The 288,358-nt window shown below is 40.0% G+C and overlaps 7 protein-coding genes across 15 annotated transcripts; 4 read left to right on the top strand and 3 right to left on the bottom strand.

The window, feature by feature from the left end:
• Positions 1–55,285: 55,285 nt before the first annotated feature.
• Positions 55,286–90,899, top strand: C1QTNF7 (C1q and TNF related 7). Of its 2 annotated transcripts, none has more exons than XM_053976141.1 (4): positions 55,286–55,523; positions 87,898–88,024; positions 88,956–89,201; positions 89,942–90,899. In XM_053976141.1, the coding sequence occupies exons 3-4, from the start codon at positions 88,964–88,966 to the stop codon at positions 90,571–90,573; spliced, it is 870 nt and encodes a 289-aa protein (XP_053832116.1). In that variant the 5' UTR covers positions 55,286–55,523; positions 87,898–88,024; positions 88,956–88,963; the 3' UTR covers positions 90,574–90,899. The 2 variants fall into 2 exon arrangements, with proteins under 2 accessions (XP_053832116.1, XP_053832115.1); XM_053976140.1 differs by having other exon boundaries at positions 87,898–88,097.
• A 10,421-nt stretch (positions 90,900–101,320) lies between these two features.
• On the top strand, positions 101,321–156,885 carry CC2D2A (coiled-coil and C2 domain containing 2A). Of its 3 annotated transcripts, XM_053976134.1 has the most exons (36): positions 101,321–101,429; positions 106,878–106,966; positions 107,472–107,573; positions 109,403–109,504; positions 110,309–110,485; positions 110,655–110,805; positions 112,009–112,145; positions 113,448–113,579; positions 115,314–115,523; positions 117,604–117,704; positions 120,469–120,609; positions 121,025–121,181; positions 123,274–123,503; positions 124,415–124,592; positions 125,789–125,945; positions 127,054–127,201; positions 129,198–129,336; positions 130,172–130,375; positions 133,728–133,820; positions 135,632–135,723; positions 137,475–137,642; positions 139,077–139,182; positions 140,550–140,659; positions 140,779–140,875; positions 142,136–142,234; positions 144,774–144,950; positions 145,730–145,750; positions 146,827–147,030; positions 147,491–147,580; positions 148,339–148,452; positions 150,607–150,741; positions 152,513–152,635; positions 153,229–153,287; positions 153,747–153,924; positions 154,902–155,086; positions 156,245–156,885. In XM_053976134.1, the coding sequence occupies exons 1-36, from the start codon at positions 101,387–101,389 to the stop codon at positions 156,246–156,248; spliced, it is 4,653 nt and encodes a 1,550-aa protein (XP_053832109.1). In that variant the 5' UTR covers positions 101,321–101,386; the 3' UTR covers positions 156,249–156,885. The 3 variants fall into 3 exon arrangements, with proteins under 3 accessions (XP_053832109.1, XP_053832108.1, XP_053832110.1); XM_053976133.1 differs by lacking the exon at positions 156,245–156,885 and having other exon boundaries at positions 154,902–155,661; XM_053976135.1 differs by lacking the exons at positions 145,730–145,750; positions 156,245–156,885 and having other exon boundaries at positions 154,902–155,661.
• A 571-nt stretch (positions 156,886–157,456) lies between these two features.
• On the bottom strand, positions 157,457–190,118 carry FBXL5 (F-box and leucine rich repeat protein 5). 4 transcript variants are annotated; one of them, XM_053976136.1, is made up of 12 exons: positions 189,980–190,118; positions 179,045–179,260; positions 177,227–177,322; positions 176,270–176,453; positions 173,849–174,031; positions 171,379–171,504; positions 170,750–170,898; positions 170,483–170,565; positions 167,964–168,686; positions 165,694–165,842; positions 160,056–160,237; positions 158,078–158,099 (listed from the first exon to the last, which is right to left on the bottom strand). In XM_053976136.1, the coding sequence occupies exons 1-11, from the start codon at positions 190,112–190,114 to the stop codon at positions 160,101–160,103; spliced, it is 2,181 nt and encodes a 726-aa protein (XP_053832111.1). In that variant the 5' UTR covers positions 190,115–190,118; the 3' UTR covers positions 158,078–158,099; positions 160,056–160,100. The 4 variants fall into 4 exon arrangements, with proteins under 4 accessions (XP_053832112.1, XP_053832111.1, XP_053832113.1 ...); XM_053976138.1 differs by lacking the exon at positions 189,980–190,118 and adding an exon at positions 180,085–180,103; XM_053976139.1 differs by lacking the exon at positions 189,980–190,118 and adding an exon at positions 179,638–180,007.
• A 4,096-nt stretch (positions 190,119–194,214) lies between these two features.
• Positions 194,215–211,997, top strand: LOC128806222 (ADP-ribosyl cyclase/cyclic ADP-ribose hydrolase 2-like). 3 transcript variants are annotated; one of them, XM_053975633.1, is made up of 9 exons: positions 194,215–194,526; positions 198,307–198,436; positions 199,481–199,616; positions 200,096–200,178; positions 200,773–200,849; positions 203,422–203,514; positions 205,007–205,093; positions 205,568–205,627; positions 208,695–211,997. In XM_053975633.1, the coding sequence occupies exons 1-9, from the start codon at positions 194,357–194,359 to the stop codon at positions 208,807–208,809; spliced, it is 951 nt and encodes a 316-aa protein (XP_053831608.1). In that variant the 5' UTR covers positions 194,215–194,356; the 3' UTR covers positions 208,810–211,997. The 3 variants fall into 3 exon arrangements, with proteins under 3 accessions (XP_053831608.1, XP_053831609.1, XP_053831610.1); XM_053975634.1 differs by having other exon boundaries at positions 194,216–194,526; positions 208,778–211,997; XM_053975635.1 differs by having other exon boundaries at positions 194,216–194,526; positions 207,123–208,783.
• Positions 211,998–225,128: 13,131 nt separating this feature from the next.
• On the top strand, positions 225,129–249,096 carry LOC128806784 (ADP-ribosyl cyclase/cyclic ADP-ribose hydrolase 1-like). The gene is made up of 8 exons (XM_053976610.1): positions 225,129–225,829; positions 239,512–239,641; positions 240,252–240,387; positions 241,095–241,177; positions 242,526–242,602; positions 243,231–243,323; positions 245,524–245,610; positions 247,444–249,096. Exons 1-8 carry the CDS (start codon positions 225,591–225,593, stop codon positions 247,523–247,525), a joined length of 927 nt encoding a protein of 308 aa, XP_053832585.1. The 5' UTR covers positions 225,129–225,590; the 3' UTR covers positions 247,526–249,096.
• A 16,420-nt stretch (positions 249,097–265,516) lies between these two features.
• FGFBP1 (fibroblast growth factor binding protein 1) lies at positions 265,517–268,019 on the bottom strand. Its single transcript, XM_053975880.1, has 2 exons — positions 267,941–268,019; positions 265,517–266,660 (listed from the first exon to the last, which is right to left on the bottom strand). The coding sequence occupies exon 2, from the start codon at positions 266,612–266,614 to the stop codon at positions 265,898–265,900; it is 717 nt and encodes a 238-aa protein (XP_053831855.1). The 5' UTR covers positions 266,615–266,660; positions 267,941–268,019; the 3' UTR covers positions 265,517–265,897.
• Positions 268,020–285,873: 17,854 nt separating this feature from the next.
• FGFBP2 (fibroblast growth factor binding protein 2) lies at positions 285,874–287,509 on the bottom strand. The gene is made up of 2 exons (XM_053976119.1): positions 286,909–287,509; positions 285,874–286,091 (listed from the first exon to the last, which is right to left on the bottom strand). The coding sequence occupies exon 1, from the start codon at positions 287,507–287,509 to the stop codon at positions 286,922–286,924; it is 588 nt and encodes a 195-aa protein (XP_053832094.1). The 3' UTR covers positions 285,874–286,091; positions 286,909–286,921.
• Positions 287,510–288,358: the final 849 nt, after the last annotated feature.

Genomic DNA, 288,358 nt, shown 5'->3' with positions numbered 1-288,358 from the left:
ACTTATTTCTAACTACAACCCTCAGCATAAATGAAAACTTCCCTGTTGTGTTTAAAAAACAAATCTTATCTATGTCCCTGGAAGGCAAAGCCCAGTGCTGGCACAGTTATACCCAAGACAGGTTGAACCAGTTTGGTGCAGCTGAACTTGTGAACTGGAGTTGGATTTCGTCCCACCACTTTGGTGCATAGAAGGAGGGAGCCATGTGACTTTCTTCTCTAGGCCACATAAAAACACCCTCAAAGGCAGTGTCTGGAGCCTGCTTAGACCAGGGGGCTGAATATGACACAGGAGCTGTTTCCAGAAGTGATAGTCAAGTGAGAGCGAGGCAGAGAGGGTACCCTACAGTGGGAATGACTGGAAGTCCTCCAAAAAGCCTTCAATGCCTGTATCTGAATGGCAAAAATGACTATGGCTCTGATGCATGGTGTTGATCTCTCCTGATAAATCTCAGTAAAGCAAACAAGACTGCTTTTTTCTGTACTTGCCTGAAATGAAGTTTTCTAAATATCTGAAGAGTGTAAGTGGTGGAGAAGAAGCTGGCTCCAGGAACTGGTACCTGGCGATGCCTCTGTCAGGTCCTTCCTCATCATGGACCAGCCCAGTTTCACCTGCACATAGTTTCTATTGGCCATAGCTGAGAAGAATCTTTGAATCTGCTGTCACTAAGGCTTGACCCAGTGGCCAGGGCATGGATGTAGACGAGGCAGTTTTACCTCATGCTCCCTCTTTGAAAGGGACAGAAATGGCTCTGACTGGAGTGACACTCAGAGGTCTGGCTTTGAGCCCTCTCTAAGGGCCTATGCTGCAGCAGGCTATTTAATGTCTGCTTGCTCAAATAGAAAGCTGAAGACTCTAAAGGCCTCTCCAGCTTCCCATAGTGAAGCTGTAATTTAGGCTGTTTAGCACCAAAGATTAGATTTGCACTGTTTTCCAATAACCTACTGCATCATCATTTACTCACTCTACAGATACTCCAGCAGATTTCAATGACCTTCTCAAAAATAAAATCAGACTAGATTGACGTATTTGCTTTAGAAGATGCTAATCAATATCTATTTTGTAAGCCAATATGGTTATGTCTCCTGTTATTGTGATTTATTTCATTTTTGTTGACCAAAGGTGGTGATAACAGTACTGAAAGTGGCAAGGGTTAATAAATTCAGATGAGGTTGTCATCTTATTACCAGAGTGCAGGAAGTGAAGCACAGCCATTTAATTAACCTAGTCGCAATGAATTTTATGCAACATGCAGTTAACACTTCATCTATTAAAACCATGAAGCAGATGGTAGTGAGCAGTTTTGTCTGCCATAAATAGGGTACCAATTTAAATTACTTGCTGCACAGGATTTTATTGGATGAAATTATCTAGATATTAAATGGTGAGATATTTAATAATCTCTTTCTTTAAAGTCATGCATATATAAGACTCTTGGTCCAATAGTAGAAAACTCAATTATTTCCATGAAATCTCCAAAATGGAGAGCTTGAAAAAAAAAAAAAAACCAAAAAAAAAGACAAAACCTTGATGAATTGACATTTCTTCAAACTCCAAGGCCTTCAGTCATTATCTGTACTAGAGAATACATACCCCATTATAAAGTTTTACCCTACTTTCTCTATCTGCGTAAGAGATTTTTATTATTCACATAAATGGGTAATCCTAGATGACTATTAAAAGGCCACATTTCTCAATAGACCGGTAGTCTCACTCTTGCTCTTGAAAAATGATTGTGATAAATATTACCAAATTTAACATTTTCCTTTTCATTTCCCACAGTTAGGAAGAGTTATGTGAGCACATGATTGTACATATGGGCGAGGGGGCTGTATATCAAAGGCACTGTGGGCAACTTGGTGCCTGAAGCTGAGCAGCCACTTTGCTTCCCTGTCTTTTATCCTAGGGAGGTGAACATAAACTTTAAAAACCCAAACAAACAAACAAGCAAAGCAAAACACAGTTGTGCGATATGGCTTCATATGAACATAACAATTTAGACATTTCTGGAACTTGCCAGCTCTTGAAATTATTTCATGCACAAAATTTCTGCCCTCATATAAAATACAAGGCAGAGGAAGAAGCAAATAGGCTTTCCTAAAATTGTGATTGCCTCAGGACTCTGTGAAACCCATTTCTTAGCAGAGAAGCAAAGGTTTGTTTGAAATCAGAGCAAAATCCCACGAAGAAAAGCAAAGCCTGAGCCAGCAGAGCAAGTAGGTCGCTGCATGCCCAGGATTGTGCAGCTCCCACAGTCCTAGGCAAGGGCAGAAAATTGTCTTCCCACTCCTTCAGAGAAAACAAATCTGACTGACTTTCCTTGGCATTCTCCTTCTGCCTCCAAAGACAGAGGCTTGTCAATAAGGTTGTGCTTCTGGTGAATAGGGTTCATTAAGCCCACAGAAAGCCAGAGGGTGTGCACTCATTTGTTTGAATGACTCTCGGAGACTCCTTTATTTGAATGACTTTTTCCTTAGAGAGGCAGAAGGTAACTGTGTCCTTTGTCACCTCCTCTGATTGCTCTGTCCACTGAACCGCTAGCAATAGCTATCAGAAAGCCTCCAGAGATTCAAGGCATCACAATCCATGACAAAGGACATAAATTGCTCTTTTCACAGATGACATCCCGCTTTATCTCAGTAAAACACAAATCTACGTTCAATGCCTGAAGAAGTCCTGGAGCATTACTCCACTGGAGCAAGGCTTCATGGAAATATGACTAAATCAGAGGTGATCCTTACACAATCATCCAGAGAGATTTTTTTTCATTTTCTATGCTATTGACCTCCAGGGGAATTCAACTGTTTATTGGTACCAGCCCCACCCTACTTAAGCAAACTGCTACAGTCCTTTTTCTGCCCATCCTATCAGGAAGGAGGACTCCATTTGCTATTGAACGTACTGGCACAGGTTTGGCTCGGCTGTAACAAAAATGGTCCCAAATGTAAGTAACGCACAAAAGAGACAAAAAGTAAACTTTTGAGGCACAGTAAAACCATAAGAAAAGTGAAGGCTTTCCCTGGTGGGCACATGTGATTATCGGGCAATGTTACCTGCACTCTTGGGAAGGGCATGCAGCGCTCCCAGCACCAGCTCCTCTGCACGAGAAGCTGTGGGGCTCTTGACAACTCTTTATTCTTTCACATGTGGTTCGTGACCAAGGCTTATGGACTTCTTGAGGAGACAGGCAGATCAGGAGACCATGCCATCACTTCTGGGAGAAGGAAAATCACATTATCTTTGGGCATCCACACTCACCTCCAAGCTGCCACAGATTGCCACAGCAATGAGAAACAATGCTTAAAAGGTGGGAAGGAGAGGATTGAGGAGCATAACTTGGTCTTTGTTCAAGACCACAATGAAATCAACTCTGGACAGTTCAAAACTAAATTTCATTTGGTTTTCATTCAAACATACTATGAGTTAATTTCTTTCTAGCAATTGCTGCTGAAGAGAAATGGACAGATATCCAGGTGGAACAGGCAGTGCCCTAAGTCACAGGAGCTGCCACTGCTGCAAGGGGAATCTCTGCCCTTATTCACTCCGGGGAAAAAAAAAAATCACTCCATGAATACCACAGCACAACAAAATCCATAGCCTAACAGTTTCTCCCTTTTCATTAAGCATCATTAACAGGGTTTATTATGACAATAAATAATGAAACACCGTATAGCAGTTTAAAATATTGATTGGACATTGATGGATATTGATTGGATATTGGCATTGTTTGGATAGTGATGCTTTTGTTCAGATAGGTCAATATTACAGGTCAGTCTGAGATGCTGAAGCATTTCAAGGCTAAATGACCAGCCTCGGCCAACTCAAGAGGTCAAAGCCAGGCCCAGAAACAAACCCTGTCTCCTGACCGCCAAGTCAGTGCTTTATCAACAAAGTGCATTGCTCTTTAGTATATTCATTTATAATGCAGATTAGGTGGATGAGAGGAAAATTTAATCATTTAGAATGCCTAATAACTATGCTAATGTGTTCAGATAAAATAAGCATTCACATATGCTGAAAGACTTTATAGTGTAATAAACTTCTGTTATCTTTTGAGGCATGCAGTACTTTGATTTTCATATACCAACTCCTTTTTATTTCAAGTGCAATAAAAAAATGTTTTTTTGAAAAAATTGCAAAGCTCAAGACTCCTAAACCTCATTTCAGTAGTGCTTGTGTGAAGTGCTGACAAACTACTCCAAACAGTGGGCACAGGTGGTTGGGGTTTCTTTGGCTGACTGTGCTTTTTGCTCTCTGACAAACTGTGTCAAACTAATTTGAAGACTTGCACTTCAGAGATGGCAAAAGGCTTAGAGGATATTGATTTCAATGAGTCTGAAACTTTGTGTGTACAGAAACACCGATCCCCTTGGAAGTTACTTTATTTTTCTGCATATGACCAAAGACATGCTTTGATCCCCTATCTAAGTTTCTTTTGTTCTTCCTCATAACACAGGCACATTTATACAACATTTTAACAGGTTTTAAATCAGAGCTGCTTGCTAATCACATGCCAGTCTCTGGAACCATGTGTGACACTCACAGCCTTTCCTCTGGCTGCAATTTCTTGGCTACATCCTTCCCACTGCAGCCACAGATCCCAAAGCTGTGGCTGCCAAGGTGCAGTTCAGGCTGGGTGCTTTAGGAAACAGATCACTTTTGCCTGAAAACATCTCCAAGTGATGCTGCAGCCAGTACAGGAGGTCAGCCCTGGAACCCAGATGGCTGATCCACCATGGCATGGCCTTGCCAGCCTTGGGGAAAAACCTGATGCTGTTCTTCGCTTCTGCACTGCACCGTGTTATGATTCTCCTATACGGAGCACTTCAAAAACAGAAAAGTAAGGAATTGAGAAGTCATGGGAGAAAATAATCTCAGAGTGATAAAAAAAAAAAAAAAAGAAGTGAGCATTCACCATTAATTTTAACCTATGCTGAAAATAATTCAAGTCAGTTTGGAGAAAATCAACTGTCTTTTATAGCAAACATAGTAACATTTGTTTAGTCTTCTTCCCTTGAGAAGATTGAAATATCAAAATACCTTGTCTATAAAAGGAAATAATTACCTGGCAGAAGGCAATAAATGACCACATATTAGAAACATCATCAAGAACAACAGAAAGTCTTGGGGCCTGGTTTTCCCTTACAATAGGACAATAAAGAATAGCTAAAATAAAAAAAAAAAGCATAAAGCAATAGTGTCTCATTCTGGATAAAAGCACAAGCCTCACCAAAAGCATTAAAACAAGGAATGTGCCCTAAAATAGGAAATGGGGCCTCTCTACGCAGTTAACTTTTGTGAATGAGTGCAGGGAGCTCTATAAGGGGATGGCTGCCAGCATGAGGAAGGCAAACGATGTGGAGGGCATCATCAGGGAAAAATTAGCAGATGAGTCTACTGAAGCTGAGGTAGAAAATAGAAGGGAGGCTGACTAGGAAGTGCAGATCTTAGACAGTTTGTCAGGCAAAATTGCCTACCTGTTCCCATCTCCGTGGAGATGCATGGGTTATATTTGGTACTTGAGATTTTGTCATTCGCACTCCAATGAGTATTTGCCTGCAAGAACCTGTATTTATATCACAAGGTTAATTAGTTATGCTGGAAAGCAGTGCTGCAGAATGGACAGAAAGGGACAGATATGCCCAAGTCTTTCTTTAAATATTGAACTGCTCCTATTTTCTAAGCTAAATCTAAAATTTGGCTCCCATTGGCTGTATTCTTTATGAAGAAGAGCTATGGAAAACAAAGGGTGATGGGAGAATTTGCAGTATTTAGCATTTCCCTGCAATCATGAAAATAGCCAGGAGGACAAACAGCACTGGCAGGCAGAGGCAAAGCTGCTGCAGGAGCTGGGTGTGCAGGAGCAGTCCTGGCATGTCACGCTGGGTGCCTCGGGTGGTGAGGAGCTTTACACAGACAACTGGGTTATGTTCCTCATCCTGGCACAGGCTGAACCACTGTAGATAACAGTCCTCATCTCCTTTTTTCAGCTCCTTAGCAGAAATGTCACAGATAAGTGCAAGGTGTGAGTATTTAGGAGGAATATTTCCTTATCTTTTAATTAAGAATGTTACAGAGGTGGGTTGTTTTTTTTTTTTCCTTTTGCAAGATAGGTATAGTAGTAGATTTTTCCAGTCTAACCTTTTATAGGCCAGGCATGTGATATGTGGTAAGAGCCATGAGAGGCATTTAAATTCTCTCTTTGAGACCTTTTCGTGCTTATTTTAGTTCCAATAGAATTGAGTCTGTTCCATATGTCCTGATTCACTACAGGATGCTTTTCTTGTCGGAGGAGTGGCTCTGTTCAAGATGGTACTGACCTCATTTGTGAAATGAAGTATCAGCTCAGTGTATGGGGAAGTGTCTTCCTAGTGCAGCTTCTAACAATTTTTTTTTTTTAAAGAGTGGCTTAATACAAGTTCTATTAAGAGTAAGCCAAAGGGGGAAAAAGAACAGACCTTATGGACTGTCATATCACACAGACATTTAATTTTCCATTCACCTGATAAAAATTTTAATCAGAAAAAGCCCTTATCTGAAATAAGAGCAGTATGGTATTTTTAACAGTCTTAGGCTTCTGTTGATGTGAAATCAACAGAAATTGCTGATGCTGAAATCATAATAGTAAGATTGGATAGCTCTTGTTTTTATCTCTGTGAGTGAGAAAAATTGTCTGTTATTATCATCTGCATGTTATTATGCCCTATTCACAGACTGGGGAGCTGAGGCAGAAGTTTTGCTTCATTACAACTGACCAGACATTATCAAGGTGTATACACTATGTGAACAACTCAGCCCCCCTTTATTTTAAAAGCTGGAATATTCACAAAGCTATTACCTGAAATGACACAAATAAAAACAAAAGCGAAATATATATATCTAAGGTGTCTTTAATAAAGAGCTGTAAAAATATTGGCTGACTACAGCCTATGACTATATTTAGATATATGTTTCCCTGAAGAATTCAGTCACCAGGGTAAAATACTGACAGTTGGTTTATGGTGTTGATATTTCCCATTTATCTCCTCATTCATGTCCATGTGGAATAGGACAAACAAGCAGCTGGGAGAAGAGAGTTGGGGATAGGCTGAGGAGGGGAATTTATGTCAGCAGAGGGTATGAGATACACTCCCCACCCAGGGAAATCTTGTGAGAAGTGAGTTACCCCATGGCCCAAGGTTGTCCTGCTCGGGCAGTACAGACACACAGAGATTAAACTGCATCTTTACCCTGGCCTTTTTCACCGGGAGGAATTCCAGCAGCAGCAGCCATCCGGCACTTGCCTGAGAGAGCGCTTCTGAGGCCGTGCAGGTCTGTGCCCCCCATGCCCAGGCCTGTTGTCAGGGGACAGCACATGCACATCCAGTGCCTGAAAGGCAATCAGCCCCTGGAATAAAACACAGCACAACTTCAGCCAGCGCGCAGCCATCGGCAGAACGTGCCAGGGAGGACGCATTTGAGCAGCACAGCAGTGCTGGCAGCCATGGGCTGGGGGCTCCTGCTGCCCTGCCAGCGCCGGGCCCTGACACGGCCCAGCACACACGGCCCGAGTGGCACAGCCCTGCAGCAGCTGCCATCCAGAAAAAAGTCCCAGGGAACGGCTTTCTGGCATGGGAAGACTCTGCCTAGCCCTCAGCAATGAACATGGATGGGAGTTAGCTGGTAGGAAAAAGTGAGCAGCAGCATTTCTTGGATCAGCAGCTGGAAACAGGCCACGTGGGCTGTTTCTCAGCTTAAGCATCCTATCTGAACTCTGCTCTAAAACAGGAAAGTACAAAACATGCCTAAAATCTGACAAATGGTGCAGAAGGCTTCTCAGAAAAAATACCTGGAGGAGATCTTTGGAGAGTCATCCACTCTTACACTTTGGGAGGCTGTGTACTCAGTGAGTGGGGCTAGGGTGGATTTCACATGGTGCAGCCCTGGAAAGACAGTAAAGATCAAGGGCATTTACATTCTTGTGCAAAGCATCCAGGTTTGACCATTGTTAGAGACAATATCATATTCCCTATTCCAGATGGATCCATGACAAACTCTACTACGGCAACTTCTGTTGCAGTGAATTTCCCGAAATACAGGAGTTGCATTAATACTGGAGCTGTGGCAGCAATAGCCACAGCAATAGCTCCTCAGAGTTGCTTGTCCCAGCTGTTAAAAAGAGGAATTCTTTCTGCTTTGTTTTTCTGCTGCTGTGTGTAAATGTAGGAGATGCACACGATTAAAGTGTCTAGATCTGGAAATCATATTTTAATCTCAGTGTGTGTGTCAGAGAGGCAGAATAGATTAGTTTCTGAATTAATACTTGTAACAGTTCTATAAACACTTAGACAAATTCATAGTCAAAAGGATAGTATCAACATTTAATTTAAAAGGCTCTTTAAGGAGTTTCATTGCCATATGTTGAAAATCTAATCTTTAAAAGAGAAAATATCTAAAAATTTGGCTTACTTCTCAAATGTGTCAATTGATATTTTCCTTAATTTGACCTATTTATCTTAAAACATTTATAATCTGTTAGGGGGATGTTCGTAGCTAAATGTCCAATTTGGTTTGTTTGTTTTTTAAATCTGCCATTCAGTTGCCAAGAAATTAAACAAACAGATGCCACTCTTTTTTTGAGGGGCTCCATTAAATACAACGTCTTACCCACCATCTGCTGGATCTGCAGCAGCAATTAACAGCTACACTCTATTCCCAGAGCAGAGCTGACAACAATTGATGGGGCTGGGATCTTGGCATTTTCTCCTTCCCGCTCCTCACCCACTCTCTTCCAAATACCTATAATACAATATTTCTGCATAGAGGACTGTGTCTGCTCAGAAGAGAAAGGAATGAGCTATTCCTTGTTCTTCAAACTGTTGTGGATGAAAGTCCTCCCCAGACATTACACTTTTTAAACAAAGAGCATATTCAACAATAACAACTGAGCCCATAGATGTCTGCAAAGGCTGCATGAGCAAAGTTTGTCCGACATCTTTTGGAACAGATCTCCTCTGCAACAGTGTGCAGCTGCTCTGAGGAGCCAGGGGCCAGGGCTGCACACAGGCTCTTTTCTTCTGCACCACTGGTTCAATCCCACCTGAGTGGGAAGCCGTTGAAAATTCCTGCCTCTGTTTGATATGGAAATACCTGAGGAGGTTCAGCCTAGTGAGCAGCCATGAATCATGAGCACTGGGTGTGATTCATGCCCATTGTCTGACAGCCAGGTAACTGGCTTTGTACCAGTAAACCCTCTTGGAGATGGAGTCTTCTATTGGCAAGTGGCACTCTTAGTCACAGGATAACTTGGAGTGTTTAGATTCCCTTTACTGACTGGGGTGTCAGCCTTCAGCCTACAATCCAGTCCTTTCTTTTAGCTGAGCAGATTGATTAGTAGCTAAGTCCAGTTGTGTCAGGGAGAGTTTAAATGGGGGGTCATTAAGAAGATTTTTTACACCAGAATGGTTGTCAAACTCTGGAATAGCCTGCCCAGGGAAATTATAGTCACCATCGCTGGAAGTATTTAAAAGACCTGTAAATGTGGCACATAGGGGCATGGTTTAGTGGTGGACTTGTCTGTACTGGGATAAGGGTTGGACTTGATGTTAAAGGTCTTTTCCAACCTAAACAATTCTATGATTTTATGATCAGTTACCTTGGAACAGAAGAGCTTCCCTGGCCTTTTTTTCAGTGTTTGTGGTAATGGCACTGGGGTTTTTCTTGGACTACTGGGCCTGGACATTAGTTATGCTCTCCCTGGCTTCAGGGAGATTCTCAGGGCACCAGCGAATGCATTAGAATGCATTTTAAAACATCTGTGTATTCGAGGCTCCAGGTTTTTAATTGATGCAGAAAGTCCATATACAAATATACTAGCCTGCCAACTCCCTTAGCTTCTGGCACACATTCTCATAACTCTCCAGTGTCAAGGTCTTCCTTAAAAGACAATGAGCTTCCTCCAAAAGGTGTATTTTTACAGAATTATCTGAGAGAAACTCTTGATGCTGCAACAGTGTATAGCTTTATTTTCAACAAGTTATTTGCATTGCTGTAATGGCAGAAGGATTTCTGTTTCTCTGTCTGTCAGGCTCATAGCCTGTCCTCAGCACAACTGGTTTCTTCAATGAGCCGTGAAGAAAATAAAGGGACATCAGGGTTTAACATTTCAGATGCTCAGCTTTGCCACAGTGTCAGGATAGACAGGTGTACATTATTTTGGAAATTAGAATTTCCATCCTGATAATGAATCTGTATAGCAATTATCCTTATTGCCCTGTATGGTGACCGTCTGTAAAGGCAATCTGAACTTAAAAAAGGCATCTCATAAATCAAGTGAGATTTAAAATCTTCCAAGAGTTTATAAATCTGCCCAGGATTTAGGGATTAATTGAAGAGCAGACAGCTTAATACATTAACCTTTCACCTCTGCAGTCCTGGGCTCAAAAGATGACTTAGGTCAAGAAGTAAAAGAATAGATTGGTGATTTTGTCCCAGTCCTTATGAGTGCTGGGGTTCAGGATAGCCTGGTTAGCACTGCCTGCAGTGCCCCGTTCTGTCAGCAAGGGTTTGCTTTGGGCGTTGCATGTGTCTTGTCTGCTGCTGGCACCCCATTATGAGGTTATTAACCTAAGTGTAAAGTCAGGTGCCCGAGGAGAACAGTTATGGTGGTTGTAAAAAAGGTCAGGAAGCATCAAGGACAACCTTAAGTAGTTTGTTTCCTAAAACTGAGCCAGGTCATTGAAGGGATTGCAGGGATGCTGCAACAGGCGAGGACAGGAGGGAACATCCCCATCAGCCCTTCTGCAGCCCTGTCGCAGCAGGTGAATATTCACACTCATTGTCACTCGCCACACTCCCACCCCAGTGCTGCCTGTGCCCTTCTGACAGGGCTTGCCAAGAAAGCAACTTTACAGGGAGTCAGTAAGAGAAGCTGGGGTCAGCAGGCCTTCCTTAATTTCTTTGTCTCTCTCTGAATACAAGAAAATTCAGCAGCATGCAGCAACATGGACCATCCTTCTCCCAGTTTCCTTTGTCTTGTGAAAGATGGGGACACTGCAGAGGTCCTGGTTGTACCCTCAGCTATGTGACAACATTGTGTTCTGTCACTTGGCAGTGACCCTCAGCAGCCCGTCCTTGCTGACTGGGAGCCAAAGTCTGCTTTACAAGGATGGTCCAATGATGAAGGTGAAAGTGTAGCCAGCGTCCATAAAGATGGTGGAATAACCCATTCATGAGTGGCCACTGGTGGTTGACCCTTGCCCATGGCCCTGGCTTGCCAGCAGTTCATTCCCTGTGGCTTAGCAGTGACCACTGGTGGCAGAACACAGTGTGATCTGTACCTGTGTCAAGTCTGGGGAGAGGGATTGAGCAATGCCAGTGTCAGCAGCAGACATCTCTCTGGGGAGGTAACACTCTGAGTCCCTACTAACTAGCACCGGATTGGGAAGTCACTTGGTGTGACCATCCCTCTCTGTCAGTGTACAAGTATAGCCACAGATTTATGTTCTTCACAACCCTCAGACCACCCTTGAGAAATATCCATGCAAAAATAAAAATTGCCCATGACCCCTCTCTTTGACTTTTTGACCTCTCCCTTTCTCCACAAATACCCTGTCTGCTTGGGATTTGCCAGCTGACTGATGAGATCGGGTCTGATCTCTGCTTTGAGAGGACATTTGAAAATAATGTGATTTTCTGGAACTCAGAAATACAGACACATAATCTACATTTCCAGTGTGGAGTTGCATTTTTTGGTCTGCTTGGAACAAATGTCATCCTGGGGGTTTTTAACCTTACAAAAATGCATTCGTTACTAATGCAGGACAGAGGTGAGATAAAAAGCACACTGTGAAATCCAGTGATAGAAATTTTAATTTTCTTTTTTTTTTTTTTTTTTTTTTTTTTTTTTTTTTTTTTTTTGCCTGGGATCTTTTCACTTGTTCCAGCTGGTTCAAAAACACTTGGAACATATCTACAAGGCTTACACGACTGAAAACAAACCTTTGCCAGCAGCAGAACCAGACTGACAGAAACAGGACAAGAGTTTTTTCATGCCACAAAAATGTTACTAAGCAGCATATAGTTTCATGTGTGTTTGCACTTTGCCCCTGCTGACTGAATTATGAAATATTGTTTACTAAAAAACATTATAGTTCACTTTTTAAGAGAATTAATATGATTAAAGGGTTGGTTGAGAACTGATGATTGAAATTCCAACTATTAAAATGCACTCAGTGTGCAGGGAAAATAAAAAGGCACTGAAATTCTTTTCAAACCCAAGCACCAGGTGCATTAATTACATTTCATTGCATGTTGGTTTATTACTGCGGTCACTTGTGCCTTATGATCTGCGTTAACACCTGCGTTCTATGGATATCTCGGTATTTCACTAAACAAGATGAATATTGGCCAGATGGTGACTCCAGTAGGAAGCATTTCACATAGATTTTCCTGCTCTGCACAGTTGCCTGCAAAGGAATCCTGAATGTCATGCTACACCAAAGCAGACCCAAACAATACAGAGATCATTTTGAAATCAACTGCCTTGACAACATATTCAAAAAGGATCAGATGATAGACAAATCAAGGCCTTTTAACATGGATCTTGCTAATAAATCTCTTGTGTGTAGCACAACAGCATTCTTTGTACCAGCATTTCACCACATAGGGTGACCCTGCCCTGTGTAGAAACATAATTCCACAGAAAACTGGGTCAGCTCAGGCCTGACACATTAGCACAGTGGATTTTTTTTTTTTTTTTTTTGGTGTTCTGTTTTTTCTCCAGGTTGCACACATGACCTTTCTTCCATAGTACAGGTTAGTTAATGTACAACAGGCATCCAGCCCCCGGCAGGTGCCATGTAGAGGAGTCAGGACAAGAGCCCCACCACGCCTAGCACCTTGGCTTTTGACCAAGGTGGGGAGCAATTCAGGAGAGGTGGGAGGGACACAGACCTCACGGTGCCTCTTACTGGCACTGTCTGGCTCTTACCCAACACATCAGAAGTTATTTGCTGACCTACACCAGAAATAAACAACAGATTTTCATGCTGGCATGGTATTACACTTTTGAAAATTTGGACAAACTTTCTAAACTTGCAATTAGCACCTACCTCAAACCCACCTCACCTAGAACACACAGCATCATTCCAGGGCACTATCCAGTGCTGTCTGTGAGCTTTGCTGCTGCCGGAGGATGTGTAGAAGGTTTTGTCTGTGTGAGCAAGACTTTTTATTGCGGACATCCATGTTTAGGCTTCTTTTTGTTGTCCTTCATTTGCAGATGTCAGTCGAGGACTATGTGACCGTAGCACCTGAAGTGTCAATACAAGTTGTCACACAATCAGAAGCATTGAATTTTCATGGTCTCCATGGTCTTGTAGTACAATATTCTCCCCCCCGGGTATGCTAGGAGGGTGCATGGGTGCAGGGGGTGCAGCCAGTTCTTGCCAGCTCCCTCCTCTGCCCACTCTGCCAGGATCAAGCTGTCCTGCCAGCCAGTGCCAGAAGCCTTTCTTCTTCTGGGGGCTGACAGACACCTTTTCCCACCATGTTGCATCCCAGGTTGCATTCAGATTAGGGGTTTTATAATGTTAGTTAGCCGGTTCTGTCTACCCCCGTTTCCCCCCGCGATGGTTCGCTCCGGGTCACTCATCATTGGAGCTTCCCCATGTCAGTCTTGTAACCACCCCCTGTTCATTCCTGAAACTTCCGTGTCAGTTACCCCGTACCCTCATCCCTATTTGTCCTGGAACCCTGTATCCACCCCTGTCGCATTCCCGTTGGTTGCCGTGGTCCACGTCACTGCCACATTTCCTGTCCCCATTGGGCGGGAGGGCTTCTTCCCTTGTCTGCCTGCCCCCTATAAAACTCCATGCACCCCTTTGTTCCTTTGCCATCACTGTCCACGCGGGCGCCGGGAACAGATGCTGCTCTCCACTGCAGCCACCACGTGGCAATAAAAGTTCTCCAGCCAACTGCAAGGACAGGGTGTGCCTCCTTCACCTCTTTACCTCATCCCAGCGTTGGTTACAGAGCGTGGCCAGCCCACACTGGTGTGCTAAGCCAGAGCGCCCGGACCACGCGGCAACCCCAGTCCGGCCGAGAAGCAGCGCCCCGAGCTCCCCCGAGCTGCCGAGCTGCCCCGGACTGGGGAGAAGAACGCAACGCCGCGCCACCTCACAGCAGGTAAAGGTGGGATGCTCTGAGTGTTCTCCTTGCAGAATGTGGTCCCTAGGCTGTTTCTGCTGTACCTCTGGGAGAGGCTAGGCAGAGATGAAGGAACTAAGGGGAGAAAATGCAGCAGCATAGCTGGCAGACTGGGGCACAGAGAGGGCACATAGTGTTGGGAATGGGGACTTGCCCTGAGAGCAAAACATAGCAATACCCAAAGCTGTCTGTCTGAGCACTGTCCTTAATGAAGTGGATAGAGGCACAGAAAAGCCCCCCAGCATGAAGACAGTCACCAGATCAACACTCTGACATGTACAAAGGAAGGCAGAAAGTGAAGCACAGGGCTGGCCAGCCACTGAGCTCTGCACCGTGCTCAGCACAGGTGCAGAGCACTCATCCACCCAGACGGGAGCTGAGCCCAACCAGCCCCACACCAGCTGCAGGTGGCCAGCTCCTCACCCTGCTGGTGTGCAGGGATGACCCTAGAGCTGGAGGATGCTGTCACCTCTGACAGGTGTGCTCTTTGAGCTGATGACCCTGTTGTTCCTCACAGCGGCACACAGCACCAGCTCCAACCTACAAAAACAAGAAGCCAAAAAAGCAATTAACACCCCCACCTTTCCCCCAGGCATGTGTCCCCCAAGATGCTGTTTAAAGAAGACCAATATCTCACTCCCAAGAAGTGTAGGCAAATCCTATTACAATTTGAGATTAACCATCAGTCAGATAACTCACCAGTGCAGATATCAAATATAAAAGATGTATGTTCTGTGTCATCTGTTTAGCAACCTTAAATTAGCTCACACGGGCGGATGGTGCTGGCCAAATGGCAGAACATGTGCTGCAAATGGAAATCAGAGTCAAAGCAGAATCCTGTGGGATACCCCCAGCAATTCTAAAGCAGCTATCTTATTACCTAAGCAATTTTCAGGGACAAGCAGAATTCAGACGCAGCCGACAACGCTCTCTCGTCCAACCTTGGTGAAACTACTTCATTATTATTTCAGTAGTGCCTGGAGAGCTCTATCTGCTGCTGCAGTTTCTCTGCAAAACCCCTTCCAACAACCCACAATAAAAGACTTCCCTGGGAGGACAAACTTAGAGTTAAATTTAAGACAATAAACAGCAAGTGAAAGTAACAAATAACCAGAGACTAGAAGGGAGAGAGTTGATGGAAATGGTGGAAAGCACTTGTCCCTGGAGTCCCTGTATGTGTACACACACATACTAGGTACAGGTAATGTGTGCACAGATATTTCAGAAGCCACTTAACCTGAATATAAGGCATCCAGAAATAATTTATAAAAGAAATCCACACATAGGGTGGAGTGCTAGAGGATGGGAGAGACCTGCCTTGCTCTTTGCTGAGGATGCAATGTACGCAGGTGGGTTTGACTTGGCTTTTTTCATACCATGAACAACTTTGGAGTCCATAGGCAGCAGTCACATACCTGACTGGACTCAATGATCTTAAAGGTCTTGTCCAGCCTAGACAATTCTATGATTGTAAGATTGAAATATCTTTTGTTTCTCAGTGTACATAGTACACACATTTGACCTCACAGCCTTGGCCTGGGAAGCAGGAGAAATAAAGTGCAAAGTGGCCTTGATGTAAAGTCTGGAGGGTTGTCTTGCAGCCATATGCTCTTTGTTGCCTGGGATATGACTGCAATCGAGCTGGGAAGCAAATAAATTCAGCAAAATTCCCATCAAAGGGATTTGTTTGTTTGTGTATTGCTTAAATATTTCATGTTTCTTTTAAGTCTTGCTGAACAACTACTGCATGACCTTACTTCTTGTAGAGCCCCCAACCACTTTCCGACTCCAGCAAGCCCTTATCGTATGTGTGGGTGAGGAAGTTCAACCTGGCAAACCCACAGGGAAATCAGCATGTCTTGAACTTCTCCTGAGGCTGTGGGCTTAGTCCAGTTTTTCCTTTTTCCTAGGGGAAACTAGGTGTGCTTAGTCCATCTTTCATCTTCCTACCACCTGGCATCACATTACACTAGGAAATAGATTGTTCAGGCACACAAAATGCAAAAAGGATTCTCTAAAAGTGAAAAACAATTTGCAGAGATACTGATGACAGCAGGATGCTTTGAACATTTCCAGGTTTGTGTTTGCTCAGGGCTCAGGAATTATCAAAGGAGGCACAATAATGCCTCCTTGAACTGCAAACAGTTGTGAACATGACTGTTGTAATCAAAACCCAGTACTTGTTTGGAAGTGGCATCTTAAGAAGCAAATAAATATTTTTGAAGAGATCACTTCCAGAAAGATTAATAGAAATTCCTTTGTGTCAACAGCAGCATGGGCACTGCTCTGGGATGAAGAGATTCCTCCTTTTCCCCCAGCCCCTAGGAGCACAATGTGCAGGAGTGTCTCCTGAAACCCTGACAATGTGCAATAAAAATTCACTTTGAAAAAAGCATCTCTGATGATGTCTACAGGCTTTTGACTTTGCTCTTTCCTTCAAACACCACTTGTGATGCTGAGCGCACATTCTCTTGGCCTATTTGTTCCTGGCAAACAAAGAGCAAATTCCCCTGGGTACAGCAATCCATTTTTAACACTCTGTAATTATTTAGAAAAATGTTTTGATAGGATAAGTGAAAAACTGGGGCAAAACAGGAGAAAGTTCTTGGAGCATTATGTGAAACAGGCACTTGGAGTCTCTTTATTTATAGCACTACCTCCAAAAAAAAAAAAAAAAATCAACCTTTTCAGCTGCGGTATTTGAATCTATTTGCAATTCATTGAACGGTCTCTCATCACTAAGTGCAGAAGGCACAAAACTCCTGAGAGTCTGCTCCAAAATGGTGAGGGAAGGGAGAACACAAGAACTTTGCTCCATGAGCATTGCTGGCAGGGCACGTGAAGAAAACTGTCCCTTTCTGAGCTATTGTCTCATTCTGTCGTCCCAAAATCTATGGGACTTCATATGTTAATGTACCCTTTTTGGAAGCCCTCTGATGGAAGACATTGCAGCAGAAAATGTCAGAGTCCTTAGCAGGAGACTTGAGTGCTGTGAGTTATATGGCCCAAAGGCACACAGGCTTGACACAGGCAAGGAGCTGTGTCTCCTGCCATCCTCTGGCCAGCTGAGAATATCAAGAATGAAGTCTAGAAGCTAAATGTCAATTCAATTTTCCTACAAGGGCATATTTTTCTTTAAGGAAAGCATGGGCAGAAAACCACTGAGATCAAGCCTGTGCATACACTGCTTGCTAACTTCAAAACGGGTCGCCCTCTCCTCCTTTTCTTCCTCCAGTATCACTGTTCAGCGTCTGTGACAATGCTTTGTGCCTGTCTGTAGGGCTGAGCCACTGAGACTTGAAAGGTAACCAGTAGGTGTGGGGGGTGGGGGGCATTGTGCTGCAGAGGGGGAGTGTGGGAAGGATGTAAAAAAAAAAAAAAAAGAAAACCAAATAGAAATTAAAGTGTTATGGGTCTGTTGTCCTCAAAAGACCCATTTTCTTTCAGGGAAACTGTAAAAGAGAAATAAAGGGGAAAAGCCCCAAACTCAGTATATGCACTGCCATCTCCTGGTGGACAGAGAGCCCCGTCCTGCCCTGCCCCTCTGGCTGTCCTTGTGTTACAGCATCTTCTGTCACTGAAGAATAATGGCAGTGTCAGGAAAAGGCCCTAGATGTATTTTGCTAGTGTGCTGCATGCTAAAAGCAGAAGAGAATCTGGCTAGATGGGGTTTGCTGAAACCAAGGACAAAGGAGCTGGGTCCATCCCAATGTTGGCCATCAACATTTATGATACCTCTCTCACAGCTCCTCTGTGGCAGGAATGATGTATCAGTTAGAATTACAGACCTTTCAGTAAGCATTTCAGCCTTTAAATATAGCTTTTTATTTAGAAAAATCCTCAGGTGAAAAGCCACAGAAAAGATTAAAACAGAAAATTAAATGGACCAAGATGGATAAATTGTGGTACCAGCAGATCAACATGCTACCCCTGCCAGCAAAACAGCTAAAATTCTGTAGGTCCATGCTAAACAAAAAGGGGTAATCCTTTTTAACATTACTTTCCATGCAAGATTAAAAAGATTTTATGGATACACAGAAAGCAGGAAATGCATTACAGGACTGCAGGGCATATGACTGGGAGAAAACCCAGATTGCTCCACTGCAGGGACAGCATCTCCCCCCATCTTTGCTTATGTCTCCCAGCCAACACTCCAGAAAATCAGCTGAGATCAAAGTCATGGAGGGAGGATTTGACTTTGCCTCCAAGAAAGAGATTAAAGTATTTGAAAATAAAGTTCAGCTAAGATACCTGTGATTTGACACAGTTTTTTGCAGGAGGAGCTTCAGCCCCTTTCACTGCCCTGCAGATGCAGGTTTCACGCAGCATTCCCTGCCTGGTTCCTAAAAAATCACTCAGCAGTTTTAAGTATGTCACCACCAGGATCAGTCTCTCTTTTTAAAAGTAAACCTTTGAAAGGACACCTGTCCCCAGTGACACAGCATGGTGAAGTGGGCCTGTGGCCTGTGGAGCCATTTTAAAGCTTCCACATTTGCGTGCATCTGGTGGAGCTAGTATTTCATACACCTGTCAGGAGCTGAAACCTAACACACAGTGGCACTTGGAGAGGAAATATTGTGACAAGTTTTATTTCTGAAATACACTGAAGAGAGGCAGTGTCAGGCAACCGGGTGCAGAAGCAAAAGAGCAGGAAAAAAAAAAAAAAAACAAGCTTACACTGAGGAAAAGCTCTTGTAGCACTTTTCCAGAATTGCCTTTTCTCTTTCTTGCTGTTTTCAATGTTTTCATTCTGCCTACTTCAGTCCTTGGATAAAAATATAGAGAACCTTTTAAAAGAGAAGATAAATCCTTTATTTAGTGAGATGTAGGTTACTGATATCTGCCTGGTTATAAAACCAAGCTGAGATCTCTAGCTCAGGAAAATTCCAGTGCATAGAAAAGCAAATTTCTTTTGGCTTGCTGACATAGATGGGGTGCATCTCCATTCCTAGACAGGACAGTAGCATTCCTCAGGACCCTCAATATTTGAGCCTCTCCTTTTTGCATCAGCACTGGCACCGTGTCAGACCAACAGCACCATGACATCATTTGTGTCTCACAGTGAGCTGTGCTAGAGAATGGATGGTGCCCACCTCTAGCTGTGCACACATACATAACCTGACACATGATGCTCATCCTGCAATGACTTTTCCCTCTACACACTCTCTGGAGACAGCTGAACACCGCTCATGCACCAGCCTGGCTTCCCCAGAGAGCTGCTCCAAGAGCCCTGCTAGTGAGCCGGCTTCTTGGGAAATCTTTATTTTTGACCGCACTGGTTTTCCTGGAGAGCAAATGCAATCTTGTGTGTTGTTTTGATTCTATAACTCCTTATTTTCTGTGTCCACCCTGCTGGCTATTACCAGATGATGTCCCCAGCCCAGATAAACATGGTTTTGCTACCCAGCCACATCCAGTCACTTCCCATGCACATGGCTGTGCTCTGCACTCCCAGAGACACAGCTTGGTCCCAGCACCGCTGCTGCTGAGGGACCTGTGCCAGGCCCTGCACCTTGCAGAGCAGCTGGGGTGTGCCTGGGGCTCCCAAAAATGGTGCCCAGGCTGAGCCAAGGCCAGATGCAGGGTGACTCATCATCCTCTGACCTCCCAACAAGAGGATGTGACTGGGTGACTTTTAGCATTAGAATTACAGGCTCACAGAATATGCTGAGTAGGAAGGGACCCATCAGGATTGAGTCCAACTCCTGTCCCTGTGCAGGACACCACAAGAATCACACCAAGAGCTTTCCTAATGCATGTCATTGTGAAAACAAGCTCACACATGCAGTTGTGCTGGCAGGTCTGAGAAGCTGAGGAGTTCTGGAAAGGAGGAAGGAGAAAAAAAAGAAGAACCTTTCAGCTCTTTAAACCAAAATCCGTTGAGAGTCAAGTGATTCCACCATAATTCTGGCCTGAATAGTGTTATCCATTCCTTTTGCTTATTTTGCACAATTACAATTGCTTTTGTAAGCACTGACAGAGATTAAGATACCACATATCTTAGAAGAACAAATGATGTATTGCTAATTTCTGAGCATTAGAGAGAGAGGTCACATCTGAATGATTAGGTTAATTCCTGAGACCCCTGCTCATATCATACAGCTACCTCAATTAATTTAGCTATAATGGAAGTACATATACTACAAACATAATAACTGTCGCAGTTCATCATGTAATTCATCTTACAGTTATTGGATTACTTGCCCTCCCTCAGAGATCTGGTTTATCCCCAGATAAACCTGCATCTCCAGAGTGGCAGAAGGGCCCTGCAGAGCCACTGTATCCCTTGAAGTGCAGACAGTCTCAGTCACTCTCCCTGCAATGACCCCCTTGCAGCACCAAGCCCAGCCCGTGGCCCTCCAGCAATGCTGACCTTCCTTATCACTTGCTTTCCCCTTCTCTCTCTCAAACATGCTCATATTTTCCCTAGGCAGCTTCTCCTGTTAAGGAAGAAAAGGAGGAAGGCCCCCCCCAATCATTGCCACATGGCTGATCCTTTGCCTGCCCCACAAAACCTTGATGCTGCTGCCATGGTCCCTGAGATATGCCAGGTGTCCAAACAGCCAGTTACAAGTCAAAAATCTTGCTTCATATTTAGCAGAGACTTCATTGTAGTGCTATTCTGTGCTGTACATAGATACCCTCTTTTTTACCATAGACTTTTTTATCTGCAGATTATGTATAGCCACTGCAGCATACTGATGATTGTGCTGTTTGTTGCCTGATCCTTTCCTAGCTCGAGCTGCAGATAGACCAGTTTTGTTTTGGTATAACAGAGACTTCAGCCATGCCTGCAGCTCTGCATGGTGCCCGTTGAACCAGGCACATGGCACATGAACTTTCCACTCCAGAGGAGTTTACTCTTTATTTTTATTTCAGGGCAGCTACCTCAAAGATAACTCAATCACTGCTCTGAACTCATAGACATTGCTACAATACTGCTGCTGAACAAAGGCAGGCTTTGATTTATGCAGTGGAAATGTCTCAGGATTCAAGAGCTTGTCAGTTTCAAACCTTATCCTCAGTCCCCATAAATTATGTTTGAATTAAAAGCCAGCTTGGAGCAGCAAAAAAAAAAATGGGGTATTTCATATGTGTGTGTGTCCCTATCCTTGTTCCATACTCCAGCTTTACACGGCACTCACATCTTTCAGAGGGATGCAGCATTTCCAGGCTTTCATGTGAGAACACATTGTACTCCCATTTTGGGTTTCTGAGACAATATTTTTTGTGCTCCCATTTTGGGTTTGTGAGACAGAAACAGAAACCACTGCAGTTCCTGTTTTTGCAGAATGAATTTCCTTCAAGCCAACAGTTTGTTTAATTTACCAAAGCTTTAGCTGCTACACCTGCAAAGCACATCGTCATATGATTTTCCAACAAGCAGAAAAGAATCCAATAGGGAAATTAGTTTCCTTTTTCTCTCTTTTTTTTTTGGTGCTTTTCAGTAATGATGCCAAAATTTTCTCTGCCCAAACAGTGAGTTTAGTGTGTTTGGCTTTGGGATGTGAATATTTTTACACAGCTTCTAATCTGCTGTTATTTAGTAACAGTTTTTATAGTGTTATTTTCCTGCACTACTTGGAGACTGCAGACAGTTCACAAAGATTTTTGGCAACTTTTTGAGTGGCCTATTCTTTACTGTGTGCATTTGTGCTTGAAAAACTGAGAACAAATCGGCCTGGAGGATAGAAAGCCTTTAGCACTCTTGGCTATACAGAAAAGCTTGAAAATACGGGCTGATTTCATCTGAAATATTCAAAAGCTAGAAGGAAATGAAGACTCACATATATTGTATTTCACATTTTATCATTTGGAGTTGGGAATAGCTGAATTCATGAATTTTGCATGTTTGGAAGTGCTGTTGTTATAATCATAGCCTAAATCAAACGTAAGTAGCAATAATCAGATCTAGTTTGGGGAGATCACAGAAAAGAAAAAAAAAAAACTTATACTACTTGTAAATGTGCAAATGAAAGCTTTCCAAATGACCAGATGAGTGAGAGAGACAAAAGAATGACGCAGAACACTTTTAAATTGGATCTGCAAATGGTTTGATCATATATTCCAGGCATGTCCTACCAAAGCAGCTACTATAAACCCTCGACACAAAAATGAAATGTACAGCACAGGTCTGCACATCTACTGCTGAAAATCAGGTATCTCTTTTGATAAATGCCTGCCTTTTTCTGGAGTAACATTCACTTCAAAGGCTAAACAAAAGAATTATTCAAAATAAAAACAGCATCCTTAAATTTTCTGCAGCTCTGAGCTGTGTTTAGCTCTGCAGATGTAGGGTGTCTGCAATCATGCCATACACATCAGGCTGTTGCTCTAAAACCTGAGCTTTCACCTCTGCACAACTCTTCTCTAGCTTCGATTTATCTATTTTGAACATAAAATAGCCTGTCACTTGCAAAAATTAAGGGTATTGGAACACTGCTTTCACAACATTAATAAAAAACTCTTCAAAGATCTATAGAGGATGTGTTTGGGGTGTACTTCTTTATAGGTTTTAACTGAATGGCTTTTATATATGCTAATTAATTCCATCACCATTTTAAGCTAAATGCTAAAAGAGTTGCATGCTCACAAATGCTACATCTTTCATCATTGTCTCAGACAAATATCATACTATTGTGGAGCTTCATAAAACCCCATCAACAGACCAAAACAAAGAAAGAAAGAAACGGGTATAGATCTGAACATAATCACAGTTCTGGCTGAGAGCTGTGAGAATCGTGTGACCCACTTGGTGATCCTACAGATCTCCCAGCAGTGCAGGGTGGCTCAACCCTAAGAATTGTTGTCCTGCTATCCCAAACTGTTTTCTGGCTGCTCCAGGCTGTTAGATGGCTGCTATACCCATCATGTCTTGTGCTCAGTCCCCCTCACTTCCCTGTTCCCTTCCCAGGGGTAGTAGGACATCACATTAACCTTTCCCCAGCAGCCCAGCAGTGAAGTGGCCACGGGGGGAGTGATGTGGAGCAGATTGACCCTTCAGGTGAAACTTCCTCCCTCTGTTGCTCATTTGTAAAATAATGGAGTAAAGAACAGCAGCACTGTGCTCCCACAGGAGATGTCCTGAGGAAAAATAGATTAATGGCCATAAGGTGTTTGGGTACTGTGATGGGCACATCAGCACCCAACTCCCCAGCTTGCCTATGGCTGCTTTAATCCTGCACACCAGTGAAAACAAGTCTCTTCTGCATCTGTTTCCTGTCTCCTTCCTCTGCAGCTCAGTCCCAGCTTCCCTCCCCAAGCCTTTGCATCCCCACTCCTTGTGCCTGCCCATGAGCTAGGTCTATATGGAAATAACCTCAGCAGCACCTAATTCACTCCATTTATAGTGTGAAAAAAGTGCTGCTTTACAACACCAGCAGTTTTTAGTTTAAATACAGCATTTCAGTTATTGCAAATGGGCTTACTGCCCATACTGATAACGGTATTGTTTCTTCCATCTTACTACTTCCATCCAAAAAAGCAGATAACATTCTTGTTCTGCATTTAGAGATTTGATTTTTTAAATTATGTGTCTTGAGGTCAAATTGTTGTGCTTTTTTCAGTAATTAGCTATAATAGCAACCCAAAATTCCACTTCCAAAAATAAGTGAATTATTGAATTTGCTATATTATGTTAATAATTCAATTTTTTTGTAAGAAGAAACTGCAACAGAGTTCTGGGAGCTTGATATTGCTGAAGTAAAATGTGTATTTGATCCCACTCAGATTTTTCAGGTACTGGCAGGTAATTGAACAGGTACTGGATTCCCATAGATGTACATCCAAAAATAAATAGTGAAACATTCAAAAGCTCAAAGTGAAACATTTAAAAATAAATGTGAAACATTAAGACCATTCTTGGAGTGAAATGACAAGCCAAATTTTGTTGTAGCCTTCAGCAGCAGGGCAGAGGTGTGTCATGCAGCTGCTATTGGAAATACCATGGGAGATAAGCATCTCAGATCTCTAAAAAAAGAGAAGATGCTAACAAAATGAGAGAGAACTGTATTCCTTTGAATGCAAGGGCTTTGAAAAACAAAACAAAATAAAATAAAACCAACCAAACAAACAAAACCCCCCAAACCACAAAAATAAACAAACAAACATCAACTAACCAACAACATCAACAACAACAACAACAACAACAACAAAACAAAATAAAAAGCACGCACCAAAGACCCTGCCTTTCTTCTTACCTTGTTTTATAAAAAATGAATCTTCTAGATGATGCTGTATAAAATTTCCCAGTTCCACACTTCAACACTGGCCCTGTGGTTCACCAGATAATACCACAATCAAATCCCCAGGCAGATGCCCAAAAGATAAAGATCTTGTCCTTTTACCCGCATTCAAGGCACCATGATACGGCCAGCATCCAAGGCCAGTGCCTGAGCACCCAAGGGCATGCTTGGAACCATCCTCCACCCATTTCAGCGGTGTTGCTAAGACCAGTTCTTTATCTTTTTTTATTAGTCAAAGCTCATTCTGTTGTCATATCCATTTCCATAATGAGGAATTAATTTACGAGACTAGTTTGCAATGTCAAGGACCATGGATATGTACTTTCCGGTTTCTTACTGCTTCAGAGGATTCAGTGCCTGGTTTAGCTCTGCTGTCTTCCCTACACATTAAATCCTTTTTAAGATGTCTCTTTTCCTTCCTCTGCAACTTTGACTTGCTTCCTTCTCCCAGCCCAGCAGCCTCTTGATCCTTGCAGGCATTTGTGAGCTCTCTGGTCCTTTCTTTCTCCTTTGCACAGCCCCAGGGGCTGCAGGCTTCCCACCAGAAGGGCACATTAATGTACTTTCCTCACCCTGACCTGAGGCACTCCCTAAGGCGTGTAAGCGTAGAAGATATTGCCAACAGCAGGAGGCTGAAATGCCAGTTTGGCTTTGCTTGTCTCACTTCTGTCCCAGCATAAAGCAGGGCTCAGATCTGAGATCTGCATTTCTTTTGGGTTTGTTGGTTTGTTTTTCAGTTTGTTGTTAGGTCTGAATTCTGATTCAGAGGCTGCAACAATTCTTTTTAAACCTCTGTGAAAGAGCTTCTCTGATTTTGGGAACAGCTGGTTCAATGGTTCACAGTGGAAATCCAGATGTAAATCATCCTTTTTATGCTATCTTACCTTGTGTTATTTACAGACCAGGTCTGCTAGTCAGCCATGAAAGTGGAAGATAGTGTTGGTGCATCAAGGTAGTTTGGCTGCCAGCTGCAGAAAAGAAAGGACCCCATGCCAACTGGTTTACTTGGATCACTGCTTTTCATGATCTTTAGCGCAGTCAGCACTGAAGTTTCCTCTGCTGTAGAATCAAAGTCTCACCAAAATCACTTGCCAGGGGCTCTGCATCCTCTCCAGCAGGGGTAAGACATGCACAGAGGCAGTGAAGGCAACACTGCACTCAGAGTTCAGCTGGCCAAGACATGGCCTCAGGGTGAGAGAGAAATATTTGACAGGTGAGAGAAATATTTGACAGCCAAGATACCTTTTGGAACAGGAGACCGAAGAGCTCATACTCCTTTTGCCATGGAGGGGGGCTATGGGACTGGGAGGCTCTGGGTCTCCTCTTTCACAGCCAGCCATTGCTGTCCCACATGGTGGGTCTGCAGCCTCACCCTGACACCCTGCATCCTTCCCTCCTACAGCCAACCCTCATACCACCTGTGTGGACAGTCTGGTTTTGAGAGGGATATTTCCCATATTCAGTCAAGTTTACCAAAAACATGGATGTTTTCCAAAATTCGATTAATTGTAGGGTGAGGAGAGTTCATTCTTTTACTTTATAGGAAAGATCTCTAAGCTTTACGTTATACCCCCCAATAAAAGATGCTTGCCTCTTTTATTGGTGGAGTTGACTCCAAGTCTTGGTCCTTCCAAATGCACAGAAGTTATTCCGAGAAATTGTAATGCTAAGCTTGTTTTAGGGCAGACCAGCTCCATCCATTTTCACTGATGTCCTGGAGAAAACAATTCACTATTGTCCTGGCTTCAGAAAAAAACTCCAAACCTTTCTTAGACAGGCACAAGTAATTTGAATATTGGAGTGAATATTGAAGCCAGCCCACTGGGACATGCTGCTCAAAGAGTGCCCTAAAGGGTGTGTTTAAACCAAGAAGGGCACATTCTGACCTGACACAATTCAATGTCTTTGCAGGAGTGTCACCCTGAGCAGGTCAAGTGGGTGAAACATCAGTACCAAAATCCCTACTGATGAAGGAGAAGCTTTCAGAAGAGCTTGATAACCAAGCAATTATGTTTTAGTATCACCAGTCTGAGGCTGCTCAAGCTGGCAGTGAAACACATTGGAGGCAAACTGTGAAAGAACAGCAAGAACTGAGGCAATGGGGGAACTGAACGGCGGTCCCAGGGACAGACAACCATAGAGGGCAATAAGAGGCAGAAAACGAGAGAACCTTGGGCTCTCTGGGGCTGGGCAACTCTCGCCTCCGGGCACGGAAGGTCCTTTCACTTGTCCTAGAGAAAAAAATATTCCCTGTGACTTGCCTTGCTCACCTTGCATGGGAATGCGGGAGGACTTTTCATTTCAACCTTCGCAAAGATTTCTCTGCGTCCGGGCAGGGAGGAGAGCGCGCAGGTGCCGCAGAGCCCCTCGGCCCCGCGCCGACCCCGCCGCTCGCTCGGGAGACTCAGCGTCCTCAAGGACGGAGCACGTCTGGGGCAACACACGGGCTGCAACAAGCACAACCAGTTTTCCCCTGGTTCTTTCTTTCTTTCTTTCTTTCTTTCTTTCTTTCTTTCTTTCTTTCTTTCTTTCTTTCTTTCTTTCTTTCTTTCTTTCTTTCTTTCTTTCTTTCTTTCTTTCTTTCTTTCTTTCTTTCTTTCTTTCTTTCTTTCTTTCTTTCTTTCTTTCTTTCTTTCTTTCTTTCTTTCCTTTCTTTCCTTTCTTTCCTTTCTTTCCTTTCTTTCCTTTCTTTCCTTTCTCTCTTTCTCTCTTTCTCTCTTTCTCTCTTTTTCTCTCTTTCTCTCTTTCTCTCTTTCTTTTGTTTTCTAGTGGGGTTTGGTTTAATTCATTCCCAGGAAAAGTTGGTTGGATGGCTGGCTGCTGTGGGGAGTGAGGCTGCAGAGGGAACCCGACTCAACCTCAGGCACACGGGGCAGATGTGTCTGTGGACCTGTGGAGCTGTGAGGATTTTCCACGTCAGGAAGGAGGCTATCACCTCCTTACATCCCTGCATCCCCCACATCTTCACATCTCCACACTCCCCTGCCTGAGATCTTCCCTTCCCTGATGCAACACATCTGCTCCAGAGGGGCTTTCCCCCACTGCTCAGCAGCAGGCACTCCCTGAATGAGTTACTTGGGAGCAGTGATTCGATCATTTCTCACCATGGAATCCAACTGTGACCATAGCAATTATTGCTTTTGCATCACCCTTTTTTTCTCTTTCTCTAAAAGTTTAAAAGTAGTGCATAAACTAAGAGACGGATTTTCTGGAGTACAGCTAAGTGGGCTTTCTATTTCCTATACCTTTTCTATAAGGAGGGAAGAGGGGAACAAATAACTTACTCTTTAAATAAAATAATTTAGAAGCAGCAGATGTGAACTCATATGGAGATTTTCTTTGAATCATGGAAAGACTGGGATCTGGAGCCTCCCCCCTTGCTGGGGAGTGTCCTCACCCTCTCAATGACAAAATAATCTCGTTACCTAGTCTGTAAAGCTGAATTTATGTCAGCAAGACTCAGAGGATCCACCCAAGAATATTATCACAGCTGAACATCAGGATATTTTCCCAGAGGGAGGGACAGATTCAGATATTCTGAAGAAGAGGAACGAGTTATGTCCCACGCTTCATGACAGTCACATTTTTTGTTTAATTGCATTTTAATATCAGTATTCAAAAAATTAATATTTCTCTCCAACTTAAAGCAGCTCTTCCATTCTCCTCCATTTTAAATTTTGCTTTCGCCTTAAAAAAAAAAAAAAAAAAAAAAAAAAAGAAAAAAAAAAGAGAAAAGCAAATGAAGCATTTGGAAGGAACTTAGCCAAATTTTTCTCCCAATTGGCAGCTAAATCAAAACAATCCATGAGCTGTAAAACCATTATCTAGACTTTAACCCCATACTGAAAGGTGTCAAACAAGGATGTTTGAAAATAGGAGATTCCTTGTTTGAGGGTAAAATCCATCCACACACAAATTCTAGAATAGAGATGGAAAGAGTAGTTTAGCTTATGCAGAAAATAGAAGGAAGTAGTCAGAAAGAGAATTACCTCTTTATGTATGTGGTGGTATACAAGTGGAAAAGTCAAGCCATGCCCCCTTTCTATGGAATATGTAGAGTTCCTTGGTGCACTGAGGCCTTGTGCTATGTTGGAGGGGGGGGGGAAATTAATTTTAACCAAGAACTTATGGGGAAAAAATTACCTCTTTCTTTCAAGTGCTGTTCAAACCCATTTGATATCTCAACCCATCCTAAAGTTACTGTTTCTCCTTGCACTGAACTGGCATCAGGAGGGGACCTGGGGATGGAAGTAGCCTGTCCCTCAGTGTGATGGCCTCTGGCTCTGGTGCCACTTGCTGTGGTGCCAGGTCTGGATGGCCAAGCAAGTCCAGGGAAGTTCACGTCTGGGCACAGTGGGATGCCATCCTCCCTCCCTCCCAGCTCACTGGCCCTCATTCCAGTGGGAATGTCCCTGCTGGCTTCACCAGCAGCTTGACTTGGGAGAGTAACATCCTGTCCAGGTGGGGGTTGCTGTTTAAAAGATCTGCATAACAAAAATGCCCTGTAGAAGTCGTTCCAGTTCTCCATTCTCGTTCCAGTGTTCCATTCTCACTTGAAGGACAGGCTTTTAGTGGCAGAGAGGGTATCAAAGAATGATCATTATAGCCATGGTCATTCTCTCGCATTGGGGCCATTTGGGAGCCAAAGTAATTGTGTCTCTCAAAGATGAGCCTGTTATATGTGAGTCCACTCAGGTCCTTGTATGCTAGCAGAGCAACCTTAATGAGCCCTTTTAAATGCCACAAAGAGGCACCAATACACATTAGTGCAAAAAAGAGATCAAGTCCATGATTTCTTAGCAATTCCTAATGATGTAATTCTTTTGCCTTGCAGCACTAATACTCCAGGATTGTTTGGCTGGAGTCACTTAGGAAACTGCAAGAAACTTTGGAAAACAGCACTGTGGAAAGTGGAGGTTTCTCTCATATCTGTGAGGATAATATATTCACAGCAAAATTAATTGCTATGGAGTTAAAATCATGTCCAGAAAATATAAGGGGTGGAGAATAGGGACATTTTGGAACAAGAGAAAAAAGATATTTGGAAACATTTAAAATAGAAACCCTTTAGAAAACAGGTCACCTGGGACAAAGAAAGGATATCCTCATTTTTCATCATTAGAAAGAAACAAGACTGTAATTAAAAACACATTCCAGAATACTGATCTGTTTATTCACTATAGATGTTCTGAATTAGCAATGGGTTAGGAAACAGATGCACAAGTATAAAAAAATAAGAGTACATAAGACTGGGTTTTTCCTTTTAGACTTCCATATCCAAGCATGGACAAGTTTTTAATCTAATGATGCATGTTCTTCTCTTTGCTGGAGTGAGGTAGTTTAACAGCTCCCTGCCTTCGATGGGAACAGGGCATGGCTGTGATGGTCTTTGCAGCTTTCTGGATTTGTTACCACTCCAAGTTCTGCTGTGTCCCATGACTTTCCAAATTCCTTGCTGCTCTTCATATTACATTTGTACCTTCATTTCCAAGTGGTGAAGGCTGAGCTGGGGGGCTGAGGACAGAGGAGGGAGGACCCAGCCTCTGGCAGTGTTCCATCCCTGGGCAGTGAAGCTGCAGAGGCCCTTGTTCCTGGCAGCAGCAAGAAAAGTGTAAGCACTCCTCTGCTCCCCTTCCTGCTCCTTTTTCCACAAATACCATTGACCACACCTATGGACTCTTGTACCCTTGGCTGGCTGAAACCACATCACTCCACCAGCCAGTTTTGGGCTGCCCCCCACTGCTGCTTCAGCACCTTCCCTCCATCTGCACCAAGCTTTGCTTTTTAGAGCAGTGGGGTAGGAAGAAACAGAGTTTCCAAGACCTTTCTCCCAGTTCAGTGCTCCAGCAGCCAGGCTGGGCAGCCTCCATCTCTCCCACAGAGAGGGAGGCTGAGCCACAGAACCATGGGAGGTGGCTGTAAGATTGATGTATCTTCTGCTTGAGGCACTCCAATAAAAACCTAGAATGGAGCCTAGTAGATTCTAGTCTCTGTTTCTTTAATTCAGTGAAATATATCCTTAAAACCTAAATCAAACCCTATTACCCAGGGAAGTTTGTGCACTCCCTGTCTCAGCGAGTGGTTGTAGTATCACTGCCTCCAGCCACATTCCTGAAAACTGGACCTGAACTGGACTTAAACATGAACTGCAGTATCTTCTACAACCCAGCATAGGCCACTATCATTTGGTCTGGGCTAGGCAGCCTGCAGAGAAGAGGGTAGTGATGCCTGGGGGTGGCAACATATTCAGCCACCTAGGTCTAACTTGCTGCCTGACATGGGTGGGCAGCATCCTACTGCAGGGAGTCACTCCATGCCTGCTCTATCACAGCCCTTTTCAACACCTTTGATGCACTCTGAGTCCTCCAGTGACACTTTCAGCTTGTTAATTAGGCAGGTGAAAGATTTAACTTCATGCTGGGAGTGCCAGGTTAATGGACTCCCGCCAGTGAGGTGTCCAGAAAGTGGGAGGACCAGCAGCAGGAGCACACAGCTGAGCAGGACAGGGTGCTGAGGGGCAGACACCCTGTTTTTGGCAGCAGGGAACTGCCAGATAAGGTCAGTCTGTCTTTTGGGTTGTATCCAGTGATAGCTGGTTCCCCAATGCCTGTATATTTGAAAACCATACGTGCATGGCCCATCATGAGCTCATCCTCAGTCTCCTTTTAGTAACAACACTCAGTTGCACAGAGGTAGCAATTAATCTCCATCATGGCAGCACACCCTGAGGATTTAAGATAGGCATTAAAACCTTCAGCTGTGCCTATTGAAGTTGCTAACTTAAATTTCTGGTCTTTCTGGTACATCTCTGAATGCATGATAGACAGATTTTTCTGCTAACCAAAAATAAATGTTCCAGCTTTTTAAGATAAATTGCTCATTCTGGTCACTGCTGCTATGCTACCTCAACAGCTTTAAGTAGTCAAGCTAATTGTCACAGCAGTGATTTGTTTGTTCTGAATCAGAAGTTTCATTACGGAAACTTACTGGCTATATTTTGTTACCATTAGTGTCAGAGAACTTGATAGGTCAGGAAATGAGTAGAGCCAGCAGTCTACTCACTTGGAAAGGTATCTGTAGACAATAAAGTTTTATGAACAGAAGTTTAATGGCATGGATCTTTCCAGACTTTCCAAAGAGGCTAAACAGAAATTATTTTTAATGCTGAATCCTTTTAGTTAAGTATCTGCTGGTAGCACAGGCTGCATCCTTCTCCACTTCTGTACAATGGGGCCATCTGTAATTAATGAACCTTCAACCTTCCTGCATTAGTTTTGTCTAAACTTTGGAGGAAGGTTTCGATTAAAAATTAAAAGAATCCTCTTTCCATTAAATTAAAGAGCATTTAAAAAAAAGAAATGCCACCCTCTGACAGCAGTTTAGCAGCCAGGAGGATCATCTCTCAGCCAGCCAGAGAAGGAACAGCAGAAATTAATATACATGCGTATCCATATGTAGTGCTTGGTTTTCTTGAGCAATTGCCATTTTATCCTGGAGTAACCCTTGAATCATTTGCAGGAGGGTGTCAGATAATGCTTTCTTCAAACCAAAGCCAGCTGTATGTGCAGTCAGGGAGAGACATATGGTGCCTCGTGTGCAAGGCTGATATTTGCTGGGTTCTGAAGATAGTTCTAAAGTCTGTCTCATGGCGTGAGCCCTGAGCTGTACTTGGCAGCTGCCATTTCTGCCTGGGAGACTCATGGATCAAGGGACGCATTGGATGGGTTGGAAGGCAGGACATTTTCTAAATTATGTAGAAAAGCTGTCCCTTTTCAGGTAGGAGTATTTCAGTGTTGCCATTTGTACAAACCACTCACAGCAGATAAAGTAAATATGGATTTTTTTTTTAATGCTTTTGTCTTCCTGGTTACACACTTCACTAATTCAGTACAATTCCCGTCCTTCTTGGAGGTATGTACCCTTTTCTTATCTAATTTTTTTCTGTAGTGACTAAGTTTAATTTAATTTAATAATGAGTTTTGAGACTGGGTAACTGTGCTAGGACTCATCTAAATACTGTATTTCTGTCTGGACAGGTCTGCCAACATTTCAGCATAAATTGTTTTGCATGTACACATAAAAATTCATTTTTTTGTGCTTGAGTTTCTTTTACAGTGAGTTTTCTCACATATACTCAAGGCCAATAGAGTTTGAAACACTTTCATAAACCCCATTTTTGAGAGGTTTGAGAAGTTGGTGTTCTCTGCACTTCCTTTATCTTTGAAAGACTCTCTAGTTGTAAAATATTATTAGAATAGATGCATCCCTTCACATCCATGGACTTGGCTCCTTTTTAAAATAGTATTTGTTCAGGGGAGTTTTATATACAGATGAGCATGAGAGAGTTCAAGTCTACACCTTTTACTGCTCAGGAGGGTGCCTGACCATCAGGCTATGCCCAAAGGACATTCTCTACCCATCTGTGTCACGCTGCAGTGGAGAAGCTGTGGGTCCAAGGGTCACTGAGTGAATGGAAGCTTTATTTTCTCTTTAGCCCTGTGTTCAGTGTCCTTGTTTGGAAAAGGCGTATCTTCATTCCCACATGTGCTTTGGTGCCCATTCCTAGCACTAGCAATGCTAGTGTTAAAATAAACATAGCACTGACCCCTGCATTTGTTTAGGAGTTTGGAGCTGGAAATGTGGGAGATCTGAACAGGTACATGGCACAGGGGAGCGGGCATACTCTGGAGAACCTTGCCTGACAGCTGTGATTAAATTCCTAACTCTACATCAGCTTGTTTATCTCTGTCTTTTTTCCCCTATTCATATTCCTGGGGAAAAAATGATAGGTTAGAGGAGGAAAAATGATAGGTTCGAGACAAGGAAAATATGGAGTTTGGTTTTAGCTGTGTTAAATTAAAGGAACTGGCAAGATAGTTAAAAAGAAAGTGTAGAGAACAACAGTAGAAGTTAGATCACTGAGAAACAGGAATATTAACTGCTTTGCACAGGGGTGATGGGATCACATAAGATTATTATTTTCCCCAAAAATATTTATCCAAATATTGTAATATCATCATAATATATCAGCAACTGTTAAACCTAGGCACCTCAGCCAACTTTTCAAATTTTACATAATCATCAATATCTATGGGAAATACAATGAAATATGCCCTGTTCTTAATTGATTCCTTTTGCACCACATTTTTCACACAGACTTGGCTGTTGGCCTTTCTTTGCTAAGTGAGGGTTTCAACAAGTGAAGAAGATGGATGGCCAAACCAATCAACTCCAGAATATGAAAAGGTCAAAGCACTCAGCAAGCACACTGCAGACTGCTTCCAGATAGCCCAAGCATAATGAGTTAGATAAGTTTCTCTCGGAACAAACAAAATAAGGAAACTAGAAGTAGTTCAATGCAGTAATGTTTTGATGACCACCATGCATAGCACTGCGGAGTACAGAATAGGATAAAATTCCTTTCCTAATCTATCCTATTGAAATAGAAGAGAACAAAAGTAAATAGTTTGCATTTGCAATAATGAATAGATTTGTGTCAACATTTAAAATAAATTAAGACTGATGTGTGCAAGCAGAGAGATGTTGTTAACTTTTGTGTTCGGTTACAAAGTTCCTTCTTTGTAAAGTTTTAAATGAGAGGCTTGTAGAAACATGACCTCTGTGTGTACCCTTAGCTCCTGGGCAATGGACACAGCTAATCAAAAGCAGCACAGGAGGGTTGCCAGGATCTCTCTTGATGGTCTCCAATGCCAACAGCTCTACATTGCAATAACTGAATTGAAGCCTAAGACTTAATGTTTTGGTGGGTAGTGCTGGGGGATTCCTGCCTACAGCATGCCAGTAGCAGCAGGGCTGTGGGAGCTCCACTGGTATCAGCAGAGCATGGATGAGAGCCCCCATAATGGCAGAGGTGCCTGGCTGCTGGCATCCCAGGACCAGCAGAACCTGCCCTCTCAACTGGACAAACTCAGTGCACTTGGGAAGGAAAAACTGTTCAGAATGATCAGAGGAAGTATCTGGTTGCCAAATCCTCCCAAATCAGTATGTGTGCTAATTTTTAATGGGTTTCTCTAACTTTCAGGCTTATCTTTATCTGCTGCTCTACTGCACTTGGCAGGAGAGAAATAAATACAAGCCATTACTTCTGCACTATCTTGAATACCAAGCATGTTTTCATTCCATCTAGCTAAAATGAGTAGAAGATAAACTGGCAGTTTATTCCCTCTTTATGTACCAAAATAAAGGAGGAGTGATAAGTGGAGACCTCATGCAGAGGAAGCTGTGGTGGCTCTGGAGGGTACATCTGTACAACCACATATGAGATAAAGACAATAATACTGTTCTGAAAGGGACATGAGTGACAGATGTACATTTTATTTCTATTTTCATCATGAACAGTTTGTGGCGATTCGGGAGGAATAAAACCCTGGGTATTTAATGAAATATCTCTAATCTTATGAAGGAGCTTCACCTCACCCCCGATGTGAAATCCTAACTCCCACTCAAGTAAGGTAGAGGTAGACCGTGTAACTTTCAGGAAGAACCTGTGCCCAGTGATATTACCCTGGCACTTTCTGAGAAGCACAGATGTCCATCTTTGGGAGAAGAAATGCTTTGATCTGCATTTGATACAAAAGCCATTCTCTCTGCTTTGGGAAAACAGAGTAACAAACAGAAAATTAGCTAGAAGATCTATACAAAGCATTGCTTTTTGCAGATATTGTCAGCTTACAATAGCCCCCACTCATTTCAGGAACCTTTTAAATGTCACTGGCTTTGGATGATGGACTGAGGTGTCAAAACACCTTTGCAAGTCTGGGCTCTGGTATTTAAGACTCTTGCTGGAAAAATGTGGTTGAAGGCAAAAGGAAGGGGAAGCAGGGTGGGAAAACCCTCATCATGCGGAGGTGTAGGCATGTGAAGTGAAACTACAACTACAATTTTAATTGCAAATGTGTAGTGGAGGAAATGGAGCTGGAATGTTCTGCCCCATTAAGGCTCCAGCCCTAACACTGGGGTGATCTAACTCACTGGAGGGTGAGAAATTTAATGTGCTGTACTGCTTGCCACAAACAACATTTGATTTCATAACAGTAAGTATACCAGAGTTGTTCCAAGCTGTTCTAAGCAGATAAGATTTAAAATCAGCATGCTAGCTTTACATTGGTGACTAATGATTGAATGGAGGTGCAGAACAGAGGTATCTTTAGGTAGGTAATCTCACTGGGTAAATGAGATTTGGACTGTGGTTTCTAGCAAATTTAGTCTTAGAATAAATTATACTTTTTTGAAAAATTACAGGCCCTGTTGGAATTGCACTTTGCATGTAACATAGGTAAAAAATGCAGGTGTAGTTAATCCATTAGTACTTAGCTGCTCCCTGAGTTGCACAGCCCCAGCACCCGCAGCCATTTCGACATGAGCCATTCCCATGGATCTGTCCCCATCCTTCAGCCATTCACTGGATAGGCATCTCCAGATGGATGCACCAACTGGAAATCACAGAATCATAGAATGCTCTGGCTTGGGAGGGACTTTAAAGGTCATCTAATTCAAATCTCCTGCCATAGGCAGGGATGCCACCCACTAGATCAAGTTGCTCAGAGCCCCATCCAGCCTGGTTTTGAACACCTCCAGGGATGGGGCATCCACAACTCTGGGCAACCTGTGCCAGTGCCTCAACAGCCTTCCAGTAAAGGATTTCTCCCTAATATCATATCTAAACCTCCTCTATGTCAGTTTAAAGCCATTCTCTTTTGTCTTATCATAATATATCTTGTAGAAAGTCCCTCCCCAGCTCTCTAGTAGGCCTCTTTAGGTACTGGAAGTTGCTATATGGCTTTCCTGGACTCTTCTCGTCTACAGGCTGAACAACCTCAACTTTCTCAGCTTGCCTTCATAGTAGAGACGCTCCATCTTTCTGATCAGCTTTGTAGCCTCCTCTGGACTCACTTCAGCAGGTCCATCTCCTTTGTATGTCGTGGGCCCTGGAGCTGGATGCAGAGTTCCGGGCGGGGTTTCACAAGAGCAGAGCAGAGAGAAGGACAGAATCAGCTCCCTTGACCTGCTGATCATGCTGATTTCTGGGCTGCAAAGGCACATTGCCAGGCCATACTGAGCTTCTCATCAATCCAAAAGCAGCATTCCTTAAAATGGGTCAGAATTCATCATGAAAGGAGTACCCCTTAAAAGCAGCTCTCCCATCCCTTCCCCTTCCATGGAGGCCAGGAGCTAGTGACCCAAAAACTCAAACCAAACCGAAAGAAACAAACAACAATTAAAAATCCCCCAATGCTCACCCATCAAACTAAGCAAAAACTTCCATGTTTTTTGACATCTTATTTCTATGTAATAACCAGTTCTTCTTCTCATTTGGGGCCACTGGACAATGACATATTTTTGTTTACCTGGATGAAGCCAGTCTTCTGTATGAGGGGACAACTAGGCTTCTGGGTTTTAGCAGCTTTGTGACCTCCTAGAATGCACTGTGCCATTTATACCTGCTCATTGTCTCAGCACTGGGGCAAGATGAATCCTGAGCCTTTATACCCCCATCTTGGCAGTCGAGCTGAGCACTAAATGGTTGTGAATGCATTCAGCCATAGCACAGGAAAATCCCAAATCCCAGCATCAAAGAATGCTTTGACTTCTCTTTTTAATTCCACAACACTATAATTCCTTCCTGCCAACAAAACAACTTCTTAGTGGTTCACAGATAAAGGATTTTGTGTGATTGTTTGTTCAGATACTTGTGTTGGAAACATCCTTTATACTTATTAAAGCCTGCTGCATCTTAAAATGTTTTGTTCAGAGAAGGGACTTAAAGATGTAACCAGGAAAAATTATCAGCTGCTTGCCACATGAGAGGATTAAGGACCACAATTTGTCAAGGGTATGATAACTCTATTTCTTAGAGTACATGTAATCTCATGCAACTCTTATAAACATTAATGTGTTTTGTCTTCAATATGCAACAAATGTCCACACACACAGGATCATATGAAGACTTGCACCCACAGGAGAGCCAAGGGGCATTTTCTTCCCCATTGAAATTTCTGATTCCTTTTTTCCTAGCCCCTCTGTTGGCTGTTCCATTGTACCTGTGAGGACATGAATGCCAAGTTACCATTCCTGGTTCAGCTGCTGCAGCAGGAAGCTCGATCCTACCTCAGCTGTGTCTTTAGACAAAGCCAAAAGCCAGAAAATCAGTGTTCTGGTGAAGTGCTAAAATGGGAAATAGTTGCCAAGAATTGTAACTTTAGAGGGATTAAAAATGAGCCTATCACAACCACCAGTGAACAACCCTATAAAATAAAATCTTTCTTCCAAAAAACCTGAACCTGTGTTTTCTGTTGAACATTTAATCCTCCAGGGCTTGCAGAGCACTTTGCAATTTCTCCTTCACTCTCATCTGGAAAGTCAAATGAAAATGGATTCAACTTCTCCCTTTCAAAACTTTTGCTATGTTGGAGCTCACATCCCTGGCAAAGCTTTAACTGCATCTTCCCCCTTAAGCCTCCCTCCCTGTAACCTAAGAGTGGAACGTCCAGCTGGTTCTTTGACTTGTTGTAGACCAAAGAAAACTATTCAGGTGGCCTTGGTGGGCATATAATGTCAACATCTATTAAAAAAGATTTGATTTTTAGTTTTTGCTGCTATAAAATTTGTGTGGTTAATCTTATTTACTACTTCACCAATGGCTATTTAGCCTTAGTTACATTCCTATGAGGCAAGTAAATAAACAGCATTGAGGAAGATTCCCAGCCCAGATCTAGGTATGAATCAGTGGCAAAGCCTAAGTTCATAATTCCCACCAGAATTCTCCACAGACTGTTACAAAACATGGGGTTTCTTTTCCAATGTGATGGGCAACATACCTTGCTTCCCCCAGAAAGACTCATCAGGAAGAGGAAGCACCATCTCATGCTTCCCTAAACAGAATCAGAAAGAGATCAACTGAGGGAATGAGGACAATAATCTTTGGGTAATTTTTTAAAACTTCTGGGTAATCTTTAAAACTCCTGTTTGATTCCCACAAGGATGCAGGGCCAAGTTTCCAGAGATGCCAGTACCTAAAAAGACATACTTAATGCATGATCACTAAGTGAAAATTAAGATACAAAACAGGAAATTGAAGTGACATGATAGGATGTTATTTCTACTTTCACTATTGCTCACCAGTAACAAATTTCACCAGCAAATCCATAGAGCAAAATAAAAATACTCTCATGGAAATATTTTGGGGAAAAATTGAGACTTGTAAAATCATATATTGAAGTTTTCACAGTACCATAAGATTTTATAACAGAGTTTTCTATATCCTGGTTATTAGAATCTAGCACTGGAATGAAAATCCATTAGAAGAAAGGGGAAAAAAAAGGCTTTATCCCAGAAATGGGCTGTATTTTATCTACATTTCTGAATGCACAGGACTCTTTTTTAATTGTCTATTCAAAATATAAAATACTTAATATTTCAGTTCCATGGAAATTAGAGCATTCAAACAAACAAGGTCTTTGTTAGCTATGTCACATGTGGCATTCCAATGTTGACTTGATTTTTCACAGAAGATTCATTTCCTCTTTTAGTGGCATAAAACACCTTTGAAAGTTTCAAAATGATGTTTCCATCTTCATTTTCATTAGTTTCACAAGAAAATATGGCTTACAAAACTAAAGTCACTTACTAACAACCACATAAGCCTCAGGCCACCTTAGCATCAGCAGGTCAGTTGGATGCATTTCCAAAGATGCTGGAAGATTTGGAGCCCAGCCTAAGGTGGGCTTTTCAGGACTCTCATTTCTTAAACAAAAGTTTGTTATAGTACCCATGGAGAAACTCAGAGACTAAAATTTTCCAAATCACAATATTTTATCATGTGTTCATTTATTTGCTTGCTTTTAGCTACTCTGCAGAGAAAACTCACATTTGCAAAAGGGGACCTTTTCATAAATGCACACCATTGTGTGTCAACCATAACTGGCTGAAATAAATTCCTTGCAAAGAGAAGGAATTTGACATGGGCATAGGCAACTCTCCTATATGAACAACACTTCACATGCTTCACTATCTTAATGTGAGCAAAGCAGAACAGAGCCATGCCCAGTAAGTGGATGCCTTTGAAAACCATGCCTCTATTTTTCAAGTCTGTATTACTCAAGTGTCTGCCTCTGTTATTGACAGTGTCTCAGAAGGAAGGATCATTGCCAGGAGTGTATTTTGAAACTACCCAAAGCACCAAGTTTGAAACTCTTCAAACCCAAGACATCTGTGGTTTTGCTAGGCTATGCCCCTCAGCTTGGGTGTCCCAGCCACCCTGTGCTAGGGACAGCCTGCATTACACTGTAGAGGAAGCCCTGGGGGAACCCCCTGGACCTCTGCCCAAAGCCTCAAAACCAAGGACTGATGACTTGTGGCCAATGGGGGCCAGGTTCCTTTGGGAGCTCTGAGTATTTTTATGTATTTGAGGCTGTCACTTCCTGCATTTTGAGGCAGATGCTGCTCCTCCCAAAGCCCACGCTGAGGGGACTATATGCCAAAAGCAGCTTGGTTTTTTCCTCTTCCCTGTGCTTTTACCAAGAAGGAGACAGCTTAGCCTATGATGCTTTCCAAAGATGATATAACATTACCTCAGGGAGGCTATGCCCCCAGTCCTGTTAGGACTCTGTCACACCACATCAGTCTGGAGCACAGGCTTGCTCCTTGCTCCACAGTATAAAACAAGTTCCTTCCAGCAAGAGTTTTACAGCAAGCTCACAGTTGCTTTAAATTAGAAAAGTTGGCAGGTGGCCAAGGAAAGGAGCAGGAGCTTGTTCAGCTGAGACAGTTAGAAAACTCTGTAAGAGCATCAAGCCTCAGATAGGATTTCACAAAGTACCTTTTTTTGTCATCCCAGCATTTAAATTTCTTTTAAAGGATTTTGAATCACCAAAAATTACCTGCTGGCTTGAATCTACAACTCTTACACTGCCCAAAGAGAGCACATTGCTTTCCCTGAAAAATCAGACGTCATCTACTCAACTGTGAAGGTAAGTTGTAATTGATTCTACTTTCCTGAACCGACTTCTCCAAAATGCATTTGGAGAAAGGAATGCAATAGAAAGATCTTTCAGGAAAATGCATATTTTTTCTGAGATACATGTGATTCTGTTAGAAATAGGCTGTTGTGATGTCTCGGTGAAATCTGCTTATGTATCTTCTCTTGTAAGAGATGAGTAATAAACTTGGACATTTATGCACAAAACATCCCCATCAGAAAGTTAGCAGACAGATTGTTTAAAACATCAAGGATGTAATATTCTGGCCAAAAAAAAATTTTTTTAAATGTCTACCTTTCATAGGGTTTAGGGTGATTAAATTACCCAAAACATTTTAAATTTCTCTCTATCTAGCATTATTCTTACATTCCACCAACCCAGACCAGAGATTATTTGGGGTTTTTTGCTCATGAATGATTCCATCATCATTCCAAATCTTCACTGTAACGGCAGTTGCTATGGTTTCATAGAAATTTGTTTTGCAAAAAAAAAAAAAAAAACCAAAAAGAAAAAAACAAAAAAAAAAAAAACAAAAACAAAAAAAAAAACCAAAAAACAAAAAAAACCCACTATAAATACCAAATAAACAAATAAACAGTTTTGCTTCAGACTTGTACTATTGCAAAATTAAGCTCCTGCATTTACCTTATTAAAATCTCAAAAATATATCCATTTGTTATTTTGCTGCTGTGTTTCTTCTGCTTGGTTGGGGTTTTTTTCCAGGTCATTTTACTTTTTGTGTTTCCACTGCTACCAGCAGTGTGCTTTGTGCCTAAGACTAGGCTGGCAAGAGACTGTGTGTGGTTAAACACAAATGAAATGCTGAGTGTAAGTGATTAATCACAGCCTTGGTCTGGGTAGGTGAGAGTATGAGTGGATTAGCAGTTTCAAGCTGCCTTTTTTCTGCTGGGTCTCTGGATATCATTACCCAAGTGAGGCTGAGGCAAGCCCTGCCTGCTGCCCAAAACCTGATAGTCACAGTGGGGGCTAATTCCTCTATCCCACTCATTTTCAAGGAAATGATGAAGCTTTTCAGGCTGAAGTTTTAGGAAAATATGGGTGTGAGCACAGCATTACCCACAGCCCTTGGAGCTGTACAAGCTATGGAAATTTAATAACAGGAAACTGCTTCAGAAATCACACAACTATTGTGTTCTATAGCATGTTGCATTTAAGAAGCAGAAAATCCCTTCCTGTAGTGCCTGTCCCCTGTTTTGCCTGACTTGGAAGAACTTCAGCTGTGCTACTGGAGCTGATTCACCCTGGTGAGAATGGAGAGCTGTCAGTGCCCCTAATGCTGTGTTCCCATGGATCATACTGTAAGAAACGTACTTAAGAGCAGAGAAACACAAAGCAGGGAGGGCAGGGAAAACAGCAGAAAATCAAAACTGGAAGTGGAGGAGTTGATATGCTTGTCCACTGTCATGGAAGAAATGCTAAAATCCTGTTGGCTTTGAAGCCCCTGTGTTAAATTTGTGCCAAAAGGGAAGCCCACCATCACCATCTTTGCTGAACTCTGGAAAGGTGGAGCTAGGAACACCTCCACCAGGTGTCTCCTGGGAGAGAGCTACACAGTGTAGGGATTGGAAAGTGTATTGACTCTCTCAGTGCTTGCCTATTCCTTGTCTTTCCTCCACAATACCCCACCAATCTGATGAGTAGGTGGGAGTAAAGGAGGTAAAAAACTGCTCCATGTTGCTTATTGATACTGGAGACAGGAGGGTTTCTGAAACTGAATATCTCAGCCAAAGGGACAGGGAAGGATGCAAACAAAGACAGCAGTATTTTGTTATTTCATCCCCTTCATCATCTCCACACTTCACTGTTGCATTTATCTGTGGTGCAGTCACAGTGACAAGGTGAGGAGGTAAAAGGAAATCCATATTTCTTAGGGCTGGGTTTGAGTGCCTGCAGGAGAAGTTCTTCTGTCCCTTTCACATAGCTAACTTATATCCTTAATTCTCTGTGATATGCCCATTCACAAGTCTATCCCATGCACTGGTAAGCCTGATTTTCAGAGTCCTTAAACAGATGCTGTACGAACATTACATATACTGTCATTGCACGATCAAATAACATCCCTGTTACCAAAGGATCACCTTGCAAATGATGAAACTAAAATTTAGATTCACCAGAAAAACTTAACTTCACAGGAAAGCAAAAAAAGTGTTTCTAATTCAGAGACCTTGCTTGTCATAGATACTAGACAGGTCAAACTCCATTTTCACTGCTGAAGTGGATTCTCTGTAGTGAAAAGGACAGCAAAGTGATTATGTGATTGCCTTGGCAGAGAAATCTAGAGTATTTTCAGGTTCATCGCCATGGTCCTACCTGGAATACAAAGGCTGCAAATTAAATAACCACTGGGCAGATTTATATTTTAGTTATAGATATTGGGCTGCAACTGTCAGCAAAGGGTATTTATTTCTGCTCCCAGTCTCTCTAAAGTAAAAGGTGCACATCACCTCTCTGCATTTCTCTGTTGGGCTGAAGAAGGCATCTAGATTACTTTGATTTCCCAAAGCTGAAATGAACAGTTTGTCTTCTTCATAAACAAGGATTCAGCTTTCATTTTTTGAAAATCAGTGTGAAACTGTTCTTGGTTGTCTCCCTCAAGACTCACCTGATGTTGGATGCAAATGGGAAAGCCCAAAGAGATGAAAGCAGAACAGCAAAGCACCTGATTCAAGTCTTCAAAGATACTTTACAGTTTCATTAAACCTTAGAGAGGGGATAGGGCCATATGACCAAAGAGTCTACACATTTCTGTCAGGTTTACGTGTTGGGAAGAACAGAACTGTTTAGTACAAAATTAATTCTTATCACAGAAGATAATGAGGACCACTTTTAGAGGGGAAGAATAGGCTATGAATAATGGGAAAACACATCCTGGCAGTGAGAGATATACAGTTACAAAATAATCCAGAGGGAAAGAAGGGAGAAGTCTCACTGGCTGGGATGTTTCACTTACTCTGGGCAAACCTAATAGAAATCTGTGGGGAGCGATCATTCCTAGGCTGAGAGATGTGATAGTCCATATGTTGTGCTGGCTTAAATGTCTTGGCTCATCTTCAGTCTATCTACTGTATTTGTCTTCCTCATCCATGTAAGTATCACGTCTCTCAGACCCAAATGGGACCAAATCTCAAAAATTTAATGGAGACAGTTGATTATGTTTGGACACCATCAGGCCACCCATCCTATTTTCAAATCACATTCTCCCCTTCTCTTTTGGAAAGACCCCAAACCCAAAATCAGACATCCTGCATGAGACAGGAGCATCTCCAAGGTTAAAGTTAAGGGAAGGGATAAGGAAGGTTTAAGGACAGAAACTGTTTGGTTCATGCACTTTGTTTTATTTCTCTCTTTTTTTTTTTTTTTTTTTTTTTTTTTTTGCTACATTCTTCAATAAAAATATTTTTCTTTCAGGAAAAGATGAGAGTGGAGAGAACATTAATAGCTGAGGTGGGACATGAAATGTAGTTTAAAAAATGTGTAATAAAAACAGGGAGTGACTTGCTATAAAACCAAGGAGAGCTGGACGGGCAGAGCTGAAGAGATGAGTGTCCAGCCTGCTCACCCCACCTCTTCCCATTGCTGTGATGGGCCTCGTGACTGGATTCAGTCAAGCGTAGGAGTCCCATCACTGCAGCACAGGGGAAAGTGATTTGTGAGCTGCTGAGAGAGACACCTCCCTTGGGTTTTTTACCCCTTGGAAAAAAACAAAGAAATTTGGTTTTTTTCTGGATTTGTCCAGGAAAACTCTCCCTTTTCTTGGAGGGGGACTCTCTTGGTACTGGAACATACATCTGCTATTCTCACTAGCAGTTACAACTCAAGACCAAAAGTCTTTTTCCTTTTGAGGAGTTTATAAAAACTTGATGTTATGCCAGCCTTGCTAGTCCTGCACTGATGTTCCTGCACAGCGTCAGTCTGCTGCCTTTCAATGCACCTGGGGATTCAACCTACTTCCCCAACACATCCCAGTCTGCTACTTCCAATCTTTTTTCACTATCACTAAACAGTGGAAATGTAGAGAAGCATGTAGATTACTCTTTGCATCCATTCCCTATTCTAGACACCATGCTGGTATTTGTTTTACAGAGCACTTGGCTCCTTTGAGTCTCTGTAAGTTCCAGCTCTGCACTGCTCTGCAAGTTATCTTCCAGAGACTGTCCTGCTTTGGCCCCTAAAGCTGAGATCATAGCCCTGCATTAGCAACCCATGCAGTCCCACACTTCTTTGCTTGTCTCCTCCTGTGAACTACCAACCTGGTAGCCTCCTTCTCACAGACCTTCCATTTTCCTGGTGTGTCTGTGTGTTTACCCAGGGTAAAGCCCTTTACTGCTTCCTCCCAGGAGGCTCCTGGGGGACCAGCCCTTCCTCCCAAAATTACCATGGTTGATGGGCCCTCCTGTAGCCTGCTCAAATGATCTGGGAAGTCACTCTCCAGCTTTAGGACAGCTGATTTCCCAGTGGAAAGACCAAGGCTGCTTTGACCTTTCCTGAGTTATTGTTTGTGCCATTCAGTGCAGATATTCCTGCTAGAAAGTGGTGATACGTATCTGCAGATGACCTCTGAGCCCCAGCTTAGATGTGGGGCAGCAAGAAACTATTCCAGGGAGAGGCAGCAATTTTGAGTGGGAGTGGGAATAGGATGGGAGTGGGAATAGGATGGCCTATGCTCCAGCACAACAGCTTGCATAACACTGTGTGTCCTAGTGTCTGGATCACAGCTCCTGCTCCTCTCCTGGAAGAAGCCAATTTTCATTTCTTTACCTATCTTGGATGAAGGGAAAGGAAAATAAAGAAAAAAATGTTCCCTTTACTGACTCAACTTCATCATCATCATTAATTTCTCCACATGTCTGAAAGTCCCAAATGGAAATGCACAGATGAAGTAACATCAATAGTCAGACAGATGGAAACAGTTTAGGCAGGATGAGCAGGACCAGTAGTCCTGGCTAACTGTGAAACAGGTTATTGCCTCTCCCCTCCTTCCTGCACGCCCAGAGAGAGCGGGTACTCCCCATCCCGGGTGGGCCCCTGGGGTCTCAGAGGGGCTGTGCTGCATAGCCTCCATGGACCTCCAGGGCTGTGCAGTGAATATTATTCGATTCTCTAGAGAAGGGGCTGTATTTCTCTGTATTTTAAGCTTTACAGATGGGTTACACAGCCTCACATTGGACCAGGATTTTGGAAGCTGCATTGGAGACTGCCTTTAGCTTTTTAAGGAGAATTGAGAATTTCTCCTGCAGAACTGCCTAGGATGGCTATCTCTATGCTGACAGGCCACAAACCTCAGTCCTGATTCAAAATTTCTCTTCATGGAATTTCTCAGACAGAAATACATCCCTTTGCACTGTGTCACACGTGAACAGTGCCTCCTGCACTACCAGGAGGTGCCTAGATTGTAGAACCTGTTCTGTACAGCTGGTACAGAAGAGGTCTGCTCTGAACCTGCCTGGAATGCCTGCCTCTGACAGATATACAAAATTTTTATCAAATGCAGATAATCCTTAAACTCACCAGGAGAAAATATCCAGGAAAAAATAAAAGGTCACCTTGGGAACAGGAGCTGTTAGAAACCACCGATTATCTTGCATTCTCCCTTTCTGCAGATGTGCTCTGTCCTTGAGAGTCAGGGTTTCTGTCTGAGACTTTTGATTGCCAAAGGCTGGGAAAAAAACCGTCTGAATGGTGTGTGTAAAACATCTGTTTCTGCAGCCCAACAGGGCATGTATTAAATCCCTGTAGTGAGAGTCAGGTCACAACTGAGGTCAGATCAGTCCTCACAGCTCCTTTCCTGTGTGTTACATAAGGATATGCACAGATTGGGTCTGCTGTAGGTGCAGCTCCAGGGATGCCCCAGGGCATATTTGGATTGCTGTATCTGGCAGGATTTAGCCCTAGATTTCCCCTCCTGCAGATAAGGGCATGCAGCCAGGAGGATTGTTTTCATACCTCCTGAACAAGTTAAACACCCATGTGAAGTACTTTGATGAGGTGTGTCTCTTGGCCATTCCCAGCCTGACTCAGCAATCAGGAAGTTGTATCACCTCTGCAAGGATAGCCCAGGGTTGTAAAACCTCTCTGTTCCCTTAGTTAGGACCATTTTCTTCATCAGAAGGGATAGCTGGGACACTCACTGCCATCAGTGCTTATGCTTAAGCAGCCTCTGCATTGACTCTGGCACGAGTTTTGGATTCCTTGTCATTAAGACTTGATGATCCCATAGCAGAAACAATTTTGTTTGCACAGAAGAACTGCCAAGACACCCTTAAAAGGAAGGCTCTGCCAAGAGCACTCTGCTGGAGATGCTCACCACTGCTCCAGCCTTCCCAGGAACCATCCTGAGCAAGCCCAGGAGCAGGCATGTGCCTCCCCTGCCCCGCTGAGTCCCAGTGCAGAGGGGAGACAGCCTGATCCTTTCAGACCCCATGGCCAGAGGTGGGCAGGACCATGGCCTGGCACAGAATCCCCCCATCAGAGCAGCCCAGCCCAGCCAGCCATGTTCCTGTGCACGCCTCCATTCCAGGCTGTCAGCGGAAGCAGATGTTTCTAATTTATCACTAAAACCAAACAACTTAATCCACCAAATATGCAGCAGTGGGGGGTTAAGGGGGGAGTCTTTCACTTAAAGCTGATTTATAAATTGGATGATTAAGGTTAATTTGTCTATGAATGAGGCAAATCTGTGTCAAATATTGTTACTAATGCTTCCTCCCTCTAATTTTTGCAAGTCCTAAACATCCAAAACCTTTTCAACCTGAGGCAATGGGATGCATTCCTGTTCTGCTGGCCAAAAGTGTCTGGCACTGTTTCCTTTCATCAACAACTCAAATATTTATCTATTTAGCCCTTCAGAACATTATTTGGGTGTAACAGATGCTGCAGCCCTCTGTGGTATGGGTGCCAGAGGCAGGCCTCAGCAGCAACCCTGGCATACACCTTCTTGCTTTTGTGAGTGTTATTTCCCCTTGGCTGCCTGGTAGTGATGGCTGGAGGGCAACCTGGCACCAGAGAAGCCTGTCCCCTCCTGGCAGTGGGGACTGTGCTCAGGGCTTGTACAGAAACTGCATCTTCACTCCACAATGGCTGATGGGAAGGGTCCTGAGTCCAAACCCATTTCAGATTAGACTGAGAAAATTATTGGGTTTCCCTATGTTTATTAACCCTGGAGGTCATGGCCAGCCTCAGATCATCTGTATTTCAGCACAAGCACAGCTATTGATCCATCCAGCTACAAAAAATACACACACCCTGCTCCTACAACCAATACACGTCCTGCTTCTGCTGACACCCACTTCAGACCACCAGCTCCTAGTGCTCATAGCTTGTGTTGCTGTTCATGGAAAAGGGCTCTTCTCCAAGCAGCTGGCACTCAACCACAGCACGTCTGCCATGCACAGCAGCAGTGAAATAATAGCAATACAGTAGCCTTAAAAAGACCTTAACAACATAAGCCTTGAGTGCCTATGAAAGGTGAGGGGGAAAGGCAATCCCAACCAGCAGCAGGATTGTCAAAGCATCCACAAAACAGAAAATACCAGCTGCAGGAATGGGAGGGGGCCCTGTGTGGGGCCTTGGCAGCCCACAGACCCCCACCCTGTGGTGCCAGGCTGGAAACACCAGGAGCACAAATTGGCACACTAAACCTGGTTACATGGCAAAGGAACAGCTATACTGATTTGTTCAGCTACATCTCTAAAAATAAGGATTTCATTAGGTGTCCTTGCCTGGTAGACATTGCAGTGCTCCTTATTCCTCATAAGCCAGTGCCCCTGCTGCAGAGAGAGACCCAATGGCACAGGCTGACCCCTGGATGTCACACACAAGAATAAGTCCCTTCCACCCAGGGGTGTGGGCACCTGTACTGCAGCCATGGCATAGCACACTGCTTTTGGACATTTGGACTTACAGGTTGGATTGCAGGAGCTGAGTGGGTTGTAAGAAAATACAAAATAACCTCATATGTATCTCTCTGTTGGGGTCGTTGCAATGGTGATAAGGCTGTGGGATGCTGTTGCAATGACCAGTGACCTTCTCCTTAGCAGTCTCTTCAGCTGTAAGCAGGATCTTCTGGGGTTGGAGCAGTCAGGAAATCCTTCTCCATTATTTCTATGAAGTGGTAGCATTAGACAATGCACCAGGATGTCACTGAACTTCTCTTCAAGTCCAATTATCAGGTAGGCTAAAGGGAAGAGTGAAAAGGAGACTAGAAGAAAACCAGGAGGAAAGCAGCAGTAGCAGCAGCAGCAGCAGTGGGAGCAGGAGTCAGAGCCCTTGGTGCTCTGTTACAGCTACTGCATTCCCATCCCTCCTATACACAAAATGTATAAAGCAAGCTGGAAAACAATGGGTTTGAGAAGAAAACTGAAGACACCTGGAACAACACTGATCTTGAAAAGAGCTGAAGCAATTCTAGTTTTTGTCTAACAAATCAGTCTCTCTTGTAATTCAATCCAGACAAGCCTGTAGCACTTTAAGAGTTTTAAGCTACATGCAATAGGAGCACCATAAACAATTTATTCTGCAGTGGTGCAGTCTGCTTTTCAGTCATGAAGCCTTTTCCCAAATGAAGAGATGCCATTCAATTCACTTTTACCAGTGATACAGCTCTTTACTTCTTGAGAACGGAGCTATGCTTCAAATGGTGATGTACACTGTAAGTGGCTTCTCCTCTACCTAGTTAAAGAGGTGCCTTCCTTCATTCTGTACCCATAAGGGATGGTCAGAGATACCCTCATGTCTGAAAGCTTTGTGCTTGCAGGAAGGAAATTAATTGCAGCTCATTGCAAGAAAAGAACATTTTACTTTGATGTTTTTGATAGCTTGGTCTGAAATAGCCTCAACCTCACTCCAAACCTGATGAAATTGATGAATTTGAATGAGCAAAGTTGTTTCAAATTTCCAGATATATATTGTACATTATATTCTGGGGCCCTAATTTTTATTTCCGCTTGTTTTTTCCAAGGTTATAGAGAAAAAAGGGATATAGATTTAACTTATGGGAGACTTGATCTGTGCATAAAGGACCATCTTCTTAAACTGTCAGAAGATTAAACATAATGTTTTGCAATCATGTTCAAGGTACGTGAGCAGCAGATTTTTGATGGGAAAGTGACAAAAGCTACTGATAGAAAGCCTGCTCTCTAATTCCTGGGGAGTTTATTTTGTCTTCCTACCTCTGATGAAGTAGCAGTACTTGAAATAGATTTTGCTTTTGGCTGAAGTTACATCCCACAATGGAAGAGAGTGAATGTCCTTGCCTTAAAACATCTCCAGGATTCATCCATGTTGTCTGACCTCTGAGAGGAAAGGCAATTTAATAAAAAAATCCTTTCTGACTCTCAGATGGAAGATCACATGAGTGCAGGCTCAGGACATTTATATCTGAGCATGAGAGTTTCTTTTGATGGCTTTTAATGTTATATGTTGTTGATGTTCCTAAATTATACAGCTCAGTGAAGCATTCAAAAACAAATGTTCAGCCCCCCTGGGGTATGTTCAAGGCCTAAGGATAAGCTTTGATGTGGATATAAAGCCTTGATGGCTGTCAGATCCTCAGTCATTTTCCAGTGGCACCAATGTCACCAGAAAGGGAATATATATGCTTTCACACAGTTTTGAGCCAGAGCTTCAACTTCTGCTGCTGCAAACTGAATATGCTACCTTTGCAATCAGTGCAGCAGTATGGGTGGATATCAGCTCAAGAACTGGCTGTTCAGATTTCAAGACAGAAGTTATATAGGCAAGGTATTACACATTACAGGTTTAAAAAGGAGATTTGCCTTTTACATTTTAATGACATATTAAAATAAATTACAAACTAAAAAGTCAGAAATCTTCCTTTTTTTAATGGGCAGATTGAAGCATCAACAGGAAATTGCAAATCCTGAGTCCTTGCCCATTTTTCCTTAGTCCCCACACTAGCTGAGACCACATGAGTTAGTGTTATTAGAATCTTGCCTCAAGTGAGAAATTGCTGCAATCCTAATTTGGCTGGCTTGGCAGGCCGGAGCAGGAATGCAGCAGAGTGTCTAGAATTGGGGATGGCAATGTGGGACATCCACATAAGGGTTGCAAAGGAGCTTAACTGGATCCCTCCAGGAAGCAGAACTAGTTTAGCATACATCTGTGTCTCATAGTATATTTTTTTGTTTTTTCGCAGAAGTGATACATCATTTCCCAGCTACATGCCATTTATTTATTTATTTAGTTATTTATTTAACCATGGTGGGACCATGTATAAAATAGCATTACTCACCAAAATCTAGATGTGAGATCAAAATATGAGTGCCATGCTTATGAGCCACTCATTTAAATATAAGCATTCTTGTCTTTCAAGAAAATATTATCTTGCCTTTCAATTCTTCCCAAGCCCTCCTTATGTTTGAACTGAATTTCAAAATTAAAATTGATTGCAGGTGTCTTAAGTATATTTTTCTAGGCCTTCAATTTAAACAAGTTACAGCAATACTCATCTTCATACAGTTTTTGATCATTATGATATGAATTCTCACTGACAGCAATAAAGACCACGGGGATCTTTCCTCATTTCCAGAACCAGATTTTTTTAATTTGGATCCCATTTTAGACTGTCAGAAGGGCTGTTTTCTAAGGAGAATCATTCATTTTATGATCCCTAGTACAGCTGCCTACCACATGTACAGCAGCAGTGTTGGCATTTTTCATTTTCCCCCACTTTCAGCCTCAGCACTGGAACCCATTACATAGCTGGCATCTCATAAGTGCTGTCTTACTTTGCCCCTTGCTTCAAAAAATTATCTGTAATAGCAAGGTGACTATTAACAACTAATAGCAGGAATGCACAGAGAGCTGACAGCATGCAGAATGGCAGCCCTGAGAAATGACCACTCAGTTTCTTACTCTGAGATTACACAGATTGTAATCTCTGGCAATTGTCATCCTTGTGCCCTAGGTCCACATCTGTAAAATGAGGTACAATGTTTTGGCTTCCATGCCAAATTAGTATAATCAAATAACTGGGTGATCAGCTTTGGCAACAACCACAAGTTTGTAATTATCTAGGATAAAAGATTCAAAATCCCTCTGGATCATAATCACTGTGTCATCTTGCTCTTGGAAGTAATGGGGGTCAGGTGTGCTGTATGGAATGAAAACCTCTGAATAATAGTGATCACTGAAGACATAGCTGCCAGCTGATTAGACCTGCTTTAAGCAGATGTTGGATGAGATGAATACAAAATGTCCCTTCCACCCCAAATTACCCCTGTGACTCTGTTCTAATGCTGCTCCTCTGCAAATACATCCCCGTGGACCACTGGGACCAGAGTGCACACGGACATAGTAGTGCTGCAGGACACAGCCCGCCTCCATCAGGGACTGATCAAGCCATGGACTGAACCCATTCAGGGCAGCTTGATGCCTCCACCAAAAGCACTTTGGTACTTGTGGCCCCAGGCTCATCCTAGAAAGAGTGTAGGTGTCCTTAGGTAGAACTGGACCTCCATGGAGCCAAGCAATGGCAGATTCATCTCCAGATTAGCTACCTAAAGATAATGAAAGTTCACCACTGTCACCAGATGATGCAAGGAAAAACGATGCACCACAGCTATGGTCATGATGAAGAGACTATTTCCTCTGACTCCAATCATTTATAGTACTCAAAAGGTGCCAGTGGATTGGAGGGTGAACGTGCCACCTCTCCAACAACACTGGACAAACTACCAGTACATCAAATTTCTCTGCCTCTATGAAGGAATGCAAAACAATATGTTGTTTACAGTGTAAGAAAGTTCTCTACAAGAATGTAAACTCAGAAGGCTTTAGAAAAATCTTAAAAATCAGGGCGACACACCACATTGGGGAATATGCTCTCTAGTTCACATTTATCTGCCATTTCGTCTTACATCACCACTGCATCAGTGTTTCAGTCCTTATTGCTCAGCCTTTACATGAGATAGCAAAATTAAGCCTTGTGGTTCCTATGGACTCTCTATGTGGCATCTCTCATGAAGTAATAAAGTGTGGGCTTTGTAAAACCCCTGTACACTGACATTGGAAATAATAGCTACTGGGATATATATATATATATATATAAACATATATATAAACATATATATAAAAAGAGAGAGTTGGTTTGTTTTTTTTTTTTTTTAAGCAGTGAGTAAAATTAGACAATTTCCAAGGTCTGATCAAAGCAGTTTAATAGATTGTGTTACATCACAGCTGGGGACCTCCTTTCTCAGGGTCTCAGAGATAACCACAGTGTCATGCCAGCAGAGCAGCGCTCCCAGCCTGCAGGCAGCACAGCTCAACCCATCTCTTGGGTGGAAAGATAAATGAGAAACATAGGACACTAATTTATATGTAAGGATCTACACTTCCCTGGGAAAAAAAAAAAAAAGAAAAAATATTCTTATGTTTTTGATGTGGTTGATCATGACACAGACTTCACCCTACGAGTCTTGTACTTTTCTATCTGTGTTACAGCTCATGGGGTCCTGGGAAGGCTTCCGTGTTCACATTCACAATTGCAGTTGTAACTGCGACCCTTATGTTGGGAACTGTTTTCTTAACTCTGCATGAACATCTGTGAATGCATGTACAATAATATCCAGTACGGCAAATGACATTTGCAATGACCAGCTGCCTCCGGTTGTGAGGCAACATTGCACAGGGCTGCAGTAGAATGAAGCACCCAGAGGCTTGCAGTGCTTACACAGTTGTGGTGTGCCTGAACTGGGCTGGGAATAAATGACATCATCCATTCCTGGGGGCTGCAAGTGCACTGCCCAATGGCTTGTTGCTTCCTTAGTCAAAAGCCAAATCCCTGGGGCAGAAACCAAGTCATGCCTGGGAGTAATTATTAAATGGTGCTCAAATTAGTACTGTGGTTTAGATGTCCCTACTGAACTGAACTCAGTTCAGCCCTCAGAAGTTAGGTATATATTCTGCTTGTCTCAAAACACTTCACAGAGCAGCAGGTCATAGGTCCCAGGCAGTTTTTGAAGTTAAGCCCCTTGTAGTTATGGACGGAAAGCTGGACAGGATCCCGATACGCCCCACTCGCGGGACTGCTGCCTGCAACCTGGGCGTGTGCGAGCAGTCTCTGTGCCAAGCCTTGCTCCTACACACCAGGTCACAGGGTCTCCAACATCATAAAAAAAGACTGAAAGTTAAAAATGCCAGCTATTTTCTAAAAATAGAAAAGATGAGCTGGGGCAGAGGGAGAAGACACGTCCTCGCCGATGGTTTAGCAGTGGAGGAAGAGGTCCTGCATGGCAGCTGACAACAGGCTCACCCCAGCATGGCTGAGCAATAAAGCAATAGATTTCAAACATGTATTTAAATTAAAAAAAAAACAGCAAATATTTTGAAATTCAAGATACATGGTTTGATAGTGCCTCATATTTTGAAACTGTTAGTGGAGAAAGGAAAAGTGAAAACAACAAGAAGAGCTGAAAGGAGCCAAAATTAATTTACTGTGAACTTATTGTTTCAGTTTTCAACAAAGGAAATGGTTATAAATGGAAACTAAATTGAAACCGAGGTGTCTCTCATTCAACAAAATATATCACTGCTACTAGTCAGCTACAATGCAGAAAGGCAATTTAATTACTAATAAACAACTTCAAAGTTATACTTGTGTTTAAGCGTCATAATAAAGCTACAAAAAAGAAAAAGCAACAATAAAAGCTGAACCCAAGTCTTCAGGTTCAAGAAAAACATTGATAAAACACATATAAAATGTGTAGGGAATTTTTTCAAGTCCATTGTTCACACAAGAGAATAAAAAAAGAGATCATTTGTTCATTTTTCATTAAAAACTATTATTTCCTTAAGCTCAAAATGCTTCTTAGAAGTTTTGAGGGCTTTTTTGTTTGTTTCTTTTATCTTTACTTTTCATAAAGCCATGAAAATTGAATTTACAATATTTTAAAGTTTGATTCTGGACTTTAAGCTTATTTCTCTTTTTTCCTCTTTTGCAAATGAATACAGTGGAACGAATGAGGACTTTGATTTCCTTTCTTATCTTTGCTGCTCCTTTAATATTGCTTTTTTTCATCTTCTCCATAAAACCTCTGTCCTTAGCGCCTGAGAATTATATGACTATGTTTAAACTATTGTCTTTAGTCTTGAAGATGTAATTTTAAGGTGGAGCAGGGATTTTTTTTCCTGAAACCTTACATTTACCTTTCTTCAGCTACAATATCTTTGTACCTTTCTTCTTTGTCTCACTAGTTGTTCTACCAAGGACTTGTTGCAAAAGCTATGTTTGTTTTTATGAAATTTAGTAAGTTTAAGTAGAGAAAAGGGAAGAAAGAGAGGGAAAAAAAGTAGTAAACAGATCTTTCTTTTGAAGGAGAAAAAAAAAAAATCTGAAAACCACTCATTTTGCTTTCAGGTAATTCATTGCATTTATGATATCCAAAATGCTAAACTTCAGTATGGGTTGCATTTCCTGGCTGGGATACAGAGAGATTCTCAGAAAATTGAGGTTTGAAATAGAAAGCCAGCAGCGACTTCATCTGGAACACAAGGAACCTCAGCAGAGGGGACAGAGCTTGAGAGTGCTGCCACTTGGGACCCACGAACTGAAATAGAGAAGCCTGTCATCTTTGTTTTATTTTTAAAATATGTGAACAAGTTAAAAGCCAGAAGCAAGCACTGTGTTTGGGTTTTGCTGTGTCTGTGCTAGCAGCACTGCTCTCGTGCCCTCCCGGCGCAGCGCAGACATGCCACAGCTCCTGCGCTCCCGCCGCTCGCTCTTATGTTACTGCTCAAGTATGCATTCAGGAAAGAGCCAGCAGATACAGGAGATTTATTCTAGTTGTTGAGGTCAAGGACTCCTTTTCTTTGGATTCAGCAGAGAGGGAACTCTTTCCTCGTAGCACCAGACAGGCTTTCTGCTTTGCAGTCTACTGTCAGTGTGCACCACAGATAAAGAAACATCTGAGAGCATTTTTAAAGGATTTATCAATCCAAAGCACTCGTGAGCTATGTGCTGTCTCCAGTGTCAGAGTTAGGAGGCTTTCAACAAGGGACAATATTTGCACAAAGTGCAAGCCAGAGGCTCCAGCTGCTGCAAACTTTTGCAAGCCATGTAAGTAAAGGGCTTTATTTTGTTTAAACAAATTTTGTATATTCTCCTGCCTCATAAAAACGCTGAGATAATATAAATTTTAGATGAATTTCCTAATACTAGTAATGTTGCTATCCTGCTGTCTCTTTGAATAATGTATGTATGTCAGCACAATAATTAAATATCTTACCTTGTTTTGCTTGTGAGTCTTGTAAAGAGCAGAATGTAGTGCCTCAGGCGGGTTCTGTTTGCTTTTCTGATCACTTTTCCATTCTGTTTCTGAATCATTTCTGTTCTCTGTTTGTGATCAGCACAGAAACCTTTCTGATTTCTCTGATTTATTTCAAGGACAATAAGAAGCTGGCAGGGAAACGAAAAGGCTGTGAAAACAAAGAGCATAAAAGTAGTTTATAAAGTGTTGTCAGTGAACCCAAAAGTGGTATGTAACCCTCATGTTGAACTTGTGGTCTTGTGAAATTTTTTGTGCTTTACAGTGAGGTTCAAGGAGGCACAGATTATGTGACTAAGAGGAATATTAAATAACAGACAAAATATTTTGATTGCTCTATAAAATGTAACATTATGTTAATGCTCGTATTTAAATTTCTCACTTTCTCTGTGGTTATCTGGAGCTTACGGCAGGGGATGGATCACCTTTCTCTCAGCTTCACAATGTAACTTAAAGTCATAAAATATTTCCTTGTTTTCTATGTAGTTCATGTACTTTTGGCATCAATAGGCCTAGCAGAGAGCTGTTGAAATGCCAAATTTCTCTTCTTGTCTGTGAAGTCCTCCCTGCCATTTTGATTGCTGCCAAAATGTAGACATGGGGATAAATAAATGGAAGCTATATGAGATTCACTGACTAGGTACAGGTGGTAGTACCCTGAGACAGAAATTTTATGCACTCAGAATTCTCAGTGTCTTCCTGTTCAGAGAATCTCTAGCTCCTTGCATTCCTTATCCAAAAAGCATCTGATCCCCATGACTTTGCATGTTCTATTTGGCTCACGCTTTTCCCCAGTTCCCAATAACTTTGAACAGGCCCTTTCCTCCAGGCACACATGTCTGAAAGGAGCAAACCCTTCCCTCCAACCCTTTAACCCTGTCACATACTCACACGTACCCAACCCAACTTTATTTATTGCAGATATGCCACTGCAATCACCTCTTCCATCAGGTGCTCAGAGGAACATGGATGCTGCCCTGAATAAATATCTCTACCACATCTCCCAGCCTCTCCCCTCTCCCATCCTCTTGCCCTTCATTTCCGTGGCAGTACAGGATCTGCATGGGGAGAGGGGTGATGTCCATTAAGGGAAATGCCCACAATTCTTTGAAGGACATGAGAAGGCCCTCCTTGCTGTCAGCCAGGCAGTCAGACCTGGGTGCCAAAACAGCAACAAAATTAATAGACCTGCTGGGCTGGGAGATGCAGTTTGCTGCTTCCAGGAAACCTGGGGAGTCACCTCCTTCAGCAAAGACAGGGAAAGTCTCTGCAGAAAGAACTTTTCAGGGTAATTAGGATCACACCTTGAAGGTGCACTGGCAGGAGCAAGTCAGAGGTGAATGGGGCTGGCATGAAAGTCAAACCTCCGATGATGGAAGAAGATGACATTGCTTTTCAAGAGTGTTTGGAGAATGAGAAAAAGTTTAATTTTCAGCACAGAGATGGGTAGAAGCTGTTTGTTTTGCAATACAAAACTCTCTTATACCTAGCTGGTGCAACCACACTCCAGGGAGAAAACAGCAGTTTATATTATAGTTTTTGAATTTATGTACATTCATGTGTTCTCTTAGCAAATGCATCTTTTGAGTTCTAAAGCTTTCTGAATCTTTCATATAGCCCTTTGCTTTGAAGCAACAGATGTCAGTGATAAGCAGATGGTTCTGGCTTTGAATCTGAACATCTTTAAATACTCTGTGTATATTTTATCATGAGGAATGCACTCTGTCTTACTATGCAGAACTGATGCACTAAATGAAAAGTATCCATGTCTGGATGCTTGATGTTGCTTCCTAGCTCACAAACCAATAAACGACATATTTTTCAGGATTATTTGTTATGAGATATTTTCATCTAATTATTCAGCTTGTGTTTTCAAGCTTGAAACAAACTGTGAAATGCTCTGCTGATGTGAGCTCAAAGAGAACAAGTAACAAAAACAGCCAAAGGAGCTGCCCTGGTTGTGAATTGCATTTTCACTCTGCTGTATTCAGTGAGCAGGCTGAAAGCTTCCTCTTGCACAGCTTCCCAGAGGAAATAATGCAGTGTCTATGGAAACAACTGAACAAAATCTTTTGACCTTTCTTACTCTAAACTTTCATTTTCAGGAGAGTGGTGAGTGGCGAATCTAAGAAAATAAGATCTTAAATCAGGAATAAATTTGGAAACGCAAATAGAAAGAAGAGATCTGAAATAAGAAAATAACTCTTTTTCTTTCAAAGAAAAGAAATCATACAGATTTCATCCAAATGGTTTGCTATTAGATATTAATTTACTGCTCTAAAATGTTCTTTTCTGTCTCTGCCTGATTTTCAGTCCTGAAGTTTGTTTTTTAAAGAAATCACCTAAGACAACGTGTGACATGCAAACTGTTTAAACTTTACTTAGCTGATCTTAAGAATGGATTATTGCACATATTGTCAAAGGCTTTATTAATTATAATGACATAAGAGATGTTATCAGTGCTTATAACTACTGCACCAGCCTGACTTGGAAAAAGAGGAATGCCTCATTTCAACCACACTTTGGAGCTTTTGCCTCCCTCTTTGAGAAGGAATGTGACTGTTGAGGGCTCCTGGTGCTGAGGGGGTGCTGAAAGATCTCAGTGGTGATGCAGGACATGCTCTTTCCCTCTCTTTTTTCCACCTTTCTCCAATTCTTCTTGAAACCTTTTCCTTTCTCCCTTCTTCAGGATACAGAATGTCCTAATGCCAGGCTCTTCCAGAATCCAGGTTTTCCTCCAATCAGCCTCTCCAGAGCTCCATGGCTGCTGTTCAGCCTTTGTGGTAGAGAAGGCTTGGGATGGAGAAGGGGCCTGATGGGGACAGAATGCCCCAGCACAGCTGGTGAACCCAACTGTCCACATGTTTGGATTTCAGTGGCTAATCCCCATCTCTGCAGGTACAAGTGAAGTCACCCACATGTAAGCAAAGCATGAAGGCTTTTGACCTTTGAAATCTGGTGCCCAGGGCTAATGGATGCTTTAATTACTGCCTTGTACTTAATTACCACCTAATGCTATGCATTTCCTGATGGTTTCCACACCCAGACATCTTCTGGGACAGGTCATTACTCAAAAAACAGTAGACTGACAAATCCAGTAGCTTGACAAAAGAGAACATTTCCTCCAGTTCTCCTTTGAAAGTTTTAAAATCTCTTTTCTATCCAATACTGTAGAGTTAAAAAAAAAAAAAAAGAAAAAAAAAAAGAAAGAAAAATAAAAAGAAAAAGGAAAATTATTGAGGTGTTCTATTTTAGTATATTATTTGACAATATCAGGTTTTCAGGTTTAGGAATCTACACACAAATGAGAAGGAGTTGTGAAAGTTTCTGATTGATGGACTGTCTTTCTGACAATTCTAATTATTTTAGGATTGGAAATGTTCAAATACTTCAAAAACCAGAGGCAGTATTTTGCTACTTGACAGCAGCCTAACTCAGAGTGGCTCTCCCGAATAAATCCTTGCAATATGAAGAGGTTGCAATCTGATGTGTGATAGACTTAGACCTCTCTGGTGTCTATCTCAATCCCTTTTTCTCTCTGTGAAGCCCTACTATCCCTTACTGCTCTGGTACAACACTTCAGCACACATATATTTATTTTGCCAACCACGTCTCAGGCTTACAGACCTGAGGACTGAGGCATGACTCAATGCCTGTAGAACTGAGATCCTACTAAAAGTCTGTGAAAATGCAGTAAACTGAAGGTAGTTTTCCTGAATTCTGGAAATATGTGTCCATCCATGGCCACCCATAGATACGCAGTTTTTTTGTAAAGAAGGAAAGAAAACAGCTTTTAATCCTCTCCGTAGTGTTGTGTGCCTGCAGCTTTCCTATAGGTTCAGAGGTAAAAAAACCCAAACCTCCAAACCTGCTAGAAAGCTCTCAGTCTAGGTGCCGTAGCAGATAATCAGCAAAACTGACCATGAAGGACCATAAGTAGCAAAATTTCCCCAGATGCCCAGTGTGGAGAGCTCAGAGCAGTTACCAGAACTGTGCTGCCTGTAGTGGAAAAGCTCTTGGAAGGGAAGGAAGCAGTGCAGTGACATTCCAGTCTGCAGATGGAAAGCTGGAACCTGCTTCCAAGTCTGGAAGCTGCTCTAAGCAAGCTGCTGCAATGGAGGGTTGCAATGGGAACATGGACTTTTTGCTGTGAATCTGCAGGAACAAATACCATCAACCTTTGTTGTCAACTGATGTTTGTTTGTGCAACTTTGTTTTGAGTGGCTGCCCATTTCTGAACTTCAGTGAAGTAACTTATAAACTTGATGTCTTAAATGTAGCTGGGGAAAAAAAGTGAAGGAGAAAGGGGGAAGGGGAGGGAAATCTGCCAGCATTCATATTCCAGAGAGAATTAATACAGTTGTATTTGTAAGGTTTCCTCTGTGGCTTTCAAGTTATGTCCTGAAATCTGCAATTACATTCATGCAAGATCTGCATCCAGCTTTTTCGAAAACAATGTTGAAGCAGAACAAGTGATAAGTAAACCAATTTTTTTCTTTGAATGTCATCTCTGTTTTTGTTTATCAGCTAAGGCTCTAGCAAGTAGTTTCTGCCTTGAGGGGCTGTTGATAGATAGTTCATTGAGATAGCTCAGTTATCTTGGCTACCTTGTCCCTGTGAAGTCCTTTTAAAACACTGAGAAAAATGTTAATGTTCACCACAAATTGATTTTGGAACTTATTAGTAGTTTAGATCCTTGACAACAATGAAAGTATGTGATGGAGCATGTGGGCAAAGGTGACAGTGCAGGGAGTCAAAAGAAAGCATTGGGACTGTTTGGGGTTTTTTTGGTGACAATCAGGAACCAGATTCAGTTTCACGTGGTTGCAACAACAAGGGCACTGCCAGCATGCCCAGATCACTGCCTCAGTGCATGATGGAGTACACGGTCATCAGCGTGTCCCCTGAATCGCCTCCCTCAGAGGAAAAAAAGAATCCTGGAGGATTACAAAAATTCTTCAGGGCTCAAGAGAGCAACAAAATGAATGTCTGAGCATCCCAGGTGGGCAGAATAATCCTCGAATTTTTAAATCTACATATGTGGAGTCATTCTTCTTTTATTTATACCCACTTTTGAACATTAGCTAATTCCTGTAACTTAACTGGAAATGAGAGAAAAACAACTACAACTTTTGGGGATTTCTGCTTAAATGGTAGTAGTTAGAAGATGAGAGACATAAATGAAGTCCACACCTGTGGGGTTTGACAGGTGACTCAAATACAATATTTTTTAAGAATAGACATGAACTCAGCACATGAGGAGAAAAGTCATCCTCACAATTATCCTCCTAGTTGAAAAAAATTACAGTTTCAGGTCAACAGCATGCAGAGATGCCTGGAAGGTGTTGCCAAAGACCTTCCCAAAAGTGCATTTATGCTGTAAATAGAATATTTGAAATTAGTCAGCAATAGCTATGTCATCTTGATTTGCATGCTAATAAGATGATGAAAGGATGCTCTGGAGAGATGGATGTACAGCTAGCTGGCAATAAATTTTTTTACTTTTCTGAAGTACTGAAATTTTAGAATTCTCAGGGGTGTATTCCTCTGACTTTGCACTTAAATAAACACCCCGCTGTGGACATATCTAAGATACCACCTCTTCAAATGTCAACATTTCTTTCTGAAAACAGCACATGCAGAAACTAAGATATGGATAATTTTTTATAGACATGAGCTATGGCAAAAGTTTGCACATTATCAGCCTTCTTATTCAGAATATGGCTACCTAATGGTTGAGAACAAGCTATGTTTCAGGGCCTACTGGACCCTGAAACAGAGCACTAGACCCTGTTCCAGAAAAATATCAGTTCAGAGAGAAATATGAAATGCCTTCTCATTGATAAATGCTGTTTCCAAGACAATCTCTCTTTGAGCTACAGGGCCATTTCCAAAATGTGGAAGGATCCTGGCTCCTTGCAGACAAGGGAAGGATGTGAAAGTCCAGAGAGGCACCTCTGCACATGGGATGGTGATGACTGTGGTCTTCCTCCTTGTGGCAGATAAAGCAGCATATGGGCCTTTTGATATCTTTTCTCCTCGGTGAAGCCCTTGCTCACTCTCTTTTTTTTCTCACAAAAAGACTGAAATTAAACTTCTTCAGCATCTCATCAATGAGAGAATTGATCCAAGCAGGATTTTATAAATCATATCTTGCTACATTTATGGAAGTTATGACCCACACTTCTGCAGTCAAGGCTGTGGGCATATTTACTCATACTGATTTCACTGTAATGCTAGATGGTTGCCCCTTGCTGTAATGAAGTCTTAAATGTTTTCCTTGTTGCTCTCAGCTGGTATTTTGCAGGCCATGGGAGTACTTTCCCTAAACTAACAGTGTGTTACATATTATAGCAGCGTTATGTCTTTGAGGGCTCAGTTTTCATGCAGGTACCTAATGTCGTTCTTGAAGATGATGCTCCAGTGCAGACAGGATGTTTGGCTGATTTCTGTTTCAGAGGGCTTTTACCATCTTTTCTTTATTGCTGCCAGGGTTTTCTCTTGCTTCCCAGGGGATGCCAGATGCATCCAATGAGTCAGTTCCAGCTTCGAAGCTGAAACAGATCATAGCCAGCAGCCATGTGCTGTTCAGATTCTTGCATGGAAGGGAATTTCCTTTTTCTCTTGCTGGACCAATTCACTCAATAAGAACTTGTTTTAGATCAAATTGGCATTGCTTTTAGTTAACTCAAACCTTTTCTAACCTTATCTGGATTCCAACTTTTTATTATATGCTAAAAGTTTTTATTATATGTTAAAAGAAAACTAGTGCCTCGAACAGTGTGGCTTGCTCCCAGCTTAAGTGATAGGAAAAGAACTGTTTAAACACAAAAGTCACAGGCTGTAGCTGGTGAAAAATGACAACATGTAGCTGGTGCCTCTGACAACAGTCAAAGGCATGCTTCTCCCCAGTGTTGCATAAGTAGATATATAATGTATAATGTACTGCAACATCACAGCAGGTTTCCCAAATTGAAAACAAAGAGGAATAAAAGACTGCCGTACCTTGGCTCTTAAATCCCTGAATGTGTTGCCTGCGTTGATTAGTTACTTTGATTTGTGCTTCCCTGCACAGCTCATTTTTCCCTTTAATAAGAGTTTGGCTTGTAAATTGTCACTTGCATTTGCACCAAACAGTGCAATTAGGCTGGAGTGATGGAATATATTACATTGTTTGTTTTCCATTATGTTTATTCCAGATGGTTTTTGTCACTGACTCTTTTTCTGAGCCGGGCTGTTAATAAACATAGGAAAAATCTAATGAATAAATTTGCCTGCTTGCTAAAGATCTGTGGTGGTGGCTGAGATGGGGTTATACTGCTGAGTAATGGGTTCTCAGAAAAACTACAGAAATGCCAATTCTTGCTTACTTATGAGAGGCAAACTGTGCCCATGGTTAGTGAATGGTAAAAGAAGATGCTTGTGTGTGTGGTTTTTTTTCTTTAAAAGATATACATTTAAAATTTAAACTGAGGTTATGATGAGTTCACAGTTGTGGCGCTTTATTGCTTCTCTGAACAAAGGAAATGTTTTATGGCACAGCTACAGAATGAGTACCCATTTTCAAACTTTTCATTGTCAGGAAGCTCCTCTATGCCCTTGAGTCAGCTGTTTCAGTTTTTGTCTTGCTTCCTGAAAAAATACTTCTTTCCTTCTTCAACCATCTTGTCTCATCAAATAGAAGTTGTTAAAAGTCCCTGACTAGGCTGGAGATCCAAAATCGATTTTAGAAAAAGAACTGGAACATTTTGAAGAAAACATATGGGATAAAGAAGAAATGTGGATGTCTACAGGGCAGCAGGATTTGTCTTAATCTGTTCATTTGCCAAAGTGGTGTTGACTGGAAAAAAAAGAACGCTGTGACAGCAGGTCTTGGAAAAGTCATAAAACTTAAGGAGTTTTCCAGTAGTAGCCTCTTAGTTTTTTCATCAGAAAGGAGCATAAGAAAACCCATCATAAAATACAACATGGTCTGTCCTACCATCTTGCAAAAGTTTCAACAGCTGCATGAGAAAAGGTGACTGTGGTTGCTCAGCAGTGGGATCTTGGTTAGGGTGAGTCTTGGTTAAAGAGCACATATTTTAGAAGATAAGTAAAAGCAGATTATAGTAAATAAGTTTTGTTTTTACAAACATTTCCCACTTTCTCTGAACTCTTCCAGGGAGCTTCCAGGAAGCTGCCAGCAGTGCTGTCTTTTGTCAGTGCAATGGCTTCTCATGTGTCTGTCAGCTGCTTAGCTCTGCTCTGAGCAGCAAAAACAGTGTCTCTGTCTCTGAAGGTGGTGCAAGGCAATTCTTCCCCAAGTGAACAACCAAGTGATGAAGACTGGAAGAAGAAATTGTTCATCTGGGCTCACATGGACCCACTTGCAGCAGGCTAGGGGCCCAGTCAGGGCTATAAGCTGGGTGGCAGTGGGTCTCTGCCACAGTGGAGAAGGGAAAGTTTCTAGGAACAGGAATAGACAAGGAAGGGGAAGGAGAAGAGGTATAGGAACAATAATTGAAGAAGGCTCCAAAGGAATGCTGAGCTAAAAAAAGTTAGAAAGACATGTCTGTTTTGGTAACTGAAATATAAGGAAAATGAGGATACAGCCTGTACCCACAGCACTGGGTTCCTGGCCAGGCTGTGAGGTGTGAGAGTGTTAACTCTTCTGGAATTAATTCAGGACATTCCAGTGCTTTAATTCACACAGTAAAAATAAACCTTGTGCCAGGCTTGTTGCCTATGGGGCTTATGCTCTGCTTTTTGATTCAATCATTTAGGAATGCAAAGCTCTTCTACCAGGTCTGGGCTTTAACAGCATCTTTGCTTTGCCATTACCAGTTGCTGACAGCGGAGCAGATCCACAGTAATGAAATCCATGGCAAAAAGGACCATGTCTGCCTGCAGCTGCTCAGTCATGCTGTTCCTGTAGGGTCTGATTCACATCTGGACTGTGCTTTCCCTCCTGTGTGTCTTACCCACCACACTCTTCCTGGGCACCACTGTGTGTCCACTCGCACAGCAGGGCAATGGCGAGGCTACTCCATAGATGCCCAATGAAGGCGGAGGGTTTACTGTGAAATAAGATAAATTAACCACTTGTATATCAGATTCCTGAGTGTTTCACTGATGGGGAAAAGGAGAGTTTAGCTATCCCCAGCCTGCTGTCTTTATATGCACTGTCACACTAAAACACAGCAAGGTACAAATTGGACAGCAGAATTGGAGACAGACAAATGGGGCTTGGCCAGAATAGGATTCAGTTTTTGTAATTCTGAACAACAGTTCCTGCTTCTGCCACTTCATTTACCCCAGTTCCTGGCCCTTGGAGGCCTCCAATGAGAGTTTCTTCTTATTTCACATCTTTCTCTATCACACTCCTTACTTTAGGGCTGACCATGATCAAATACTTTCGTGTCACTTCCCACACCCCCAGGCATTCCTTTGGAAAGCAGATGTCTTCAGATTTCAGAGTTATGCTTCCTCTGCCCCCCAGACCAACCAGTTTAATTTTTCCTAGGATCCTTCAGGCTGGTAGTACTCTGTAATTCTCACACTGACAGGTGGTCTGCTAAGAAGGTACATGAGGAAAAACATTGTGGTGTTATTTTTTTGTCCTATTAAAAAGTGGAGAAAATGCAGTGGGCATTATGTTTTTGTTGACTTATTTATGAGTGTAGAGGAGAATCAATGTAAAGCAGCATAAGAGAGGAACATGGACCAATTTCTATTTGGTTACTGCTTGGAAAACTGGAAATTACCTTGATATAGTCTGATGAGTTCCTCTGGATTTGCACCAGTGCCAATGAGAATATAGTTGACTCCACTGATTGTACATCACATCCCAGTGGACATGGACAGTATACACAGTGTGTTAAAACCTATCTGAATGCTGATTAAGAGTTCAATAACAATGGCATTTACTGAGAATTATTTAAAAGTGCATTTTCTTGCTTCATTACTTCCATACACTCTCTTTTGGTCTTCTGTGATTATTGCTGCATTCGTTGTATATCTTGGCCATAAAAATGGGAAGCAATTGCAAAGTCTTTAGTGAACTTTGCGAAGCATTCTGCACTTCTCATTTTATTTGTCATAGTACTTTGCTGTCAGCTTAGACTTTCTAGTCTTGCCTTTTTAACTCCAGAATGCATTATTGTATTTGAAAACATTTAATGTAAAGTTTTGAAGGAAAAAAAAATATAACACCCAAAAATTATGCCATGAACCAAATTCATTTTATCCATCTCCTTTATGAAAAGAATATTTTAGCCTGTTATAAGAAATGTTGATAATAATTATTGAATCTCTGCATTGACCTTGTTAACACCATCCAGGATGGTATTTAAAAACTGTTAAGGAAAACTGTTTCACTTAAAGATCAGTTGCATGGCAATTTTTGTAGCAAACTCAAATAGAAAAATGTTCTAGGTCTATTATTAGGCTCTATCCAATTCTACCCATGCCATTAAAGATGATTCATAAAATACTGCACATCTGATCCAAGTCAGGTTCTGTCCTTATAGCTTGCATAATCTTATAACCACACCAGTGCCCTGTATCACTTGATTCCCATCACTACCCCCACTTAGCGATGCATTGCAAAATGTACAATGGACTTGAAGTTGATGACCCTTTCACCTTAAAAAAAAAAAAATTGAAAAAGTGCCTGTGCTCTCATAGGAGTAGAAAGCAGAATAGCATTACAGCATGAATCCTCCATGGAGCTGGACATAACAGGAGCTGCACCTTGCACTGAAGATTTCATGAGTCTTCTCCAATTTATTTTCATTTCTGTAATATGCTAATGTATTTGCTGTACAGTGTAGCATGCTGCCAGAGCATTGCAACAACTGCACTCAATGCCAGATGCTAAAAAAGCTTCTTGAAATATTACTAAATAAGGTATTGTGAATGTTCTTCGTGGGAAAAATAAGTCCATTCCCTGAGCAGCAAGAATAAGGGCATCTCTCAAGTCTAATAGCTGTTTGTCAAGTGCTTGTGCTTCTTTATGGTGTTTTTCTTCCCTTTCATTTAATTTCTCTAACTTTCAATCCCATCTTGATATTTTTTTTAAACTAAAATGATCTATAATTTGCTATTGCTTTATTATTGTTTGAGATGCATCTTGATCCATTTAGAGGAGAAGCAACATACCAGATAGATTAAAAACACCCAGTATCTGAAGGCTAGTTATTTGGAAGAAAATGGTGCTAAGAGCTAGAAGTCAGTATTGTTGCCAGGTGTGTTACCGTATTTCCTATATTAAGGGGCTTTTTTAGGATAATAAAACACTTTCTGCAGGGTCCCATGATGGCTAACTGCCTCACACGGTCTCTGGCCAGAAGGAGAGCACTGTACTCACTTGGTGAATGGGAGCAAGACCTGGCTATGAGGGAGGGCAAGCCATGGGTTCCAAAGGATTATGATTATAATACTAACATTCAAAGCTGGAACTCAAGATACTGTTTTCCAGAGCAGGGCATTCAGCTCTGGGGATAATTAAATGGCAGCATAATTAAATGCCTGCATCAGCCTGACTCAGTCCACTCCCGAAGGGACTGTGCAATGGCCCTCGAGGCAGCACCAGCATTTTCTTGCTCCTTGTCTCCCTCCTGCCACAGCTCCTCTACCACAGCAGGCTCCTACAGAAGACCCAGGGCCTTCTCAGCAGTCTCCTGGTATATGAACACTGCAGATGTGTCCTACCTTGGGCTGGCAGGTTTTACAGCACGTGCTGGGTTTGCTGACCCCGCACATGCGCAGTAGGCTCATCACTATAGGGGACAGGGGCTGCCATACGACCCCTGCTTTCCAAAGGGTAATGAATCTCAGCCAGGGAGACCCAGGCACAGGGCAACACAGCAGGAGCAGAGCCAGGAAACAAGCTAATGAAATATCTCTTGATCTGCTGGTCCGTGTGAAGGACTGCTGGATACTCCTGAGGCTGTGCAGTGCTTGCATCACCTGGGCACAGTATGGCTTCAGAGAGAAACAGATAAACCCCTTCTATCTAAAACATCTTCTATCTACTGCATTCGCTCTCCCACAGAGATCTTGGTTGCCAAGATCTCTTTATTTACTCTTTAAAATCTTTAATGGAAATTGAAAAATCTCCAAGATCATCACTAAAATGTGCAGTTGGGACAAGCGGAAAAACTAAATTTATCACTGGAAAAACAAAGACAATACTCTTGTGAGTGATTAGAAATCAGTTTGGCACTGCAGTGACAGCACTTCAATGTCTTCTTTTTTTATATAAAAATAGTTTTTTTCAGCTTTCTTGAAGTCCAATCAGTAATCATTTGTTTTGTTGGGTTTGTATTGGTCTAACAGTTTTCATGTCTCTCTCATTCACAGCCTGATTTCTCAGCTTGCTAAAGGACAGCTGATAAAACTCAGTTTCAGATAAACCAAAAATTACATTTATGCCATAAATACCCTCTGTGATTATGGGAAGACATGGTCAGTCTCTTTTCATTGGCAGTGAAATCAGTGCATGAAGTATGCTTGAATATAATTGTTCTTTGTTTTCTCAGGGACATCATGCCAAATTCTCTTTTTTCAGTACTGTCCTTATCTGAACCTTTAAACCCTTTCTTTGTAAATGATGAAAAGTAGTTCCCTGTGTACCCTGTAAAATCTTTTGTCTCTCCTAGATCCATATCCACTACACTCAATAAAGAGAAAAGGAAATATGTTACCTCACGAACACAACAGTCATACCAACTGCTGTGGTGAGATTTTCCCAGTTGCTAATGGTTTACAATGGAATCCTTATGCTTTTCACTTAGCTCCCAATAGTGTTCAGAAATGTCTTAGTTTATGGTCTGGGCTATCAGAAGCCATCATGATCAGATTGCATATTTCAGTGGTAAAATCATCAAAGGTCTTGATCCTGAGGATGTACAAGAGATGTTACAGAATCACAGAATGGGTGTGGAAGGGAGGTCCTCCAGTCCAACCCCTCTGCTTAACCAGGATTCCCTGGAGCACATCATTCAGGATTGTGTCCAGACTACTTTGACCACAGCCTCTGGGCAATCTGTTCTGGCACTCAGTCACTTGCACACTACAGAAATTCTTCCTCATATTCAGGTGGAACTTCCTGGCCATTAAGTTCTGCTTGTTGCATCTTGCCCTATTGTTTGGCAGCACTGAGCAGAGCATGGCTCCATCCTCCTGGCACCCTCCCTTCAGACACTGACAGACATTGATGAGGTCCCCTCCCAGTCATCTCTTCTCAAGACTGAACAGGCCTGTCCTCAGAAGAGAGATGCTCCAATCCCTTAATCATCTTTGCTTCCTTCCTCTGGACCTGCTTCAGGAGCTGCATGTGTCTCTTGTATTGAGAAGTCTAGCACCAACTCCTTTCACAGAGCTGGTTACCTTTCACAGCGGCTGCAAAGCACTTTGAGTAACTAGCTTTAATTACAAATTAACAACTGCACCAAAGCTTCCTTCCCTCAGCTGGAGGCAAGCTGGAGTGTGGGTGGGGGCCAGGTCATGCAAGTCACTGTCCCTCAGCATCAGGCTCTTTCTTTGACTCAGAGGGCTTTGGAGAGCAGCAGTGAGGCTGTTTTCACTCAACGTGAAAGTTCTGAGTTACACTGCCAACAAAACAACAACAAAAACAAAGTATTTCTTTCATTATTTTTTCTATTTATCCATACTCTATCATCATATTATAACCATCACAGTCTCAGCAATTGCAGGATGGACCAGGACATCTCTCCCTTGCAAGTAGCTTACAATAGTTGTGTTTTTCTTCTCTCTGTTTGTGCTTTATGAGTATTAATTAACTCCTCTGGTATCCCTGCAGGGCAGGAAATCATTGCCCTCCATATGGAAGTAGAGAAATTGAGAGGATTATGTGATTTGCCCAAAGCTAAAAAGAGAATTGTTATCAGCACTAGGACAAGAACTGATGATTTTTCTTAGTGCCTGGTCCTGTAATGCAATTAGCAGAGCAACCTCCCTTCCCCTCATCTTCTGCTGTGTTACTCTCCACCTGTGAATGGCACTGACTCCAGCAGCGCTTGATATTTGAAGTTGGATTTTGCTGTTAAGATTAATTTCCACTCGACAGGATGACTCCAACCAATACATTCTGGCATCTAAGAGAAACATGCCTTTGAATTAAAGGGACATAAGGATCCCCTTTAACCGCAGCATGAGCCTGACGCTTAAGTAATTTTCCAGGAACAAACTGATGCTAAAGCAGCAATTTTTGTGCCATCTAGTGGCTGAGAAAATCAGATGCCTGGCTCTGCCCCAGTGTGCCACCCAGCACCAGCGCCACTGCAAATCCTACTCTTGACAGCCCCTGCCCTGCTTAGGGCTGCTTGTGCCTCTTTTTCTTTTGCTACTCCTGTTGCTGCTGCTTCACTTGGATGGCTGTGAGCTGCTAAAACTGGAAAGCTGCAGTAAGAAATGGCTTGAAAAAAGAGATAGGTAAATGGATATTCTCAGGACTGCTCTCAGCTTAGATATATGCTGTGTTTCTGTGGAATAGGGAACACTTTCTTCACTGCTTGGAGAGTGGGAAGGAAACTGAGGGGACTGAGGAAGCAACCAATATACACAGAATATTACTGATTTGTTTCCTGAGGAGGACACAACAAGGTGCCTTGGAGAAGGGAGCTGGCTGCTCCACTGGGATGGAGACCTTCAGGGAGGACAATCAGCTCTCAGAGAGGACCTCAGGGATGGGAGTTAGACCTGGGGTTATTTTCAGCCATCTTTTTGATTAATTTCTCAAAAAACACAGATAGGGACTGATTTCTGCATATAGCCATGATCTTTAAAAGAACAATCAAAAGAAATAATTCTCTAGCAAGGGCAGTGAAGAAGGACTGCACCATTTATGCTTAATTTAAAAGTGCATCTCAGCATTAAGGAAAGCCAGACAGCACCATAAGCAATATTAACATTTTTCCTACATTTTAATGGAAGATGCATTTTGTTAGGGATTTAAGTTGCTTTTAACCAAACACATTCTAACTGAGAGTAGTCATGAGAAGAAATATGATAGTTCTTAATGCAGATAGAGTTTAAGATACAAAAAGCAATAAACAAATGTGTTTATTTCTCACAGTTGACCTTTGTGTTACATAGAAAGTCCAGTACTATCTGCTGAGATAATTTTGGCCCAGTGAAGCTAAGCAGCTCACCAGACTTGGTCAACATTGTTTCATACTTTGTCTGTACACACATTAACACATTTGGTAAAAATATAACAGCTTGATGAGAAAAGCTTCCGTGTTTGGATTGGACTGCCTTTGACAATCCTTCAGCATCCCCACAGCCCTAGCTCAACCCAATGCCAAACCTTGGTAAATGAGCAGTCCAAAGACATTGAGTCCCTGCCATTCTCCAAAACTCCTCAGCCAGAGGCCAGTGGGACAGGTTCCTGCTCCCACCCCAGCATAGGAAAGCTGCAAATAGATGGCCTCCTCCAGATCCAGCTGTGCCAACCCCAGCCTGTCCCCTGTGTTCCCACATGTCCCCTGGCTAGTTAGGGCTCTCCACTCCCTGACAGACACAACAAACCAGAGCGACAAGAGCTCTGTTATTCCCACTGGACTAATTTTGACTGAAAGAGGCCAGGAGATGCATTTGGAGCACTCAGCAGAGCTGACTGAGTGCCCAGGAGGCCAGTGTGGGCAGGCAGGTAGTGACCTCTCCCGTCACCACCCCTAAGTGCATGTCTGCACCCTGTTGAAGCTGAAGAGGATCTGGAATGGCTGTGCCAGCAGACCTGCGAGGGCAATAACCTCCAGCAGTGTGGCTTGTAATCTTCATCTGGCACAGCTCTCTACAAACAGAACATCTGTCCACAGCCTAAAGAGATGTTTCAAAACTGATTTAATTAGGCCAGCACAAGCACCCATCTGGATACTTTTAGTTCTTTGGCTCCCATTCACCTAGCAGACAATGGCAATGGATAAAAATCGTTTTCACCTGCCCCAGTTGCAAAGTGGTCAAAAGGAAAGGATGATGCATCAGCCATGCCAGAATCCTAAACTTTTGACAAATACATCTGGTGAATCCTGATGAGGTGCCTTATGAAGTTGCCACCTGAGATCTCCTGCTCAAGGTGGCCACATCTGCAGAAGAGGCAGTGGGGGAATGTGTGCCTGCAGCCACACCAAGCCCAGAGCTCAAACAGCTGATTCTGGTGGGTCCAAGGAGCTCAGGAATGGGTTACATTGCACTGTGCCTTGAGCAGTCATTTACCACAAGGAAGCCTTCCCTTACCCTGCTGGCTCTTACTTTCCCCTACGCAACAGTACTGCAGTACTGGATAGCAAAGAATGCTAATGATTTAATGCAGTGCCAGATGGGTTAAACATCTTATGGAGGTGGCAAATCTACAAACTAAGGGAGCCCCAGCAGACAGACAGAATGGCAGCAACAAACTGAAGAGGGATAGTTACATTTTAAATTGGTACACAGGTTTTTGCAGAGAGAGACTGACTGTATCCTTAGTTTATATAACTCCTTATTCCAGCTTGGGCCAAATAAAAATAAACTGACTGATTCTAGATTAATTAAAATGTCAACTAAGGATCTGGCATTCATCTAACAAATTATTTGAAGATAAACAAATGCAAGTTTGAGCATAAATGTTAGAAAAATATATCATAGAGTTTAAAAGAAGAAAAAAAATCACCTATGAGAACTGAAAGCACCATTGCTTTTTCAGCATTATCTCAAGGCTGCAGATAACCCAGGTCTCTATTAGATTATTTTCTAAACTCCTAATAAAAGGCTACAGTTTATATTAGCTTTAATGTACCTCATGCTTACTATCCAATTCCTTTTTAAGAAAAAACAATTGGAATTTTAACTAGCTACAGATGGTAGAGATAAAATTGGTCTTTAAAAAATCTGTGTTTAAAATAGGATTTTCATGGAGAGGACTGTTTATATTTGCTAATATTATCCAGTCTGTCTATTTGTAAACAGGAGTCAAAGGTTTACTAGCTTTAGACTGTGATAAAAGTAAATCAGAATGAGGGAAGACCATGAGCAATGAAATCCCCTGTTAGACAGAAGCTGTGTTATCCAACAGGATAAAGACCAGACAGGCCATAGCAAGAGGCAAGCAATGAGCTGAAGGGAACAGATGTCCTTCAAAAAATTCCTGTTGTTTTCATGGAGAGAATAGCATTGGTAACTCATCAAATGGTCTTATCAGACTTCATGTGCCCTTGGCCTTTTCCTGGTATTTTTAGCCTAGACCAGGGTGGTAAACAGGCATGTACACAGTCAGACAGGGAGACCTCAGGATTCCTGACCTGTCTACTGTTTCTGGGACATGGTGCAAGTTCATGGGCAAGAGGGATGCTGCACAAAGCCTCCATCTGGCCTCTGCTTACTATGATTTTAGCTGCCTTACAGGTGAGAAGGCTGAGGAGCCTCAGCCAGGTCCTGCTGCTCCTTGGATGAGCCTGGCTAGTGCCCACTCTTGGAACACAGATATTCCTGCAGGCAAGAGCACAAACTCCCCGTTTGCTTACCCCAGGGAGACTTGCACAACCTCTTGCTACATTCACTTTTCCCTCTCAGATTCCAAAAGCAAGCTGAGCTACTGACCATTTGTACTCAGGAAACAGCAGCAGCATTGTGTCTGTGCCACCCACTGCACACAGATCTCAGCTGCCCCAGCAGCTTCCAGCTCTTTGTGCTTTTGGACCTGCAGCACACATCAACAAGGCAGAAATATGGAAGGTTTAAAAATTGTAGAAAAAAGAAAGCCCACAGCTGAAAGATCAAACTCCAAACCAGAGCAACCTCTTTGGGTAATGGGATTCTTTTTTTTTTGCCAAATCCACTATATTTGCTAATAGTCAAGGGTGAGTCATTGCTGCCCCTGTCCACAGCCAAGGGTCTCTGGAGAGGAGGCTATTTTGGCTGTGATTTCTTCTGTACACATGGTACCATCTGCACAGAAGCTCAGTTTCCAGGGCTTAGAAGAGAGCCCATCTTCCAAAGCCCACAGCTGAAGGGAAGGCAGTGACAGTGCATGAGGCTTGGGCCTATGCCCTACATCCTGTGGCCTTCCAACAGGTTCTTCCTCTGTAACTGCTGGCCTACTGCATCCCTGCCAAGGTCTGAAGACAGACTCCAAACAGGGAGAAGTGACTACGACATCTGGGCTCACCACAACTTCAACATTCTCCACAACAAACACTCTACTTCAGCCAGATTTCTGGCAGGAAAAGCAAGTTCCATGTCTGAGATTTCCATTTAAGGATTTTTCCCAATCATCTTTTAACTCAGCCAGCTACAGCATCACACAGAGGAAAGAAGCCTTCTCATTGCCACCTTCCTGCTACCACACCACTTTTTGGACAGGTGCCTTTTTAGGCACCAGATCCCATATGGGCATAAGTTCTGGAGGACCAGAAGTGCACCAAGGTGGCCCTGGCTGCTCCTGGGCTTCCTTCACATGCCGCTGTATCTGTCCTTCCCCTCACCTTCAGCCTTGTGTCTAGCAATTAAAGCAAAAACCACAGGGGATCCACATCCTAATAGACTGGGAACAAAGTGGGAAAGGGTCTTTTCCCCATACGCCTGTTGGGAGCAGGACAGATTTTGACATTGCCTGGTAGGGTGGCTTTTCCTCTCCTTCTTCTCCTCCTCCTCCTGTGCCTACCAGCACAGAGCTCCCCTCTCTGTGCTGGGCCCCTGACACTACTGAGGTCTCTTACCAGGAGCCCAAAGGTCAAAATCTGTCCTGCTCCCAACAGGCGTATGGGGAAAAGACCCTTTCCCACTTTGTTCCCAGTCTATTAGGATGTGGATCCCCTGTGGTTTTTGCTTTAATTGCTAGACACAAGGCTGAAGGTGAGGGGAAGGACAGATACAGCGGCATGTGAAGGAAGCCCAGGAGCAGCCAGGGCCACCTTGGTGCACTTCTGGTCCTACCAGGCAATGGCAGTGTCACCACACCATAACCCAGCCAGCACTGTGGCTGTGACATGTAGCCACCAGTCACAATGCTGTGTACAGCTGGCTACTCACAAGGAGCAAAACAAGGGCCTGAACAATCTGACAGTCTGAGGTTAAAACAGATAAATAAACAAACTAGGTTTTGAACAATAATGAGACATATCTGTATTAAGAAATCATGTTTGTTTTGTTAAAAGGGTGCCAATGAAAGCAATATTTTATAGAGTATTTGAAAGACCGTCCTTTGAGCTGTTTGTAGTTAGCACATAGTTTATGCAGCTTTGATGAACTCAAAGGGGTTTTTTCTTCCTATAAGAGCCACTGATGTTACCTAGAAAAACATTATACATACTACTTTCCTTGGCTTTTAAGTCTAGCAGAATGACAATCCCTACAGCAGAGGCCATATAACACAATTCAGGCAGCTGCATTTTTTTGCAGCCTTTTTGTTAGAGATGATGGGTTTATGCTGACTTAAGGACATAACATGGAAACTGTTCTTGTATGTTATTCAGAATCTTGCTTACTGATGTTAATACACCACAGGAAAACAGCTCTTAAAATCTGGTGGACCATAGAACAACTAGGATTTTTAATTGTAAATTTATAAAACTCAAAAAAGAAAAAGCTGTGGCCATCATAATGTTACTACATTACTGAGCAGATTAATCACTGTCTCTTAAAGCAAGAAATAGAAGGAACCAAATGAAATTATTAGTTAAAACAATTTAATGGGGACAAAAAGGTTTAAGGGAAACAAATGCATTCTGTGCATAATTAATTTAACAAATTTACCATTTATGAGAAATGTTGTGAAAAGACAAAGTTTAAGGTCCTTACACATTTATCAATAAAGAGTCCAACAAAGCTGACAAGAAAGCAAGAACTCAGAAAGCATCTCAATTTGGAAGCGCTCAGCTGGAGGGGAAGCAGGCAGATAACCTCGTGGCAAGTATTTCTGTGCTGCCCACATCCCTGGGAATGGTGCAAGAGCCTGCAGCAGGACACTGCCCGAGACAGAGGGAACAGGGCTAGAAGGGCTTCTGATCATATTTACCAGAGTCCTTCATAGGTAACATTCACCCCAAACCAGAGACATAATGAAATTACTATTATGGTTGATTTCATAATTGCCCCAAGATAACAAGTTGGGACACCAATTAATTTTATTGCAAAGGAACAGCAGTGGCTTATGAACTTCTGCAGAGACCCAGTTTCCTGCATTAACAAAATAAGCAGAATAAATAAAAAACCATAAAAGAGCAGCTATGCCAAGAAAATTGTCTCCAAATGAAGTGTTTTGTTATTCTTTCCCATGAGCTGATAAATTTATGAGACCTATATTTTTTAACTTTACAGTGTGTGTACAAGTATATATATATATATATATTTGAACAGACATACATTTAAACTTTTCCAAAGACAGAGGAAGAAGAGAAGACCCATAAGAAATCACAGCATCTTACAGGTAGAAAAGGAGAATTCTAAGCAGGAAAGACATGACTTTTGAGCATAGGAGAGTTGTTAATTGCAATTACCTGTCCAAGACAGGGTAATTTAAGCAATAAACCAAATCACAAATATCAAACTAGAACTTTTTGCAGTGTCCAATGAAGATAACTAAAACAAAGATAAAACCAACAAAACACTTATTGCATGTCAGCTTGCTTTATATCAGCTAGAAACAAATCTAAGTACATTGTAATTTAGGCCACCAGAGAATAGATCTGAATTAAAGAAATTAATTCCATCAGTCAAAGTCAAATAGAAAAAAAAATCTTTAATAATATATTTTACATAAAATGGATCCACCACACTCCAGGGCATTGAAGAAAAGCTAAGTGAAAACAGGACTTCTTTGGCTGGTAAATGTAAGGATATGTGTGTGCATACACACATGTACACATACACTTGTTTTTCTGTGATGAAAATATGCCCCAGCTGAGGGAAAAGTGACTGCCTGAACTGATCTCAAAGACTTTAAATTGTAATATTTTTTTTCAGTTTTACATCTTGATTCCATGCCATAAAACTTAAATAGAAAGAAAGGTCATTTTAACCAAGGCAAGAGAAACCTTCTCCATGTTTTATGTATTTCAACTTTATTTGCAAGTCAATATGTTCTGAATCTCTGTAGGTTTCCATTAAAGTGTAAATTGCAAAACCCTTTACCCTGATGGAAATTTAAAGCTGATATGCTCTAAGCCCTACATGACTCCTCTTTTTAATTTTTTTTTTTGTATTAACAATTATCTAAGGACATTTCTGGGGGACAGATCATTAGAAGTGATTTTGGCATACTGTTTGTCTCAAACTTGCCAGAATTTCTTAAGAAATAAATTTAAATCAAGGTCACTGTTTAAAATGGAAAAAGGCTCATGGCAATCTGCTGCCATGGAGTTGCAACCGCAAAATAACACTGAATTTATTGTCATCGTTGTAAACTATATCTGGAGATACTTGAGAGAAACTTGAGCAAAACTCCAGACACTACAATAACAGAGAATTTTATTCACTGATTATGGAATTGTGAAGAGGCTTCTCTACAATCATTTCTCTTTGTAAGAAATATATGTATTTTGGCATAACCCAGCACATACCACTGCCTGGAGTTGTGTCTGCACTGCAGCTGCACCCCAAGACTGTCACCCGTGGATGTGACTGTGTGCTACCTGTGTGTCCTGTCTGCTCCTTCCCCAAGGGAAGCCCTGTGATGCTGTGTCTGGACCAGCCAGCTGGTACCCCCCAGGCACAGGGCATCACTCAGCCTGGGGTCACCCCAGTGGAGCCTTCCTGTGCACTAATGCTGCTGTGTGGGTCAGATGGCTCCAGCTGGGCTATTGCTAGCGGCATCTCAATCAAGGAAGGGAAGACCAGCTGGACTGGGGACATCCTAAGGTGACTCTAACATTCTGTGATTCAAGGTTAGGTGGAACTTGTTGACAGACTGAGATCAGGGGAAATTAAAGTGAAAATGAGATTTAACTGGTTGCTAAACACTCTGTGACCTTCAGACCATCTGGGAATGCCCACTTATGTCCCATGGAGACTGTGCTGAAATCACATCCCACCACATGCAAAGTAAAGCCTGCTCCTTACCAGACAAAGGCCAGACTTTCCTACTGAAGAGTGGCACGTTGACTGACAGCTGCAGCTTTTTTGTGCTATTCTCTGGAGGAACCCAAGGAAACAAACACTTCCCAGACAGGATGGATTTCAAAAGAAACCAGACCAATTATTGTTGCAAGAACTTAAGTGAGAAAACACCTTCTGTCAGAAATGACTGGTTATCAGATGCTAGACCTCATCTGTACTGTAATGAAAAAAACGGAAAGAATTATGCTGACTTCATCCATTTTAATCTCCCATGAGAGACTTGATTTGAAATATAAAATGGCACTTCACAATTACTTAAGAAAAGCAAAATCTGAAAAGTCCTCTTGAAATTACCTGCTTTTACATCAACAGAGCAATATTACCCCCGATGCTTTTGATATTGTTGTTTTACTGGCAAAGAAATAGAGTCATGTAAGATTAAATAATTGCCATGGAATAAACATTTCTGATGAAGGAACAGAAATTAGATGTCCTGAAAGAAAACTCTGTGCTCTGTTTTCTTTCTTTCTCTCTGTAAATTTGATCAAATGCCACTAATAAAAGAGAGATTTGCATTTGATTTCAGTACATACAGAAGCAGGCTGGCAAATGATTATGTGTATCAAATTGAAGTTATTATATCACAAGAAAAACTGTCATTCATCTAAGAGAATGTGTGTCAGACAAATTTGTATCAAACAAAAGAAGACAAACCCCTCTCCTCTCCTCTCCTCTCCTCTCCTCTCCTCTCCTCTCCTCTCCTCTCCTCTCCTCTCCTCTCCTCTCCTCTCCTCTCCTCTCCTCTCCTCTCCTCTCCTCTCCTCTCCTCTCCTCTCCTCTCCTCTCCTCTCCCCTCCTCTCCTCTCCTCTCCTCTCCTCTCCTCTCCTCTCCTCTCCTCTCCTCTCCTCTCCTCTCCTCTCCTCTCCTCTCCTCTCCTCTCCTCTCCTCTCCTCTCCTCTCCTCTCCTCTCCTCTCCTCTCCTCTCCTCTCCTCTCCTCTCCTCTCCTCTCCTCTCCTCTCCTCATTAAACTCCTTAAAAAAAGATGTGTCAGGACAGACTGTGATTAGGATATATAGTAGTCTATAGTAGTTAACCAAACAGGTGGATAGACCCTCCAGAGCTCTATATAACAGCATGAGTTTTTAACTTCCAAGGTTTGTACAAATTAGAAAACAAATAAATGAGATAATGCTTCCATTTTCTTCATAAATGTTTTACTTGAAAATTTAAAACTTCCTGCCTGAATAGTCCAAATCAGAAATACAGAGAAAAAAAATTGTCAGTGTTATTTCACCATGAAAGAGCTCTTAAAACAGATTTTAGATTTTTACAATGTGTTGCAAGAACAATCCAATTTTTTTTTTCAAATAAGCAAGTTTGACACTTCTCAGTACATGGCAATTCATGTACTAAACAAAATCTAAACAAGCTGGACTGAGACTCTACAAATCCAAACAGTCCAACATAGAAATGGTTCTCATTAGGAGACAGATGAAAGCAAGAGAAGATTCAGAAGGACACAGGTTGTCTACGTGGCTCAGTGAATGCTTCAGTGGGGAGAGGCATAAAGATCCATATGGAATTAAACAAACCTTTGAAAGCCTTGTGCTGAAACCTGTTAATTCCATATGTGTAGACTGAATTTCTGCTGCCAGACCAGGATCACAATGCTTTCTTCCTCTTTGAATAAGTACAGCCTGCAACCTCCCAGAGCCCTGTGGGCACTGACATCCCTGAAATCCCTGCCAGCCTCTCCTGGGGTGTCCCATTACCCTGCCCATGGTCCAGAACCCCATTTCAGCTCAGCTGACCCCCACCCACAAGCTGATATTCTGGTCTGGCCTCAGATGCCTCAGGTTGTCTCTGGCCATCTCTAGGCTGCCTTGGTTCCTGCTGGGGATGGGCTCTGGCTGGTGAGATCCTGCCTTGCTACCCTGTTCCCTGTGAGTTCCATTGCTTCCAGTCCCAGGGAACGGCCAGCCCTTGCCCAACACAATAACCTGCACAAGATATGAAGTTGTAGAACATCAGCCTCATCAAGCAGAAGTGCAGGTCCTGAGTGCTGAGTACCAGTTGGATGCCAGAGATACTGAGGGTAGGCTTGGGTGCAGACAGCTCTCCTGGAAAGTCTGCTGCGAGCAGGGATGCATTGTCCCTTCTGTTTTTCTATGGAAACAGAAATCTTTGTTTCAGTAAGAAAATATCAAACCATACAGAATTTAAATAGAATTTTAGTTCACAGCTCCAAACTGTTTAGAGCTGTCTTTCTAATGTGCATGCCCTTCTGTCTCACAACGAGGTCGACCTCTCTGAAAAGAAAAGGTTTGATTTAATCAGGAAGAAGCATACTTTAAAAACCTGTTATTACCCAAAAACAGACATTACATAAATTTTATTCTATTTTTATATCTTCCTGTCTCCAATCTCCTGAATCTGACATTAACCATAACAATTGCACATGTGACTAAACCAGGCCAAATTCTCCTTTTTCTGTTCCAATATAAATATGGAAGTAATACTGTTGAAGTAATAGCTTTGAGGTAGACTCCCTCCACGAGAACAGGACTTTTCTCAGAAGAGCCAGAGTCAGGAAAGTATGCTGATTTTGAAGCCAGGTTTTTACTGACAAGTCAGAGCAGTAAAATAGAGACCACCAGGGTTGACATGAAAGCCTGTCAGTCCCAGAGGCTGGGGACACAAGCCTGTGTTGGTGGCATTTTGAAAGCACAGGAGGCTTCAAAGCTCCCATACCATTTCAAAATGCCTTAGGCTTTCAGAAGTTATAGTAAAACTCAGTTTCTAAATGCATTTATCATTTGTGCTGAGACACAGCTATTCACACCTCTGTGAGATTCAGATTCACCATCACCTCTCTCATCTCTCACCTCTTCAAGAACTTCAGTTTCTTGAAGCTCTACCTTTGCTGCTCTTGACCAAGCCAACATTTCACCAAGGGTCAGAAGATGGAGACCTTGCAGCTAACCCTGGGCAGTGAATACTGCAGTGCCCTGTGGATGTAGTCATGCAAGAAAACTGCCAACACTGATATGTCCACAGGTTGCTAACACATTGAGCACTGTGAGGTGTGAGGTGAGCCTGGATCTCACATTGCTGTCCTGAGCATCTGTGTTGCCCAGGTAGGAAAAACTTCCAGTTTTCCTCCTGGAAAAGCTACCAGCTTGGTTTGTTGCAAGTGTACACCTAAAAGCTTAACTATGATGGTTTTTGAAAAAATTTACTCATGCCAAGCCATAGACAGATATCCTCTTCCATTTACAGCAGAACAGGGACAAGAGACTGCCACTCAGCTGACAGGGCTGCTCCCTGCCCCAGATCACAGCCTCCACTGCTCCCTGTCAGAGAGGTTTATGGGCACCTTCCCCAACTTTCTTCAGAAAAATCAACCAGCGTAGTGCAGTCTAAGCCTTTAACGTGCTCCTTTGGTCTCTGCCTAGTTCAATGTAGAATGTAGTCCCTGGCTGGATGCCTACTTTTCCACACAGTTCCCAGAAAGGCACAGTGCCAGGGTGATATCATTTGATGAACTTCCAGAAGAAAACAATGTGCTGGGGGAGGAGTGTCCTTTTTGAGGGTCTGGAAGTTTTATTCTCTTCACGTTTTTCTTCTGACATGGTGAACACTGTTCTTTGGTGCCATATGCTGTACCAAGGGAGCAACTGGGTGAGGTAGAATCCATCTTCAGAGGTCTCCATGATCTAATAAACAACATATACCTTGAGGGCATGAGAATTAAGCCATGCCCAGGGACTACAGCATATTCAGCTATATATCCAGTGAAGTTCCCAAAGTATTTCTTGCTTTGCTGTCTGTCTCCCATCAGTCACTCCTGTGCAAAGTGAATGCTGTCACGAGGGGAGCTCTCTATGGACTTCTGCTCAAAAGTCCAGGTGGGAACATGAGCGAGCACAAGGCACAAGGCAGGGGAAGTCTGTCCCCATGACTTGTGTCAAGAATCTGTGACTTTTGTTCTTATTTGTCCCCATGTGCCTTGCAGTTTGACATTTTATTTTTGTGCCGTTTTTCCTCTTTCCAGACCATCCAAAATGGTTTACCCAGCCTGTTTTTTATTTTTCTTCTATCATCATAAGGTTGGCAAGGCAGAATGATCTAAGAGAGGAAATGGAAATTTTCCTGGTAAGGTCTGGAGAGGAACCAAGAGGAGGAAGCCTGCTTGAATTGAAAGACTTTTCACAGGAGATGGGCACACTGCTCTAGGCATCTATCCACATCTTTAAATGCTGACATGCTTCCATATGCTGTATTCCAGTCCAGATTTGTTACCAACCCTTCAAATTTCAGGTCATCCCTGAAGACAGCTTCTAATTTATGGCTCCAGTCTCTTTTTCCTATTTTATTTTAAGGAAATAGAGAACACATTTCAAATAATCCTGTACCTGAGGTGTAGGCACACTCATGTCCTGAGTCTCCCAGTGTTAAATCCTGGCCATTTTTCTCTACACTGCAAGCAAACATGTTATTGTCTCCATGTCACTTGCCAACTGTAAGCAACTGGCCTCACTTCTTGGCTTTCTGTCAAAACAAATTCTGTCAGGTTATATTTATTTGTGTGTTCTGGTACAGCTGGCAGTGAAACTGCTTCGCCTGCCAGCATTCTTGTTAAAATTCCCACCAGCTGAGTCAAGCTATCTCACCAATACTCACCTTGACCAGGCTCTCCGGCATTTTTCAGAAAAACAACCTTCCAAATAATGGGAATACCTGGAGAGACTATGTTTAAAGACAGACACTGAGAAATAAAATTGCCCCCACTCTTCTGATATTTTGAAAATCAAGCATGCTAAACTTCTGGCCTTGATTACAAGAACTTGAATGGAGGCTTGAGACATGGTTGACAAATCTGACTACATTCAACATAGTTATGAAGAAGATTGCTCAAACGTGACTGACTACAAACTTAAGTGCATTAGACTGTTAAATGTCAGCACTGCTAACGAGGCCTTTAAGGATTTTTTTAACAGAAATATTTAGTGAATGGTCCTTCCCAGTGGCTGATTGATTCCTTTGGGCACCATCAGCTGTTCTGGTACTGGGAATCAGAAGTTCAGACTGCTCAAAAACTGTTGGGTCACTTTCCCCTTCTTACACAAGGCAAACAAAACAGTGTAAAGCCATGTGAAAATTGCTGGATTGTGTAGGTAACCCAAGCAATGTGGTAATGGCCAGCTGTGGTCTTGATTCCTTAGAGTAAGGCGTGGTGTTATACGTGAAGCTCTGGAATTTCAGCATAGCCCCCATAACACAAACAAGCTGGGAGATATATAAAGCTGTGGCCAGCTGAAGGTGGATGACCACTGTAAAATCCATGGGGAAAAAAAATCCATCATTAAGACTCATATTTTAATGGCATAAAAATCATACAGAGCAAAGAAACTGCTGAGTGTGGCATGCCAAACCATAAGAACCTGTTTCTAAGTCCTTGTGGAAAGGTAAGTGGTGGTGGCAGACTGAATGTCAGGGTTGAACCCTTCAGGCTTGTGGACACAGCTGACTTTTGTGGATCATGTTTTGAGAGGGAAAAGACTGGCATAGCCAGTGAGATTTCAAATGAATTGCTGAAGATGTCTCTGCTTGTCATCCTCACTTATCTCCTTATTCACTTTGTTTTTCCTACCCTGCATTTCCTGGACGGGAGAGCTGGGGAAGGTCTGTGCATCTCACAGCGAGGATTCCTGGTAGCTATGTGGGGTATGTGGGGCCTTTGCATTTGGAAAGCCAAAGGACATATAGACTATCTTGTTCTTTACCACTAATCCATTGCCAGGGCTGCAGACAGAAAGGGCCCACAAGCATCACAATTTCTCATCTACATCTTTGTGCACAAGGAAGTTAAACACATCTTCTACTGCCTGAACAGCTGTGTGTATGTATTGGAAGTGAATTCAAAGCTAGCAAGGCAAGACAAAAGTAAGAACTTAGCCAGAGTAGCTTGTGACTAATAGCTACTGGCACTTGACCCAATTTTTATATACAACAGATTAATGGGAAATCTTCTAGGCTTGTTTCAAAACAATGCCAATTAATAAATTTTAGAATTAGCCCTACATAGTTGAACAAGTGAGAAAGATTAGATCATATACCAGAAAGTCTCAAAACTGGGAATTTCTTACAATCATTTAATTTCAAAGTTTAAGAAAATGTTAGTGACATAGTCTGAATATACCAGTAATGAAATAAGATTTCCTAATGGCTTGATGATAAAGCCTCTGCTGAGCCCTGGCTTCAGTGGGGATCTAACTTACAAAGTATGTTCTCAAGGGAGATCATAGAATTATAGAACAGTTTGTCTTGGAAGAGACCTTTAAAAGTCATCTAGTCCAAACCCCCTGCAACCATCAGGCACATCTTCAACGAGATCACTTTGCTTAGAGCCCTGTTCAATCTGGCCTTGAATGTTTTCAGGGATGAGGCATTGACCACCTCTCTGAACAACCTGTTCCAGTGTTTTGCCATCATCATTATAAAAAATGTCTTCCTTCTGTCTATTTTAAATCTACCCTATTTTAGTTTAAAGCTATATCCTCTTGTCCTATTGCAACAGGCCCTACTAAACAGTCTGTCTCCATCTTTCTCACCTTTAAGTACTGACTCTCTCAGTGTGTGTTCATAGGAGAGGTGCTCCAGACCTTTGATTGCCTTTGTGGTCTCCTCTGAACCTGCTCCAGCATGTCTATGCCTGTCCTCGCTGAAGACCCCAGATTTGGACACAGCATTCCAGGTGGGATCTCACAAGAGTGGAGTAGAGAGAGGCAAAAGCACCTCCCTTGACCTGCTGGCCACATTGCTTTTGATTCTTTAGATCTGCCACCTTAACAGACTGCAACAAGGTCCAGAAAAGCTTTTTGAATGTTTTTCCAGTATTAAATGAATGAGATAACTTTAAGAACTCACTTGGAAAATCTGCTTCAGAAACCATTCTGAGCAAACTTGTCTAGTGAAAAGTGTCCCTGCCTACAGCAGGGAGGCTGGAACTAGATGATCTTAAAGGTCCCTGCCAACGCAGACCATCCTATGATTCTATTACTAGAACTGATCAGCATGTCCATCATCTTCCAGTGAATGCCTTGGTGTGCATTCTACCTCTACCTAGTAGATTTGAAACTTACTGAAATGCCATTTCTTAAATGTGGAATAACATTATTCTAACTCTGAGTTTATATCATTTTCATTATTATTTTTGGTGATGGCTATGATGAAGATGTCTATTATTGTTCCGAAGAAGAATACCATGTGCTTATTCTGGCTTTCAGTTTTTGGAAAAACACATTGAACTCCTCAAATGTTGTTTTTCTCTGGAGATAAATCACTTGGCATATATAAATGACTTTGTTTCCTACCCCAGTTTATGGACAAAAGTTTTTTATCTTTGAAAAGGACAACCAGAAGCCAAGAACAAAGTGTTATTTATGGTTCACATTCTGCCTCCCAGTTAACTCTCTGTCAACAAATATTTAACTACAACAATAAAACTATAACAATAGGTGACTCCTGACAAAGTGATCTGGGAAGTCTATTATATCCTCTAACTTTTTAAAACCCTGTGAACTGAAATCTCTGATTTTGGCCTCCTAAGTCAACCTGAAATTTCAAAAGCCACGGTCATATGTTCTTTTTCACCTTTAACATTTCAGTGATGCTTTTGACAGCACTCACTGGGAAAATAGGGGGCATGGGTTCAACACTGTCCTTCTTTCCTTGGTCTGAGGAGATTTCTTTTTGAGTCTTTTTCCAAGAGACTGCAGTAACAGACAGGCACCCCCCTCCTTATAAAATGACTACTGTTATGCATAAAGAAATGCAAGAGTCTGAATTCAAAGGGCAAGAGAATTCCTGATTCTCTGGCTTAATACATGGTTTCCTGAATGTCATTTTTTGGCTACCACTGTTGGAAGCAGCTTTCTGTGTTCCCCCCAAGAATAAATTCAAGTCTGTAAACATCATCACCTGAACCATTATCATAATTTTCTCCCAAGCCCAGCTCTGTTGCCTAACTGCAGTCCCACCATTCAGCTACACAGCCTTGTCACATAGATGAAATCTCCGTACATTGTCCTCTATGCCTTCTCCGTCCCAAACTGGTTCTCCAAACACAATGCCCCAGCCATCTAAGGCACATCCCTACATCCCTATCTCAACAACCCTATTCCCCTCACCTTCCCCAGATGACATTTTTCCCATGGTCTTTTCAGAAATACATGTCCCAGACTAATTAATTTCCTGTAGGCATATAAGAAGAACAGCAGGGGAGGTCTGGGAGCTGGAGACAGCTTCATAAATCAATAAGGTACTGGCCAGCCAGTGGCAGGAGCAGCTGTGTGAAGGTTTTTACTCTGATTTGTAAAATATCCTTGACACAGGCAAAACTAGAAATTGTTGAGATTGTTTTTGCCTGGCTTACATGCAACACAGTGTGGGAATATCCAGCCTACTGATTCAGACTTTCCTCTGGCAAAGGGCAGGATTTTTTTCCAGTCCTTGATCCTTAGGTCATGTTTGCTTCTTATCCATCAGCTTTGTGTAAAATGCATATGCAGCTTTAAGCATGAAGTCCCTCCAAGCTGCTCCCTCCTGGCTAAGTGTTTAAAAGTTTTTCTTCTCTGCAGAGAGCTTTTTTGTCCCTGATTTAAGTCCTATGAAAATCCATAAGCTTTATTTGAGTTTGCTCAGTAGTACATCAGAGCAAACATCACTGTGAAGTTTGTCTTGTAGCTAGCAACTGCCTTGGAGTTATCATTCACTGCTCTGCTGTATTGTTCAGTATTCATATGTTAATCCATTTGTGGAAACTGCTATGCCTGACTGTATGGTAAGGTTTTATCAAATAACAGCAAAATTAATAGTTTGGTTTCTGCCAATTTGATGCAAGATGTCTAAAATGAAAAGCAAAATGTATATCACCAAAGAGGATTTTGGAGCATTGTTTATTTCTCTACAAAAATATTTTCATATTTTTAACTGCATTACCACTGATACCATAACAGTTTCTAATTTTCTACTCTGTAAAACAAAAGATTCTTCATAAAGACTGTGTATGTGTATGCTGATCTTTTCCTTGCTGAATAGATCTGACCATGCCATCCAAATACCAGCTGAAATATCATGAACTGCAAATAAATGTAATGGCTTGGGGTTTTAAATAAATCAGTTAATGTCAATCATTATCACAGAGGAGAGAATGAGAACAATTTATAGATTAAAAGGCTCTGCAGAGGGATCTGAACAGTCTGGATCAGTGGGCTGAGGCTGGTTGTGTGAGGTTCAACAAAGTACCAGGTCCTGCAACCCCAGGCAGTGCCACAGGCTGGGAGCACAGTGGCTGGAAAGCTGCCCACTGGAAAAGGACCTGGGGGTGCTGGTGACAGTGACTGAACACGAGCCAGCTGTGCCCAGGTGGCCAAGAAAGCCAAAGGCACCTGGCCTGTACCAGCAGTAGTGTGGCCAGGAGGACCAGAGCAGTGATTGTCCCCTCCCATACTGGGCACTGGTGAGGCCACACCTCAAATCCTGCGTTCAGCTTTGGAACCCCACTTCAAGAAATATATTGAGGTGATGGAGCATGTCCAGGGAAGGGCAGCAGAGCTGATGAAGGGTCTGGAGCACAGGTCCTATGAAGAGTGACTGAGGGAGCTGTAGAGTGTTTTGCCTGAAAGTTTGGGGGAGACCTTATCACATTGTACAACTCCCTGAAAGGAGGTGGTAGCCAGGTGGGGGTCAGTCTCTTCTCCAAGGGAACAAGTGACAGGGTGAAAGGAAATAATGTCAAATTGTGGCACTGGCGGTTTAGATTGGGTAGCAGGAAATCTATCGTCACAGATTTCACAGAAAGGCTTGACTCGCATTGGAAAAGGCTGCCCAGGAAAGCGGTGGAGTTACCATCTCTGGAACAGAAACGTGGATTTTACATTGTTTAGTGATGAGCATGGTGATGATATTAGGTGGATGGCTGGACTCGATAATCTTATCTTAAAGGTCTTTTCCAACCTTAATGGTTCTATCAGTCTATGATTCACTGTTAAGGAAAGATAGACTACATTTCACAGATATTTTTCTCAATTTCCCATTCTATTTTTTCTTTTTCTCCCCACAGAAACCTGTGAATTCTGATTTCCTTGAATGCTGTAAATTAGCTCTGACGGAATGGACAGCTCCAACAAAAAAACCCACACAAATTTTCTGAGAAGACATCAAAGGAACTAGAAAAAACAGCTTGACTTGTAGGTTCTCACCTGACCCATGACTGACTCTCTGCTAATGCAACACTAAATTTAAGACACCTTTGTATATCAGGTACTGCAATTACTCAGCATGTCACTGTACAGTTACTTTTCTTTAGTATCCCAGTACACAGTGGGACAGAGAAATCTAATTTCCATCCAATCGCTTATGAAAACACCCAAATACCATATATAAGGATTTAACCAATCTTTTTGCAAGATACTGCAACACAGTTCATTGTATATGACAGCCCAAGCCAGGCTTAAAAAACTCAACCTGTTAGCAGCCCATTCACACTCCACCATCCCCTGCAGGGCAGGGCAGCTACCTGGTTCCACCTGACAGATTAGGGTGAAGTGTTTATTTGTACTGTTTCCAAGGGGACCTGAAGCTGTAGCTCTCTAACTGCCATCCTTTCTGCAGCTTCAGCAAGTTTCTGCTGCACTTATTTAAACTGGAGATTCATTTGCCACCATAAGGGCAAATTTCAAAATGAAATTAAGGTGTAAGCTTTATCCTCACTACAGGAATAGACGAACTCCTTGCAGCCAAGAAGGCTTTTATCTGTAAAGCTTATATAGGGACCAAAGATAAAATAAACTATGCAATCAAAGGTCTTTGCATTCAAAAAATCCAGATTATTTTTTCACGTGTCAACATTTGGCCCCAAAAAGCTGATATTCACCAGTTACACTATGTCAGTCTACAGCTACTTACTTGAAAGACATACAGCAACATGTACAGCGCCCAGGAAAAGCTCCAACCTGACAGACTTTCCTCCTTGCCTCCTACACAGATTTTGGTAAAGCAGAAATTTCAGGTTAAGGTCCGCACCTTTACTTGTGCATAATGCATCACAGTGTCACACTTCTTTGCATATTCAGAGCCATTTGTGTATGACTAGAGTGTCTTACTAATTTTTTTTTCCAGATCTGAGGATGTTTGTGTTGCTGTACATTACAAGTTTTGCCATCTACACAAGCGAACAACCTCTTCAAAGCCAGACGAAAGGAGAAAATTACTACACCAGATATATCTGCAGCATCCCGGGTTTGCCAGGCCCTGCCGGCCCCCCTGGAGCCAGCGGATCCCCGGGGCCACACGGACGCATTGGTCTTCCAGGAAGAGATGGTAGAGATGGCAGGAAGGGAGAAAAAGGTGAAAAAGGGAGCGCAGGTACTGAATATTTGTGTAACCTAACACAGTAGTACAAGAAAACAAGACCTTTCATCATCACTGTTATCATCACCACTATACATATCTATCTATCTATCTATCTATCTATCTATCTATCTATCTATCTATCTATCTATCTATCATCTATCTATATGTATGCATATATAGATATATATATCTATATATTTATGTATTATGAGTGTGTGTATGTGTCTGTATGGATTTAAGTGTGATGTGTATATAAATATAGTGAGAGTACGCACATATATCATGTAAAGAAATGTAAATGCACAACCTTTCTTTGCACAGATGCTAAGAAAAAATTTGGAAAGAATGAAGCATGCGTGGTGTCCCACCTGTGCCATTAGCCAGGTGTAAATGATTAGACGGTGCTTAGGTATGCTCTAAAAATGCTCTATTTTTAGGAAATATTTAGTGTAAAAGTATGACTACAGAGGTGGTCATGCTGCTGTCCCTGCCATCAGCCGTGCCTGTTAGTTCAGGCAGCAATAAATTGATTACATATAACATTTTTTAATGTGTAACCAAGACACGTGAAGATAACTAGGAATTACTGGCATTCCTTTTGCAAACTTACTAGAAAATTTTGGAAGTATTTCTAGAGTATTTTGAAATTCTGACCATGTTTTTCTTGTTTGTTCAGGCACACACAGTAGCCCACACAATCATTTACTGAGGTGATATGTGCAACGATTAACTAACTTAAAATGTTTTTGAAGGTTTAAGAGGAAAGACTGGGCCATTAGGACCAGCTGGAGAGAAAGGAGACCAAGGTCAGTCTGGTAAGAAAGGACCTGGAGGATTGACTGGTGCCAAAGGTGAAGTAGGTCCAGCTGGACCACCTGGACCTAAGGGAGATAAAGGAGACCGAGGAGAGCCAGGTGCACCAGGGGTCTGCAAGTGTGGAAAGATAGTGCTGAAATCTGCCTTTTCTGTTGGCATCACCACGAGCTACCCAGAGGAAAGACTACCAATTGTATTCAATAAAGTCCTCTTCAATGAGGGGGAGCATTACAACCCGTCCACAGGAAAGTTCATTTGTGCCATCCCAGGGATTTATTATTTTTCTTATGATATCACCTTAGCAAACAAGCATCTTGCGATTGGGCTGGTTCACAATGGCAAGTACCGGATCAAGACTTTTGATGCGAACACTGGCAACCACGACGTAGCTTCTGGATCCACCGTGATCTACCTTGAGCCAGAAGATGAAGTATGGCTTGAAATCTTCTACACTGACCAAAATGGTCTCTTTTCTGATCCAACATGGGCAGACAGTTTATTTTCTGGGTTTCTCTTATATGTTGATACAGACTACCTTGATGCTTTATCAGATGAAGATGAGCTCTGAAGCAGATGTCAATTGACATTCAAACTGGAGGCCCCAGCATAAGATTTTATTCATCTGTGTGGGGAAAACAAAGTTGAAATGAAAAAAAATCTGTGTGTTCATTCTTGTTTTGATTGGAACCAAATCTGAGCTTGTAAGGATGTTCTAGAACCTAGGATGGATTTTTTTAACGAACAGCAGGGATATCAAAATGAACTGTAATTAACAAAAGACTGCATCACTCCAGGATTGACTCTTCCCGAAAATTACATTTATAATACTATTTAAACAAATTTAAGATACTGTATATTGGATTTTATATAAAATGTATTAATTTGCAATTTAGAATGGCTATTTTGTATACTACATTAAAGTAAAATTGAACAATTCACTGCAATATCATCTTTGGTCATTTTAAGACAGGCAATACATTAAAAACAGATAGGAGAGGAATAAAATAGGAATGACTGCTTCAGGATGCCACTGCACAGGTCACAAGAACAGTCTCATCTGATACTTACACCAACAAATAGCATTCATAGGAAACCAACCTCGCAGTAAGTACATGAAGATTTGTTTTGGCTGAGGACTAGTCAATAGCAGCCATAAAAGACTAGAACAAAGCTATCAAACATATAAAGAAATTAAAAACTGGAAGATCTGGAAACTTGGAGATAGTTAGTATTCAGTGGGTATTTTCAGTGTAATTCCAAGTGTCTTTGTTATTCTTTAAATGCTATCTATTATGAGAAATGTGGAAAAAAAAAACTATAAACTTTTTGCTGAAGATAATTGTGGGTGCCCAAAAATGACAGGACAGTAATCACTAATCAGAGTAAATTATATGAAGCGAAGTGAGTCACATCATTAAAGGAGAAGTTGTATTTCAATATGACCAAGTGCAATAAAATAAATGGATTGGAAACTGCATTCAGCAAATCAATGACCTTGGAAAAGGTACATGGGACCTCATGGATTATCAGCTAATTAGGAATAATAAAAGTAGGCTGTTGCTACCATCCTTTGGATGTATGATAAATGGAATTAAAAGTAGAGATGAATAGTGGTTACCTAGGAAGCAACTACATCTGTCAGTTTCAAAAACTTACTTGAAAGCTGCAAAAAATTGTTTATACTTCTATTCATGGGGATTATACAAGAGATGTAATAAGGTCAATTTACTTTTCTTGTCAATGAGGTTAAGAGGTGATTTAATCATGACCTGCACCCATCTGGAGATAAAATTTCTGGTAGTACCTGGCACTTTCCTCTCTCAGATAGGAGCACACCAAGGTCCATTGGTGAGAAACTGTATCAATCCCCACTGGAAATGAGGAATCCATTTTACCAGTGGTAGCAACCAATCATTGTAAAAATGTCTAGGAACATCACGAGTTCTCCAGCATTCAACACCAGTCAAGACTGGCAATCTTTCACTGGGTCCTCTTACTTTCCAAGAATTTGTAATCTTTTATTCATCCCAGATTTACAGAGACCTGCTGTTTCTAACAGTTATTCAGATAATGTTAAATGTTAGTGGTCTGTGTTGCACAACTCTTGAGCCCACTTTAGTTATGACCAAGGCAGATGGAAATTTCAGGGTTTTTCTGTGTACTTGATGGATTAAGAAAGTTACAACCAGACAAAATGACACAAAGATGCAGCTGAGGTTGCAGAACCAGCACAATGGTTATGTATGGAACATCAGTCTGTGCACTCTGTACCCATGGCCTCGCTTCCTCCCATATCAGCATTCATGGCGGTGAGTGCATGACTGCTGCTTTGTGCAGTGAACAGGTGCAAAGCCCTGACCACAAATCAAACTGGCAATGCTTGTACAACCATTATTTTATTTGACAGTGAGAGATGTCTGATAGAAGACAACAGCAGATTATTTTTCTAACTAGACACCTAATTTATTAGTGTCACACAAGGGCTGCTTTCTGTGAAAAATATGGAAAAGAACACTTGGAGATTCCATTTATCACCCTGCTGTACAATCATTTATACATCTGCAAATTAAGGACAATATGAGTGCAAAATGCAGTCCAATCATAATTTACAATTGTGATTGATGCTGATGCTTCACAGCCATCAGTGCCTATCCGAGGCACAAAGACCATCACCACTGCCCAGTGCTGCCTGCACTGAATTCCCCAGGACAGAACAAGGATCATATCTAGCCCAAGACTTACAGGAAGCACAATTCAATAGATGCAGGACTGGACACAGAATATCATGCAGCAAAAGCAACTAAAATAAGTTTTTAATTAGATTGTTATCTTATAAACTATGGAAATAGGCTTATGACATTTGAATCAGCATAAATTTTATGTTAGGAGTAACATATTAGTTTTATTAGAATTAGAAAATCTGATAAACCCAGCCTTAAGGAAAGAGTACGACTGATTTTCTCCAGACTCCACAGAAATGTATTGTAGTTATAATACATCTGGAAATATTCAGACAAAACTAATTTTTCTCAATTAAACAAAGAAAATATACAGCTTTATAGTGAAATATTGCTGGCTGCAATCCTAACTATAAGCAAAGTGCTCCCATGTAAAAATCTGTAAAAACGAATCCAATATAAAAGCGGTATTACAACCACACCCATGTTGAAAATGACACCATGGGCATAAGTAAACTTAGAGTTACTGCTTTCCTTTTCTTAGCAATTTTAGATTTATGTTTGTACAATTATAGAAAAGTAACTTTAATTTCCCAAAGTTTTCCCATTTGGATTTTATGCTTTGTTGAACAGTTTAATATTTTGGCATGAAGAGTTAAAAATAAGTCATTCCATTGGATTATTTCTATAGATTTTGGCAAGAAGAATACTTCTACTACACATATGGATGATATATGTATACAAGTACCATGTGTCCCTGCCCTGATTAAGGGTCTCAAGACATTATCCTAAGGTAAATAATTGCTATTGCTAGTATATTATTTGAAAATATATCAGTTTTGATGACATGATATTGCATTTGGGGTATTTATCTGTCTAAATTTGAATTTATATGGAAAACATCTTGGGCTGATGTCTTCCCACAATTCACATCAGTACACGGGGAGGTCTGGTTGGTTTCAAAACATTGTAGGAGCAAAAGAGCAAAATTTCTTCATGATCAAATTTGAAATTAATCAATGATTTCTACACAACATATTGGTCATTCTACACATGCCATAATGACATATAAAATTAGGCATCCATATCAAATTAGTCATCTAAACTCTGTCTACAGTCCACAGAGAGAAATAAGTGCCACCAGGAGAAACTGCCAGGGGGAAGCATGTCTTTACTGCAGTACCAACCCTTGGCCTTCCTAATCAAGGTTGCAAGAACTCTTACAAACCTCAAACAATCAGGAAACCATCAAACAACATTAAGAACATCAGTATTCCTGAGATTCTTAACTAAAAGTATATATATATTTACTTGGGATATATGTATGTAAAGATAAATAAGTAAAAATAAAATTATTTGAATCAAAACAGCTCTCCACAGTCTTCTACTCTTTCAGACTTTCTTTATACTTGGTGGAGTGTCATTAAGGAAGAAGTTAGTCACATGTTCTGCTGCTGAATATTTTTAACCTAGATAATTAATTAAACATTTTCAAATTTTTATGAGTATGTCACATAGAATAAATGTTTTCACTTTTTTGACTAGTGGTATTCATGTTCATATGGTTAGGCTGTTATTCAATTTCCTCAGGAGCAATAGGTCCTCGATGTTTTACACCGCTGAGACAATATAGAGCAAATAATTACTAATGGACATCAATGCTGAGAACATTATCTACAGAATCAAATCTTTTTAAATCTACCTAACAACATTTAGGTACTATTATGATAAGCAAAAATATACAAAACTGGAAGCAATTTATTTCATTTCCTATCAAGTATGTTACATTAGTTGTTGCAATTCATTTGATACTCTATTTACCTTCCACGGGTCACCTACTACTACTATCACCTACAAGATATTTACTGAATAAATTAGTTTTCACTGATTGATTTATTTATTGATTTATTTACCCATTGGCATGTAATTAATATTCAGAAGAATTATACTAATGCTGTACTAAGCAGTTTGGTCAGCAGGAACTTCAGTTGTACATGGAAATGGGGCTTGCTTTGGATATGTCATTCAGTAGCTGAGGAGTCCCATCCAAGAAATAATACATGAAAGTAAACAGGAAAAAATAGAGTTGAGAAAGCAATATACCACTACCTTTATCAATGAGTAATACTTTCAAGAAGCAAATTAGTCCTTTCAGCACAAACTATCTAGACTTCAGCTCAGAGAGCATTTAGAGGTCATATACATTTTTCTGTAATTCCTTAGATCAACACTCCCAACTGAGATTATGTCAGCATTTCTGAATTTCAGAGGCATAATCTTCCTCATATCCACAGTAAGAAATTTCAAAATACTGTCACGAAATCCTCAGTCACTGATACCTGGTTTTGTCCTAGCTGCATACATCAGATCAATTAATGAGAGTTACTATCTAAGGGAAAAGAAAAATTAATTAGACCTATTATACACGTATCTTTTAATAGCAAATATTCACAAAGATAAAGGTGTCTTGGATTATTTGGCTTATATTCCTCAATTTTGAGTGCAGTTACCTGCTGGAAGAGGTGTAAGGAGATTTTTCCTCCATGAAGATTGTTCTTGCAGCAGCAAGTATTAGTGTAAAATTTCTCTTACCTGACTTTAATTTCTAAAAGTTCAAAGATCACTGTGTGGGTTAAACTATTTGTTTGCAAAGAAATAGGTGGGGTAAATCTCTGTTTTGATGACCCTGTATTGGAGACTTATATAGTGAAAGAAGGAATCAGGAGGTACCCATGTCTTCACATCACCTGCATCTAAGTTACTAACTTAGGGTAGCTTTTAACTTTGAGATGGCAACAGTTAAATGAGTGTCTGCTCTTCAAGAACAATCTGCTAAGTGGAAAAAGTGGCATAATATAATTTGGCAATTTATATGTCTCAAAATTAGAAAGATGTGGATTGATGAGAACAGAGAAGTACCCTGATAATGATGGAAGTGTCCTCTTGGCAGATCTTCCATAAAATATTGCTCAGGTTCCTTCTGGGACAACTTCAACTGAAGTAACCTGTCTGGTCTCCAGAAAATGTTGCAATATATTAAGATGGGCTAGCCATCCTCTCATGCCTCCAAATTCAATACACATAAGTATATAAATATGTTGAATTTTGTAAGGATACTTAAGTGAATCCTGGAGTGATTCTACTTACAACAAAGTAAAAAATAATAAATTTGTTTCTTTTCAGCTTTAAAGAATCTGTCCTAAATCCTAAATCAAATAAAAATTATAAGGCAGAATTTGTAAAATCATCTCTGTGGTAGAATAACCTTCTTTATGGCATATTAACAAAGGGACAAAAATACTGAATTCTTGAAAAATACAAATGAATCATGGTTCTCAGTGGGCTCTTAAGTGACTTTTTTGCAAGAAGAAGGTGAGATTTTTAGAAATTAGTGAAATGCATGAAGGAAATGTACCAGCAGTGATTCTTCTTTCACTACTTTCAATGAAGTGTTATCTCTAGGCTCAGAAGTGAAAAGGACTTAAAATTTTTGGACTGAACAACAATCTCTTTAATCATCTGAAAATTTTCCTGCCACTGATGTTGATTTCCCTTCCATGTACCACCTGTCTTCATGCACATTTTGTCAGACATTCTGATGTGTGAACACAGACATCTAAACTGCATGTGACAAATTACAAAAAATGTTGAGATTTCCGTCATGTTGGAGCAAGGTGTCATCACTTTAAAAATAATTAAGATGAGCAGAGTTTGTTCTTTCTTGTTTGTAAACTCCCTGAAACTGGGATCACTGTAGGGTTACACATAATACCTGAATTCCTATTCTAAGAACACAGCAACATATGCTCTTATACTATAAATGTTCTATGTGACTGGTAACATTTGCGGTTTCCCTTGTGTTGATTTTACAAATTTTGACTTTGATTCTAGGCAGGCAATAAGAGGTGTACATGGCAAAACAAACCTTACATTATCCTCAAAGCCTGAGAACTGCATTGCTCATTGACCCCTGCTGAGTTTTAAAATGTTTTAACTCTGAACTAGGGGCCTATGATGCTACTGCCCACTCTGGGGCATCCAGCACCATGGGCACTACAAGCTGCCATCTACTCTGCCTGTTCTAAAAGCCAGCCTTGACCATCATTGACAAAACAGCAATTAAGGGCCAAGTGTGACAGTGTCACACCCAACAAAGCAGAGCAGCTCACACCACCTTATGTGCAGCACTAAGTCTGCTGCCCAGTGTGATCAATGGCATTAGGCTGGCCATTTTTTATAAAGCTGACCAAGATAAATGACCTGTTCTCCCCTCCAGGAAACACATGTGGTTCAGATTGTGTATGTCTCCTGTGAACAGTCTGACACGTGTTTTTAAGCAGCTTTCCATCCTGTTAAGCAAAGGACTGACTACTCCTTTAGGCTCTCATAGTAATGTTCCTTACATAAAAGCTCTTCATATTTGTCCATAATTTAAACTGTTTGTACAACTGTTTCTGATTGTTAGGACACAGACTTATTAGCAAAACAAGATCTTGAACCTGAATTCTTGCCAAAACGTTGTATGAAGTTTCACACACTAGATCATTTCCACAGTCCCACATGCAGTGATTCTTAGCAGATAACAGAGATGTCTGCTGTGCATGTTACCCTAAGAAACCTGTCCCCCTATTACATATCTTTCCCTTTTCTGAAAGTTTTTGTCATACCAGATATTTCTAGCTATGACAGTTCCTCTTTCTACAAGTAAAAATGCATACTCCTAATCTCTTTTAACTACTATGTTTACTTCTTCCCATGGTTTCCTTCTCAGTATAGTATTCAGAAAGGAGCAGCAATTTCTCCATCTCCTTTCATGTGATTCCAACTACTAAAACTTTGCAGTAATAGACCCTCAGATGTTATAGGGACTGTTTATGTACAGACAATTATAAATAGGTCTAGTAACTCCATTTAGTATTCTCAATTTTGTTTACTCTGATCATACTAGAGATATTAATATACATGTTAACATAAAAAATTATTTTGTTAATAATTCAGTACAGCAAAAATACTCCCTTCCAGACTTGACAGGAGAGTTATAAATCCCTTTGTAGCTACAAAAATTAAGGATGGTATATAACATAATACACATTTCTACAAACCATCTCACAGTGCTGACATTTCTGCCATTCCTAGTATCAGCATAAGCTGGTTGTGAGCATTTAACAAGCAGATAAACTAACTCTTCTCTGTTTCTCTAACAAGGGCTCAAGAGTGTGATTCCCTTTAAGCAGGCTCTAAAACAAATATCACAGACTTCATATCCTTTTTTTTTTTCTGCTACAGAAATATTAATGTATATTGATATCACTAGGATGTTATGATTTGTCTTCTTACTCTGAGCATTTACTAACACATTTTTAAATCCTGAGGTAACAAAAAGCCTGTTAGCCAATAACAGCTTCTGAGAGATGGTATCTTTTTTAACTCTGCTATGTTTCCTGTAATTTGTCCCCCAAATGACAAGCTAAGAAGTTTGCTGAGGCTGATGCTGATTTGTAAAGGTTCCCTGTAAAGAATAATGCAGTCTCGTTTCCTTGATGCATCTCCAGTAGTTACTCCAAGTACTTAAATGCATTGGGACAGAGAGCACTAGGAAAACAACTGGCTAGTAACCATCAACTTCAAGGATTTATCCTTATATGAGGTTTCCAGGGATTTTTTTCAGAGTGAAATTAAGGGTTTCTAAACTAACCTAAAAAATATTTACTTGCTGGAACGTTGTCATATAGTCTGAATTAGAGGTTTGACACCTCTCTTTAGTCAACAGAGTGAACCAGTCTCTTCCATAAATTATTGTTATTTAGGAATCACTGCTCTGGTTCATACAAGTCCCAGGAAGGTCTGTGCTGCTCTTGCACTTACTTTAGAAGCAGTACACAGAAATTAAGTCAGATAATTTAACAAAGTTAGATACTTAAAGTTAGGATGAGTGACTATTTTATTGTATTTCAGCCTGAAATAACCATCCTCAACCCTGTAAAAATATACTGTGGATATTTGCTTTTTAAAATCACTGCAGTAACTGGAAAGGTCTGCTGGAGCTGCATCCTCTCCATATTTTATTTATGATTTCCCTTTTACCGTAGATGAAATTGTTTACAAAAAGAAGTTTGCCAGAAGTGTTTTAGTGGTTTGAGCAGGAAATCTGACTCTTTCTCTTTAAAAGCACAGCTGGGGTGCTGCTTTTAGGGGGAGTGTGGTGTTTGTCTCTTGTGTGTGATCCAAGAGCTGCTGTACAAGAAAACCCAGGTAGGAAGCAAACATTTTCCTTAAGCTCTGTTTCAGTGTCACTGCATTTAGTGTACTTTCATGAATGAGATAGATATAAGTAACACAAAATCCTCAAAATTATTTTCTAGGTACTTTTGATGCAATAATTTTTTTAAAGAGCAGTGTGAGAAACTTCTCTGTGTTTCTGTTGTTAATTTTCAGCGCTTGGAAACCACCGCTGAGCTAGTGGAGAGCTTTGTAATTCTTGCATCCAGTTGTTTATTACATTTTAAAGTGTCTGTTATAGTACTTAACTTCAAGAAATGCTACCAAATTGTTAAAGAAAGCTGCCATAAAGCACTTCTTCAATGTTGTCAGTGTTCTACATTTACATATGCCTCTAGGAAAGACTGTTTAAATTTGATACATAAAGCTTGATATGAAAAAGAGATTTTTGTGCCAAGTGATAAAAAGGCTGCCGCTCCTAGCAGTGCTGTATTTTTTGTGCCATGAAGAGGGTATTTAATGAACCTTGCCAGCAGCAAGGAAATGTGACCATTCTTAGGTACATAACCCTTAGCCTGGCGAGATACTGAGGCAAGTGGTGCTGAGGGAAATGCACAGGTGGTTTGGGAGGGAGTTACACTTGTCTAGGAAAGGCACTTGCTTACGGTGAGTTCAACTCCCTGTGGTAGTTGAGACATACTAAGAAATCTGATAATACTTGAGGCCAGTAGTTGCTAAAGCTAAGCCTCAGGCAGGAGATAACTTTTTCATTTGGTACCTCCTAAGAGATAAGGAGAGATATGAAGATCACCCTGCATCTTCCAGGCTGGGCTGGAAGCACATTTTGAAACAAGTATGCATAAGCCTGTACACACCCAGTACAAAGAAGTGACAAGGAAACCACAGCTGACCTGTGTCAGCCTCAGTTAGCCCTCTTGCCAAAGAAGATTTAGCCAGGTACACAAAAAGTCCTCACATTTTACTCCCACAAGTTGTTTCCATGGGGATTTTAAAATTCAGAATAAACTGTGCTGTTGTGATTTACTTCATCTGTGAGCACAGTACATCGGCCCTCGGGTTTTGCACGGGTGCAGCTACACTGGCACATGCTTTGTGCCAGGAACAAGTTACAGCCATGGCTGGTTTTCCATCTGGGAAGGGCAAAGCAGAACAGGAACCTGCAGTAACAGCAGCAACAAATTAAGTTGTGTAGATATAAAGGTAAAACTTCCCCCAATGCTTGTAAACAAATACAGCTTTTTTGTAGTGCAAACAAAACAGAAGTAATTTGGTGGCTAGAAGTGATTTCAGCCCAATGCTGAAAGCAGGGAGAAAAGGGACTGAATACATCTCTGTGATCTGAATATTGCAGTGGGCTTTATGGATCAAAGATGGGTTGTTTATGTAAAAAAAAAAAAAAACCAAAAAAAACCAGGAGCGTCCATACAGCAGGTACTGGCCCACATTATTCACTATTATATGGAATAATTAAATAATTAAATAGATTAATATATTTTTTTATCATTCCTTTATGAAAAAAATATAGGCTTTTTAATATACTAAGCTTGTATGTTAAATAGTGTAATTTAAGTGTTTGGGGGGAAAACGTCAGATGGAACATCTCTCATGATCCTTATGCACATATTGAAACATATCTGGTGTAATTCCTGTGTTGCTTGTGACAAGCAGGTATCAGCCACTGCCCAGGCGAACTGCAGTGAAGAATCCCGATGATAATCATGGAGGTTAGTGTCCAGTTCATAGAGTCAAACATGTTTTATGATCATTTTTCACTGAGAATAATAGGAACCTTTTATATATATAGCTGTGAAAAGTGAAATAAGTAACCCAAGACTCTTTTAAGCTCTTCTCAGCTGTCAGCACGATTCTAGTTATTTCAGATCTGCATAATTAATTTCTGTGCAAATACACTGAACTCTAAGTACCACTGCTAGAAGTAGGCACCCTTGATGTGTTTTGTATTTGTGGGTTTTTAAAATTCTATTTCGTATTGATCCACACTTAGTTGATTAAATTATCTTCAAATTATTGGTTAAATATATTTGTGTAGGTTGCAAAACTACGAAGTTATTCTGTTTTCTCATCTGCAGAGCAGCTTTTGAGGTAATCATGTTTAAGCGGTAAAATATCAGGAGAGGAAAAGAAAGCCCAAACCCCTATGGTATGAGGAGATTAACTGTAAAGATAAGGCAGATGTCTATAACTGTATATATAAAATATATTGGTGAGCAGCCTGTTGTCCGTCCGTCCGTCCGTCCCCGGCCGGGTCCCTGAGGCGCGGCCCCGCGCACGCGCAGGCCCGCGCACGCGCGTTCGCTGTGCCCCGCTGCCGGCCGGGTCCCGCTGCCGGCCGGGTCCCGCTGCCGGCCGGGTCCCGGTGACGCCGCCATCGCCTTTCCCTGCCCGCTGCAGCCGCCGGAGGCTGCGGGTCCCGCCGGGCCGCGGGCGGAGCGCAGCAGCACCATGTCGGCAGCACGGCCCAGCGACGCCTCCGAGACTGTGCGCGGTGAGTGACTCCCAGCGGCGGGGCGCGGGTCCGCCGGGCTCTGGCTGCCAGCCCGTCGGTGTCGAGTCCCGGCGCCGCGGGCAGCTCGTCCCGGCGCCGTTCCTTGGGCCACGGCTCCGCTCCGAGGCTCCCCGCGGCCACAAACGGCAGCGCTGCTGCGGGACGAGCGCGGGGCTCTCCCGGTCTGCTCCTCGCGGGGCTTCCTCAGGCCCTGCCCGCAGCCGAAGGGTGGCTGTGGGTCTGTGTTTGCCACCACCGAGTCAGGTCGGGCTTGAAGCGGACAGGCAGCGCTGCACTCGAACGACGGGCTCCTATCGCGTTTAAATATGGTTAGATTATGAAAAGCCCTTACGTTTTTCAGATATATTTATGTAGACGTGCGGTATTTATGTAATTGGACGTGAACTAGCCAGTCAGCCTTGTCTTCAATCCCTGGGAAGGTGATGGAGCAGCTCATTCCAGAGGTCATCACCAAGCATGTAGAAGAAAAGGTCATTTGGAGTAGTCAGCATGGCTCTACCATGGGAAAATCCATCTGATAGCTGCCTGTCATGGCATGGCAGGATGGATCAATGGGGGGAGAGCAATGGGTGTTGTCTGTCTTGATTTCACAAGGGTTTTGCACAATCTGTTGAACCACTGAGAAGCTGGACATGCCTCTGTGAAACACATACGGTAAAGACAAAAATTTATTACCTTGATTTCTGTGCAGGTAAGCTCAGGAAATGTGGGTTGGATGAGTGGACAGTGAGGTGGATCAAGAGCTGGCTGAATGGCAGAGCTCAGAGGGTTGTGGTCCGCAGAGTAGGAGGCCTCTGGTCTGTGGCATTCCCTGGGACTCAATGGTCCAGTCTTACTCAATTTGTTCATCAACGACCTGGACAATGGGATAGAATGTACCCTCAGCAAGTTTTCTGGTGGTACAAACTGGGGGAGTGGCTGGTACACCTGAGGGCTGTGCTGCCATTCAGTGGGACCTTGGTAGGCTGGAGTTGGGCCGAGGGAGACTTAGTGAGGTTCAACAAGGGGAAGTGCAGGGTCCTGCACTTGGGGAGGAATAACCCCAAGTACCAGCACAGGCTGGGGACTGACTTACTAAAGTGCAACTCTGCTAAAATGACTCGGGAATCTTGGTGGATGACAAACTGTCCATGAGCCAGCAGTGCCCTTCTGCTAGGAGGGCCAGTGGTATCCTAGGGTACATCAGGAATAGTGTGGCCAGCAGGTCCAGAGGGGTGATGTCCCTCTACTCAGCCCTAGTGAGGCCCCTTCTGGAGTGCCGTGTCCAGCTGTGGGCTCCTCAGTACTAAAAAAGACATGGAGCTACTGAAGAGGGTCCAGTGGAGGGCCATGAAGATGCTGAGGGGTCTGGCCTATTTCTCTTATGAAAAAAGATTGTAGGAGCTGTGCCTGTTTAGTATGGAGAGGACTGATAAGGGTTCTCATTAATACAGGTGCAAGAAGATGGTGCCAGGCTTTTCAGTGGTGCCTAGTGACAGGACACGGAGCCACAGTCAAACTTTAAAGAAAAGTTTCACTTCAACATGAGAAGGAATTTTTTTACTTAGAGGGTGGCAGAGCACTGGAAAATGCTGCCTAGGGAGGTCGTGGAGTCTCCCACTCTGAAGATATTCAAAATCCACCTGAACACATTTCTGTGTAAGCTGCTCTAGGTGACTACCTTGCCATGGGGATTGGACTGGATGATATCCAGAGGTGCCTTCCTACCCTAATGGTACTGTAAACCTCATAATTTGTGCTTGAAGTGTTTCTTATGGGTATGAAGATGTAGAGAGTTATTGACATGCTACTTTTACTGTCACACATTAAATACTCCTACAAAGTAGGAGAGTGTAAGAGTGATATGGTGGTGGGAAACTGCTAGAACTGGATCTAATCTTTCAGCATAGGTTTTACCTAAATAGGATGCATAAAAGATCTAATTAAGAGCAGAATATTAAAAAATCAGTTGAATGAAAATCTAGTGAAGTATAAACATACTTGTTTATTTGTCAATGTCAAGTTTTACCAAAATAAAATGTATGTATTGTCCTTAAACACATTTTAACAAAATATGGTACAGACTAATTTTTAAAGACATTTACAATATAGGGATGTTTTCAGCTCTTCAGGGTCTGCATACTTTTCTTCTGTAAATTTTTTGAGTCTCACTGTACCACGTTGGGCTAGGAACTGCTATGCTGTTGACAGATGGAATCCAAACAATTTTCAGAGTTGATTGCATGGGGAAATTGAGGCACCCTCTATTGATAGTTATTTTATTTTACAGAAGCTTATTTTCCTAGAATAAACAGAATAGCTCATCAGTACTCGTCAGAAGAAAACTAGTCACTAGTTTCCATATGTGATAAATGTTTTGTTTTCCTGAGAATTTTGCTCTGTTACTTCTGCTTCCAAAATACCTGTAATTTTGCAAACTTTATATAATCAAATGAAAAGTACAGCATTCTGGATGGACCGTAGCACTGGTTTGCTTAATTGCAGTAGAATTTATCCATCTATTTGGTTGGGTTTTAAAATTGCATCTCACATTTTGAGAAAGACTACATCTTGAGCTGAAGCCTTCATGTATCTATTCAAAACTTATTTCAATTCCCCCTATGTCTCCAGGATTCTGTTTAACAGATTCATAAATAATTGAAATTTCCATGTTCTACATGTTATAGTTTTGAATATGCTGACAACTGCTGTTAGCTATTGTATTGCCCAATTATCAAGTAAGAGTAGATTTGAGTTTCTCACTCCTTTGTTGCAGTGATGATCTGTATATGAGTTTCTGATTATCATTTTCTTGCCAAGTGATAGCTAACCATTAAAAAAAAAAATAATTTCCCCCTCCAGTTTTTCAGGTGCCATTGAAAAGTTCTGCATTGTCTGTTTGCTCCACTATCTGGTTTTGCTTTTATTTTAATGCCTGTGATAATACATCACTTCTATTCTGAGGCCTTTCTAGTTTGTCATAGTTATCACCATATTATGTTAACTCTCTGGTGTTAAAAGTATACACACCCTCACACTGCTTTTTTCAGGAAAAGAGAACTGTATTTTAAAACAAGTGGGAAGTAGATATTTTTTCTGGAATCATCAATTTGTCACATCCCTCAAATAGCTGATTTATTTTCTTCTTGCATGGAGTGATTATCGTTCTTGGCCCACTATGGCAAGCTTTTCTTGAAACATGTCCATCAGCTACTTCTTCACTTAATATTCAGCATAATCTCTGTACTAGTCTTTCAAACATTCAGTCAGTCTCTACTATTTTTTCATGCAATCTGTTTGCAGAAATTCAGTATTTTACTCTAAATCCAATTATATGTGCGCTTAATGCCTTTATATCTTTTTTAAATGGAACAACATGGCTTTATGTCAGTCCACTAGTCAGACTAGTAAATAAGAGTTTCAAAAGAAGAATTGCTTTAAATAAAAAACCTGTGTCTGGTAGTTATTGCCTTGTGAAGCCAGCACAACTGCAGTATTGCTGTAAATTTTTTTCATTGTTGGGTTTGTGTCTTACTATGCAATTATGCAGTTGTATGCATGAAAAATACAGCAGTTTTTCTAGGATCTCTGCTGGAAGTTACCATTCCCTATTTTCATTCAGGTAACTGATGCTTGGTCACAGCATTAGCATCTGTCTTGTACTTGGTTTCTGCATGCTTTGAGATACTCACAGAAGTTCTGAGTCAGTGTTAGTGCAGAGAGCTTTGAAGCCACACTGAGATCCAGTAGCTTTGGTCCCCTCTGAGTGTAGATGAAATCAAGGGAAAACTCTAGATGACATTTTCAGGTTCTCAGGTTTAATTTTAGTTTGACTATCCAACAAACTTGTTAGATCTGCCTGACATAAAATACAAAGCCACTGTAGGAGCCAAAACATAGTGTGGATTTTTTTCATACAGCCTTCTAATGGTGATCCTGCAAAGTAATGTGTTCATGGATATCAGTTTTACTTTCTTCACTTCAAAGATACATTTTGAAGTTGGGCACAACTTGGTTGGCTGTAGAGCCTGTTCACATAAGCAGAGTAAAATGTATGTCCAGAGAAATAAAGTAACAAAACCATTTTTAAAATGTGATTAAATTTTTTTCAATGACAGTATCTCACAGTATTTGATGCCACGACCAAAGCCTTAACATGGTTTTCATTATGTATAGAAAAGATAATGACCCTGTTGTCTCGAGGAACAGATGAATTAACAAAGAATTCTGCATACAGAGCATAAGTTCTGATGTTCTCTGAGGTGCTTGAAGTAGCAGCAGATTTTTTCTGCCCTAATTTTACATGTTCACCTGGCTTGTCTGGTAATATTTACAGACAATTGTAAAGGATTTCAAATCATCTAATCTGTTGCTTTCTAGTTTTCGTTTATCAGAATAGAATTGAAATGACACATTTGCTGCAATGAAATAGAATATGTTTTGCATGCTAACCGAACAGAATAAAATGGTAGAAAAACTTCACAAGAGGAAAATCTAAAGGTAACTCTAGACCAGCTTCTTCCTTGAAATATTTTTTTCTAAGTCTTGATGCCTGGGTTTGGTGGGGTTACTTGGTTGATTGAGTTTCTTTGAGGGTTGGGGTTTATCTGTTTGTTTTTTTTTTTCTTAACTTAAACGCTTGCATTGGTGAAGGTTCTATAACTGTTTAAGGGACTCAGTTCAAGTGCTAGAATAAAAAGTTAAATTTTTTTCCAGTGTGTACCCACCTTTCATACTGCAATTAAAGTTCATCATTTGCATCTCCAGCATACAGAGCCTTTTTTCTTGTGTGCTGCAATCTTTCGTGAGCCTGAAGTTTTATAAATTGCTAAAGTTTCTTTTTGAGTCCAAAAACTTTACAAAGGCCATCTTTGAGAAAATGTGACTTTCTGTGAATACTTGCTTGTGTGCAGATAAACACTATTGCACCATTCAAATCACTAATAAATCTTTTAAAGGTGTTAGACTGAGGCAGATGCTGAAAATTCCTGCAAAATAGGGGGTTAGCACTTTGCACCTTGTTCATTCTTTTGAAAGTTTCCAAATGCAATGAATGTTTCTTTTCTACAAATACAGGCAGTAAATTGTATCGGTTGGAAATACTAGAATTCTTCCAAATCTCTTGATGATTCTGAGTAGAGTCAGTAGTGGTGAAGTTTATCTTAATGTATTTTTCTTTTCGAAATGTTGGTGGACTAAAAGTGAGCTTAATAATTTCTTACAGTGGTTCATAGTATATAATCAAAGGTAGATCTGTTGTAGTTTAAAGGCATTTAAATTATACTTTGTAAGGACTGGATTCCAAAAAAATGTTTCATTCATTCATATTTTGTCATGCAAGTTCTTTCTGTTGGAACATGGGACTCTGGTATAAATGGTTTTATATTCCATACAATTCTTTGAGAAAATACTCAGTTTAAACACATTACCATTTTTTCTCTGTTTTAGAGTTGCCACCTGTTCCTTCTACATCAAGGACAAGCTTTGCAGAGCTTTCTGTTAGGCAGCGAATGAGAGAGAAACTAAAAGCAGCAAGGGTAAGAATCCTTCAAAAGTCCTGTTTGATTGACCTCAGTCTTATAAGGAACACCCACTTCATTTTACTTGCTTTGTGCTATGTGGATTTGAGTTGGGATATCTGCTTTTTTATTTCTGAAGCTGAAAGAGTACTCAGTTCATCAGTACAACTACATTCTGTATTGCTATTTTCTTTTCTAAAGTTTATATTTAATTTGTTGATAGTAACATAAAATGTATCATTGTTTTGTAATTCAGATACAATCATTACAAGTTCCTTCTGTGTTTTTGTCAAAAATTTTCTTACACTGTTTTGAAAGCAGTGGATTCCTTTGTGCATTTGTTGTACAATTTAATAAGGTGTATTAATATATGGATCTGGAAAACCACTTAAGCTGATTTTATAATTAAAGGATTCTGTCCCTAACACAAATATAAGTAAGTGTTGAGGTCCTGGGAATTATTGTAGCTTTGATCTATTTCTGTTTCTATTACAGCTAAACATTTTTTCATTTGTTTGCTTAGACAAAAGCTGAAATTACTTTATCACAAGAAGATCCCAGTCCACAACCAAGGCGCTTAAAAGGCATCAGAGAAAGAAAAACAGGAGTCAGACTGGATAAAACGGTAAAAATGTGCATTCTGTCTTGCTATTCTTATCATAAGAAAGTGAATGTGAAACATGAAAAAAATAAAAGTCTGCACACTCTTGAAGATCAATTTCATTTAACAGAATTATGCTGCTGTTTGAAATAGTAACCAGAAAGGAACCATTCTGATTATGGGTTTTATTGTATCTATTTAACAGTAATAAATTGCTTACATTGTAGTATGGACATCATGTGAAACTTCTGTCATTTAGTGGTTCATGAGTTCTGTTGCTTAAGGTGCCTTGAAGTATTTAAAATTTAATATAACAGGAACTTTATACATAAATAAATAAATAAAGCTCCCACAGTAAAAGAGCTCTATATAAATTTGAACAGTCCAATTGCAAAATGCTGGATATTAACTTTGTAATTGTATTTTATTGTATTTCCTTGTTGCCATTTTATGTTGAGGTTTTTTAGTATAACCATGTTCTTTGCTTGAAAATTAATTTTGTATTAAAAAAACAACAAAGGCTTTGCCTGTGCAGAGCTGGCACTCATATTCTTCAGAATTCACAAAAAGATTGCGTGTCTGTAGAAAATGTGTTCCAAAGAATGTGTTATTCCCTGGAAATAACAGCATAGAGCAATAACGCCTTTATATGGAATTCCAAACAATATGATTTAGCCTGGCTAAATCACTTGTCTAGGGGAGAATTGCCATTTCAGTACATTGTGGGAAGATTCTTGGCAATGTTGTCTTATAATAAGTAACTATTACAACTTTCAGTTAAGTAGTACTGTTTTAATATATTTGTATTAGGAAAATGCAGAAGTGATATCCTTATTAGAGTTGTTTATTAATTTTATGTCAAGTATATGTGAAACATTCTGTCTACATGTTGGTTTTGTTTCTTGTACTTCTTTATGCACAAGGTAGTTTTGTTAAACAAGTGGCCATCAGAATCTGAGATTTTCTTTTTGATATTATTATTTTGAAATATTGGTGTAATAGAGGTAAACTTAAGAATTGTCTTCCTTTAATCTAACAATTCAGGCCACACAGAAGAAGAACAGATAGAATGGTAGATGTGTTTTTGTTGGTTAAGCCTGATGAAAATCACTTTGAAGCACTTAAATGAACTTGCTGAAGCAACCTCAGAACCAGTGACCTTTACAGTGATCTTAGTATAGGGACAGATAAGCCTTCAGAGGACTGGGAGTGGATAAACATGATACCTGTTCTCTTGAAAAGGCTGGGGTGTGTCACCCATGGAGTTAGAGAGTAGCCTAGCAATAATTGTTTGAGAGAGTAAGATAAATAATCGAGTGTGTATTTCAGCACCCAAGCAATGAACACCACCTTTTTTAAACAATACCAAAGAGGGTTTTCCTGATTGCAGCAGGGGTTGTCTTAGAAGCGCCCTGATTCCCTTACCTGGGCCGCCATCCCTGCCAACAGCTCCCCTGGCACTGCTGTCGTGCTGGGGCTGTCTGCCCAAGGGGAGGGCTTGCCTTTGCTGCCACCTTGCTCTCCCTTTGGACATCAGCTTGTGATTGCTTGTGTCCAGGAGTGCAGAAACACTGATCCCATCAACAGTGAAGACAGCTACTGTCATTTATGCAATGAAACATTTCTTCACACTCTACAGTCTATTTCTTGACCCAAAGGAATTAAGTAATAGTTAGATGTACCCTTGTAAAATAAATATGCAATCCATTTGATACCACACTGGTGATATTTTCTTTTGTTTGTTTGTTTGTTTTTCTGTAAAAATGCAATCTCTAGTAACTGTAGTCAGTTGTTTGTATTTTTTTATGATTCACTAAATGTATGCTAAAACTTATGTATTTGTTTTTATGCAGTCTGATAATGATGAATTCAGGGAGATGCCAGAGGGTGAATCACACTTACCATCAAAAGTAAAGTTTCGTGATTCTGTAAAAAAGCTTAAACAAAAGTCAACAGTAAGTACCAATTCCTCCATTTCAATAATGAATATTAATTTAATTTAACCTTTATATGGCTTTATGATTCTGTTTGAAGAAGGAGACAGAATTCAGTCTTAAGCAGTGGAGAAGGTTTTGTTTAATTTAAAAATTCACAAGCAGTATATGCCAACAATTGAAGTATATAGAAGAAACCTTCATCAAATATAAGAATAGCTTTGGGTCATTTGATTAAAAAAACCAAAAAGCTCTAGTAAATCCATCTGGACACTCCTGGAATTTGTGGGAAAAATGTGTCTTCTCTTTAAATCCTTTTTATTGAATGCCACCAGTTGGCCGTTAAAGCATTTTACAGACTAGTATATTGATATTTTTTCGCCACAAAGTACTAATGTTAATTCTTTTCTTAGACGATTCATCCTAAAGCTACAGGGTCCTGGATCCTTCAGAGGCAAAAGGCCATTAGAAATTTCTCTTCATATCATTTACCTGTGTATCTGCAGTATGTCCAGAACTTAAACTTTGGCATTCTGATTCACAAATCGTTTATATTTAAAATAATAAGAATGTTAGAATTAGACCAGGTAACTTTTTAAACAAAAGTTTGCAAGACATATTGAATGAAATATATAGAAATAGAGGAAGTTTCATGAATCATTTATGAATTCCAGTTAGCTTTAGCATTTGAGTGAGTTCTGTTTGAGATAAAATAATTATATTGTAACAAATATTTATACATGCTGCTGTTTCATATTCAATTTATTTACTTACCCTAATTTTCTTAAAAATATCATATTAAAGTATCTTTGTCTTCTTTTTTAGTTTCAGAATGATTTTCCTTCTGAGGAAGAAGCATATAATTTCTTTACTTTCAATTTTGATGCTGTACCAGAGAAAATGAAAGCTGGAGCCAGGAAAAAGAATGGATTAAATGAAGAAGAAGAAGTAGAAGAGGAATGTGTCGAAACTCATGAAGATGAACAAGAGGAGGATGAAATGGTGAGAACTATAGGATAAATGTTAATAGTTTTTATTCAGACTTCGGTTAATTTTATTAGTTTATATTAACAGCATCTTTGGTTTCCTTAAAAGTTCTCAAAGCATACTTTCTCAAGAAACTTTCTTAAGAAACAGACAAACTAACAGAGATGTTTGCACTTAACTATAGGATGACGACGTACGTCTAGTGAAGGATGATGATTTATTCATAGGGCAGACAGATGAAGACCTTGTAATAGTGAAACCTGTTGATTGTGAGAACTACACTGAGCAACTGAAAAGGGAAAAAGAATTTCTCTTCATTCCCAGCATGTTAGCAGGTATGAAGATTGTGCTTACCCATTTAGTTTCTGGATTTTTGCATAGCGTGGCACCCTCTGATCTGCTGAGTAAATCTTGTATTGACTATCTCTGGCAGCAGAGAGAGATGTTTAATTGCAACACTCTGACACTGCTCATCTAGTCTGAGAAAGTCTGATAGATGGATTAGCTGGGAACATGCACACCTCAGCATGTCATCACCTGCTGCACTGGCAAGTGTACTCAGGGCACCTCCTTTGCTTGGGGGTAACTTCCTCACTGCTGTCTGTAGGAAGTGCCAGGTACTAGCCCCTCTTCTGCTGTTATTTAATGTATGCAGCATTGATAATATCTCTGACCTTTTTGCTTTATTCCCACAGAACTTCAAAGTCCTAAAAAATTGCTTTATATTATCACTTGCTATTTGATATTTGAACTGGAAGAAATAGAAACAAGTCTCCCAGTATATACTGGAATGGTACCAGTACAGCTTGCAGTGCAATGTCATAATATTTGACATTGTGTGCCTCTATTTTTTCATGCTTTGTAATTTAGTTCTGACTACTTCCTTTGTGATCCACTGTGTTCTGGTTTAGGGGAAAACTTTTGTTGTAACCCTCAGTACAGTCCTTCCCTGTTTCGAAATTGCTTCTTGAAAAATACTAAATCCATACATGCAGTGAAACAGCCTTGCAGGCAGGTCTTCAAAACTAATTCCACCTGCTGTTATTTGGTTAACATAACTCTTTTTTGCATGTTTTGTATTTTGTATGAGACTAGCTTAAGCAAACTATTTATTAACTGAAGGTCTGATTAGTCTGAAAGTTCATTTTCCATCAGAAAGGCTTAGAAATGCTTCTCTAGTCAGTTGCTGCTCAAGGCTTTTACACTGTTCTGCAAGCAACCTTTACACTAAAGTCCACTAAGTAACTGAAGTATTTTTGGTAAGGAAATTTTTAGTTACTGGTTTATTAGAATTTTTAGTCATTGGTTTATTAGAACTAAAATTAGAAAATTTTAGTTATAGGTTTATTTATTATGAGAGATCTGTCTTGATTAAGAAAAGGACCTGTTTTAATTCTATATTTGTTTCTTTTTTTCATATGTAGTAAAATACTTCTGACAGCATACTTAATGTACAGTGCTGATAATTTTAATAATTAACAAACTAAAACTACAGTTACAAGATACTTTACACGATTTGCTTCTTGATGTCTCATTAGTGCCTGCTTCTGAGAAGATGCCTAGAAATATGCAGCCCAGGTACCTTGAGGATGAAGGTCTTTACACTGGAGAAAGGCCCTTTGTATCACAGTCTAACCAGAATATTTTAGAAAACAGAATACTCAGACAGGACCAAGTAAGTTACCTTTTTAGTTGTAACTTTCATCAATATTTTATTTATCTTTATAAGTATCTTATTTTTGTTATAGTTAAGTAAGTGGATGGTCATGCTAATATGGGGCTTTCATCTTCAAAATGTTTAGCAGCATCAGATGTTGGGAAATACATATTTTTGTAGGAGCCTATTTTTAATGTGACCCCAGTGTCAGAACATCAGACTGGGTCTTACAAAACTGATGTCTTTTCTTTGCTCTGCTTGAGGCTGCTGGGGAACAGATCACTGATCAGACTGTAAGGCTAATTAAATATTGGTGTAGATTATCAGAGAGGCTTTAGAATCCTTTCAGATTTTTAAATATGTCTTGAAGACTTGGAAAAGACTTGGGAAAGTAGCTTGGATATATTTTGTCCTCCTATATTATCATTGTATACATGGTAAGGTGTATATTCAGTATAAACTCCTGAGCAGTAGCTGCTCTTTATTTTTTCTTTTTTTTTTTTTTTGTGAGTCTGTGTATTCTTCATGTGCTTTTGCAAATCAGATTGGGAACATTTGGATCTAAAATTTTTTGAATGGGCAGTTTCAACTCAGCTAGTTTTCTGCTCGACTTCATGGTGTTACCACATCAACATTTGGCTCAATGGTCAGGTATTCAAAGTAATAATAAATATAAATACAAGGTATATAAAACAGGTATGGAAGTAACAGGGTAGGGCAGCATCCTTGGACAGCTGCACTGGTTTAAGCTGTATTTGAATCCAGGTGATGAGAACAGAGGGATGAATTAGGACATGCGAATGAATGTTGGGATGAATGAGGGGTGAATGTTGAGCATGCGAAGTCATGGATGGCAATTGCTGTGTAAAATACTTACCTGGTCTGCTTTCATAGATGCTGTTTAAGTAGTTCAGGTTTTGGACTAGAAGATTTGAGAGGTGCTTTGATAAATCATTGAGCTGCCATTTAGCTCTTGTGTAAAACAAGACTTAAAATTCTTTCCATTTTTGTGATTTAAAAAAATAACATTTAAATAAGTGACATTGATTTTTTTTTTCTTTCAAATCTATAACACTGAATGTTGAAGGAAAAATAAATCAGTATAATCAAAGTTTGAGCAACACCTTGGTCTTTTAATTTCAAAACATACCTCTGGTATATTTGAAGATTTCATTTTGGTGTATTAGGAAAGTTTTGGTTATTTCAGTCATAAACAATCCATAGTTATCTTTTATTCTGTATTTTTTACAATCATTATGATTTTGCAAGTAATTCCTTTATAAAGTAAGAAATAATATATAATTTTGTTTTCCTTTGTAGGGGAAAGAATGGTTTGGTGATGATGGCAAAATCTTAGCATTGCCTAATCCAGTTAAACAGTCTTCTACTAGGCCTCCAATATTCTCACTCGAAGAAGGCATTGCACCAGAACTTGAAACAGTGTATAGAAAGGTAAGCATATTTCATATATGTGATTGCTGAGACCCTGTGTCCCAGTTCTTCTGCACCAGAAACCCTGGTGATCTGAAGGGTTTTGTGCTAAGAGCCATGACTATTGACTGTTTTTTGTGATTTCATATCTGTTCTTTAAATCAGTTCTACTTTATTAAGTATATATCTGTTTTCTCCTTTAAAAATGCATACAAAAGGATGAAGAGTTTAGGTAGTGCTGATTGAACTAGTGAAGTGTCAGCCCATGACAAGCATCTTCAAGTCTATGAGTCACTAAGATCATTGTGAGGCTCTCTTGGATATTCGCATGCCAGAGTAGTTCCTATATTAGTGTGTATATAGAGTTTGCTCATGTAGACAGTGACTGATTTTGAGTTACGTAACATCAATTCAGATATTTTGGGGAGGTGGTGGAGTTTTTTTCTTTGTTGTTTTTCATGTTTGTTTTGTTTTGTTTGCAGGGATTTTTGTGGTTGTTTTTTTTTTCCAGTCACAGCATACCTGCCCTGGCAAACAGCAGTTTCAATGTGCAATCAGTACAAATCAAAATAAGTTTAAAGTAAAACCATTCCGCAATCTTGAAGCAAGCTTTAATTGTTCTGCTTGTTAGAACTCTGTTACCCTTTGGAAAAGCTGACTTTTAAGACTTTTAAATGGAGTGCTCATTTGGGACACACAAGTGTTTCTGACTGTTGTTGTGGATACAGATTTAAATGTGGCCCTTTAGTTGATGCTGGTGAGAAATATGCAATGCACAGGCTGCATCCAGTAGCACAGATCTGTGCAGGATGCTTCTGCAGGCAGGAAAAATCTACTGTTTAGATAATGTAAAGATAGGCCAAGAGAGCTCATGTTTCAGGAGCACTGTATTGACATGAACAGTGACATAGAAATATCTAAGTCACAGTGGTAAGACACTGAGCTTAAGGGTCCTTTATGGGCAGAAAAATAGTTAAAGCGTAAGGAATTCAAAGTTGTCATTTTTTATGACACATTGTATCTTTTGATGAGAAACTGAATGTGGAAGGATCAAGTGGACTCAAGTGTGTTTCATGGCCATTTATATCAGTCCTATAAAAGAGCTAACTAAGTCCTATGCAACAGCTAAATTTCCTTCCAAATCCCTCTTTTTCCTGTTCTCAGAAAGGGACTGCAACAAACACTACATAACAATCTTTTACAGCACCATAATACCTCTGGTGAATGTCTTCTGAAGTATCCTAATAAGGCAGCAGGAGTAGTCAGGCTGGAAGCAGTGTTAATTCTATTCTGATTTCAGTAAGTTGAGGATGTAAGCCATGGATGTCTTTTTGTTGCAGTGGATTGAAGCAGGCTTTTTAAGCTTTGTTGCTGAAAACTTTCATTTGCCTCCGTTGGTCTGAATTCCCCTGATGTTTGAATGGGGAAGTAAGTAATATATTTCCTAATCTACACAATCTACAAGGAGAGCTCCTTATCTTCCTAATTTACAAGGAGAGCTGTTCTGTCAGAGCTGGACTCTATCCTAAAGCTCAGTTCTAAGAGGAAACAAAGCAGTATGAAACAAATGTGTCAAAAGAGAACTAGCAGGCTCTGCTTTTTCTAATCCAGTGTCATTCTCTTCATTGCTCAGCAAAACCTTCAGTATAGGAAGATGACCTCTTATTTCAGCCTCACGTGGGCTGACAAAAGAAAATACTTGGAAGATACTGTTGTCAGAATCTGTAAATCCATTTTATTCTTTTTTTCTTTCAGGCAATAAAAATGACATCTACCAATCAGTATTTTGTTGGACCTGGAGATTTTCAGGGGCTGTTTCAATTGGATATTGACATTTCTGGACTGATATTCACCCATCATCCCTGTTTTAGCCGTGAGCATGTGTTAGCAGCTAAACTGGCTCAGTTATACGATCAGTATTTAGCAAGAAAACAGAAGAATCTTACCAAACTTCTCACAGACAAGGTAATTCTGTTCTGTCTTCATACTTTGTTGAGACAATGACATGACAGTTTAAGGTAAAAGCTGAACTTGTCAGAAGTTAAAAACCTAAATATTTGACTGAGTTGCTGTGTGTTCAGTGCAGAATTGCATTTTTAATATTAAGAATTTCTTTGATCTTTGAATTTGAATTAACTCTGAAGTAAAAGGAATACAATAACATTTGCATAGTATTCCTTAGAGTATCCAAAATGTTTCCCAGTGAGTGACAGATTAGACATTACAGGATTGTGTACAGCAGCTCTGACAGGGAGGCAGCAAAAGACATTATTCAATGATGGAGGGAAGTTAGTGAAGTTTAGTTTTAATTATCAAATCAAAGTAAAAGGAAGCAGTTTAATTTCACCAGAATGAACAAAAGTAGAACCCATTTCCAGGTATGTATCTGTGACAGATGCTGTGTTTTAAATGCATACTGCTGCTGACTCTTGTGACATGGCAAAACCCAAGGCTAGATGTGGACTCCTCTGTTTCTGGCTCTGTTGATGGCTTGCTGGGTGAGCTTGACAGGGCTGCTCATCCCCTGTGTACCACCACTCTTCCTCTATCTGTGCATTGGCATTAATGGCAGTGGTCTTCTCTGGTGTAAGTGTGTACGTGATGTTAGACATTGTCAACACAATTTTGATGTCATCAGGGCACACAAGAACACTTGTCTGTCAAAAATTACTTGGATTATTAAGTACCTATACATTCAGATTTCCATAAACTAAAGGTCATTATTTTATACATTGAAGAACTATTATAAGGGAAAAATAAGCATTGTATACAAGCTCATTTTTATATTAGTGTAATGAGGGTCAGTAGGTAGGGTACAAGTATTTCTGAATTCTTATATCAAGCATTAGGTTATACTTCTAATGATGGACACACATTTCATGTGGTATCTCAAAATAATGCCTTGGTATATTTTGTTTTGTTAGTGCTTTCAAAGGATTTGCCTTAGTGCTGTCTGAAACAGAACATTTGGGTTATCCACGTCTTCATTACAGGAACCTATAAAGCCATAGATTCATTAAGGTTGGAAAAGACCTCTAATACCATCAAGTTCAGCCATTAACCCAGCACTGCCACATCCATCACTAACCCCAAAGTGCCAGTCTACACATTTTTTAAATACCTCCAGGGATGGTGGATGTCCCTGCACAGCCTGTTCCAGTGCTGGACAAAACTTTCAGTGAAGAAATTTTTTTCCCCAAGATTTGATCTAACCTCCCTGGGACTTGAAGCCATTTCCTCCTGTCCTGTCACTTGTTATTTGACAGAAGAGACCAACATCTGTCTACAACCTCCTTTCAGGGATGTTTTAACCTGGAGATGCTTATGGGGGACCCTATTACTCTCTACAATTGCCTGAAAGAAGGCTGTAGCCACGTGGGGGTCAGTCTCTTATCCTAGGCAACCAGAGGCAAGTCAAGAGGATTGACTGGCCAGAAGCTGTGGCAGGGAAAGTTAAATTGTACATCAGGAGGAATTTCTTCACTGAAATGGTGATTAGATACTGGAATGCACTGGCCAGGGAAGAAGTGGAGTCACCATCCCTGGAAGTGTTCAGGAAATGACTGGACATGGCACTTAGTGCTGTGGTTTAGTTTACTTCTGTGAGGTCTTTTTCAACCTTAATGATTCTGTGATTCTATTCTATGATTCTGGGATTTTCTAATCCACTAAGTATTACCTTTAGTAGCCCTTCCTAGTCCCAAGAAAGGCGTTTGTGAAAGTTGGGGGTTTTGCTGACTTGAGGTCTTCTTCCACTTACACCTTTGATTCCTGAGCTTTCAGAATGCTCCCTAGATCAGTCTTCCCCTTGATTAGATCTGTTGCAGTGATCAAAGTTAGTAAATCTCCCTCCTGTATCCAGGGATCCTAATTAAAATGTCATGCTGAAGGATCACCTCACAGACATGACAAAACCCTGTAAATGCAGAATCAGGATAGTTCAGGGTTTTCTGTCATTAGTAATTAGCTCTTTCCTTTCAAAGTGCAGTACACTGGATACCTTGTTAAGCCATCTGTTAATTGCTTTTTTGTTTGTTCGTTCAAGCTGCATGCTTTGAGGAGTGCTGTGCAATATAGTATAGAAGGTGGTGGTGATGGCGTTCCTGTGTCTCAACAACGCATACCTGAATACAAAATGGAAATCAGGTGAGTGTGAATTCGTTAAATTGTTGGTTTTTAAAATTGTATTCCTTTATTCCTTTATGTGTTGGTACAGAATGTGATTCATGTCAGATTTTTAAATTCTACTATACATAGATCTAGAAGAATTTTGAGGTAAGTCTCACTGGTAAGTTGCCTAAAACATTATGAAGAAGATAGAGTTTAAGCTGAAAATTTCATTCAAAAGTGGTCTAATTTGATAATGTTTATTAATTACTTAGTAGCTATTTACTGGTATGTTTTGTATAATTTAATTAAAATAAAGTTTCAGTAGACTTCAGCTGGATGCACAAAGCTTTTACAATGCAATAAGGAAATTTTTTGAACAGACAAAACCCCTAGTTTTTTCCATCCTCTTCCTCATTACACAAATGTTCTTGATTTCCTTCCCATTCTAAGGTATTTTGGCCACGTTTTTGCCAATGGGTTAATACAAATAAAGTGGTAGAATTTTGTTTTACAAGATTACAGTTATTGTTCTTGGAGAAAAGCTGTGTAGTAAAAATATACTAGAGTTTTTGGCTCGGTAGTGACAGTTTGTATTATTTTTGGCAGATGGACAGTGATGAACTGTAAGCGTTAGCAGTACGATAAAAAAGAAGTTGTTTCGGATATCCATGCTGAACAGCCTTTTAACTAGTAGATAACAGAAGTCTGAAAGTTTTTCACAATCTAAGAGTAGGCAGTAATGTATTCATTTAAAGAAACAAAACTATAAAGTGATGTAATGGGTCACATGATAACACAATATGAAGAAGAAAAACTTTTTAAATAAAAATTCTACTTTCAGCCTTGAAATTTGCATCTGCTAAGCTAATGCACCCACTCCTCTTAAAAGAACATAAAGTAGTCTATGATTTATTATTTTATACTGAAGGAGAAGAATTCCTTCAGTTGAAAATGGAATAGCTTTTATCAGTATCTTATTAACATATCTGCTAGGGGCCAAGGAGCAGGAGGTGTGCAGTTACCATACTGTACCTCAGAGACAGGAGCTCTCACTAGGGAAAGCATGTGAATGGTAATAGGAAGATTCACTGTAGGAATGAGATTCTTGGGTTTTGGCAGCAACCCTGAGGCTTGCTTGATGGTGAACTCCAGTTAGAAAGAATCCTTCTTCTGTGTATCTGATGTGTTTTTCTATATCTTGAGTGCTTCAGTTTAGTTTCATGCTATTATGAATCTGGAGAAACTCAGCTGAAATCAGTGATAACAGTGTTACTTAAGTAACATGAGATGAGTTTGGCTAGTACTATTCTAGAGCTTTTCATATCTGTAACTCATTTGGCTACAGCTGTTATTGGAAGCTGTTACACAATGAAGGTCAGATGGGCTCAGGAATTTTTGCTGTCATGGTATTCAGTACTAACTTGGACTAACTTGGACCACTTAAGCTGGTAGAATCATCTGACCTGCCTTGTCTCTCTTTTAATGTGGCATTTCCCTGATAGTCAATGCAGAACACTCATGAGAAATTACAGATATGTAGCATGGAAAATAATCTAATTGTTTCCTCCACCCTGCAATAACATAACAGATGTATATGCTTTGCTTTCTGAAGATCAAAGTTGTAATTTTCCATTGGCTTGAGGAAGAAATGTCATCTGAATATAGAAAACTTTTGCAGATTAGGAAATTCAGCCCTACTATCACTTCCTGAAGTAGGAAGCCAACATATGCTGTGGATTCTATGATTCAGGTTCTTGTGGGTAATGTATTGTAGCAGAGATGATTCTCTACTGAAAGGTCCTGCTTCCAAATCCCATACATTAGATAAGTGTGATTACTGATCTGTATGTTCCTCATGCCTTTGTTTCATCTTCGAGTGTCATCTGGTAGACAAAAAAGAAAAAGTTGCTACATGGATAAGTAATATGTAAATTGCTAGCTAATGAAGTGGAGAAGTTACTCATGTTGCTTTCTGAAGTCTGCATTTCTTCTTTTTTTATTGTTTTCCTTAAATTGGCTTATGCTGTTAAATGATATATGATGTCTTCCTTCTCTCAGCTCTAACTCTGTCTCTGTTTTCCACATTCTCTGAATATTACAAGTAGTAATGTGTTAGTTTACATTGTTTTTTTTTTAATCACAGACTTGATTTTGTACCAGGATAATAGTGAAAACAGCCTGTGCTTGTACTGTATGGACATTTACATTGGAAGTGTGTGACGGTCATTAAAAGTGCTAATGAATAGCTCTCTTACAAACAGATTAGAGGGTTGAAATGTGAAATACCAATTCTGAGACACAAAAAGGCTGTGTTAATTTTGTTTGTATTAAGAATCTTGTACGTCTGTCAAAGAACTTATTACATTACTTCATCTCTTCAGGTCCTTCTTACTGGAGCTAGAGGCATATGAAGTTTAAAACATCTTTTGTAATGTACACATATAATGAGCATTACTTCATAGCAGCAGTGTAGGTTTCCTGGGCTGTTGTTTACATAAATGTACTTTAAAATGTTTTTAACTATGTACAGCTGTAATGAGCATTTCTGAAAACTGTGAGATCTCTCAAGAACCGTCTTAATTGAAGTCAGATTGTTCCAAATGAAAGAGACTGAAATATAGGAGGAAATCAAATCCTGAAATCTTCAAGTCTGGGTTTTATGTTCCTTGAATTTAAATCACTGCAGCCATCAATCAACCTGAAACGCCCATCACTTGGCTTTTGGTATCCCAAGTTTTCAATCTGTTCCACTGAGTGAGACAATTCTGATTGATCTTGTGCTATGTATGTATATTTCTAGACAAACCAGAAGACTTCGTGATGCTGAACAAGAAAAAGACAGAACATTGCTTAAGACCATTATCAAAGTTTGGAAACAAATTAAATCCCTCCGGGACTTTCAGAAGTTTACTAACACACCCATGAAACTTTATTTGAGGAAGTATGTCTTGATAACACTTTTTGTACTTTATTTGATAGCAGTGGAGTTATAATAAGATTAGTTAATTTGAAAACGTAGAATTTTGATATGTGGAAATAGGAGTTTGAGCAGTGCTGGCACTTTGAGCCTGCCACTATTCCTTTTGAGTTTGGGGAAGAGGGAAGGTGGAAATAAGTGATTACTGTAGCAGAAAGGAATTTCTACAGACTAATGAGTAAAGAAAATTACTATCTGGAATTAATATAATTGTCTACTATCAACACTTAAGAGTATCTATGCTAGTCTTTTTAAATAAAACACACTTTTGATATGATGAAATTAATTCATGGAGAAGTAGATTTCTATTATATGTTACAGACTTAATTGTAACCCTTATGCAATTTTATGTAACATGCTGGTAATTGTTGTTTTAAAGGGAAGAGGTTGATCAGAAATCAGATGAAAAAGCATATGAAGCAGAAATTCAGGCTGAGATAAAGGAATTGCTAGAAGAATGTATGGAAGAATATGAAAAGAAAATGGAGGAGTATAAAACTGAGCTACATGACTGGAAATCCTGGAAGAAGACACAGGTTTGTTTAAATCATTCAGTTTCACAAAAAAAAAATTACTAGTAAATGTATCAAAAATTTCTCCTTCTATTACAGAAAAAAAATTGAGTTATGTATATATTTTATGTCCAGATACATTCTGTCTACTTAGAATTTGTTAGTAAGGTAGTTGTTAATTAAAAAATTAGAATGTATTAGGTTTTTGTGAGGTGTTGTTTTTCTGCTACTGATTTTCAGCACTTCAATTCTTTCTTTCAGTTTGGTAATTTTGCAGCATTCCTGTTAAATTCATTTCTTTCTTGCAAAGAAATAACATGGATGAATTTTGTGCCTGTGAGTGACGAAGCAGAATAATTAAGGGGTGTTTCTAATGAACTAGCAGTTGATATAATCTCATGCAAATAATATGTTTGGGAATGTCTCACTGTGTTTAGCAATGTCTGACTGAAAGATTTCATTAATATTCTAGCTTTTCACCTCTGAAAAGCTTTATTGCTAACAATCTGTGCTGTAGTTAAGGTCACAGTTGTGCTTCAAAGGGATATTGAGAAGGATAGGTGGTACAGCAACACACTGCAACCAGATGGTCTTTGAACTCGACTGTGGCAAAATCAGGTTTGCTTTCATAGTTTGGTCACAGTATACTGGATTCCTCGGGGTAATGGTGATTATACTTTAATATAGTTATTGTCTAGCTTGAACACTCTGGATTTTTGGATACCAAAGAAAAATAAAGCTTAAGAAAACGCTTCAAATACAGTTTTCAAGAATCTAGTATGTCTGCTGATAGTTTTATGGAGAGTTTTTTCATGTACATGCAGCCTCTGTGAAAGGCATTTAAAATATTTGAAAGGGAGCCAATATGCAGGAATTGGAAATTTCTGTTATTAAAATACAAGTGGGCACATGACTCATTAGCATCATGTCAGTTCACTTGTAGGATAAGATGAATAAGTGTAAACCTTGAAATGAAGGCAGGTAGTCATGAACATTGATCCTAATGCAAACTGTTCATCCACCAGTTATGCCGTCACAACTACCATTGTGGCATCTTTTTATTGTGCTAGTCACAAACTATCTTGAGACTGAGAGGCTTGTGGTTCTTTCCTTTTAGAGTGCAATTACCTTTCTTTTGTACCCAAAAGTGCTTTATTTTATTTTACTCAAAGTATTTTTTAACTTAATCACTCCTGTTGGTTTCTTACTAGTACAGATCACATGAATCAAACACACTAGAGCTAAATACATTTAATTATTGAGACTAAATACATTTAAAAGCAAATACAAGAGCAAGAAGGATAACATAAAATACAGCAAAGAAAGAATATTTTTTTTAAGAAAAATATGTGAACAAGTTGTTTGGCTTACTACTTATTAATGAGCAGAATCTGTTTGCTCTCCTTCCTCTTTTTTCACTTATGATATGTTGTGAAGTGGCTTGGTGCTTCTGAGCAAGCTGTATTTCCAAGTAATCTAGAAGTCTGTGGAAAGAAGAACTGTTTTGCTGTTTAAAGCTGGGAATGCACAGAAACACTGGAATTCTGCAGTTTAGGAGATGCTGAAAGGCATGTGTTGTTCTGTTTGTTTATTCTTGTTTGGCATGAGGAAGGGAAAGGATCATTCTGCTCATGCTAAAGATACTGCTAAGCCAAAACCACTTGTGCTCCAGAGTTTGTGGCACATGTGCATTTGTTTTGTCAGTGTATGTGCAGACAGGGCATCTCAAACAACTGTCTACTGGCTGAGTAACCTTCCTTCAGTCCTAACAGAATGTACGTGGTAGCTCAGGCAAGTAGAATGCAGCATCTAGCCAGAATGTTCAAAGAAACATGCTGATTTTGAAAGTTGGTAGAGAACATTAAGTAAATGTTTTGCTTGGAGTACATTATGATTTCGAAGCATATGAATGGAATGTGTTGCTGAATTCTGAAACTGATGCAGTCCTTTACAATGAGAAATATCTTTTATGTGTTTATGTGTAATACTAAAATTATACTGTCATTTTACTGTACATACACCATCTGTGTTTAGCACTTGTGATTCAAGAGAACAAAAGAAAAAATTGCAGAGATTGAAACACATTCAGAAAGAGCATTATTGTTTTTATATGCAGAAGTCCAAGAAGAAAAAGAAAAAAGATACTCATGTAGATGAAGAATCAGAAGATCCTGATTTTGGTGAGGAACGTATAAAACCCATCCCACCTAGAATGGCCAATAGCCTGGAAATAGAGCAGCAGGTTAGAGAAAAAGCTGACAACTGCAGAAGGAAACCTGGAGAGCCTATTCTAGTTCCTGAGCTGACCCTCTCAGGAATCATAACTCCAACTGAGCAATGTCCTCGGTAAGATAAATGTTGGCCAGCAAATTACCTTATTTGTGATTTTCTATAATTTATTAATTGCTTGTTTATACAACTTCAGATGCATTAGCTCTCCATTCTGTTAAGCCTAGTGATGAAACCTCTGCTTTTGAAGGTGATATAACTTAATTAATTTTCAAGTCATATACAACCTTGTACATAGTGCACTTAAAAATGCATGTGTGCACAATCCCTTTGAACCCTCTGATATTCCTTGAGCATCTGCACAGAACAGGGTGCAGATACAAAGAAGCTGGTTTCACTGTGGAGTCTGGGTCGCTGCTGGCAGTACCACTCTCGCTAGCTAGTCCTTTACACAAGGTCTGTGCTGTAGTCAACAAAGGGTAAAGAAAGAAATTGTGTACTAAACCAGAGATTGCACTGTGGAAAAAAGAAATAAATGTACTTTTTTCTGTTACTTTCCACATTTGCACACACAATTTAACATGCATCTGCTATATTTCAATAATTTAAATACTGCTTTGTTTTGTACTTAATTCACAAATAGCCTCATCAGGGAATGCTGCTTGGCTGTTGTACTCCCAATGACTGAAAACTTCAAATTTTTAACTCAATTTAATATAATTTTTCTGCTTTGGAGGAAAGGAGTGGAAGAGAATTTTTCTTTTCCTAGATAACTTCTTTTATATGGAGTTAGCTTTTGTGGGTCCAGAATTTGACTTGATCATTTAAAAATCATTTTATATTCACAAGAATATAAAACACCTGTTAAGTAAGAGTTCTGAAGTCATTCCTGTATAGTGACATTTTTGGAGGAATGCCATCTATTTTTAGGTGGGTTCTGTCTCCCCATGAGAAATCAGATTTTCATTAAAAATAAATAATTAAAATGTTATTAAAATGATATGATAGCTTGTTTGACATATTTACAGAGCAGAAGTTTTGCGACGAGAAGATGTGAAGAAACGCTCAGCATTTATTAAAGTCCTTTTCAACTCCAAAGAAGTGTCAAGGACTGTTACCCGACCAATAAGTTCCGATTTTAGAGTTCACTTTGGACAGATTTTCAATTTACAAATAATCAATTGGCCAGAGAGTTTGAAACTACAGGTAGATGTTGATTTATTGCAATAACTTTTAAAAGATTATATAAAATGTAATTACTCCTGCAATGCTTGTGTTTTGCTCTATGATAGTGTCATAAAGACTGAAAAATATGTGAAAGACCTCTTCTAAATCATCACTCTTACACTCCTTCCTTGCTTCTCCAGGCTTTAACTTTTAACTGTGTTGCTATGTTTTTGATGCTTATGCTTTCTAGAAATATATAGAAAAAAGCTGTAGTTTGGATGGGAGAAATTAAATAATTGGGACTTGTGATTAAATATGTTAGTGAATCGGCCTTTTGATTTTGGAAAAACTGATTGGTGTTGCAGATCAAATTACTAACATGAACTTCTTCAAACATTATTTTCCACATAATAAAACCCTCATAATGTTTACTGGAGGGTAATAAGAAAAAAAAAATTATTTCTAGTAATGTCCATAACTGCACTTGACTTGATCAGCAGTGCAGTTAAATCGAGGTACTACCACCCCCATTCCAAGTATGAATTAAGGAATGGTTCACATGAATACTTTTCAGAGTTAACATGAAATATATTTAGAGGAAAGAGGATCAGGATCCTATTTCTCCCTTTAGAAGACTCCTCTGGTTAGGTAGAACTGGTAGTTCAGGGAAAGATGTAAAAACCCCTTGTCTGCTTATTTATTTAGCACATAAATTGAAAGGAGAAGGAATACCATTTTCCTGGATTAAAAACATTTGAATGGAGAAACCACTCACATCACTCTGAGCCTGCAGCTGGCTAGGAAAGAGAGAAGCAACCTGCAGTACTGCCGGAATGGGGACTGTGTGCCATACCCTGCCTTTCATGTTAAGGGAGGAATAGTCAGGCAGAATCCCTCTAGAATCTTCAGCTGATCCAAGTGAATGTCACAAGCAGTTGCATATTGTACAGTGATGCTCTTTAAAGCCTGGAGTTTGTCATATTTGTCTCAGGTGCATTAGAAAAGTGAAGAAGATAGATTTGTAGGAAGAATTCACATCAAGTAAGCTGCTGATAGCTGAAATGCCTGCTAGTTGGATATTTTAGAAAGTGAATTAATACAATTGCCTTAAATTATTTATTCATGCTTAAGCCATAGTAAAACCTTTTCTCTAAATACCCTGCAATATGTTTTCAACTTCTCAAGAATGCATATGTAAATTTTTTCTTTTGTCCCTCATTGTATTTTTTTTCTAGATTTATGAAACAACAGGTATGAGCAGTACCACCTTGTTAGCTGAAGTGTTCTTGCCTGTTCCTGAGACTGCAGTTCTGACAGGCACTGCTCCTCTGGAAGAAATAGAGTTCAGCAGCGATCAGCGTGTGATGTTGGATCACGAAGGAGTTGGGAGTGGTAAGGACTCTTGTTTTCCTTAGCTCAGTGTTTCTCATTTTGCTGGAACCATGTAGCAGTAAGAGGCTGGAGTGGGTTTCAGAGTAAATCTTGCTGAGAGCTTTCACAGCTTCTGTGATTGAGTCTTCCATAATAGTCATGATTCTTATTATTGAAGTTTGCTGCGAAATTTTTGTCTCTTACTAATTTTAAGCTCTGCATAATAAAAATATGTCTGTTTATTATTTGTCTTGTTGTATTAGTGGAGTTTTACTAGCTATAGATGATGTTTGGGATTTTTTGAGCATTTGAGTAATCAGGCCTCTGACACTGCAGAGCAAGCAGATATCAATCATTATAGCTCCAGTGATTTTAATGTTTTAAACCACAGAAAAACTGTCTATAGAAGTGTATATGCAGAGTAATTTTTTGTACTCCTATTTGCTTTGTTGACAGCCTGCACACACCTTTTCCCTGGGGCTTTAGGCTAAAGATAAAACAAGGGAGAGATAGGAAAAGGGGAAACAAGAAGAATACATAGTAGCATATGGAACTTGCAAGTGTGTGTAATGAATTTGAACAGCATTGTGAGATGACTGACTTGCATAAATTTGCCATTTATAAATACAGATAAAGCTAGAGCAGAATAGATAAAAAATGAGCGGGAAAAAAATAGGGTAAAATATCATTGCAGTAAATATGTGTGTAAATGTCACTATGATGACCATTTGTACAATTGTGTGTCAAAAGCATTAGGACTGACTGTTCAATTATACATAATTCTTTTGACTCTGAATTTCTGTTTTGTTAATAACAATATGATGAATCTGGAAACTACCAGAAATATTAAATGGTGTGCATCTATGGAGGAAAAAAATGAGCCTTTGGCATAGCCTTTCCTTCCAGCTCAAATGGAAAGCCTTTCTGTAGTTGTAATGGAATCTTTCACCCATTATTGTAGAACAGAGTTCTTCCCCACAGCACACAGCAGAATCATTGTTTCACATTAACCTTTTTATATAAAGGCACAGATTATTTGATTATTCGTTTCCTGGAAGTATTTTTAAAAATATTAAGATAGTGTGTTTGAATGTATAAATATACTACTTTGGATTTTTCCCCTTGATAGGTGTGTCCTTTTCATTTGAAGCTGATGGTAGCAACAAAATGACTTTCATGACCTCTGGGAAAGTATCCAGTAGTGTCTCTTGGGCAGTTGGAGAAAAAGGAATCCCCTTAATTCCTCCAGTATCTCAGCAAAACACAGGCATTCCAAGGTAATAAGATACAAATTTCCAGTGATTTGTGGGAAACTGATTGAACTAGCATTTAAAAAAAAATATTTCATAATCAAGACTTTTCATAATCTTTTTCCTTAAATTTAGATTTTCTACTTTGTGCTGTAACCCTCTGCAGATACCTTAGGGTACATATTTTTGGTAAATGTATTTTAGTTAGAAATTTTACATTTTAGCATATTATTTCTAGACAATTGAAGCTGATTAATTCAATTTTATGATTTTTCTAATTGAGAGTGAATATATTGTCAAGGAACCTTCCTGTAATTATTTTGCTGAGAGCAGAAACTCCAGTTGTTTCTTATCTTAAGTGCATTTGGAGAAGCTATATCTAATTTGCCCTGAGGCTGCAAGTTGGTTATTGTAGATTATTTGTCCATTCTGTTGCTTTTATTTAATTCCATAAAGTCAGATGGATGATACATAAAGGCTTCTTTTGTAACATCCGTAGGTACCTTCACTATAAACCCTTAAAAGTTTTCCCATAGTTATTAATACTGAGCAACTATGAATACTTCTTCCAGCTGATTCATTTGTCAGGTTTTTATTTATTTAGCAGCTAGACATTAGCTTGCAAATCATTCTGTTACTATTGTTAACCAAGCTGCAGCCATTCAAGCACTTTGCTGATCAACATATCAGTACTCTACTGAGTTTAGTGAGAGTAGAATAGATGAGATTGAAATGTAAAGATGGATTCCCAACAGCTAACTTTAACTCTTGAGACTAATCACTGTATTAAATGGAGAACCGAAGAATTTCAGAAGGAAGTTTTCTGTGAAAAACTCTTCTTTGAAACACCTTGTGGAGATGAACGGCTCTCTGTGACTTTCCATTGTCTGTTGGGAAGGTCAGAGACAGGATTTTCATTACTAATGTTAGCTTTTGCTGCCCATGAGCTTTTCAGCACAATTGTGATTCAGTTGGCATTTGTTCAAGACTGATGCCTAAAGATAAACTTGATGTTCCTGCTTTATCTGCTGTTCCAATAACTGCTGGATATTTGGCTAATTCTAACCAAGCACAAGATTTAAAGTTTCCTTGAAAATACTCAAGTAAGTAGAGGTCAAAGACTGAAACTAGCACCCCTAACATGAGAAGGGGCAACATCCACTCCAGTGGTATTTGGCTAATAAATAACACACATATCTTGGTGCATTGGCCTTATGTGTCAAGGTTTGAGTGTCAGTGGGCTTTCAGATGTGGCTTCTGAAGATGCCAGATGGCAAGAAGGGCAGTGTACAAATGGCCTCCAGACTACTTACCATACTCCCTTGCCTACTGTGAATACAGCAAAGTGAGTGGGAGCATCCAGAGGATAAAGACTTGGGACTTGTAGTTACAAGGAGGATCGTAAGCAGTGCTGCATCACAAGAGAGAAGGCTGCAAGGGTTTCCCAAGCTCAGGCAGTGTCCTCTCCAGCCAGAATGCAGTCTGGACATGGCAGGCAGAGCAGAGTGCTGGCAGCAGTCCCAGACATGATGAGGGGATGATTCAGGCCCCAGGGTCTATGCAGAAACAGCAAGGAGGGGGCAGAGACAAGGACTGAAATGCAGGCTGAAAGCACCATCCAGGAGGACAGGTCAAAGACAGGAGCTAAGATACAACGCAAGTAAGGACTGTATGTTTGAGAAGTTCTTTGTCAAAACTTCTATGTTACCTTTCACAGTGTGAGGCAATTTATCTTCTTACTTGCAGCAATGTGGAATAGCATAGGTATATCAGGAAGGTATCAAAAAGCACCTTATTACCTGTATAAAAGTTGTCTTCCATCAGTTCCTTCGTATTTCCCATTTCCTTTGCTTTGCAATTGATCATTCCCTCAGTTCCATAGCTACAACTAAGAACTGTCAACTTACTATTCAGACTGTGGGGAGCTTTTGGCGTTTTTCTAATACTGTTTTAAGTACTTTTTTTAAATATTGCTAAATCAAATGTGTTTTAGGTATAAGTTCTGTCAATTCTGTCTTTTTAGTGCTTTAAAAAATATTGATGCTATTGCATCCATTGGCACATCAGGCTTAACTGATATGAAGAAACTAGCTAAGTGGGCAGCTGAAGCAAAACTTGATCCAAATGACCCAAACAATGCAGCTCTGATGCAGCTGATCATGGTAAGTGTTGTTTTCAGAGCTGAAGGGCTACTGGAGCTATGGAACTCCTAGTCACCAGAACCTCCCCAGGCAATCTGCATGCATGCCAGGGAGGTAGCAGCATTTGAATTTGTGATGGACATACTTGTGTGAATGTTAAGAAGCAAAATATCTACTAAAAATATGATTAATGCATTTAGTAGTAGGTTTTTTACATATTAATGAATATGATTTATTAATCCATTCCATAGTCGCAAAAAATAGGTGTAAGGGAATGCGCATACAGATCAGTTAATAAATTAAAAACAAAATATGGATTTTGAGTTTGTTGTTTTGTTAAAATGCAAGGGAATTTCCAGTGTACTTGTGTGGTACTCAATAAGAAATTGCTCATTAATGAGGATAGCACAGAGATCTCGGGTGTTGTAGAGGCTTCAGCTTTTTTAAACAACAAATTGAGGAGCTATTTACATAGCTGTTTGATTTACATGGCTGTTTATTTACATAGCTGTTTAATTTACATAGCTATTTACAAAGCTGAAGTTCTGTAAATGGATCTCCTTTACTGTACAGTTTCCTAGGTTACTCTGATATGTTATAGTTTTCATAGTCTCTCATCTTTTGTTTATGATACAAGGAAATAGAATTTTATTATAATCTGTAATGTGTAATCTCATTTGCTTTGCTCAGTAAAACACTACTATAAATTACCTGGTGTTTCAGTCTGTGTGAGCCATCCTTATTGCTTTTGCTTAAAATGAACATCCTTGCAATATGCACATAAAATTTATTATGGCTATTTTATAGATATTTGTCACTTTGTATGTAAAAGTTAATATTTTTGTTACTAATTTAGATTACTGCAAGTGGAGAGGCACATGTTCCTGATTTCTTCAGATTGGAACAGTTGCAGCAAGAATTTAATTTTGTTTCTGATGAGGAGTTTAATAGATCAAAGAGATTCCGACTCTTGCAGCTCAGAAATGAGGAGGTGGCAGAGTTCCGAAACTATAAGCAAGTCCCTTTACATGAACGAGAAATCAGTGAGAAAATCTTCCAGGTAGAATGTTATCTGAAATACTTCTTTTCTAGTTTAAGTGCTGATAATATTTGATTTGCAGTTAAGTCAAGCCAAGCGGTTCTTTAAAGAATGCAAAGCTATGCTGTCATGAAAAAAACAATAATTTTATTCCTTCAGTCTTTTCTATTACTATTTTCATCTAATTAAACTAGCTTCCTTCTAAGGCAATATTTCCACAGCCATACTTCATTAAGAGTTAAATAAAACAGAAAAACTGCTGTAGACAAAAATGATATAAGTTACTAGTTTTCGTTAAAGTTGAGATACTTTTTTAACAAGTGATTCTAGATATAAAAAGGTAATTCAGAGATTATTCAGGCTTAGGCCTATTAGCTTTTGAGCCCTTTTTGGGGGGGGACTGTTAGAAGCAATGACTCTAAGAATTAACAACTTTTTTTGTTTTATTAGAGCCTGTGTTACAGATACATCTGTTTTAGTACATTTCTCCAATTAGCTTACTTTGTCCTTGCCTGCCTGTTAATTATCTTGTTGAAATGCAATGTGTGCATTTTTTTTTATTTGGGTTATACTACAGTTATTTTTATCTCAACTCTGTTATTAGTTTTAAGTCATGCATTTTTTTGTTCTTAGCAATTCATGTAGCTAAGGAGCATTTTAGTGGGTTCATTGGCTTAGGAGGATCAGAGTCATCTCAGATTCTGGCAAATGCTGTTTCATCCCTACTTCTTCTGACATAGATTTATTTGAATTTTTTTTTCCTTTCTATTGGATGATACATTCTTTTAAAAATATTTATTAATTCAGACATATCTATCCCTTTGCAATAAATATTATTATTTTTTGAATGTTAGGTTAGTTTTGTATCTTTTATATAAAGATGTACCACATGTTTGCTGTACCTTTCTAAACCAGTTCATTTTATAGCTATTTTCATTCATTTTATTTAGCATTCAAAATTTGAAAGCCATAGTTTAAGAATTATTTCGATAGAGTGTTGTTGTTGGTTTTTTTACATTAAGGATGAATTGGATAAACCTATGATTGCCCATTCCAAGTTTATATTATATGCTGTGATCTTCAAAATTTAAGTTTCAAGTGATAATGTTCCTAGTTGATTTACTAGCAATTTGGTAAAAAGGTTTGGAAGTTTGTAGAATCATGGAAATACTATTTGGAAAATATTCTCTGGAGATCATCTGGTCCTGCTTTCTACTGAAGTGGTGGTACTGTTGCCAGCACTAGATGAGCTCAGCTGTTTATTTGCCTAGCCAAGTCTTGAAAACCTCTAAATGGGAGACTCCACTGCCTTTTTGGATAACCTGTTCCAGTGCTTTGCTATCCTTCCAGAGATTGTTCAAAAAAAAAAAAGAAAAAAAAAGTCATGTCCAACCTGAGCCTTCCAGGTTGTGTTTAGTGGCTGCTTTCCCTTGTACTGTCTGGAACAAGAGAGATGATTTTGGCACCCTGTCCTTTGTAACTGCCCCTCAAAGAGTTGTGGGCAGATACTGCATTGCTCATTAATCTCTTCCTCACCAGACTGATGAATTTGAACACCTTGCCCAGTGCAAGAAAGACTCTGAAATATTGGAGTAAGTCCAGTAGAGAGCTACCAGAATATGTGCAGTGCTGAAGGACATGATGTACAAGGAGAGGCAGAAAGGACTAAGGTTGTTTTTGCCTAAGCAGGCAAGGCTTGAGGGGTTTTCTTACTGCATCCTTCAGGTACCCAGTGGTGCAGAGGAAACAGGGAGACTCATCTTAGAGTTGAGATGATGATAGACATAAGTTACTCCCAGAGGCATTGCAGTTAAATATAATGAAAACATTTTTCACAAAGAACATATTCAAGTTCTTGAACGCATTGTCCATCAAGTTTATAAAATTGCCATCTCTGGAGATACTGGAAATTCAACTGTCCAAGGCCCTGAGCATTCTGACTGGAGTTGTTCTGACTCTCAGAGTTCAGATCAGATGACCACCAGAAGTCTCTTCAAGTCTACATTATTCTAAGATTCTGACCTCTTCTTGTAGGTCATGTCCTCTAGGCCTCTTGCTGTCTTAGTCGCCCTTCAGTGGATCCCATCCAGTGTCTCCACATGCCTCTTGAACTGGCAGCTGCAAACTGGCTGCAGTATTTCAGATATGCCCCCTCAAGTGTCAGGCTGCAGAGGCTGGTAGTTTCCCTTTGTCTGTAGGACATGCTGATCCTTACGTATCCTGTGGTTTGCCTTTTGCCAAAAGAACATGTCACTGGTTGTCATTAAACCCACACTTACTTCAATATGGTTGTTATTCTTCTGGTTGCTTTTCAGTCTGTGCCAGTGCATGAAATTATTCCACCCTCAATACAGAATTTTCCCTTTTTTAAATTGAGGCTTCAGTTGTCATAATTTTAAGTCATAAAGAGCCCTCTGAACTATGGTTCAGTCACTCATATTAACCACTCTTCCTAATCAAGTATCCTTGGCTGAATTGCTGTTAGTACATTTAGTTTCCTCATCCAGGTCACTTGTGAAGAAACCGAATATCATCAATCCCAGGGACACTTTGCTTTTTACAGGACACTAACTGGATGTTGAGCTGTTTGTCCTTACTCATAGAGCTCAGACCTGAAGATTAATTTTTACTGAGTACTTTTACATAAGTAGCTGTGGTTCTGAAGCCAGTGTGAATCTCAGATCCTGGGAGATCCTCTTGACTTGTAAGCTCTGATTTTTGCTTGAAAGCTGAGTGTTAGCTCTAGCCTTTTCTTAATGTATGAGACACTTTCCTAAACTTGTAAATAGAAGTAGCATCTCTAAGTAAAGCTTTCACTGTAGTCCATCTATCTCTCACAGCCCTGAGAGATATCCCATTAACATACTTCTCCCTAAGAACCAAGTGCAGTTCTACTCACTGAGTTTTACACCCTATGAAAAGTAATTACTAATTATTTGAAAAAGTACTTACTAGTATTAAAACACAGTTCAGATTTCAGACCATCTTCCAAGAATCTTGCATCATTTCTGCTTGTAAAGGAATCTTCCTGTTAAAGCTGCAATAAGTGAAGCCACTTCCAGTTCAAATGGAATTTTAGTTTATAGCAGCAGGTCAAAGTTCAGCTTTAAAAGAGGAGAGAGAAATCGTCAAGTTATTCATTGTAATTTAAATTACATGAATCTTGTAACTGAATTGTATTCTTGTTTCTATTCATGAAAGTTTAGCATATATTGTATACACTAGCATTAAAAATAGTTTTACAAACTTCTCACATCTGCTGTAGTTTACTGTGGTCCATACATTATTATTAATGAAATACTTAACATTTTTTCTTATATGTGATAAAGCATTGAATATATATTGAAGCACTAACTGTAATAAATATCTTTAGGACTATGAGAAGAGAGTGCAAGAGAGGGATGTGATTGACAGCAAAAATTACCTAGATGCACATAGAGCAGTTGTTGCCAGCTATCTACAGAAGGTAAGATGCTAAATATGTGGTTCACCATATTCCTGTAGGCCATATGTTGCTTCTGTACTTGGATGCTTTATTTCCACGAATACTAAAATCTGATTCATCAGATTCATCTCTAAACGTGACCTACAGACATCTTTAAAATTCCAAGTTAGGCCTGAAACTAATGTAATTGAACAAATGGAGGTCTGTGTTATTTAATGCTATTGAGAATGATGCACTATACAAAATGACAAGCCATCCTGGATATTTCTGTCAGTTCTGAAAATTATTCTTTGCTTCAGTGCCCCAGAGATTTGTGCTGTTGAGTCCCAGGAATTCAGTGATTTCCCTCCTCCCTGTTGTCCTTGTTGTGAGCTGTCATGCTAAGAGCTTAATTATCTCCATGAAAGTGGCCCTAATCACTTCTAAAAATCATTTAATGTAATACACAGCATCTTGTCCTGCAGCCTAAGGCAGAGGGTGTATCTTCATTTACCTTCATTGTGGTGTTAGAGTAACTCTTCCCCTTATATTGATTTAATTACTTTTTCTAGTTTTCATTATATTAAGATGACATTCTCTTTAATCCTTAGGGAAAAGAAGGAAAATATCATCTAACCAAGAAAAGTTTACAATTTCAGACTGGCAAAAAAGCAAGTGTGAAACATGGCTACCAGTTTCTTACCAGTTGTGTAAATATCAAAAAGTGTATCAAATCCTTGCCTGCCAGCAAAACATGAAATATGATGACAAGGATGAATTAAAGTAGGACAAAACAAATTATTGGTTAGAAAGAATGCTTCATGAAAGAAGCATAGAGAAAAAAGTCTAGAAAGAAAGAGAAAGAAAATCTTCCAGGCAAGTGCCACAGTCCATATTCAATATGATAGTATAAAAAATTATTTTTGACAAAGCTGTCATGTCTGTGTCAGCCCCATATGTTTTGCATGGCATTGAACATATGGGTTTTGCAGAACACTGAATAGTAATGGAGTAGTACAGAATAGCATACATTATAGTACCTTTGTTTGCCTCTTTCTTAGATTAAATACCAGTAGCCTTTTTTAAAACAGTACTTGGATACTTTACACTTCTGTAAATTGTCAGATGGGCTAGAAAATTAGATTTCTTGTATCAGAACTGAAATTCAATTCACTCTGAAATGTGATCTTTATATGTGTATAGCTTCTGATGTACTAGCACAGAATATAAAGCCACTACTAGCATTAGTGCTAGAAAAAAAATGACAAAATATTCTTTCAGTCTGCTTTCACACAGTTGTTAGGAGATGAGGGAAGACTTTCATCTCTGTGCTTCACTCTATGACCTCAGCAAAGATATGTAAGGAACTAAGAATTTTAAACATTTATTTGAAATTTGTAATAGAGGCTTCACCAGTTCTGTAGTTCAAAGTATTTCTTTTGATCCTCATAACTGGTACCATAAAGATTTCTCTACAGCCTTTTTTGCAACTTCATTTAGATGTGGAAAATAGATGTCTGTTGGTGTCATTTGTTTTCATAATTGTTTCTGATGGTGAGCTGTAAGCAGATAAAGACATAATTTTTTGATTGTATGTTTTCATATATTCTTCTATCAATCTAGCCAATATGTTTCTAGAGAAGCATTGTATTGGTAAAATGAACTGCTCTTACATTCTAAAGAAATAGCTGGTGGAAAGAAATTTTTCTTTCAACTGTGACCCTTGTAAAATTGGAAAAAATTAAGAACATGTATGTGGATGTTTTGTTTGTGTTTAATAATCAGAATGCAAATATTGGCAGTGGGTTTGGATTAGAAATGAATTTTTGTTCCTTCTCCCTCCCCATTCACAGGTTCGAGAATCAGTAATCAACCGTTTCCTCATAGCAAAACACCATTTCATTCACTCTGACCTTGTCAATGAAGAGGAGATTCCAGGCCTGGGGTAAGAGAGCTATCTTTATTTGTTCCAAATAAAAAAAAAAATGTAAAGTCACCTGCTTTTTTTATTTCTATTTTATAAAGTGTGTTGATGTCACTAACTGATGTGACTTTGTGTTTAGTATAACAGATAAACTTCCAGTCACTGTGTACACCTCTGCCAGTACAGTGCATTGATAAAAAAAGTGTAATAAAAACTTTTTTAAGATAAAGTCTGGTTTTGACAGAAATAATGTGACAACATGTAAATAAGATATAACAGGATATGATGCATTTCTGATGAGCTGAGTATAGTCCAGCTGGTGGACTATGGATTGAATATTTCCAATTTTCAGGCAAGTATCAGAGATAGTAACACTATTACTGACTGGTTCTGTAGGTGATGCCTACTTAGAGTCAGTGCCTATGCCCTGTAAATAATGTGCAATCAATTTTTAACTGTAATTTACTTTGTTTTATTTCCCATATATTTCTCATGCTGATGCTGAATGTTGTCATATGCTGTTTATGTTCAGAAAAGATACTGAGTTTGGAAATTACTGCTTTTCTCTTCTAAGATTATTGTTTCTTTTACTACTTGAGCGCTTTCTTTGGATTTTTGTTTCAAATCCCATACCTGTTGATTTTAACATATATTAGTCATCAGAGTGTAGATGGCTCTTAGTGTTGCTTACTAAAATCTGTGTAAGTAAACAAGTTGCAAAACTTGTTTATTTTCTTTCCTGTAGAAGTTGTTTCTGTTCACTCTCAACACAACACCCTTATACAGTCAAAGTGTTTTTCAACCAGCTGTAGAAATCTAAACAGTCCCATCTGCTGGAGACACAGAGACTTGCTCTCTTACAAAAGACTTCATGCTTGGTTTTAGTTGATGTTTTCACATCAAAGTAGAAAAAAATCTGAACAAGACTACAATTAGCTTTTTTGTTTAAAATAAAATGCTTCATTTATATTTTCTCATCATGAATCCTAATTCATATTGTATTCTATTTGCAGAGATTTATGGCTACTGAATTTAAAATACACCATGGCTTATTTAATATTCACTTAGTGAGATATTTCAGTAACTCATGACTTTGTGTTATTTTAACAGTAACTACTGTGGGGCTTTATTACATAGAAGTAAGAAATGACATTAGCTTCAAATGCCATCAGTTTTTAAATGTGTTTTTTGAATTTCTGCAGTTGATATCAATGATGTAAACATTACATACATCTGCATAAATGAAACACACGTCTTCTTTTTATTGTTTTCCTGTTTTTCTTTTTTTCCTTTGGTTCTGCTTCGCCTTGGGTTATAAGTTCTGAGGGTCCAGGGTATGTTGTGGTGTATTGATTCTGCTTCCTCTCTGTAGCCTATTGTTCAGTGTACCTTGCTGTGTAGATAGATATTTTGCCTCTTCCATACACTGGCTATCATCATCTGTTAGATCCCTTATTTATAGCACTGTAGTTTAGAAGTAGTTTAATTACACTGAAGTTGTGTAATTGTCTTTTTGGCACCTTACATATTTTTTGAGGAAAAAAACCCCAAACAACAAAACTCTTTTGCAATTCCTGAAATGTAAGACAGAACTGGATTAGTGCAGTACTAAACTATTGCAACATTTTGACATTTCAGAGAGTTTTGTTTTGCACTGGCAGGAGGAAATATTTCCTTTTTGTGTTAGTGCATAGTTTTCATGTGGGTCATGATAACACTAGAATGCTGGATTCTATGCAAAACTGACTAAATACCTGGTTTATGATTATTAGCATTTTGGGACTCGGCCTCTTTAAACTGGCAGAACCAAAACGACCATTAAGGCCAAGAAGAAAAGAAAGGAAGAAGGTCACAGCACAGAATTTATCAGATGGAGACATAAAACTGTTAGTGAACATCATCAGAGCCTATGATATTCCAGTGAGAAAACAAGTGATGAGGTATGTTTAAAAGCTTGTTTCCAGTGCAGATTCATTTTCTGGCTTCTGCTGTTTTGAGGACAGATGAAGCAACAGATGTTACAATTCAGCTATGTGTGTTGTTTTGATTCTCATGATAAAAACATACATATATACATTTATCTTTTTACAAATGATGATGTTTTGTAAGTTTGTAGATTAATACAATAATTTTTCAGTAGCTGTGAAATTCAAGACATGTTTTACCAGAAACTATCAGAAAGATCAGTTACAGCTTTGACAGCATTATAACTCTGGTAATACCAGATGAATTATCCCTTAAGGAAGCCTCTTGATAATACTCAGGGAAATTTTAATTCATAATATCTTAATTAAATACCAAAAACAAATATTAAAAAATCCAGTTCTTCACTGTCGGATACTCTATTTGTCTCCTGAGTGTAGCATGTTGATCTCCTTGATGAACCATTTAAGTTAATAGACTGAGCCTAATGTGGCTCTGATTTTAAAGGTGACCTTTACACTCAGGCACATTAAGACAATGCCTGCACTGTGTGATGGTGTGTCATGTAGAGACACGGAGTCTGATTCGGCTCCAGAAGCAGTGTATTAATGCAGTGTTCTCTCTCTCTCTCTCTCTCCCAAAATTAATACACCTTGTATTTAACTCAGAGGTATTTCCAAGCTGGTCAGTTACAGAATTTAGCATTGTTAGCTGTTCTTTCTCTTACTGTATTAGAGGTTCTGTTGCACTCTGTAAATAAATTGATACTGAGAAAAGCAATTCATTGACAGGAAAAAGAAGATGAAAAATTCAATTCATTATCAGAATTACAAAAATAATTAAAACCCCATCCAGTCTTTTTGCATTATATGGTATCTTATTTTGAGCTGATTTATATGTGAATTGTTACTCTTTTATGGTCTATAATGTGGTCTTATCACAAAAAAAAAGTTATGTGGAAGTGCCATAAAAATAAATGTTTTAACATATATTGTCTTCACTTATGGGTTGACAAGTCTGTAATCTTTGTATGAATTCTTTTTTGCCATAGAGGCCTTTCCTGAATACCTGAGATCTACACTGTTCATGAATTCTGCAGGAATTCAACTACTTGAACTTAAAAATCTTGTAGCTCAAAGAGATTGTGTGGGGTATGCAAAAAAAAAAAAAAAAAAAAGTCTGCAGTTGATAAACTTCTGCGAAAAGAGAGCCTCCAGGCACAAAGTACTCTTTTGCAGTGAGGCTTGTAAGAAGTATAAACTCAATACTCCTGTCTGGCATTTTATTTGTTTTATTTGATCTAATAAATATCTTCCCAAGGTTAAAATTGTAACAAAAAGAATCAGGAGTATTTCCAGAATTCTGTATGGCTAATAGGCAATGTGAGGGATTCATATTTTGTAATGAATTCTCTGTCTTCCCTGATTGTTGTTGTCTATTTCCTTTTGTAGCAAACTTCAACAGCCATCAAAATCTTCAAGGTCCTTTAACGAGATGTTTGCAGCCTCTCCATCAGCTCAGAGCCCGCCTAACAGCCCAGAATGGGCATTCAGCCAGGTATGTTACAAAATTGGCACTTTCTGTGAAGCTGTGAGCATTTTCCACAGACAGTAACATTCACCCTCAGAAAGATACCTTATTGGAAAGGTTGCCTTGCTCACTCCTTTATCTCCAGAAGGAGAGTAAAGCTGCAAAAGATTCAGAGAAGGAGATCAGATACACAGACTGGCTTCTGCCCAGTGAAAAATGGTGGGACTTTGAGCCAGAACACCCATAACTGTGAGCAGAGGAGGAGAAGTATGGTAGAAAGGCGCAAAATCACAAGTCAAAGACACTGGATAAGGATTGACTATTTTCTGGCACTGTAAGTACAAATGTGAGTGATGGGCAAATGAAACTGGTAGGAGTTAGGTTCAAAACAAACCTTCAAAAGAAGGTTGTGATTCTTTATTCAGCAGTTGGTTGGTGCCCAGAGAAGTTGCTTACATTATTGTGGATGAAAGAGGTTGGTTTGTGCTGAAGTGGGTATTGGACAAGTATGTGAAGAGTGATCCATTGGGAGTTACTTAATAGAAAAATCATTACAGACTTAGGAAAGTCTTTCATCTGAAAATGTTTGAAGTCTGGAAGAGTAATAGGAGAAAATACCACCTATGCCTGCTCAGTTCTTACTTTCCTGTGTGTGTTGTTTGCTGGCTGTTTTCACAGGCTGCACTTTGGGTCCAGTACACTTTCAGTCTAAATCAGCACAGCCATTCTTATGTCTGACACTGAAATTACAACTGCTTGCTAATTAAAACTAAATTCAGCATCCTTCTGAATGAAAATTAAAGACCTTCAGGGTTTTTATTGGTTTCCTTGTGATTTTCCTTCAAAATTACAGCTTTTTGAAATGTAGAAAAGCTTCTTCCATATGCATTTGAATGTTAAATAAGGCATTTTTAATCACATTAGGGGTTTCTTTTGTCTAGATGAAGTTGCTTATCTGTAAAGGAGCCAGTTTCAGGGACAACTAGGATTGTAGCTGTAGGCTTCTTGGATTACAGATAAGAGGATATAAGTGCACTTTTTTCCAGTGGTGTCTGGATCACATGTTCTATTTCAGTTACTTTCCTTGATTAGATAGCCTGTAGCTTTTCCACTCTCAGAAGAAAATGTGGTTTTGCCACTGTATATAAATAAGTCAAGTATTTTGAATACACGTAAACTTTTGGACATGCTAGTGTGTAAAATATTTTTAAAAGCTTCATAAATGTTTAGAAACCATGAAGTGCAATATTTAAAGTGTATTAAAATTATATCTGGGCTGCCCCAGCCTGGTTGCCACAACGTATGTTTCTCTAAATGCATGAAATGTGTAGTTTAATATGCTCTGATGAGTTTCCACAGAGGTCTGTTTCCTTTGTTTTGATATCTGTTTATAGGTTTTGGTCCGTCCTTTTGTAGAAGTTTCTTTTCAGCGAACAGTCTGCCGGACAACAACAGCAGAAGGTCCAAGCCCCTGCTGGAATGAGGAGCTTGAGCTTCCATTTAGGTATGGCAAAATGAAACCAAATTATTTCTGCATAATAATAATTTATTTTGAACGTGAAAATTTATCCTCATTTTCCTGTACTGTTCAAATCACCTTTTTGATTTATTTAACCTCTTCAGAGCTCCTAATGGTGACTACAGCACCCACAGTTTGCAGTCAGTAAAAGATGAAGTCTTCATTAATGTTTTTGATGAAGTACTTCATGATGCTGTAGAGGTGAGTTCATAATTGAAGGACAGTGTACACTAGAGAACATGGTGAGCTTTTTGAAGTTGTCAGAACAAGACTTTTCCATGTAATAACTTCCCCCATCCTGTGCCTCTCTGTTTCTCTGTTTTGTTATGATTCTGTATCTCGTCAATACTGCAAGGTTATCAGAGGGAGCAATCTTTACAGTGTTAACCTTTGTACAAATTCAGTTTGTACCACATAAAATGCTGCTAGAGTTGAACACATGTATGTAATATGTTTTACTGGTACTTAATGAAGTTGAAGATCCTAAAATTAAGAGGCATCATGAATTGTAATCTGAATTCTGTTCTTTACCTTAATCAGAGCTATTTACTTCATTCCAGATGAGTGATCCCAGTTCTTGTATTTTTTGCTAACTATCTTGTTATGCTTTGTCTCATCTTGTTTTACAAGCTCTTTGGTGAAATAATAATAATAAAAAAAAAAAAGCCCAAACCATGTATTGGTTGTTTATAGTAATTTTTTTGAATGAGACAAGAATTGCAAGTACTAGTAACAAGAAATTTTTGTAAGCTCTCAGTGTTGGCATAACTCCTTCCCCTGTTGAATCCAGTGGAAGCTTTCCTAGTCAATTCAGCAGACACAAAAATAGCAGCACTCAACATTCTTGAAAACATAATCCAGAAATAAATAATGCACACACTTCACTGGGAACAGAATTCTGTCCTCAAAACTGAAATGATACTTGATGAATCAGAAGGAAGAAAGCTACACACTTGAAACTTGGATGTCTTGCCAGAGGATTTTTTTTTTAATAATTATAGGCTGATCATAAAAGATTTGGAAAGCTGATAGGCAGTACACATGAAAACAGTTTTTGCATTTCACAGGGTTTACTTAGATTTTCCTACAGTTTTAACTTCAAAAAACTTTTCTAAACGCTAATAAAATATTTCATTAGTAAGACCAGAGCTTCATTTACTTTGTCTGAGAAGAGTGTTGTGGACTCCTTGTCCAAGTTTTAATTTCTCCATCACAGGTTATACAGGACTTAAACCCTAAAGTGCAAGCACGTTTTATCATGGACTGTGGTGCTCTTACATGTTTTCAGCATCTGGTGTGCTTGAAAGGTGTGCAGAATAATTACTGCTGCACAAGTAATGGAGCTGATACTTACAGAAAATTAATAACAGAATTTTTGTTAATGCATTGATTCAGTTGTTGATTGAATTAAAAGAAATGAAGCTGTCTTACAAAGCGTTATGTTGGGCAACTTTTTAATAGGATGATCGTGAAAGAGGAAGTGGAATTCACACTCGTATTGAGAGACACTGGCTGGGATGTGTTAAGATTCCGTTTACTACCATATATTTTCAAGCAAGGGTAAGTGATTTTATTTGAAGTAAAATACAGAACTGAGAATGGAAAAGGGCTGGAAATGGAATGTCAGATTTAATTATGTTCTTTGTAGTTGTTAGTTTTTTTAAATGGAATTGTTTGAAGATGTCTTTGAAACCACTGGGATTTTTTTGACAGATCTGGTGAGTATTTCCCAGTAAGTTAAAGGTTTTGAAGGGAGAAGAAAAAATATACTCAACAGTGACACTGCAGCCTGACTTCCTTCAGTAGCAATGTTAAAAGCACAGATTTTTTAGGTGGTTTTCTCAGTGGCTTTTGAGGACTGTGGTAGCCTAGATAGATGAACTAGGAATAAAATCACCTAGATATGTGAGGAAATCTGAACTTTTTTTTCACACTTTCCACGAATCACAAGATTTTGATATTTGCCTCTCCCAACCACTTCTTTCTTCCATTTCTAGAACTTTTCAAGAGAAGCTTTCTTCCTGAAATAGCAACAGTTAGTCATGAGAGTAGTAGTAAAACATGCACTTCTTCAGAGGAAATTTTTTTTTTGTCCAGCCCATCATCCTGGACTTAGTTTAAGGAAACTACTTCTTTCTATTCTACTACATTTAACTACTTATTCCCTATCATACTGTAATACAGCTGTAGGACTTCTTCTGCATGGAAGTTGCTCTTTTGTGTAGATCAAATAATCTGATCACAAAAGTCAGGATCTTCATGAAGTAATAAACTGACACATCAGTTGGATTCCTAATGATACATTCATTTGCTATTCTGTGGCCACATGGGGCACTTTTCAGAACCTTAAGGACTTCAAGGCATACTCTGAGCATCCCAGATTCTTTGGGTGGAGGGAAAGTGTGTAGGAGTCTCATTTAATTTGAGGGCAGTGCTTGGTGATCAAAGTGGTTTTCCTGGGCTGTCTCCAAAGTGTAACAGAATGTAATTGTCATGGGATTCAGGAAAGCATGGGATACTTTTCATTGCTGAGAAACTTTGGACAGTGTATGTCTAACCAGGTTTAGTCCACTTGTTTCTGCTAGATCATTAATAATACGTGCTCTTCAACTTGGGAGGTTAATCAGTTCATTTATCTCTTTGAGACATGTGGTGCCCTGTAGCATGAAGCTTTCACTGATTTTAAAGATGTAAGTAGTAAGAAGATCTGACCTTCTTTTCATGGGTCTTTGTCCATCCTGTGCAGAAAATGTCACATAATGTGATCATCATTGCTATTGCATGATAACATGATCCAATGCCCATTTTTAGGGAATTGCTCCATGTTGTATGAATGAAATCCACCTGAGAAGTGTGTCTGCTCACAGAAAGACCTAATGGGCAGACTTGACATTTTAATAGACTGCTTACCAGTACAGCCACCATCCACAATCCATCTTTAAGGATTTCCTATTCTGATGTCAACCTCTTTTCTTTTCAGCTTCTTGATCTTTCTGCTGTAGAACCAAAGTAGCTCCAGAATTCCTGCCAGATTCACTTCTGGGTCTCTTTGAGGAGGTGTTGAAGTTTGTGATTGCCTAAGCAGAGTGTGAGTGCTTGTACAGATCTTCCCAGCAGTAGAGATTCTTTGCATTTGAGCAGGATTCTATATGGAATTTGAAAAAGCCTGATCAGCACAGTGGTTATATCAAGGTGCATCTAGCAACTAAATTTCAGTAGCAAACGAAACATTTCATCATCCTTTTCTAATATACTGGAGCAGAAATTTTGAGTGATATATTTAGTTTTCTCCTCATCAAAACTTAATTTTGTTCTTAAATGTTTGATGAGCCATGCTAGTGAGTCATCTGTTCATTGAAGGTACCCTTTCTGGTGGCAGTTGCCTCAGTTGTGTCCAAATCAGGAGCTTACTGTTTTTGCTTTTCTTTTAAAGCTGAGTACTTCAGTATTGAAACCTGCCCAAGCAAGTGGGCATCTCTTGTCTCACCCAGCCCTTCAGAAAGACCTTATTCTCTGTTTTTGGTAGCAGGGGGAGCTGCCAAGGGCTGGTGGGTCTGGCAGAGCACTTCCATACAGAAGCTGGATAGAAGGGCTCAGTTCTAGTTCCACCCAAGAAGCATCAGTAGGCTGTGCATGGAAGAGGGTCCATCTCTGAGATGCTGGAGCATCCTTCCCACATCACTATAGGCAAGGGCCTGTTGGCCTGCTGCTGCCTGGAGAAGCTTAGTCGTGCAACCTGTATTTTGCCATTTTTTCATTTTTCCAGATAAACAGCATGTAGAGTTTGTGTTTGAAAGAAAAGTAGTGAAAGGCCAGCACTCTTCTTGCTCTGTGAACTAGTGTGTATGATTTCCATTTCATTAAATATTAGTGTTCTTAATATGCAAAAGAGGCTGAAATCGAGTTGTGATTAATATATTTAACAATGAGATACCTCGTGTTTTCCCCACAGTTAATCAACATAAATGTCATACTCTCTGATTTTATTATTTTGTAACTTTAACAATCAAAAGAAGAAAATATGCAGACACAAGTAGCAAATTTATGTGAGAAGGAACTTTTGCTTTTAATGAGAAGTATTTCTCTGTATCTGTTGTAGATTGATGGTACATTTAAGGTGAATATTCCTCCAGTCCTCCTTGGCTACAGCAAAGAAAAGAACGTGGGCGTGGAGAGAGGTTACGATTCCGTGCGAAATCTGAGTGAGGGCTCATATATAACATTGTTTATTACCATTGAACCACAGCTCATCCCCGGAGAGTCTGTCAGAGAGAAGGTAACTAATCACTAATTCATCATACTCTTGCTCTTTGTTTCCAGTGGTGCAGTTCTTGAGATGCATATTAATAGCTCTCCTTACTATACCAGAGGACATGAATGCAAGTACAGAAGGACATTCATACAAATTTGGAGTGGTTTATTTTAAATTTCTTATCTTAGTTCAATTTAATTAGATGCACCATTAAGTGAGATGTGCACTTAATGCATGAGATACCTTTGCCCAGGTATCTAATTTTAGTCCTAAGAGAAAGCAAATTGGCAATCCTGGCTGTGAGCATGTAGTTTTTTGTGTAAACAAAAAAGCATTCATGGGAGTATTTGTGAACAGTGGACAAAAAGGAGGTGGCAGGTGCAAAGAGTATTTTCTTGCTTCTGTTCTTACATTGTTCAAATGAGCATTTTTTATTTATGGCTTCATGCATGCCTTGAGATCCTGAAGATCATAATTCCTAAACAGCAGCTGCTATTTTTTTCAGTTTTATTAGTAAGCCAGAAGTGCCTTAGACTAACAACAATAGTCATTACAATTCTTTGCTGCAACTCTCCAGCTGCAACACATACACCTATTACAGAAAGAGTTTGGCATATTATGGAAAAAAAAAACCTAAATAATTTGCCATACTTTCTTCCTATTCCTGACCTGCAGTTAATTTGAAATGCTTGTGTAGTGTTTTAGGATGCTAAGCATAATTTTAGTTTAATTTTCTGATACCTTTTTTGTTTCTTTACTTATTTTTCCTCTCTTTCCTGCTGTCCTTCCTGAACCTGTATTAGATGAATGAAATGCTTAAGAAGGTACAATATTAATAAATCAGTTGAGATACTCCTGTTGTTCCCAGTTTAAGATTTAGCTTGGGTTTGTGCCATTCAGCAACCTTTTTGCAGTTTGTGTTACTTGACTGTGACATAGTAATTGTTTATTTGCCAGTAATATTTGCAGTAAATTGCTACCTTTAAGTTTACAACATGCCAGAGGCTCTACTTTCTGCTCTTAATTATGGTTGAGAAGAATCACCATTGTGTGCCTTCTCTTCTAACTTGGAGGTCTAGCTGCAGGGCAGTGCCCAGCTGTTCCACCTCAGTTTAAGAAGAGTAACAAATGACAAAAGTGGCTTATTTTAAACAAAAATATTACAAAGGATGAACTTTAATTCTCAGCACCACTAGAAGTATACAAGGAATTCTAAATAGATAATTTTGACCAATCTTAATACCTTTAAAAGATGACATCTTGGGTAACATCATTAAATAATTGTCATTGTGATATAATTAATATGTGCTTTTGAGTCCTACATTTGCTTCTGAAAAATCCCATTTAAAAATGTGGAAATTTTAGACACATCTGAATTACAAGGATTCATCTAAAAATCACTTGAACCTTCTCTGCAAATATGTTGGCATTGAGCAGAGTCGTTGCAGTATTATTTATATAAAAATCATTAGGATTTTATGCTTAATGTCAATTGTGGTTTTAATGGAGTGCTGTGGGAATAGCACATAGGATTAGTACCTAACCATAATTGTTTACTTTTGACTTAATATGTCATGTTACATCCTCATGCTCCCAGGGTTACTTGGCCATAACTTTTCACTACATTTTTAGGTGCTTTAATAAAACCAGTTTATATGTATAGATCATTATGGCCATTCATAAGTAAATGCAAATTACCTGATTTTCCATTGCTTTGACCTTCCTTTTATGTCTGTAAGCAAAATTTTATACTACAAGGCAAGTTCAAAGTGCTATTAGAAAAGAATTTAGCACTCTTTTTATTGTCCTCTAAATGGTGAAATATAGCCAAATATAGTAAAAACTTAAGTCCAAACTATAAGTAAAACTGGTTTTGTATAAATTCTCCTGTCTTTTGAAGTTTGATACCCAAGAAGATGAGAAACTGCTCCAGGCAGCAGAAAAATATGAAGCTGAATGTACATCAAAGTTTCCAAGCCGCCAGTGCCAAACAACTGTAATTGACCTTGATGGAAAAACAGTGTTTGTTACCAGATACATCAAACCTCTGAATCCACCACAGGAGCTTCTTGATGCTGTCCCAGATAGATCTCAAACAGCAGCAGTAAGTACTTAGAAAAGATAGTGAAGTCTCTGGGATACAGATTTCAAGATGTTTGTTTGTTTGCCTGTGCACATGCACATAAGCAAATCTCAGCTTTGTGTCTCTGCTCTACAGCTAGACCTTTTGCAAAGGAAAAACTACAGATCCAAATAAAAGTAGTAATGACTATGAATGACTACGTGTAATACACAGTCCAACTATAGTGATACTGTAAAATAATATTTGTTTTTTCTGCGGAAAAAAATAAGTGTATTAATGAGTATTGTCCTTTAAAAGACAAATAATTATGCCAAACCTCAAAGGCAGTAAATCATATCAGTCTTTGCTAGCTGCTACTGTACTGAGGTTACTCAGTGTTTTGTCACTGAGTGGAAAGAGCAATATTCTTCACATCTGGTATAATAACACTAGAGCATTTTGAATTAAAAGGGGTGACTTGCTCTGTTTTGTTTTCTTGCAGGAGCTGGTGGCTCGATATGTTGCTTTGATTCCTTTTTTGCCAGACAGTGTGTCATTTGCTGGAATTTGTGATTTATGGAGTACATCAGATGTAAGCAATGTATTAAAAAGAAGTTCTTTATCCTCTTGAATGTGACAGAACATCCTAGTGGCCGTGATTTTGGAGGGAGATTGTACTAGATTAGCTCCTGAGGTCCCTTCAGACCTAAATTATTCTGTGAGTCTGTTATTGTGAGGAATATTTTTCTTTGAGACATTTATTTTAAAGATTGAAAGAAGTTGCTTATTCTGATCTGAGACAAAAAAATTATCTTTGATAGGTTGTAATAAGCTAAGAATACGTTAGGGCTTCCAAGCATCTCCCATTTTGTCTCAGTTATAAACCAGTCCATAATGTCATAGACATGCACAAGTGAAGGGATGCTGACTGATGGAGACTTTACAACTACACTTAAAATGGATCATTGTCATTCCAAGGTACTACATTGCATGTAGTGTAAGCAATAATGGGATATTTAGTCTTCTGTCACACAATCCTGTCATTTAGAGAATAACAGCAGACATTGTTTATCATAGATGAAGTTTTTTATCAACTCAGAACTTTAATGGAAAATAGTCTTTCTAAAAAAGACAAAGACCCTGGTTGTTGTGATAAGATCTCCGATCTCATGTTTTGTCACACCATTCACTCTTCATCCTGTGTGTTGAAGCAGTGACCAATAAACAGTAAAGACCAGTTGCAAAGATCTGAGAGGACTCCTTGCTTCAGATCTGTTAAGAAACATTATCAAATATTCTAAGTTGATAACTGCCTAGAAAAACCTTTTTTTATTTTAATACCCCAATTAGCAATTTCTTTATCTTCTGGCGGGAGATGAGGAAGAACACGCCGTGCTCTTGTGTAATTATTTTCTTGGTATGGGGAAAAAAGCCTGGCTTATAATTGGAAATGCCATTCCTGAGGTAAGAGGATTCTTTCATTTGACCTAAGTATTAACTTTTATTTTGTGAAGTCTTTGGCCCCCAACAATGGATAGTTGTTTCTTGCTGGGGTGTTTTTCCAGGATATTATCTAAAGATTAGTGCTGGGAACTGATTCTTTTCAGAGAAGTAAATGAAAATTGAAAACATATCTTAGTATATGCCTGGGATTTTTTTCCTGGACCTCTGTTTCCATGCTGAAACTGGTAGTAGTAGTCATCAAAATACAGTACCAAGTATCTGTAACCCTTGATTTGACTTTAGTTTGTATAAATGGTGTATCCAGGACAAATTGATGGAGACAGTCCCTTCACAGCATCTCAGTCATGGATACACAGACTCTGACCAAGTTTGTGTGGGGTAGGAAGTAATAGGACAGAGGTAATAGGAGAGGGCTAGGGGCATGCCAGGGATTCTTAGTGGTAACACACATCTGCTGATTCTCTCTCTGACTGATGGCAGAGCTGCAATAGTAAAGATAGACTGGTTCAGGCTGGACAAGGCTCTCTCCCTCTGCCCACTGTAATGCAGGCAGGTGCGGCATCTGCTCTGCCTTGGGCTGCTGGGAGCCACTGTGGCAGCAGCTGGGCTCAGATTGGCCCAGAACTGAAACACTGAGCTAGTTTTGCTGCTTGGGAGATGCCTTTGTTCTCAGGGAAGCACTCAGATTTCATAACCAATATTGGACTTTTCAAAAAGGTGGTAACTATTTATAATGCAAATTTCTGCATACATATGAAAGGTTTGTTTGGTAAAAAATTCTGTCTAAGCTAGTTTCTTAAGCACATTCTGAGATACTGCAGTGACTGGAACAGGTACTCAGATACATTCCTTCCCCTCAAAATCTGATGGAGATGCTAGTCACTAATAAAGTGTTTTGTAAGGAGGGAATTTATTCCAGGTATTTCAAGATACCTGGAAAATATAAGGGATGACAAGAACATAGGAGAGCAGTTTAGGTGTCGGAACCCAAGGTGTCCCTCAGACACTCTTGGATGTTCCGGGTCCAGGGCAGAAGCCTCTGAGACCCTGGCAGGCAGCCAGAAACCCCTGTGGTTTTGAGTTTGACCCATGGAACAATTTACCAACTTTGCAGGAAGAACAAGAAATCACAAAAGTTTAGATATTATAATAGAAGTAATCACAAAGTAAAAGGTAGGATTTTTGAGTGCTGTACAGGGGGGTTTTAGGCCTTGTACAGGGGGGTCTGAGTTTTGTACATGGGGGTCAGAGGTTCTAAGATGGAGGGATTTGGGCGTGCCCTGTCCTCCTTCCTTCTTCTTCCTATTCCCCATGTTCTTGGTGGTGTTGGCACTCACAGATTGGTTTAGAGTAGAAAGCCACTGTTCAACATAGGTAATAGGCATTGGGGAAAAACTATAAACATTTAATACGTAATGTGTGATATAAAAGATGGCACCAGCCCCTTGGGAGAAGAAGACGAAGGGAGACGAAGACGGAGGGAGACGGAGAGAGACGCAGAGGGAGAAGGAGTCAGGGACAATGTCAGGAAGTCTGTGTGCCTTGAGATAACATGCAATAAACTGCCTTGAGACCAGACGACTGAAGACTACTGAGTCTTTCTTTGAAGGCACGGGTTGGAGGAGAGACTTTACCACCACCCAGAGTCACCCCAATCTGGGGGAAGACTCCGGCATTTAGGGATTCCTGACAGAGAATATAAAGAGAGCTGGGAAATTCCTTACATGCCTGAGAGGGGAGGCTGATGGCTGAGACACAGGGTGTGCTGCCTAGATGGGAGTCCTTCAGCTCAGAGGCTGCCCATGGATGAGACCTGTGGCAGTAGCCAAGCAGGATGTGTTGATACTGAAGTGGCATCTGGTAAACATTCCTGTATGTGGAATTTCACATCAGTTTGTAGCTGAGACAGGAGCTTTCAGACTATATATGTTAGGAATGGCTTGGAGCTCTGCATGTCTGACATTTCTCTACCACATTAATATATAAGTAATGTAACTGTAATGAACCTGTAAATTCTTCCAGGCAGTTTGCTCTAAAAAGCACTATCCACCTCAATAGTAAAAACTTTGTATTACAAAGAATACAAAGCATACTGTCCTTGTAGCCAGTTTTCAAACATCTTTCTCATACTTTTTTTTTTTTTTTCCTTCCTAGGGACCAACTGCATATGTATTAACTTTGGAACAAAGTCAGTATGTAATTTGGAATCCCAGTACTGGATGTTTTTATGGGCAGTATGATACTTTCTGCCCCTTACAAAATGTGTACTGTCTGATCAGCTGTGATAATGTAAGTGTGCCCAGTCTTGTCACATTTCTAAACACGTAAGAGTTAATAACTTGATTTTTTTTTTTGGCATCATTTGTTCATAGTTGTAAATATGTTTAGGCTGTCATTTATTAGAAATACTATTAAATCTTAAGTAGGTTTTTCAGCTACTTTAAATAAGAAAGATTTTTTAAAAACAGCATTTAGGTAGGTCAAGAAATCTGTTAATGTAATTCACTGAGTTTTACTTACATGTTTCCCAGAGTGGATACGGCCTAAGATTAAAACTGCTTAGGTGAAGAGTAGTCATTCCTCAAAGATAATAGTTTGCAGGTGAAATGTGACTGAAAAATGAGAAAAAAAGTAAAAAGCAGTCACTTGAGTTGCCCATGTGACACTAGGCACAACATGGTTCAATGTGCACAACACAGAGCTGGCACCTCAGGGCACAAAAACAATACTGATTTTCTGTTTGGCATCAAGTCCTCCCATTTATTTGAAAACACACAAGTAATACTAGTGAATGTTCATAATGTATTATTCATTGTGTGGCTGTAAACTCTCTGAGATGGTGGGGCAAGAGAGGAGAAATTGTAGAGCTGGGCAGCTCTGGGTGTGTGAAGGAGCAGCCACAGACTGGGAGCTGAGCCTGTGCTGGGAGGCTCGGAAACCCTGGGAACTGTCCTGCCAGCAGCATTCGCTGACTTGGTTGGAAGCCAGACTTCCCACGTTCTGGGGACACATACAGGGGCATGATAACGAGGTAGAAAGATGTGTGAAAGTCTGAAAATGAGAAAATAGAAGGCAAACTTAAAAAAAGAACGGGTTTATTTGAATGGAAACTGAAAATTGAGTTTAAAAGTTTGTTCCTCAGTTTTTTGGAATGCCATGCATTATGAGTTTTGTTATTTAATCTTCTATGTTCTAGTCTAAACACAGACTCTAACTTTAGATGAGAATTTAAGATTCTAAAGCACATTTATTTTAAAAGTGTCACTTGTTTCACTGAAAGCATTTTGGGGAATGATAGAGTTGTTTGGTTTGGTAGGCTTTTTGTAAGCAGTACTAAACCTACAGTTAAGAAAAATGTAACTCAGTTGTTAATTGCTGGCAGAAGCAACTAATGACTTACTTGAGCACTGACTTGAACTGCAGAACACAACATCATCTTTCAAGGCACCTAATTCCAGTCTCAGTGAGACCGAGCAGTCTCAGCCAGGAGGGCCACACCACCTCACATCCAGCTGGGGCAGAACCACTGTCCTCGAAGGCTCTACACACAACCTCAGTTACAAAGGGTCACACACATTTACATACTAAGTGGTGGTACATTTTGCAGCCTTAGAAATAGTTATTTAAACGTTGTTTGAACAAGAATCCTACAATGCCTGCATGCACCAGACTAGGTGCAGAAGCCAAAATAAATGTCTGTAAAGAAGGAGAGTGCAAGACATGGGTTCCACTTGCTGACAAAATGTGCACAGAAGCTGACTTGTGTGTCTGCAGTCTTTGCTTGTATTCTGCAAGGTACACTTAAAAAAGCATTAGTGTTGGGGTGCAGCAGCTACCAGACATCACAGCCACAGTACTGGGGTGGGCTCTTGGAAGACTTTAATCAGAATTCAGAAAGAATTGCGCAGCAGTCCAGAGGGGTGGAAATGCGGCCCAGAACAGCAGAAAAAATTGCTACAGGAGGTTAACATTACATAGTATTTTATTGCTATGTAAGTGGAATGTGTTCCATAGGTGTTGATTATATGCTGAAAGCTAAACCAAATTTGCTTTCCTGCAGATTTGGTTTAATATGCAAGAATATGATTCCCCAGGAAGGATATATTTTGATATCAGCAAACCAAAACATTGGAAGCCTTTCTTTTCAAGAAGTTTGCCATTCCCTGGTCTCCGCAGCATTCAGGTATTGATGTATCTACTGCCAACTTCAAAAGAGGGATTGAGACATCATAGACTTGGTATAAAGAAGCACATAATAAGTTCTTTGGACTTCTTTGGTGAAGTATATTTATGTAATAGCACTGTTTTTTAAAAAGATTTCCTAGTTACTCCTTTAAAAAATGAAAGCAGGAATACTGAAAAAAGTTGATTTTATACAGAATTAATGTTTTTGCCCTCTAAGATGTCAGAGCAACTATTAACGCAAACATATCTAAAGTAGTAGCTCAGTATTATAAAGAAAAAGTCTCATGGCTCGCTTTTGTCTCATGGCTAAGAAGGCATTTTTTTCAAGCTTTATGAACATCACTAGTAAAAAGCCTGAAATTTCTGTACAGTTATGAATGGTGTAAGCAGTTGAAATTTACTGGGGAAAAAAAACCCTAGAATTACACACAAATACCTAGTTAATTTTTTATCATGTCTCTGTTGAATAGATCCTTTTTGCATAATTGTAAACTTCTGTGAGTATCATCAAGGCAGAAACTCCTGGAGTTACACTGTTATATGTTTAGAAGAGATTGTTGCATGTTTTAATATTTATTTATTTATCACTAGCCTGAAGAACTAACTTACGAGCGTTCGGATAAGGCTGCTGCACTGGAACTGCAGAGCAGGTAATGCTACCTCCAGAACAAGTGCCATCAGTGCTAATACCAGAGCATTCCTAGGTATTCATGCCTAGGTCCTAAAAATCTGCTTTCAATGCCAGGAGAATGGCCTAAAAAATCAGAAGCTATTGTTTCAGGGCTTTTTAAAATTCTCTTTCTTCAACAGAGATTGCCAGATAGAAAGAGCTAATAAGTCATTGCTTTATCATTTCACAAAGAACAAAATGCTGTGGGGGGATGAGAGGAGAGGGTGTAAACTAAAAGGGGTTGTAAGCCTGTGGCTTTCCATGCAGACACTGACAATGCAGACATTACTGCACAACTATGTTGGCTTTTCTGCACTTTTAGTGAGCAGTAAGTTTAACTGAGGTTGTGTGTGGTTCTCAGAAGCTGTACTGTCTGCCAAGGGAGATCAATTCGGATGTCCAATACTAGAATTGTAATAATCAGTCTATCTGATTGCAGGATTGAAAAAATATTAAAGGATAAGATTATGGAATGGAGACCAACACGCCCAACACGTTGGAACAGATACTGCACCTCCACCCTCCGTAACTTTTTGCCGCTGCTGGAACAAAATCAAGGCAAAGATGTAGAAGATGACCATCAGGCAGAGCTGCAAAAACAGCTGGGAGATTACAGGGTACACTTGTGAACATAAATGGCTTGTGCATAGCAGCAAGAAGTTAAATCCCTAGGGTTTAGTATCACCACTCTATGGTATAGAAGAGTGTCCGAGGCTAGTTATTTCTTCTACTACCAAAATTCACAAGAGATTTTATACCAAAGAGAAACCATTATAATATTCATAGAGTGAAGGAGTGATGATCTGGTTTATTTCATTTGTAATGTTGAAGATAAAACAACGATGCACCCAATTAAATTTATATTCTTATGTTCAGCAGAAACATGTATTGCTGCACAACAGCCACTACTCCAGTACATCAACACCAGTGCAGTCTCCCAGCACCAGCTGCTATGGGGCAGATTGTGCAGCAGCTCTCAGGGTCAAGTAGGAATCTGCTGCTGGTGCTGAGTAGTGCTACACAGAGTCTACTTACAGGTGCAGGAGCCCACACAACATGCTTTTCTTCAGTTTTCTAGTCTTTGCTACACTCTGTAAACACAGAACAAAATTGACTGATGTGTTCACTGCAGCCACTGGCGTGCCTGTGCATTATTCCTCCAGGCTGTTGGAAGGGCCTTCTGCTTTCTACATGGAACACCAGTGACAGTACTGGCAGCTCTGGCCAGCTCCAAAATGAGTTGAGGTTTCAGTTCCTGTTGTGCAGGAGACAATTGCTCAAATCCCAAGCCAGGAGAACAGAGTGATTTATAACCAGATGCAATAAGAAAAAAGCAATGAAGCTCTACTATATGTGTTCATTAATATAACTTTATTCTAGTGAATTCTAAAGAACTATGGCAGAAGCTTGCCTGGAGTATGAGAAAAAGGGAGTTACTATCAAAATACAAACATAGGTTCTTCTATTGCATCACCTCAGGCTGGCAATAGAGAAGATAATTTGTTTTACTCAGCGTGTAATTTTTTCAAACTATGTATTTATTCAGGTGCCTTCATTTTTTTCTTCTTATGTTTTCTTTTCTTTCTTTTTCCAGGTCTCTGGATTTCCTATTCATATGCCATATTCTGAAGTGAGACCTTTAATAGAAGCTGTGCACAGCACAAGAGTTCACACCATTGATGTTTCCAATGTTGAATTTGCTCTGGCTGTGTATATTCATGCTTATCCCCAAAATGTTCTCTCTATATGGATTTATGTTGCTTCACTTGTGCGAAATAGGTAATGTAGAGCAGTCTGAATACTGCAAAAAATTTGCTTATATAGGTGTAAATATATTATGTCTCTCACTGCTGAACTATTCCAAGTATTTTAAAAATCAAATGACAACATGATTTTTAGTAGCTTTATTTGCCCTAATACTAATTACTGCTAAGGAAGAGACTGACAGCATAAATTTCCAGTACTAATAGGTGATTTTTATATAGTCTTTTATAGCTCCCTCTGGGACCTCACACTCTTAAAGCATTACACATGTCCGCATATAAGTGACAGTGCAGAGTAAAATGTTTCCTTGGTATCCCTGTAGCTAATCAGTTTATCTACAGATGTTCTTCCTCTTCAAAAGACACTTGTAAATAAAAACATTTCCTGTACCTCAGTTCCTGAATTTTTAGCTATGAATAAATTTCATATACCTAAGAGCCATCAGTGAAGAGTCCATACTTCAATTTTTGAGAGGCTGCTTCATATCCTGCTCTGTATTTTATGTCTGTATAATGCCAGCACCATTTCAGGGTGGAAGACATTTTCTTAAGAAGTTAAAGGATTTAATAAATATTTGTATTAAACCTTAAGCAGAAGGTCGTTCCTTTTATACAAAAATTTGATTAAATTACTTTCGAGTATGAAATCCTTGTCTGCAAGTTAGCAAACTTGCAAGTAGAAGATTATCAAAAGAATACTTAACTAAAAGCCAAATTCACTTACTAGTATGTAAGTAGTTGTGTTCAGTGTTCAGCAGGACCCTGAACTTGCCTTTGTTGAATTCTGGATGGTTCCTTTCTGCCCGTCTCTCCAACCTGCCCAGGTCCTTCTGAAGGGCTGCACAGCACCCAGGGGGACCAGCCCAAAGCTCCTCCCAGCTTTGTGTTGTCACTGAACTTGCTGAGGAGGCATCTGGACCTTCATCCCAGTCTCTGATGAAGAAGTTAGCCCAGTATTGAACCCTGGGGCACACCCCTAGAGACAGACCTCCAACTAGACCCTGTGCCCCTGACTACAAACCTCTGGGATCTTCTGTTCAGCCAGTTCTCAATTCACCTCGCTGTCCACTCACCCAGTCCACCATTCCTGACCCTATCAGGAGGCTGTGGGAGGCTGAAAGCCTTGCTGAAGTCAGAGTAGACAATATCTACTGCTCTCCCCTTATTCCTCCAGGTAGTTTTTTCATCATAGAGAGAAAGTGGATTGGTCAGTGAATCCATGCTGACTATTCCTGATCACCTTCCTGTCATCCATGTGAAGAGAGATGGCCTCCAGAATGAGACACTCCATTGCCTTTCCAGGGACAGAGGCCATGCTGAATGGACAGTAGTTCCTTGGGTCCTCCTTCTTGTCCTTTTTGAAGGCCAGGGTGACATTTGCTTTCCTGCAGTCCTCAGCCAGCTCTCCTGATCTCCATGACCTTTCAAAGATGATCATGAGTGGCCTCACTGTAGTGTCTGCCAGCTCTCTCAGCACTCATGGACTAGCTGAGAGTCAGGGTTGCTGCCACCCTTCTACAAGCTCCACTAGAAAGTACACTGTCATCACATGATGCTTTGCTGGACACGGATGGCATCTCCCAAGTTTATTCCACGGTGTATCTGCAGCTCATTCCATTCTCAGCTGTGTCTACACTCACTAGTGTTTTTCTTACCTTACTCTCCAGTTTAGCGTGACCAAGATGGTGGCAAAATTTGCAGTTTATCGTAACCTCCAGCTCTGCCTGCACACTACCTTCCCAGACACCTAGAATCTTGAAAGCTACTATGTCACCATGACTGATGTTCTAAATAAATACTACTCAAAAGAATTTAGATTACTAGCTTGTACAGTAATTCCTAAAAATTAGGCAGGATAGGAGAAAGAAAACAACCTGTTTGCCTTCCACAAAAGCAGACACCTGCCCCTCCTCTGCTGTAGAAAAAACCAGCCTGCAATTGTGCCAACCATGAGCAGGTGGCCATCGAAGTGTACAGCTTGCCATGGACTACAGTACTCATCCCTCACACAGTGGGCTCTCCCTCATACCAGCACACACACACACACTCATGCACTGCTCATATCTTCCTAGCACACATTTCACTCATCACAACAGAACTTCTGTTCCCTGCCAGTCTCTACTGTCCAGAGAGGAATCTTTTTAACTATCGAAAATGTATTGCTGTCTTTCACAGAGTTCAGATTAATGAAAACTGACTTTCCTGGAAGCTGTTTCAAAAATGCAACTTAGCAGAGTCATGGCACCATAAAACCAAACCAAAACCCCCATGTACACTGTACTGTTCACAGCTCTGCAACCATGACAACACCCACCCACCTGCCCAACCTCTGCAGCCCTCTGGCATGGCACTCTAGAAGTGTAGATACTCAACTGCTGCACACATGTTTTATAGGTGGGAATGTTTTATTTATGTCTTTCAAGCCCAAATACAAAACCAAATGCAAAAGGAAGGTGGCAATTTCCCTAATTTTGCAATATAAAGAACAACTTCAGGATGAGAGGAAAGGGGAAGAAACCAGGCTCCTAAAGATGTACAATTGTTACCCAAATGCAAACAGTAAAATTCAAATTCTCTGCAGAGGTTTATATTGTACTTACGGATTTAAAATTAAAAAAAGAAAGTCACCTAACACAAAATAATTCAGTAAAGTACAGTTAAGTGCCAAAACTTGAATAAAGTGGCCTTAAAAAAAAATCCGAAGATTTTCCCATCTTCCCCAAATTATGTAAAATAAAACCCAACACCCTTCAAGCCAAATGAGGTTGTGAGATTGTTACAACACTGTACAGTACACTCATAATTAAGATTCTGAAGTTGTGGGCAGGGTCAGGCTAGTATAACAAGTCTCACTCCAAGGATTGTTAACACAAGATGCGAGCTGTAAGTAAAGTGCATGAGAGGAAGCCTGCTCAGCTAAGGGAAGTAGACCGAAAGATCAGATGTCAGCGGTCATTCGCCAGAGCGGCAGCAGGCCCGAAAACCACACTGCAAATTCTGGCATCCACTGGCGGTTTCAGCATGAGGACCTGCACAAAAACAACAGAAACGTGAAAAGAAGGAAAGGCCACTCATTTAGATTCATAACTCTCATAAACAATGCACTACACTTTATTCAGTACCGTGAAGTCTGAAATGCTGCCAGTACTATCATGGTGTAAAAACCTCACTGGGAACAGGTATTTTTCAAGAGATTTTTGTTCCATAGCTTAATCCTATGAAGATAACGCATCCCAAATTACACAGAAGTACCATAAGCAACTCTAAATGAGCAACTTTACACAAGCTGCCATAGCTCCAGAACTGAGTGGTTCTGACAATGTATTTTTAATTCCCATTTTTCAAATTCAGATGATCATTACTACAGAAACTATAACCTCCAAAACTGTCTGTGGTAATGGAAACAGTTTTTTAGCCTGGAAGGTTTTTTTTTTTTTCTTCCACGAGCACTTCATGGTTGGCCAGGCTCTCACATACTCTTAACTGGAAATTCAAAAACTAAAGACAGTAATCACCTTAGTATCGCTGCAGTCATCAGAAGCCATAAGGCTAAAAATGAGCCATTCAGAAAAAAAGAATGAGTTGCAAGCACAGAAAGCACAAACCAACACTGTAACTCTACCCACCTCCACTTACCTTCACTTACTCCTTTCACGTAAAATGTTAAAGTGACCATGAGATAAGAAATTATTGTATTTATTCAAACAGGGTTTTATTTCCTTCAGCCATATGCCTGCTTTGAGACCCATTTACACTCAGGCTGGCTGAACTCTGGCACCTGACAAACACTGGAAGTGGGTTGCTGAGCCAACTCAAAAAAGGTGGTGAAGACTTAACCAGGACAACACACATTTTCCCCATTTGTATGAGAAACAAATCAACAAATATTTCAGGTGTTTTTAATGTATTTAGAAATTCTAATAAAATCTTTTAATGAACTAAGGCACCATGCCATATCTGGCTTTTTTTACCTCCTTCAACAGTAAAGCCATAATTCAATTGATTTCCAAGAATCTGGAGTCTTGAAACCAGCTTCCTACTTCATGCCACAGACCAATAAGCAATACTCTATACTGAAAATAAGTTAAGATACATGAGACTGAATAAAACCTGAAACTGTAATAAAAGACTATGGTTACAGTATAGTGAACTTTTCATTGGTCAATAAACTCATTTTCCTTTTCAGATCTTTTTATTCAGCTGAACTAAATTTTGATCCTCCATGCCACTTACGAGCTAGAGTTTGAAAGCTTTTTCAAAAGTCCTTTATAAAGGAGACTTGGTGCTTCTGAACAGCTGGCTTAGCAGAGCATGTTCTGTGCAGCAGCATTTTCCAAGTCGTAGCTGACCTTCCCGAGCACTGCTACAACTATACAGCACAGCAATGATTCTGAAGCAACTGTCACATTTCTAGCAAAATGCTTGTTGACAAAACATACAGAACCGCAACATCCCAAGAAAGGGAATTCTCAGTATAATTCAGTATTTTTTTCCATTCTTTTCTTGCTCATTTTGTTATTCCTCATGCTCCTAACTGGAACATACAAACTTCTAGGTTTGACCAATGCTCCATCTAACGCTACCTTCACCAATGGCAACAGCAACTGGTGTCTAGGGACATGATATAAGCCTATCACGCACACCTTTTGTGTTTTTCCAGCACCCCAACTGTTGCATCAGGGACACTTAAGTCCATTTCCTTCAGTATTTGTTTATGGCTCAGTTGTGCATGCGGGTTTTTAGCCTCTTTTTATATCTCCTTCCACAATTCTGCACAGGACCAAATTCCAGAACTTCACTACACTGTGCATCTGTGTAAAATTCACCCAGTGCCCCTGAGCTCTAACACTGCAAAATTTGGAGAACTACCACTGCACATTCACCTCATCTACTGCTTTCCCAGTTCTGTAACAGTCATGCCCCCTTTTCAGCCATCTCATTCCCAGACTGAAACATCCAGCCTTTTGAGTGTCCAGTTCCCTAACTTTTTAGAAGGCCTCTTCTGTATCTTCTGTAACTCCATGCTCTCCTCAGGATGGGGAGACCAAACCCGCATGCAGTGCTCCACATGAGAGTGCCCCAAGGCTTCCAGGACCAAGCACAGCACCCTCTATCTTGTTCTCACCACCCTGACGATGGTAACATTGGTGGCTTTTTTTGGCTGCTGCTGCAAATAGGAAAGATCTCAGAATTAGCACCAACAGCTCTCTGAAATCATTATCTCCACACTGCACCTGCCAGCTTTGAATTCCATTTCATGCAATCACAGTTTGATTACTCCCAGCCACCCAGACCTTCAACCACACATACAGCTATTAGTGAAGCTTCTAGAAATCATCAGTATCATTACTTGAAGACCACAGAGCACCACTCAAAAACGTGGAAATTACTGTGTGCATTTCTTACACCACAACACAAGGGAAATGCTGAGTAAGACTGATCTCAGCACAGAACTCTTGGGAGGGGAACAGGGAGAAAGCTGTCACCTCCCAGGTTCCTCTCCTAACAGCAACCATTAAGCCCTTTCTTCCCATCCTTTAGTTTTTAGGATTATCTTTAGGATTATCTTTAGCTTTCAGTTTTTAAATTTAAATCACTTTAACAGCAACTTAAAATCTGAAAAATTTGGATACTTCTAAGTAAATTGGACCATCTGAAAAGCTTTTATGTTCATTTCCCAATTTATTAGGCACTGACTTACAAATTACATTAAGCATATCACAGTGGAATTTCACCCTTCTTCCCACACTGCATTTCTTGCCCCATGTCTAATCCTCATACCAAAACTAACTTTCCTTTATAGCCTGTAAGAAAGAATTCAGATAAAATGAAACATTGAGGGTTCAACTGTATCTTCTGAAATCTGCCCTCCCTGAATTCTTTCTTATATGGGCAATTCCCATCATTTGGAGGGTATTTTATGCTCTTATTATAACAAGGTAGTCAATATCATTAATGGCTGTTTTAACAGTAAGGCTATCTGGGTTTGAGTTATTTATGGTTTGACATGTCAGTTGATCTCCTCCATCACAAGTCATTTACCTCCTCTATAAAATCCCTACTGCTTAGTTTGTTCTTTTTTACATTTGGAACAGACAGCGAAATTCAAATGCCTTTACTTTTGATAGCCATGGACACTGGGTTTGTTTCCCTGGATTTATTTACTACCACTGACCTTTGGCTACATCTCTTTGGCTTTGTAACCTCTGACTTACCCAGTCTTTGCTACTGACCTCATTTGGACTAGACTTTGTTTTAGAATTCTCTCTGTTTAAATTCAAATGGCCTCTTTAATCTTGCCAAAAGAACACTGTCTTCTGTTTCCTCTGGACTCTGTATATGAGGTCTCCAACTCCTGTCACCTCATTGATGCATTAGGTTAAGCAATATGGTAACCGCATATATTCCTTTCATATTGTCCAGTGTGATGGTCATTTCAACACAACAGTGGAGATGAATCACTTCCATAGAATCACAGGATAGTCTGGGTTGGAAGGGACCTTTAAACATCATCTAGTTCCAACAATCAGGCATATCTTCAGTTAGATGAGGTTGCTCAGAAATCCCTTTCAGCCTAATCCCAAATGTGCCAGGGATGAATCCTGCACCATCTTTCTGGCAACCTCTTCTACTATCTCACATCTTCATTTGCCCATTATTGCTTTCAGCACAGCCCAGTTAGCAATGCACTGGGTATCTAGGAGGACACTGCTCCATACAGCAATTTCACACACTGCACACTTTGAGGACCAGCTGATGATTTTGAATGAACTTTGACAGTTTTGATGGGCAAGTATAGCAAGCAACCACTGGGTATTGCAGTGTCAGGTTCTGGCTCATGTAATAAAACATCCTGACACGGATGAGCCAGATGGACTGAACAAGGAGCCCAAAATGTAGTCTTTTAAAACAACATGTGATAGAAATGTGGGGAAGGAACAGTACATGCAGTGGATCATAAGGTGAAGCGTATTTCCCTCTGTGAAGGGTCCCTCTGTGAAAGCCTAGTAAGTGCTAGCAGTGAAGGGCTAAATTAAATGTGTTTTGGGTTCACCTGGGAAAGCAAAGTTAATCAGATTCTCATCTAAGCTGACACAGTCTACGTTACTGGTTTAGTTACTACTAAAGTGGATTACTGTAATGCTCTTTACATGCACATCTGATTACTCAGATGCTTAGGGGACTCAGAATAGAGGTGAGGTCTCTGTACTTGTGGTGAACACATAAACACATTTAGTAATATAGGAGAGGAGCAGAACTATTTGATTACTCCATTTTGTTACATGTACTAGTAGAACAAAAATTAGTCAGAATTCTCTAGAATGAAGTTTGGCATTCCACCAAGAACACATGACAACACAGACCAAGACCATATTAAAAGAACCACTCCTGCCAGCATAACCAGCTGCCACCACCATATAATATCCTTTCAGAGATTTGTGAGTACACTGGTAATCTGTAGAATTCAGACTGAGACCTACACTTGGAACACTGTGTTCCCATGTAAGTCTGCACACAGCAGTCTGTACAGCTTAAAAGAACTTGCAAAGTCTTGGCTTGTCTGCTGAAAGACAGAGCAACTATGACCAGTGACATTTTAAATGCCGGAAGACTGAATAATTAGAATCAAACTTTATTTCATTAATGCCCTATTTCTTTAATTACAGAACCCGAGGACTACATAATTTAAAAAAAACTCTAGAAACTGAAAGCATACTTAAATGCTGCAAAGAGCTACTGCTGCAGAAATTAGGGAGCCCCATTTTTATAATGCCAAAGCTGAAAGCACTCAATGCTTTAAAACAGAGAAATAGGTCAGAAGAATGGACACAGCTGGACAAAACAGCCTTAGGAAAATAAGAATTCAGTGGCAACATATAACTCAAACATTAAACTCCTCTTGCTGAGTTCAGTGTGATCCAAAACCAAATTTGTTTTAGACAAATGAAATCAGCCATTAGAAGGGATGTACACTGACAGCTTTGTTTTCAGCTGCAGCTGAGGGTTATCTAACTCCAAGTCTCCAGCACTGTGAAAAGTATAAGAGATCCTAAACATTAGTATGCAAAACAAAAACTGAAGTGAAGCTAACAGTAAATCAACACAAAACAGATCTGGAAGCGTATGCAAATTCATGGCTTCTGGTCATAAAAACTGTACCATGTTACTGGTGTGCAACAGCAGTCAGACTCAAACCCAACTACTACACCATAGCTGCTCTACCTTTCTAGTCTTGCTGTACTAAAAAGGTAGAACAGCACCTGCTGAAAATACAAAAATTGCGACCAATGTGCCTACCAAATACGTGCATCAAGCCCTCCACAAAGAAATTCCAATGAAGCTGGGTTGTGTCTAAGGTTCCATTAGGCTTAGTGTTTATAGGAAAAAAAAAAATCTGAAAATAAGCTGCAGGTAAAAGTAAAGCCCTTATTCATCAACAGATGACAAAGTTGTATCTTTATTATTCATAGATGGCTAAATTCCATGCTGTTGGCTCCATTTTTTTTTTCTGTAAGACCAACAGGTTTTCCAACCTCTGATCTCAGAGTACACCTCCTTCCCTGAAAACAATCACTGGTAAGCTGGTGGGCAAAGAAAATAATGAAATTATTCTGTACATGCTTATAGATCAGTAAACTTTGTGCAGCAGTTAGTAATACAATCTGTAAATGTGCAAATAAACAAACAGCTTCAGATCGGGATTGATTTAAATGAAACAGCTACTGCTTCCCCTAGTTACTTTGGAAGTTCCAAACGATACAGAAACAGCTACTGTAGGAATCCTGCTGCCCACAGAATGGAATAACGCATCAGTTTCACACTGAACAGCCCTATCACAATGAAGTTGGATTGAAAATGCAAGGAACAAAACCCAGACAAAACTGCAGGGAATTCATTTATAAAAGCTACTTTCCATAAAGCCACGAATTTCTGAGATGACATTATTTCTTCACAGATGTAATAAGTCAGACCATTACAGCCTCACTGTCCTGTGCACTTCTCTCTACAGGAATAACTGTTGATCCAAAGCCATGCATGATGCTTTAGAGAACTAAGCAGAGCTTATAGGCTCACAGATTCCAGCAGGCAGCAAAAGAAAGGAATAAAACAGGAAGAGGATCAGACAACTTTACAGAATAATTAAAAAATATTCTGTTTAAATTTAAATAATTTCTTGAGGATACTATGAAACAGCTAAGCTTAGAAGTGGTGAACTCCCACACAGATTTGGGCTTTGTAAACTCATACAAAGACGTTATGATGCATGTCATAGGGACAAGATGAAAAACAGAAATGTCTGAGAACAAATTATGTCTGGTCTTACTGACAGAAGTACAAACAGAGGAAAAGTAGCAAGCAATCAGATGTAAAAGCAACAGGATTCTAACTGGTCTTTGAAGACATCTTTAAACTCAACATAATGCAGGAAAGAGAGTCAGTGAAGGATTTTTTTAAAAAAAGAACCTTAAAATTTTCAGGTGGAATGAAAGACAACAGAAAATAGTTTTTTAAATGCTGTAGTCTAGACAGAATGCAAGGAAGTAACAAAGAGCAAGCGTCTCTAAAGAAAAAAAAAAGCAGTGTCAAAAAAGTGTATAAAGTGCAAAAATTATGGAAACAAGATAAGATTTAATACTTTTACTTCTAATATTATGATCCAATCCAAGTGCATCATCTTGTATCGATTTCAATGGATTGAATACCTAAATATCAGTACAGATTTACTTGCAATACCAAAGCTCTGGCATCTGGTACACCCAGGCTGGGGCTGCATCTCAATACAGATGCAAATTATTGAGCTGGACACCATGAACTACCAGGAAATACACTTTTGGTTTACACACAATTAGATGTACAGGCCTGTGAACTCGGTTATCATCATCTTTTTCCCTTGCCTTCTGTTGCACTTACCTGTTTTAAATTCACACACAGAATACCAGTCACACCATGGCTCCCATCTCTAATGCTAGGAATGCTTACTGGACTTAAGAGACTGAATTCCAGTGTGGTAAACACTGAAAAGACTTGCACCATGAACAGACTTTATGCATTTATACAGATCCTTCTCCAGCTTAGATCCATCCCTAAGTTACTGACTCAAGCAAAACCAGAAAAAAAAACTGAATTACATTTTCCATAAGGACATATGATGGTAGAATCAAAAATATCCTATACTAAAACTAGTGCAATATGGGAGGTTTGCATGACAAAACACACATCACTGGTTTCCTAAAAATCTCTGCTTTGGTACCAACCTAATGAAGCCTCTGTCTGAGGTTATGACCATACAGAAAACATACCACTGGATGGTTTACAGTGGTAATAGCAGCTATATGGAGACTTACTTTCTACCCCTATTAGTTATGCTAAACTAAGTTAAGAGATACAGGCACTAAAAATGCTTTCCTATGTAATACAGAACTGTACTAATATTACAACAACAACCCCAAAAACTAGGTAAAACTGATTTAACAGTCAAAATTTTGTAATTAATCTGTGAAACCCAGTGCTACACAGACATTAAAAAAAGGTGAGGTTTTGGTGGTTCTTTTTCTTCTAAAAAGTCCCTACACCAAGCATCGCTCCCCAGAAAAGTATCACATCTTCATAGAAAGACATTACCGTTAATGTTGTCACAGTAGTAAAAGTGTTCATCTTTTAGAGAGGGACATGCAGAAACTAACTCCTGCAGGCCTGCACCAGTTACAGTGAGACACCCCGAGAGGTTCAGGTGTTCCAAATGCGGCAGTCCTCCTCCCAGAGTCAATGCCCTGTGGACACACAGAAGAGACGCGTTAAGAGCCCGCACGGCAAGCACTGACAAGTGCCCCATTGCATCACCCATCACAGACCTACTGCACCTCTTCCAACAGACACACCTCCAATGAACTACTGAGTTTTAAACCTGGCACTTCCACACTCTCTTTTAAAGGGGGATCACCCCTGAAGCCACACAACAGACCTGAACAGATTTCTACATGAGCTAACAATTCCATAGAAAAACTTTAGTGGGAAACCACTTTTTTATGGATGACACCAGAGATGACAGACTATTTTGAAGAATTACAAAGCCATTCTTCTTCAAAATACCAATTATTTTGTCAGCTCTTCCAAGGTGATGTATATTCCTCATCTAACACTAAAACATGACACTCCCAAGTTTGGTACATTATGCTTCCCAAAGTTTGACCCTTTTTTTTCTTAAACTTATTTTGGAATCCAAATTTGTGTTTTCCTAGGACTGACAGCAGAGCTTTTCTCTGCCAACACACCATCTTATTGTTCAAATTAAATTCTCTTGCTTTCTCTGAGTGCAAGAGAATTTGGCTGCTGATTCAAGAGGCACAGAGATGTACCACACCTGAGCAATTATTCCACATGAACCTGCTCTCTGCAGCCAGCCCAAGTTCAAGCAAAAACAAGCTCACTCACCTGAAAAAAAACCACCAGGCTTGAATCACCAAACTGTAGATTCAAGCCAGGACTTAAAATTGAAGATGCCTTCAGAGCATCACTGTACAAGTTTCTCCTGTCAGCAGGGAGAAGCAGAACTGCAGGCCACAAAACCAGCTATCAGGTAACAACTTATATGAAGTAAACGGACTGGCACATGTTTGTATTAGGGGGTTTCACTCTCTTTCCCCGGGGACTTCAAGTATTTTTGTGACTACAAGAAGCACTTTTTGTAACACAGTCTCAGCTTCTAAATACTTTTACCCAAAAAGCACCAATAGCAAACCAGCAATGCAATTAAATCCTTGCTGTGACTCAGTGACCAACTGTCCCTTTGCTCCCACACTCTGAGTCATGAAAAACCAGACCAGTAATATGTAAAATACATACAGCACAACCTAATCAGCACGCAACAAAATTTGTCAGGACAAGTCTGCTGCAACACTCAAAGAGAAACAAGCTCCAACACAAAGCTCAGATATCTGAAGCATACCCTGAGGAAGGGTAAGACTGGTGAGTGAGTGAGTGTCAGAAGAATCATAGGAGACATCTGAATAGCTGTACTTGTGAACATCAAATGGGGACAAAATCTCAGGAGAGACAAATTGATGCCAGCAGCACCTCACACTACTCCTCAGTATACTACAGCAAATAGCACAGGAACCAGACCTGTGTTCCAGACCCTTCCCCAGCTCTGCTGCCCTTCTCTGGGTGTAGTCCAGCCCCTCAATGCCTTTCTTGCAGTCAGGAGTCCAAAAGTGAGCACAGGATTTGAGGTGTGGCCTCACCAGTGCCAAGAACAAAGGGACGGTCACTGCCCTGGTCCTGGGCACACTATTGCTGGTATAGGCCAGGTGCCACCTGGGCACAGCTGGCTCGTGTTCACTCGCTGTCAAACAGCAATCCCAGGTCCTTTTCTACCAGGCTGCTTTGCAGCAAACTCTGCCCCCAGCCTGTAGCACTGCCTGGGGTTGTTACGACCCAAGGGCAGGACCTGGCACTTCATCTCATTGAACAGACTGGCCTCAGCCCATTGATTCAGCCTGTCCCTAAATTATGTTAATTAAGATGTTACTCCAGTTTTACAGAGTTTCAAGCACACTGCAGGCATAATGAAAAAATTGGTGAAGCAACACAATTTCTTAACAATAAATCACTAAGAAATCTAAAATCATTAATACTCTATAGAACAACAAATTCATAAAAACACTTGACTTCAGAAGACAGATATAAAAGATTTTACTGTTCTCTCCAAAAGAAAAGCTGGAAAAAGTTTTCAAGTCTAGTACTGTAACTATTTAAGAAGACCACTTAAAACTTACCATTTTCTTCAATAAAAATGTTTCTACCGAAATGAGGCAGATTCATCCCAGAATGGCCCAACAAATAAAATTAGTAAAAATATCCGGCAGCAAAATAGTTTGAAAATGTCTCCTCACCTGAGAGCACGGTCTGTTATCTGGTAACAGCCTGACAGACTGAGAAACTGAAGAACTCGTGCAGTCTCTTCCTCTGTTTTTTCACTCCCAGAGTATGCAGAGTCTTTTTTCTCTGACTGCTTAGTCCTTATTGGATTTTTACACAGTGCAGAGGACTCTGGAAGTGCTCGAATAGTTCTTAGTGCTGTGCCAGCACAACAAAATGAGTGACCGCAGTAAATCAAGTCAGTAGAAGCACAGTGCTGCTGCCACCCTCTAGTCCTTAACCCATAAATGTCTCTACTGTAGCACAATGCAGAACAATTAATATGGGATGTTGGTTCCATAAGACAAAATCCTTCAACATTTCTGTGTCTCCACTCTGCAGCATCTTCAATGTCAGCTAAATCATCTGCATCTAGCATCCACACATAAGCAGAACTGAAGTTTTCTGAGCCGTCAGGTTTAGTCCAGTGCTGCTCACCATTTCCTCCCTGAATGAGTTTTTCATTGCTGATTTCATGCAAACCATTATACTTCTGGTTGGACTGCAGAGTAATCTCTCTGTTTTTCCACCAAGTCTTAGTGTTCCTGTTCCTGCAGCTTTTCAGAATACCTCTGGTATGATGAGTTGATATGATACCCAGTGCTCTGGAAATCCTCTCTATAGCCACATCTGTAATTTTTTCACATCCAGACAGATCAAGGTGGCGTAGATTTTGACAACAGCCAACTGAACACCAGCTGAAATCAGAGGGGGGAAAGAAAAGTGGTTTGGTTGAGTAGTGGTGGTTGAGTTTTTTTAGTTTTTGCTCAGAAATAGCTGTTAAGGCTAAAAATATGAAAAAACACTTAACAAGTAAAATACTTGTATTAGTTCACATAATATACAAAGAAGCTACCCCAGACAGATTAGATACTCCAAGTGCTCTGTATATGCCTAGAAAAATTATGTCTAGAGACGTGAAATCATTCATGAATCAGTAACAACTTATATTTCTCCACATACTGAGACTTAAAAGAAGTCCAAATTTGCTATATACTGAACAAATGTTTGAATAATAGATCAAACTGCAAGCACCAAATACACACCTAAGAATTTAAAAAAAAAAAAGTGCATTATACTCACCAGAAGCTACCAAGAGACATCTGAGTTACTAAACATCAAAGTTACTTCTCAAAAGGCTGAAAATACTGAACTAGCAAATTTCACCCCCCCAAAATACATCTGAGATTCCATACTGAGTTTGAAGCCTTGTAACAGTTGTAATTTCTAGAATTTTGAGTTTCTCAAGCTTGGCTGAAATGCCAGTGTACTTGGATCATATGTCCTCCTGTCCTTTCCCATTTCTTCTAGGAATACTAGATGGATTCCTGAAACAGATCCTCTGTTTCTAATTATTTCATCACTAATTAAAAATCAGACTTTTTCATTTTAACAAAAATTTGCTCAGTCTTACCTTTTTCAAGTGGAATAGAAGTTTTATCTACAGTAATATTTTTACATTATTAGCTATAAAATTATGTAAGTGATTTAACTGACCTTTACCTATCCATAGTTAATGTTGTTTTCACTTACTTCTTTAAGTGTATTTACTATAAGTAAAGTTATATTACATTTTAATTTATATAAATATTTTAATTGATCAAATTTTGCTATAAATTTACTATATGTAATTTACTTCTATAAGTAATTATTTGTATTTAGAGCAAGCCAAACTCATTTTCATAGTTACAAATTGGAATGTTGTAAATACAGATATATGATGAGTGACAAATAAAGTAAATTTCACTAGATATTGAAAAAAGCTCACAAAGGTTGACTTCTGAGCTCTGAAAATTCTATAAAGCTTTTATTCCAAATAAGACTTCTTATACAAGCTGCTGGGTGTTGCTACCAGCATCCATGGTGGTAAGATTTTGTGTGGTGTTCACACTACATGAGAGCACTACATGATGTAAATGCAGAACACTGAAATACCCGCTGAGTTTCAATACCACAGTAAGAACCACTGGTGCAGGTTCTGCATCCATACACCATCCCACTGACATCAATGACATTTCTGCAGGCCTCAGTAAAACTCAGGAATCCACAGACAATACACCTAAGTCTTAGAGCTTTGCCTATCATTTCATTTGAGTGTCTGAAATAGCAGTATTCCACACCCTACCAGCTGTAGCAGACCAAGAGAACTTCCTTAACTGAGCAACTCCATAAAAATCTATGGACAAGTTCTTAATGCTAGAGCAAAAACACAACTATTGTTCTGGCTATTGTTATACCTATATACTGATAGGTAAAAAGCATCCAATAGTGAAGACAGAGAATTTTAAATGGCCACTACAAAGTTACATGTTTTACTTGGTATTTCAGTGATTTCTTACCCTAGTTTAGTTCTTAGTTACAAGTCACATGGGAGTTACCAATTTGAATTCTCTTTCTTTCTTGGAAAAGGACTAAGAAATGTTTGAATGTTTCCCCCGCCACTCAAAAACCTGGATTATAATTTTTTTGTTAAAGGAAACAACAATTATCTAACCTTTCAAATACAGAGTCTGAAATATCGGTTTGAGTGAGATCCAAATATTCCAAGTTGGGGCAAAGCTCCAAGATCTGTCTAACCTGAAAAAAGAAAGGAAAATAATCAGTAAAGGTGCAAGCCACTAAGGCTGCACACAGTGTCTAGAGACAACTTACAAATTAGCATTGTTTTGGACTGCAACCCACTTATCCTACCCAAACACATCAGTCATTAATTAAAGACTGCATATCCAAAATTACTAAGTGCAAATTTCAAATTACACACCATTTTGCCGGACACTGCAGAACTGTAGGCCAATACCAATGTCTTCACTGAGGAGCCTACAAGCGGGAGGACATGATGAATTAGGCCATGAAGTAAACGCTTTTCCATTTGTGCTATATTAATGGCAAGTGAATCTTCAGCTGCTTCTTCTGCAAAATTAACCCAGAGAGAAAGACTTAAAATCATTAAAGGACTTGGAGAGAAATATTTACTACAGGTTATGTACTGCTCAGGACAGCCCTGGGCAGCTGTTTCCACCAACTTGCTTTAGATATCAAAATATTATCTCACAGGGCATTTCATATATATATATAGATATATCTATAGCTGTAATTTAACAGCTTGGGACAAGTTTTAAATCAAGCCTAGAGTGCATCAGGATGCAAGATGATTCATCCAAACTTTCTGAAGAGATGAAGCCCAGCCTGTACCTACAGACACATCCCCATAACTCTTCTACCTGCTCTCATGTTTGCTTTTCATAGACAAATTAATTCCAGTCATTAAAATCAGGTGCCTGCTTCTCTTCTACCAACCTCCATCTCCCTTTTTTTCCACTCCGCTTGTTTCTTACAGCCATGTAATCTTCAGGAAAAAAAGAACACTTCACCAAAATCAACTTCACCTACCAGATTCATCTATGTCAGCATCTTCATCCCATTCCTGGAAAGCACGACTTTCATCTTTTCTATTTTTCACCCATTCCTCATCAGGTTCGGTCTCAGTATCTGCTGCAGGACCACTATACCAATCACCTACTCATCACCACCCCCAAAAAGAAGAAGGAAAAAGACATTAATAAAAATTTCTCACTGCAGCAGAAATCAGCACTGATAGCTTTTCAGTGTACTGTGACCTGATTTAAGAGACATAAATGAATTTTGAATTCATCTCAACTAAGACTGGACTAAACCTTAAAATAATTCTTTGTTTGATCTGTATCCTTAAGCTTCAAAAGATTCTTCGAACAGTTTCAGTACCATCCCAGAACTCACAGCCTATTATGCCTGTCTGAGACATGTCCCTGCTTAGTAGGGACCAATACGATCACAAAAATAACAGAAACAATCATGGACTATTTGGACTGTCTGGGTGCTCAAGTTCCTTCCGGTAAATAAACTATTCATCAGCTTTTAGTGTAACACTTGGTTGAAGATATCTTTCTTTTCCTCTAGAATACCACAAATATACAGTTAACCAGCCTGGCTTTAGTCCCTGCACATGACAACTCCAAGATCACAAAACACCAAATTCCAAAAGTATTCTACTTAAAACAGCTACAGAATACTTGTAACGTACATATGACTCAAATCAATACACAGACATTTTTTAGAACACCTGGATGAATGTGAAGATCAACAACAACTCTGCTATTTTAGCTGGTGGAGCACCCCTTCCCCTTTGAGGTTACTGCACAGGCATTAATTTACTTCTACTTTATGGATATATGGAACGCTGGGCTCAGGATAAGCAGCTCTGCTGCCTCCCTTGCTGTACACATACTGAAAAACAAACCACCTTATTTAACTATCTTACAGGGGGGAACCCTACTCTTCCTAAAGCAAGAGCAACTCCTGTTGAGTAGTAGCTAAAAGAACAATGTTTCTTCCATGAATAACACAATGACAATGAAATCCTAATTGATTGTCAACCACGAAGTTTTGGTAACATTTCTCATAATCTTTAATCCACCTTCATATTACATTAGAAGCCTCAGAGGCCTTCTGCGTACTAGAAGGACAAAAAAAGTTAAAAATTTAACTAAGCCTACATAAAAATACAATTCTTTTCCCCTCTCTGTGGCAGCAAATCCCATCTGAGCAGCTTCCACCCAGTTAGAGCACTTCTGTACAAATAACTGTAGTAGTACAATCAGTACATCATGAGATCAGCTTCCTGTTGTGCCAAACCAGGCACTCATTTTAAGCAGTTGCCTATTATCTTTTTTTTTTTTTTTTTTGTTGTGTGTGTGTGCAGCACTGAATTATCAAGACAACTATGTTGCAAATGCAAATTTAAGAATTTGAACTTTGGAGCCCCTCCACTTAGTCTTTGGAAGTTCAGGAACCAAACTACTGCTTTCAGGAAGATTTATCCAAACAAACAAACAAAAAAAAAAAAACAGACCAAGAAGTTATTTAATTCCTCTCTGCCTTGTACAAATTTTAGAAGCCATAAAGAATTTTTTAGTTTTTATGTATCTCTAAAGCTAAGTTACATAAACACAGCTTTTTCTCTTAAAATCTTAAAGGCATACAAAAGACTTATTAAACAGCAGACTTTCTCCTTTTACTGAACGTCACTGTTGTGACAGCACTGTGAAGCCTGCAGTTCCATACTCCAGTGATTCTTTAATACTCATAAATATGGACATAAGGCTACAAATACAAACTAGCCTCATTGGAAAACAGAGTATTTTGTCTATTTGAACAGGTACTTTTGCAAAGGTCACACTTCTCAACAGGAAATTCTAATTAACAGAAGAGTTTGAGGGAAAAACTCTTGAGGGAAAAAAAGTTAAAAAAAAAAAACACTTACTGCAGTAGAAATTACTGAAGTAATATACCTAAAGAATCAATACTAAAACTAAACATTCATTCAGTTTTCTTTGAAGCTTCACTAGATAGTGAGGAAACATTAGAAATGCACTTATTTTGAACTTCCTTTCTGCAGTTACACATTTCATTTCTACCTAGTAACCTAAGAAAATAATTTTACTGATATAAGTCTAACAGCAGCATTTATAAGTCAAAACTCCTTAGATTATTTAATAATTCATATGTTGTATTAGTGAACATATTATTAGCATTCATACAAGCAAAAAAAGGGGCGTTTTATCTCAGTAAAACTAGGTAAACTGGATACAAGATGTGCTCAGAGGTTTCAACCAAGACAACTTCTAGTTTCTTAATTCTACAAGACAGGATGTATGTTTTGGGGATTTTCAACATTCGATCAATTTTCAGGACACTATCCTTGTCAGAAAGATACACCTCACATGCTCAGCTGTCAGGCTCAGCCTATACTAAAACACTCTTTTATACAGGCCCAAAAATTCTGATAGTTGATGTGCTTTTGAAGGAGCTAAATGGAACTTACCTCTGGCCCAGCGAACAGGGTAAAGATGTTTCCACAGAGATCCAGTTTTAGCCAACTGTGACCATTCAGTGCTTACTTGACTACACTGACATAACTCTTGGGGGTTAAGGTAACTGAAAATGGTCACCATTACTTCAGGAGGGAGATTAGTAATATTTGTGGTGTGCCCTGTTACTTCGGTTTCTGAAATACAGAAAGCGTGTGTTAAGGGAAGCACAGCGTCACAGCTTTAATAATAGCAGTGGAACTCACATTTTGACTAGAAAAATCAAAAATATGTCTGAAAAAATTTTAACTGTTAAAGATAGGTATTGGTTTGGCTTTAAAAAGCTTTCACTGTAACAACACCTTGAACAAGAACAACAAACCAACTCAGATTTCTGTTTGCCACTTTCTCATCTGGCTCATTCATTCAAAAAAAAAGTAAATTAATGCTACTCAACCACAGAAAGATGAAAGCCATACCTGCTATAAAGGAAATGCTTTAAGAAAAATGCCTTCTGTTGCAGATGGTATCTGTACCTGGTCTGCCACATTCCCAGGAAACAGTACTAGCACGCAGAACCTACCAGCTGGGACCACTCTCGCTGGAAGCACTCAGCCTCTTGACACAGAAAAGTTCATGCTCAACTCTTTGCACCTGTCTTGAATTCTATTTCTAGCTTTAGCTGCTAGCATTGACAATTTTAACTTCTGAATGGTGAGGAGCCATTCAGGCTGTAAAGTAATAAATACTAAGTACTAAGACGAGATAATACTAAGTACTACATGAGAGACTAAAATTTGACCACTGTAATTAATACTTCAATGGACAGCAGTAGGAACTATTTCTAACAGCTCTCCCTGATCACCATACTGCAAAGAGAGCTGCAAACTATATAAAATAACAAATTCAGAGCTTTGGTTAGTAAGGCCTTTGGCTGTTTTAAGAGATTTTTAATGTTTTATTTCAGAAAAATTTCCTTGAAAAAAGTATTTCTAAAGGAGTTTTCAGAAGTCCTTCAAAATAGCAGGCTTCACTAATAGTGGGATTTCACTTCTAAAGTGCCTAGAACTTTTACAGAGAGAGAAGCACCAGGTTTTTGTTTTGCAAAGAAGCTTCAAAAGTGAGCATAATGTAAACTTTACCACGTGACAAGCTATTGCTACTTCAAAAAATATAATTAAATACAGTTTCACTTGATGAATCAATGTATTTATTTGTACAACTGGCATGCTGCTGCATGAATTACAGAGAATTTCGCAGGAAGATACAGTTAAGCCTGCACAGGACTGCAAGTTATTTTACTTTCTTCCTTTTCTTAAAAATTAATGAAAAACACATGTTCTCCTCTCCCAAAGCCTAGAACACAATAATTACAGAATTACTATTGTCCCAAAACTGCTATTCCAGCTAGATTTAACAGCAATGCCACAAAGCTACGTCTGTCACATTCAGCTGTTAAGACTCAACAGTATTTCACAGAATGGACCATGATCTTTTCTGAAGGCTTCACCTGGAGGGCAGAAAACGACCAGTTGAGTAGTTCAGAGAAGTTAAGTTTTATCAAAAAAAAAAATCTGATTACAGAGTAATTTGTCAAGTTTTTCTAATGAAAGCAGCACATCTTATCAACATCACAAACTCAGTCCTTGAAAGCTCGCTCTACATATCAGACTCACACCAGCATTACACTTCTGGTACATTAACTCCCCTTCCTTGGGGCATCAGTTCTTTTTTGTTAAGAGAGAAAACTGTAAATACTGACAACTTAGGCTGATTCAGCAGTCATAAAACGAGCCTGAAGTCTACTTTAGTAGTTATTTATTCTAAGTTTCACCAGAAAAGGTAGTTGGAGATAAATGCAAATTAAGTATCCAGTTTCAGAACACACACTTCCTCTGACTTATTCACATGCTGCACAGATTCATTCACTTGCATTACTCACAGGTCCTTTCTCATTCCTGAGAGGCCCAGGAAAGTTAGGTAGAGGAGTTGGGAAGGTGAATGCTTTTAATTTGAAATATTGTCACTTGGATAACTATTCTGTTATTAAAACATCAATACAAAAAGCTTACAAAGATGTCCTAAAAAACAAGAATGAAATGCAGAGTCTGCAAATAGAAAATATAATTTCAATGGAAACATGAAATTAGAAGTTAATTACACTTTCCATCTGTTTATTGTATGAAATATTAACATGGGAGGGAAGGGAGAAGACGACTGTTGAGAACAGGTAAACAGTGAAGCACTATCTACATTACAACCTGCCAAGATGCCCGTATCAAACAATTAAGTATCTGAAGTTTCAAAACTGGTTTGCAGATACACCCATTTTATAAGAACTACTCTTTCTGCCTGTACATCACTAGTTACATCACTAGGTGTGGTTTTTTAGAAAACAACTGCAGTTTGAAAGTTACTTTAACTAGATACTTCACCTTGATCTGCCTTCTCATCCACAGAATACTTAAAGACCTTCTGAAGCTCTTCTGCTTGATTCCACTTACTGAGACCTCTGAATTCTGCAGCCTCTTTCTGTGAGCAGTGCTGTGCAATTACTTTCTTCTTAATATCTTTCAGCTCTTCATAAGTGAAGTATTCCATCAACATTGGCTGAAAAACCTAACACAAAGGAAAAAGGGAAAAAAAAATCTGGTGCTGACATAAATAGTCAATAGACCTACCAACGGAGAATTTCCTGTTTCAAATTCTCTCAAAGTAAAACATGTCATGCATTAAGTGAACCTAAGGACAGGACCATGGAAGTTTTAAATTCTAAGCCCCTGCTTTCTAACAGATCATAGCACAGTATCAGGCAAGCTGTTTAAATTGTTTTCCCCACCAGAATAACGAAGGGATTAAAGTTGCTTAACCCATATAACTTATCAAGGTACTCACATGGAAAGTAGCAAGGAAGGAAAACATGAGAAAAGACTTCCCATGGACAGACTTAAGAAGATGCCTCCCAGTTTTTGGATACCCATAAATCATCAGACTGGCAGTACTAGTCTATGTTTCAAATATAGGTCACAAGTTGTTTGGGAGTGTCAGTTTGAGTCATGAAGCACTGGTTTACAGGACGTCTCTTTTCTCATTTAGGTTTTGCTACATATCCATTTAAACTACTTGCTGCAAACAATCCTAGTCCAAATGGACTTCTGTTACCAATTTTTTCAAGAACTAGAATTTCAGCATAAACTTCCTATATACTCAGTTTCAGAACATGTCACTTTCCAGAGTACTAAACAATGACACCACAGTCCTGAAGGTAAATTAGCATAGTAATAAAAACGGAGAACTAAAAAAACAATGTACCTCTAAGTCATTTGTCCCTATTCAGTTCCTCCAGACCCCAAAGAAGATCTTAATCACATTTGAAGAAAATCTGTACCTACCTCCTCTTCCTCTTTCATATGAGGAAGGAAATCCCTGGTAAAGGCTTCCAATCTCTCCTTCAGCTGTTTCGCATAGTTTAGCTGTTCATATTCATTCTGAGAAGAAAGCAAAGACTTAATGGTTACCCAATCTCATCCAGTCATCCAAGGATTGAACTGTCCAATAAAGTAGTGGTTCAAAGGAAAGCCCATTATGCCCTTCCCATGTATGCAGCAGGTTTGCTCTATTTCATGGTAAGAACGTGCTTACTTAATGATGCTGACACTGTGTACTGGCCTGTTAACAGGCAGAGCAAAGAATTCTCTTCTTGCCTGAGCCCAATTTATTGTCTTAGCACATATGAACTCATTTCTCTAATCCCATTTTTACTCTGGAGCAAAGACTGAAATCTGCCAATCTACAATCTCACAGAAAGTTCAAAGTAGTAGCAGACTAATTTAAGTATTTGCATGGTTTGTATATAAAGTGTTCTAGGAAAAAACAGCTCTACTTAATCTTTTAACTGAACACATTTTACCTTAGTCATTCTAAAATTCTAACTTTTAAATTATAATCAGAATTTACAGTCAGACTTGCTGTACAGATTTTTACTTTGGAAATTGAAAGAACTCTTAAATAAAGATGTAACTGACTTGTAAACATTCAAGTTCATCCAACCTCATGTATCCATTTGTTACATTATTCTCTGAGTCACTAATAAGCAGCTAGTTCTGAAAACTGCCCAGTAATTGTAACACATTAAAGTTCCTTCTAACTCTTACTGTAAATGTTGTTTTTCTTTTCAAGCTTCTACAACATCAAGAAACCGTGACTATTACAGAGACAAGATTAAGCCATCAGTTTAAATTAAACTAACCACTAAAGAAATCTGGTTTTGCACACTTAAGAAATCTAGTAACAGAATAACACTAGCATCCCATCAGAGAAGGTATAACACAAAGCCAAGTGTTAAATTTCCTTATTCATTTCCTGATTTGTTAATGGACACTAAATTTAAGGTTTATTATGCATAGGGAAAAAAATCATTTGTAGGGTTCCCAAGTCAAAACAAGGCTTAGATGGTAAAACAGAGTCAATCAACTGCGTATTTAGTATTTTTCTTACTAAAAATCTGGACCACACATACCAGAAATGTAATGTGGAATGTCAAATGACTACTGGAGACTACAGTTCTTATGGGGCAAAGAAAGAATTGAGTTGAGTACCCCAAGAGAAAGACATGGAAGAATTCAAGAAGAATTCTACCGGAGAAGAACTTAGAGATAAGTTGCTGTCAAAAAAGCCAGATGCAGAAATAATATTTAGAGTTCTTTGATGACTGGACCATTAACAGGGCTGCTGAGCCACAGATTACTGGAAGGAGTACATGAGCCACAGAATAAAACAATGCTGCTTTTTTTTGTAAGTCTGGGAATCATGTCCATTTGTAAAAACAATCACAAAAAAAAAAGATCCTCAAGGTTTCCTAACAAATGAATAAAACTCCATTATTTCTATAGCCAGGAACTTCTGAACAGTTAGCTGAACAGTTTTTACATTTGAAACTTCCCTGCTATCCCTCCAAAACTTCTCAAATTATACAGTGAAGACTGTCTGTCACAAAACACATCTCTGAAAAGACTTTTTACTAGCAACTTAGTAATTGTGGTGAATGGCAAAAGAATTTGTGTTTTGGACTAGAAAGTATCAAAAAAACACAAAAGTTTCTTCTTCCTCCTTAGTTTCACTCATAAAGAATATGAAGAAGAGCCAAGGCAAACTAATATGTAATCACAGCATGTTTTCCTCAGGTCACAAATATGTCATAGTCTACTTACCTTTACATTCTTTAGCCCTTTCTCAAAAAGGCTAAGCATCTCTGAGAGTTTGTTGTCCGAGTGCACATTGTACACTGTCCGGCTACGCTGCTGAAGCAAACCAATGATACACTCATTTTCAATCTGCTCGTGCATTTTAAATTCCTTGAATGTAGCATAAAGAGATTGCAGCAGAGCTCGAAAATCATTGTTGTTGGAGAAGTTGGTCTTGGAAAGCTAGGAAAAAGAAAAGGTCATAAAAAAACAATTAAAATCATGTCAAACTCAAGTTAAATCCTTAGAATAGGTATCAACTCCAAGGAATTCATCGCTTCCCTTACTTATAAAAGGTAAACACCTTCAGTTTTTAACATAAAATGAAGCCATTAAAATCAAAGTTGTATTTAAGCAACATAAACCAAATCTTGTGAAACACTGAGGTAAACAAATGTAGAAAGATTTCCTGGCGGAAGCCAGTGCAATCTCCCCAGCTTGGCACATTACTGACAGGACCTTTCCCAATCCTCATTTCTGTCCATACCAAAAAGCCATTAACATAGGCCCCTGAGCCCATCCTTAGGGACATACTATCCACAAGGAATACTGAGTCCTACCAGTGAATACAAACTACATTAGCTGTTGGAGGAGCTTTCCAATGGAGCAAAACCCAACAAATCGAGACAGATCAAAATTCTAGCTAATACAGTAGTGCCATTTTTACATGTGTACAGTCATCATCAGCAACAATGCATTTTAAAACTGCATTTTCCTTCGGTGAATATAGAAAACCAGAGTCTTTTCCATTCCTATGCTTTATTCCATGTGCCGCTTCAAGAATCATAGCCAACAGCAATATACAAGACCAAGCACTCTAAAAGTAGACTCCAATTCAGAAAACAAGCTACTGCAACATTCAAAAGTGGCTTAGCTACAAAGACTCTGGAATCTATGAGTTTTACAAGAAATGGGAATCTGAGACGTATATATTACTTACATCAAAAACAACTACAAATTGAGATAAGCAAAACTTTTTTTCATTAAAAACCCCCAAATGTACTTACTCATTGTGACATTGCATTGCCACTTCCTGGCAGCCACCAGCTAAATGCAACTGAAACATGCTGGACACCTGCCAAATCCTTATGCAACTCCAAGACAGCTGTGCACACTGTACATTACATGCTGTACATATGAGCAAAATGACTCTCACTATGGAAAGGCAAAGTTACTTAGCCCCAGAAGAGAGAGAAACACAGCGAGGTTTAAGAGGTGTTTTTGTTTTTTCTCTTTTTTTCCAATACGCTTTAGACCAACTACTGACAGAAGTCAGAAAAAACTGATGTCTGTAACACACTGTTAGGATTTCAAGCATATATTGTTCTGTATTCCTAATGGGGGAAGATCTTGGCTTCAAAGGCCATTTCAATCCCACACTATGGCCAGAGAATGCAGCGCTAGGAGCAGTGGCACTACATGAAACAGAGGGCTTGACTTTCCACAGTTAAAAGCAGAAGCCTGAGCCAGCACAGGCAAGGGGCACACAAGCAACTCCTCAAGACAGCCTCCTCACCTCCCAGCACCTTGTGAGTCACATCTCAATAACTAACTGTGGTTTCTCAGGTGGCATTTCCTTTGATTAAGGACAGTTTTGATACAGTTCATTCTACCCATAAGGACCCACAAAGTGACTGGAGGCAGTCTCCAAAGACTCTTTTTCCTCCAAGAATCCCATGTGCTCCCAAATGCTTAGCATTTTGATTGACATAAAAAATGTAAACAAGACTGCTGAAGTGGGTAACAGGAAGGTTCCACAAATCCACTGTATTCTGCTGTTGGCTTTTAAAACAAATCATGAAATTGGTTCTGATAAAAATCTAGCATCTTCTTGTCATCTTGACTCAAAGCCTTTTCAAGACTCAAAATGTTCTGTTGAATCTACCTATTGTCATCCACAAATCTGGAATAAATAATCTCTTTGTGCATGTGATTTAAGAATGTCTGTTAGAAATGGATTGCTATAGAAGCCATTGTAACATGAAGCACTTGTATATTCATGGAGAGGATACTGAAGTTTAGTAACTACACTTGAATCAGAAATCACTGTATTAAAAAGGTCAGCCAAAGCTGAGAACAACTGGCTTTTCAGAGGACAGGTAGCCTAGCAACAAAGTCACTTGGTCAAGCCTGTAATTTCATTACCAGGATTGATGAAGTCTCATGATGGGGGACCAAGACTATTAACAGACAGCAACTACTCCATTCCAAGGTCCACTTTTCACCAGCTCTAACAAGGAAAACTAGTGCAGGAGTTTAGTAGTGCAAGAAGAAAAAAATCACACATCGCCAAGTTCAAAGAGAGAATGGCAAGGAGGACGAAATGGACAGTATAATGGATTTTTCATCAAAAATATAAAGCACAGCGCATGTGAGAACCCTGAACAGGCTTAAAATACACCACACTAAACCACAGCCACCAGTGTTCAAGAAACTTGGGAGCTTTCTGGGCTTCCGAAGACATTACATTTAAACAGCTCTACATTATAGAACAACTGGGTTTGTGTTTGGAATGCAAACTCTAATTGAGGAGCAGTACCACAAGAGCAACAGTTTCAGTGGCTCCTGAAATTTAAGAATTATTCATAATCCAAACTGCCTGAGCAACTGTCCAAACAACAGTCAGTCCTTTGTATTGCAACATCTGTTTGAAACACTTCAGAGACTTATGGTTGATGCAGGCATCGTCTAGAAGTAGCCAGGAGCTTTTAAATTCACTTTATTTATTAAACTTTTATTAAAAGAAAATAAATGATGCAATTAAAGCCTAGCCATACTTGAAAAATCTTTGTAGCTCAGACAAGTATAGCAGTTTTAGGTGAGTGCCCATATTATTGGACTATAAGAGAGTCATTAACAAGGTCAAGATGAATGTACAGACTTGTAGCAAACATACATCTTTCCTTCCTGAAACACACTGTTTAAATTTTGTGCCTTAAGAACAAGATACCAATACTGGCAATATTAACAGCAATTGCTCTTCAGACACTGCTTCATGTTCATGACACTCAACTGAAATAACTCTACACTCAACTCTTGCATCTCCCTCATGGCCTTAGTGCTTTCATTAAAAAAATGAAACTTTCTATCTGATGAAGACCTAGACATTTCTATCCAAAATATTGTGAATAAATAAGGAAGTTCAAAACTGCTAATGAAACAACCAAACAAAACACAGTATGTAACTTGGTTTCTGGAAGTGTTTTATACATGGGCTAATATAGAAAAATGTCTTCTTAGAAGAAGGAAATTAATTTTCCAGCAATGTTAGTTTACAGTGAGTAAACTGAAACAGTTTTTTCCTACTAACTATGCCAAAAATACATTTAAGGAGTCAAAAATGTTTGTTTCTTCCTTCCAAGCATACTATGAACCGACAAGGAGAAAGCAGCAAAGAGGAATAAAGAAAAAGTACGCTGCTCTTATCAGACAAGCACAGTAGTAAGCGACGACTATGCTGCATGCCAGCATTCCCAGTTACAAGTATCTCTATTCCCAACTACAAGCCAGAAAACTACAAAAATTTGAGGAAGGAGAAAAGAAGCGAAAAATATTTATTTTTCCACTCTTCCTACAGATTTCACAAATTTAAAATGGAATAATTTCTCAAGGCTAAAAAGTTTAATGTGGCTATAAATTCACAAGCCGCTTAACTTCAAATGAAGGTTTTCCCTATCAGCACATGAATTCTGAACAACCATTAACCTTAAAAATTCAGTCTGGAATCTAAAAAAATTAAAGATATTTTTTTCTTCCTGGTCTTCTTGATCAATTGTTGTTCTTTTTCATGTGTCATCCCGAGTTACATTTTTGACAGGTCATTTCTCTATATTCTGTTTTCCATGTATAACCACATTAAGACAATCAGCTGATAGTCACAGGATATTAAATAAATAACATAATATTCCTGATAATCAGTGTAAACTAGACTTCTACCACTAGTTAGCTCATTAGATTTAAAACTAATTTTAAAAATAGTAAAATATTTTTCATTATGGAGCTGATAGATCATTCTGATTAAAAGAAAAAAGGTATCAGGATAAACATCAGGAAAGTTTTTCACCCACAAGGTAGCCTGGAACTGGAACAGGCTCCACAAGGAACTGGTCACTACAGCAAACCTGACAGAGTTCAAGAACTTTTTTGACAACGCTGTCAGGCACATGGTGTGACTCTTGGAGTTGGGATTCATGCACAAGGCCAGGAATTGGACTCAATGACCCTGATGGGTCCCTTCCAACTCAGAATATTCTATTATCCTATTCTACAATCCTATGAAAAAAACCAACTGATTCTTAGAATAGAATAGCACCAGGAGAAAAAGGAGCTGGCATTACTAGTCAGCTGTATCTTTTCACTGTTACATTCTTAGGTATTAGCACTCTGCATATGCAGTAGCACTAAAATTCAGAGGACAAACCTGGACTCTGCAGAGGTATTTATTTCAAGTTCAGGCACAAGAAAATGGAGGAACAAAAACCATAACAAGGTGTGCCTGTGTCAGCAGTAAGAGCATGCGGTTTCATGTTATACTTAATCTGCTGGAAATGAGGGCGTGGGTATGGAGGAGGAAACACACCAAAGGAGCAGCCCTGCTCTAACTGTACAATCCTGCTGCTTCCCTGGAATATGTGCTAGCAATCATGCAGCTGCAAGATGAACCCATCTGGTGTACTAATCCAGCGAGGAGCTCTGCCTTTTACTGGGTTCATTTTTCACCTGGCTGGAGCACCAGTAACACCCAGTTACAAGCCATGTCTTACTTAGGAATCCCCAAGAAGTTCAGTTGATATTGTCCCCAAGGAAGAACTCAGGTGCTGAGGTAGCCTAGCCAAGAGAACGACTGTCCTCAGTGTTACCTCTCGTTGGCTTGCTCTTTATGAGCAATGTGTATGAGGTGAACAGTAAGAGAATTAGCTAAACTGCTTCACACTCCCACCTCTGTATGTGTGTGAAGCGTTAAATCAGGGGAGAAATCAGTTTTCCACCCTGGGCACTTTTCTTGGCAATGGGCCGACCCAAAATAATAGCAATTAGTTAAGCAGGGAGGACAGAATGTGGCAGAACTCAACAAGAAATTGAAAGCTTTCAAATGCTCTTCTTTCTGATGTTGTCTTCTCAATGCAACCCTCTGTGTAATCTTCTAGCTGTTTTGCAGCATCACTAAAGTCTTGAAATTGCTTTTTAAAAAACCCAACTACTCAAAAAAAAAAAAAAAAACCCACACAAATCCAAACAAAACAAACAAAAAGCCCCACAAACCAAAACCAACAAACAGCATAGAAGATTCAGACACACTAAATTACAGAATTATTTTGTTTTCAAAGAACACTGGCAACAGGGAAGGTAAAACCTCATATTCTATTTTCAAGGGCTAAAATCAAGCTGATAAATGCCAAACATAAAAGAACAGTGAAAAAAACCTCATGTATTTCCATTTTTATTGGTGTCTTCCATATCACTGTCTTGTACTATATCTACAGTCAATTTTGTCTAATGAACACTTATAGATCAGGTTTTGAATCATGAAGAGCATTTCACAGTAAAATATGAATAACAACATGGGACTATCTCAACCAAGATTTTCAGTGATGCAATTGCTACAAATCAGATCCTCCTGGGGTTCACAGTAGAAAGCACAGCTCAAGATGCACTGATAAAATCAGCTAAGCCTCCTTCACCATGTGATTTCCACAGGCAGAAGCTTACCAAGGCTGGAAGAACAAAGCCTGTCACCAGGTCTGTAGAGAAGAACTAAAAAGAATAAAAAAATTTAAAACCAATTAAAAAGCTACTAAATATATGAGCTACAAGGGCCTTGAATGAAATAACGATGAACAGTTGCAACTATGCTGTTATTTATCTGTGTCACATTACTTTACATGCCATGGAAGACTTCTTTCCTGTTTTATACCCTTCAAGGACACAGGATCCTACTAAGACCTGGTGTTTTGGCCTTCTGTGAGGTCATACCTGAAGCCCCTGAAGTGAAGTCTCCCACGGCAGTAACTCACAAAACAGAACCAGAGCAAAAATGTCTTTGCACCTCTGCATCAGTCTGACTACAAGTTCCTAACACAAAGGTGGACACTGGAAAAGTTCACCAGTCCAGCCTAATCCGTCTTGGGCACTAACTGCAAAAGCAAAAAGCCAAGTCTCAAGAATTACAACTTGCAGTATTTAATCAGTTAAAGCATATTCTAGGATAGCTGCACAAAACCTAACACTGATACACACTAATTACAGTTCTTGGATTTTTTTTTTTATTACTAGAAACCCAGATACACTTATCTTCTTGGAACATGCATTTTCTGCTTTCAAGGGCATCAAAAGAAAAACATTTCACTTTGAAACAGTAAGTCGCAAGTTAATTGGTCCATTTTATCAGATTTCAGAATCTGAAAGAAATCTGCCAGAAAAAGTATGATCTTGGCAAAGTCATATAATGCCCTGTCCAATGCTTTACAATGCCAAATCCATTCCATTCAGAGTATTTTTCACTTCTAAATGGTCCATCATTCTACTAAATGGTCCATCATACTACAGATGACATAAGAAAATCACAAATTTAATGTATGAAAACATTTCATTCTCTTCAGCAGAAGCCAAAGGTAAGTGAATGCAACTTGAACAGAATAGCATTTAGACTTCAAATCAGGAGGACAGAGAACACAGATTATATAAGAGAAGAAAAGCGATACTTTAAGTCAACTATTTAACAGGAAAGGCAGATGACAACAGAAAAACTTAATGTCTTTTTTGCTGAAATCTGCATGAAAAAAATTAATTAGGAAAAATATTTATGGCAATTAATTTTTAGCAAAGAGTCAGAAGCGTGGATTAGGAAAGGAAAATACTAATTAAGTATTTATGCAAGTTCAATGCATTTAAGTCACCAGAATATGACAAAACTGATCCAAATTTCCAGGAAGAACTAGCCAAAGCAATTACTGAACCATGAGAAATAACTGCAGAGATCTTTTGTAGAAAGATGAGATCACAGGAGACTGAAGTCAGGCAAACAAAAGGAGGACCTTAGATGCTTCTGCCGAACACCCAAAGGTTTCACAATAAAGCTGAGCTATTAAAGCAGCTGCTCCCTCCTGCCATGGTTCATCCTGTTCCCTCCCATACTGACAACCTGGTTCTGAAGCTTGTTCGACCTCTTAGTGAGCCAGTTTTACTGAATCGCCTTTCGCTTCAGTTCCCTAGATGAACTAGCTGCTCATCAAGTGGCCAGACAAGCATAAAGGATATCATCAGCAATTAACCCTTCCAGCAGCAGCCAGTTATTACACCCACTCAGTCACAGTATTAAGCCTCACACTAATTTTGAGAGGCAGACAGAAAGACGTGAGAACAAGCAATCAAACACTGATATCTTTATTACAGCATTTAAGAGTGCAACCATTTTTCCTACTCTTAAAGCACCCTAAACTTGCTGGGCAATTCTGTAATACAAAGATTTGAAAACATGCTTTGGCTGCAGTAACTCCACAAGCGAGCAGGAAGTTTGAAATCCCATACTGTAAGACCCGGTGTCTTGTTTCTGGGGAAGGCCTAGCCAAAATGTAATTGCAGTCTATACACAGAGTACACCAGAGTCTGCTACTTGAGTAGTCCCAATCTTGAAGCTACAAGAAGTAACAACTGGCCAGCACAGATTTGTTTTGAAAAAAGAATCTGACTTCCTTTTGATAAGATAGCCAAACTACTTAAAAGGAAAATGATACATGTTACAGATCATGACCTCTCTAAGGTTTTTGGTATTGTTTTGCCTTACAGCAAAGTAACTCAGTCTACAGGAAATCACAGAGTAGCTCAAGCACTTGCGAACAGTGCTCTCAAGCCCAAGCTACCAGTCTCCAGCCAAACCAAAATGGGATTTTCATTATCAGCAGAAATCTGTGTTGTTTCATTTGTGACAGATACAATACTTTCAGACACAGCTAAAAGCTGTGGAAAGCTGGTATTACACAAGTGGCACATTCTCAAGTGCAGAAAACACAAGATCATAATGTGATGACAGAAACTGCCTCACTGGACATCAACATGCTGACTTGGACGAGTGCATAGTGTTCCATACAGGATAGGAGTCTAATGACAAAAATGACAGGGAATTTGAGCATCAGCCCTCCGAGAAGCACAGAGCAAGTATGCTGCTGTTAAAAAAAGAACTGCAGAAGGACAAATCTGCTCTACTCAACACCAGCGCTGTCCCATTCTGCACAAGATTTCAGGAAAACACAGACATAATTAGGCTGAGGTTTCACAGTAGCTTCAGTCAATCTAGTTGCTGGCTGTCACAGTCCCACTCTCTGCCTCCCACTGGCTTCAGTACCGATCTGACCGGTGCTTGCTGGCAGCACTACATCAACAGAAAACCTACCCTGCTTCAGAAAAAAAAATGTTTTCTGCCAGTTTGGAGCCTGAATCACCTCAAGCACTGATGGGAGCAAGACAGGCAGGCAATCATAATAGCAGCAGTCAGATAGTTTAAACTGTTAAGAGAATGGCAGCTTAGTTCTGACAAAAGCAACAAGTACACTGAGGTACAGCAAGCGTGACCCACGTGATGAAGCAGAATAAATCCGTTTGCTGAAGCCAGAGAACACATAACTAAGATGGAGGACACGGCTACAATTGCAAATTGGCACAAGATCTCTTTGAAAACGAAGAATGGTTCACTAGAGATGGGAAAACAGAATCTGCTCTATTTGTAGCAAAGATGACGTCAGGCATTAGGACAAGCACTTCAGTTATAAAGACTGTCTGCTGTAGCACTCCAATACCTACAGGGGGGACATCCTCACAGCACTTAACAAATTTTCTTACCATCAGAGTAGGAGAAGATTTGGCAACAGTGTGGATCTCCTTATTAAACATAATTCTAATTACTCATATTATCCAAGTCCAGGGCAGTGTATACAACACAGGTTAAAATGCCATTTAAGAATGCAGCAAAGGTACAGGGGGATCTTTGCTAGCAACAGTTAAAAAAGTAGGATAACTTTCCTAAAGCACTAAACAGCTTAAATGTCCAATTTAACTGTTCTGTCTCACATGAAGTCCTGGAAGAACAAAATAAACTGTATCTCTGTCCTAAAGGATTATTTAAGTTCCTATGTACTTTATCCATCAGAAACAATGTAATTGTTCTCTTGAGAAGCAAAGATGGATGAGGCCATTTCACCCTCGCTACCATTCGGTGGAATTTACTACATTCAAACAAAAGCAGCAACTATATTACAGTATACAGGGAACCCAATGAACACAGGTAACATGTAATTCATAAAATTAAAGAACACTCAAGGTCAAACTAAAGTTATCAAGAGCATGGCTTTAGAGATTACCTGCCATGTAAGCAGAACAACAGACTTACCTAATTGCAGCATCTCAATCACACAAGAAAGAAATTCAAAACTGGAAGTTTTTCTGGTGCAAAGCTGGCATTATAAAAACTCACAGTCAAGGCACACACCCCAAGTTCTGCAACAGGGTTAAAGGACCTAAAATTGAATTTTTTTTTTTAAAGTGCCATTCCTTCAGGCTTGCCCTTATTCAAAAGAAAAAGGGAGCAAGAAAATTCCTGTATAAAAACTTTTATAAAATGAAAAATCATGAACATTTCAAATTAGATAGTTTTAATCAATTTTTTCAATATTCAGGAAGAACAGTAATTGCTCCCCAGGAAGTTTTATCAGGCATGGTAAACTTGGTCAAAACTTTGTGGGAGGCTCAATAAAAGTGATAAAAATGCCTCTCTAGGAACAAAACCCAAGTGACTACAAGATCTGGATGTTTAAATGAAACCTGTTCAGCTACTGTCAACAACACACTACAAACAGCTACCAGGAGTCAGTGGGGGTGTTTGTTTCCACTCAAATAAAATCCACTCTGTTATGATACCATAATTTTTTCTGCTGCCGCAGATTAAGTTGATTGCAAATGTACTCTCAAATAAAAGGCAAAGTGAAAGAAACTATGTAAGGTCTTCCCTTCTCCTCCCCCTAGACTCTGTGTTCAGCCTGTCCAGTTAGCAAATCCTGCAAAAAACAGTTCTAGGTTTTCTTTAACCTATTAGCAAATGGAAGAGGCACACGAAAGGATCTGGTGAATCCCAGAACAGTGCACGGTGCCATTTGGAAATCGGGAAGCATGAACTCCCCCATGCTGCTGGCAGCAGTAAGCTATGGTAATTGCCTCTCATGTAACTTCACCGTTCTTTTAAATGTCTGTAGCCAATCTGGTTCTCCAAACAGCCATTTATGCCCGGAGATGGGAGGCAAAACTTCTTGCAGTAGGAGTGCTGGCTGTGAAGTATTCGCCCAAAACCCTCCCACAACACTCAAAGCTGCTGCAGGGAAGTTTGCCTTTCAGGTGACACACCAGCCTTGATTATTTAACTACCCCGATACAAGAATAAAAATTACTTTTGTCCACGAGCAAAATTACATATATTTAAAATAAAAGAACATACCTAGGGTACCTTTACCCCACTCACCAGCAGAACGCTGTGCACAGACCCTTGAGCACGGTCCCGTGCCCTGCCTGACTGGCAAACACGGCTGTGCCGCGCTGCCCGCGCAGGGAGCGCCAGGCCCGCGGGCGGCTCTGCCGGGCTGCCCGGGGCGGGGGGGCGCCTTCCGTGCGCGGCACCGCCGCCCCTCCGCGCCGGGAGGAGCTGGACACGGCTCCTGCCGGCCGGACCAGCAAGGCAGCAAGGGCAGCCCCAGCTCCGCGCGGCCGGGGAGCGGCACCGGCAGCCCGTGAGGGGCTCAGGAACCCCGCGGCAGCGCAGGGCAGAAGTTACCGGCGGGGCCGGGGCGCTGACAGCTACGCACTCCCAAAACCCTCCCTCCCGCCCCGGGCAGCGGCGCGGGGGCCGCCCCGGTCCGCTACCTTGTCGCAGTAGAGCCCCACGAGCTGCTTCATGCGCCAGTGCGGGGCGGAGAACACGTCCACCTCCTCGGGGAAGGGAGCCATGTTCTCCCCATGGAGCCGCGCTCCCGGCGGCGCGAACGGCGGCGCGAGCATCCGCACCGCGCGTGCGCCCGCCCCGCGTGACCGCGCCCGCCGTCCCGCGCGTGCGCGGCTGGCCCCGCCCCTTCCCGCGGGGAGCGGCAGAGCCGGGCCTGCCTCGGCCCGGGCGGGCCCTGCCGGGCGGGTCCCGGTGTGGAGTGCTCCCGCTCGCAGGCACAGCACTAGGCCCGTTCAAGTGAGCTGCAGGACTGTACGACTTGTGATCTGATGCCTTGGCAACGCCAAGGTAGCAGCTTGTGGATGTAAAAAACATTTACAGAATCAATTAGGTTGGAAAAGAGCTCTGAGGACATGGACTCCAGCCCGTGACCGAACACCTTGTCTACTAGACCATGGCACTGAGTGCCACGTTGTCTTTCCTTAAAGACACCTCCGGGGACGGTGACTCTGTCACCTCCCTGGGCAGCCCATTCCGATGTCTAATTACCCTTCCTGTGAAGAAATTCTTCCTCATGTCCAACCTAGAGCCTTCCCTGGAGCAGTTTAAGACTGTGTCTTGTCCTGTTGCTATTTGCCTGGGAGAAATGACTGACCCCCACCTGGACACAGCCTCCTCTCAGGTGTTTGTAGAGGGCAGTGAGGTCCCCCTTGGTCTCCTCCAGGCTAAACACCCCCATCTCCCTCAGCTGCTCTTCATAGGACTTGTGCTCTGTTGCCCTTCTCTGGACATGCTCCAGCACCTCAGTGTCCTTCCTGAATTGAGGGACACAGAACTGGACACAGGATTTGCAGTGTGACCTCGTCAAGAAAGGTCCTAGGAGAGCTATTTGTATATGCTGCAGCCCAGAATCTATGCCCAACCTTTTGCAGCATTTGTGCCAAACAAGTAAAATTAAGTGTGTTTGTTTAACATCCAAGGCAAATGGACCAGAAACACCTGGCTGTCATACTAATCTGCTTGTGCAACATTTCAAAGTAAACAGGAACACTGGGCCAAGTTGAGATTGCACATCCATTTGACAAAAGCTGTAACTGTCAACCAGCGTGTAGTGTTGTAAAACTGTTGACCAGCATTGCAATGTTCAGTAAATGTCACCAAAATTCTTTGTCAAACACACAATAGATGCAGCAGGCCTTTCTGACTGAAAACTGTACAAAGTCTATGTTGCAGATATTAAATGTATTTGAGCTAGCGAGGTCATAGGTGTAAGCAATTCACTGTAAACATTTCAGCAAAGTCACGTGAGTTTTTAGTCTGGTATTTCTCAACATACTAATACTGGGAATAAAATGCTGGTAAAAGCAGTAAGTAGTGAACTAAGCAGAAGAGCTCATGTTATGTGTTACTTTGCTGACACTGAGCACAATAATCTTTTTATCTCTTTATCTAAGGAAATGAGTCTTAAGCAATTGCAGTACTAGGCGTTTCCTTTTCCATGAATCCTTTCCTCCTCGAAGGACTTTTGAACACACTGACCTACTTAGCCATGTTTGCAAATATGTACGAACCTTGGAAGGTTAAATTCTTACAACTTCGGGGTGGGAAAAAAAAGCAGTTACACAGGAGGGAAGAAAGGAAGGCAAAGCACAGGTGTTACGCAGCTGGCTAGCCAGCACACGGCTGTGTTTACAGCTTGGCAAGTGAGCAGAGCTCTGGGTTTGGGCTTGAGCATGTCTTTCACAGAGAGTGTGCCCTGGCACGCAAGGGAGCCGGCGAGACCTTGTGTTACTGCTGTAGGTAGACTTATGCACTGAAGACACAAACCCTTAAGAAGCAATGTTTGAAGTTCATGGCTTACAAAGGAGCCTGTGAATATGAGGTTCTATTTCCAGGCCTAAAGCATGTGGTCATACAGAATTGAGGTTATTCTGCCAGAAATTCATGCTTGAGTAGTAGCAGAGGATTAACGTTACTGTCTGTTACACCTTCCTACTGCTGGAACTTACCACTCCCCTCTGATAGAAATAACAGGAGAGAACATGTTGGTTCCTCATTTTCTGGGGTTCAGAATGTAAACATATGCTGAATTTCATGGTTGTTTGGGTTAATACTCAGTTTGTGAACTACAGAATCTCCAGAGCAGATATGCTGCCAATTTTCTGACGTTTCTTCATGGGCAATAACATCTTCTAGGAGAGAGGGACAGAGAGTGAGGAACAGTGATCTGCATCCACCATGAATTGCCAGACCTCAGGAGGCAAGATGGACAGCCAGTTTGTGGCAGTGAATTACAATACTACAAGAAAAATATTTAGAACAAAGCTAGAACACTAATTTAAAATGGCTATGCTGAGGCAGATCAGAGGCCCTCTGGCCTGATGTTGTGTTTCTAGAAGTTGCCAGTGAGGAAAGGAAGCTTGGTAGGAGTTGAAATGGGGATCCCAACAACTCTTGGATCCAGTTCCTCTGGGATGTTATGACAGGTTGTCTATTTGCTAGGGAACCCACACCTTCTTCCCCAAGGTGCTGTGTCCTAACCTAGTGTGTACTTGGAGAAACGTTCAGTATCTATCTGTATGACTTCTTAACTTACACTGTATATTTCAAGCGAAAGTTCTAGCCTTGATGCAAAAATCAGTGACAATTTCTGCACATTTCGGTATAGAAGATCACATCACATTCTGGTTTCTGTTAGACCCTGAAATTACTGAGCGAAATTTGGTTGCAGCAAAGTTAATAATAAAAGAAAATGTTCAGTGACTTCCATGGACTATTGCACTCTCTAATCCTGAATCCAAAGTATTGGCTTGAAACCATTTGATCATTGTTCTGATGCCCTATCAGCAGGACATAGAGAAGTTAGGAACAGAAATAGGAAGAAAAAGCATTAGAGAAGCAACAGGAGTAAAGTGCATGATTTCCTGTGTCTCCACCATATCAAGCACAACATTGCATATCCATTTCTGTGTAAATCTGGCTTTCCTGAAGACTCTGATGCAGGTAGCAACCAATTGGCTATCTTTTATCACATTTATAGTAGAAATCCATCATCAGGAATTTACTCAATGATTAGCAAGATTTTTCCCTCAGCAAAATCCGCCAGCTGAGTACCAGTGCATCAATGGAAGTGTGACACTACACAAATAAGTACACAAAAAATAAAGTTATATATTCACTGAGGGGAAAAAGAAAGAAAGAAAGAAAGAAAGAAAGAAAGAAAGAAAGAAAGAAAGAAAGAAAGAAAGAAAGAAAGAAAGAAAGAAAGAAAGAAAGAAAGAAAGAAAGAAAGAAAGAAAGAAAGAAAGAAAGAAAGAAAGAAAGAAAGAAAGAAAGAAAGAAAGAAAGAAAGAAAGAAAGAAAGAAAGAAAGAAAGAAAGAAAGAAAGAAAGAAAGAAAGAAAGAAAGAAAGAAAGAAAGAAAGAAAGAAAGAAAAGAAAGGAAAAGAGAAGAACCAGCATGCTCCTCAGAAATGTGATTGCAAAAATATTTGGAGGTTGAATACAAAATACTTGGAGGTTGAATTTATTTTTTTTTAAAGGAAAAAAACCCAATGTGGTTGTATTTGCAGCAGTGTGTACCGGAGAATATTCTGAAGATTAGATTGATTGGTGCCTTTTGATGTTCTAACAGAGTACTTAGGGGAAGAACCTGGAGGAGAATGACAGCAGAAGCTGAAGACATTTGTTCAGTGCACAAGATATAAGTCATACTCTTTATGTGTCTCATTATGATTAAGGACTGCAAGGCAGGTTTTTTTCACAAAGACATGATGCGCATGTCATCACACCAAAATGCCACTGTCAGCTGACTAATGTTACCCCTCTGTGTGATACAAGATAACTCGACGACTTGGGTATTTACACTGTCGTTGCTGTAACTGCGTGTTTTAGTGGTTTTTTGGTGTTTTTTGTTTGTTTGTTTGTTTGTTTGTTTGTTTTTGCTTTCAAGCATTTTTTGATAGTTTAAGAAAGTGTAGCACAGCAACAACTATTAAGCGAACCAAAGGCATCCTAAGTATGCAAGTGGCAAGGGTGTTTTTCCTCCCTTTACAGAGATACACTGCAATTCTCTTCAGTTATCACCAGGTGGCCTTAAAAGTTTCTCGTTTTTCTGAAGTAGGGAATAGTTTAGACACGAGGAAGTGATGTATCCCTGTGCTGCAATCGTTTCAGGAAATAGTTAGGTTATATTTTCCAGTCAGGTTTTCTTTTCCGCTTTTGTCTTGTGTACTGAGCTGTAGCTAGTACTGAAAATATTAAACGTTCAGACTGCAGGTTTCCATTTAAATTGTACCATTGAACTCTACTTTTTTATTTCTTTTTTTTCCTTTTAAGAGTTTGGATTGTCAAGAATTCATGATGATGAGCCCTTTTTTTCCTCTTTTATTTGTCTCTGTTCTGTGTATGAACAGTTTCTCAGGAGTGCAGGGAAGGAAATGGAAAGGTGAAGGTACTACTCAAAACCTGGAAAGTATTGTCATTGGAAGATGCTATGATTATATTAGAATTGTGAATCCTGCTGTTGGGTAAGTTTTGCTTGTTTCTGGATTAGTTTTTTATGTTCTGTACAAAATGGTTGTTAATCAGAAGCTTGATGATTTGCTTCTAGCCATAAAAGTGATCCTTTTGAAGCCAACATGCTTGTAGCTGTCTGGAAACAACAAAATTACAAAATTACTTTGACAGATATAATATTTTAAGTAAAGTAGTGTAATTGAGGTAAGATTTTTGATCCTTCAGTTCTTTATTTCACTTTTTTTGCCACCTCCCCCCCCTCCCCAGTTACTTTCTGCAAGGAGAACAACACACAGAAATGACAGGGATGGTGTTTTAGAAGTACCAAATCTGACAGCAGTCCTGGGAAGACCAGCTTTGCCTTGCATGCCTGTATGTCAGGTCATGTACAAAGGGGAACACCTCATTTCATAGCTATCCTTTGGTATTAAAGAAACCTGTTTAGCTTATCCACCTGAAAAATTAAGTACTAATCAACTCTGCTCAAGTAGGATCTGTGAGCTTCTATTGGCTGTGGTAATTATACAGAACTGGAGGTAAATCACACACTTTGCTAAAATGAGCACTTTTCTGTCTTCCTTGCATTGTAAGGGCTTCAGTAAAAAGGAAGAAAATAAGAAGGAAAATCTCCTGGAGTTCAGCCCTTTATTCTGCCATTAAAAAGTTGTCCTAAAAGTGTGAAGAGGTATTTGCAGAGGGGCCCTGTCTGGGTTCCTGTAGCATTGAATTGCTGTCTTAAAACAGGGTTAGGTGATACTTCAAAAATCACCTCAATTGTCCAACCTCCCATTTTCAGTTCCTGTTGCAAAAGAGGAAGATAAAGGACTCTAAAAATTTTTTTTTGCTTTTAACAAAGACAAAACAATATACTTCTGCACAATAACACTCCTAACCTTTCAGAAGTGTTTTCTTTCAAGTTTCTTATGAAGGAAAAAAGATCATCCTAATGCAAGTAACACAGTGCATGAATTTAAGTGGAACAGTTCAAGCTTGGCAAATTTATAAACATGTCACAAAGGAAGGTGAAAGTAAACTTTAAGTGTAGATTTCTACATTCCTACAATATATTATATGTGAACTTAGTTGTATAGGTAATCTGGTCTTGCAGTAGGCTCTAGATAGGTAGAGCTTTTGCAGGACTTAACAGATGCCACTTCATTTATATCTGAAGCAGGACATGAATAATAATACAGAATATGCTGAAATGAGCAACATAAAGAGTAGTTATTGTAGAAATTTGAACCATATTGTTAACTGATTTGGACTGTTAGAGATATAAATGCAATATTCTGGAAAACATTTCTATGTAAAACATGTCTCATCTTTATGATAGTTTTGGGATTTACTGAATTCTGGTTACATTTTCACAACATGATTTTAAAATTGAGAGCTTTGAATGTGTTCATCAAAGTATTCTTGCTCAGGATAGCATGAAGCCAGGCAGGGCATTAGGACTATTTTCCTGAATTTAGACCAAAAATGGCATTATTGAAAGAAGAGCTACACAACTGTTTTCTTATAATGTGGGGATTTTTCTCTTTCCCTTAGGTGTATAAGCAAATAATGTAATCCAAACAAAATAGAAATTTCATATTGCACAGGTGCAAAATAGATATTATAATTATTAATAGCCCTTTCTGTTCATTGTCTGTTTCTTAGTTGCCCCTGGCTAGCTTTTATAGAGATGTGACCTCGTGGATAGGTTTTGCTTCTGAATTTATGCACAAATTTTCTAAAAATACTTTGCTAACTTAAAGGAAGCTAGCAAAGCATGTCTTTACACTGCAAGATAGTTAAAACATAAATATGTTTATAGGAACATAATAAAAACTTTCCCATGTGTTAAAACAGAATATGCAAAATGGCAATCCAAAGAAGCATTTTACAAAATGCTGTGGCCATGCAGAAGTGAGGAGTTTGAATTAAGACCATTGAATTAAGACCACTGAATTAAGACCAACGTCAAATTAAGACCATTTGATGTTTCCTAACATGAGTAGGCTAAATAACACAAATGTTCCTCTAATGCTTTTCTTCCATATTTGTTTATTTGTAGCATATCATGAAAGCTTTGAAAACAATTTTTTAACTAAATAGTGTGAAATTGATCTGACTTATTAGGGTCTAAAAGATTAGAAGGAATTGTCCTGAACTGCAGTCCTTCACCACCCTGTAGTTTCAATAAGTGTTTTTGCTAGCTAAGAAGTTTTGAGTATCAGAGCAGAATAATCCTTTTGATTTACAAGCTGTTCAAAACTGGGTGAGAAGTCATGAAAAAAAAAGCAATATGTGAATTAACTAGAAAGTTACTGAGGGATGCACCTGTCAAGAAAGATCTTAAAAGTTCAGTTGATCATAACCCACAAGTACCAACGTAAGTGCTTCAAGTAGAAAGCTCTTTAGCAAAATGAAACCTAAGTATATACAATTGTCAGAAGCCAAAGTATAACAGCTTGAAATCAGAAATAGGGTTCAAATTCTTTTATTAAGTAAATCTGTTTAAACCTTGAAACTACTGATTAAGGATCATACTGCATCACTGAAAATTTTCAGGTCAAGATCTATATCTGCTTATAGTATCTAGGGAATTTTTATATAGTTGTGGGAAGCATGACCAGAGATTTCTACAAGAAAACAGCTTGTAGAAGCTCCTGCATAGCTTATCACAAGGGCTTCTTTAAAGTGTCTGTGACATTCAGTGTCACAAAGCAGCTCCCCAAAGAATCTGTACCAGCAGAAACCATGCTGTGTATGGATGATACTTAATGAGCAAAACATTGTAATGGCAAAGTTTGATTTACTTATCAGGACTACTATTGTTCAAGCTAGAGCTTTGCAATGACAGCTATTCATGTTAGGAAGGCTGTATGCACATAAAGTAATTATTCTGTTGTGCAGAGTGTTCCTGGCATAGACATTGTCACAGCATTATGTAGGGAAGGTATTGTGGAAAACTGGTGAAAGTAGAAATTCCCTTCTTTATTACTCCAGGCAGGCTCAGAGCTGTGACAGGTGAGATCCTGAAAGTCCAAAGAGATAGGACACTTCCATCTGTAGACAGCCCGTCTTGTCCCTCCATGGAGGTTATTGTCCCCAAGAGAGAGCTGGCAGAAGGGAAATGTTGGAGTGCACAGCCTAGCGTCTTATTTCAGCCCTTGAACTGTTGAATGCTAGCAACATACTTGTAGTTTTGTAGCTACTGCATAGTGACAGTATGTGTCCCTGTCACACAGTCCCTGGTCATTGTACTCATTCCAACAAGATAAAACTCCACAGTCCCAGGGCCTAGAAGCCGAAGGCATCTCTTTGTCACCATCATTATTCTACTATCAAAGCTTTTTAGCAGCTCATCCTGTATTTGAATCTGACATTTTAAGTGTAGTATTGCATTCCAGCAGTGTTGGATATTTAGCTATGGTTTATTTGAAATGGTTTATTTTAGAATCTGGAAAATTTCAAAGAAAGCTTTTTCTTCAGAATTTCTACAGTGTAGGATAACTCCCTATGTATTCCATACCTACTAAGATTTTTATTGAATCATAATGTGTTTCTAATTCCACACTGTAAATGCTAATATTTTCCTTGCTACTTCTTCCTTATCTGCTGCAGTTATGACTCAGAAGACAAGATCTCTATGCTCTTCCTGAGCTACAAGTTTTTTACACACTGGCTTCAGTTTTCTGCTTTAGCCTTATACAGATTTTAATTGGGGTATTTGAAGGAGTTGAGAACAAGTATCTTTCTTGCTCAGCTTTGAAAAAACAATTTTGCTATTTTTTTAATGATTACAGTGAGAAGAATTGTACACAAATATGGGAAGCATTTAAAAATGCATTTATTAACAAGGATCCTTGCAGCATTCTACCTAAGGATTATGAATTATTTATCAACCTCACATTTCACACGATTCCACCTAACAAGGTAATAATTTTTTATGTTAATTGCCCTGTGACGTACAACAGACTTTACATGACACAGCTCAAAATTGACGAGTCATTCTGTAACTGATTTATGAGTCACTCTTTTTGACCCGTCTGTAGTTTGTAAACTAGACTCTGTAGTTTATAAACTAGACTCAGACTTGATAGCATGTTTCAATGTGTTTGGCTCCATTTATTTTATGAGTAACTTCTCAGCAATGTCTCTCCTTTCATACTACAGAGATCCCCCATTTTTCCTGTTGTGCTGGGAGCTCTGCCATAGTCCCTGAACTTCCACTTCTACTTTTCCTTAAATTAGGTGCTCTGGCTACAAATGATGTGCCTGCTATCACCTTTTGCTTTTACTCCTCTCAGCTAAGTCTCATGACAGTGCCATGTTAAACATTGACACACTGAACAAGCAAAAGCAGAAATGAGAGAGGACGTTGTTCTATGCCAGAGAACAGTAAGGGTTTGATGTGCTGGCAATTGCAAGGAACTGTGGAAGTGCAAACGATGTGTTGTGTTTTAATGCAGCTTTTCCTCTAGCATAATTGTTCCTCATTTCTAAATGATACAAGCTAAACCAACAAATACTACTGTCAACATAGCTTAATTCATGCGGAGTTCTACAAACACAGAAATAACATCTAGACATATGGGGTTTTTTCACACCGTAAGCCAACATAGCAACGTGAGAGATTTCTGGTAACATATATCTGGTGTAAAAATATCTTCCTTTTTTCTTCTTCCCCTAAATCTGTCTGCTGAGGCAGGCAGAGCTAGGCCTATCTATATTTAAAAGAGGACTATATCCTTTCTCATCAAACTAGTACTGTTCCTCAAGTCACTTGTGATCAGAATTTATACCTCTGGAAAATTGAAAAACTTTGTTCCTTTAAACAGATAGCTAACATTTCTGGTTATTAACTTGATTTTGAAAGAAATACTAAAACATGTTTTCAGCTGTTTTCAATACCCCGTAATCTCACTGTGTCCGCACCTAAGTGTTGGTACATCTCTTGTCTATGTTTTTTTTTCCTAGTCTCTTTTCTGGGAAAATAATCAGCTACTAGTCAGTAGCTTTGCTGACAGAGGACGTCGCTACATGCCTCTGGCTGATACTCTGTTTGGCTTTGTTGGAGATCTTCTGAACTGGTGTGGGCAGGCAGACAGCCCTGGTAAGACAATGAGTGCTATGTTAAACATCTGTCTGTAAAACCATAACAGAGACCAACTGCTGTGTCCTGGAGAAACTAAATTTGCTCTTAGCCCATGAAAAATCTGGGATAGCTTCACTGTCTTGTTCTCTCTTGTATCATGTGAATGTTTACCACTGCAGTCAGGGGAGCACACAGTGAAATCTAAATGGTCCTGCAGTGGGGATAAACCTCTTTCTCAGTCTTCTGAGGAGCTCCCTGCATCCCAGGAACAGAGTTAGAACCATTTCAGCCAAATTACTGAATCCTCAGAATGTCACTGTTTGTGTAAACATAAAGGATGGAAAATTATTGAAAAAATACAACAGCTTTCAGTGCTATGTCAAACATAGGTTGTGGGTTCAGTGAGTAATGTACAAATATATTTAGTTGCTTTCTACAGTCACTTTTTATAGTCATTATCATCTCTCTAATAGCACAAATTGCATGCCTTCCTACAGGCCTGGACTATGAATCCTGCCCTACCATGATGGAATGTGAAAACAACGCAGTGGATTCTTTCTGGAGGATGACCTCAATCATTGTAAATATTTTATCAGTGCTAACTGCATACATCTGTGGGTGTGTCCAGTGTGATTCAGGAAAACATTGCTAGTTCAAAACAGATTTAAACCTCTAACTACACTGGATTATTTCCCCTGACACAAACACACCGTTTTAGACTGGCTGCAGTATTTTAGCAAGGAGAACTTAACATTCACCTTAGCTAGATAATGCGTTAAAATTCTGTTAGCTTTGTTAATAGAAACCATATACTAAGCACAGTAAGCACACTGACTGTCTACTGATTACAGGTCCTAATTTGACAGCCTTGCTGAAAAACCTTACTCACATATCAAACTCAACAGAGAATGTCAAAATGCTTTCTTCTTGTGCTGAAGAAACTACTTATGAATGTGAGAAAATAGCTTGAGAAGAATCATTGAAGTAAACCATGGCCTGTTTGGTTCCTGCCCTTTTTACTTCAGTGACCTGCTAGGGTGCTAGTCTAGTATTATTTTTGCAGTTCTGATATTCTTTGTGGTAAAATTCTTTCCTTGGTTACTGTTGTTTGCAATAAAATACCAAGTTACATGACAAATCTGTGAGATCTGAAAAGCATTATTATCTATTGCAGTATGCACAGCACAGCTCTGGGGTGATACAGGTCTTGCTGAATGGTTCTGCAGAGGGAGGAGCTTATCCACAGACAGGGTAAGAGAACTGATTGATTTCTGTGTAAGGTCTGATGACTACAAAAAAGAAAATTCAACCAATTATATGGGCCTTCTGCTGCACAAAGCATGGAAGTGTAGCTGAAAGGACCTCTTGATCAAAGTCTGCTGAGTTGTGTGTACAAACTGTTAATTGTCCCTGGCTGAAGGATTAATACGTAGTGGATAGATACAATCCTTTCAACTCCTGCATTTTACAAACTCCTGTGGCAAGCATGGTGAATGCTGTGAAAGCTGCCCTAGAGTCAGCCAATATACTGTGGCAAAATGTGTATGTCTTCAAAAAGATGAGTGTTAACGAAATTTCTCTTCAGGGACATGTCCAAACAGAGGATATTGTTACAAGGGTTGTAGCTTTTGTCAGGCCTACCAGCAAACTTGGTAAGTTCTAAAGGGAAAGTATTTATTTCTCCATGACCAAGAGTGGATGTAGTTTGAAGTCTATTATTATTTCAGAAAGCAAAAAAAAAAAAGTTTGTTGAGGAGGATAATAGCAAAGATGAGCTTCCTCTTCTTCTTAGTACCTTTTATATTAAGGACAGATGTATTTTTCCTGATTCAGAGGTGTACCACCATGCAGAAGCTCATCTAAGCTTAGATTCAAAATTTATTGTAAAAGTACACCCTTTAGAAATTTCACTGTGTCTGTAGTGGCTGCTTACCTGTGGTAAGAAATGCATCCTTCATTACCTCAGCAACTGTCTTGTCCAAGGCAGATCAAATATTGCATTTTTTAAAAACCCATAGAAGAGAGTCTCCTCCTGTTCATGAGGACTAAAAATGACCATTGAAAAGGCAATTTTATCTCTGGATAGAAGAGAAACAAGAACCATTTTTTCCCAAAACACCTCCTAACTACTTACCTCTGTCCCCCAAAACATCCATCTTTGTGCACAACTTTCAGCTATTCACAAAGACTTAAACAGTCTCCTTGGGTTGGTCAAATGGTCAGCTGGGATCAAATCTTCTGCAGATGGTAATACCTGGCAGCAGGGCAATACCCAGAATCTATTATAGATTCCTTATTTTAGAAATGGATTCCTTATTTCTGTTAATTTATAGATTCCTTATTTCAAGAACATCTCATACACACATTAATTCCACCAGTTCCCTGGGTTGCCAGTCTGGTTGTATTTTAACCAGTGAAATCACTACTGGAACTCAGCCTGCCAAGAAGAAAACAAAGCCAGTTACTCCATCTGTTTTCTTTGCTGTGTATCTTCTGGTCCATTTATGACTGAATTTTTTTAAGAGCTCATGTTTGAAAAAAGCTGAAAGTTGAATAATTAATAGCAGAAAGTAATCTGAAAGATCTGCCTGTCTTCCTAGCCATCTCTCTGGTCTGTTTTCAAGTATTTCAAAGTCCCTTTCAAAGTTTATTCAGTTTTAAAGTTTGTACACTTAAATCATCATTAAGTCACCTGATATCATTTCCGTTAAGATTTATTTTTCATTTCATGGCAAAATAACTTTGTTCATTCACACAGTATGAATTTAGTTGGCAGATTTCTTTAATAATAGAAGCCAGTTCAAAAATTTGTTTTACTGAAGTCAGTTCTACATTGTTCCTCCACAGTTTCTGAGACTTCTAGTTAAAGATTTCTCCAAATTTGGGAGCAAGCTTCTTTTTTTCTGGCAATAACATATGCATGACTGAGTAAATGAGTTGGAATCTTTATTTTTTGTTATATTTTCACTACATGTTGGACAGGCTTGGGCACCTTGGACAGAAAGGCAAACCTGCTGTTACTGCTACTGGTCTCTGGTGAGCTACCTCCATACCAGATGGGACCAGAGAAAGTAACTCTTGGTATCTGTCCTCCTATTCCACTTCTCCAGAAATTTAAAATTATTTGCTGACTTCATGAACCAATAGACACTGGCAAGCAGCACATGTCCTGCACTTCCATGGCAGAGCCCCAGTAGTTTGCCTGAAGGCACCAGGAGGACAGACCCACATTGTCACTGCTGGTCCCATCCAGGAAGTGGCAACTAGCGGTCCCTTCTTCTCTGTGGAGGTCTCAGAACATTTAAAAGGGCTCAGAGACACTGTAGTGCTGATAAAGACATTTAAAGAAGACATAGATGTCTATTAGACATCTAATAGACATTTAAGAAGACACATGATAGGCAAATAGCAAATTAGAGGAGAGACCTAGGCCCAGACTTGGACCAGGCATTCAGTGAGGACACAACCCTTACAAGCTTTCTGAGTGAAAAAACCCCTAAAAGATTGGAAATCATTACACTACATCTTGCTAAAAGTGTTAGAAATCTATGGCCTTGAAATGCCAGCATCTCACAAAAAAAAAAAAAAAAAAAAAAAAAAAAAAAAAAAAAAAAAAAATATAGAGACATTAAAATCAACCACTGGATTTCATATCTTTTTAGATTAGATATTATGAGGAAGTATCAAAGACTTTTTGATTTGTTTTTGCATTTTTAATAGTTCATTCTTGTTCACTTTTAGGTGAATTCATTAATACAGAGGAGGAAAAGGACTGTTTAATTTTCATGTTCTTTACAGTTCAAATATTTTTTTCTTGAATCAGTTTTTTTGCAGATTATGAAATACCTAATCTCCAGAAAGACAAAATCTCACAAGTTGTCATTTGGGTTGTGGATGATATTGAAGGACCAGATCTGTAAGTTATGTCTTCAAAATAAAAATTCATTTCTCCCTTTTGGACCTGTCTTTAAAATTTCACCTATCTTTTTGTTTGATTATATTGGCATACTACTTAAAACTAAGTATTTGAAATGCTTTCATGAACACAGGAGACACAACCTGCCATTCTCAGAGAGTATAGAAATACCAGAATTAGAGAAAATAGAAGTAAATTGTAATATTAGATCTGGAGCCAAGTCTTGGTTAGATGTGTGTGTGGACTCAGACCCTGAATGAAGATAGAGCATGAACAGTTTTACTAAGAGTCAATCTGAATTTCAGATTAAGTGCTGATGAGTGATACTTCTTTCACTTTGCTGTATGCATGCTGTATGCATTCTTTTCATTTTCACCTATCTTAACTGTTTGAAAATTTGTAGAAGCAGGCAAATACCAACTGGTGGCTCTTTTTCTCTCAGTAATTAATCCAGTAATAAAATGTAGGCTTTAAAAGTGTCTAATTTTGCTGGTAATTTAAATAAAGCAAACAAACAAGTAAGTAATAAACAAATATAACAAAACTGATTAGTCAAAAAAGTTTGGACTGTCTGTTGTGTATTTTACCACAATGCTGTGGAGTCTACAGAGCATAGTTCAGATTAGCATTTTTCAGCCTTGTCTCTCTAAATCAAAGAATCGTATCCTCTGGGAGGGACATAACATACAGGTAATCTTTGTAAAAGTTGTCCTTTTTACAAAGAAAAGCTAAGACAAGCGCTGAATCTTAATTTATGTTTCAGTAAATGGATGCATAGAAATAATTGTATATTTTATTAATAGTTTTCTACAATTACTTTGTTGGTCTCCATATGATTTCTTTAGTCATGGGTATTTACTGACCAGCAGGTATGTAGCACTGGCCTTAATACTTTATGTTGGTGCAAGTTTAGAGATCTTAGTAGGTTCTGTAAACTTTCTTATACTAATTGGACTACAAATTAAAAAATCAGTACTGTAAACAGGAGCTTTGTTTAGGATTGTTTCTGGGTTTTTTTTCTCTCTGTATTTTTCTATTATTCAATATTCAAGAGAGAGAACAAGCTTCTAACAACAAGTATAATTCTCATTTATTATAACAAACTTATTCTGTAGAGACAGATAGCATCAACTTTATCACTACCTAAATAGTTGACAAAGAATATTACAAACAAAACACTTACTATTTTACAAAATTATTTAGGTCTTTTTCTGTCTAGTCAAATGTTAAATGTGTGATTATTAGTGAATAGAATCTGAAAATGCTACACTGGCTAAAGCTAATCTTCCAGACTCTAAAAAGGATAAATTGTGAAACAATAGTAATGTAAGCAAATGAAGCATAAAGAACAATGTACACAATTCTTCTGGAGGTGTTATGGAATACAGAAGAGACAAAGTAATGGGGATATACTTTACTAATTCCATCAAGTTCAGTGAAAAGAAATTATATAACAAAAGATTTGCAATAATAATTAAATCCTTCCTCACAGAGATTCCTGTGGAACTAATAGTGTAAAGACATTAGAAAACAGGCTGAAAACTCTTGGTTTTGATGTCACTTGCAGTGACAATTACAAGTAAGTGAAAACCTTTTATTATTATGCTGTATTTGCAGAAGTACCTTATTTATTTTGATTCTTACTGTGCAATACTGAAGTGCCATTAATGTTGTGTCTTCAGGAGGGACTGATACATTGGAGGGATGATGTCACGTTTTTCAGACTTGGCATTCTTTGCTTCTTTATTGAGCAAAACACTACGTCTTATTATATGACTGAGTGGAACATTGTACTTACTCAATGTCAGACACAGAAGACAGCCTCATGTACTTGGATTTAAAATCTAAACAATAGTTTAAAATGCTATTGAATGTCTGCAGAATTACCAGTTATTCACAATAGGTTTCACAGCTCTAGTCATTCCCATAGATTGTAAGATAAATTTAATGAAGGGAATATTTAAACATGTACTGTGAATTTGTTTCATTTTTTCACATTTATTTTCCTCAGTTGTCTGCCTGAAAGGTGCTAAATAAAATGGTATTTTCACAGGTCTGTAATGTTCTTACTCTGCTTGGATAATCCTGATGATTCTAAGTGTGCCCTTGCATCGTAAGTAAAAGAAGTTCAACCTATCCTCAGTGTCATTACAACTGAATAAATTACGCAGAAGTCAACAGTTCAACAGATCCCACCTATACCACCTGTTATATATTCCCCATATGCAATACACAGTGGTCTTGAATTTGTTAGTTACTGTGGATTGAATTAGCAGTTTCTATTCACAAATTGTGCACAGCTATCTGTGAGCACCTGCTGTTCAAAATTAGGTGTTAATGGATTCTCATTGATCACCCAGTAACACTATATATCATCGATGATGTGAAGTTTATACATATTGCTGTTCTGATATAAAATCTATTAAAAATTTGAAGTTGCTTTCATTAATATAATTTCTTGACTAATCAAAGTATAGATCAAATAGCAACAGATCTAAAGGACATTTCTACAACTACTGGAATTTTCAGTTCTAAATTTTGAGGAAGTTTTCTTTTAATCTTCAATTTTGTGTGAAACTTAATGTCTATATTTTGATGTATTTACCTTGGGCCAGTGAGTTATCTACAGAGTGCAGATTACATCCAAGACATAACTTCTTAATTAGCAAGCATTGCTCCCAAACTCCCTACTTATTCATATTTATCTATATTATATGAGGAGCATTAAATGAATTTATTATGTATTTTGGTGAATTTACAGTAAAGATTGCTGTTTTCAATTCTGACTATGTTTCATAATCTATATGCTGTTGCATATATAGGTAGACATAAGATACTTGAACAGCTGAATGAGAACCTCCTCACTGTTTGGAATGTTGTAGAATATATCAATACATAAACACTGTTTTGTGGTTATATTCTTTTTATGGATAATCCGTGCTTTATTTCTTACTGTCCTTTCTTCCCTATTCAAGCATATGCAAATTTTTGTTTGTTAATACCTGTGTGATATTACAATGATAACTTCTGCCATGAAAGTCCTGATTTGCTGTCCATGGTTATGGCAGCAGAGGTGCAACTCCAGCTTGCCTGCCTCTGGGAGGGGCTGTAGTGCTTCATGCAGTAGGAGGTGGACATCACCTTCTGTAACATATGTCCAGTTCTTGGTACACACGTACAGAGAAAGTGTGTATTCTCTGTTCTTGCTGGTCACTGGAAACTTTTACTCACCTTGCAATGCAACATGCATTCTTGCATGCAAATTATATCCTAGCACCAGCATATAAATGTTATGAAAATGGTGGGTTTATAAATACCACTGATAGCACCGGACTTCTTCTAGGCCGTAGATCATAGAACAGACTTCCTGTTAGGGTTTTGATTGGTTACAAAATGCCGCTTGGACAGTGGATTAAAATAGGGTTTCCTTGTTCTGCAACTGAATGGTCACCCCAGGACAACATGTCAAATGAAAATACAGTTATCACCTTCGAAATAATAGCTGTGAATATAGTGACAATATTAACAAACTGGAAGAAAAAGCACAGGACTTTGAAAAATACAATATTTTATTGAGCTGTTAACAGAAGATTTTTCTCCTCTCCCAGGTTTTAAATAATTTTCCTCAAAGTTTTGTGATGTGTGTGTGTTACTCAGCTGAGGACACCTGGATGAGAAGGTTTTTGGCAGCCATTAATGTGTTTTTCCTTTCAGCTAAGGGTGAGCATGCAGTTCTGCAGTACTGCCGCATGGCGTTTGCAGTGTGTGAGCAGGGGAGCAGCCGCCCCTTCCTTTCCATCCATGTCGGTACTCAAAGTAACATAATCCCTGGTGTACTTGAAACACCGGTCTCACACTCTCCTGGGGTAACTCCTGAGCAACTCAGCTGTTCTCATCCTCCTTAGGAAAAGTTTCCTTGCTTGTTTCCTTCATGAGCACTGTATTCCATCCTCTATGCATGGCACTGTAATTAAGTTTGATTAATTTCTTAACTATCTCAAATCACAATAGAGCTTCCCAATCTGAATGCAAAACTATCATTTCCTCTCCCTGAAATTTAAGTAATTTAAATACTACAAGCCAATGAATACTTACATTCTTCCCAGAATCGCTCCATTCTCTGCAGTAAATAACACCACCTCCATCGAAACTAGCTGCCTTTTCAGAAAGAGCCTTAAGCAAATGCATATAAATTATTTGATGATTACTTTCCTAGGTACGTTTTCTGTGTTCTGTGATGGTCCATTAACTGACTGGGGACTGGTCAGTAGAAGTATCACTAATTGGAGTGGGTATCTGTTAGGAAAAGTTTCCTTTGCAGAGTAGGTGCTCTCAGTGTTCATAATTCCATAGTGAACAGTGGAACAGGCATGCAGGGGCTCATGCATCCCTTTCACCAGGGCTGTTTGCTATTACAAGGCTGATAGGTGCCCTCTCAGCCTCCAGAGAATAATGTCCTGAGCCCAAAAACTTCAGAGTTGGACAAGTGACTTTTTATGTCACCACAACTCCCGTTACATGGGCATAGCAAAGGAGAGAGCTGAGTCAGGGTAGCACAAGGATGGCCTAGAGGGTGCTGTAATAGGGTTTCTTGCATGATGGTGGTGCCCCTTAACTCCAGACTTGAACGATGTTCCTGCTGAGTCAAATTTGGACTTCGACTTAAGGTTAAGGTGACACCCTGACGTTAGAAAAAACGCGTTGAGTAAAAAATACCCACTAGATGGCAGAGATGGCTTACAAATGTAAGCAGGAAGGACGCCAGATGGGAGCTGTTAGCGGTGGCATGGATTACTTGCATTATTGCAATGTCACAGAGACACAGAAGTGGATCTGGATACTATTGCACCAAGTGCTGTAAAATACAGTCCTCCAGGACCACTGCTGTCTAGAAGAGCACTATAAAATCACAAGCATAAGGCCAGAGACAGCAAATGGATGTGGAGAGACAATAAGGCTCTTGTGTAAAGGTAGAAAGAAGAGTTCCCAGGGTTTTGCGAAGATATTCTGTTTATAGAATCATGACAGCCAAAGGGAATCTGTTAACAAGCTCATATAAAGAAACTTCTAGCTTAGCACTTGGGCCACAAACTTCACCCTTGGCAACAAACCCCTGATATTTAAAAGAATCCTAACTCAGCTCTGTGCTGTGAACATCCTGTTTGTTTTCTCTTCTTCAGATCTGCACCGGCAGCACAAAGAGGACCTATATCTTCAGACAGAGGAGGCAGCTGGAACAAGCTTATGTTTGTTTCTTTTGCAGGCTTTTTGTTCAGATTTGCTTTAGTGTACTGAGTTAATCAACTGAATCCATTTCCTCCGTTTGACTTAGATGGCTATAAATTTGGCTTCAGCTGATTTCTAACAGCAATTTCATCCTACTTCTGCGACTGGAAAATCTGCCATATTAAAACCTTGCATACTAAATATTGGCTTGTTTTACTATCAGAAATTATCCTATTGCTACTAGAAAGCCTTGCCCTTCATTTTCTTTTTCTAGAAGAAGTTCATTGCTATTTCCTATTATCTTTATTCTCCAGAATTAAACCGAGAATAATACTTCCTGTTCACATATTTCAGAAAGAAAAATGATATTATGCATACATCACCCACAGAGATTACTTGTTTGTAAAACCATCCTAGCATATGACCTTGGAAACTAAGTGACTGATTATCATGTTTTGGGAAGGCAAAACATAAATTCAAGTGGGAGAGATCTTAGATTGCTCACTTGATACAAGATGCGATAGGTAAGACAGTAGAAAAGTAAATTAATTTTCATAAGTGGTCCAGTACTTGGGCCCAAATTAAAAATTAGGGTACATCAAGACTCTGGGTGCATACTTGCATACAGTATTTTACCACATAATGGCAATTGCTTCATCATCTGCACAGCTGTTCCCCAGATGTCTGTTTCCTGGCCACTGGATAGCAAATAGTCAGAAATACCAGGTCTAGAAAGTTCCACAGTTTTTCTACCACAATGTGATTTATGGTATATCAAATTCAGATAAAGAACCTGCCAAGTCAGACACTGGCCTGCTGGCAGTGAACTCGGATACGGGGTTCAGAACACACTGAGGAGAGAGCAGATGCCATCCTGAAGGTTTCTTGGGTTACTTGTGTGAATTCCAGTGCTTCAGCTAGAGGCTCCTCTAAACCACCAGGACATCCAGCTACCAATAAATCTTCAGAAAAAAATAGTCATTATACAGAGAATAATTGTATGTAGATATCTTTTAGCTTCTGTACTATTTATTTGTGTTTGTATTGACTGGTTGCCAGGAAACTTGGAGAGGATGTTCCTGTTATCTCAATGAATCCGATTTAAGGGTCCATAATAGATTTACATCCTTTCAATCCCTGATGCAACTGTAGCATGTATGTTTGAAAGATAAAATATTTAAAATATGTTGTAGTTGCTTATTTGTCTTGCTTCCCTGCCTGTAATAATCTTTAATTTGGTTTTAATGCAAATCTTTTTACATTGCACACATATTTGGGTTTGCCTACGTGACAGGTGGGTTTAGGCTCCAGCTTGAAGGATTTTTGTATCTGTTTCAGACACAAAAAAGTACTGAAAATACAAAAGTACTGAAATCAGAAGTTACAGACCTTTAAAAATCTGGGTTGTATTATGCCTCAAAATTGTTCCCTATCTGTGCTGTAATTATAGTTTTTGATTAGTTCCTTGAACATCCTCTTCATTTTTAATTGTTTTATTTTTTCATTTTTTATTTACAACAGCCACCAGAGTAGTAAGAAAGGTATCTGTAACACCTCATAGCTAAAGGTGTCTGAGTCACATCTCAGATAGCTAAAGCCAAGCAATTTTGATCAATCTTCTATTTGCCCACAGCAGATCATATCATGACACATTTTGGGCCACAGGCTGTAGAGACTGTGTGTGTGAGGCTCCCAGGTGTCCCAGCCAGCATCAGGGCTGGTGTGTCCTACCTACCAACCTGTGTGTGAGATCCAGAGAACAGCTTAATGCCATTAACCACCCATGTGCCTCTTAGGCAACTTCCAGCCACAAGCCAAGCATCCCAGCTGGCCAACTTTTGCTTTCCAGCTTATGAAAGCTTTCCAGCCTCTGCATGTGATTGACTCCAGCAGCACAGTCAGTGCTGGCAGTTACACATGGTACCAAACACTGTAGAAAGTGTTAAATAATTCTGTTTTGGAAAAAAAAAATATAAAGTAGGATAGCTACAGTTTAAACAATTGAGATTTTTTTTTAATGCATAACCTTATGTCAAAAACAACACACTCAGAACCTCTTGCAGTGTTTTCTTCTTTCTAATGTTCTTTCCTTTTTTTCCCATTACTTCAACTCAGTAGCAAAGACAGCAATTTTTTTTCTAATACCTGTTCAATAAAGTGTCTCAAACTTGCTTTAAAAACTTGGGAATATCGTAAAGATTTTTAGCTAACCAAAATATATAGCTAGTAAAAAAAAAGCAACAAGGCAAAGTTCTAGATGCATAGGTTTCCTGAGATTTTTTGAGGCAGCAAATTTCAAGCTGAGAGTGAATAATTTGTTCTGAGTTTAACATAATGGTTTTAATCTGTGTAAAAGAACAGTGTGACTCAGAAGGTGAGGGGCAGAAGTGTCAGCAAAGCAAGAAGTAATAAGGTCATTTGTTACTCCCAGAGGGAGGGAGGACATGAACATGACTTTTTATTTATTTCTACATCTATAAAGATGTGAATAGTACTATTTACAGATATATGTTACACCTTAGTGGTGACTGTCAGCCAGGTGAGCCTGTGCTATGTCTTGAACACTCAGGAAATGCTCTAATTAGCACTACCTTATGTAAGAGCTGCGCCAAATGTGGAGAAATCATACTGTCCAAAAGGCATTTGCCCTGTTCCTTAAACTCATTCAGTCCTGGGGAAGTTCACAAATATAGATTCAAAATGTTTCAACCATTCATATTTGTACTAGCAGTACTAAAAAAACCAGCTGTCTCCAGATGTGAATTTGAGGGAGAAAATGTTTCAGATTAAAACAATATATATATCACTTAATTTTGAGTCCTGTTGGATGCCAAAATCCTGTGTAAATCTATTAGCATCCAACTACTTATGACAAATGAAAACATGGTGTGCAGGAGCATTACAAGGTTTTCTGCATTTCTGCAGACAGACCTGTGGAAGCTACTGAGACTAAGGCAGTATTTCCTGCTGTGCCCATTTTGTGGACCATGTAAGAACTCAGTTATCTCACATTCTTCATTGCTGTATAGAAGTTAATATAATCTCCCCTCCTACTAACCTACTTTTTCTTTTTGCTACATAAATTTCAGTCATTGTATCTGAAGAAGCTGAACTCTAATTCAGAGTAGTTCCTTTTTCCAGCATGTATGTGCATGTACACATATACATCTGCTCACACCTGCTCTGCCTATTTTTAAATGCAAAGTCCTGAGTACTCTGGAGCAAAAAGTTATGAGAATAAAGCAAAGACAACTTGATGACCTCTCTGCCCTTTTTATACTGCCGGTGTTTATTTTTGTCATATTGGTCTTGATGTGATATTCAGCTGACGTGACTATGTTTTCAATCAACAATCTTAAATGTAGTGAAATGTGACCTGAAACCTCAAGAATTTGAATAATACTTTTTGTTCCATGAAAGCTAACTCTTTTTATAGTGTTCTTCTCAACTGAATTACCTAGAAATAATTCTGATGTATTTTGCTCCAACAATAGTGTGAAGTGGAAGAAGGGTTCTTTTAGCAGAGCCAAGAAGTTTGGTTTAAAATAGCTCAGTACAGGGAGGCACAGTATCTTAATTTAGCCAAATGCCAGGGTGGCTCAAACACTTCACAAGTTCTTTTTGATTTTCAGGTTTTTCCTAATTCCAGCTTCTGCCCAGTCTAAATTTACATGCAATTTTATGTAAGAGGCAAAGAATATAATCTGTCAGATTTTGTTTATAATCTGCAGGCATCTGATTTCCTAGCTTCCTAAGAATTATGAAGGCAAGCTCAGAGATCCTCATTCCCTTAGGGCAGCAGCTCAGTTCCAGTGCAGGCTGGCAGGGAGACTGGAGCAGGAAATTGGAGCCTGGGAGGGTGGCACGTATGTCCCCTCACCCTGTGCCAGAGGGCCCGTGCTGCCTGGCAGCCCCCCTCCTCCTACCTTCTCCCTGTCTCTGCAGCTAAGGTGAACCTGATCTCTGTTCAGATGAGTTCCTTTGTATTTTTAGCAGAATATGTGAGCAGAAAATGATGCTGTTGGAAATTCTGTTAGAGGAAAACAAAGGTGGAAATTATAGTATACATTTCCTTGCACCAGCAGGCAGTGCTATGGAAGTGATGTAAGTGATCTCTCACTTGTGACCATTTGCCTAGGAATACCTGTGGCCTGTGGAAGCAGTAAGTGAGGTAAATTCCATAAGTGCAGAGACAATCCTCCAGAATTCCTCCAGTATGCAATACTTACTAAATAATTAACAAATAATCCAAGTACCATAGGCAGAAACCAGAAGACTCTGGTGAATTCTGGGTCACCAAAATGCAGGAAGATTTTTTCCCCCTATTTGCAGCGGGTAAAGTCAAGAGTGCTAAAGAACTGACAGGCATGCTATCTGCTACACTGTATCAAAGTAAGATGTGGAAAAGATCCTAGGTCACTTTGGGCCATTTTGAAGAGCAGCAAGCAAAGAAGCAAAGTATCCCATGGAAACTTTAATCTTCTGATACCAAGTTCCAACTGTAGGACATGCTGGCCTGTGTTGAGCTTCATTTTTACTTATCCCTTTGCTTTGATGAAAGGTACCAGAAAATCGAGAGCTGGTATTTCCACAACTCAGAATGTATGCTCTGGGCTTTCACCCAGAACTTTCTGTCACCACTGCATATTAGCATGGGGTTATATGACATATATCACTTGACATGTATCACTTGAAAAGTAGTTAAGGACAGTAAGCATAACCAATAGTCTTGTAAAATGCAGCATCAAATCCCAGACAAATATTTCTACACATGTATATAAATGCATATTTTACATAGCTGTCAACTAGAAAAGATCTTTGTCAAGTTTTTTGGTTTTGACTGTTGAGCCATCACATGAAGCCTTTACAAATGGCATACCTACCCTGCATAGGTCTTTTAGGAGTAATTGTGCTATTTATGCACTCCTGGGGTGGAAGAGCCTAATTCTGTATCAACTTTGTTTCCTTGGCTGCCTCAGTGGGATGGGAGCCTAATGGGTATTTCTCTTCAGAATGTGTGAGCAGCATAACAATTCGTACTGGCTAGAAAACAAGCACTCAGTTTCATGAAAGTTGGTGGGATTACTGCATGTGATTTTCCTCGGCACTAAATTAAACCTTGAAAAATGCTTTGCACAAGAAAAGTACAGCAACCTCATCAGAAATCATGGTAAGATCCTTCACTGATAGGATGTAGCTTTGGTACAGCTCTCACTTACTTGCAAACTCAACTATCAGAGCTTTTAATTTTAAATTTTTAATTAAAATTTAATTAGTTTAATTAATTTAATTACATCTTAATTTTTTAATTGTTATAAATTAAGTATGTCTTGAGTAAAAACCACTTCCTTCATATCCTGATTCAGGTAGAATGAATGAGTCATTAAACATGGGCCTCCCACTCTTCAGATCTGTGCTTTAAACAATACACTTTGGAATGTGTTTTTCTAGTTGGCCAAGGACATAATTTTCTGACATGTATAACAGAAAGGCATAACAAAAAGTGGTGAAGGTGATACAAAAGAATGAAGCAACCTGTTTCCCCTTGGTATGTAGATCTCTTGGCATGTTGCCTTGTTCCTTCACAAAATCAGTGTGCAAACTCCAGCTATGATTTCATTTTGTTACAAACCCAGCACTTTGGCTAAAGAAAAAAGGAATTGGGAATTGCAAAATACAAGAAGCAGCACTGGTGGCAGCAGGAAATTCTTCAGGAACTGCAAAGCTCAGGATGCACCTGTAGAATTGCCAGGCTCTCCAAGAGAAGGGGAAGGAGCAGATGGGATGACACTGAAGAGAGCCACCAGGGAAAAAAAAAAAACAAAACTGTTGTATTGTGTTATTTGGTTTGTCCCTGTTTTTCCCTTATTTATGGTTTCATCCCAAATTGTTTCCCCTTCCTTAAATGTCAATCCCATCCCCACTCCTCCCAAATCCCTAGGAATGTCCTTGTCAATCCCCCTATCCCCTCCCTGGCACCTTGTCTGTCACTCGACTGTCCAGCTCCTCTCTCTAGAAGCTTCCACGAAGGGCCAGGGGTCCCCCCTCCTCAGCTCCCCGATATGTTGTCCTGCTTGTCAATGACTTCGTGTCCCACTCCCCTCTATCCCCCGCTGGTGGATAGCCAAACCCCTGCCGTATTTTCACTCCCTAAGAAAAGGGGCTGCTCCGGTCTCCTCGGGAGCTTTCCAGCGCTGTACCCCTGAGGCCAGGAGCTCCCCGGAGCTGCCAGTAAACCTTGGATTTATACAACCTGGCTTGTCTCCTCCCGGTTCCCTCACCGTCGCCGACAGTGCCTTCTGAGGAAAGCGCCCATAACCCTTAGCCGCCCTTCCTTGCTCCTGAGCATGGGAGGGTGTCCCCTGCAGCCGCTGGGTCGGAGCTAGCAGGGAAGCACCAAGAAGTCTCTTGGTGGATACTGCGGCAGGAAACAAGCACAGAAACGGGAGGAAGGCGCTTGGTCCAAAAGGGAAGAATGTTTTGGACCCTCTGGGATCTTTGTTTACAGTGAACAAAGAAAAAAGTCAGTAATTGGTGTCTGTTACCCTGTCTCACAGAGAACAGCACCGTCAGTGCTGTCAGGGCTCCAGCTGGCAGCAGGCGAGCTCTCACAGACAACACAGGGAGAAGCTGGGGCTGCTCAGACAGACAAGGGAAAGGAACCAGGCTGTGCATGTCTGCCTGGAGAATGATCAAGGAATAGCTGTTTCCAAACAGCCCTGCCCTGGACATGAGCTTTAAATGCACATCCAGTCATATTGTATTAATTTGTAGGGCAGTCAAAGCTGCAGTACAATTCAAAACATTGGAGCTGAAGGACAGATGTCACCACTTCTGAGACTGCTCAGGGTATGTCTCTTCATGTCAGTGCAGCTCACCAGTTGCTTGATTGTGCTGAAACAATATGACTGTTTATACATCACATCCTAGAAAGAAACAATTTAAAATCTGTCATTCCAATGCCATTTCAGCAGAGCACAACACCAATGGAAAAAGCAATCAATTAAATCAGGAATCTTAAGCTCTGTTACTGGCTTTGAAAAGCTCTTGTCTCCATAGCCTGGTGGGAAACAATGTAATATAAAAATTTTGAGGTAGTTTTCTATTATATGTCTGGTAGAACTTTCCTGATTGGGAAGATTTTTAGAGAAATTAACATATATATACACAAAATTTAAATACCTTTACAAAACATCCCTGAATCATTAATTGAAGAAGAACTTTACAGGACAACAGCAAACAGGAGTAACCATCCATACAAAGATAAACATACCTTACCAGGCAATCAGAAAAATTTTGTAAGTTAATGTACTGATCAGGAAAATTTAGCACTTACTGATAAAAGATTCCTCCTCAATGCTATCACACAGTATTTGAAGAGGGGAAAAGATAGTTTGCTTCCTTTCTTCTTCCAGTGGGGATATCCCATATGAAAGTAAGGACACTTGGAAGGACACAAATTAGGTAAAATAGAGATTGTATTCTAGGACTCAAGGACTCAGAGTCCACAACTTCTGCTTTACAAAATCCCTAATGGAAATAATTCTGAGGGGAAAGAAACCCCTAATTTCTCCTAACACAGCCATGCTGTAACTCTTTACCCCAGCTTCCCTTAATCTCATAAATTTCTTCCAAAAATAGTGATCTAAGAGGAAGCATTTCTTAAAAATCTTTACAAAGTCATGTGGATGGGAGTCAGAACCTTGTAAAAGTCTGAACACCACAACTGTCCATGAGACACTTCTGTATGCTATAGCAACAAATTTTCCAAGAGAAGATCAGAAAGTTATCCAGAAAGGATAATTTCTTCTACTTTCTAGAGAGGATTGTCAAGAAGGTGAAGCTATACTCTTTTTCAGGGGTGCACAGTGAAAAGACAAAGGACAATGGTCAAACTGTGCAAAGGGAAATTCTGATTAAACATTTTAAAAAATCACCACGTGTGGCTTCCCAAAGAGATTCTTGACTCTTCATCCATAGAGGTGGAAGGAAAAAAGTGAAGAACTGAAGAACACCCTGAGTAACCAAATCTAACCTTATACTTGAAGCCATGATTTGAGCAATTGCTGGGGCCAGATAACCTGCAGACATCCCTACGTCATTCAGTGATATTTTAAGTTTTCCAAGACTGGCAATGACTAAATGTCTTTCTGGAAGGGCCTGTCACACACAGTGTTTTCTTCTTTTTTATTTCATGACACTACTGCCTAACTGGAAAGACAGCTTTATTTTTATAACATCATTAGCCATCCATAAAATTTTAGCAGTCATAATGGATGCATTTATTTTAAAACCTGATGCCTAACATGTTTTATCAAGAACACTTAAAATTCTAATTTTAGCAGCACAAATAATATTCCGCAGCATGTTGCATTCACAGTCAACCTTAAGCTATCTGGAGGTTTCCTTTTGACTTTGGCTATTTTCTTCAAAGAAACATTAGCTAGTTTTCCATCTGTCTTCAATTCCCTAAATCCCAGTAGCTTTGGAGACCTGTCTGATAAAGTTCTTTAGTTCCACTAGTTAGTCATTAGAAAACATTCTGCAAATCATTATCACAAAATGATAGCTTCAGAGAGACACAGCTTGAGGCACCTCTCAAGGACAAGAGTGGCTTTGCAGTGACATAAGCCCACTTGTCCTTACGACCCTCAGATGTGTCTCCTCTGGGACTTGGATTCAACACGTGTGCTTAAATGGTCTGTAACTCAGTCTTTACTATGGGTAGTCATTTTCTGCCCCAAACTCCTATGTGAGTGTTGTAGGCACAAAGACCCTATGAGACATGAGAGCAGACCTTACCAGTGAAGAGAATGTTAAGTTTTTGAGTCACCTTGGCTTTATCAGTGTTCTTTGAGACTGGGTCACCTCTCCTGCTCAGCAGTGGCTCCATCTTTTTCTTGCTGTTTGTTCAGATTTGTGTGTGTTTGTGGAAGCCATTCCTGGTGCCCTTCCACACCTCACAAATTTTAACTTTGGTTTAGGTTTGGCTTTCTTAATTTCTTCCCTGCTTGTCTGTTACACACAGGGACAGCTAGGACTCCCCTGGTCCCATAGTTCCTGACTTTGGAGACATCCCAGTGTGGATTTATCCAGAATGAATCCTTAGATTCAACACATTCACCCCCTTGCTCCCAAGTCATGTCACCTGCTCTCCAGCTTGCACCATCACTCCCACACCCACATTCACTGCAGCCACCAGCACCAGGGACACAGACCCACGGCTGTACTCACACCCCAGTACACACCCAGGCACACAGTCTGGAAAACCATCACCCAGGGAAGAGCTGGGAAGGAGCTGAAGTCAGGACAGACTGGCTCAAACAGACACAGAGCACAGCCAAGTGAACTGACCAGCCAACTATTCATATGCAGTTGCCCTTTTAAGTCCCTTACCTGTCTATTTCACCACTCTTGTTCCTCACAACCTACCTAAATCACTCTTGTCCCTCCTTTGCTTCCCCTCCTAAACATCTTAGTATAAGTCTTCTGTGATCATGAACTGCTTTTCTCCTGCATCCCACAGTCTATCCCAGGAAGAATATTACTTGGTTTCCCCACCCTGCCATGTTCTCTCCAAGGTCCTTTGTGGGCATGCAGATAGGCTTTGCTACATAATTTAACAGTCGGGGAAATGCTTCTACATTCCTCTCAGATAGTCCACCCCTGCTTCTGCTCTCCCCTTATTCTTTTTTCCAACATTTGAGCTTGCTCAGGAATTCCTGATTTGGCCAAGCTGGACTCCTGCCACAGCTTTGACTTCCTGCCCTTTGGAATAGGCTACTCTCATGCTTTGAGATTGTCCTTGAATCAACTTGTTCTCTTGGCCTCCTTTGAAGTTCAGCGGCTCCTGAACATCACATCCTGGGTCACACCCACCAGGTCTCTGGAGAAACCACAGTCATTCAGTCACAAATGTTTCTATCACACCAAACTTAGTGCATTTATAGTTCTGTATCTGTTCTCCTTCATAAAGCCACTTTTCAACATTCCCTTAGCAGTAATTTTTGACTGATAGTCTGTTCTGATCACAAAATTTTCCATCCTGCTGATTGACATCTAGAAATAGGTCACTGACTCCATGAGTTTTGAGAAAACTACTACCAGATCATTTCATCCCCCATAAAAGACAGGGGAGCACAACTTCTCTACTGTACCAGGTCACTGAAAGACAACCCAGTCACTGGTGGTGCCCATCACCAGAGCACTGGACTGATCTCCCCTGAGAGGTTAGTTTTGCACATACAAACTGTAGAAGTGGGGCTGAGGCAGAGAGCTGCAGAAGGTGGCAAAAGAAGCTGCGAGCATGGAGAGGGGACCTTCATGAGCAGCCCAAGCAGGTCCACTGGGCCCCATGTAACCTTCTTCCTATTTGCAGATCTGACGGCTGTTTGACAGATGGACCAAATCATCCAGTGACTCACACCAGAATAAAATAGCTTTGTGCTGGTGGCCTTATGTCATCCCCCATGCTGCCCCTCAGCAGTGCACAAGTATTGTATTTGAGAAAGAGGAGGGAAAAGGGATGGGGGAAGGAGACTGGCATGAGCCTGTGCAAATACAGGAGGGTTTTGTCTTGAATCAAGGGTTCTCGTTTTAGATGTTGCTTTGTCACATGCTGTTGTGCTGGCTTTTTCTGGTTCTACAATTCAAAATCGGTGCATCAGCCTTGGGGTGCAGTCCAGCATTAAGCTCTTTGTGCACGTACTTTTCCACATTAGTTACACAGAAAGCAGAAGCACTGTCGTATTTGTTAGATTTTATATGTATTGTTATTTCTTTCTTTCCTTATACCCTCAACTTCCTGCTCAAGTTTCGAGAAGCAACTACACCCTGTTCAGCCAGGCTTGCATGCAGGGTAGTAAAAAGGTCACCAACAAAAGCTACGAGGCACAGTGGTGACATTTGGTCCTCCCACACTCCCCTTGTGTGAGAAGGCATAGGAAAAATAGTCGGTTCCAGTTGAGACAGCAGAGTGCATTATTGAGAGGACACAGGCATTTGCTCATTAGCATGAGCTGATCCACTCTCGTTTCCCCACCCAAACCCTTCTGCAGCACATGAAACAAAACAAATCAACTTCCACATGGAAAACAGGCTGCTTAAAAATGATACAGGTGAAAGACATGCACAGCCCCAGCAGCCTGTAGTGGGCAAACTACAAATAATGACTCATCAATTTCTAGGATGAATTTCTGTGCCCTGGGTCCAGCAGCTTGAGCCTGTTGCTCTGTAGTCATAGAATCACAGAGTCACTTAGGTTGGAAAGGCTTCTAAGATCACTGAGTCCAACCATTAACTTAACAGGTCAGGTGGGTCTGCTCTTGGCTGCAGCACTCCTTGGAGAAGCAGCCTGGATGAAGTCCCAGTTCCAAACCCAGGGGGTTAGCCCCAAAAAATACCCTCAGCATGGAGCAATGCATGTGCATCCACAACTAGATGCAGCAATTGCAGTGATGAGAGCTGGTATTCTCCTGCCCAAGTGGTAGTGTGTACAGTTGCAGGTAATGGCAATGATCTGCCCCATACCTCTCCTTCTTCCTAAGAAAGCGTAACACTCATCATTATGACCTTACTTGCAGCAAAAATAAGATTAAAGTGGCCATATTGAGAACACTCAGAGAGTGCATAGTCACATTTGTGACTAATATAGGTATGAAGACTTGGGAAAGTAGTTTCACACCACTTTCCATCCAGCAATTCTTAAATATAAGGATGCCTATGTTCTAATAGTGTTTCTGCTTGCACTGAAAAGTTCAGGGTGCTTAAACACAGGTACATTAGCAAGTCCACAAGTGTACACTCAGAGGCAGATAGCAATTAAGAAATGATTAATTTTCCCAACAAATTAGTTCAGGACCACCTCACAGAAATTCAGTAGCAGTGAGAAAATTTACCTGCCCCCACACACACACAGAAAGCATTTCTAGTTTTGAGGACTGGTGCACAACTAATTTCTTTACAATCTTTCAGGATACTTAGGAGAAGAGTTCAGGACTGATTTGAAAAGCTACCAGCGTCTAAAATAAAACAGTAAAAATACAGCTGCATGTCTTTAAACTCAATGATCAGTTTTACATCTACATTACTGATGGCTCCAGTGAGCTGTTTAGACACAGGTCAGGTACAAATTAAATCACCATTTGAAGGAAACAGGGATTCAATGTAGTAGTCCAAAGTTATAAGGTAAATGCAGCAAACCCTCAGCTTTAGTTGCTTGGAGGAAGTGTGTCTATCTGTACACTTGCTACACAATTTGATGCAGGGCAGTTGTGTGCTAGCAAAGCCCTGCACTTCGTGTACAAACCACACAGGAAACACAGGCCTATGAACATTGAGACAGCTTCTTTATTCAGCAAGGCACAGAACAAAAGGAGGCAATATCCTTTCAAAGAATTGAGAAAATGCTGAAGAGGTTAAAAAATTGTCAACATATCATGGAACATTGTAGTACCAGATTAGCTGGTAGTTACCTCATCCATCAGGTAGCTTTTGTATTGCACCTGCAGCAAGTGCTGCCACTTATTTAGCACAGCATTGTACTTTGTGTCACTGCTGTTTGCAGCCTTGCAAGTGGGAAGAGAATTTCCCTTGAGTTTACAAAAGAAAGGAGGCCTATGCAATCACTTGGTTTGCTTCTCTGTTCCTCTCTCTGTCAGCCTTTTTCCTCCTAAATTCTTGCACACTAATTAGCCAATTTCAACCAGAATCTTACGTACTGGGCTGCAGAAGCCTTCCTTTTGTTATTTCTGTGAATGGAAGCCACACTATCCTGTTCTGAAGAGATTAACCCTCCCTGGTATCTGATCCTTAGAGTTGAACATATAATGAAGCATTTTGTCATCAGAAGAAATCTTAAAGAATTTACAGGAGAGGCAAGTGTAAATAAAGTTGAAATCTGTGTAGAGTATCATAAAGTGGTCAAGACAATATGACAATACTGATGAAGAAAACTATGTAACATCAACCAGGTGAACAAAAAAGATTTGGGGTTGGGAAGGGAATGCTGATGCTCAGACCATCTCCAGGCAGCTCATTTGGTAAACAGGAGTATAACATGTCCTGTGTTCCCAGCAGCAGATGTGCCTTTGCAGAAGACACAAATGGGGTACTTTTCATGGCTTTAGATGGCCACCAGCGCAGGTACAGAGATAAGGCACCTTTGTCTCTCTGCCAGTCTCTTTGCCTGCCTGTAGCTCTAGGTTAGGTGCAGTGGGGGCTGCCACCAGGAAAACAGAGAGCAACTTACAGGTTAAATAACTCCCATATGCTGCAGGTCATATATCACACTTTCTGCACTGGGCCCACAGCACCGTTCACCAGGAAAATTTACATTTTAGCAGCATCTACAGAGGAGGTGAAAGAAAGAAGAGCTAAACTGGATGCCCAGACACCGAGTTACAAAGGCTTTTTTTTCAGGAGATTGTGTGTGTGATTAGATGGCACATATTTTTTCACAGTCTCTTTGTGTTAGCTGATTCCCTTGTCCCAGCCCTTTTATCGCTTAATTTTCAGTGTTCCTCTCAAACATTTTCTAAATGTTATGACAGCATCTGCTCTTTGAAACTAGGAAACAGTGAGATTACAGTCACTGCTATTCCAAGAAAATCCAGGAAATATATAATTTCTTTAATTATTATGACAGCTTCTGCTCTTTTCAGATCAAGTTCTCTCATTTGTAAGTTCTGCTGAGAAGTGGTATCCAGAAATTACAGGTGTCCACAGTACTGGGAGTGTTTAGTGGCACTGTGGATATTGTGGTTATTTTGGAAAGATTCAGTCACACCTGCTGCACACCACCTTTTATCAGCAATTTCTACCATGAAGGATTCTTTCTCTCCTCAGCCATGCTTTGGGTGCCAGAACTATCTACATTTGACAATAAAAAAAGAAAAGGATAATCAAAAGTTTGAGTGATCAGGCCTTAGGAATAGCTGGAGGATAGTCTTTTATCCCTAGTTGCCTCAAAAATATCATCCACAGAACTCTCAGGTAGCAGTGGGAACCTGCTGCTTTTGTCTTACAATACTCCTCTGCTGTTGGATAAATTGTACTTAATACAGAGCCATTTCTATCGAGTTCTCCGCTGGGAACACCTTGACATGGTGTCAGGGCAGAGGCTGGCAATTAGGTTCCTGAAGTATTTCTGTCTTCTGGTCTTTTACACTTTCTGATCATCCCATCTGAAGATTTAGTGTAAAGGCTTTCAAAAAAGTACACACACCTTGAAAAGATCTCTTTAGATTTGATATCTTGGAAATTCACACAGCTCAGAGTACTCCAGAAGCTGGCTATCAGTTTGTGAGATACAGTGCTTTCAAAAACTGTGATTTTTCTTATACAGTGGAAAAATAAGCACTAGGAAGACAGTTCAAGAGGAATAGAGCCCTTAACTGCATTCATCAGGGAAATTCTAAGTTTGGATTTCACTAGGGTCCTGTTTACAGAACTCAATTCCTGTGGAATAAAGTCATTCAGCTTAAGGTCATTGGCACTGGGAAAACTTCTCAAGGAAGTAGTGAACTCCAGCTCACTTCACAGAGCTAAGGGAACGCAAGGCCCTTGCACTGCTTTTCACCTCCCTTTAGCCCTCCTCATTTCACTTTATCTTCTGTTCTTCCTTCCCATCTCATTCAGGGAATACTGTTCCATCTCTTCTTTGCGGAGGCATTTTTATTATCTTAATCACACCTCTCATGGAAATACTCGATGGCCAGAAAGTTTGTGAGGAGTGATTTGATGCTTGCATTCATGCTGGGAAAGAATCTACCACCTTCTGAAATGCTAGGAGTATGAGCTTTTACTGGTTTTTAGTGCTGCCCACTCAACTCTGCTTGTCCTATTTATTCACCCGGATTAGGCTGCCAAGGCTTGCTGAAAGGAGGCTTGACATTTACTTGTCTTTGACACTCCTTATGTAGTTTGAGGTGTTACAAAATCAGCAGCAAGGACACTTTCCAGAGCCTCTGAGTCTGCACTCACCTTATTTACTTATTCATTCTTGGGGAATCATTGTCATATCTGAAGAGAAGGAAAAATGTACACAAATCAGGCTATTGAAAAATAGGACTTTTAAAGTTTTAAACCTTTAAATTAACTATTCCATCGTTCCACTCTTAAAGTGACTTACACTTACTGAAGCTATGTATTTTCAATATCTAGAGCGAGCAGAGATTGCAATGTTACTGCATAAACTAGCTGGTTTTCCCAACATGATATTTTCTTAGTTAATGAAACTAAAATCACAAGTAGAAAACACAGGGGAAAGGAAAAACAAAACAACACAGCAAAAATATTAAATTCAAGAACTTCTCTTGTATTTGTATATAATAAAATAGTTCACAGTTCAGGTGTGAATACCTTGCGTTCACATTTACAGGATGGTGAAAATAAAGAACAATCAATGGAGCTTGTCAAGGAAAACCCACATGCTTATTGAAAGGAATGTGGGGAAGAACTTACTTTATGAGTTAATTCTTACTGAATTGTCTCCTGCGGATCTTCCTGCACTCTGTGCACTCTCAGCAGTGGGGACCACAGGGGCCACAGGCGGTGTCATAGAGAGAACACTGTTATCACTCTTGTGAGGAGATGATATTGTTATAACTGCCTGACCACTTCACGTCTGGCAGGCTGATACATCACTTTAAAACTGAAGTTTCAGTTCTGCAAAGTTCACATAATTTCTGGGAAAATGTAATCAGAAAAATATGCTTAGCAATGCCTCTTGCCAGTACAGGCTTTTGTCAGAGCACGGCATTTCTCAAATCTTTCAGAACTGCTTAGGGCTGACTGAGATTTGTCACAAATTCCCTTTTTCAAATTCAGTCTGTTAAAGACAGATGTTTGGTAAGCAATTATTAAAAATCTATGAACAATTTATAATTAACATTCTGGAATTGCATCACTTCTTTTGTTAAGATTTAGAGATTTGAGTCTTACTTGGTTTTGACTGTTTGACTAAGGAAGTAGGATTGCCTTCTTTGGAGAGTACAGTAAGGAACAAACCCTTTTGCAGAGAACACTTAATACTTCCTTGGATGATTTCATACAGCCTCAAACACCCATAATTTACACACTTGTCTTAGAAATTCATGTGAAAACTAATCCAAGCCTATGGGCAAGGGAGAGAAGTAAAATAACCCATTGTGTGTTGATAAACTATGTTTTTATTACTACTGGGAAGTAGATTCTGCAAAGTTGCCTTCTTGCCTTAGGCAAAGTCAGATTCAACACCTGTCCTGTACAAAACAATTAATTTAGAGCAAAGAGGCTGGGTGGTTTGAATTCATCTTTTACTCACACGTTAGATGGAGCATATCGCTGCAATTATATGAACGAGGACTCCAGGAACTCTACAAGTTATTTCCTGGGGTTCACTTGCGTGCGTTACCGCCGATAACTTCCCGAAGTTTAACTCCGGGAGGTCACGGCAAAGTAAGGCACAGAGCGCAAACAGCATCCAGGCTCTCGCCTTCCCGCCCCGAGCCCCGAAAAGCCCTCGTTTGGCTTTAAAACCGGCGGAACGGACGGAGCCGGAGGGGCGGGGGCGGTGGGAAGCGGCCCCGCGGTCCGGACCTTGCCCCTCCGGACCCCCGGTGGCCGCGGTCAGCCCCGCGCTCCTCGGTCAGCCCGGGATCCCGGGACAGCCCGGGAATACTCGGAGTGCCCGGCGGTCTCCGGAGGGCGCAGCGCTGCCGGGACAGCCCCGCGCTCTGCGGGCGGCCGGTGACCCGGGGCGGGCGGGGGTCAGCCCGGCCTCCCGGGCATCCGCCGGGCGGGGGCGGCGCGGGCTGGCCGCAGGAGCCGCTGTCCCCGCGGCGGAGCAGCTGCCGCCGCCTCTCAGCGCGATGCCGCTGCAGCAGGGCTCTGCCCGCATGCGGCAGCGCACGGTCCTCCTGGTGGGCATCGCGGTCCTGCTGGCCGCCCTCGTCCTCGCCGTCGTGCTGGCCTCTCTCCTGACCCACGGAAGGCACGAGGTCGGTCCCAAAATGCTGAAGTGGAAGGACAGGGGGACCACGAAGAACTTGCAAGAAGTTATTCTGGGAAGATGCTACAACTACATCACGGCGCAGCACCCGGAGCTGGGGTGAGTAGAGGTCTGGGTCGTGTGTCAGGTGAGCAGAACTGTCTCGCCTCCACCTGGCCGTGAGCACTGCGTTTGCAGTGGCAGGGAGAAATCAGGCGGTTAAGAACCCTGTTTTGTAGAAAAATGTACAGAAAGAAACTCGGTGCCCCAGTGGTGGCTTTTTAAGGAAACTACCCGCAGAGGCAATAAAAGTAACACTAATAAAAACATAATTATAAATGAATTTTACAACTTCCCTAATGCCAGCTGAAATAAAAGCTGAATTCTAAAAGGTTTGGGTACATGGAGGTGAAGCAATTCGCTGTAAAGCTGATCTGCCAAAGTCTGTAATGTGACACTTCAGTCCTGCAACTGAAACTACACAGGAGGGAGGGAAAGGACAAGGTTCAACACAGATTTATAGAACAGACAAAAATGTTAGAAAAACACTCAGGAGTACTTTGGGGTTATCCAAAACTGTTTTTAGCATGTGGATAAGACTTCTTGATGAGCTCAGAGAACTTGCATGAAGAAATGGAGGTGGATCGCGATACCAGCTCATCAATCCCTGGAAACACTTTCCCCCGGAGGTGGTCCTTGCTCAGCTCATCACAGCAGGTAGTGCAACACCCGAGGCATCCCATCCCTCTTCTCATGCAGAAGAAATTCCATGGGCTGCAAGAGCGTATTAGAGCTGAGAACTGATTTTCTGATCCCCTTCGTTGCAGAGAAAGGCAAAATAAGGAGTGCCCCGGGCCCCCCAGAAGGTACTGGGGACATCCAGGATGGGATCCAGAGCAGCCAGAGTCTCTCAGCAGGGAACCGTCCATCCCGTCTGTGGCACCAGCCACCCTGCTTTGTGTCTGACAGTGACCTCTGGCAGACCTTTCCATCACCCTGGGCTGAGTGCTGTGGGGCTGCCCCACACTTTGGCCAGGTGACAGAATCATCCTGGTCTTTGTCCTAAAAAAAGGCAATTGCCACCTCTTGTTTTCATGACATTGAGCTGATGAGAACAAAGTTGTATATAGTTTGCTTGCATTTGGGTTTCTTTTGGCTTTGGACATCCTGCACTGTATGAAAAAGCTGATCTGCAGTATTTGAAGGGTCATGTGGAAAATCATGGCCTGAGCACACAGAGACTTGTTCATGCTTTATGTTAAATATTTGACTGGCTTTAGTGAGGCAAAGGAGGATTCTTTTGCAAATAAAATTAAAAAGCTCCTCAAAATTGCAAGATCATATGCATGTTTCTAAAAGCCTAAATTAATTTATTAAAGAATTATACACTCAATATTTAAGTCTGAAATTGTTTTCAGGCCTAATAGCCTTTGTTACATGGGTTTCATTCAAATTGGGGAGCTGAAGATGTGAAAACCACTTTTGTGTGAGTGTGCTTTCAGTCACGGCCACATGTGGTTTCACTGACAACACAGTCTGACTCTGGACCACAAATATCTCTAGGAATGATTTGTTTAGGCAATTAATTCAAGGACAGTTCTAAAAATATTACAAATTCATGATCACAAGTTTTCTAAGAAGTTTGTTAGTACAAAGCGCAGTATTTTGGCCTATTCATAATCCAACAGTGCTGATACCTTTGTGGCTGTGAGCTCACTTTCTTTCAGATTAAATTACTTCACATAGTAGGAGTCTTTTTTGTTTTATTTAAGAGACAAATTTTTCTGAAGCATAGAGCACAGAAGAAGGAAAAATATGCTTTTCTGGAAATCAAAGCCAAGATTGCTCATTTCTGATTGCGCTGAGCTCTGTGCAGTTTGTGTAACCAACCATTTCTGTCCCTGGTACTTTTTGATAATGAACTGGGTACCTTTAGGACACATTGGAGAGTGGGATCTTTCATCCCTCTCTCTTTCATCATTAATGTAGGCCTTGGATCCTCTGTTTTATGGGATCTGTGGTGCACTTAATCAAAGAGAAGAGTAGGAATGGGGAACTGCCAGGACTGTTGCTGCCACTACTTCCCACCATGGGAACTTCATTATCTTGGTTAGAAATCTTTTCATTTTCTCATAAATTTGTCCATATTTTGTTCTAACTCTTTTAATCTTACACTGATGTGCATTATTTTTAAAAAGATCTGCCTTTAGAAAACTCGTGGACACTTCTGTGTATTTTTACTTTTTTATATCAGAATCACTAAGTTCCACCTTCGATGATATTTTCTGAACATAAAATCTATTCACTGTGGTAGTTAGTGACATTAACTACATTTTGGAGTGCCATATTTCAATTTGAAATAGCTGGCAGGTTTTGAAAAAAGGGGGATTGTTTATATGACTATGGATATTATACTGTTTCTGGCTATCACAGATGGCTTTAACAAAGTTCTACAGCCTCCATTAACTCTGCTTTTGCATCTGTGTGCTGTAAATCATTTAAGAAGGCCTCTGACATGTTAGTGTACACCTTCATTATCACAACTCTTTAATTCTACAGGATACCTCTTTGCATTCTCCCTTATCTTACTGGAGCCCTTTTACCATGCCCAGCCAGCTCTCTCTGGTCATGCTCTTCTCTTTCCCAATACAATCTTTGGGCTGAACCCAAGCGCAGAGAGGCCACTGAAAGGCTCTTGCTGTCTGCAGCTGAGTTTTGTGAACACCTCATGCAATCAGATTTTACCCTGTTGATTCGCTTATTCTTCAAATTCATCAAATCTCTGCCTTGAACCTGCTCACAAAAGGACATTTCTCTGGACTGTGTTACGGCATCTGCTGGTAATGATTTTGTTCAACTGCTTGCGTGCCATACAATCCTCACATTTATTTCTGCTGCTGGCTGACTCCTAGTATTTGTACACATGCAATTTCCTCAGTCTTCCTGCATAAACTTTGTCATGACAAAGTTCATGAGGAAGAGAAAGAGAAAGAGAATACCAAACATTTCAATAAAGCATTTTCACTGTTAGCCCTATTTTTAGGAAGAAATGTGGATGGTATAGCAGCAGGCTTTAGGAGGTTTGTTTTCTGCATACAGAGTCACACATCTACATACTGACAGTAAAGAATAATATTTCTCTTTTGACTTCCTTGGAAAATACTGGCTCCAAAGCAATAGTTTGCCATAGCTTGGTAGTCTTACTTTTTTTTTTTTTTTTCAACATTATCAGAAGCTAGAAGTTCTGATTTCACTAGTCTTCTAAAAATCCTGCGTGGCCATGACTATGTGTGGTAGTTTTGGCTGAATAAAGCCAAAAGCAGTTTGGTCTGAAGAAACAATTTGACCTACAATGACTTCGTCCTCTCCTTCCCAGTAATACGGACTCCCTCTTGTGGCTATCAAACCGCTTGCAAGTCTCACCTTCAGAATCATGCACCGCGACGTTTCCGAGAATTTATCCCGGCACAAGCAGAGCGGGGAGCGCAGCAGGAGCTCGGCGCTGCAGGCTCACCTGCACAGTGTAGGTCAGGGAATTCAGCAGATCCGTGCTGACAGAGACCTGTTGTGGTGACCCATAACTCACCCATCACTCGCAGGATGCTGCTTCTGGTGGTTTGGCACCTCTGTACCTACTGGGGCAGAAAAAGTTGCCACATCTGTAGCCTGAGTTAACTGGTTTAGGTTTCGTCTTCACTACATTTGAATTGGCAGGCTGAGGGCAAGAACCAGCTGCACTTCGTGACCTGGGGAAGGAGTGGAGAAGTGACGTTATGTAAAAGGTCATTAATGGTCACTAATGCCCAAAGCATAAAAGATGCTTTTTTTTGGATCTAGAAATAACTGATATTACATTTGCAGTTTGAGAGAATTTTTATTCTCAGCTAATAACTGCTCCCCCCTCACAGCTGCAGTCACTTCTTGGTCTTTAATTCACAGAACCACAGAATTACAGAATGGGTCAGGTTTGAAGGGACCACAGAGGGTCAGCTTGTCCAACCTCCATGCCCAAGCAGGATCATCCCAGAGTATATTACACACGGTTGTGTCCAGAGAAGATGGCAAGGACCTACTATTTAAAAATTGTTTGAAGTCAAACCAGCTTAATTTTTATCTAACTTCTGACAGAAAGAGGGCACCAAGGACACAGACAGGGAGCAGTATCCGTAACACATGTAACTGCCAGGCCAAACAATGCCACTGTGCCTGACTAAGCAATACAAAAACCTGATGATGAAGCTGAAAGTGTAAAACTTCAATACATTTTTCATGCAATCTTGTGTGGACACAGAATATGTTTCCCCCTTAAATATAATCAGATCAACCAATGCTGTTTTTATCGTTAGTGGCAAGTTCTGTTGTAACAAATTTTAACAGTCTATAATTCCATTAAATTTAGTAAGAGTTGGTGCATGTCCAGGAGAGCTCTATCTCCTCACTGCACAATCATGAATGCATTTTGCCTTCCCATTCCTTTGCAGTCTGGAGATGGAGATACATTTTGTCAAAAAGAACATATGGACCATGATTTTGTGTGAGATTCTATTGCATTCACAGCATTATTTCTTCCCGAAAGAAATCTGGGGTTTGATGTACGCTTACTTTGCATTTTGCCTTCATGCTCTACTGGGCATTTTTAATCTAATTTCTTTGTGTTTGTTCACTGATTGTTAATGCTTTCACATCAAGCATTGTACTAAATAACCACAATTTGATTCAGTCTCACAAAAATCCTAGCTTTATTTTTATAGCCATGATATTATACTGAAACTTACCTAAGGCTTGTTTTTTCATTAAGAAAATGTGCCTTACATGAGAGAAACCATTACTGAGCCAGTCTTCTGAAGAGTACAAGTTACCACACTGTTGTAATGCATTAGACCCTCTTAGAGTGCTCAGCAGATTTCTAGAGCTTCCTAATTTGATGTCCCTCAAACTGCAAAGGACTCCATGTTTGTTTGTTTGTAAGAATACGCTTTCTAAAAAAAATCTGTTATCATTGCTGTGCCATCTTTTTTGGTCCCAGAGCAAACAAAAGGCTTTATTTGCACTGTCTGTGGAAAAGGACACCGGGCCTGGTGACAGGCTGGATGTGACCCATCAGTGTGCCCTTGTGACAAGAGCCAGCGGCGCCTTGGGCTGCACGAGAAGGAGCACTGGGGGGACAGAGGGGACCTTTCCCCTCGGCTCAGCCCTGTGAGATGTGTCTGGAGTGCAGGCTCCAGTTGTGGTCTTGTCACTAAGTGAAGGACCATGAAGGTGATTGAAGTGTCTGAGATACAGAGAGGAGCTGAGAGCACTGAGACTGTCCAGCCTGGAGAAGGGAAGGGTCAAGGTGGTAAATACCAGATGAGGGGAGTAAAGAAGAGAGAGTCAAGCTTTTCTCAGTGGTATTCAGCTGCAGGACAAGAGGCAATGGGCATTAATTAAAGTACAGAAAATCCTATTTAAACATAGGGAAAAAACAGGGGGCTTTTTACTGTGAGGGTGATCAAAGACAGGAACAGGTTGACTGGTGACTTTGTGGAGGCTCCATTCTTGGAGACATTCAAAACTAGATAGATCCTGGTCCTGAGAAACCTTCTCTGAGACAGAGGTTGGATTAGATGATCACCAGAAGTGCCTTTCTTTTCTTTAATTTCTTAGGAAAAGCTTTTAGACGTGGAAGAAGTCCACTGGGAAACTAGGGCAAACAGCAATGTAGAAATGTTTTGGATCATCTCTAAAGAAAATTGTCTTGATATTTTGTTCCTACATCTGGTTTGTCTCTCATCATTAAGATGGGCACTGTATCATCATAATAGCACACTGCTTATTAAAATACCCAAGTCCTAACATTTGTGTATGCCGTTAAAGTTCCCCTCCCTATTTCATGTGCTTGTGTGCTGACTTTAATACCTTTTCTGTGTTAGCCTTTGTTATATGAAACCTGCATTGCTCTGCTTTTCATTTATTCTATCCTTCAATGTTTATAACAAGGTTTTCTTCTACAATTGTTTTTCCCTAAATTGTATACAAGTGACTTTGACTGTTCTTGTAGTTTCTTGGTAGCAAAGATATCATTATTAATATTAACAACTCTTTGAGTCCTACTTAAAAGTACACTTCTAATTGAAATATGCTGTACTGACCTTTAATGGGGAACTGGAATATAATGTTTAGTGGGCACAAAAAGGCAGTGATTAGTACTTGAGAATATAGAGGTGGGTCTACTGGCTCTGGAGTTTGTCTTTCAAAAGAGTCTTCATGCTGCTTAAAGCTAGTTTCCCTAACTGCTCTGGGCTATAAGGTAGGACTCTATTTGGGTTTTGTTGTCATCTCTTTCTGAAGGAAGTTCATCAGAAAGAAATTAACTTTCTTTTAGGAAGAGACAAGTTCATAGGGCAGTGGGTAGCTATCATTTTTTTGTTCTTGAGACTATTAATCTCCAGCATATTTATTTCTGCTCTTCTGGAGTATAAATGCCACTGCTAGGCTGTGAAAAGCCATCCAGTTCTGTGCAAAGCTCAGGATCAGTTCTGTGCTGAAAATCTACCCTCCCATGCTGTAACTCCACAGACAACCCAAGGTCTGAGTGTCCAGCAAGTGTAACGGGGAGATGTCAAAAGATACATTGTCTTTTGTCCATGGCCAACATCAATGTACTACTTAGGTACAGAAATGTTGTGGAAATCTGAATTTATCTCTCACTTGACAGCCATATATCAACTCACCTCTCAGTTTTCTATATTGAGTTTTTCTCATATAAAAATTGTTATTAAATGACTCTATATTTCTCATATATCCAAACTTTTTTACATTAATTTTACAATGTATAGATATTTAATGATTCTTACTGCAAGATTCCATAAGATTTCAAGTAATTTTTCATATTTGGGTTAGTTTACACATATTGCATCACTATATTAAAATATCCTTGCAATCAAAATCTCCTTTGGTTTTAATCCCAGGTATTAGAGAGAATATTTTTCTGTCTGTAATGATCTTCTACATGTTTATCAGAAGTATTTGCTGATGAAATACTTTTCAACTTAGTTTTTCACTGTAACTTCTTGCAGCTATTTAGTCATGCACAGTCAATTAGCTGCATCTACTTTACCTTCTCCCTTGTTTATTGATTTTATAGAATTGACTCTACAGGGCAATGTCTGGTGGCTGTCAAAATTATAGCACCACCCCCGGACTGAAATTATTAAATGTTTTTATGACCTTGTAGCTGTAAAGGGGAATACTGTTCTCTCCCACTTTTCCTGCTTCTGTTCTTCTATTACATCTGTAGAGATGTCAGTGAAAAGAACCCCACACTCAGAGGCGATATAACTCAGCTGTCATTGCTAAGGTATGGTTCAAACTCAAGAGCTGCTTAACACCTCAGAGCACCATGTGGAATTATATCTCTGGTTATCCATAAGGATAGGAGGAATAGATCCTTTTTCCCTCTAGGGTCAAATGAAAGTCTGTCTCAAGTGTCCAAGGAAAAAAACCATGCCAAGATGCATTCTGTCTTCCCAGGAGATGACCACAAAATAAGGAATTATCAAGAAGCTCACTCACAGATGCACTAAATCTCCCATCTGTTCCCTTGTCTGTGTCCTGCTGACAGAGCCCACCCTTGAAGCAGGGACTTTTCACAAATTACTGCATTTATGCCACATTCCAGCAACTTTATTTCTATTAGAAACAATCAAACAAGCAAAACAAAACAAAACAATGTAGTGCAAGTTCATGTTATGGGTGGGAAAAAGTGAAAATGCATTAAGGCATTGAATATTTCCCTGTACGTACTTTAATTTAGATCACTGTTACAGAAGTGTTCTTAGAAGTTTAATATTAACATTGAAACTCTACTACAAATACCCTTTCTGATCAAAGGATAAGATGCCAGGTAGAATTTATTCCCTCTATATCTGTTGATGGCATGGCCCTCACTTGGAAGCTTAAATTATAGAGCAACTATGACTCTGTCAAAATGCAGTCCAGGTGAGACTTCTGCCCTTCTGGAGGCTCCATTCCACTTAAAGAGCACCTCTGAAGACACCACCTCCTTTAGCAGCTTGTTTTTTCATCCAGGGAGGCTGAAATCCAGGCAGCAAAACAATCTGCTCGTGGAGATGAACCCTTCGCTGGTTACAGCTGCCATCTCTTGGCTCAGCCCTTCCCAGAAGGGTGACAAGGCTCAGTGTTGTCCTGCAGCAGCAATTCCCCACTCACATAAAATACTCCAGGAGCCATAAACCAAAGCCACAAATACTTCTGCCCTTAAAAGCTTCTTGCTGACAAAGGTGAAGGACTGGTGTGGTGAGGAGCTGTCACTTGCTCCAGGTCATTCACTGTACAGGAACACACAAAGCCCTGGGGTGGACCCAGCAGCAATCTCACTTAGGACTTCTTTTTCCAGACCTCCAGGCACCCCCTCTTTGCCATGCAGAATTAAATTGCCCTATCTATAGGCAACCTTTCCAGAAGTCATCTTCCTATGAGGCAGGGTTCTGGATCTCCCTCTCTATGCCCAGTCAGTTCCTCCAATGCTTTGTTTACTGAATTTTGAGCTATGTAATTAGCAGAAAGCAGTACTTACCAAATCAAGCTGCCAAAAAAAATCAAGCATGTCATTTTCATATTGACAAAAAACCTTTCACCATAAGTGTTATGGTGGCAGACACTTTGCAATAATTAAACTAAATGGGAAACGAGAGGCTTGTGCTTATTGACGACACTGAGCTTGACAGATCTGATTCTCTTCTTTCATCTTTTTCCTTGGTAATTTTCCCCCTTTCCATTATCCTAATGCTGAAACCAGCAGGCATTAGTGTCCTCAAATCCTCAGCAACGACAGTGGCTGGCCTCTCTTAATTCGTATCTGTCTGATTTTTAGGACAAAGATACCTGATGGGAGGTTTTAGGTGCTACAATAACAAGAAGGAAGCCGGTCCATTGAGTGCACGTCCCCATTGTCAGCTCCGTGCCCTGCAGATGGATCACGCCTTTGGGACTAACCTCAGTTGCTGCTCCTGAGGAGCTCCTTCTCCCACCTGATGGCAGTGTTCTCCTTGCTTTTAGCTCCTAGCCCAGCCTCACTCCAGTGAACCACAACTGTCTGGGCTGTGCTTGGCAGCAGCTCCAAAAAAACTGCTCCAAGCAGCAGTGAGACACGGCAAGGCTGGAAGTAGGGAAGGCCAAGCTGAAGAAATAAAACCCCATAAATATTTGGGGCAGAAAAGGTAGCAAAAGGATTCTGAGTTACAGAGGGCTTCCTCTCAACACAGGGATAAACATACAATTGTATACGTATATAATTGTATACCAATTGTATAATTGGTCCTTGTATAATTTCCGACATAAAGACATAGCTACACATAAGCGCACATGAAAAAAGAGATCAACTACAGATGTATAAATTTCTCTGCTGTCTACAGACACCACAGTTTATCAAAATGAAGCAGATAAATTGACACAGGCAAAGATGGGTCTGTTAGATGCAGAAATGTTGCTACACCATTTAGTTCATTTGATACACATTTTCCTTCTGAGATATTTGGGTTTTTACAGGTGAAGCCCATGCCTTAGCTCCCCAGAAGAGTGAAAACTGGCTTTATGTCTTTAAGGAGCTATGTTACAACCACAAACATCTTGCTGACTTTTTAAAGAGTCAGATTTCTGAGTGCTTAGATTCATCACAGTTTTGGCTAGTGATGGTAGCAAATGAGAAGGATCTTCTTACACAAAATGCAGAGATTTGATCACTGCACACGTTAGGTACATGGGCTCAGGGGACTGTTTCCAGCTGTAATTTCAGAGCTTCACCACAAAGCCACAGTTAAAAACTCAGGGTGTCCTGAAGACATTGCAATGTTTTAGAAATAAAATTCTGGGCCTTAGAAAATCTGATACTGGTTGCAGGGGAGAACAGGTCTCACCAGCAAAGTGTCTCTGCCTGGCAGGGTGATTTAAAAACATGGGCAGAGTTGATTGAGTTCTCCAAAGTCTGGAAGTAATTATTTAGTTTTAAATTTGAAATTGGTCCCATACTTTAAGCATCGCTCCCAAATTCTTGAGTAGAAAACTAGAGGCAGCACATGCCCTTCTTAAGATGCTTTCAGCATTCAGTGTCAATCAATGAACTGAAAGCAAGACTTTGTTCATGGTGCAACTGAAATCAGAGGGGATGAAACTTATCCTTGATATTATACCAATTAAATCAGTTTAAACTGGGCATGAATTTGCTTCATCATGTCCAATTAAAGAAAAAAAAATGTAAAGCAAAGCAAAAAAAATCTATAGTAACAGTTATTTACCAGATCAGTGCTGTCCCGTTCCTTTCAGTGTAAGGATATTCTTTCAAGGTTAGCCAGACCAGTGTATGGAAATGCAAGAAATAATGATGCAGAAGCTGTCTATTTTTCTAATATGCACATTAAAATTTGGCTGCTGGGATAGATGCTAATGGAAATATTCTTGGCCTCAGCTTTCACTTGATAGATCACTGTGATATTCATCTACAAGACAAAGGATAGTAATGCTCAAATTTATTGGAAAATGCAACTTCTACCCCAGTGTAAGGACAAATGGAGGATATGCTTTGCAGTATGTATAACATTTGAATTTAATAAGGAAAAGTTTATTTGTATCCCAACCCTTATTGTATGCTATACTGAGTTCAGGGTAGAATCTCTGGCTCAAAAAGGTCTTAAGGCAAGTTCTTCAGTCCTTGTTTTCCAGAGAAATGTGTTTTCAAGTTCACAGAAGATTTCATGTGTTCTTTCTGTTAGCTATTATTTCATGTTTACCAATATTACCCAAACTCTATTAATAAAAATAAAACTTGAAAAAATTAAACACAAATTTAGAGTATATTTATGTTACATATCACTGAATTTGGATTCAATATTTCAGAGTCTATAGTAGAATAAAATGCTTTAGATATTTCAGCATAAACAAAGCTAGCCTCAAAGGAAGAAGTTCATTATGCCTGAAGAGATTATATGGCATTTGCAGATAGGATGCAGAATTAGTTTGTATACAACCCAAAATACACAAACAAAAGCCAGAGAAAGAGAGAGCCCAAGGCCCTCAGCAGTGTGGGACATAAGAGTATTCCCCATGGACTCCAGAGTTATCTGAATTAGATAAATGCAATTAACTGGTAGAGTGAGGATCTCTTTTGCAGCCTTTCTTTCTCCTGCAAATCCAGGAGGACCACTAAATCAACACTTTCTATGACTTGGGAGCAGCTTTAAGAGAAAAGTTTGTTTCTCAGGCGTTTTTGTTTTGTTTTGTTTTGTTTTTTTGGCAAGGCACATGTTCTTGTTTCAACCTGAGGCTGTTCTTCCTGGAATTTTTAGCATACCACATGCCAGCAAACTTCTCATATTGTTTCAGAAGGCCCAGAGCTACAGAAAGTCTCTGCCCTCACCTCTGCTCAGTGTGAGTTAAATGCTGCACACAAAACAAGTATTTTCTTTCTGTGTTGGAAAAAGGTCAGGTGAAAATTTATTAACAGAATCTACCTCAACAGTGAGACTGGAAAGGCACATCTTCCTGGAGCTGGTGTTTGCAGGTCCTCAAGCCTTCTCACTGATAATCATATGTAAACCAAAATCACAGTTCTACGTGGCTGGTAGTCTCTTTAGGATGTGAAACAAAATGTGTGCTTCATATCCGAGAAATAGCTTTCCAGTGGCAAATCAATGATTTATTATTATTAATTTGTAAAAAAATAAAAACCAAAAAAAACCCAAAACAACTATGTTGGTAAGTGAGGACAGCAAAAAGAAAAGGTTGTTTAGCTTCTTTATATATTTTTTTTACATTGATGATCTGTATTTTTATTCCATAAACAATGCTTGAAATTGCCAAGTTTCTATAAAAGCCCATCTTCATGACTTACATTCTTCCCTGTGGTACAACTGGCAGCTCCACACCAATTAGCAGCTGTAGAAGAGCCTCCCCCACTTGCAGGCTAAGACCTACCAGCTCTTATGACATTAAAGATGCAATTTTGCTCAGCTCTGCCAGGACTGTGCATAAAGACTCTTCTCTCAGATACTGACAACATTGACACACGCCATCCAGTGATGAGTTTGGTGTCTTGAAAGGATAGAACACTGATGCTTTGGATTAGTGACTCAGCAATCTATCTTGGCATGATCAGGAATCACCTGGATGGTTTTCTTTTTGCCTCTCATGGCCATGTCTTGAGTCTAGCAGCAGAAATGTTTTATACTGTGTCTATCTCCTACCTCTCTGCTTTGGAAATAAAAAAGAAACATGGTGGGGTTTTTTTTTATGGTTTCTTGAAAAATATTTTGTCTTCTGTGACCGAGCATAAAAACTTTGCCATATGAAAGGATAGATCACCGGGTACCCAGCTGTCACCTGTGGCTGTTAACACTCTTACATAAAGCAGATTTCAGAGCAGCTTAAAAAAAAAAAAAAGAAAAAGAAAAGCCTACCTGGAAGACAAATCATTTGACAAATTAGAAAGTGTGAGCCATATAAATGTCTATGAGATGTGCCTGTGCTTACAGCCAAGCTGTACAAATTGTCTTTATGATACCATTGACTGTGCAGAGCAAAGGGAATAGGCAGCTGTCTATTGTCTAATGTCACCCCTCAGTCAGCAGGAACCCTCTCTTTTGGATGATTCAGTGTGTCCATGTTGTAATCCTTAGTGGCAAGGAGAGGTATTTACAACTTCCTAACCCCTAAATAAAGTACCAAAGTTTGGAGTATGGTCTCTGTGGGTTATTTGCGCTTTGCAGACAGAGAAATATTCCTCCAGGAGAAAATTTAATACACCCAAGTTAAATCCTGCTAAGTAAAACGTGAATTCTTGCTGACACAAGAGTGCAAGAGCAAAACAATAACCGTGCTCCCTGCAGCACCCACAGTTTGGCTTCTTATTTCTACAGTGGTGCAACTGAAAGGGCATTTAGGCCTTTGAAAGGTAATAGTCCTGTTAAAAAGCCATCATTGTTACTCATCTTTATTTACCAAGAGCTAAATTGGGTTCATATAAACGAAAGGTGTGGGCCCTAATGCAACCGGGGCTGGCCCTGTGACAGAGGACGTGACGTGACATGCCAGGGCCAGTTGGCCACTTAGCTGGAGACCCTCCAGGCTGACGTGCCCTGTCCCTGCTCCCAGGCTCCGTTTCAGGCAGCACTGTGCAGTGGCACCTGATCTGGATCCTGGTTATATGTGTGCAAATCAACTGTGCCCCTAGCAAAGTCAATAGCTGCAAATTAGTGCATAAATTAAAAAACCTCAGGTCCCAAACAGCTAAATCTCTGCTTTTGTTTTAGATTAAATTACAGGGTTTGTTTTCTCTAGGATCAAACTCTCGGCAGGGATATACATAGCCATATTTTTGGCTTGCTGTATCTGAGGGGTCAGTATCCTTTGACCATACTTTTTAAATGTACAACCTATAGTTTGAGAAGCTATTTGCTTCTCATGATTTGGTGTGAATAATCAAGAAATTTGATCTTTTGGTTATGTAAAATCAGCACTGATCATTTTAAAGGGTAAAAAGCTAGATGACATTCAGATATTGCAGTAAACTAATTTGAAATGCAGGAAAGAGAGATGATTTTAAACTGTTCTTTCCTCAGTATATACTTAATCTGCTGAAGATACTCTGCTTTTGTAATGGATCATGTATTTGGTGCCTGAGCACCAAATTGGAATGTTGGAATTCTTCTAATATCTGATCCAGAGTGTTTGACCAAAACAGAGGGAGAGCCTTTCACAGGCACAAATACCCATAAATACTTATTAACTATGTTTTAATCTTTTGGCAGAGATAAGGATTGTCTAAAAATATGGGAATCATTAAAAGATGCATTCATGTACAAGCATCCCTGTAATATCACACCAGAAGATTATCAGCCTTTAATGGAGCTAGCGAGTCATCCTATCCCCTGTAACAAGGTAACAGCACAGTGCAGGGTGGGCTGTGGTGGGATGCCTGGTCTGGGCAATGGGATCTCACCCATAACAACTGATGAGGATGGCATTTTACTTTTGCACTTACCCCAACAGTCCTGCAGCTACATCTTTGGACCTCAGTAACCCTGCCCATACTCTGTTGCTGGGAATCATCCCTGTGTAAGGCTTGCCTCAAGCCAGGATCATCCCAGTGAAGTGACAGGGATGTCCTCATTCCCTGAGCATGTGGCTCTCTGTAAGGAGCATGCCACCATGCTATTAGAGGGACATTGCTTCCAGAAAGCTGTTCTTCTATCCGCAGCTCCAAACAAGCAACAAATTTGGTAAATATCCTGTGAAAACTAGCCAAACCTTTCTTTCAAAATCCTTTAAAAGCTAACCATGTCCCTTTCCACCGAAAATAAAAACCTACCCAAAATATTCTGCAAATGACAGTGTTCAAATAAGAACTGACCCACTAGGGTGAACTCGCTGCATTTCAATAAAACTAAAACTCCTTCATTGTCATTTACTTTCTGGTTTTCTCCAGAACACTTTTCTGGCCAGCTGTAGTATAGCGATCACTTACCAGACATTGTACCTTATTTCACAGTCGCTGTTTTGGAGCAAGACAGGTGACCTCGTTCATCGTTACACAAAATCCAATCAAAATTTCCTTACCTTGGAGGACACCTTGTTGGGTTATATGGCCGACAGAGTTTCGTGGTGTGGAGATCCCTCTGCTCCAGGTAATCTGCACCTAAACAAAATCATTTTCACACTATTTTCTAGTGATATAGTTTAAAATTTTAACTGTCCAATATTTTGGAATTCTGAAAATAACACCTATTTCTCAGGTTAAATTAAAAACCACAATTTAGGATGTTATTTTAACACCAGGTTGTTGCTTGAACTAATGGCCACATCTAGCCCCCTTTACTTTGTTTGCTTGCTTCCACCCTGTGGTTCCTGTGGGACAAACTGCAAAGCAGGAATGTCATTCAAAAAGGACCTGGCCATATCAAAGTGCTGGGGCAGTGTGCAGGTACCTTGGGGGAATCACTGCCCACAGGACTCCTGGGTTGGTGCTTAAGGCTAGGAACCTCTAAACTGGGCTGGTATTACTGAAAATGTTGGCCAAAGTTTAATTTTTCAATGCAATCAGACAGTACTTGTCAAGAGCCTACCTGTTTCTTACATTTGGGATTGTGTGTTTTCCCTTCCCAGTTTTCTGAGAATTATTTGTGATATGGGATCTGCAACTGCTTCCCTGAAAAGACTGTGAGCAAACAGGAAGACCTTTGAACAGATGCAAATTCCTTTTCCTTTTAGAGCCCTCTCCCCATTTAGCCTTCTTGCTTTAGTACAGGGCAAATTTTTTTGCTCACAAAGCCACATGAGCCTTGCAAAAATATTCAGTCTAACCTTAGCTACTCTATAAATGTATTTTTCTCAGGAATCAACTATGAATCTTGTCCAAAACGAAATGAATGTGAGAGCAACCCTGGCTCTGTGTTCTGGAAAATGGCATCCAAGATGGTAAGATCTGGACTAAATCTCCCTGAATCCAAAAGCAAGGAAAGGCACTAAGTTCCTGAGATTGCCAAAAAATATGATTTTGCAGATTGGACTTCAAAGATGAAATAGTAGAAATTGACAAAAGCTTTAGTTCCAGATGTATGTTAAAAATCATGGTGTTGGAATCCAAGGTCCCATATTTTATGTACAACATTTGATGTCCTCGTAGTTTGGGCATTGTTTTTGTGGACAGAGACTGAGGTTAGTGTCTAGAACAACCTTTGGCAGAGACCTGGAGCTCTGCAAGTAATACTCACAATTATAACAATCACCTTAATTAAATCACAGAATGTAAATTGCTACACTAAAATCTATTTTAGCATGCTAATGTGGAAAACAGAACCCAGATTGGCACAGACATTTTCCAAGAGGCCGAGAATCCCCTTGCACTTCCCAGCATATACCTGAAGAGCACATCCACCCACATCAGCACCTGGCAAGGATCCTGTGATGTCCCCACCCACAGACACATGCCAACTCCCATAACAGGAATGAGATCCTGCTAGTCCTGCTAGTTAAGCAATTAGCCTGGCTTTGCTGAACCAGCACTTTACAGGAACAAACTGCCAGAGAAAAACCTGATGTTCTGTATTACTTCAATTTTACCTGTCCCTCAAGATTTCACCCTTGGTATGACTATTAGTAGATGGTTACCCAGGTGGAAAACAAGCATTGCTATCTGCTCCAGTTCTCATGTATGTAAGAAAAAGTCCACTCATCATAAAAAAAATGTTTTCTGGGTAAACTAGGAGTGAAAATGGTTCAGTTCCAAAGTATGTGAGAGATAGAACCACATACAGACTCAGGATTGCTCAGCTGCAGGCTTCCTTGCCATATAAATTCAAGATCTACTAAAACTCATGCTTAATACATTTGAAAGTTACACATAATGAAACTTCCTGGAACTTTGCAGCTCTCAAGATTTGAGTTTGAGCCTCATTGTTTATGAGGACATGAAAGATTTCATAAGTACAGTCACCTGCATTAAGCTTTTTAAAAATTCCTTGCCTTACCAATGTCTTATATACCTAGAGTAGGTACTTTATACACCTTAGTAGTCTTTAAATATTTGGACATGAATTTAAAAGAATAAAAAAGCAGTGATTACATGATCCAGTATATTGCTTTATCACAGTTTTGTCACAGCCTTCAGAGGCTTTTTTTTTGCACTGAAATGTTCTGCAAAAATATTGCCCAGATCCTCTGCTTATATTAGAGAGTTCTGAGGACATCAATGAATTCTACCAGCCCCAAGTCTGCCATGGCACTGCATGTAGTGTCAGAGTGTAATGTCCATTGGTTTGTTCAGTTTGCAGAAGCAGCATGTGGTGTGGTTCAAGTGATGCTCAATGGATCAGTAGAAGCTGGAGCTTTCAAAAGCAGCAGGTATTCACTCAACACATTCATGTTTCTGTGGGGCTGCATGTGGTTGTCTGCCTGTGAGTCCCAGTGCAGAAGGGATTTTGCTACAACCTGGATGTTGTAAAGCTGATCCTTTTCACTCCTTCTATTCAGAGACTGTAACTGAAATCCTTCAGAGCCTATGTGGGTGGTGTATCCAGTGTGCTCTGACTGCTCAAAGCAACTTGATTATTACAATTTCTTTGATTTTACTTCACTAGACTTGGCTACTTGGCTGGAAGTGCAGTCTTGAATAATATCAAAAGATGAAGAATATGCTTTCTCGGGGAACAGCCATGGTCATTTCCCTGGCACCAAACCAAATCAATAGCCAGGAAACTGAACAGGAGATGAGGCACTAAAGATGGCAAAACTTCAGCTTGCTTCTGTCTGCAGGCAATTTCAAAATTTCCCCCAGAAGTGAAATAACAGCGGGGAGACAACATTTGGCCATAAGGCAGTTAAATAGTCTATGAAAATCCATTGGCAAGATAATGTTCTCTCACAGAGTGTAATAGCAGCACTAATAAGCACTAATATTTGGGGAGCATACTCTCTACATCTTTCTGAGATAACTAAGACTGTTTTGTTGTTTCATGTTCCATTCTTACAGCATTTTTGGAAGTATTGAGATCTTTAACCTGGATCCAGATAAAGTGTCTGAAGTGCACATTTGGCTTATGCAAAACATTGGTGGACCTCAAAGGTAAGAGACACTGGTGCACAGTGATGAGCAGTATGTGGAAGGCACAGGGCACAGCTCAGGTCTGGCAGCAACACTGCCACTCATGAAATCTGCTTTACACTCACCTTCTAGGTGCTTACTTTGCAGGAAAAAAATAACATTTGTACTGGTTTTTCTCCTAGTATTTGTTGTAGGTACTGCTGAACTGAATAGGTAAAACACAATGACATTTTCCTTGCATTCAAGAGGTCCCATGACCTTTAAGCTCCTTTCAGCTCCACTGAGGTCTACAAATGTGCAGCACTGAAGTCAGAGACCAGGCTATGTCTGCAAGGATAAACATGTCCATGTATCCATCCAAACATGGATATGTTTGTCCACAGGAGTAGTATAATTATGCTGTGCCATTTTTGAATGACAGAACAGGTTGTGGAGTCTCCATCTATGGACATACTCAAAACCTAACTGGGACCTGGGCAACCTTTTCCAGCTCATATTTTCCAGCTCACCAAATAGTCTCTTCTTACTTCTGTGATTTTAATAATTCTGTGATTTTTAATAACAAATCTGTAGTTGAAATGCTTACCATGGAATTACTGATACCAGAACAGCAACCTCAAATCACATCTGAGCCTTTCTGAGTGACATTTTTCATCCCATTTGCAGATCTACCACACTTGAAACACTAAGCATGAGGCTCTGTGCCTTTGACCCCTCCTTTCAGAGCCAGTTCTGTGGCTCACATGGTCATAATGCACTGCCACAGTTTTTCCTATTCTTAATGATCTCCATGACAGAAACAGCAGCTTTGGTGCCATGGATCAGGCTGTGATGATGCAGTGCAACTCGGGAAGGAGTGTGGACCTTGCTCAGACAGCCTCACTCTCTGACACAGTTCCAGCTCCAGTGTTGCAGCCCCTCCCTTAGCCCAGACACCCAGAAGTGTCCCCTTTCCACATGAGCTGACACACCTGCCATGTTCACAGGTGTGCATCTATGCTGGGTCAGCATACCAGACTTAGTCTTGTGGTCCTTTGCATAAAGATTTGCTGAGGAAAAAGGACATTGAGTAATCTTTACATCAGTTTCCCCACACATGGCACTGAATCCTTTGTCCCATGATTTCCCAGCATCAGAAAAGCCACTATGCTTGCCCTCAACAGCTTCAACAAGGCACTGCCCTGCCAGCCCCCTTGCTGGACACACCTTCCTCCTGTGACAAGTTCATAGCAATTTCCTTTTTATTTTTTACTTGCTTCTAAGAAGAGAGTAGGGGGGCTAGCCCCAATAGTGTGTATTCCTTATATCTTCTGATTTGTATTCCATGTTGAATCACTGATAGCTTGTCAAGTCTAGCGGGAAAAAAAAAGAGCTGGCAGTGCTCTCCACTAGTCATATGTTAGGAACTGGTTTTGTCCCCAGTGGCAGAAGTGAGTCCTATACTCTGGATGAGGAGATGATTTTTACCTTGAGGTAACAAGTCTTTTGCTGTGTCTCTGTCTGTGCCTATTACATTTGTCAAACCTCTCACTACAGCTTTGAGGCCCTTGGGCTATTTAATTAAATTAAACATAGAGATAAAGATCTTGAAAGTATGAGAGTGCTACATGCTTCTTGAAACCTTTATCTGGGATGGAAAGAAATACACAAGTTAGGGCTCCTACCAATGCAAAAGTGGTTGAAACATCCTCTTGCCAAAATAGAGCAGCAGCAGCAGTTGTAAACTGAGTCAAACATACAGAAAGTGCTCATAGCCTGCTTTGTCCCCTGCTTTCTATCAGTTTCCTCTTAGCTTACTTCCTACCTGGGACTTCACTGCTGGCTTTCATGATTGGCCTTTTCTCATCACACAGAGGACTCGACCCTTTTCCCCTCTGACAGATTTCAGTAAGCCTTGTATCGTGCTGCTGTGGGTGGAAGCCCCCAGCAGCAGTGGAGCAGTTCTAGAGCACCCTGAGCTGTGAATGGGACTGAGTCATGTCCCACAGATATCCTCCTGCACCAAGCTCTCCTGCAAGATGCACAGCTGAACATCACATCGTTTCTACCAGCAAGGGCCCAATGGTAGCCAAAGCTCCACAAACCCGATGGACTTCAGAGCACATCAGCAAACAAGCTTTTCAAGAATCTTACCTATAATAAAGCAGTGATAGAGTGTGGAATTTAGGTGGGCATTTTGTACACACAAGCAACACAAGTAACTGAAGTCTTCTCTCCACAGTGAATCCTGCTCAGGTCAGTCCATTCAAAGGTTAATAAGCATTTTAGAAGAACGAAACTTTAAGATCATCTGTGAAGACAATTACAGGTAATTATCCACTCTTATTGGTGATGACTTTGCAAACATAAAACTAATATTGCAGAGTGGACTTCCTCCTTACTGCCATGACATCCCTCCAGTGTGGCTGGGTCCTTCTCAGGGGCTTCCAGCCAGGCTGCAGCCCTGGGGTTGGCTGGGTCTGAGGCTTGCTCTCTGCCCTACTCTTCCCATTGAGCATGTTCAGTCGTTTTCTGGAAGGAAACAATCCAGCCACCAGATTTTCTTTTGACTGGGCTTTTACCTAAAATACTCTGAATCAAACAGGCAGCTTTCATCCCTGCTGCATATAGATAACACAGGGTGCCAAGGGTGGTCCTTACTTCCTTCACCATGGTTTGAGCATGCTTTTTGTCCTGCTGCTTTGTCAGAGAGTGAGGCATGAGACAAAATAAGCATTACTAATTGGTGTAATTTACCATTGTCAAGAGCAAAAAACAGGAGTCTCTGAAACAGCAGCCCAAGTCCTGACTTGCCTGAAATCTCCATCTTCCTGTTGAGGAAATGCAAAAGCCAGATCCCTATGTGTGGGTTCAGAGACCTTCACATAAAGCAAAATTGTTCTTTAGAGACATTAGAAAAGTGGCAAACACTCAATAATGCTCATATCTTATCTGACAGGAACAGCTTTTCAGTGTCAAGGACTTATACTTGGATAAGAACATTTCCAAAGTAAACAAAGATTTCTATGAACTTCTGAGTTTGTGACAATAGTTTAAGTAAGGAAAAATTGGTCTGCAAAAGAGAAAAATGATAGGTCTTTAAATGTGAAGGCAGAGCAATATATTTCTCTCTGGGTATTGCTGAACCTGATTAACGGGTGCTCCGCACTTTCTGAAAAAATTAGTGCTGGTGTGGTGCATAAATCTGCCAAATCGTGTGCTTACTTTCTCTTTGGGTAAATGGAACCTCTAACCAATACTCCCAGGACCTGTAAGTAGGTACAGATTATTTCAGCCTCTGATGAATTAAGCTACAGGGCGAGGCAGAAAGGGGAAATATATCATAGCATAGACCCCTTGTGGCTTAGCACAGGGAGGAACCTGACACACATGGCTCTGTCTCACCACTCGCGGCTGAAGGTAAAGTGACAAGTAGAGCTTTTTGTCAAAGCTCAACTAACATGTATATAAACAACTGGGTATTGCAACACAGACCTTTAATTTTGCTATTTTATATGCAGAATAACAATAAAATAAGAAATGTGCAGATAAAGCCAAACTTCAGGATAGACTGTGTAAGTTGGCTTCACTCCCCTTTTAGTCATCGCAAATAGAGCCTGTATCAGCTGAGCATCTGCCTTTGCATGCCATGTAGCACCAACTGGTGCTGGTCATTTTCTCATGCTTTTGTCCATGTCAACAGTATCTTCCAGAAGTAACTGTAAAACTGGATCACTGGATGCATTAGAAAAAAAATCTCATCATATCTGACATTCACAGCAACAGCTTTCTGTTGTAGCAGTAGGGTTTACCAGTAAGACAGATGGTGAGCTTCCAGCATGGCAGGCATTCCACAGTCTGTGCAAGAGATCTTTCTTCTTTTTCGTAATTATTTGTTATATTGCAGAATAGCTGACATGCTGTGAGGTCAGATCCTACTTTGGTTTGTACTGATTTGCTCTTGTCCCTAAAAACTCCAAAGTTACCTTTCTGCAGCAAGATTAAAAAAAAAAATAATCCCCTAAGAAAAACCCATCTGCTTGATAGGCATGGATGTAACATGCACTTTGACTTTCACATTGCATTCAGTAACTGTGAAGTAATTCTGTTGTACTTGCAAAGTGATTATTAAATATTTGTTTGGTTTTGTGTCTTATTTCAGGCCTGTTCAGCTCCTTCAGTGTGTGCATTACCCAGACCACACAGACTGCAGGCTTTGCACCAACAGCACAGCAATTCCGTGAAACAGAGTTCTCCGTGCTACTGAAGAATTTCCTTACTTGTGTGCAAAGCTGCAGAAGATGTGGCTGCATAGCTAAGAGTGATAACAGTAGCATGGTGTGTACTGAGTCCATAACCAGAAATCCTTGCTGTGATACTAACAGCCAAATAGCAGGAGATGATACCTGAGGTGTGATGCTGTACACACACAAACACTGTTTCAGATGGGCTGGGGCTGTGGTCAGTGATTGAAGGCAGGTGCTTTGCCCTGGTTTGCTCCCTCCTATACAGCTCACCACTGGCACAGAGCAGGGATTCCCTGGGGGCACAGAGAAGAAAGAGACTTTCCAGGATAGACAGAACTCACCTAGATTAGTGCTCATCTTCCTTCCTGCTGAAAGGTTAAGCAGGAAATGACCAGGGCATGCTACACTTTCCCTGCATCCCAGTGCAACCCTCCCAGAGGGGAATGTTGCCCAGTGGCACATAATATAAATCATGGCTTTCCCATGTACTGTGACACTTCTGACCAGGTAAAGCAAGCAATGGAATAAGCAGAGCAGTTCTTGCCTTTTAATGGTATCACAGTGAGCAGCTGGTGGGAAGACAGCTGAGCTGAGCTAAGGAAAAAACAGAAACTGCTCAGAGGGTTGCCTGCACCTGTGAGAACTGCTGAGTGCAGCTGGGAGAGAAAATAGTGAGACTGATTCAGATAGCTCCATTAAAATCCTACTGGATACACCATTGCAGGTCAGATTACATTTTGTTCTTAATATAGCAGTAAACACTAGTCTTCCAACTTTCATAAAAGGTCCCTCAGGCCACAGCTTGGCCTTCCACTGGAATAGACACAAACATCAAATGGTTGCCACAATAAGGAGTCTCTCTTGACCTCAGTTTCTGCAGTGAAAGGCGATGCCTTGAGGTGTATAATTCACAAGCACCAACATGCCAAGGTGCACTGAAACAGCAGGTTTCACTGTTTTCCTTTGATTTCTATTTTGCCAGTCTCAAGTGCAGTGTTTATAGCAAAACAAGTGTTGAGGCCAGCTTGTGGCCACGGATGCAGTGCCTCTGTGCAGTGCCATTGACACTGAGAGAACAGAGCAGGCTTTGCTACAGATATACTCCTGGGTGCTGAGGTGACAGCATGACCAGCAGTTGCCAAACCTTTAGGCAGACTGGGGTTTCCATGATCTCACAGGGAGAAGGTTGTACTGCCACATGTTTTAGTGACTACCCAGAGTGCAAAGTGTAGTTGTGGAACTACACAAGCTGGTGTAACTTTAAGCACCTCTAGATAAACCTCATCTCTTTATTAGCAATAGAAGGCCTGCACTGAGCCTGGCTGGACCAACCCAAGACCTCACCCATAAAGTTTACATTAAGTGAAATGTATTTTTATTTGCAAGCTATTATGTAACTACTTAATGAATCAACATAGACACATACCAATACTTTCAAATAGGTTATTTCTGACTATCAGTTACAAGTTTGTCTTCATGCTCACTTTTGTACCTCTTCTGTTGCAATATAAAATATTGACTGTAAAATCAAGACCTATAATAAAATTGCTGATGACAAATGTTCTTAATTCAGTTTCACATTGTACATAACCTCAGAAAGTTAAGAAAGACTCTCAGAAGACCAAAATAGACCACTTCCTAAAAACAACTCAGAAATCTGTTCAGTGTATGAAACACTATGTGCAACCACCCAGGAGAGCAGAGAAACAGAGCACATCATCCCCAGCCTGTGTTCTCCATCTGATACAGAGAAGTCATTGTCTTTGTAGGTGGCTGGAAGTGAAGCATCCTGAGTCTTTATCTTGAGCATAGATTTTTCTTGGCCATAATAGTTAAGAAAGATGATTGTTCTTGTCAGTGGTTATGTAGTAAGATGCTAAGAATCCAGCTGTGCTTTTGGAAGCTGAGGTGCGCAATTAATATGGGCAACTGTGCTGGAGTAAGTGATGGCTTTGCAATGCAGGTGTCTGGCAAGTCTGGGCTGCTTGGATCACATACATGGCAGAACACAAGCAAGCTCATTTCCAACAAACATTTTTATTATGCATGATCACACATCTGAAATGCCGTGCAGACATGCCCTACCAGAAAAGTATACTTGCAAATCCTATTGCTTTGCTGAAGACTTATCAAGCAAAAAACCCTTCCAAACCAATACAAAGTGTTCCAAATCCACAGAAAACAAATAAAAGGAAAAATAACTACGCATTTTTCCCACTCTTTGGAATAAATGTTTCTTGATATGGTTTGGAAAAGGTTGGGTTTTGAAAATATGTTTTTAGTCTGAAAAAGCTAGCTCTCATTATTTGTTCAAGGTGAATAGGCTGGCTTGTGCCTCAGGCCCACATCAAACACTGCTAGAGTGCTGCCCAGAAACATGAGAGGAATCCGAGTGTGATAGGGTGATATCAATGTTATCACTCCCAGAACCACACAGAGCTGGAAAAGCTACTTCTCTGACCCTGTCACAATTGCATTGCTGCTCCTCTGGTATTTGATGCACTTCACCTGACCAGAGCCTGCAATCATTAAACTTACTTGGAAATAAATGAAATACAGAAAGATCTGTTCTCCTTTGCAATCAGAACTTGGCCTTATGTTTGATTTCATGTAATATAGAATTGTTTTGGTTGGGAGGGGCCTTAAAGTTCACATAGTTCCACCCCCCCTGCCATGGGCAGGAACGCCTTCCACTAGAGCAGCTTGCTCAAAGCCCCATTCAGCCTGGCCTGAGCACTGTAATATGGGGAAAAATCTTTGAGATGGGTTCTGATTTTGTTTATATGTATATTAGCAGCATATTGTGCAGTGGGTCTGGGTCCTCCTGGGCTCTGGCAAAAGGGGAGTGTTTTTGGATGGAACCTGATGTAGTGGCAGCACTGCAGTGTCCATCAGTATGAGGCTGAAACTTCCCCTTACTTTTTTTGGGCTACCCTTCCTGCAGATACCTGGGAAGACTCTCTGATACTCAAAACAGTGACCCTCAAACATTGTCTTGCATAAAAGAGCTGAGTGGAAAGAATAGAAAAATGAGATCAGCAAGTGTTCAGGTAGGAAACCTTGCGAACAGGTGGAATCTCAGAAACTTTCTCTTAACCGCAATATCATTTACAGGCTTAAAATGGACTAAGAGGCTGATCCTTCCTATTAAATAGCTTGAAAGGAGCAATGGCTGATCCAAAGAAAATTTTTTGCATGTAAAATATGAATGCCGGTGAAAAGATTAAAAACAAGTAGTATGTCTGAGTGGTTATCCCTCTACTTCACCAGCAGAAATTTCATTAAATTCCTGATGAACCAAGAAAGGCAAATAGTCTGGGATAATACATTTTTCCTGGCTTAGGAAAGAAAAAGACCGATCTTTTATCTAATGGAGAAAAAGTTTTTTAGTTTGAAGAGCATGTTTATTTTGAGCACTGCACTGTGGAGCATTGCAGCTGCCTGCCTGCTGCTCCTCCTCTCTTGTGTGGCAGCAATTGCCCAAATCAGAAGACCCAAGAAGCGCCTAGAGCTGCGTGTGCTCCACACCAGTATAGGTCACAGCAATACAGCTGCTTTACCCCCAGTTCACTTAATTACTGGGATTTGGGTGTGCATGGAGGGAGAATAGAGCAGAGAGGGTTAAAATTCATGCTAAGTATTTTAGATAGGATTTCTATCACTTAAGGTTAGTCACCTGATAGACTTCCTCCATAAACAAAAGGACAAACCAGGCACCTCCTGAAAGCACTTATCCTGCTCTGCAGCAGCGAGGCCAGCACAGAAGGGATGATGTGCACCCCAACACAACTTCCTTATCTCTCTCTACTCCCTATGAAACTTTCCTAGATTATCAGCTCAAATTCATAAAATTAGCTTCTGGGTGGTTAAAGTTGCATAAAATTAGCCTCAAATATATTTCCCTGTGAGAAATATTATTAAGCAGGAAAGGACATCTAAGGATCCTCTCAAATGCAGCAGATAAAAGGCTTTTGCAAAATATTTAAAATTTATAATTTCACAATCCATTTTCTGAGTATCTAAAGCCACAGTCTTAAAATTTGCTGATGATTTCAGGAACTAACTGTGTGGTAATGAAGTCTTTTGAGCATATCATATGCAGTCAATTAGAAAATCTGCATTCTGCTAGAGAAAAATAAGTTGTTATTAATCTGTTCACTCTAGGTCATATCTTGTTTTCTGTTGACTGCCTGAATTTCCAAGACTGAGATCACATTTGCTTGCTTTAGGGTTTTCTTTTTCTGCATATGCCATACTTGCTTAGATTTTTGGCCTTTTTTTCTCAATTTAGTTACAGGAGCACAGCCAAAATTGCCTGATGGAACTACCTTGAAAAAAATCTTACAATATAGCCTAGTGGAGTAAAAATACAACAGGTGTAAATTATATTTACCCCTTAAATATCTTAAAGGGTAGCTTAAAAATGGGGGGTGGGGGTGTGTTTCTTAATGAATCTATAAATTAGTCAGTACAAGAGAGTGACAATAATGGTTTGCAGAGGACTGGGAAAACTCTGGGGGAAAACATTTTTCCATTCCTACTCTTTTAGGAATAACAATTAAATCAATAGCTCTCCATTGCAATTAGACCTGGGACCTCTGCAGCTGAGTTCTGAACCTCCAGGGAATGAACAAAAGGCCTCTTGTGTGAAGACATCAGCAAAGTTGTGATCTTTGTGGGTCAGACATAGAGGGGTGTGTAACTCACTGGACAGTCATTTGGAGCCACACTGGGATGGATGATAGACTTCTGATGATGAGACCTTACACAGAGCATAATTTTGTGCTGTAATAGGCTACATCCAACCAGAAGGAGCCAGCTTTTCTTCTCTACAGCAGGCTTTCAACATCAGCTTGTGGTTATATGCTTGTTTACATTAAGACTAAGAAGTGGTCTAGACAGGTAAATTATAGAAATAAACACAATTGTAATTCAGATTACTCATTCCCTGTGCTAAAAATTCAACTAAAAATAGGAAGCAGGAAGACAGTTACAAATTTACAGTACAGTAACAGTTACAGTCTCCAAATTTTTTTATGTTCCCTATTTTCTTGAGTAATATCGGACACTGCTAATAGGTGATATGTGGGGCTGTTTCATATGAAGAAGTAAAATAAAAATACATATCTTGATAAGTTTAAGTAGGTCCTGGTATGTTTAAACATCTTTTTCATTAATCAACTACATTTTTGTTTGTGCTGTAGCTGTATTGAATGTACTGTGTAGCCAGGAATTAATTTCTATGGCTACTAGGAACTTGCTATGGGACACTGGGCAAACAATTTAATCTCAAATTTGATATTTCTTGCCTGAATGGATGGCATGAAAAGCTGATATTTTACATTTTTAAGATCGTAAGGGTTATCATAATGTCTAAACTGTTCTTATGAATATTACAGCATTTTAGTTTCATCCTGTGTCATGCCTCTATTTTATCCTCAAATTGTGCTCTAGGTAATGCAACTTTTGCAGAGTAGCACTGGTCTCATGCTCTCTGATAACATGAGGTGGTGAAGCACTTTTCACCACAGGCTGTTCCAGTAACTGCCTACCACCATTACTGAAATTAATTTATAGTTTGCTTATATTGGCCTGGTTGGACAGAGCTCTGAGCTCTGGCCTAGTGAAAGGTGTCCCTGTCTATGGCACAGGAGGTGGAAGTAGATGATCATTAAGGTCAATTCCAATTCAGGCCATTCCATGATTCATTCTATGATTATACTCAGGTGTTAACAACTTCCTCTTGTATCCTGTGTTAAAGATAATTTCTTCTGTGAGGAAGGGCAGTTTCTCCTCCTGATAGGAATTCTTAATCCAGGCACTTCTCCTGCTCTTTTTCTGGTGAATTAGAGAGATCAACCTTTTTAAACATTTCAGGATGATACATATGCTAGAATCTGTATCTTTTTTCTTCACCCTCTCCCATTCTTTATTATTCTTTTAGTGCAAAGATTTATCTTGTATTTCCTGTGGCCTGTTGTCTGACACAGCTAGACTGAAATGCACTCCCTACTTTTACTGTGTTTATCAGTAATGAGTTATAATAAAATGATTACAGAAAGTATTCACAAGTTTGCTGGGGCAAAGTTGAGAGGCCAGGTAAAACCAACCCAGTTTACATGGTTCTCTGCCATGTTAAACCAACCCTGTTGCTAAAATAACCAGCAGAAGTGGGTGGACATTGTAGTTAAAATACTTGGCTGCAGGGATGTTTCAAGGAACCTCTCTTGCAAGTATATCTTTCATTTGATCTATTTCACACATTATTTTTCATAATGTAACATCATGGCATCAATTAACACGTTATAGGAGGGAAGACTTTTTTTTCAAATTTACACCAGAATACTCTCTTATCATTAGACCGTGGTTAATTGATTACATAACCTTTCCCTTTAATTATTAGCCCAAACATTCTAGTTTAACAAAACTATAACAAGTCGATATTTTTCCTAATCCAGACCTTTTGTCACTCCATCCTCCTTAAGAAAAAGAATTCTACACAGAAATATACCTTCAAGTACAAATTATATGTATCAAGCTTTACTTATTAGCCTTCCTTAGAGCCTAAAAGATTTCACCAGCATCAACATTTCTCTGTCATTTACCAGGAGAAAAACAGTAATCCTGGGAAATTAAAAACCTCTTTACCAATGTCTGAGTTATTTCCTGATTTGAATACTAAGCTGAAGCACAGAAAATCATGGAAACAGCTATAGACCTGATGATGCTCTACAGTCACCTTTAACTTCCCAACCCTGCTCAAGTGCCACACTTGTGTCCCGCAGTGCTTGTAAGTGTTCCATTTGGCCATAACTCTACACATTTTTCCTGTTTATGCCATTTTCCCTCAGTTCTCCAGTAAAACAGAGATGTCCATGAATAAGCTAAATGGAAGGCACAGGACATGGCCTGTGGGATATGACCAAACTTTGAAGCCAAAAAGAGATTATCTACATTTCAAATAAAAGGAGCAAAATCACTTAATAATTGTTGTCCTTTTAGTTTGGACTGTTTGTGTTCACAGTCTCCCAATATTGTCTCAAAGGAGCAGAGATAATTTGTTGGGAGATGACTGATTTTGATCTCGGGATGTGTAGCATGACAAATCATGCCAGTTTAAAGGTAATTGCTTTTGAATTACAGTGTCAAAAGTTATACAGTTCCACAGCAGAAATATACCAGTGTGCCTCTCTAAAATTGCCTTTCACTCTTTTCACTGACATAATCTTCAATTAGTTCAGGAAAGGTTACTGTGGTCATGACTTGACATGATAAAGCTTGATGTAGTAAATTAAAAATGAACAGGAAATTATTCATCTATCACTGCCTGTGTGATTTTCAGCAACAGGTGATTGGTACTGAATATTAATGCCTGGGCTGTCCCGTGAGCTCACAGGCACCTGCAGGTCAATGAACCCACAGCAAAGTCTGTTGCAAAACATCCCTATCCAGAGATAAGAATGTTGTGGTTTCCTGAATTCAGTTAAAACCCTGGTTAGTATTGACAGGGATATTCCAGTTAATCATTACTGAGGCAGAGCCCAGCCTTTTGTGCTGCTTTGTCCCCAATTCTGAGTCCACCCAGGAAACAGCCCAGCCCCACGCACATGGATGGAGCAGAGCCTTTAATGTCCTGACTGTCCTACAGCAGCCCAATCCATGGCATGCCAGGATTCCTGATGAACACCTCTGCAAAGAGCAGTGCTGACAGTGGGAGACTACCCAGAGAAGGAGAATCAGCCATTCCCTGGGCCTGCTCAAGCAGCTCAAACCTGAGGAAGAGAAAACAAGAACCCCTGCAGGGAAAAAGGCCCCCAGTGGCTGGATAGGAGCCCTGTCACTAGAGACCCAGCATTTCCCAGAAAAAAGAGCTGTAGGACAAGTGAAGAAATATGATGCATCATTGGCAGTGGTGAATTTTTATTCCCTGTGTGATTGCCAGGATTTTTGATTGCCCTAGAAAAGTCAGCGCTCAGTAAAAATGCTGTAATCTCTGAGAGGTTTCACCAAGCACCCTGCAGCTAAAAGTGCAGCCAGAGGAGAGGTGGATTAGTCAGCTTCTCTGACCACTTTCACACTGAGCAGCCAGCAAAACCCTCCAAACACCCACTTTTTTTTTTTTTTTTTTTTTTTTTGATGCTCAGAAAATGCAGTGAATTTAAATAAAAACAATTGCTTAAATGAAATAATACATATTTATTGGTAATTTACAAGCTTTACTAATAATGATGATGGACTAACATAATGAAGAACTTTTAATTTTGTAATTATGTATTTCCCTGTCATGGATATAGTATCTTAACACAGATCTCAATAAAACCACAGCTCTTGCTACCGAGTGAAACAGAACAAACTGTTCCCTATAGAAATATTGTTTCATGGGATGTTCCTGCCTACAAAGTTTGCAAGATATCCTCAGGCAAAGGCTCTTTTCCTGGATATAGAATTAAGCAAACAAAAGCTGATTAATGTTGGATTTTGATGTGTCAGCTTCAGTCTTAATTTTTTTAATTTTCTGCAATCAGCAGGTTATTTGGAAAGTATGCAGCTTGCAAGCCATAGGGTTATTTAGGGTAAGTCTTTCATTGAAATAACAAAGCAGTAACAGAAACTCAATCTGTAACTTATAGGACCTTGGACAATGGCACACATCAAAGGCACATGTCTAAACTGCAAGAAGCACAGATAAGATTAGCATTGCTGTCACACACTCCTAGAGCTGCTGCAAGTTTGTCTTGCTCTCTCTGCTTCCTCTAAGAAAAGTAACATACTTACCTGTGGTTCCAGGCTGCATGTGAAGTGACACAAGTCTGTCCAAAATATATTCTATACTTTGCATTGCAGTTTCTCTCAGCTGTGCTTAAGCAAAGAGGTGTCCAGAATCCTGGGTGAATGCTGCAGTTCCTGGAGAAATCCAGGACATTTCTTGATGGAAAAATAGGTGAAGTTCAGGCAAGGCCATGAACATTGGTCTCATGGTTTATTTCCCTAAAGGAAAATCATGCTGCATCACATTTCTCTCTCCCCCTATCTTTATAGTTTTTATTGTAACAGGTTTCTGCTGTTACTAGCAAACAAGGTATTCAACATCCTCAGACAGGATGAGGGTGCCTGTGCAGGGCTGCTGGTGACCTGAGCCCGTGCAACCTGTCCCATTGCCTTCTGCAACACTGCTCAGCATAGCCATTGCTATTGCTCTGCTGATGCTCATTATTTCCCATCTCATTCCTCTCCCAAGTCTTGCTCCTTCTGATCCAAAACCTTGCCCTGTTAGGGCACTCTGTACTGCTGCATGTAACTTAGCACAGCAAATATTTGGTTACGTGCGGTCAAACACGTCCCTCATGTCCCGAGGCACTTCATCTTTCTTCATTAACAGATGACAGAGAATGAAGGAGCAGTGAGTAACTGTAGGCTTTTACTAAACTGAACACTTAGGCGTGACTGTTTGAATATCTCATTACACATTTGATCCACCTCTTCATATGAATGGCCATTAAACGAAATGTCTAGCACCAGGGTACCACTACTTGATTCTATTGTTATATTATTACTGTTCTTTGATTTTTCCAAAAATCTGGGTGAAGGCAAATATTTTATAAATACAGCTTTGTGATAACTGTGGTGTATTCCAATAGCATTTAACTTGAATTCTTGAATTCCGTGCAGTGGAAGCACAAGTAAAGTTCAACCATAAGGTGTATGAAAGGGATCAACCTCCACCTCTGGGATCTTCCTTGGAATATGGTGTTTTGCCTCCAAAGCAGGATGAATACTGCAGAGAAATCAGTGTAGTCTAGAAATGCAAAGAAACAGTGAGGCCAAGAAAGTTATTTCTTGTAACATACAGATTTCAGTAATTTAAATGTGCATGTAGAAGATATGAAACTCTTTTAATTGTGTAGAAAATCGTGGTTTTGGCACAAGCATTTTAAAAGGCGGCACACAGTGGTGACTGGAATCGTTGGCTTATTTCATTTGTTGCATCCATTGGTCATGGATTTTGAGATGCTGACCACAAAAGAGGCACATGAATTTCCCAGTGAGTGAAAAAGGGGATTTTTGAACTCTTTTTCCCAACTGAACTTTACCTACCAGTAATGACATCTTCATGTCATTAAGACAGACTTCACTTCCTATTAGCCTCGCAGTGAGACATCTCCTTAGATCTCAGTAAAGCAAACTGGATTCTGGAATGAACAAAGAAAGCATTGCTTATATGTCCTACTTGTTGCCAGACAGATGCATATCCAATGTGCAATATATCAACTGGGTACAAAAGGAGCATTGGTAATTGTTTTTCTACAATGATTTTCAAAAGAGATTTCTTTTGTAACTCCAGTCTGGAGCCCCTGAAGCTCCTGAATGGTCTGCACTGTGATGCACTGCCCAGATTGTGCTTGCTATTTGTTGTTTTCTGTGCACCAGCAGTATGTCTGTTTGGTGATTTAGTACCATATGACTAAATGGAAAGTGAACTAAACAGCCTCCATCAGAGCTCTGAAGCATAATACAGCTCCCTCCAACTCATCATCTGATGGATCAAACCCAGAGTCTCCCAGATTCCATTAAAATATCTTTTCTTATGGCATTAAGAATTCAGGGGTCAAGTTTTAGAGCATGTTGATTGACTTCTGAGAACCAGAGGCATTTGGAAACACCAGCACCCCAAATAAAGGAGAGAAAATAGGACCATGAAATTGCCTAGTCTCAAAGATGTTTCTTACAAACATCAGATATGTTGCAGTCTCCTGCATACCTGTGATTGGTAGATGAAATCTGAGGTGACTATGATGAGCAGTAACTTGTTGGTTGCAGTAACAAGAACACTTAAACTAGTGAGAACATGCCTGAGGAAGGCAAACATTTCAAGTGTTGCTGCAAACAGTGAAGTTTGTTTCCTCCTGGATTTAAATTAGCAGAAATGCTGTGACAGCAGCCACTGGATTAAAGTAGTGCTCACTACCAATGATCAGTTGAACTTTGGGCTGCAGGAGAGTAACACCCTTAGGAACATCCCCTCATCAGGAAAAATCATGAGTCCCCAGCCTAGGAGTGGGAATAGCACTCCATGATAAGTGGGTGTCCCAGTCATGAAACCAGCCAGAATGAGCACATCTGGATCCTTTTAGGCAGACAGTGGTTCCCTATCCATCAGGTCAGGTACATTACCTCTAGGCACCAGTGGGGTCAATGGACTGGAGTGTGTGTGAACTCCTGCAGCAGATGTGTCTTGTATTCATGAAGAAGCCTAAAAGACATGGCCTAAAATGCATTACATATGAGAGTGTGAAAAGAGACCTGTTGAGAGATAGACACTGATTGTGCCTCTTCTATTTTCTCCTTTGATCCTGTTTTCAATTTTCAATTAATTCTATTTGCAAGCACCTAATTATTTGGCCTCCTCTGACTTATTCATCAATAGTAAATTACAGTAGCTATTTCAAAAGATAAAATTAATCCTAATGATAGCCAAAGTTACTTCTGAGCTGTGCTTATGCAAATCCAGAGGAGCTTCATCAGCACTGAATAGACATATGTCCTTGAAAACATGCTCTTGTAAATGGGTGGAGCTCAGCAGGAAAACACAAGGGCACTCAAGGAATACAAATGCAAAGAGAAGTCAAACTCAACATTCGAGAGACAGGAAGGGTGATATGTAGACCAGTGCTATAAGGAAAGCAAGAGAGCTTTAATCTCCAAATACCTTCCTATGCTTCCAGAGGGTGAAGCCAACACACTAATGGAAATGTCAGCTGTACTCTTGCCAGACCTGTCTACAGGAGCAAGTATGGGGCAAATTGAGATGAGCCATGCAGGGGGGATCACGGGCAGAGACTACATAACCAGTTTTTGTTTTCTGTGAATTACACTTTTATTCACCACTAAGCATCACTCCCACAGAATCTCATGTGATCATTTCTTAACATTTCTTTTGCAGGTACATTTTTGCTCCTTTATTTTGAAAAAGTCAACTTTACAAATTTCTACTAATTCTGTAATTTCTACTAATACTGCTCACATTTGATTGCCTGGTATCTCTCTCCTCACAGTGTAAAGCACTCAGAAGTTGTGGATCACCCTTATGAGATTAGGTTAAAAAGCAATTTTTAAGGTAATAATAAACAGGAGGCTCTTTGTGTTTGGAATTTGGCTTTTGAACTGCTGGTACAGACTTAATTTATGTTTTTGAGCCTTACTTACACTGTGAGGGAAGTGATATGCACATTTTCATAGGATTCTGTGGATTGTATTATAAATGAAACATCAAGCAAAAGAACATTCAAGATAAAACCACTGGAAAACAAAACTATGTTTCTAATTGTTAATATTTAATCTGCCTCTCTGAAAAAAACAATTTTTCTGCTTTTGCTTTTAAACCATTACTTTTATTTTTTTTTAATATCTTCTCTCTAAATAACTGTTGAAAATTGCCTTAATTACTGATCCTTCTTGAGACCTGGGGGACTTCTAAATATTCTTCCAGACCTCTGCCTACGTGAGATCAGCCACACCAGAGCATTAAGAGTCAGAGCACAAAGCAGTTTAAGACAGTGAAGAAAGCTGCATCTGATTGAAATTCTGAGAAGAGCTTGGGCAGCACAATGTAATTACTTCTCTGGACATTGGCCAGGACATCATCAGCCAAAGTCCTCACTTGCAGTGAGTGGCCTGGGAGCTCTAGAGACCCTGTACAAGCAGCAACCTGATCACTAACCCAGATGGGAGACTGTGCACCCCAACACCCCATCTGCACCAGCACATGCAGCCCATATGTCACCATTTCTTTGGAGACAATATTTCCTCTGGAATTGCTCAAAGTCCAGCATCCCTAGTGTTCCAACTGCTGTCTGTCTCTGAGCTTACTCTTAATCTCTCTTCTGTGTCATTTGCACATGTAAGTGAGGAATAGAGCGTTTCTGAGTTTAACACTTACCTGGAGGCCTCCCTACCAGACACTGAGGACTGCAGGCTTTGAACAAGCAGTGGGAACAGAGCTGCCATGGCACATACATCTGGAGGAATTCAGCTGCTGTGGAATAGCCCAAAAGCAGTGCAAGATTTTTCAGGGAACCACACCACCTCTAGAGTGACTCTAGAGACCACAGCACCTTCAGGCAAAAGATGTAAAGGTAACTCGTATTATTTAAATAATATTCTATTATCTAAGCACATCTATTACATATAATCAGTGCACATATTATGGATGTACAGAATATATTCCTTTACAGATAATATTGTAATTCCTTCCTTTTAAGATTAATTTTATCATCAAACGTTCTGGCTGGCTGGAACAACGCTCTTCCTTGGCACACACAAAACACCACAGAGTACTTATATGTGCACACTGGTGGACAGTTTTGAACATGTCACAGGCTCTCATTATATAACAAAGTCCCTTTGATGTGTCTGTTGCCTGGAAATGAGTGTGAGACTTACATGTTCCACTGGGAGCTTTGGGTTAATTAAGTTTATCATTTCCACATGGGGCCTGGTATGATCTTGTGGCCAAGGCAGGCAGGTAACATTGGCTTGATGGGAACATTTCACTGTTTTTCCACTTACTCACTATCACTTCTTTAAAAATCAGGCATTTACAGTGAGGTTCATGAGCAAGTTTGGAAGAAACTCTGGTGGCTAAATAAAACACATACTTTACATGGATAACAGTATGATTCCAAAGAAATCCCTTATGTATCAATCCTTGTTTAAAAGATAAGCTGAGCCCTAATGCATCCTTTCCTGCTACAAAGCTCTGCAAACAGGTAAAAGGCATTATGACATCTCCAGTCCCCTCTCTTTATCTGTGACCATACATTGTCTCTCTGTAGTAATAGCAATGGAAGGAGCAGGAGAGACACACAAATTACACTCTGAGCCCTCCAGGTGTCCAGTGTCTGATAACCCTAACCTTCCTAGGAGTCTTGCATTCTGCCTTCTTCTCTCTGGCTCTTTGAAGATAGGTGATGACTGCAGCCAGGGTTCAGAGTTCCCCTGCTCAGTCAAGGAGGGAGCAGAAAGAAGTTCCAGGATGTTACAACACAGAAATGCTCTAGGACTTGCAGTATTTATGGTGATAACAGGCAGAGGACATGCATGCTCTTGTCAGGAGCATCATCCAAGTGACAAGACTGCAAGGAGCCCCTGCAGGCTGGAACTTGCTGGATTTCCCATCCTTGAAGCTGGATTTTTCCTTTTGATCAATTCCTGTTATGGTATTCTTGGAACAGCCTGGAGGAACAAACTATATAAAACTATATTGAATTGGAATGCAAACCCAGCAGAGGTACAAGTGAGGTGCAGCAGCAACCAACAAGTGTTGAGCTGCCTTGCTCAGGGCAGCATCAGAAAGAAACAAGGCAGAAGTGGAAAAGGGAGGGGTATTCATTATCCAGGTTCAGCTCCGTCTACACAGAGAGCATGGCAGTGGGAAATGTGTCTTGTCTGAACACAGTCTCCACTATGGTTGGCCAGTTCCAGGTGAGGCGATATCAGGTGGCAATACCCATTGGCCCCCTGGGGGAAGAGGAGGGTGGGGAACTCCTGGAAGCAGGAAGGCTGAGTCACTCGGTTCTATTCTCCTGCAAGTAGTCAAGCAACGTGTGAGATTAGATACATAATCTGTCCTGTTGCCAAAGTGGTAAATGAATAAAGGAGATTTCAAAAGGAACGGAAACTCATTCAAATGAAATTGTGTGTGAAAGTGGGCATAAAATACACTGCAGTAAATAGTAATGAATAAAACCTTGAAGGAACTGCAATTTTGCAGATTCTTAAGTAGTGCTGCACTGCCAGAGCTATTTGCTTGGCACTAACAATGTCTTCCCATTTCCTAGCGAATACAAAGAAATATGTAACTTTTTCCAGATAAAGCCATCATATGTTAGAAGATAACTGTTGGGAAAATTCCAAATTTTCCTCTTCTCTTTTTAAAATAAAATTGAGTTTTTGACTCTTCTAAGTTTGAAGACAGTTTAAAAATTTGTGGGAGTATGTGGGGGTTGGGTCCATCTAAAAAGATCATGCATCATCTAAAGCATTTACCAAATGTATAAGTATTCCATATTGCCGGAGAAGAGATACTCCCTGAAGCGTCATCTCGGAAGCTAAAATAAGTTTTCTCTCTTCAAAAGCCCTATCTTTCTTCCCAAGTAAATATTCAAATTATAACACCCAGGGTTGTCTGGAAAACAAATTATATTGCCCAGAAAGTAATCTAATTTTTCACCAAGATACTCCTAATAATTTTAAAATATCTAGAAGTTAGCTGGATATCTTCAAGAACAAATCTATGCAGTTCTTGTGCAGAATGGTCTAATCATGAGGCGTGGGAGAAGGGAACCACTGGAACTCTAGACCTCTGTCTGGTAGCTGATCCAGCCTCTGATATTCTTCCCATGATTGTCAAGGTCATCCAGCCTTCCTCTACTTTGTTTCCCCAGGTGTAAAATAGGGATGATTTTTCCATAACTCACATTGACACTAAGAAGGCTGAGACTGTAGGTTTTCAATATGGTCGGACTGAGGACTTGGACCACACACTCAGAATTCAAACCCATTCCTTCACTGCAGTCCTGCCTGCCCTGCTAGAAAGGGTGTTAGAAAAGTCACTACCACCAAGTTCTTCAAACATGAAGTTCTGACACAAGGACAACTGGTGCACCTGAGACAAAGTGTCAGAGAATTGAGCTCAGATGTGGATTTTTTTATAACAAGCAGAGGTTCTAAGATGAACAATACCAGGACATGTTTTATTGATGTTAAGTAGCTTGACTCCACAATCACCAAAGTTATACTGACCTCAGTGACTCTGTAAATGCCCCAAAGAAAGAATCATATGTAAGTGCTGTCAAGTAATTGCTTTGTGGATGTTGGCTGAAAAAACACAGGGCTTGGTAACTGCAATGAGACCTTAGACCCTCTTAGCCATAGAGCTGTGGTCAGTACAATTATAGAACAGGCTGTAATGAAGTTAGACTCCAGATATATTTGCACACTTCTGAAGAATATTCAAAACTACACTCTTATGGAAGTAAAAAATTCCATACTTTGGCTGAGACAGTTTTGAGATGGTCACTCTCACATTAGCCCACCTTCTGAGGAAAAAGGCTGCACAGAGATCCCCTTTTTCTGCTGATGCTCCACACTGTCCTTGCACAACTTCTTGCACTGAAGGTGAAATGCACCCTTGAGCTGCTGAGAATGAGCATGTTTTCCTCCTGCAAAGAGCCACACGTGAAGATAAAAGTCAGCCCTGAATGGAAACAAGAAGATGAGGCAGAAAAAATGTAATGCATCCCTGGAGAGGAACGTGCAACTCCAGCACGTGGGTCCAGGTGCTGACAGTCCTGCAGATGGAGATGTAACTCACAGCTCTGGAATCCCTGGCTGGAATTTGCTCTGGGATATGTCACTGGCCCAGTGTGCCTGGTTGGCTGGCAGCCACAGGGAGAGCAGTGCCTTCTGGCAACTCAGAGCACAGTGATTGTGCTTGGGGCAACAAAGTCCTCACCATAGTGCTCCTGAGAGTAACAGCAGCTAAGGGTAGGTAGGATTGGATGTTTTCCAAAATATCTGGAGCAAGTAAGCCTCTTAAATCAGTCCTGCCCAGTGCTCTGTTTATAACCTGGAACTAATAAAAGGTGTCTGTATACCAGAGTAGAAATTAATAATTAATTACTGTAGTGTATGATTGCTTGGGCCAAATAAAGCTCCTAATACTTCCCCTGCATTTTTGACTTTCTTATCTCAATCATCTCCTAATGTGAAGGGGTGTAGGCCAATGCACAAAGTGTCTAGCAGCTGCAATTTACCCGGCCTTTCAGCATTTGTGTATTACCCTTAATAATAAAGAGCTGGTAGCTGTTTTCCCACCCTTACTTGGCACTGAAATGGCTGTGTCTTCCAGCCTCCACAGGTGTTAGTGTTGATACCCCTTTTTAGTGGAATTTTGCTTTACTGTGGGCACCAGTCAAACTAAATTTATCCTGCATGGCCTGCAGTGTTTTCCACAGGGCATGCAGAGACTACAACTTCAGTAAGAAGAATCTGGTTCTTTTTTGCCATTTTTACCTGGTAAAATGCATCTGAATCCTTCTCAAACACAGTTTGTCTGACTAGTAGCATCATCCCACATTCAAGTCATAACTACACATCTTAAAAATATTCTAGCAATGACATATTAACAGAAGGAAACAGGCTATATTTTCTCAAGAGACGGAAATGCTAGTTTAATATGCTAGAACTTATCAGGGAAATAGTTTTTCATGAAATTTAAAGTTTCTTCAAGTAGACCACTAGCAGAAGACCATACTTCTGTGCTCAGATCCACAAGAAAAGTGTAAGTTGTATTTTACAGTTCTTCCATCTGAATTTTCAAAAATTAGCAAAGATTAGTTGTCATTATTTAGCTTTACATTTTCTAAAATCTTTGTTCTTGGAGTTTTGGGTGGGGTTTTTAAGTTGTGGGTTTTTGTTTGTTTGTTTGGGTTTTTTAACAGAGATGAAGTTCAATGAACAGAAAAATATTAATGTCCTCCATAGAGAAAGATAAAAGAATACAGAATTTCAAAAGCCCATGCAGGCAGTGTTGAATATGAGCTCTTTATTTATTGAATAAGGGCCTACAACTTGTACAAACTTGTGTAACTCATTCTATCCCCATGTCTCTGTTTACCTACCAGAAAGTTTGTACAATGTGCTTCAGACTGTAGGAGAAAAGAGGGAATTGGTGTTCTCAAAGTGTTTTGAGATCCTTTGGTGAGATTAAAACCTGAAGATTTGCACATTTATTGACAAATTAGAAAATCTTGTTGCCCTTCATTACTGCAATGATGAAAATCTAACGATAATGTAGCTCGCTATTTTTAAAACTAGTTTATAAACAACACTAGATTCACACCTAGATATTGTGAAAGATCATTCTTTGACAAAGGTTTAGCACTTACAGAAAAATCTAGTAAAACACAGAGAGAGAGAGAGAGGAAATACTTTTAATGTATTTTGAAGTTTATTTTTCTTAATAATTTTTAGGTCAAAAGCATTGTACATAACCAAGAAGTGCATGGCACTGAATTCATCACTTTGGCTAGCACAGCTCAAAGAGGGCCAAGGAGATTACTGATACACTTCTGCACAGAGTATGTAACATCCACTGGTAACACATCCATTGGGTAGCAATCTGTGGGCACATAACATCTATAACATCTTCAAATGTGTTAGAGTAGTCTGCTGTGTATATACAAAATCAGAAAAATATATTCCTTCTTGCTTATATACACTATATAACATGAGAATAAAATCTGGAATGGTTTGCAGTAACTTAAAAGAGACCAGATTTTCATGATTCAGAGCTTTAGAAGCACCTCCTCAGCATCGTTTGTCTTGGACCATTGTGATAAAAAAGTTGCAGAAAGAAAGCAAACTTTCTGGACAGTATTCCTCAGCCACCTTTTTCTGGTCAATGTAATCTACATCTTCAACACAGTCTTGAGGACTGTGTTCTAGCCTTTTTTCAGTCACAGAGGCATCTGCTGGAGTCTGGACAACTTCTTTTGTGTGATGCATTTTGTTCTCTTTGGCAAGACCCACTGCTGTTAGTAGGCTTGAGTGAGTCAACCTCAGGTGAGCACTTTGTGGGCCTTTCCTACACAATTTAGATTTTATTACACTTTTGGGGTCTTGACAAATCTGCTTCTGCTTCTTTAGAGATCGGGAGACTTGTTTCCAGTAGGATTTCTGGTTTGCTGCATACTGTGCACAGCTAGAAGGGTCTCCAGAGAATTCACACCAGAACTCAGTGTCACCGTGCTTGCACTGTATGTGCAGAGTAACAGCATTTGTATCCATCACTGACCAGGTGCACTCAGCATTTTCTTTGGTTTCAAACTTGCCTTTAGGAGATGATTTTCCTCCTTTTGATGTCTGCCCTTTTTCATTTCCTTGGTTAGATTCCTTTTGGTTTTTTCCACCATGTTCTATGCCTTGTCTTCCCTTTTTTCTTTCCTTCTGTCTTTCACAGTTGGCTAGTAGCATCTGGGAGACCAGCATCAACACACAAAGGAGTCCAAAGCTTTTGATCCTCATGGTCTCTGTCCTACTTGTTAACTGCCTTCAAAGCAAACAAACAAACCTACAAACAAAACAATAAAAACAATAAAAACATTTTCACGTAATGCTGTAATACATTTGACCGTTGAAGTTTTTCAGACATGCCATTGCACTGCTTTTTGGTCCCTATTAAAGTGATGTTATCAGCAAAATGATCTGTCCTTTGTGTAAATAATACCTGTTTTAAATACCATTATGAATTATCCTTGTAAGAGGTTGTGGAATAACTTTCAGTTACTTTGTTATCTATGCAATGGGGAACAGAAGAATCACTGCCAGGCCATGCTACTGCCCAGTGACTGAGGTACCTTAATTAAAATCGCTTCTGCAGTCAGAGAAGGAATTTGAACTTTGGATTTGTCAATCTCGGATGGATATCTTAAATTATAACAATCAAGAAGTTGTTCCCACAATCTCTCATTCTGTAAAATTACTCATAAGCATTTTTGACTCCAGCCTCTGGCTATTCTTCAAAAATGTGCCAGACAAGAAGGAAACTGCTTGGTTCAAGTTGAGGAAAACTATTTTGTAGGCACCCTGAAGATCCACTGGTTATACCAGTATTTCAAATTTGCTCTGAAAAAAATGGTTGTCATTGTTGGTTATGGTTGTCTTTCCAGACAGCAAAAAGTAACTATTGATGCATTCTTTTCTTTTTCTTTACTGCTAAACAAACAGAACAAGCTTTTTGCTGTTGAAGATAACCTGCAGTGTACTGGGCTGTGTTTAAAGCTACCAAATTCCAGGGATAAATGTGCAACTTCAGTTTTGAAATGTAGCTAATTAGCAAATTATTATCCAGGTGATTCCTGCATCTGCACAGAGCATGCTTATTTCTGTAGGTGTATGCCTTGATAAAGCAGCTTTCAGGACTAAAGAGGGGTTTGAATGTGGCATTTTGATGATTAAATCCCTAATGTATTTTTTAGATGTTTCCATCATAGTTATCTCTGTAGCCAAGTTTTTGTGTTAGAAAGCAGAAGTCAATGTGCAGCCAGGCTAATAAAGAATCTATTACAACATTCAGTTATCTTCAAATATCTTTAGTTACATGATTTTAGAATGTAGAATACACAGGTAGCAGCTTATATGAGCAGGCTCTACTTAGTTCTTACTCGACTTGCTTCATGCCTTACTACACACAAATTTTCATTCCATAAACCCCATTTTAGGGAACCTCATATGGCATTCACAGTTCTGTTGCAAAGACAGCAAATAATAACATTAAAATGGATAACAATTTCACAGTAACCTTTTGCTGCAAGTGGAACAGTGCAAAAGTAAAATAACTAAAATACATACCTTACAGAGGGCTCAGAGACACCCAAACACAGCTCCTGATGCAATTCCGCTCTTTCGGAAGAGTCGGAGCTCCTTTGAAGAGCAGTGCAGGGTTTATAAAGGCAGGGACACGCCTTTGGTCTCCAGAAAGACTGTTACAACACAATAGGATACTTCAGGGCCATGTTCACTTACCTCTGACACACCTCCCTGGAAAAGTGCCAGTTCTCATTCCTAGTACAAAAAAAAAGCACCCGGCTGTGGGGGTGGCAAGGTGAGCTTGCGTAATTTAGGTGTTCCTTTAGCCAAGTCCTTCCCTCCTCTTGAACAATGATAAGAACTTCATCAGATCTTCTCTAAAATGTCTTTTACCAGCTCTTGAGAGATGTATCCTGCAATGCCCTCAACATGTTGCACTATCATTGCATTTAGCAGAATTTGATAATGATAATGAAAACAATTCCACAAAGCATTTCAAAGTTACTTTTTGAACTTTTTGTTACCCTGTGTCACAAAAAATGGTATTGAACAACTTCAAACACCCAAAATAAGTAGCTATGTGAGGAGTAAGGAATACCAGTCCAGAGGAGGGCCACTAAGTTTATCAGAGGGCACCTCTCTTGTGAATACAGGCTGAGGCAGGCAAGTCAGCCTGGAGAAGAGAAGGCTCCAGTGAGATTTTCCAGCAGCCTTTCAGTACCTAAAGGGGGTCTACAAGAGAGCCAGAAAGGGACTTTGTACAAAGCGTGTAATGATAGGACAAGGGGTGATGGCTTTAAACTGAAAGAGATTAGAATTAGATAAAATATGAGGAAGGAATTTTTTTATGATGAGGGTGGCAAGACACTGGATACGTTACCCTGAGAGGTTGTGAACTTCCCATTCCTGGAAATGTTCAAGGTCAGGCTGGATGGGGCTCGGAGCAAACTGGTCTAGTGGAAGGTTCCCTGTCCATGGCAGGGAGCTGGAGCTAGATGGTGTTTAAAGGTCCCTTCCAATCCAAACCATTCTAGCATTCTCTGATTATATGACTGCATTTAGGACAGTGTTCATAAGCATGAAACTCATAAACAAATTCAAGCTCCTGCAGAATTAGTGACAGAGAGGTCTAAGGTTCAACTGCACAGCAATGATCTATGTTCCCCCCTCTCTGACAATTTTTGTGTGTGTAAAGATGTGTGTTACATCATGAGTGCTCATTATGGGACCAGATTGAAAGAAAAAGCATTAGATAAATCTAAAATCACACTCAGAGCTGGGGATGGGCATCCCTCTTTGTAGCTTGGTTGTTTCAGGTTTTAGTCAAGAAATGTGAGGCATTTGTTGTATATGCTTGGGGAATATCAGAATAAAAGAAGGAGGCAAGAAGAGAGAAAAGCAGAAACTGGTGTAAGATATAGGCAGGTATTCCTCTTTGGTTCTTTCCCATCCAATGTAAATGGAATGATATGAAGGGACCGAGCTATAGTCAAAGCATTATCTAGACTGTTTTGGCAATGAGGAGACTATTAACTTTCTTTAAAAAAATCACAAACAAAAATTAGGAAGAAAAAGTGCAATTCTGCAACACGTGCAGGACAGAAATGAAGACAATGAAATCCAAAGGGTTTGATCTGTGTATCAGGACTATCTCCCAAGATATGTCTGCTTTTTGATTGAGTTCAGCCATCAGATGTGCCCTGTGCACTTTTGATTGGCATGAGTATTGTATGAAACTATTTGCAAGAGTCCACTAAATGTGAAGGGTTTGTAGTTAACACTGGCAAGGGATGATGAATTAGGGGCAGGGATGACTCAGGGATGAGAAAATATATAATAATGTGTGGTGGAATGGAATCAGAGAAGTAGGACAATATAAGAGGTAACTAAGGGAGACACTGTCATGCTCAGGAATCCTAAACTAAAAAATCCTAAACTATACTACATAGTAGGCACAGTACCATCTGAAGTATTTAGTATTTAGCTGGGATCCTCAAAACTGTGCAGCTGCATTAGTGTGGCTGTGTGCTGTAGCTAATGAGCCTCTCATCAGGGCTAATTACTCTAGGGACAGGATAAAGCCAAAGGGCCACGCTAACCTCATGTTCTGGTACTAATTTAGATACAGTTTTAACATGCCTGATTGCTTGGGTAAACATACTATACATTGAAATATTTTGACAGATGAGGGTATAGGTTCAGCTATAAGAGCTTTGGGCAAGCTGCTGTTTTGGCAAGGAACTGCCAAAGCCAAAAACTTCACCAAGCCAGAAACTTCACCAAACCACCTTCCTACAGCAGCTGAACTATGTTTCCAGATAGGTAGGAGAGGATGGTTACAAGTATGTAAAGAACCATGGGAAATGTGACCAAGCCCATGATTTACAGGAAGGAGCTATGTGTTCCTGTTCCAGCTCTGTCACAGACTTTCTCAGAGATATTCACTAGGAGATGCCAGATGTTCTTCATCTGGAAAGGGAATTTTCTTGTAGATGTAGATGTTGCAACTATTGTTTCATCTGCATTTAGAAAATGCCATTTATTGGTGAAACTAGCCACAAGGTATTGAAAATATTTAAGCACTTCACCATTCATCACTTCCAAAATTCCCTGTTTTGATGCCTTTGACAAGCAAAATAAGTTTCAAAGTCAATGTCAGTTCAGCTGCTCCATTGATGATAGGACATATCAGCCTAGTCCTGCTACTTCATAAAAATGGGAGAAGACATGCAGAGAAAAGGCTGCAAAAGTGAAAATCTGCTTTCTGCTCCTTTGGTATTCCCTCCTCGAGGTTGTGGCAAGCTGGACATGCCAGCTCTTCCTGTCTGTAGTGTGCAGAAGCTTCTGTAGAGAGTTCTGCAGTCAAGTGTTTGTTGACATGGGCGCTATCATCTTTGAGATAATCTGTCTTGAGCCAGCTGGAGCTCTTTCCTGACCTGCGTAGATGATTTCAAAATCTCAGTAAACCAAGACTGACATATTTAGGTGCATAAAAAAACAGCCTCAGTCTATGGAGGTTGGTCTGGACATTAGGGAGTTTTATTGCTATGCCCTCAGAATATCTTTTTGGTTTGTTTTGTTATTATTAGGTATGAACTGATGTTTTGTGGATGTCTTCTACCTACCTGGGCATATAGTACATATTCATCCTGTACCTCAGAAATCCTTCTGGGAGCTGTGCTATCAGGTGATCAGAACAGTCACTTCCCTCAATTTTTATCTTGAAAAGAAAGTACACGAAATAAAAGTATGAGCTAAATTTCTTAGATGCTTAATTAGCACCTAATTGCCAACAAAAAAGTTGATGCAAAAACCTGTTTATAATATGATTTCCAAAAAAGCATATTTTCCTTTCTGTCATGCACACTTTAAAATACACTTTAGTTGTGCCCTTGCTGAGATGAAATGCTGTTTACTTGTAAACTGCATGCATAGTTTTGCCACAGAACAAGCAATGCAGACAATTCATCAAAAGACAATTTGATCCAGGCAACAAATGGCAAAACTGAACAGCCAATTTGGCAAGGTAAAACTTATGGAGAGCTGTTTAGTTATTAAAATAAAAAGGCATAGGAAAAAAAATGGCAACACTAGCAAATAAAGTTAGTCATTGAGAATTACAAACACGGATACCCAAATCCCAGTGTAAATTCTGTATGGGAAATCTCAGTCCACAGACACTTCTGTGCCTTTTGACTGAAACTTCAGACAGGTAATTAGCATCTTTAGTTTTTCATCAGAACTGTTATAATTAAATCAATAATTAAATTCTGCTGTTTAAGCAAAGAGAAGAAGAGGTTTTATCCTTATTCCTAGCTATGATTCATTGGTATGGAAGAAGCATAATATTTCCTCAGTATTTCCTCATAGTATTTCCTCCTTATTGCTGCTTAAATATTATCCACATATATGTATTTTTATATAGGAAATTATTATAATTTATACTATTAGTTGCAGTGGTGCATTATTTGCAAACTGCAGTTTCTTTTGGTGTCATCTCTGTGACATCAAGAGGCTCCTGATCATTCATAGCTTTTTCCTCACAGAATAAAAACTAAATTTTATATAAAAACAGTAAACTTTAATTTAATTTATGAATAGTAAATGGTTGATTTAATTTCTTTGACCACTAAAAATAGGGCTCCATAGAACATCAGCTCTTTGTTAGGCATACGTGTCCCAACCAGATGTTTTTCTCAGTGCAAATGCTCAGGCAGGGTGAATTAAAACAGGTCCAGCATCAGTGATGTGAAGAGCTACTTACATTTCAAAGTAAGGTCCATAAGTACTGTCCTGCAGCATTCAAGCAATTCTTGGTGTATGGGCACACACATCATCAATATGGAATTCTTACTGTAATTAAAACAAAGTAGCCTGTTCTTGTGCTGTTCACTGACAAAATATAATGAGGCAGGGCTGTAGGTGTACATCATTTCATGAGGAATACGTGCTCAAAGACTAGGTGTGTTAATGAACAGATGTGGCAGTCACACCTCTACCTCCCAGTGCAATCACCTTTTACAGAGGCTGTGGGCTGTTCCCTGGCACGGCATTCCCATCCCTAGGTAAACAAGCTTCAGGCAAGGATCTCATAACTTCATTTCCTTCTTGACTGTGTGAGTTGAGGATTAACAAAAGACAGTAAACTAATAGCCCTAAGTGCTGCAGCCCTTTCACACAACAAGAAAATACTTGTCTCACAGGCACTGACACCATCACCAGCTCTTCTGCATCTCACTGCCTGTGCCCAACACTTCAGAAAACTATTCCATAGCCTACTGGCCTTTCTCTGGAAGTGGCTGTTTAATTTAAAATGTAGTGATGGTTTCAGTGCACTGAGCTCTGCTAATTAATTATTCTACATGGAGGCACAATTACTTGAAAGAAGTGGAAGCAAACTCATCACTCATCAGTTAACAATTTTCAGTTACTTTTGACCTGGGATTAAAATCATATTAGTTAAATAAATATGAAAAAAGGCATCATTGAGATGCCTCTCTTCATTGAGACTTTAACACTATCCAATTATTTCACAAGCTGGTCAAAACTGACAACTGAATTTGGCAGAACAGCATCCAAATGAAAACTAATATCATGAAACCCAAATAAAAAGAAACAAACAGTAGTTAATTCAAACAAGTATTAACTGTAAGTTAATCACAGAACAACAGAAATCAAATGACTGCTTTATATTTTAAGCTAATAAAAAAAGAGCAATTTACAAGATTAAATAGTAAGGTTATTTTATAGCAAACTCCAGTTCATGCAGAGATTCATATTTGCATTTAAGAACTAAATTCCTCGAACATTAGTAAATTGAGTGAACATTGCTGCTTCATATAGTGGTTATCTCTAAGTGAAACCAACAGCTTAATAATTTTATCCATCATTTTTTAGTCTAGTATTACTGTTTACCTTCTTCATCTATGAAGTCAGTAGTTTTTACTTGTAGTGTTTCTTTATTTACGTGGTGAATTATGTTGGCAACATTCTGATTAAAAAATCCTGACATTCATTACCACCAAGGCTCTGTTCAGCAGAGGTGCAGCCTCTCGGCTCCCAGCTCACACGTGGCAGTCAGCAGTTGTTAATCTGTTACTCACCTGCTCACTGAACACGCTGTCATGGGCAGCTGGAACAGGCAGAGCTTGCTTTCAGACCTGCAGAGCATTGCTTTATCCCTGTAGGCAAGGACAGAGATATTTTTTGAATTTTGTTTTCACAAAAATACAAGTGGTTTTGATTATTTTGAGCAGATCAAGCCCGTGATGGAGCATGGTCATTAGGAATGTTTCTGAAATAATGAGGAAATTCCTCTTGTTTAATGAGATAACACAGAGAAAAAACCCTGCATATTAAACAGGAGACCCAAAATTTTAATGCTAAATGGAATTTACAGAGTGTTTTGCCTTGGTAGGAGGAGGCCTGAATTCAAACAAGGGAAATTTGAGATGTCTCCTATCCCCTAATTTTGTTGTGGAAGTATGTCAGACCGACCTTAAAGAAAGTTTGCCTTGACGTTGAAACAATTCAAAGAGGTATAAATATTTGCCATTACATAAACATGATTATCCCCTTCTATACAGGACATTAAATACTGATGCCATGATAAAAATAATTGTTAGTATACAAGACACAAGAGTTGGTGGGAAATATATCAGAATCTAAGCAGACCCTAAGATTTTGATTGTTTCTGATAATGCTACAGGATCACCAAATAAGAAATGGTATTCGATAGATAAAAACCCCAGAACTGTTTTTTCTTCTTCTGCAGGATTTATCTTTCATAGAATACAGGGCATACTTTTTATATAAAAGAAAAAAATCTCAGAATAAAAATAACATCACATAAAGGGATAGTAGACTGAAATGTATTTCATAATGATCTTTCCAATATCCAGAAGAACTTATCCTCAAAACCTGAATTCCTATATTTTCATTTACTTTTGGCTCTAATACAAGTTAATCACTTCTCATTTAAGCACAGCTAAAGATTCTCCAAGAACAGTAATTTCAAAGTCCTGTATTTGAACAGGCTGGCTGCTAGATATATTAGCACAGATTCATGATATTCAGGACATGCTCAAGTTGGCTTGGCAGCCAGAGGAAAAAGCTATTGACTGATTGCTGTCTTAGTCTGCTGAGACTTCCACAGCTTAGAGCAATGCAAGAGCCTCTCTGTCTGACCAGAAAAGCTTCAGAAATACAATCACACAAAGGATGGGTCTCTTACAGAGAGATAAAGAGAGTAAAATAACAAAAAGATGCCATTATAAATTACTGACTGCCTTTAATCCACTCAGGGTCATTGCAAGTCACGCGTAACTATGAGAAGGCAGAAATGGACACATTGCATGAAATCATCAGACAGTATCACTAGAACACAAGGGATTGTCCTGCTTGCCATAAGCACTGAGCCTGATGCTCCAACCTCTTTCAGCTGTCTTGAGTGCCTGAGCTCTCTTTAAAGCACTGCAGCACAAAGGTACCCATATGCTTCCAGCTGAAAAGCAGAAAAACATTTTTGCATTAAGGCAATACTTGTGGAGTTACTTCAGGAGGATGAAGGTAAGAAATGATATTCAGCCCTCTTCTAGTTATAATCCAGCTTCTCATAAAGGTAAGATTTACTTTTCTTAGTGGGAATTTTAAATTACTTAATTATTTGCTTTAGGTTTTTTCCTGATGTATGCACTGGTCAGTACTGAATTACTTTGTGTAGACATAGCAGAAATATTAATTGATCCTGCCTAGGTGAAGGGAACCAAGATCAGCAAAGGAAGTATGGAATATTTCAAATACTGACTAGATCAGTGGTGAAATTCTTCCACACTGTGATGTTGTTGCAAAGCAATATAAGGATCAACATAAATGGAGTTGAAGACAGAGTATGTACAGGCCAAGCTTTGATGTATTAGAGAGACATTCTTCCCTAGCTGCTGACAGCTTCTTCTGAGGGTGTGGCTGGGCTTCTGTAAACCACATGTGATCTGAACCTTTTACTTTCAGAAATCAAAGACACTTGGATTTCCTTTCTAGTTTTTCTCTAATGCAGTCCTGGTCAGAATACATGGATTTTCAAAAGTCTGGTAATTATATCAGTGATAACTCTGGTCTTCATCTACTCTCAGGACCCTTTCTATAAAGCTTAAGTCTGTAAAAAAATTAAGCCGTACCAATAAATATATACGTGCATATATATACAGCGTATAACAACATAACATAACATAACATAACATAACATAACATAACATAACATAACATAACATGCATTGAATAATTTCTTTCTTTCTGTTATGGTCATTAATATTAGTGTTTTTATTTGTATATTTGTTGAAAAGATTGGTGCATATTCTGTGTGGAGAGAGAAGAATTGATGGTTCCACCTTGACTAAGAAACCATACTGCATACTCTCATGAGTTTATCACTGCCTTATAATTTTAGCACTGGTTCCAAGCACAGCAAGGTGTTTCTAGCACTTGCTATGGAATAAACATTCGTTTCATGCACTTTTTAAGTACAGTGGGAAAATGGAAACAGGAACCAAGAAATTGTTCCAGGAAAAGGAAACCAGGAAAGAGGAATGAAAAACCAGGGACTTTATGGTGTAGGAGACTGTGCTGGGTCTGGCTGGGATGGATTTAGCTTTTTATAGCAGCCCATATGGTGCTGTGTTTAAATTTGTGACTAGAACAGTGCTAAAACATGCCCATGTTTTTGCTGTCACTGAACAGCACAAAGGCCTTCTCTGTTTCTCTACTGTGTCCCCTCTCCAGCAAGGAGGCTGGGGGTGTGCCAGAGACAGGGAAGGAACACGGCCAGCACAGCTGACCCCAGGGATATTCCATGCTGTATGACACTGCCCACAGCAGTAAAACTGGGGGCTGTCCTTCTAGAGTAACCCAGCTTGGAGACTTAGTGGGCACCAGCCTGCTTGGGGGAGGTGTAAAGAAAATGTCTTTGCATCACTTGCTGTTGTTTCTCCCCTTTTCCCTTCACTTATTATGATGTATTTATCTCTACCCATATTCCTTCCTCTCTATTTCTCTCCCCCATCCCACTGGAGAGAGTGAGTGAGTGGCTGTGGGAGGCTTCACTGATGCCTGGGGTCACCTGTCACAGAGATCTAAATCCTGCAAATAACAGGAAATTTTATTTCAGTGGGTTCCAGATGAAAAGGAACCAACACAGGGTTCACTCCCGGAACTTTTCTATCACTAAAAATACTGATGTCCAAGCTGCATTGACACTGCCTTGGCTCCTAAACCACAGCAGTTATCCCAGCAATGACAGCAGGAAGGTGCAGTCACAGTTGTGACAGCTATTTGACTCAGTTAGATTATTCCTTCTTCTTTTGAAGAAGCTATTTCAGCTACATAGAAAAAGTGGTCTTGGGCTAACACAAGCTATGCCTCTACAAGGCATGTCAGCCCCAGAATGTGACCTGTCCACTGGCAGGATTAGCCATAAAGTTTTTCTTCCATGATCCTTGGGTTATCCTTCAAACACGGTATAAGCTGTAAGGCCCCAGAGCTCACATCTGGAAGGGGTCTGAAAACTCCTGCTGAAAGCTCAGCAAGGCAGAAGAATGACCATAGGGGTCTGCATTTCACAGCTGCTGGGTGGGCTGGCAGCTCTCAGCATTTCCACATCTGACACAACCCTCTGAAGACACAGAGAAAGGACAAAGGAAATGGAAAAAATCTTATTTGCCATTTTCATTTTAGTGATCTCAGCAGGTTCAGGTACATAGTGAATAGAAGCCAAAGTAAAAAAGTAAAAAAGTTTCCCAGTCCATCTTTCCAAGTTTTAGTGCAATTTGTTATGGTCAGCAAAACGTGAAAGGATGCGCATACCTCAACATTTATGATAATTTTGGGGGTTTTCTCAGTTAAATTAGAAAAGACATGACATCTCAGAAGTGTTTTTTCTTGGATCATTTCTAACTCTACAGCTCCTCCATGTGGAGACCATCAACAGACAAGAAATGAATAATCCTAAACATTAGGTATTAATACATTTTTAATGGTTTTGCAGAGAACCAGCAATATTCTAAATATTTAGGACTTTTCTTGGAATAATTCAGTCCTTTTCAGCTGGAACTTTTTTGAAAATGGGTGAAAAGCAGTGCATCAGAGTATGACTGCTGAAGATGCAGCATTACAATTCCAATTCCAGTTTAAACTACCACTTTCCCCTCTGATACCACATGAATGCACCAAGTAACCTTTTACTAATTTTTAATTCTATTTGTTCTTCTGTGCCTGTAGAGGAATCTCACATCTATGTCCTACTTCATGCCATCAGGGAACTCAGGGACTTTTCTCCTCTATGTGGGTAAAGAGGACCTAAGTCCTTGTTAACAAACCTGCTGGTTGGGAACAGGGCTGAAAGCTGTCTCTGTTAAAGAACAGCCTTCCCATAACCACTTCCCACTTTTCTCATCCACAGCCTTCAGACTCTGAGTCCTAGACTATTTAACACAATCTTTAATTACTAGATAGTGAGTATTATATGTGTATTATTGATGACACAGTCCAAATGACTTCAGGTTCTGCAGGAACAGATCCATCTGGACAGGCTGGATCAGGGGGCTGAGCCCAAATTTATGAGGTTCAACAAGGCCAAGTGCCAGGTCCTGCACTTGGGTCACAACAACCCCAGGCAGTGCTACAGGCTGGGGGCAGAGTGGCTGGAAAGCTGCCTGGTGGAAAAGGACACGGAGGTGCTGTTTGACAGTGACTGAACAAGCCCCACTGAGCAAGTGTGTGCCCAGGTGGCCAAGAAGGCCAATGGCCCCTGGCTTGTATCAGCAGTAGTGTGGCCAGCAGGACCAGGGCAGTGATTGTCCCCCTGTACTGGGCACTAGTGAGGCCACACCTCAAATCCTGTGTTCAGTTTTGGGCCCCTCACTGCAAGGAAGACACTTGAGGTGCTGGAGCCTGTCCAGAGATGAGCAGTGGAGCTGGGGAAGGATCTGGAGCAGAAGTTCCATGAGGAACAGCTGAGGAAGGTGGGGGTGTTTAGTCTGGAGGAAAGGAGGCTCAGGGGAGACCTTATCACTGTTCAGAACTACCTGAAAGGAGGTGGTAGCCAGGTGGGGGTTGGCCTTTGCTTCCAGGTAACAAGTGACAGAACAGGAGGTCACGGCCACAAGTTCTGCCAGAGGTTTAGACTGGACATTAGGAAAAATTTCTTTACTGAAAGGTTGGTCAGGTATTGGTACAGACTGCCCAGGGAAGTGATGGAATCACCAGCCCTGGAAATGTTCAAGACCCATGTGGATGTGGCACCTGGGGATGTGGTTTAGTGGTGAACACAGTGGTGCTAGGGCAGGATTTGACCTCAGATCTGAAAATAAATGGAGCTACCCAATTCCTTTTGGCAATGGTATTTTACAGTATAGTTGAGCTCAGCAAAGTACCCTTAGACCTGCCTCATTTCAGCACCACTAAAAGTCTAAAACTGCTCTGAACTAGGACAAGCTGCTGACTGAAGTGTTCTGTATGGTCTACACCAGAAAAGGGCTCAATGGCTGACCCACTGCTGTGGTAGGGGGTGAGATGGGGTGCACCAAACAGGATCAGGAATAAAAACTGCAACATTTGTACAGCTTCTGAAAGGAAAAAAAGAGATTTTTGAAGGTCAACAGAACTAATGAAATGATCTCACAAAATAATTTAGACCATAATTTATTAAAGCATTACATAAAGGGCAAAATCCACTTTATTCATTGCCATCTTCTTGCCATAATGACACTTGTAAATTTAAGTTTTGGAATAATCAGTGAAACCTTGGCATCATCAAAAGCCCTTTTCTGTTAACCCATCAATGTGTCCTCTGTTGAGCCAGCTAGTCCAGACTGGCTGCTTAGTATTTGCACAAAGCTTTTTTAAAATACAAACTCACTAGGTTTTAAATATTATTTTTGTTCCACTCCTTATCAGCTTTTTCTTCCTTCTCCAAATCATTGTATTTAAGGCGATGAACAGAAAGAATTGAAGAGTAATGGTTTTAATTAAGTATAAACTTAACTAAACCAGAGAAACACTGCTGCATTCAGATAGGAGATTTATATTAAACCCTGTGCTGGCACACATAGGTAGGACTGTATTCACTGGGCACAACATATATATTAATGGCACACATATATATCAATCTGCACTTTGCAGCATGACAGATTTATGTTTGGAAGAAAAGATATGCAGGCAGATCCAACCAGAAGCAGCAAGACCTGAGAAAGGGATGGTTGGCAGGGCAGTATTGCACCCAGGTGCATCAGTCCCTGCTGACAGAGTCAAACCACACAGTGGGACAGGCTGGCCCTGCCTGGGAGCCCTCGCTGCACGTTCGAGGCCCAAAGCTGCAGCTTGTGAGGGACAGGCTTTTTTCCCATGTGTGTACTATCTAGCAGAATTACAAAACTGTGTGTTAATTTCTGTTTCTGCTTAAATACACCCGTAGAAGTCTTTTAATATCCTAGTTTCTGTCAACACATCTGCTGTCAGAGGCTCCCTTACATGTCTCTCTTTCCTAACCTTTTAAAGATGGATAATGATACATGTCTATGTCACACAGATGCAAGAAGCCATGTTTATATTTCTTTTTTTCTTTAAACACCCTGAAATGTACAAATAGAAGGGAATGTAGAAATAAAATTTATTACAATCTTAATATCTGTCACTGAGAAATTCGTAGCTGAGAACAGTATTCTGTTGCATTCAGTTTTCCTTTCCAGGTCTATGGGCTGACAAGTGATGCACTCACACAAAGCTGTTGTAGAAAGCACACTAGAAATTAAAATAAATGTGTTTATATAGCAAGAATTATTTTTTAATAAATTTTATATTCGGCAGAAGAAACACAGACATGAAAAACCTGAGGATGTCCTTTTCAGGGGAATTTCTTCCTGTCTCTCAGATACTTACAATGTGCCTTCTCATAGATGCTAAAGTCGGTCAGTTTTCTACACTGCTTTCTCGTCCAAGACAACTGACTTTTCTTTGCTCATGTAAATTATGCTGTAGCTGCAAGGTAGTCATATACTATTCTTTGCTTTTTGAGTTAAACTAAAATGCAGATTTTTAAAAAGGGCCATGATATACCCAGAAGAATCATTTTTTTCTGGTGGTAAAGATTAAAAGTAATCTTTAAACACTTATGATACAATCCTCCACCAAAGCAACAAAAAAAAAAACAAAACAAAAAAAAAAAAAAAAAAAAAAAAAAACAAAAAAAAAACAAAAACAACAACAAAACAACAACAACAACAAAAAAACAGAGAGATTAATAGTGAGGAAGAAAAAATATTGCTTGTTCCTTCAAATCACAATTGTTTCTATTGTGCTTCAAATGAATTATGTTCCTGCCAAAGAGCATGCTGCTGCTGAGGTGAAATTTCTAGAGTTCTATAAAAAGTTTTATAATTCCCTAAGCCAAAGGGAAATGGTGTTTCTGATTTCTTTCAGCTGCTGATTTACCCTGAACTGAGATGTCCAAATGCCATGTGATCAGTGTGAAGCAAAACCAAAGGATACTGAGCTGATTCCAACTACGCAAAAGAATTCAGGCCCAAGAAGGCAGGGGAAGCACACAACTCCAGGGGATGTTCTGTCCTTCAATGGCTCTTACCTCTCCTTGTCTGGTACATTGTGAAAATACCTCCTGTCATCCTGGAATAGCTTCCCTTCATGGCAGACACCATGTGGATTTGTGCAGAGGGGCTTTAACAACAAGTCTTGGAGCATCTCTCTGATGAGAGGAAGTGGCATGGGATGGGTCATGGGGGACATCAGTATTTGGGAAGGTATATTGGGAAGGAAAGACACATATCTTGTTCTGAAAAACCACATCTCTACCTGCTCTGGCACCCACCTTTGGGGCAAACCCACCTGCCATGAACCAAGTTTACCAATGTGACTTGAAAGACATTGGTGTCTCTCCTGCTGTGGCCTCCACCCTCCTGCAGGGTCCCGCCAGCCACCCCTCCCCTGAGCACAGCTGCTCCCAGGCAGTCCCTGCAGAACAGCCAGAATCCAACCCCTGGCAGCAACCCCCATCCCCAGCACTGTTCAGCAGCCCAGAGCCACGGCCCAGCCCCAGCAGTGCAGCAGGGTCCCAGAGCACACCAGGAGCAGCCCCCAGGGCCCCAGAGCACATCAGGAGCACACCAGGAGCAGCCCCCAGGGCCCCACAGCCACTTGCTCCTGGGCCAGGCAGCTGGCTCAGAGGAGCCCTCCTCGAGGCCATGTGAATTCCCCCCATGCAAAAACAGCTGCTCAAACACTTGGGCTTCAGCTTCCTTTGTGCCATCTGAGGCACCAAACAGCCATGACAGGCACAGGTGATGTTTTCTGCACACAGGTGTGGAAACCCTATTCCATGATCCTTACTCCTTCTCCTTCCCACACTGACCAAATTATTCCAAGAGCATCTGATAGCCTTCCCCAGCTGCAAACACACATTTGTGGATTCCCATGGTAAACTTCTGGAGTATAAGAAATGGCATAATTTCAGTACCTTGCTGAGAGCACCCATGTTGTCTGCATGTGCCTTGGAGTGGGGTGAGAGGGGAGGATGGAGGCAGCACTCTTGCCCTCCTGCTGGGTTGTTTGGCAGAGGAAATGGAGAGGTCAGAGCCTGAATTTTTCTCACCATTTCCTTCATTGTGAAGCTTCTAGCCTAGTCCCTAGGCACATTCTTCGCTTTATTACAGATGCATTTATTGGAGTGCCCTTATGTTACTCCAGTAAGACAAATAAAGGGGCAACCAATGTCATCACCAGCACATTAATTTTTACAGGCCACAGCAGTAGTGACAGAGCAAGGCAGGGTTTTTTACATCTGAAGCCAGCAGAATCTAAAAGAACACCTCTGTTTCCCTTCCTGACTACAAGCATTGTGAGCCCCCAGGCAGCGGAGCCACCACGGCAGGGAGGCCTGAGGCGAGCAGCGGGTTACACAAACAGTTTCATAACCCACTGAGGAGGGTGGCGGGGAGGGGAACACGAACTTCCGCTCCACATCAGACATCTGCTTAATTTGATTCTTGCTCTGTACATACAGCAGCATAGCTGCTCTGGAAATCCAGACCTGGCCTCCTGCCTATCATTCAAGCAGTTTAATTTGTATTCAGGATGGGAAAGTAAACAACATGTCTGTGAGATAACATCAATGTTCTGTCATCTACTGACTGCACCTCGTCTACTTTGAGTTCTTACTCCTGTTCTTATATGTACCACTTCTCTGTATGTACCACATACTTTCTGTCACTGTAAAATGGTCTGTGAAGTCTGATTAGAACAATTCTTATTTGTAAGAGGAAAAGCAGAGAACTCCAAAAAAATCTCCTATGGTGTGACTGACCCCTCTTCCAAGAAGAAAGCAGAGACTGGGAAAGGCAACAGTAAGAGAAACAGAAAAAAAAGAGACAACCATAAAGCTTTTACAGAAGTAGGAACAGCAGTGGGAAACTTTGGGGAAATTTTAGCTTTTCCTTTGTCCTTTTGTGAGACGTATCTGTCCCTAAAATCCATGCCATATTAACTATGACTTCTACTGAAAAATCAAGAATGCAAAACGTAATGCTGCATACAATGCAAGAATGCCCAGAGAACACACCTAAACAATTCTCTCAGAAAACACCAGAGTGCAGTACAGCGTAGCTGTCGTCAACTCAGAATATGTTGCTTTAAACTTCGTCCAGTTGGTCTCCATCAGACCAGCCAGAGATTCTAGAGCTGCTCTGAGGAATCTGTTCCTGTGTTTATCCTCCTTAATGTTGTCCCTTTCACTTAATCAGAATCTGACCTCTATCAATTTTTGACCAGCATCTCTTCACCCATCACACACATCAGTGAAGAGCCTGGCTCTGTATTCTGTACAGCTTTCTCATATGGATTGAGGGTTGGCTATTAAGTTCCCTCCCCAAGTCTTCAGGCTGAACAAAACCCATTCTCTTGGCCTTTTCTCACAGGAGGGTGCTCCAGTCCTCACCATTTTGATAGCTCTCCATTAGATTTGCCCCAGTCTTTTTTGGATCTTAACTGTGTCAAATACACATCCTTACACAGGTTCTCCAAATGCTTGATTTTGCTTTTTTCTTGGAGGCTTCCATTATCAAAGTAGCAAGTACTTGTGATGCTTCTCTGGAAACTTAAACATGAGAATTCTGAAGCAGGTGGACACCTCACACTGCACTGAATTATCAGCAGAAGTAGCAGGCCTGGGTATCAATGGTCTCCCTGCCTGCAGGAATCCAGACAAGCTTTTTGGCCTGCTGTTCCTCTGTCAGGAAAATAAAGACAAATTCCACCTCCACTTGGATGGATTTCCTGAGGTACTTACATATACAGGACTAACGAGTTCACCTAAAAGGAATGAAACAGCAGGTTTCACTCATTCATTCATTCATTCATTCATTCATGAGGTACCCAAAGATTGCACTGAACTCACCACTAACACTTCTCAATCAATCCTTTCATTAATGAATAGCACTTTCATACTCGGAAGGAAACTCAAATGTTACAACTGTACGTTTCTGGTGCTAAACACAATTAAATGGTAATGTAGCCAATACAGTCACAGTGCTGTTACATTGAAGTGGGGTATTTCAGTTAACATCCAATTTTTAAATGTTTTGAAAGCAAGATCATTATATTTAACTGACTTGCTGAGGTTGCATAGCATTGCCTAATGTAATGCAATCCATGGCATACATCACCTTCACCTCTTTCTAAAAATGTAGTGCTTAACTATGGTTCCGAGTATGTTACAAAAAGCATTTTGTTAAAGGGGGGCCTTTGGTACAAGATTCTGATTTCTGCTTTCAACAGTGAAACTTCAGGTGGTCATTCCAGGCAGCACAGTACAGGGAGCCCTTTGCAGCAGAGCCCTGCTCTATTGAAATGAGACACAAGCTCCCTGGGAAACAGCATGCTGGTGTGTGACATTTGTCATCTGCTGAGCAGAATTAATGATGGCCACAAATTTTAGACTATATCAACAGTTCTACGAAGTGACAGACAACTCTGCTGCCTCCTGACCTCACTGTGTACACAAAGAGAAGACGGCATGAAGGGGAAAATGTTCTTTTGGTGAACAGATGAAACCTCTTCTTTTCTCCCACTAACAGTATGGTGGGTGACCAATTGTCCCAGATTTCTCCCATTGCAATTCATTGTCTCATTTTTGCAGTCATTACTGCTGTGGATACTACTGCAAAATACTCTGCAGAGTGGATTTTGCATCATATGTAACAGGAGTTTTAATATATTTAAAAGCACACCTCAGGAAAACCCTCAACCTCCCCTTAACATGCAAACAGTTCCCTAATACCACTTTGATGCATCGTGCATGTTTGCAATCAGACAATTATATTAATTTCTACGACAGAATTAGGTTAGTAGGTGTACTGCTACATTTTTTACTCACAGCACAAGAGCCTGGCAATGGTAATTGAGATCACAAGTGAAAATTAACCATGTTGCATTCATGGCAGAGAAAAATACAGCTTACACATTTTATCTGCGTTCAAATTATATTTCTGCCTTGTACATACAACCTTCTGCTCTGATTCTGTGTTCGTGACTTGCTATTCTTTTCCATATATATAAAGAGGTTAGGAGAAAGAAAATTATTTCAAGTTTTCTGGTACAAGGCATAAAGTTTAATGATTGGACAATCATGATCTGGAATTGTGTAGTGAAAATTACAAATCTGAGAGCAAAGCTCTCAGAAGAAGTACTTCAGTCAACAATACCTTGCAGAAACGTTGCAAGGCAAACACAGAGCACTATTAAATTGTACAGTATGAAGTATTTCCAGTTACATCCCTGCTGTGAAACTCACTTGGGAACAAAAGGGATCATTGTTAAATAATAATCTGAACATGACTGTGTTGTAATATGACAACAGGCCATTAGATCTTGTTTTGTGTTTTGAGGAGATTTAGACAAGTGCCCAAGTTGCCAAGTAAGTTACTTTTCAGAATATCTACTGAAACCACACATTAATAGTACCACTAACAGGTCCTGGTAACACTGAACTCTGCAGATGCATCACTGGTGAACACATTTCTGCTATGTTCAGAAATATATTATTACATTACTCTCTTATTCTACAGGTTTTCTTTTCCCTCCTGGCTGAAACTCACTATTGTAATATAAACCTCATAACATTGAAAGTATTAATATTCATGCAAACTTGTTCACAGAGGAAAAGCAATGACTCAGACCTGTAATTTCTCTTACACATTCCACCAACAATCTCTTAAGAAACAAGTGTCAAATATTGTGACTTTATACAAACAGCACCAGTTAAAATTCCAAGAAAGCACACAAGTACCTTTTCAAAAAATCTTATTTTTATTGTTTGCACTAACTGTATCATCTCTAATAAACTGAAGCAAGTCAGTACACACAAAAACCTACACAAGGTCAAGCAGATCCTAGGTTAGATAAATGCAGTACACCTTGGTGTGTAACAAGCCTAAGGGCAGTTAGTTCATCCTAACACTTTAAGCACAGTCACTCCAGTTTTGTGAATTTTTCAGAGTCGTTAAAAAGTTTAATTTTTTCTTTAAAAAGGAAACAGCTAAAAGATTTATAGAAATTACTGATGTTTAACCAAAATTCTTATGTCTAAATTATTAAAATGCAGCAAGGACCCTTCTTCAACTGTAATACCATTGCTCTGCAAAACAAAAACAAACAAAAAAAAATTAGTCCCTTTGCTGTACTAGGCATAAATTATCATTAGCAGCCTAAATGCTTGCCAGCTCACACTGCATATATTCCCATTTCTTTCAAGTTTGCCAGGTCCACTTATCAGCTCCTGGCTTTCTCTCTGAGCTGGAAGTGGAAATAAAACCAATCACTTCTGCAATAAAGGACTTTGCCTTTTTAAATGCTGGCTGAAAACCTGAGACTTACCAAACAAGTGCCTGCATGTGATCCCCCTACTGCTCTACAGTAACACACTTGCAAACCAAGACAGTCCACTTGGGTTTACTGATTTCTGCAAGGGGTTTATGAACTAATTTTTAGAGTAAAATATTTCATTATTAACTAGCAGTTTTGATGAATAAGCTTTATTCCCTCAGTCTCTGAATGCAGTTTGTTCTAACAAATGCATTTGGCTGGATCTGATGTATTTGTTATTTTTCTTACTTCCCTGGCATAAATCCAGAAGTCAGCACAAGAGGAAAGGAGTGACAGAAGGCAAAAATTAGCCCAATTCAAACAGTTAGAACTGAAATATGATAGGATTAACAACAGATAGGGCAAACACCCCAGTACATACTGAAGACCTCACAGGAGGCTGTATGGGAATCCTGAACCAATATGGATCACTGGAAATTTAAGCTGCCCAACTCCTCAAAAATCTTGTAATGTTACATTTTAGCAAGCGAGCTTAGCACCTCCCTGTCCACATCCTGGAGACCCCCAAAATCAAAGTACAATAGAATTACTCTTAGGTATATTCTACTGTGCTTCCAGATTAGTTTTACCTGAAGTAAATCCTTAACCCCTAAGGATGCCAATGATGTAGGAGCAGACACCATGCAGAGATTCCCAGCAATGTTCCCGTGCCAGTTTCATTGCTTCTGTTTCATTTTCAGACCCTTGACTATGCTGGGTTGGGTCAGAGTTTTGCCCTGCTCCTCTCATAGGAATGGAAGCTTTCTGGACTGATTTTTCCTGGCTTGCCAGATCTTCTGGCTCCATACCAGCAGCTATTTGCCTCATGAGAGCCTCTGGGGGAGCCTTTTGGCACATGGTGGTCTTCAACACTTCCATGGATTCACAAGCATGCGGGATCTTTCTGAGTTCTGCGGCAATCTGATTCCAGTAAATCTTCGGATTATTTCTGAAAGCACGACAGACTGATGGCTTGCCAGTGAATTCACACCAGTAGGACATGCCTTGGCTTTTGCATTCAATTCTAAGTTTCATCTCGTCATCACCACTCACGGTTATTGTGCAAACATCTTTGGTTTTAGTCCGAAATTTGATTTCTTCACCATTGCTTCTTTTCTTTGGCTTCAGCTTCTGTCCCAGTCCTCCCATGCCACAGATCACAACCAGGAAAAGGAGAGCAAAACTCTTCATGGTGAGAGGAGTGAACCGAGATCCCTGAACAACACGATCCAAAGAAGTAAAAGCAGTAAGTAAATGGCTGCTCACAATTTAAAGTCTTGGTGCACAAAGAAGCCTCTTTCCAGCTAAACACGAGATGTAAGGGTTGGGCATTTTTATAAAAATAATAAATCACACTTCAGTAGGCAAATGCCTCTAATTTATAGCCCAAGGGAGTGTCGAATAACCTTGGGAGTGTGAACTCCCAAGAAGGTAACAAGACAAGTCTTGTAAATGCAGTTAAAATACAGAACGATAGTTGTATAACTAAGAAGCACATTCCTATCCAGGATGAACATGTCATATTTGATTTTTAACAGATATTTTCCATTCTCCAGCTGCTTTATAACTATCCTCATGCTAGAGCTTGTAAGATGATATCAAAGTCAAAAAAGATAGAAGTATCAAAGCAATCTCTGCATCTGGATGATTATAAATGTCCTGGTAAGTGTCCTGGTAAAAAAAGCTGATTTGTGGAATGGGCTTTCTGTGGATTTTCACAGTATGGATACAACTTTAGCTCTACCTTCTGTCCACACATGACATGCAGTGGGGATGCATTGAAGGATCATCTGCACATTCTTTGAGCCATGTAGGTACGCAAGAAAAGAAATAAAGCTTAAGCAAAATAAGGTATTACAGGTCTAAAAAAATACCAAACATCTGGAAATTTTATCATCATTTTCACATCACCAGTCACTTTCAGCCAACAGAGCAAGACGTTAGCAGAACTAACTTATTACAGGTCTCAGTAGCAGGGAACAGACCACAGAGCATGTCAGACAGGTATTTGCACTTCATCACTTTCTTTTTTTAAATAGG

The sequence above is a fragment of the Vidua macroura genome, chromosome 4 (genome assembly GCF_024509145.1).
Source record: "Vidua macroura isolate BioBank_ID:100142 chromosome 4, ASM2450914v1, whole genome shotgun sequence".
Taxonomy (NCBI): Eukaryota; Metazoa; Chordata; class Aves; order Passeriformes; family Viduidae; genus Vidua; species Vidua macroura.
Note: the sequence above shows the minus strand (reverse complement) of the source record. Positions and strands in the feature narration are given on the sequence as shown.

Coding starts and splice junctions, on each gene's coding strand:
- C1QTNF7 (XM_053976141.1), top strand. CDS start 88,964: ATGTTTGTGTTGCTGTACATTACAAGTTTTGCCATCTACACAAGCGAA. Junction 89,202..89,941: donor AGGTGAAAAAGGGAGCGCAG/GTACTGAATATT, acceptor ATGTTTTTGAAG/GTTTAAGAGGAAAGACTGGG.
- CC2D2A (XM_053976134.1), top strand. CDS start 101,387: ATGTCGGCAGCACGGCCCAGCGACGCCTCCGAGACTGTGCGCG. Junction 113,580..115,313: donor TTGAAACAGTGTATAGAAAG/GTAAGCATATTT, acceptor TTTTTCTTTCAG/GCAATAAAAATGACATCTAC. Junction 124,593..125,788: donor CAGAGAGTTTGAAACTACAG/GTAGATGTTGAT, acceptor TTTTTTTTCTAG/ATTTATGAAACAACAGGTAT.
- FBXL5 (XM_053976136.1), bottom strand. CDS start 190,114: ATGCTCGCGCCGCCGTTCGCGCCGCCGGGAGCGCGGCTCCATGGGGAG. Junction 171,505..173,848: donor CCCTGTTCGCTGGGCCAGAG/GTAAGTTCCATT, acceptor GGTGATGAGTAG/GTGATTGGTATAGTGGTCCT. Junction 165,843..167,963: donor ATAACAGACCGTGCTCTCAG/GTGAGGAGACAT, acceptor GTGTGTCCACAG/GGCATTGACTCTGGGAGGAG.
- LOC128806222 (XM_053975633.1), top strand. CDS start 194,357: ATGATGATGAGCCCTTTTTTTCCTCTTTTATTTGTCTCTGTTCTGTGT. Junction 198,437..199,480: donor ACACGATTCCACCTAACAAG/GTAATAATTTTT, acceptor TTTTTTTCCTAG/TCTCTTTTCTGGGAAAATAA. Junction 205,094..205,567: donor ACTTGCAGTGACAATTACAA/GTAAGTGAAAAC, acceptor GTATTTTCACAG/GTCTGTAATGTTCTTACTCT.
- LOC128806784 (XM_053976610.1), top strand. CDS start 225,591: ATGCCGCTGCAGCAGGGCTCTGCCCGCATGCGGCAGCGCACGGTCCTC. Junction 242,603..243,230: donor GGAGCTTTCAAAAGCAGCAG/GTATTCACTCAA, acceptor CCATTCTTACAG/CATTTTTGGAAGTATTGAGA. Junction 245,611..247,443: donor ATCTGTGAAGACAATTACAG/GTAATTATCCAC, acceptor GTCTTATTTCAG/GCCTGTTCAGCTCCTTCAGT.
- FGFBP1 (XM_053975880.1), bottom strand. CDS start 266,614: ATGAGGATCAAAAGCTTTGGACTCCTTTGTGTGTTGATGCTGGTCTCC.
- FGFBP2 (XM_053976119.1), bottom strand. CDS start 287,509: ATGAAGAGTTTTGCTCTCCTTTTCCTGGTTGTGATCTGTGGCATGGGA.